The following is a 288,358-nucleotide window of genomic DNA, read 5'->3' as shown; positions in this document are numbered from 1 at the left end:
AAGAATCACGTTAAAACAATTACGTTTTCACAGATCAAGGAAGACTCCTGCAACAAAATTAAAACGCAATGCAAGTCTCCTCATTAAAAAACCCAAAAGGTCCATATTCCACAAAATTCTTACACAGCTCTTCTCAGAACTTTTAGGATCCTAGCATATTTGTCTACATTTCCATTTCCTCCAGCTGAAGGAGATATAATGCTTCCTGAACCCCGAAGATGGTGCCTGGCAAGAAATATAACTTTATCTTGCCTCCAAAAAACTGTTGTCTCCAAAATCCAGACATTCTTCAGGAAGCTTCTCTCTCTTGTCTCACTTCTTTCTCTCCTCCCATCATTCCAAATAAAACCCATACTATTTCTATTTGATAACATTAACTTTAACTCATCAATTTCCTTCAAATCTAAGAACTCTCCTTGCAAATCTGCCTGGCTGGCTTTCTGACCGTGTTTCTACTTTTCCCAACAATTATGACCTTTCACTAACACGAAATCTTGAGTGTCTGACAAAGTATTATCTCCTCAATGTAGAAGCAAATAAACAAATATAAGAAGAGGTTACTGACTTTTTGGAGCCACACTGCAAGACATGGAGAAGTCATTTTTTTCAGGGCCAGGCTTAGTTTGTGCAATCAGCATCACTCCACTGAATTTAACAGAGCCAATATAATTTATCCCAACTAAAAATGTAATTCTCCATTTTTAGCATAACCATTTTCATAAACTTTTCAAACCAGAAATGTTATATCCAACAGAAAGCTGATCATCTCTTCTTCCCCTTAATCAGCATTGCTGGAAACATCCCGTTTCTACATTTCCTTAAATTAATCTGCAGTTCCCAAGAAAATGTCATTGTGTAAAACTGTCTACTTAAAAACTTGTAAAAGGATTCAGAAAGAAATAAAATTAACTTGGTAGGTGCAACTACTTTTTGTTAAAACACTTCAAAATTGGGTTCAATTTAGTAAACCTATTTTTCTTTAATAGCGCTAAAAGGACCAACAACCACTCCTGAACAGATTTTCTAACACCATCTAAAAGGAAACAGTTTCAGCACTGAAAAAAGCATCCTTCTCTGTTAGAAGGATGGGGATAGCTAGCAGAAAAGACTCTGAGGTTGACTTGTAAGAATAAAAAAAGAATTGGAATAAATTTTAAGGAAACTGCTGTAAGGAATAAAGATTTCACAAGGCAGGAAATATGAAAGTGATCTGTTACTCTCAGAAGACTTCATACTCCATTTTTAAAGAAACAAACTGTGATTTTCCAACTGGTCATTGGTGACCTGTTATACATATTATTCCGAGAAAGTCAGATGTTTAGGCCTAGACATTTATTGCTTACATATCTCTCTCTGAAATAATGCAACTGGGAGCCAACTTCATTCAACCCGCACAGTCCAGCCTACACCTTGTCACTTCAGCACAGCTAGCATTGCAGTACACAGCTGTACTATCACCTATCATACCTAGCCTAAGGTCTTCCTCCCTCCAGATGGCTGAACCTGATTTTCAAATAAGTTATTTAATGAAAAAATTTTGGCATAAATATAACTCTGCAGAGAGGAATATCTCACAGTCATTAATAAATGTAACAATAATAAAGACAAGACACCTCAATTTCCTATGCTGTCTTGGGTATAACAGCTTCTACTCCTCATAGGAAAAATGATGAGTCTCTTCCACCTGTATAACTTCCACCCAGCATTCTTCTGGCCTAAACCTCTGGCCCACAGCAAATGATGGTTTATACTTAATGTGATTTTTTTGGTGACATTTCAGCAGTACATCCAGACATAGTCTAATTTCCAGTAACATATTGTGGATTTATGACATTCATTGCGATACTCAGCTGTTAACCTAATTGCCAGGCTTTGTTTGTATTTACAAATAGTCCAATACTCACATCACACACCTTTCTATCTGTGTGCCTTATTTTTTCAATGACTGCAGAAATAAGAGAAACATCATTTACTTGGGAGGTATTCAAATACCATTCAATAAACATAATTAGTAATATAAACCAAAAAGCAGTAAAATGCTCTTAATTAGGACCTCTACTGAACAGCTATTTGTCCTGATTATATGACTTATTTAATTAAGCGAAGAATTTACTCAAAAATAAAACAGCATGGAGAGCTTAAAATGATAAAGTAAAATGAGCTCGTACTGCAAGCATAGGAAGAAATTTTGTCCTTTGTCAGTTGCTTTAATCTTCAACAACCTGATGCTATTCAAGATGCATTAAAAGTTTCAAACTGTTTTGCTTTTATTTAGGAAAACTCAGTTTACGGTTGGCAGAATAAACATGTTAACAAAACTTGCAAAGATGTGATATAGCACATCATTACAGTTACTTTAACGAGGCAGTGATTCATCCTTCAAAGTGGAAAATATTACAGTATATGCTTCACTGGGACTGAAATTATACTTCCAGATTTTTTCCTCCTGTGTTTGGATCTCACAGGAGGGGGGCTAATTAGTTTACATGAAGTTTTACGCTGTTTAATCTCTATGTTTTGCCTGTTCTGCCTAAACCACCTGAGCTAATTTGAGTGCCTACATTGTACTGCATGCTATGTATAGACATGCACATACACTACATCAAATTAAAAATAAAATCATTTATAGAGGAAACCTGTACAATGTCTAAAGCAGCAGGAAAACACAGTTGCACTCAGCACTGCAACGGTGTCAGAGAGTCAAGTTTCTGGGCTTTTAAGTTCTCTATTGCAAACCTCTTGTTATGTATGTTCTCTGTATGTTTATGTATGTATTATATATGTTTTGTGGAGACTTACAGGATTACTAGATTGGGCTTTATAAAAATATGCATTCACTTACCCTAAACTGCTATTTCAGTGATGAGCCCAAACCAACACACACACACACACACACACACAAAAAAAAAAAGACATTCTATGGCCTTACAATTTCAAACCATAACTCTTCCTTTAGCTGAGCAAAGTAGATCTCAATGTCAAGAAACCGACTGATATGCGTATAAGATCAGTAACTCATTTTTGGAAAATGAGATTTTCACCAGGTGTTTTTATGCTTTAAAACTTTACCACAATTTACCTGAGATAAACAATTATTAAAATATTTATCAACACTATTTAGTAAATTTGTTTTAGTAAAGCAAATAAAGCTTTTCGATTTCCCTTGCAAATAGTCACCTCAAATTGACTCTGTTTATTAAGAGCTTCTAGGCACAAGTTTAGTCATAATAATGGTCTTTTCCAGGCATTTTAACATCATAGAAATTAAAATCTGCTTCTCCTTTGTATTAAATATTAGAAAAAAGTATTTAGTATAGGGTCCTTCCCAAAAATGCTGGTTCAGGGAGACATATCAACTTTAAGGAGCCTGAGATAAGCCCCCTAGAAATAGATTACTGACATTAAAAAAAAAATTACCATCTGCACTGCACATCAAAAGGCCAGACTAAGGATCTAATCTGAGTGCTCCAGCCATTTGGAGATCTATTCACAGCACATACTGCACTCTGTTTGCTCATAGCGGTCCTTTAACTATGAGTATAGTAGAAAGCAGTACACTACCCTCAGAGCATATCTGCAGAAAGGAAAGTTGGTATTGAATACTGAATATTAGTTTCAGGGGTTTTACCCAGGGCTGACTTTAGGTCATCCATGTGGACTAAATGCACACTAGCAGTTTGATTACATTGGTAGAACTCCAGAAACACATCCTCTAGTACAGTTAATTGAAAAAGAACGTGTTCCTTGTGCACCTAGACCACTCCAGAACAAGAACCAAGCAGCAGAATCAGGGTTGATTAGGAAGCTTCCTTCAAATAATCTATTCTTAATCCAAACTGAACCCTTCAGGTAGAGATACCCATGTATTCCCAGCAGGGATGAAAAGCATATTTCCATTTGAACAGAAGTAAAATCTGATATGATGGCATAGCAGTAGAACTGGTTACATTGGGCTGCATAAATTTAGTGTCCATTGAGTATCTCGGGTTTTTACTGACAACTTGCTAAAAAGGAGTTTACACCAAGAACTGAAGTATTAAGCTTCAAGTCTTCTTTAACTTCCTTTTCTTAACAGGTACTTAATTTTTCACAGTCACATATGTTCGGGTTACACCAGATGCCCCCCAAAAAGTAAAAACTGTTTATGCATATTGACATTTTGCACTGTCCTATCATTAGTGTCTGTCTTGGTGTTTTAAGTCCTAATTCATTGAAAAAATGCTAAATGTGTCACTTCCCAAAGAAATATTAACTCTCTTCTCTCCCGTTACTTTTAAAAACTCATGACTTCCAAACAACTGTCATGATTTGCGTGTCTGTTTCATGAAGCAAAAACAAGCACTGGCAAAACACAGTAAATCATGCTGTAGGTCTTGTAGACTGATTTGTTAAACTTACAAGTGGCTACTTAAAATTTCTAGCACAAGCTAGATGGAGTGGTTGCTGTGCACTGCAGGGAGAGTAGTCCAGTCTTGAATAATTAGACTTCAGAGTTACAAAACATAACTGAGCTCCTACAGTTGAAAAAATTACTATGTGACAACTCTACTAACACTCTCCATTACTAAGAAAACAACAAGCTTGATCAATTGCTGAAGTTCAAGTGAAACAGCTAAGACTTCTTGCTATATCCTAATAGTGAAAGGAAGACTATGCTTTTTAGTGTCTCCCCTACCTGAAATTCAGTAGCTATTTCAAATTTTGGATACTATGGTTGGAGGGGCTGAATGCTTGCTTGATTTGGTATTTTTCCATAGTTAAATCAAAAAAAAAGCATTTAGATTACACTAAAGGATGATTATTAAAAATGTTACTTATCTCTCTAAGTCATACTGGGTTTAACTGCCCTTAATACAATAACTGTTCAGGGTAATCTAGTACCTCACACTGTTTGCCCAGAGTATTCAGTTTTTGCACATAGAGCATTCTAATGCATACAGCATCAAGCTTTTGAAATAGCTTCTATAAATACACCTGATCTGCATCGTAATGCAACAAAATACAGCATTTTGTAGCATATGGCATGCAAAGCAATGAAGTGAAGGGCAAACCTAGATCTCAGCTGTAGCATGCCACCTAGTTTGTTCCATAACACTTATTTAACCATATGGCTCATCCTAGGTGGCAAGCCACCAGAAAATCACAGGTGTGTATTCTTTCACTTAGACTCAGGACCCATGCGACAAAGCTGAACTCAGCTATTCTAATCACATATTCAATGTCAGTTCTGTTGTATAAATTTACTTAAGGGTTTATTACAAGAAAGAAACAGAAATTGTGCATAATACCTGCATATGACAAAATACTTGATTATATTGAGTACTGTTTAAAAACATTTCCCTTTGGAAAACAAAGTCTAATCTAAAGCTTATTGACAGTTATATAAACTACAGAACAAGGATGAGGATGATGCATTTAAAAGAAAAAAATATAGTGAATGACCAACAGCAAATGGGTTCCCCAACTTCCTCTGAAATAAAGTCATCAGCATGGAATCAAAATCTCATTTATTCTGGCTCATTGTCAGCAAGGCGAACCTGCAAATTTCAGCACACTGGTTCTCCCCAATCTTGGCTCTTCTACTACATAAACCAGTAATGGGATTTCTCCCCCTCCACCTAGCTCTTTCACCTTTTCACTAAGCATTTTTTTGGGGATACTGTGAAATGCCTAGCCCTGAAAACTAGAAGTGCCTCAGTTCACCCTCTCAAGAAACACAGAAAACAGCTGAAGTCAATTTCAGAACGCCCTAAGCAGACCTGCTGTTTCAGTACCTGAAATTACCATTGAAAAATATTCAGAGAACCACCCTTTTATTATGCAAACATATAATATACAGTAACATCTTAATTTTATTCTCATTGGAGTCATTGAAAGTTTTGCTATTTACTGAAACAGGAAATAGATCAAACATGAGAAGCTTAATAATTCAAGCTCACTCACCATTGTGCAAATAGCACTTGCTTAATTGAAGCTACCATTGTAACATACAGAATGGCTCTGCACAAGAAAAAGCATTCTTCACAGTGATAGAAAACCTTTCTACCTTTCTACCTTTCTACTGAAGAAATTCTTGGAGTAATCCATCATGCCTCCATTTTCCACTGCGGTCAAAGAGCCACAGGATGGGGCACCATGCCCATGACACCCTCAGCCCTCATGGCTCAAGTCCCCACATAACTCCCAACCTTGAAGATGCACAAATAAATCGCACTGAAAATGTGGCTCTACTGTCAGCTCTTTGAAACTAATGATTCTATACAGCTACGAGTTCACAGTATCAGGTACAGCAATTCCGTCCATAGATAATTTGTTTTTAACAAATCCAGAACCAAGTTGCATTTTTATAGTCTTTGGTTTTACTAAGATATTTTATGTAATTGCAAGAATAAATTTGTTTAGATACTGATAAATAACAGAGGAGACAATGTACATTTTGCTGCTATCTTCTGTCAAATACCTCATCAACTCTTCCTATGGACACAGACTGCCCGAATGGTAGAAAAATTTTGAACCTTTACAACACATTTTAACCATATGCCTTGATCAATTTATATGCAGAACCTTTCCTTCAGTGAACCTTTTCCCCCGTTAGCCCATATTGCTGAACTGAATCCAATACCACACAAGTGAATATAGGAACTATTCCCGTTTAATTTGAATGGTGATAAAAACGCAAATCAAATAAGAGAATTTTTATAGCAGTCTGAAGATTTTATATGTAGCTGGTAAATCATAAAAAGATGCATATTTACAGGATTTAAAAAAAAAAACAACAAGAATTACAGACAAAACCCCATATCATTTAGTAAACTGATTGCAAATATAAATATAAATCACACATGATGTGAAAAAGAAGAACAGGAACTAAAAAAAAGGAAAACCAAAGGCTGCTGGAAGTCAGAAACAAGGCACAACCTCTCCTCCTCTTCTGCTTAATACAGTATCTTGATACTTGAAGTCAGTACTTTACAGTATCTTAAAAGTTATGGAAATAGAAAATTGTGCCAAGAACAACTATGGAAAATTGTGCTATCCTAACATAAAAATCAGGTTCGTTTTCATGACTATTAAATCTTCATGCAATGCATAAGATAGATATATGTTTTGTATATTCAAAAGAAAATTTAAAAATATTTTCAAAGTAAAGGGGCTAGTTTCTATTTGTTTTGAAATACATGGCTAAATACGGTGTACATTAAAATACTGCAGAGGTATCGTTCATTATATAATTGTTTATTTCAAAGAAGGTAAGCATTTTTTGTGCTTAAAAATATAAAATATTTTGGAGTGCTTTTGTTACTAGTTTAGAAGGTGTGTAAAATATGCTAGTTAGGGACTTAAAATTAATGAATTATTTTCTCTAAGTAGGCCCAATTACATGAACTTTCAAAGAAAAAAATTATTTCATTCCACATATCAATGTTGAAATAGATTAATAACCCCCAAACTCAACATAGAACAGGGATACAACATAAAAGATTAAGCAACACTCCTGATGGCAAAAGGTTTAACCTGCTTCACACAAATATGGGAGATAAATGACTATTTTTATAAAAATGTAACTATTCACAGCTTTCCTTGTCAAATTCAAATGACAATCATGAAAGTAAAATTTTGAGCAAGCATGTGGCTAAAGACCTTAGGCAAATGATATCTCAAATATTATCTTTTACATAAAAATGCAACTTGGCCTGTTTTTATCACACCTACTCCATTGAAAAGCTTACTCTGTCTCAGATTCCTTTTGGGGGATACCAACTCAGGCTGCAAAACTGCATTGATGACTTAGAGAATGACCTATTCAAAGAATGGTGTATTGCTTAATTTTCTTTTACTTTCAGCTTCTTTGTTTGCCCTTTTTAATTTTTTCAGTGCTTTCTGTTATCACCCTGGTAGCACTGCAGCAAGCTGTCCATATTGCCAACCTTTTGACTGGATTCAAAAAACTTCCTATCAGTTTTATACAAAAATCACAAGCAGTGGAGATGGCTAAGATTGCAAAAATCCTCTCATCAAAGTCACTCTCCTTCTAGAGGAGGACCATGTCTTTGACCTACTACACAACTTTCACAATCATGAAGGAGTCTCACATCCACATTGCTTACAGGAGCTAAGCAATAACACCTGTAAATGACAAATGTAAAAGACAAAAACTACATTGAATTCTCTTTGGACTCTAGCATACAGAAAAGAAGGGGGTTTAATTCACCTTGATGGGAGGTTTTCAAATACATATTATGACCTTTGCTAAGCCATCCTAACTTTTGTTGAGTATGTCTGCGTAGACAGTCTCAGAAGTTCCATCACTGCAGAAGGAAAGAAAGCCTTTTAACCTACATGTTATCATTAATGGATGCTAAGCCACAGTTACTGCACAGAATCAGCGACTCACTTTACTGGGTGGGTTTTGATGTTTAAATCCTCAGTAGCGTTTCAGAGAGAGGCATCTTGTGAGAGAAAAAAATCCCCTTAAATACCTTAAAATAATGGTCACATTTAAAAGAAAAAAAAAATCTAAACCCTTTTATTTCTAGAGTTATTACTGGCATAAACTGTACTAGAATTAATGACATATTTGATTATGACAGCATAACTCTCCTGTGGACACTCTTACTCTGGAATATTCTTTAAGAAACTAAGCTCTCACTATAAATATAAAAATATCAGCTGAAATATCAAACCTGATTTCAAAGATTATGTACTAAAGGTCAAACAGTTATAATATTAATTAGTGGACTAAAAGTTAAATCAATACAGCATAGTATAGATCAAAGACAACTTGTGCCCTAATGTTCTCACAGCAGACTGTACAAACCTCTTATGTTTGGGGTTTTTTTCTATACCATTAGATGTACCTTATATTTATCTCATCCCCACAGTATGAGGATCTTTATGACAAGAGTGACCGACCTCATACAACTTTCTGTAAGTAAAAAAAGAAGAAGCCAGAAAAAAAAGGCAAAATTGTTAATTGCAAATGAAAAGCGGGGGGTAGATGAAAAAAAGAAAGAAAAATAATAATTAAAAAAAAGAAAAAAGAATATTTTCTGTATAAGGCAAAGGCAAAACCAAGAAAAAACAACCACAAAATCATCACTGGAAAAGTGTAATTTATTCAGCTAAAGGACTTTGTTGTACATTCCTTGCTGTTTTCTCATGCCAAAGACACCATTGAAGGTGTCCTTTTTCTCTTTCTGTACTACAGCTAGAAAGAATGCTATGTCATTGCTGACAAGCTGCTATTCTCAGAGGTGTTCAACTAAAAGTCCTACATAAACTGATTTTCTGTCTCACTTTAATATGGCATGACCTCAACCACTTTCAGTTTCAGCACCTGAAGTCGCCCAGCCCTACAATTCTTTGCCCCTTGAGTGGTTAAGCTCCTTGGCAACTGGCATCTGTAATTATCTGAAATTGTGTGGAACTTGCACTATTAGACAATGACACCAAACACAAGGAAGTAGGATCTTTGCTTTACAATACAGGAAAAGATTAGTCTGCTTCGTGACAGCATCACCTAGATGAGCCACACTGGCAGATTAACTAGGGCACCAACATCAGAGAGGGGGTAAAGAACTGCAAAATGCTTTTTTAGATTTTTTTAAGCAGCAGTAAAACCAGCAACAGGTCTAATACCTTAAAAATCATTAAAATTAACACAAGTACTCCTAGGAGTGATTCTTGCAACAGAAGAAATTATAGAAAGACTTCCTTTTGTGTTCAAAGGCCTAGAATATTTATCATTGGAAAAACAATTCAATTACAAATGTAACTGCAGCAGTGAACTACCATTATTATAATTAACTATGTAACCAACAGTGGGAAACCATCCTCGTGATGAACATTTCAGTCTCATTTTATAAGACTAGAGGCACTGTTGAGTAGTTTAACTGAGTGGTTTCAGTGGAAAAAAGAAATCCTACAGGTACTGTGAATAGAATTAGGGTCCAAGAGAGCAAGTATTTCAGGAAAGCCTGAAATATTGTCTGTGATCAGATCTCTTCTAACTAGTTCACTTAAGGTACTAAATGCTTGATCCAAACACTGGCAGGTCAGTCAGAAGAGAAAAGCAATCTTTTTTAATGGCCCTTTGGGAAAACAGGGTTTGCAGTGAATTTGGTACTTTCTGGTATATTGTCTCCATTCCAAGAAAAATAGTATTAAATACTTAGAGGATCTACAGAAGATGAAGTCATTGGGAATTACAATCTAGTGCATGGCAGTCTCAGAAAGGAACTCATCAAAGTCCTTTAAATCCCAACTCAGAAGTTCTGAGTCAGCAGTGTGTGCCAGTTTTTACCAAATCACAGCAAAATGCAGATCACAAAAAGAGGCCATTAGGTCACATACAAGGAGTGTGAAAGAGAAAAGCAGCTAGAAGAATCAGTCCTGAAAAGTGGTATAAGTAATACTAAACTCCCCATCAGGATTTTTATTTACATCAACAGAAATTTGCAATGGAGTCTATGAAAACTACAAACTAGGCAAAAGGAAAAGGAGAGTGATTATTCCTGAATGGTGTTTTCTATCAAGGATTTTCAAAATATTTTATCATCCTTTAATCCAAAGTAAAGTACTACAATGACAGTAAGGAAATAGAATCAAATGCTAGAAGGACTTGGGGCAGCATACTTAGATATAGAAATGCCACTTATACACTGAGAAAACTAACACCAGTGAGGCAACACTATACTAAAACCCAGAAATATCTATTGTTTCACTGTTTGACATTTCATTAGCATGCACATGGCAGCACTGCAACATTTCTACTGATCATCTTCCTGGCAAACCGCTAGTCTCTTCAGTGCCAAAATTTTAGGCAGATGATCTTAAGAGATAAAAATATATGACCTTAAAGTGAAATATATTCTGGAGAGAAACTCCAGATGTTCAGTCTGAGATGTTCAGTCATTCCATTTTCTAGACAGACCAAATAAAAAGAGAAGGAAGCTATAGAGATATGTACTTGCTATTACAAAATACCTGCTGGCATCTGAAAATAAACTAGCAGAAAATCAGAATAACTGAGACTTCAGGCAAACAACCCTTTGACAAGAACAATGATGTGATAAATAAAAACAACACATTTCCAGGCTATTGATGTACTTCAAATGTAAGAAAAGGACTGAAAGCAGAGGCTGAACTAATGGGGTGAAGATTAAAAGAATCCCAAGGAAAACCTTCCCAAATATTCAGAAAGATATGGGCAACTATCTGTTTAAACCCAGAGGAAATCAGTGACTGCTGATTTAGATAGATGATTAAAGTAATTTAACAGATGTACATTCTGCTCCTTTTTCACATGTCAAAATCACAAGATAAATTGTGACCCTTGGGTCAAGATTATTTGGAATATATTCCTAGCTTTAGGAGAGAAGTTTAGCAACTGAAGACCCTATTATTGATGTGATACCCAGAAACACAGATTTGACACATTTAATTCAAGTCCAATTACAAACAGTAATACTAAGAGGATAGGACTTGTCTTTTTCATGATGCTCTTCTTATTTTATATCCTGCTCTGATCCTTATAAAACTTTTTTCTAAAGCTTCTTTCTAAAAACAAGGAAGTAAAAATTAAATTTCCCTAAAGCAGAATTATTATTGGTGGACATTTGGTCTGTTGAGTGTAAAAATGGAACTTGAATTAACAGAAAAGACAGTCTGAATTCATATTCTCCCATCTTAGCTCCTCATTTCTTTGTAGATTGCAAAGTATTTATTGTCCTCTGTCTTTCTACACACAGGAACCTACTATCCTTCACATCACCATCACATCTGAATAAACTACAATGATATGAGATGTTGCAAAAATAAATGCTTTTAAACATTTTTAACAGTTTCATCTCTTCAATGGCAAGGGAAACAGAATTTCTGCTTTCTGAGAATTTTATTCAAATACTGAAAGGAGGATAACTGGTACATTTGGACAAGACTAAGAGACCTCTCTAAACAATGTACTTTTCTTGTTTAATCAGTGCTTTCTATTTACAAATAAATTAAATCTATACAAATATTTGAAAGTCAATGTCATAAATTCAGTTCTATTTATACATTACTTAATGGTTTTTTAAATTTCTATTATTTTTCATCAAGTAAACATCACCTGTATTAATCTAATTGAAATTGGTGGGTTAATATGTAAATTTTTCACCCAAGTGCCTCAGATAAATTATTTGATTTCTGACCTTCTGGGACATAGTAAAAACAAAAAGAAAATAATGACTTAGTCAGTCGGACAAGGACAAAAGGAATAATAGTCCCAATCACAAACCACAATGAGAAAAAAAAAAGAGGCAAAGAACTCTGGGGAGAAAGCCTAGTTCTCACCATTTTCAATATGTATATCATTGCAAAACAGCATACTCACACTCATGGATCAAGATGCATTTTAGCTTTGCTTCTGCTCACCATCTAACAGTTACTGTATTTTAAGTTTCTGGTTTGATAAAAGCCTACATGCTATTGACCGAAGAATATTCTGTTTCCCCCAAGAAGAGATGCATGTAATTTAATCAAACTTTCTGTAATAAACACCAGTAACACAAAATAGCAGCAAAATAGCAAAAATAGCAGGAAAACTTAATGCACCATTTAGAGAACTGACCTTCTCACCCTTTTCTGGAGTGAGCATAATCTGGCAACTGAAATAACAAACTTGACAATGTAAATCTTCTACTACTGAGAAGCTGTTGACAGAGGAACAGCTAAGCTCTGTAACTTTTTCCTTGACATTCATTAGTCAAGGTTAGTATCATAAAATTTATTGGATCAATCAAAGACTAATGCTAACCTAGTAAGAGGTCTATGGAAGAAGGCTATGAAAACATCAACAATAATCTGAGTTCTTCTTAGACAATGAGAAATGGAACCAGAACTACTTATCTGGTTACTTGCAGCATCCCCTAGAGATCAATTCCTTCCTATTCATAACTGATGTACAGCCACTAGTACAACCAGGAAAACATGAAAGTTACTGATGTCAACATGGGTAGGTTTATAAAGAACTATTCCCATTCATCATAAAATAGACAGTGACTCTTACCATTAAAATGTAAGTCGTTTTAATGTCACCACCTGGAAACTTAGTATTGAATGGAGTTTATAAATATTCTTTATATATATATAAATTCACACCTGCTCTAAAACATACATGCCAGAAAAGAAACAAGTTTCTCAATTTTTTTGTGCACCTTAGTGAGACACTTCTACAATAGAAAGGACACATAAGAGTTAATTTGACATTCTGCACCTAAGCACCTTCTGGAATATAATGATTCTTGGATGAAAGCAGTGTAATACAGTAATGAACAGAACTAAGATGACAAGATTCTAACATGGGATTTAAGAATGGGGGTAGTCATAAAGGTTTGGGGAAGGCATATGTTTTCTGTCAACTGAAATTTTTTGTCAAAATCAATCTTTTCCCCATTTCCTTATTCCCTCTCATCCCCTACAAAAAGAATGTCTAAAATCCAAAATAGCATTCTGGGTCACAAACACAGAGAAAACATAGAAGTGTTCTCTAATTGTCGCTTACTTTAAACAATACATCAGTTCAAGGACCTGAATCATGCAAAGGAGGAAGTGACTTTGACTTTGCCCCCTTTTACAGAAATGGTCTGATATATTTCTCTCTCCCCTTTCTTCCTGCCTATTCTATTTTCCTAGGTTTCTTCCAATTTTCAACCTTCTCTGTCTTTTTTCCTTACCCATAAAAAAAACCCTGATTGATTGCTTTCCCTCACTCATTAGAAGGGAAACTGATGTCAAAGCAATGAATTTTTCTGTCAAACAGAACTCTTCCTTTCTCACTAGCCCTTAGGAAATCTAGACTCATTTCCAGCTCTGCTGTAGACATCATTATGACCTTGAGTAAATAATTCAGTCTCCCTCTACCCCTTTTGCATTGCATATGGAAAGAGTGAAAGTTCTTCTATCTCTCTCGTATACTTCAGTTCCGAGCTTTTGGGGCCAAGAATTGGCACTTACTATAAAGCTGTGCAATGTTTAATATAAAAAATCTGTAATACATTCAGAGACATACAGACACAAAGGTAATGCAAATAAATGCAGACAATGCTCTGCAGTACAAACTAGTTCTTAGTTACAGTTGCTGAAGAGCTCTATCACAACAGTTACCAAACATACAGCACTCTTAATAGCTGCACACAGGTTTTGAAACACTAAACCAAGTAATCTCAAATTAGCAGTATCATATATTATAGCATCTGATGCAAAAAGTAACCGATAAAAAGGTTATGCAGTTCAAATCCCTCAAAACTACTGAGAGATGCACACCAGCCTAAATACAATATTCCATGTACTCTTAACTGTCTATCACCATCGTCAACACTCCCCTTGTCGCTAGTGTATGATACCCTTGAGGAAATTTAAACAATCTGAAATGAATATCAGGACTTGAGAAAAAGCACTGATTCACAATCAGATTGCAAGTCTTATGTACACTGACTTATAATGGTATGAGTTGTGATGGTGGGATTTATATGAGATGATTATACACAATTTATATCTGATTGATAATGGCGTGCATTCAGAGTCAGGATCTTCACCTTTGTAATTGACTGTTTCATGCTGTGCTGCAAATTGACTGGCAGAGGCATTTCCCTTTCCATTGTCTTCCCTCAGGATTAATATTTAAATCATACATTTTATTTCAGAGTATATATACTTCACTGAACTTGAGCATAATGTGAACTTAATCTTTCAGTAAATAATTTAAAAGGAAAAATTTAATGAAAAAAAATCCCAAAAAACCACACACACAAAAAGACAAAAAAAAAACCAACTCCCCCCAAATCACTGAGGTTTAAAGATAAGTCCATTTCAAAAATCAGTTCATAAAGCCTGGTGGAACACTTGCCAACAGTTTGAGAAAAGCGTCTGTCTTCAAAGAATTGCAAAGCCTTGAAAACTACCAAATGCTATTATAGATGAAGGACTGGCTGATACTAGAAAGCCCTCAAACTGTACCTTAGTAGCAAAAAGCCACTCTTCACTCCAATTTATGCCTCCTCTTGAGGGGAAATATCAAATCCCAGACTAGAATTACACACCACTGTGACACCTAAAACAGAACTCCAGAATAACGCAATCACTTGTGTTCACATTTAGGACTAAATTAGACCCAGAAAACAATCAATTTCTTATATCAAACATTTCACTTCTGTTAATGCTACATGAGGTAAAACACAGCAAAGGAAACAACAGAGGAGTGCTCTTAAAATAGCAATGTATTTTTCTCCCAGAAAAAACTATCATGTCTATAACTTACACATGGATTGAACTTGGCAGCATGAGCATCTGAAACAGGCTCTGGGGTTTGTAATGCCACTCTAATGCATCGCCAGAAGTTAATATTAATAAGAATTTCAGAAAAGCATAGGAAAAACTGCACCCAGCTTCCCTGAAGGATACATCACAGTACATTCAGAATCTTTCATCAGAAAAGTGTAAGGAGTTTTCTTGATACCACAGTAACTGCTTTTTTTTTTTCCTTCTTCATTTTAGTGAATATTTTTAGAAACTAGCAAACCTGGGAATTAATGCAACGTGAAACGACACAACATTGCAACCAGACAAATAAATTTTAGTATGTTACTAGGAAAGCAGTGTTATACCTTTCTCTGGACACTTCTTTCTATTAAGCTAAACATAAAGCAAATCAATATTTGCTTTGTGTTTTGTATGTTCTTTTGAACAAAAGGAGTTACCGTTTTCATTATCAAAAACGTGCATGTAGAAGCATATTGGTTCCCATTATCAAATAATCCAGAGCAAAGACCAAGTCATACAAGGAGAATGGTAAAAAAGACACTTCTGACACCTCTCTGTATTCACAATTCCTGGGGTGGATGATAGGAAATCTGGAACACTGCTGTGAACTCAAGTCTGTCCTAAATTCTATTATGCTGACAAGGCTTGCCCCCCCTTATTCTCCTATGCAAAGAAGAATCCCAGTGTGATGCACTCCTGACATGCCCCCATTCACTCCTGCCTGTGATGTACTTCTGATAGATCATCTATTCTACTGGAAGGATATGCAAAATCACAGGAGCAATAGATAAAGCAAGAAGGCAGATTGGAAGTCACCTACAATATGCCAGGAAAATCCCTGATGTCCCAAAACAGTGAATAAAATAGCGATACAGCAAACAAGATGAGCCCTATGCATTCCCCATCCCCATTGCTGCTGGCTGGTCAACTCCCACTCAAAGACCCAATCACCTTTCCCTTGGAAACAAAGTGGCCAAATCCAATTCCCTACTGCAAACAGGTTCCAGACTCAACTTTCCTTAAACCACACCTGGACATTGGCTGTAGCTAACTGCCATAGATCCAAAGCTGTAATGCTGGTACAGCTATAGTAACTAAGGATATGAGCTCACCAGATGATAGCATGTTATAGGGCATTACCAGCAGTCAGAGAAGACTACTTGCAAGTTGCAAAATAAGTAGTTAGAAAAATTATTTAAAGCTGAAATCACTCATGCTAATCAGATGATCCTAATTTATTATTCATTAAAAAATTGTACCATATGAAGTCATTATTTTTTAATCACCATCATGTATTCTTTTATAACACAAATTCTTTTATACATAATTGAAAAATGGCTTCAAAAATTTTCCAGTTAAACTCTTCTTTAATTCTTGCACTTTTAAAAATAATTTCTGTTTGGAGGACTCCAAACACAAGGCTACAATCCCCTCACAATATACATGCACATTTATTTTTTTTAAATAAAATGCAAATACTTTTAAGACCCAGCCACTTGCAACCTCTGCCTACAAGAAGCAAGTCTAAAGTCATGGTAGGGAGAGGAAGAGCTCTTTTCTCTAACGTTATAATCTAGCTTTCAGTCAGAAAATGTCTGTAAGTTAACTTTCTGTTAAAAGACCATATCTTCCAAGTTTCAAAATATGAAATTAGAAATGAGAGAAAAAACAAACCACTACATTATGAGCTTCAACTGTCATCAGAAAAAACTATATCTTTCTTGTGTACATTTTGTAGACCTTTTCGAGACCACACACAATGGTTGAAAAAAAAGACATTCTGTGCTCTGTGTGTTGCCTGAATCTTGAAAAGGGGTAGATTATCATCACCACAAGATGGTATACATATACATATTTTCTAGAGACATTTTGTTGTTTCACTTAGTGTCAAAGCATTCGTGAAAAGAATTAAAATATTGAAAGAAATACCATCAAAGTGTTATATTTTTAGAGGAATCACTAACTACTACCTGCCATTTTATCAGAAAACTCAAACACAGTGTTGATGATTTAACTGAAATTATTCCTTTTAAAAACATAATTATGGTTTACAATGAATTAGAACTAGATGTAATTAAAATTAACCATTTCCCCAAAAAAGAAAACTTCCATGACAGTCAGTATGATGGAAGATGTACGGCTAAAGATCCAAAGACAATGAACCAGAGGAGGAATAACTTTAAAGATAGGGAGGGGTACATATGCAGTGCTTCATTCTAGTCTATTCTGTTCAACAAGATTTCTCTTGATTAAGTCATGTTTTCAAATAATCTGCAGAAGAATATCTGCAGTGGAAAACAAGCAATGGTTCAAACAGAATTTCCATCTTGAAAATTGACAGAATTCCTGTATTTTTTTACTAATTATAGTTTATTTAGGCTACACAGTTGTATACTCCAAATGAATCATTAAGAGCTGTTAGTATTGCTACCTAAGCAAACGGAATGATTTTAGTAAGGACTGTATGTTCTACTCAATTTTGGCTACCTGTGGACAGCAGACCCAGGAACCTTGGGGAGCACCTCTGGTCTGGGCAAGAGTTCTTGTTGACCTTTGGGAAGTTGACAGAGCATTGACTGTCTCTTCTGTGTGGGAAGGAAATCCAGACACACAAAAAAAGAAAGAGTGGTAGTATGCACTGCTACCCAGTTGATATTACCATGGAACTAGAATTACAGCCTGTACCTGTGTAGTGGGTTGACCCTGGCCAGATACCAGGTACCCACTAAAGCCGCTCTCTCACTCTCCCTCTGCAACTGGACAGAGAAGAGAGAAAAAAAAGCAGCTAAGAATTCATGAGTAGAGATAAGAGCTGGAAGAGGTCAGTGACTGATTACCTTTGTGGGCAAAACAAGACTCAAAGTGGGGATAGTACTTATATTTATTACTAACAGGGTAAGACCCAAAGAGTAAGAAATAAAACAGTCTTAAAAACACCTTCCCCCCACCCCTCCTTCCTTCCATGTTCTCCCTCCCCCCCTCAGCGGTGCAGGGGGATGGGGAATGGGGAATGGGGGTTCTGGTCAGTCGTTGTTTCTGCCACTGCTCAGAGAGAGGAGTCCTTCCCCTGCTCCCGCGGAGTCCCTCCCACAGGAGACAGTCCTTGATGGACCTCTCCAGCGTGAGTCCATCCCTTGGGCAGCAGCTCTTCCCAAACTGCTGTCCCATGGGTCACTCCTCCATGGGGTGCAGTCCTTCAAGGATGAGCTGTACAGATGTAGGTCCCCCACAGGGGCTACAAGTCCTACCCGGGAAAAGCCTGCTCCAGCATGAGCTTCCCTCTCCACGGGCTGCAGGTCTCCATCAGGACCCTGCTCCATCTTGGGCCTCCCATGGGGTCACAGCCTCCTTCAGATATCCACCTGCTCCAGCATGGGCTCCTCCATGGGCTGCAGGGGGGTCTCTGCACCCCGATGGTCCTCCATGGGCTGCAGGGCCTCAGCTCTGGCACCTGGAGCACCTCCTGCCCCTCCTTCTGCACTCACCTTGGTGTCTACTTTGTTATTCCCATGTTCTCACTCCACTCTTCCCTGGCTGGAATTTCTTCTGCGCAACAATCTTCTGTTCTTAAATATGTGATCACAGAGGCGTTACTATCACTCCTGATTGGCTCAGCCTTGGCCAGTGGCAGGAAGTCCATCCTGGAGCCTGCTGGCATTGGTTCCATGGAACAGGGGAAGCTTCTAGCAGCTTCTAACAGAAGCCACCCCTGTAGTACCCCCCCACCCCCTGCTACCAAAACCCAGCCACAGAAACCCACTACAACCTGCCATCAGCTGTAGTATTTTAGTAATAGAAAACTCACTATTTAATTCAGCAATGTGTACATTCTAACGTTTATTCTTAATTCAAAATGCCAATCATTTTCCATATATTTTATTTCTCATACTTACCTGGCTGAGCTAAAATGGGATGAACTACAGTCAGGTGCACGGGGAAGGCTAGGACAAGTCCTGTGAACTGCAGTCCTACTGAGTTTTTGCAATTCTAGCTAACTATTGCTGGCATGCTAAGTACACTGGACCTTTCAGGATTCAGCCCTATAGTAGCTGTCAGAATGAGTTACATCAGTTGAATAGAGATTTTGAAGGAAAATCTAGTAAACCTCTTCCTGAGGGCTGCATAATATTTTGTAATCCCTGTTATTTCACTGCCTGTAAAAAGGTACAGGCACACCAGAACAAGGCTGTTCTCTTCATTTATCTCTTGATGCCCTCATTTGCTATTCAACAGCATATCACTACAGTTATTCATGCTATTATTCTGAATTGCAGGTTTAAATTGTTCACTTTTTATTCTATGTATGAATAACCCAGATTTGACTATGTATGAAGAATTCCAGATTCAATAAGATTTATTTGTTTGTAAGCATGTTCTTCCTTGAAATTTTGCTTCCTGTTTCTACAGGAAATGAAAAATCAGCAGAGTATACAACATGTATTAAGTGCCTCTAAAGGGTGATAGAAATGTATTTTTCATATGCACTAAATTGAGCTTCCATTCTTTGTGCTCAGTAATCAAGAAAAGAGAAGTGAAAAAAATATAAATCTGAGTGCTTTATTGGTACCTCCTACTTTGCCCTTCAGAGAAATGGACAATGATATGAATTAATAATTCCCTGCATGAAGAGTATATAGAAACAAGCAAGGTAATCTTATTTTATCTGAGGACCAAAAGGAAAATAAAATTCCTAAAAATAATTCCTTTTCTCATTTTCCAACCAGCTCTTTCAGCAAATACTTTGGATGAAAGAGACTGTCAGAGAGATCATAAAAAGTACATTGAAAGTTGTGCATCCATCATAGAAAACATCCTGTCAACAGCTTTCTCATCTTTAAATCTAGTGCCTGTTAGCTTAAGTGTCCAAAAATGTAGCTGCTCTAACAGCTAAACAAGAAGAAATGAGCTATGTAGCTATGTAGCTCTATCTACATAGCCAGAACTAAGTATATGCAGAACTCTATAGATTAAACTCCTTGCCCTGAATGTAATCTAGAAACAATGAAGTGACTAGAGCCATGGGAATAGCAAGTACTGTGTTGCTCATGGTCAGTGCAACTCAAAATACAGTCTTAGCAGCCACCCAAAATATATAACAGCAAATACCAGCTGTAACTCCAGGGTAACAACGAACTAACTCAAAAAAACTACATTGCAATTCCTCCTAGGGGAGGCCAAAAAACGTGCTTTCAGCTACAATATCAGGTTCAAAACTACAGGTTTACTAGTACAAATTAAGATCAAGAACTTCAATCTAATGAGAAACCCTGAGGTTAGCACATCCCAGAAAAAAAGGAGACCTGATTGTGTAACTGCTTCTCTTTTCACATGTTAAAAAATACCCTTCTCACCTTGGCCCCAACTTGTTCCAAAGATAAGGCAAAAAGTCAGCTCCTCTTCTCTACCATGCTCTGAGCTCTCAGACACTCTCACTTGTTTCTACACCACTGGACTACTCCAGCTGAAAGGTGGAAGATCAGCACAGCATCCAAAGCACCATACAACCAGAGTGCTTTAACCCACTACAGCTCAGAAAGTAGCTTCTGGCCATTAATCCCATTTCCTCTGCCTCAAGAATGTGGTTGGTCACCCAAGAAGGGAGAGGAATAGTTTTAGTTTAACTATTTCAGTTAGAAGCTTCTAAATAGCAGCCTTCTGTCTCTTGGGCTGACTTGATGTCTGTTCCACTAGGTTCCATTACCAATTTCATTGTTAGGCACCCAATTGTCACCCCTGAGTGTGGGTAACACAGATGCCTCCAGCTTTGACCTATTCCTGGACTCTTATGTGTTCCTAGTTTGTACGCGTGACAGTGTTACACACAATAGTTTTCAAGCCACTTTAGGGACTGGTCTGTATTGGCCTACTTTATGGAAGAGAATTGGAGATGTCACCACAGTATGGGCTCACAGCAAGTATATAAAGCCACCATGGATTACAGAATGAGGAATTCCCAGAAACAGCAGAAACAACATAAACTGAAATGTGCATATCTGCTCCTGGCTTGAAAGTCTGGAAGGATGTGTAGGACAAATCTGAAGTGTATGAGATTTTTTTTTTGTCAAAACTCTCCGACAGCATATCAATAGTGAGGCACACCTCTTCCTGGTCTGTCAAGTTACACAGTCTCTCCTTGGGGTGTGTCATGCACAGCTAAGAAACTACTTTGTAACAAAATGAGATGTCTTGAGTTCAAGTATTTTAAGCATTCAGAAAACCAACCAAACAAGCAAACAAAAAACCCACTTTCCATCTATCACCCAATGGATCCATATCCCAAATAGAATCAGTCACTGGGCAAGGAGTTATTAAACTTGAACCTTGAAACCAGAAGACAATTCTAATGAGATAAACTAGGGTTCCTGAAACAGATATTTTTGGTGCATTTTACTGGTTGGTAGAAATGAAAGGAAGAAAAATAAAAAGTCTACAGAAAAAAATCCAGAATTTTTCTTAAACTGGAAAAAAAAATCAGACCAAAACCAAATACAGTTAAATTACAGTGCACTAAACAAAAGTTGCTAAGTAATATGTAGTGATATGACTAGGTTAACCATGTTCCTGCAAACATTGCTAGCTTTCTCAGGAAGTTTCAAAGGATATTTAGTAAATCAGACAATTTAAAGGCACAAATTTCTTGCTACAGAATGTGTCCCAGTTAAATAATTACCACAATTACTTTTCACAGTCTATAATAATCCAGTAGTAGCAGCACTCGTTTTGGAGAATTGTTTTAAGCACTACGAGAAAAGAAGAAGGAAAAAAACCACCAAACAAATAAAAGAAGAAAAAAAGAAACTTCAGAATAAAATCTATATTGTTGAAATTTATCACCTATATGAAGAGAGGAACAAACCAAGTGAACATTTTCCCTAATACGTTTGTTTGTTAAGGCAGTCAATACTTAGTTTAGAAAATGGCCTCTACGTATTGCAACATACACATCTCAAGATGTCAACAAAATACTGCAAAAATTGAACACTTCAAGGTCCTGGAATGTAATATAAAGCCAGAAACACTAGCACAGGAAATCGTGATTCTGCATACCAGAAAATGGAAAGTAATGCCAGCAGTCACAACACTGACAGAAACCCGTATTCACAAGTTGAAAAGAAAGCCAGAAACAGTTCCACACAGAAAGGAAAACAAAAATCCTGAAGTGAACCATTTTTTTTTTATCCCCAGAAGGATAAAACTAGATGTAATAATGCTGAAGGTTCTTCAACATGTTGGAACAGACATATATCATCCTTGAACCTGTGTTTATTCGGGATGTCTAAGTCATGACCTGATATGATCCATGTTTTCCACTACAAAAAACAAATAACTCTAAGAGTACTTATAAAAATGTCAGTTCCTAAAAGTCATCTAGGTCCTTACAGACTGATTCTTTTCTCATGAAACTCAGGAAATTATTTAAGTTGCTAAGTGCATGTACCAAGCACTATTTCAGATGCTGGAGTATCCGAAGGACCTTCATAGGCTGCTAGATGTGCCATAGAACTTACAGGGCACTCACATTTTCTGGAGTTGCCCCTTGAGGTCACACAGGATAGCATAAATATCACAAACTGCATCTTCAGATAATTAACTGCAAGTGAATTTAAAGTGCCTCCACAAATAGAGACATTGAAGAATATATCACAGTTTTACCATAGTGAAACAGAAATAAAGAGATGAGCTCAAAGAAGCACTAAGTGCTCCACTTGCTAAAAAAAAATCAGCATTTGCAGCCCACAGATGCTTGCTTACTTTTATAGCAGAAGTATGCTACTCAGGTCTATGAAATCAAACTAAAATACATTTTACAGCAAGTAAAAAACAAGTTAAGAAAATATTAAAATTTCAAATTTATGCAAAGGTTTCACCACAAAATAACAACCATGATCAAATGGAAACAAAGGAGAGGAATAAGCATTGGTTTTTCACTTCACTTACACAAGCATAGAGCAAACCTTTCCTTCTTTAGCTAATGTATTTATACTGAGTTGAAATGGTCTAACAATTTTTCTAAGGTTTCCATACTGAATCATGACACTTAAGAAATGTGCACAATATTTAGAAAACCAACAAACCAATCAAACAAACAAAAATGGGGTTGTTCATGAGCATGTACCATAAAGTTTGGAAACTATTCTGTAGGTCCAACAGATGCTCAAACATTACTGCCCTTTTTAGGAATTGTTTAATCCTTGCCTCTTTTCATATACAAAAGAATTTATTCTGAAAAATTTATACAGAATTTTTACAGAAAAAAAATTTATACAGAAAAAAAAGAATTTATACAGAAAAAATAACTAATCTGATTTTTGGATCTGGTTTTGATCCTACTACCATGGGCGGAAGCTTGACCATTTATTTGGCTGAGTGAAAACAGCCTGGCCTTACTGGTCTGGACTCCACACCACGGAATCAGGTTGCTGAATACATCAACAAATCCGATTAGTTAGTAAAAGGACTGCATGACTTTCCAGTCATGAGTTTTCAGAATTTCAGCATGATCCACTCTCATCAAATGAAAGCACCTTAAGATGGGGCAGATGTAAGGCTATGAGTGAAATTAAAACCACACTTACACTGCAATTTATAATGTACAGTGACTCATATTCTTGTCTTCCTGATCCCTAAAATCCATCTATTCTTTAAATATAATAAAATTATGTATTTGCAAGGATTCATTTAAAATGGCTTCAAAAGTTTAAAGCTGTGTATAAATATGACCAATTAACATTTGTTGACTGAGCAATTGTTTAAATTAATATAACTGAATTTTCCTAACACTTTTCTTTTTCCTCTATGCTTTATTGTAACAACAAAGGACAAGAAATTGTCTTCCTGCTCCCAAAAACCTCAAAGTTACTTTCTTCCTTCCTGCATCAGGAAAAATGTAGGATTACTAAGATTTTTTTCACCAAAAATTAATCCAGGCAGGAAAAAGGAAGAAGGGTGACAGACAGAAAGAGATTCTGATGTCAAAACAAAAAACGGCCCAGGACTAAGGGCATTCAAGTGGAAAATGAAAGACAGAATTAAAATTCAGGTCCTCTGCCTGACATGGACAACACATAAAATAACTGTGTTCAATCCTGTATGATTCTCCTAACCACTGTAATTCCAGCGTGGATCAATTCTGATTTTACTGTAAGTAACATTGGTGTAGTTTATTTAAGCATGTGCTTGGTATGCACAAGCCATGCCAATTATTTACTCTGCTTTATAAATATTACACCTGGAATAAATTCCCAGATATCAGCAGGTCTGCTCAAGGTACAGATACGCAGAACATTTTGCTGCTTGCAGGAGCCCAAATTTGTATGAAGAACCCCCTCTGAGACTGTAATAGTACATTGTAATGGAATTTGCTACATTTATATAAGGGGGAAATAAAAAAAATATATAAATCAGCATTTTGGCATGGGAGACATTTTGTCAAAAACAACTCATAGCTAGTATCACAAAGAAACATTTTGAGCAAGCTAACCCTCAACAACCTCAATTTCAAAGATTTATGAGATTATTGAACGAATTACTCTGACTTGTTCAGAGCTGTACAGTTTATTTCATCAGCACACATTTGCAGACATTCTGAGATAGTTTACACATATACAAGGAAACGCAATACATTCAAATAATTTAGATACACGTTACACAGGATGGTAAACCACATTAGCCTTTTAATTTTATGAATATAAATCAGAGTCCTACAACCACCAAATACATTCACGAGGCAGAAAACCAAAGAACACAAGTCCCTTCTCCACGCTGGAAAGCATTTGCAAGACTGTTCTGCGAGCTCTCTTGCCCTGTTGCTGACACGAGCCCGGAAAGCATACAGATGAGAAAACTCTCCACATTACCTAGCAGACTCCTATTTAAATTATCTATCATATCAAGTGCTTAGAAAGAAGCTGGTGTTTGTAATCTTCAAAGTGTATGAAAGAAAATCAGTTCACACCACCTGTAATAAACAGAGGCATCTATTATAGCCCAAGTCATGTTTGTAAACTTCTAGAATAAATTACAGGGGTATGACAGCTTTAACCACGGCAGCCTGAAAAATTGCAGCATCAAATCAATTATGTTTTTTCAATATTAACTGCCTGAAATTGAGATTAAACTGAATAGGTGAGATAGCATAGTAAACATGTGTTCATACATCTATTTTGAATATTTCATACAATTAGCCACTGTCCCTTACTGAGCTTTGAAACTCTTCTAAGAGTTGTATGACTACACATACATGTAGACTCACATACAGATGAGTTGTATGACTACACATACAGATAGACTCATAAATGTCTATCTGACATTTATGAGTCAGGGTCAATATGAACATTTTACTGAATTTTGCCCCATTCTTTTTCATTGGAAGAATCACTGGGGAAAAATAATGCCCATTTAAAAACACAAATGGTAAAGTACTCTTTCTTTTTAATAGTGAAATGCAAGCACATTTACCTTCTGTAGTTAAGTAATGAAGATGCTATTTCCATGTGCAATAGAGCCCAGTAAATCCTAGATGAAGTGACTGGTAACTCAATTACAGCGGCAGCATCCCAAACATACAAACAACCACACACCGATTTAAGATAATGAATACAGACCTGAATATTTTTTCTCTGATATCAAATAAAACAGTAGATTAGAGCTGAAATAAAACCTTTCTTTTGCTTGAGACTGTCACCTTTATTTGAACTGCATGTAACATTTCAACTCTCAAAAAAACCCTTTTAATTTCTTTGATTCAGGTTTGGGAGCAGGTGGTTGGGGACAGGAGTAGCTAGAGCTGAACCACACCTTGTTGCAGAATCACAGTGAATATCTGTCTTGTAAAAATTTTTTTACACTTTCATAAAGTGACTAGCCATAGTTAAATGATGCATCAGTATCTGTACATTAAATCAGATTCAGGACAGGAATGTTAACTCTCTACAATAATTACTTACATGAGAACTCTGGGGGAAAAGGTAAACTCCCTATAAATTGTGTGATTTGAGAAATTTTCTTAAAATAACAACTAAAAAAAAGGAAAGAATAATCAAAGATTTGTGGTGGAATAGTTGTTAAACAAGGGGGCACAGCAGTGTTGCATTAGATAGCAAAAAATGTTCTGTGGTGGTCCTATATAAAGACAGATAAAGAAAAATAAGTAGTATTTCAAAAGACATCTATATCACTCTAAGTGCACACAAATAAATACAATAGCTGTACTTTAAGCACAGTTATTGATTTTAAAAGGTCCAATATGAATTTGTTCAACATGTCGTTATTTAAAACTTGCTTTTGCTCCTTACTGTTGATCTGGTTTACAATATGCATTCACTATGTTTATCTGATGATTTTAGTCACTCCTTATTGCTTATCCATATACATATGGGTATATGTACATTATCCCATATACACATAGAGAGAGTTTGATATAAACAACTACATATTTTACCTATTGGGGTATCTTTTCAGTGTTATTTTCAGTTTGACCTGACATTCCATGCCTTGAGTTGTTGTGATGTTGTTTCCAGAATATGAACAGGAACCTTGAAATAAAAAATTAGTAAGTGCTCTGAGACAATCCTCTTCAGAAAATAAATTGTTTAACCAACATCCTGCTTTTTATCTATGTGACATTCAAAATAAAACACTGTTCACTATGTTAAGTACATATATGTGTACCTTTATATATACGTGTGCGTATACACACATACATATCTATCCATATATGTATACATTTATGTTTACTATGGGTTCTGTCCTCTTTTTAGTTTTCCAAAAATTATTCCTATCAGCACATATAAGAAATTAAAATTATATTTTCCTTGAGAAAATATTTTTAAAAATTCAGTCATATTTTCACAGAAGATGCCTGACAAATTATGCTATTTGAATTTTCAACATAATAACATAATAGTCTTTACCTGCTTATTGCATTTTCAAGCCAATATGTTGCCAGTTATTATATACTTTCCTAGTAATTATCAACTGCTCAAAAAGGATTATTTTCTGTTGAACACAGCTTAATTCTCAAAAATATTTTAATTATGAGAAACTTGAAAAAAGAACCAATGAAATCGGCAGTAACAGCATCACTTAATGCAGTGGTGCTTGGTTTAGGGTGCATAACATACACTGGATAGTAAAGGAAGTCTTATGTATGCAAGGAGTTAAGTGCTTCCCCAACTATGTGCAATCACAGCTATCAAAGTCAGTGTAAATTAAAACTGTCATTAGCATAAATAGAAAAAGTTACTACATTTTCATATATTAATATAAATAAAATCATATATAAACATATTAATATATTGAAGAGATTGACTGATAATACTGGTTTATTGAAGAGCTTGATTGGTATATTTAAGACTTGATTGACATGCTACTCACAAACTACTATTAAATATAACTCATTTTCAGATTTTTAAGAGTAAAATATATATTCATACTATATTCAAAACTGTATGGTAAATTATTTCAGATATATAGAGAAAATTAATGCAATAATCACATAATAAAAATCTGAAAAGTAAAGTAGGCAAGAGAAAACCGTCATATTTGTAGCTGCCCCCATTCTGGATCACGGCTGTGTGAAAATGGTCTGTGAGCCAGACACAAAGATGCACAGCCCTGTCACACAATAAATACTCCAAGTTTCTTCACAAATAACTCTCAGGAGCAGAAGAATGTTTATAGTTTGCTACAGAGCTAGATTTTGAGAGGAAAATGTTTTGAGAGCAACAAAAGCACAAGAGTTCCCACTGCAGGCTACATCCTGGTTTTATTGTACCACTATTACTGCAGAAACCCATCTGATCTTGACCATTTTAATTACAAGGAGTCACAGAACCTATTTCACATCTGCTCACTGAGCCTGAGAAATGTTTTATAGCAAAAAGGAAATGAAAAGGACCAGGAATACAAATGAACTGAAACACAGGCAGCTAATAAATTTCTCCTTTCCTTAAAATCAGTTCTAGTTCTAGTAATTTATTGCAAAATACATTTAGGCTTGGTCCACAGTAATTTTAATTGAAATAAGTATGCCTAAATTTCTCCCATCCTTAATAATTTTTTTTCATTATTCTTTAAGCATTTTGCCAGCAGTGTGCTGAATGCTATTCAATTCAAGAATGAAAGCTATAGCATTATATTCCAAAATGGCTGGGGAAACCTTTGCCATAACTCTCAAGTTGCAACATGCTAGATATTCATAGGTTTTCAAAGCTGCTGGTTGAAGATATAATGAAAGGATCTAAGGTTTATGCATGAATCAGCATCCCCTTGTCACAATGTCATGGTGCAGTGATCCCTGCAGAGCTGTAAGACTTGATTTAAAACAGGAAAGCTCAACACTGGCTCTTGAGCCAGCAGGATTAAACATCCAAGATTGTACATATATTACATCTGTGCTGAAACTACTGTACGAAAAACTTGTTACACTTATGGCAGTTTTATAGTACTCCATAGGAAACATCTCTTTAGGCAACTCCCAATATCCTTTCAGTGCTAAAATATGTGAGTACACAATATAACTACCCCTGTAGTTGTTGAGTAGGAGGATTTAAGTCCAAAGGATTTCATCTTCACCAGTTTCCTCCTTTCTTGTTTTGACAGAATTAAGGATTTTTTAAAAATTTGATGTTGCTGACAGTCAGCACTTCTCCAATTATACTAAGACTCAATCACACTGCGATGAAGGACAAAGTCCAGTGGTTTGGACACCTTCCAGTACTGCCCTATGAATTACCTCCAGTGCTGTACCTTTGCTCCACCTGTTAAAGCCAAAGAGATTCTGTTAGAGTGAACCCCTTTGTTAACATTTGCCTTTATCACCTAGACTGTAACTCCCTGAATTACCAAGAATTGTCAACCAGGGCTAAGCCTAGCCCGTTTCTCTTGAAGGGTGAAACAGTCATGGCAGTCACTGCAGTCATGGCAGTGAACATTGCTCTTAATTGTGCCATTAGTCTGAAAAACACCTGTACCACCTCTCAGTCAAAACCATTAAGCCTCCTAGTGACACTGACATGTGAAGTGTCAAACTGCAATTAGATTCCAACAGCTATTCCTGATGACCTGTAGACACAGCTTTGCAAGAGTTGCAACAGTCCAACAAACTAAACCAACTATTTGTTGTGGTTATTTTTTGAACACATATAATTTATATATGTTTCTTTTCTGGCTTAAGTGAAACCTTGGTCAAAATCGGTAGTTTTGCCCCAAATTGATGTTACATGACATGTCATGACATGATGTCACAGTGCACATATAAAATTCCCACTAAAAATTCGTTATGAAAAGGGGTACAGCCAACTGTCACCCGTATCAGGGTCTGGTATTGACATGTGTCTCCACCCACTCTATGTCCCCTGGGTTGCAACCAGCACGGAGTCTTATGGTTGCAGCACACAAAGCTCGACCCAGGCTTGCCCCTGACTGGCAAGGAGGTGTATGCCCCATCCTGTGGGAGTCCCTTAAGTCGACAGCACTATCTCCCAACCTGCTGTCAGACTGTACACAGCGTCTCCATCCCGTGGGTAAAAGGCATTGATAGATCGTGACATGAGCGCCACATTTTAACGTGAGCGCCACATTTTAATGTGAGATACTATCAAGCGGGAGATAAATCCACTCGACAGGGAGAGAGTATTCATAATTCCCACACCGGGGCTAGGCTACCTACTCGCTGCGTGTCCACTCCTCTGCTACACCCGTTTTCTGGCCACCTTTAAGTGACTGCGTAGTCTTACTGTTTCAAACATTCCTCAAGGGTACATGACCATCATCTCCTCCTTTTTTAAGTTTAGGAACCTAATTTAAAAGTAGTACCAGCAATACTAGTTCATCTAAAAACTGTTGGTCCATCAACAAACTCTGAGCAAGCGCTGATAATAAGTTTGAAGAGTCCTTTATGTAGTTTTACAGTGGGCTTTTGGTTTGTTTGTTTGTTCTTAAAGCAGATAGAGTTGTATGCTGTTTCTCTGAGGCTACTGTGGGTGGGAGGGAGGAAGGCTGAGCCCCAGCGGGGTGGCACAGTGGCGCCCTAGGCACTGCAGGTGCCAGGTTGGGACCAGCAGCTACCCCATCTGGAGTGCAGGGCTGCATCCTGCCTCTCCCACACCATCATCCTGAGCTTCTGCAGCCTGAAACAGGGCTGGTTCAGGGGCTTAAATCAAGAGCCAAAATAATTCGGTGGTCGATTTGGGGCAGAGAAAGGTCATCACTTCTATTATGGTATAAGCCTGCCACTACATTTTTGTGAAGGAAAATCACCTTGCTAGAGTGAAATACCTGGGTAAATACTGAAGCATTTTCCATTTCGTATTATCCTACATTTCTGTGACCTTCCTTTACACCTGCATTGTTTGATAGTGCTGGTTTTGGACACAGATTCTTTGCATACTAAAAGAAAAAAGAACAAAAAAACCCCCAAACAAACCAAACCTCTCCCCCCAAAAAACCCTAACAAAACCAACCTGCAGAATGTTTAGAATTTCAAATGAGAATAAGCATAAAGGGGACAAAAAAAGATGGATCCTTCTTAACCATTTGTGAATGCAGTGCTCTGCAATCAACTCCTAATTCTACTTGTACAGCAAATATTTGTCTTCAGAACTCCTTGTTCTCCAATAAAACCCTCTTGGGAAGGTAAATGAGGAGATACCATACATATTTTTAGCATATGCTTCACAAGTCAATTAAATCCAATGCACAAAATGACTAAACCACCAGTGGTGACCAAGGTGACAAAAACCACAAGTACATATTCTCATCTAAATTTGTTGCTCTTCAAACTGCTTGAAAACTGAAGCCTTGGACAAGTTTCAGACAAAGGGAAATCCAAAACGTGGACAGTATCTCCCTTCTGCTGGAAGTTTCAAAGTCCACCACTGCAGTCTACAGCCTACACATATTATCTGAGTATTGTAAAGAGTTCTCCAAAGACAAGACAAAGGCTAATGCAAGCACACAAATGCTGATTAAGAAAACTTGACAGGCTTGGACAAAAAAATATGCAACCTTGACCTTCTCAAAGACAAGGTGGCAGTGCTTGTCTCTAATACTAGTAGAAAAAAAAAATCTGCGTTTGGCACAATTTTCAGGATTTCATTGTCTTCAAAGAATTAAGGAACACAGAAAAACCCATAACATTTTTGCAGAATTCCATCTAGATTGCTACACTTACTTCACGAACAGGCCCAGTAACATAATCTGCAAATAGGGACCACATGATGTAAACCACCCCTACCTAAGAAATCGAGAACTGTCCAAGCAGTTTGCGAAGATTAACAACGTAGCATTACTGTGGCTGATTACATGGTCTGACCTTTTCTGCCTTCAGCTATGCATGCTATATTCTCCTATCCTCACACATCCTAATGAAAGCTCCTTGCATAGACCTCTTGTACCACCTATTCCAGCGTCTGTGCTGAGCCGCCCCTTTTCAGCACCACCGCACCTACCATAACGTAGCTGAATCGGGGAAGGGAGGGGGAAAAAAATTGTCTCCAATAGAAGAGAATTGCCCCGCTGACAGCCCCCAGATTCAGTGTCCCTTACATCTTTTTTCCCAGGAGGCAAGGGAAAATGCCTCAGGGGAGCGCAGCATGGGCGGCCGACGAGCCGCGGCTGGGCAGGAGCGGCCGGCACGGCACCAAGCGGGCTCCCCACTCCTCGCTGCGCTCGCCGCTGTAGGGACCCCGGGTTCGCTTGAAACGGACACGTGTGGCAGGGAGGGCAGCGGGGGAATGCCGGGCGCCCCTCCTCGCCCTGGGAACGCTGGCCTCAGCTCACCGCTCTCACCACCGGCACGGGCAGCGCCCGCAGCCCCTCGCTGCCCCTCCCCGCACGCCTGGCCAGCCCCGCCGCGGGGTCACACGGCACCCGCCAGGCCGCGGGCGCGGGCAGCCGTCGAGCGACGGGAGGCAGCAGCGAACACCGCTGCGGGACCCGACGCCCCTCCCGAGATCTCCTGTCTTCGCGCTACCACGACCGCGCTGCCCCGCCCCGCCTTCCCCATCGCCTGCCGAGCAACGCATGTGCCCCGCGCCCGCGGCACGCGTGCGGCCTCGCCGGGGGCGGAGCCGGGGCACAGACCCGCCGGCAGAGCCGCGGGGGCGGCGGGCTCCTGGCGAGGCCGAGCGGGCGGACAGCGGGGCCTCCCACGAGCGCACCAGGCGGGGGTGAGCGGGCGGCGAGATGGAGAGATGGAGCCCGCAGCACCGTGCGGCGTAAAATGGCTGATCGCCCCTCAGCCGCCCGCACCGCACCCCCTCGGCTGCTGTCGGGAGGGGGCAGCGGCCCGGCTCGCGCCGGTAACAGGGTGGCTCCGCATCCCGCGGGCAGCCCCGGGGCGGCGGGGGAGCGCTGCGGGCGGCCCCGGGGCCGCGCAGCCTTATGTAACGTGCGGGGAGAGCCGCCGGGAACCATTTTACACCTCCCGGAGGGCTGGGGGGGGGGCACGGAGAGCCCGCGCCCCGTTCCCACGGGGCCGGGCGCTCCCGCACCTGCCCGGCGGCGGTGCAGCTCCCCCCCGGCACCGCACGCCCCCGGCACCGCACCGCCGCGCACACACACACACACACACCGCACACTGCCTGCATCCCGCATACACACCCACACACCCACCCTCGCCGCGCCGCCCGCAGCCGCCCCGCCCCCGCCGCCACGGCAGGCTGGCGGTGCCCGCTACTCACAGGCGTTGGTTACGGCGAAGCTGTTGGCCACCTCCAGGTTGTCGATGTGGGGAGTCAGCCTGAACTCCGAGGTGGAAAACTGAACCATCCCTACCCGAAACGCGCTGTACTCCTGATCGGCGCCCCTCGGGAACAGCCCCCCTGCAGGGAAACACACACGCGTCAGGCGGGCGGGGGCCCCGGCGGAGCGGCGCGGGTGCCCCGTCTGTGCCCGGCGCGGGGCTGGGCTGGGCTGGGCGCCGGTGGGCGCCGCTGCCGGAGCGGCCCCGGCGGCGGGTCCGACCCGCACCTGGGGGCGCGGGGTCCGGGCGGTGAGGCCGGGGGAAGGCGAGGGGACCTCGCTGGCGCCTGGCGGGCACCGCGGTGGGACTGGGTACGCGGCGACATGACAGGAACGCCCGAGTGACACTGGTGGGGATGAGGGATCGGGAGATCCGCTGGCAGGAGGGGTCCCCCCCCGCATGCGGGCACCTACCGATCTGTATGCTGTTAGAATTGACCCCCCAGATCAGTCCCCACAACACAGGAGCCAGGAAGACAGAAATATGCATAATCTTTTGCATTTCCAGGAAAAGTAGAGCATCCACAAAGCCACGGAAACAGCCTTTTCTTCTTCCTCCTGCTTCTCCTCCGCGGAGCGCGCTCGTCAGCAAATTAGATCCCGTGCGCTCCGGGCGAGCGGCCGGAGGGAGCAAGCCAGCCGCGGGAGGGGAAGGAACGAAAAGAGCCCCGGGGCAGACGCAGGAGAAGCCGCTTGTACGAGCTGCCGCCGCCGCCGCTCCGGTGCTGCTGCTGGCTCCGGCGCTAAGCGGGATGGAGGGGATGGAGGTGACGGCAGTGCCCGCTGCGCTCCCGCCGCCCGGCCCGGCCCGGCGCTGCCCTGGCACGCGCTCGCCCGCGCTCCCTCGCACTCAACGGGCGGGCGGCGCACCGGGCGAGGCGGCGGCGGCGGCGGCGCCTGCGCGGTTCCGCGCCCGGCGGGAGCGCGCCCGCCGCGCCCCCTCCGCCGCCGCGCCCCGCCCCTGCGCGCGGCCGCGGCGCGCGGCCGCCAACCTTCAGCACCGCGGACAGCGGCCTCGGATCGTTCGGATTGATTAGTTGGTTATTTCACAGCCCTCTCCAGGAGATACTCTCCTGCCAAATACACCTGAAAAGCATATATATATATATATATATATATTTTTATATATATATATATATATATATCTACTGAACCCAAACCACAGTAGTTAATATGCAGGAAGGGTTAAAGCTATTCAGATATTTCATTTTCATGCATAATGGGGATTTGTGGGGTTTTTTCTTTTCCAAGATGGGTTCCAGCTGTATTAGCTAGACATGCTATTTACTGCAAGCTAAATTTAACATTTCTCAGTTTGGCACGAAGTCTGTCGCTGTGCACCACACACACACACACACACACACACATCTTGTAGAAGAATAGGCAGTGTAGCATTACTGTGACCATGACAATGAATTTGCTACTAAATTATCATCTGCTAGCATATTTTTTAATTAATTTATTTTTTGTTAACAAAGATGGGAAATGTCCAGGCAGGAAAGGATACTGATCTTGCATTGCATTTCCTTTTTTCTTCTTTTTCTTTTTTTTTTTTCCTTAATTATTAAATTATCATGATTCTCCTTTCCAGGAGGAGGGTCTCAAAGCTTCAGATATTCAGATGTCGATATGAGTACGTATCCTGAACACATAGGAAGTAGGCATTTTGAGGCCCTTTACCAATCACTAATTGATGATGAGTTTTGTTTCCTTTGAGTCATTTCACCATGAAATTCTGTACTAGCTTCTGTCTGTACTTGTGTAATCAAATCTCTCTCTCTCTCTCTCTCTCTCCCACAACAATAGATGAGCCTGAAAAAGAGAGAGCTTTAACATCATGAGTATATAGCCCCTATGGCCCTATCTGGGTGGATACTGCCCTTCCTTGCTCTCTCCCCCAGCCTGGTCCCTCCCAAAAGTCAAGTTTGGTGCTCCATGGTAAAACCTACTGCTCAATTCTGTGAAAGGAGCAAAGAGTGTCAGTGTGTCAATCAACAGATTAAGCTATCAGAGAAAACCTTGTATTCAGGAAGTCCTCACTGTGCCCTGGAAAATGAGATATAGAGGAATTTACTTTTAATAAATACTTTAGAGTAATACTGCCAATCTTTAACAGGAGCACAGATAAATCATATTTTTTTTTTCTACCGAGGTCTAAAGAAACCTCTTATGTATAAAAAATGAGGTTAAAATGAAGCAAATATCTGAGATGCAAGATTTTATTTTGTTATAATAAACCAAAAAATCATATTTGCTAATATACATTACAGCTGCATAATAAACTAAAATATAAAAAAGATGACACAAAATATAAAATTTAAATCTGGAAGTATCTAGAAGGATTTTTAAGTAATCATATTTACAGTTACGGAAAACATTTAAATCTCTAAACTGTTGTTTGGGGCATTGTGGTTTTTTATTTTGCTTTTTTTTGATTTGGGTTTTTTGTGTGTGTGTCATAGAGAACAGAGCCATTCCACATGTACATCACTGTGTGACAGATACAGTAAGAATAATTCTTGATGATGCATGTTTTACCTGCTTAGACAGTAAAATGTTATTTTATTGTTTATACTAAAGCACAGGTAAATGTTGCACTAAGTTTGGATCTCACTGTACTAGGTGCTACAGAATAAGCAACCTTACCTGAGTCAAACAGTTTATAGATGAGGGTCCTGAGCCAAATTTCTGTCGTACCAGTGCCCTTGCTACACCTTTCAAGTTAAAGACCTGCAGAAGATAGCATAGCAGGTAGGTGCAATGAAAGCAATCCAAGTAAGAAGTTAATTACCAATTATAGCTGAGTGTTCTGTACAGATTATTCGTGGTGAGTTATTAACTGCTGCCCTGGCAATCCAAACTAATATTGCCCTGGCTGTTGATTTTCTAAAGCATATTTTTCCATTTCAGAATTGTGAGCATGTATATGTATACATAATGTAGAATGATGTATATGCGTGTAGTATTTCAAATTTGTATCATTGTGTCAGAACATGTAGAAAAAAATGTCTAACTATATGGCCATATTCTACTGCTGGTGTGCCAGAGAAAAAGAAATGTGCTCAATTTCATATGAGTAAGTACAAAAGGACAGCATGGGCTAGTCAGTCAGCAAGAAAACAGATTAATCAGAATTTAATAATAGTGAAAAATGCTAACAATAAAAGAAGCCCTTCTTCAACTTTCTATTTTTTTAATAACAATCCTATGCTAATTGAAAAGGTGAAAACAGGCAAAGGAGAAAAAAGAAATTTGTAGATGATAGTAATTTATGACCATGTACTAAGAATAGACATACTCATTAACACTGTGCATGAGAAAATCAGATTATATTACTGGAAATCACATTCAATACTTTTTGCACAAGGGAAAAGAATCTAGCAAGAGGTAAGTAATTTAAAAACAGAAGATTATATTCTTATATGCATTCTTTTAAATCCATGATAGAAGCTCATATAAAAATGCATTAGTTTGGAATCTGAACAAAGCATCAACAGGGGGACTGTTAATAATAAGCATCAATCTCTTGTTGAAAGGAACATAGCAATATAATAATACTGAAAACAATGGTAGATGACAGAAGGCCAGATATCAAATAATAAGATGTCAGAGCCCTGAAAAGCCTAAGTGCTTAATCATGATTCCGTAGAACTCCAGGAGAGGTTTGCTATATTTTGCAAAGAATGCAGGATTCGATCATGGCTATGCTTGATTTAACAGGTTCTAATGGACAATATTCTGAATGTAAGGTAGAGTGAGAAAGCTAAGAATTGGGTGAGGAAGCTAATAAGGTTGATATACATGCTAATCAGAAATAAAATATGAATTTATCAGGAATACATTTCCTCTGCAATTTATCCTGGCACAATCCTGGTTGAGACAGTGACACTGTCTCACTCAACCAGTTCAACTAAATGTTCATATGTTTGAGCAGGTGCATATGAGACATGCAAAGAAATTTGGAAATGACTGAAGAACTGGAAATTTTTTCCTTATGCTCAGAAATATTTAGCGATCACTCCATATACTTGTCAAAAAGATAGTTCAGGAGTAGCTTGATGACATGGAGTACATGCTTCAGAACAGTAAGTTTGATAATATAAAGCATTTGAGGAGATGGATGGAGTAAAAATCTCAGTTGTTAAATGCTGATATTCATCACATTCAGATTAGAACTACAGCTTATCTTTTGTTCTGCTCTTTTCGTAATGTGTCATTGACCATGCAGTCACGTTTTGAGTAGCATAATTAATTCCTCAACTCTGAAAAATGCTCAGTTAGAATCAGACTCTTTTCTAAAAATCTTTGTTGAAAAAAGTTAGATTCTGAGAAGGGCCTTGGCTCAACTGAATGGTTATAGTGAGTCCTTTTGGACTTTTATGCTATCAATATTTGGGGTTTACATTCAGAATTATTTTCATTATCTTTTTCATTATAAAAAAATCATAAAATGTGTAGATTTTGTAAAATGCAAAAATTCTGTACCAATGAATGAATACTCTGATTTCATGGCCAATCAATAAATACTACCTTCAAAAGATTGTTGTCTTTGGATTTTTGAAATCTGCAGAATTTTTGCAAATACTCGTGGGTGTAAGTAAAGAGGAAACACAAATGAAAGTTCCAAGTCTTTCTCAAAGCGTATAGTCCCATATGTTCATTCTGGATCTCAAGAGTCTTTTTAAAAATAAAAAGTACGTTCTGATCTTCCATGCTCATTCTGCTTCCTCTTCTGATAAGCAAACATGTACTGTTCCCATTAATGGTACATACGCCCGGGGAGGACACACTCTAAGGAATAGCTTATGCTGCCTCCCATTATGTGATTCTGATGATGAAAAAAGCAACATCACTACCCTGTGGTACAACTAATGTAAAATAATTAGTAATAGTCGTACATCTTTCACTTCTCTTTGCTGTGCAGCTGTAGCTGTGACAGTGCAGTTTGTTAACCACTGTAAGAAATTTATAGCAATTTGGGATTGACTATATTTATTTAAGCTACTTGCATTCTTGCTTTTTGCAAGAAGTGTTATATCTGTTTTGCCAATAAAGTCACTTAAGTATATGCTGAATTAACTCTGTGTGTGGAAAATCTGCTATAGATTACTTCAATTTTTTTCTACTGAGATTATAGCAAATTACATTATTAAGCCTCTGGAAAAGGATAAAAGAAACACTTTTAGATTAGACTATGCATGCTGAATCCACGAGTCTCATCTGGCAATATCTTCTTTTTTTCTTCCAATGATATAAAAACTTCTATTGCTTTGTCTCAGACCCAAGGGATACATTTCTTATCCCTGTCCTAATTTTTCCCTGCCTACCTGCTACCTCTCATCTTCTTTGCCGTCTCCTTCCTTGCCTGATTTCCATCTGGTTTTCCAATGCATTGTCATCAAAATGTCTTTTTCTCTGTGGTTATTTTGATTTTACCTTCCCAATTCCCCCTGTGGAGCACAGCTAATTCAAATGCGTTGGGTTTTTACTTTCGACTATAATAGTCAGCCTTGATCCTCTCTCTTTTCATCTGCCACCTCTCCCATCTGTTCCACAAGTAATGCCAGCCTTGACTCCAGTGTTGTTTTTTATTCTCATCTTGTTCTTATTCCTTTTTCCATGCCAGCATCTGTGTTTGAAATATCAACCTTAAAACCATTTTTCAGGTCATTTCTTAATCATTGAAATTCTTCTTTAGCCTTGCACCTTTTCTGTCACCTGCGAGAAATGTATTGCTTCATTATTCAGAATGAAAAGCCCTTTGGAGATGATGAAGACATCGGATTTTATATACTGGTGGACTGTTCTCTGCTGAGGTATGGTACTTGTCAAATTGCCAGTACTTGTCAAATCACCTCACTTCCCTGCATTCATAAACAACACGCTAAAATGTTAAAAGGCAAATACAAGCTGACAAGAATGTTAACAGTCTGTTCTCTACTGACATATCTGGGGTATACTTTCAGTGTTACTCACTCTCTCATTTCTATTCACTTGTGACTTGAAACTTTTTTCTGCACAACAGAAGGAATTTCCTGAAAACTAGGTGTTTTTTCCCTCAAGAATCATCACCATGTGATGATCTCATATCTTTGGAATCCCAGGCAATGACACTGAGAAGCAGCTTGGGATCTACAAATGCAGACAGATTGAAACCCAAGGCTAATATGTGCCAGTGATAGTAAAACCCTTGTATATGCTTGCTCACATACTCCTTACAGCTGCACTTAACTTTATGAATATTTGTACGAAGTTGTTACTGCTGTTGTAGTGAGTGTCCAGAGGTAGAATTTTGAACAAGAACACTGGGCAAACACCAGCCCATGGGAAATGGACTGTGTAATGGTCATTCTCAGTGTGGGGAAGGCATGTTCTTGGTTTAATGTTTCATTCATACATAAAAACTATTCATAAAATATATGCCTACTCCATTTACCTTAGAAACTTGGAGAAATCAGCTGATCTTTTTCAAATTTGAACCTGTTGCAAATCTGATGAGCGTCAGCTACTCGATTTCTTTTTGTATCCCAACATCTAAAATTAGTTCATGAACACTGGACTCCTGTTGAGAATGGAAGTTCTGACAGTGGCTTTGCATGCTAATCAACACTATAATTTGTTTTATGACCTCACACAGGATTCAGGGTAGTATTCACATAAGCTTTGCAAAGATGCTTTCCACTACAGCAGAACTAACCACTAAACTCCTTAATCCAAGGAAGACAGCTTCTCATAACATTCCACAGTGCTGGAGTGAATCTCTCTTTCTTAACTTCTTGTCTGAAACAGTTTTTGTACAATCTTGTTCACATCCTTTGCACAAGGCTTTGAGACCAAGAGCTTTTTGAACAAGCAGGGAAGCTGCAACGACAATGCCAGGGCTAATCCTGATTTTGGCCTGGAGACCAAACCCATCAGAGGCCAACACTGGGGAGGGGGAGAGGATAGTGTGCCACCTCCCTCCATCCCTTGGTGCTGGGAGCCTGTTTCCAGGCTGCTCGGTGGAGCACAGGCAATTTGGCTAGCTGTCAGCATGGGGAGATATATGAGAGTAACAGGCTGCTTTTCTGCTCCCTCCACAGTGAAGGAGAACAAAATTCACTGCAGTCACCAGGAGAGTAAATGAAAGCTCCATTTTTCTTCTTCTGTAGGGGTGTTTCCCTTTTGAACCTTACAACAATATCAGAAGGCACACAGGCATCAGGTTCCACTAGTATCAATGCCACTAGTCACAGTCAGCCAATTCACATTGAACTGGCAATGTGAACATGGTTTAATGTGTCCATAGGTAACTGAGAATTAGGGCATAAATTCATTTATAAGCAAATTGTGCAAAGCTTCATTTTATTTTTTTTTAATTTTGTTTTAAAAATAAAAAAAAGCCCCACAAACCTTCTTTTAAAAAAACACGTGTTCATGCTATGGATTTAGTTTAAAAATGGTTATGTTATTACAGTGCATTTTATTTAGATCACTTTTCTAGTTTTATAATTTTGTGAGGGCTTCTGTCAATGGGAAAATAGAGTGAAATTTAAGATACAGTGAGTAAGAGCTTAGACATCGATCAGTCAAATAGTCTCTGCTACAATTTTCAGGGAAAAAAAATTAAAAATATATCAATAATACAAAAAATCTCCAGCAAATGTTAAAATAAAGTATTTTATGGCAAAAATTAGTAAGAGACATATTGTGGCAGAAATTATACTATGGAGCTCAAGTACTTAGCAACATTAAAAGTAAGTTGAAGGAACAGATAGAATTGCATGAGACAAGATAATAATTTCTTCCTTCAGGAAATATCCAAAAGATTGTTTTGTCCAATTACTCACTGCAGGCATTTTACACTATACTTTTAAAAATATCATCAAAATCGGATATAAGATTAAAAGGACTGTTGTAATTTGAAACATCAGCTCCCTTATCCTTATCATTATGATCTTTCCACAACAGAATTTTCATTTGGGTTCACCATGTACCTGTTTGACATCAGTAATTTTTATTTTAGGAAAACAATTTTGTCAAGAAACAGCTTGCTTGAGTTATCATGGAAACGTACAGAGTTCTGCTCAACAGAAGTTTATTTTTAGTTCTGAAAAACCACTTCAGTGGTTCAGTCACAGAACTAGTTCACAGCAAAGTTATTTTTACTTTCACCTCTGCATTGGTATATCTTCCCAGAGATTAGTTGCAATAGTGTTGCATTAATGGCAAGCTTCTACAGAAGGAAAAAAAGCAAACTAGAAATTTAAGATAAAAGTAACCAATTCTTACGAGGCACTTAATTACATCGTTTGTACTAGAAATACATCTTCTCCATAGTAAATGTGCAGGAAATAGCATTCTTCTAACTGTATAATTGCTTTAAATATAGGGTTTAATATGAGAGCTTATAGTAGAAAAGTTCCAGCTAATATTTGTGACATTAAAGACAAAAAAAATGACGCTGCTTATCTTTACTGAAACTTCATTTGTGCTGTATTGGAAAGTTATACAGATTAACTGCTAGCCATTACTGGTGGTCTATGGAGTTTCCATTTAATCTGAGACTGACCTTGTTCCTTGCAAATTGCATTGCCCTTAATAAGACGCACGCGTGGAGGTGATGTGCACAGGTAGCTGGGTTCTGAACAATTTTAAATTTCTGGTTTCCTTCCACTACAGGGCCACATACACAGAACAATGTATAAATGCATCAGGGGCTAAAAAATGAAGAGATGAGCTGTTGCAGTCTCCAGGGCAGTTCAAAAATCGTAGTTAAAAGCACATAACAACAACCTAACCTTGAACTTGGAAACACCACTGTCCTAAGCGTAAACTAGCTACGAAGGATAACATGGAGAGAGAGAGGATTTATGCCACAGCAGGGAATATGTGGGCCAATGACAGGGATACATCATCTCTCCCAAATCCTGGTTGTACCCAACTTGTCAGTACCAGTTACAGCTACTGTGCATATAGTATTAATGCTTTTCTGTTAAATCAAGCAGATCTTCTGTTGTGATCTAATGAATTCACTTTCCATAATTAAAATTATTAAAAAGTCTTTGTTGATGGTATCTGACATAAATAAGAACACTGAAAGGCATTTTCTGCAGGAGAACCCTCACCAATATTTGCCTGCATTCTGCTGGCTCCCTGTGGTTTTAGTAAGACTAACAAAATAGAACCTTAATTTTAGAGGTTGGTCAGCTGTAGCAAATCAATGTCAAAAGCAATGAAATGAGCTTACCGAAAACACACAAGATTTCCTTTTGAAAAACCTAGGGAAACATAAAAAGATCAGAAACTTCTTGCCTCAAACATGTATCCAGAATCATCGAGTTCTTACTGATGTTTTAATACCAGAATAGTAGCAATATATTCTTCAGATTTTCTTCACAACAGGAAGAGTTCAGTTATTTGAGGCAGTTAAGGAAAATCACAGATCACACCAGCACTCCAAGCACTACTGCTGAACAAGATAGCAGATTGCAATATTGCTTCTTTCCTTGCTTCTTGCAGCACTGCACATAAATAGTCTGCAGAATAAATGTTTCGCTTCAGAGTGGAATTTTCTCCATTCATCATCTGATTATTTTATAATTTTATTAATTATAGTTCATCTCAATTCAGTGCCTCATTAGAAGAACAGACAATTTGGTGTTATTGACAAATGGTTGTGTGATACATATGGATAATCAATTACAGTAATATCCCATGAAATGACAGTGAGGCTAAATGGATTGAAAATACCACCCTTCGTGGGCTTCCCCTGCTTTCCTTTTGAATGTCAACCATGAAAGACAACCCAGCAGTAAGCAATCTGTGAGTCAGACAGATGTGTGGCACTCGCTTTTAACTTTCTGTGTATAAAACAATCCCCAGGTGATTCTATCTACACTGCTGTTGGATGACATCCCATAAATGACAGACTGTAGTGCCTAACAGGAACTTCCCACCTCAAAGATTTAGCTAACAAACCCCAGAAACATATCCGTATTATTCTGTATCACTTTTATTAATTTATTTCCTAGTAATTAACAAGATATTAATTACTATACATAATTACTCACATTAGCAACCTAATAAAATATTAGATACAAAATAATCATCCGTTTTCTTTAAAAAAGAGTACATTGTTGTACATTGTATGTAACAACACTTGTTCTGAATTTGCAATTGAAGGAGCTACTCCAGTATGTGATTTATTATCCTGTGGCTCACTCTGTGTCATGGCAGGGGATGATTTATTTTACAGGAAACTGAAAAAATACATGGTATGATATGGATGTACTTTGCAAATACTTGCCAAACTAAACAATAGTAATAATAGAAGGGGAAAATACTGGTAACTTAAAAAATTGTAACATGCTATTTTCATGAAGGTTCATTCCTAAGAATGTCATTATATTAAATATAGATATTTATGCTTATTTAAATTAAATTATAAATGAATAAATATATAATTTTAAAAGCTACAACTTCCTCCTTTGTTACTCTGCAGAATCTTCTGCAGAATTTGGATGCAAGCAAGGAACTGTGAGGTTATTTTAAACATCTTCTTTAGATGTCAGAAAGAAGCAATATTAAAGGAAAGAATGTGTACATGCACATGGGTTTGATTCTCCTCTGACTATAAATCAGAAAAATTATAGTGTAAAGCCAATGTAAACAAGGGGGAATATCAGGCACTTGAAATCAGAGCCAGACTGCTTTCAGAAATGTTAAGACTGGGAGAATCCAAATCCAGATATCACTACTGTCACTGAATCTATGATTAATAATGACTATTTATTACTATTTGTGTGCATTAAAGTAGTGCCTTAAGGCATTGTACAACTTATAGAAACAGAAAATTTTTTGCCCCAGCCACATCCAATCTATACAAAAGATATCTGGAGCAAGAGAAAGCCACCTTGTTGTCTTCTGTCACTTAGTGCAGAGGAACATAAGAAAATAGAGGAAATAATCTGCCAAACTTGCACTGGAGATCTGGGGAAGAGACACTTGCCTCTACTTACTGGGTACTGTGTTTAGCTACAGACCATCACTTACCTATGATGTCTGGACTTGGGCTGCACATGGAGCTGTGCCCTCAGCTGTGCCCCATGTGCAGTCAGACAACGGCAGTTCTTTTACTGCTTGGTCAGAGAAGAAATAAGTCCATCAACTGAATTCTTGCAGCATGAACTGGCAGAAGGACCATATTACAGGAGAGCATGATGGCTGTGTGCAGATATGACATCAGTATGGACAAGACTACCTGGTCTTTTCTATAAAGTTTTTCTTTTCAGATGAGAAATGAAAACTGTTGAAAAATTCAACGTTATCCTGTCTTTTAAGACTGGAATCTCCTTTCAGACAAAATAATTTATTCCAATTGTCAAAGCTCATCAGACTCTCAGCATGAGGCTTGCATAAATGGGTTTATTCCTAGCTGTTTCATTTGCACACTGCATGAAATTTTTTTCCGATTTAATTTCATCAAGACTTTCTTCACAGACACTAGCAAAGCTTCTGCAAGAGCACTGTAATGTAAAACACAGTATCTCTTCCTTATGCTCCTGTGGAAAAAAAATAGAGTAAACCACAATATGCTGTGGTATGCTTAGAAAAATTCCCATTTTAAAATGCTTTTTCTGAAATAGGAAGACTATGGAAGAATATGACAAATAAAGTAATAAAGCCATGTTTATGGGTAACAGATAATAAAGTGCTGCCAGCTTGGATATGCCCTTGCTGTTTAAAACCTCCCATGGTAAAATTAGTAACATGCAATATCCTACAGTAGTGGTGTAAAACACTCCCATGAAATTGTAGTGTCTGGGAATATTACCATGGCATCATTGCTGTTATTTTTCTAAAGAAAGTGCCTCTCTGTTGCAAGAAAACTCATCAAGTGGTGAATGTGAAGAACACATTATTGCAAAGGCACAGGACTTGGGAAACCTAGCTGTGTTCTCCTCTGGACGGTTTGCATTGAATAGAGATGTACAGGGCAGGTCCTACAAGGAGAGGGGCTCTTGTCCTTGTCCAGGCTTCTGTAGGGCAGCCATCATGACTTCAGCAGATCCTCTGAAACCTTCTTGGCTTTAAGACCACAGTAAGGCAAGAGCTTTAAGTTCAGAGAACACATGCAAGGTTGAGGCGATTCTCTCCTGCCATTATGCACATTTGTTTATTCTTCTAAGGAATTTATTTATTTAAGAAGTTTTCACCTCGGGAAATAACCAACTAGAAAATATGAAGAATTATTAAATAAAGACTAAAGTTTAATTCCACAAAGTAGATGATAGCTCACAGTGGATGCTGTATATCATTTGTATTTGCTTGAAAAAAGATTGCTTCTCTAATATACTGGTCCTGAAGCACATCCAGAAGGATAATGAGAGCAGGGCTGCCTCAGAAGCTGACACAATCAGACAGATATTTTAAAAAGCCTACAAAGATTTTACACCCTCCAGTAGGCTGGGGCAAAACAGGATTTGTCAGAAGCAGGAGCAGGTAGCAAGACAGGCTTTGTCAAAAGCAGAAACTGATGCTGGAGTGGTATTGGTCAAAAACATTAGTCTTTACAGTCAGTTCCTGTCAGTATTATGCCTTTGAAATAGCCAGTATTTAAATTAATGTTTTCCAGTGAGCTGGCCTTTGGGAGTCAAAGAAACAAATAAATTAATCTGGAAGAATGAATCTGCTTGAGACATTGATAAATCTGTTATGACAATGTAAGGCTTATTAAACACTGAGAAACATTATTTCCCTAGCCTTTGGGTCAAATGCAAGTTTTAAGGTTAATAGAGGAAATCAACATTTTAAAAAATGTCACATGGACTACTTTTTTTTTTATTATTCTGCTTTTGACAGGAAATTCATGATTCAATGCACTTAACTCAAAAATATAATGCATGTAGTGAGATGTTATCCAAATATCACAATACTCTGAGTTATAGGGACAAAACTGAAATGGCATAATACAGATAATGCCAAAATTTGCGAAACGAGCGTATCCGAGGTCTTCTCATATATTACTGTTCCTCTGTTCTTGAACATCAGCACTGGCCTGCCTTCATGAACACTGTTAGAGTCACACACAGTCTTTGCTCTGACTGTAAGGAGATGAACGGCAGGATGGATGAAGTTTTTTGCCAAGGAAATCACTCAAGCTTGATAAACAGAAAAGCTACACAGTGCTGTTGATTATCATGATGTATGCTACAGTGAAAGAAGGTGGAAGCACAGGGGCTGCCTACACACAGTTTTTCCTCTCAGTAGCAGTCTCAGTTTCAGCAGAGGTTTTTGTTGCAATTTATGGCGCTAGAGAAGGTTTCCTCTGAGTTGAAAGGTTTTTGCAGGGGGCAATGGTACAACTTGACCTGCTATACTCAGGAGGGTTTCTTGGCCCCAAAAACCTTGAGTTTGCTACCTCAAGTGAAAAATGACTCCCACTGTGAATATTCTTAGAAAGAAACAGACCTACACAGATATATATGAAAAACTCCACACTATCCGCTGCCACAGATTCAGGAACTCATCGGGTGGAAAACAGTTATGCAATACCTTATCCTTTGTACTCCATAGTTCCCATACTTCTGTTTCAAAGTATCATATGTGGCCTAAGCAACTGCCTGGTGGGATAGAAATCCTTAGTAACCCACATTATCTTACTGGTTGGTCTCCATCACAGTAAATCATACCTTCATGCAGTAAGAGGAAAGACCATTAATTTTCTTGTACTAAAAGACGTGCTTAATGCATCTGCTGTCTCTGTGTTACAGTTAATGGTGCCAGGCAGACTTTGTAGATGTATCTCAATATTACAAAGATGAGTTGACTAACAAACTTGAAGGCCCTTCAAACACATCCCCTCTTGGCAGGGAGTCAGTGGTTGCTGTTCTCCAGAACCTGACATGTTGAGAAACCCCATGCTGAAAAGTAATCAGGGAGTGCCCCTCAAGATCAGGGTTGACATCCACGGGCATCTGGAAGCCAAAAAAGACCTATACAGTCTTAGTCTTGTTAGTCTCACTAGTTTCTCTAGTCTCATTATTCATTCAAAAGACTGTGATCTAATATCCTCTATTAGATTTAAGGACTTTAAACAGAATGGCTCATAAAAGGGATAGTCTTACGATCTAGATTCAGGAGGCAACCTCGTTCATGCTCAGGTGGGTGAATCCAACTCATTCATTCACGTGTGCATTGGTTCAGGAAAATAAACTGGCATTTTTTTATAATTGCCAGTGAACGCTCTTGTCAGTACACAAAATTAAACATGTCAGAAATCCCATATGTCATCAAGACCCACGGAGAGAATATTTTACAGCGGCATCTTTCACATCACCCGTGGGAAGAATCAATTCTGTCCTAGCACATGGTGCGTCATCCAGCATACACCTACATTTCACAGGCATGGGCTGATAAACACCCACACCAGCTAACTTTAAACCAACCGTTTGAGCGTAACAGCCAAGGCAGCACAAAGCTAAGTGGGGGTTAACACCAAGCATATTTTTTCCTGTCCTAGCTAGCAGGTAGGCTTCCCAGCCAGAGCTCACCGTCACCATGGTGATGTTTCCAGCCCTCCCCAAAACATTTAGTTTAAGGCTAATTTGGATAGGTCTGCATTAGCTGTGGGCATTTCAGTGACTGCAGCACAGACATAATCATAGCAATGAAAGGCTTTAAGAAAGATTTCAAAATAGCCAGGTAATGTTTATTTTAAATGTCTGCCAACACCACTCCCACTGGTGGAAGGAGGACAGTTGCAAGGCAGGGTAGAGGGATAGGCACCTCTCTCAAATAAGTCAGAACACAAAGGAGTGCTGCAAGCAGCCCAGATTGCTTCTGATTGATTTGATACAATGTTGTAGACAAAATCACAGTGATGAGAAATTTATGTCCTTAAAACTGTGCATTTTTTTCCTGTATATTCCACTATTAAGTGTAGAGCTTCATAGGAAAAGACTTAGTTTCTGTATCTTTTGGGCACCAAAGATGAGCTTAATTTTCCTTTTTTTAAAATTTATTCTTTATAGTTATATAAAAATAAGGTAACTCATACACAAAACAATTAAATTGTTAGACACAAATTAAACTGTAGACACAAACAAAACTATTATTTAATCTCTTTTTATCTGAATTTCTTTCCACATTATCTTCTGTAATCCTGGAATTAGTATACCAGAGCATCAGTAAGAGTGTCCTATCATTCCCTTATCTCCTACACACCTCATTTGTACTCACTGCAGCACTACGATATCTCAATAGCCAGAAAAATCACTTGGCACTGCATATATTCAGGTTGCACTCCCTTGGAAATAAATAATTTAATGCTACCTATTCTATAAATATCCTTATTGCAAGTCACTCAGTAACCATAATGATAAGCTGCTTTAATTGAAGAAGAGACCTGTATTATAATGTCTCTTAATAGATTCCCTTAACAGCTATAACAGACTGCTTAAGTAAGGTATTGTCTCTCTACAGAGTAAAATAATTTTAAATAAAGATTACTTGTAAGTGCATTTCCTTTAAATGATTATAGAGCCAGATCAATGACTGTGGTCATGCCCATTGGCACTACCCCAGAAGGCAGTGTTGCTACTTTCTCTTTAATGGGTAATAGGGTGCTAAAGACACTCTCTCTTTACCCTGTTACCAAGTCCAAATTAATTTGAAGACTTTGAAGAATGAAAGCTGCTTGGCAGTGCTTCCAAGCAGTCAATCTTCTGTACACTGCACTTACAAAAATAAACTCCTTTCCTCACTCAAAGGACAGACTGCTCACATACACCATCTCAGCCAGAATTAACTGAAAAAAAGAGGAGGTGTCATTAGCCACTAAAGAGCTGCTCCTAAAACAGGATGTCAAACATGAGGTATGGATTACAGGGAATTAACACATAGCAGCAGATATACTTTTCAAATCACATCCTTACTTATTGTCTACCTTAAATTTGTGGACGCAGTTAAGAAATGAATTAATTAATCTCCATGGAAATTCCTGATGCAGTGTTTGAATGTGTTCTAAAATCCTGAAAAATGTAGAAAGATAACTAAAGGGCTTAAGAGCCAAGAAAATACCAAGGGTTATGTTAAGGGTAGAACAAAAATTTGTAACTCTCCTACCAGCAAACAGCAGAACTTAAAGTAAATGTCAGCTGAAACACAGATGGCCTCTCCCTCAAAAACAGATTTTGCTGTCATGCGGTTTGTTCAGACATCATGACTGGTTAATCTAGTTACTAGTGTGTAGTTCATGAACTTCATCTTTGCTATTACTTGAATGTCTTAATTTCTTCAATTTAAAATTCATACTGCATTGCAAGTTTCTATAGCTGTACATTGATTCAATCAATGTACATTTATTTTTAATTTAATAATAGTTTTTTTCCTGTCACATTATCACAGTCAGGTGAGATCCTATATTGCCTATACAGTTTTGTATTTGCACCACATTCTTGAAATCAGTCAACAGGCAGAATTTTACAACTAGAGGGTGCTGGAGGACCATAATGTAAGATGGCATGCAAAACTTTCAATGACCTTTAGTGGAAAGAAGAAAAATAAAATAAATCAATTATTACTGCTCAGTAGGACAAGCTAATATGTTCCAAGGTAATAGAAATACTGCAATATTATCTAGTGTAAGTAAAAAAGAAAATTAATTCTTTATCGCTGATATTGGTTCATTTTAAATTTAGTTTCAAATTTGCTGTTAAACTTTGCTTCTGGCCTTAGTTTTTGTGCTGTAAGGAACAAAAAACCTTTATCTGAACAATATGCATTCCTTTTTCTTCCCTTTGTGTGAGTTGGAAAGCAATTACAGTGTATTATTGATTAAATGTTTTATGATAAAACACAAAAGCCATCAAGTAAGCAGGAAACCACGAAGGAACAAAGATTAATTTAACAATAAAATCTATAATTGAGATTTTACAGATAGAATGTGGACACTAATTACAGATAGATCATTTAATAAGAGTTCCAACAAGAAAATTATCTTCCAAAATTCATATAATTTCCAACACAGGGTAATTATTTTCTTGCCTTCCAGTACTGTAAGAAAAAATACAAGTATGAGAATAAATAATGTCTATAAATATAGCACTCTGTATGTATAAAAGTTCCCTCTCCCTTCCTTCCTCTCTTATACTTTTCCTTCTCCCTTTCTTCCTCTCCTATACTTTTCCTTATTGCTTCTTAGGAGTCTTTGACAATTCTGCAATTACCTTCAACCAAAAGAATTATTAAAATTTTGAAGCAGACCTTTAAGATATCCCTTCCCTCAGCCCTGGTTCAAGACAGCTCAGTAACAGCTGGGATTTTTCTTCCATTTCCTTGGATCAGAAAGAAATCCAAAGGACAAACTGTGGCCACCTGGTAGAGTGGCTCCCTGAAACCCTCATGAGAAAGTGGCCAGGGAGCTGGTGAAAAACACGTGACCATTCTCTGAGGAGCAGATCTCTTCAACCCAAACATGATAAGTTGCAACCAGCCTGTGGATCACAAAGTGGCAGTGGTTACAAGAGGCCCTGGGAACATGCAGGGCTGCCAGATGTCCAAGCGAAGCCGGTGTGGCATGCCATTGCTCTTCTTATATTCCCACTTTTGACCTTTTGGTTGTGCAGGCTTTGCTGCATGTGGACAACATTCTCATGGTGGAAAACACCCAAGTGATGCAACAGTCCGATTGTGGTGGCCTGCATTGGCTCAGTACATCCTGGGCATGCCAGAAATGTAGCATAAGTGGGATTGTTTCTGTTTCCACACTATGGAAGGTCTCATGTATTTAAATTAGTCCCTTCTGAGCCCAAGAGGCGCCAGTAACTCGTTTCCTCTTACGAATTGCAAAGTTTGTGAGAACTGCCTTATTTTCATATTGCAACTAGTAACACGTACACATGTTGTAACTAGCTGTGGTGCCCCAGCTTTACAAGCAGAGACATATTTCTCTGTACACTCTCATGGGCCGAGGCCAAGTCCCTGTGTTCTGAGAGAACACACGCTACTCAGATGCCTACATACATGCAGCTTCCTTTAGGCTGCATTTCATCGCATGACTTGCCCTTACAACGGATGTACCCTGGCATCCACAGGAGGCTCATGATATATTTAAGAGTCCTAGCCCCTTAGACCTTTGGACATGCTTTCACTCCTACGTGTTAGCTAGCACACAAACGAAAAAGGTATAATTAATGGTGAAAATAGGATTTCATTCTTGACAACTGGTTTGTTTAAAATGAAAGCTGTCAAGGGGATAAACAAAACAAGTCAAGTAAGATGTGTCCAATGCAACAACAACAAAAAAAAGTGACTTACACACTTGCCAGATGCTATAGAAGGACAAAATAATGTAAATGTAATGTAAAAATGTATAACAAACCTCATGCTGAACTGCATCTTGTGATTCCTCCCTAAACTCCTGATACCTTTAGTCTAGAAAGTGGCTTGTTTGTTTTTGAGATATTGTATCTAGTTTGTGCCTAAAGAAACAGCAGTCAATATTTGGCCCAATGTTTTATTGTCAGCATATTCTCACGCACTTAAGTGTGCCTGCTTCATGGACACAATTGTTGGGGTTTTTTTTCCTAAATGAGCTGATTTTACAAAATTAGTAGTTCTCTGATCTTTATTTTTCCACATAGACAAGATCTGCTTATTTAATGCTGCCTTTACTTACAAAGTCTAAATAATATGAATTACATCTTAGCTTTTTCTTCAACAGTGCCATCTAAAATTATACAAGAACAAGATGTTTGGTGGGTGGTTTTTTCCCTCTGGAAGTCAGCAGAAAAGCTGTTAAATACTACATATACTAGAATACTGATTTTAATAATACTCAACGTGCACATCAGTTTCATTGTCAGAAACACTTTAAATTTCTGTATGTTACTAATAAGTGAAGAGCGTTATTCAGCTTTATAACGTAGTATGCATTGTCCTTCATATATATTCCTAAAGCAGGATGTGTGCTGTACATTTATATACAACGTTGGTCAGAGCACAGACATTGCAGTGTCATGCTTTCATTCAAATTTCAGATGCCATATGTTCAGTACAATCGCACGGCATCAAGATGCAACATATTGCTTTGCAAATGCAAATAATTTCACACAGTGGCCTTCATGACTGGGAAGGGATAATGAAATGGGTTATATTTTATACATATGAAAAAAATAAATAAAAGATTTATCATAAATATATGGACCAGTATATGACGTTGAAGAACAAGAAGCAAAAAGGGAACAGTGCTCTTGCATAAAGATCAATTCTCTTTGCTGCTGACGGAATGACAGGCTTGGGAGGAGGAGGCTTCTTGTTGTTCTTGGCTTGAGATTTCCCGAGCCCATTGTTGACTTCAATGGGCTTCCCATAACAGTCATAATTTGATAATTCAAAATCTCTTGGCAAGCTTCCAACGATGCTGAAATCATTGGATCTCAGATCAGATTTCGAAGTGCAAACTTTTTTGCATCTGGTCTCACCAACCTATGAAATAAAGAGTGAGTGGAATCACGATGTACTCACCACATCCCATTAACAAACTTAATGCAGCTGCTAGAGAACACTGCAAACAAACATACAGGAAATTACTTGTTGATAGGGATACATTACATCAGCCTAATTTGCGAATGGTTACGTTATAAAGTACTTAAGGATGATCAGTCAATCATATAAACTAATCCAAACATTCATAATTGTGTGATTTTTCATGCACAAGATGCCTCATGCTGTGCAATCTGCTATAGTTAGACTCCTTCATTTTAGGATGATAGAAGGGGAGGGAATATTTCTGTGGGGAGTATTTTTGGATATTAGTTCTGTGCTGATGAACCTGCAGGACAGATACTATTCAATACTTGCATTTTTCTGAGGTCTGGAAACCATAGTCAGAATTAACCCTAAAATTCAATGTTTGCAATTAAATGGAGTCTTTTCTGGTTCTAAATAGTTGCCAGCTAAAGATCCTATACCTCATCCTAAGGTGACTGCCTTGCATAGCACGAAGGCACTTTCTTTGTGCCTGCGGTACTTGGTGCCTCTTTAAAGACAAGTAACACAGATCTGACACCGTTCTCAGCACTCGCCATCCATATACTGTGTTTTACCAGGAAATCTACATCCAAATACAGAATACCCATGTTTCCTGTAGCTCCATCAGTGCTCTTGGGGGTGAATTACTACTGTGCTATGGGGTAATCATTGTCTGTTACAGACCAGACAACAGTTCTGGCCTAGATAATGAACACTCAGAAAAAAAACTTATTTGATGCCTTTCAAACCCATGCGGCTTTTTTTGTGGGGAAAAAAAAGATTCCTATATTTCCTTCCTTAGATTTTATAAAGCTTTTATCTCAGGTTCAACACATCTCTAGGAGGACCAACCTCACACTGTTCAGGGAGCTTGAAGTGATTTAAAGACTACTTGCAAGACACTGTGTTTTATGACTTGGGTAAACCTCTCCCAAAATTTCATTTCAATTGGACTACTCAGTAAATTAGGGAAAAAAAGGGAAAAGAATACAGACTATGAATTTGTTCACATATATAACCCAACAGTTAGTCAAAAAAATGCTGGATCACAAATTAGGCTATACACATGGGCAACTGACATAAACACAAGTTTAACTAAGGCTTCCTAGAGCCACTGGTCCACTAAAAGTTGGTTCTTCCAAAAGCTGCCTGTCCCTTCTTTCCATTAGTCTGTCTCTCCTCCACAGTGCCTTCAGGTATTTTACGCTCAGCTGTCTCCACCTTTGGTTTTCTGCAGTCTTTGGCTGATAGTTTGGGATATTTACATAATTATATTTTTGTAAAATAATAATAGTGAAATACAGTACCAGACTTATGGATGAATGAAAAACATTCTGAAGACTATAATCAGCTTCTCTATGACAACTGACAAAGTATTCTGCATGGAAAGAACTAAGACAGAGAGGAAGAGACCTAAACTTTGACTAGGGTTTTTACTCTCATTATTGACAATGCTGATGCAAGGTGGAAGAGAAGCATGGCACTGTTCCCTCTACAAACAGTGGACACACCTCCCCAGATTTGCCAGAGTTATATTTTTCAGGAAAACAGTAAATTTTGAAACTGATACACTAAAACTGAGGCTCAAGTTTGTCCTGATCACAGCCAGGACAGGGTTAATTTTTTGCAGTATGTGGGAGGGGGCATAGCTAGGGCACAGATATTATTCTATACCACCTCACATCATTGCTGGGGGTGGGGTAAAGGGAAGAAGAGGTGCCTTCTGGTCGACAAAACATGGCAGAGAGTTTTCATAGGAAGTTTTCCATGTGAATAATTTCTTTTCTTATACCTTTTGTTATTAATGTTGTTGCTGTTTCTTATCTCATTGCTGTATCCAGTAAATTGTTCTTATCTCAACCCATGATCTTTGCCCTTTGTGCCTCCAATTGGAAGGGGGGGGGGGGGGGAGTGGTGCATGGTTTTAGTGGGACTACTAAATTGAAGAACACCATTCCTAAACCTCAGCAAGGTTACACACAAAATTAAGATTCCAGGTCACAAAAAAGAAAAACAAGATAGGTATTCCCTGATGGTAAGGCAAAACTATACATACAAATATTCTGCAACTGTTTCCCAGTCATCAAAGAGCTGACAGTCTGGGACAGTGTTCATTATTGAAGTAGCAGGGGCAAACTCTCTATTAAGGTGGTCACTAACACACAGATAAACATGATTACATGGCCCTGCGTGACATGATGCTGCTAGTCACTGATCCAGGATGTTCCTTCCAATCAGATCATAGCCCGGGATATAGGTAATAAAGATGTAAAGCACACCCTTGTGCAATGAAAAGGGAACTTGCGAGATTGCGGTGCATGTTAACTGAAGAGTCACAGGAATATTACATTTTTTCCATGGTCAAAACTAATAAGATTTAGTAAGGCCACTACAAGAAATAGAAGCCTCCTTTTGGATTTGCAAACTTGTAATGCATTCCTCATACTACCAGCAATAAATTGTAAAATTCAGTGACGCTAATTGTAGCCTAAGTGCTCTCATTTACAACACAGAATATTCCTGTTCCAACTGCAGTATCTAGAGAGTGCTCCCCTAAAGGCTGCTACAAGTCAGTTCTCATTCACTTGCAGGCCTGAGAGAATGAATTCTAGGTCACCTCTGCCTTATAAGCAGAGAAGTGTTCACAGCATGTTCACACAGAACTCTGCTTAGTTCAGTGTCAGCTGGAGTACTGATTTATCAGGGTGACACAATTTTCCTTGTAAGAGCAGCCTGGCCCAAATTTTTCTTTAATAAGTATATATTATTTTTGAAAATAATTTAATTCATTTCCCTGGGTTTACAAATCTGTCATGCTTCCATTTTCTACACTCAGCAACTGCCTAGCCATACTTCCAAATTTCTTCTCATACATCTCTTCAACTCTCCAATATTTCTGTTGTTTTAATTTAAATTTGCTGCAGTTGACCTACAGCTTTCCCTAAACAAAGTCAGTTAATATATATTAAGTATAGATAATATATATTTATCTGCCTTTTATTCATTTTGTCTTAGTCTGTGCTAGAAGCCTAATAATAATCCTAACAATGCCTCTGTTGCTTCTGGTGCTCCTCCTCGCTTTCCACATTTACTGCCCAAACACTCAGCAAAGGCTACAGGAACCATTTCTGTGAAAAACGATACTGCAGGGCTTGATTTTAGAGTACTGCACTGAAGATGTGTAAAGAAAGTAAAGTGTTGTAAATGATATATCCTTTTGACTTCATCTTGACACAGAAAATATTTGATATCATTTGCCTTATCCTGCCCTTGACCTGTGGGCAGACCCACAGGTTTGACGCTTCCACCAGATTTATGGGTTTTCCCCTGCAGGGGATGGGGAGCAGTTGTTTGGGAAGGGAAGGCTGTTGGGATAGTGTAGGGCCATCCCATGCCCCTGAAGGAACTCGGCATCCATTCCTTGTCCCTCTGGCATGGAGGTGAGGAGGCCAAGGAGGACACAGGAACATGACATGATTCTTGGGGCTTGGACCAAAACACAGACTTAATTCCCTGTTTCTTCCAGGATTGGGCCACCTTGTCTAGGTTTGGTGTGATGGACAGGACACCTGTCTTTTGATGAAGACCTCCGAAGTACCTAAACATGTGATGATCCTTTCTCACCTTTTACAAAATTCAGGCTGAGCAGTGCTCACTGCCAAGCTCAGAACCTGCCACTGCTCCAGAGCTGCAGCGTGTGTGCCTCTGCAGTGGGGCTCAGAAAGGCTTTGGTTGCAAAATCAGGGGAATAATGTGAGAAGAAAATGGGGAAAGAGGAGAAAGAATACCTGCTGCCTGTGCATACAGACTGGCAAGCAGAGGGAATTAACTCCCCATCGCTGCCTCTGCTGATTCTGTGCTCCTCCTCACTTTCCACATTTACTGCCCAAACTAGTTACATTAGATTTTCCTTTAAAAACATCCAGAATGGAGAATTTTTTCCATGACCGCGTTCCCCACAAACATATGTACCTTATTTCTAACCTGAATTTATTTGGCTTCAATATTCAGTCATGAGGCATGACTATAGTTAGTCTATTAACTGGTACTTACAGATGCTAACAAATCTAACCTTGATTTTGCATAATTCAGATGATGAATCCAGGCCAAGTCAAATGGTCTTAAGCCAAGTCAAATGTTCTTAAGAGTTTCTTACCTTCACATTATTATCTTTGTAAACCTAATTGATAATACTTTAAAAAATTATATTCAGTTTGATTAAATCAATAAACACACATATCAGCTTTAATTTCACTGACCCATTTTAAATTTGTTAGCTAACATGGGGTCGAATGATGTATAATATTAAAGATAATTAATACTTACAAATAATAATTATTAGTCAGCCCCCTGTATGCTATGCAATCAGTATGACTGATTGATGTCATACTTATAATTATTCATGTTTTGTCACTTAGCCTTTAAAAGTACTGGCACAAAGTTAGCTTCTTGCTGTATTTTGGAACCCTCCCAGTTTTAAAGGATTTATCAAAAAATCAACTTTAATGTTCCACAGTACTCATAGACCAGCTCTTCAAAAAATCCTAGATGCAACTTAAGCTGAAATCTTGATTGTAAAACATCTAACTTTAATAGCTATTGTTTAACATTCTCTTTAGCTACTGTGAATGAGAGCTATTTATTATTGGATTTAATATATCTGGCTTTTCCACAAACATAAAGCAGAATATTTGTTCAACACTTTTCCGCTAATTCTTGATTCTTACAGCATCTCTACCTAGTATAGGACCATTACTCTTCTTACTAGGTTGTGTATTCTTGCTATATATGCAAAGTAACTTCCTATTGCCCTCAGTTATGCCAAGCATATATCTTTTTTCTTACCTACACCTATTATCTACACCTATTTTCTTGATTTCAACTTACATTAATTGCTATCACCTTCCACTTGCCAGTGAGAAGAAAAGAGACATGCTTGAAGCTGAAGTTACTTTTAAAAATTTGGGGAGTTTGTTTTCAACTGTGCTGTTTGATAGGTCTTGGGTTTTTTTTTTTTCCATTAGTATAGCTTCACTTCTGGTCTGCAGCTGTTTTGAACAGTGTTAGATAGTTCACCAGCATAATTCATATTTTTTGATTAAATTCTTCCAGCTAGATGAGATAGTTCTCAAATTTGTGAAATCTGACATTTCACAGCACCAAAAATACCAGGACTTGACTTAATTTGTTTTGTGCAACTAGAATAAAGATCCTTTTCAACTGACTGTTCCTCCTGTGATCAAGTCCTCTTCATCCATCAGGATGAAGTGTAATAAAAAAGCCCTAATTTTCGACTCAAGAATTTTCGAGAGCAGAAATGTATTGTCCTTTATTCCCAGCAAAGCTTCAGACATGCTCCAGCAGCCTCTCAAGCTCAGCACGTGTCCCTCAGGCTGACGTGCTTTCCTACTGTAATGCTGCATTCTCTGCCCTACACAGCACATCTTCCTTGCCACCTTTGCTGTTGCACCCAACCTCTTTTTGGCATGCAGATCTATGACAAATCCTGCTAGTTGTGTAAGAGTCTTCCATACAAGATAAAGGAGGAGTCTTCTAACAAGCTCTGTCATTAATCTTTCTTGCACTTGTCTTGAGCTCTTCTCTTGCTCTTGTCATAATGATAGATGTAGATCATCAATAATATAATGATTGTTTAGTCAGACTGAGTATATTTTCCAGTGCAGCACAGCAAGAATTTGCTACCACGTTCCAAATACTCCTTGCAAAGTACAGCAGAAAAAATATTAATGCATAAAATATCACAGTATCACACCATAGCTGAGGTTGGCAGGGACCTCTGGGGATCATCTAGTCCAACCCCCAGCTCAAAGCAGACTGCTCGGGGTCTTTTTACAGCCATGTTTGGAATTATCTCCAAGGATGAATACATGAGTCACTGGAGCAGAAAGTACCTACTCTGTACCTGAAATGCTGTCAGGAACTATTAAAATAGGCTGCAGCCTGTGGTTTTGTGTACAAGGTAAAATGTAAAATGGGTTTCTGATGGTTCTGCAATAAAAATTTGAGTCTGGAGTGCCACTGAAGGAAAAAAGACAATACAGGAAGATCAGGTCACCACAGGTCAACACCAATGGTCAGGTGTATTATAAATCAGTAGAGACGAACATAACCCATATTAGATTTCAGAGCCTAGATGTGGCTCTGACAAGACAAAGCAAGCAATAGCACCGCTTCTTTTTAAAAATAACTGGGATTAGGGCTATTACCACCACTTGCATAGCACTATTCATCATCTGCCAGAACCATTCTTTTAGCAAATGTTCTCTCCAGTCATTAGCACATTATCTGTGGGGGACAGCTTCTATAAATGGGCTTGATGAAAATGTGACTTTTCAAATCGAAGGGTGTTATAGTTAACAGGGCAATCTCTCCCTGTAATCACGTCAGCAGTGAAAGCAAAAAGAAACTGATTCATCTTCAAAACATTTCCCTTTTTGCTTGTTTTTCTCACTGTATGATGTTGCATTGCTAGGAAACACATGCGAACTCCTACTGAGGCTTCCCAACAAAAAGCCTCAACTGAAAGCAGTTATCACCAGGTTGCATAATTTTCTCCTCTACTTAGAACAGCATCTACTTGCAGCCGCTATGAGCTAAGGGAGCCAAGCTGTACTTTTTCATGGCTTTTTGTCTGTAAATGCATAGCCATTGCTGCTTCTAGAAAAACACATCAGAAGTGCTTATGTTGAATTTTCTCTTTTTTTTTCTACAGATTCAGGGTTATCTTGACAGATAGACCTCTTGGCTTTAATCAGACAGTCATACTGATAAACCTCTGGGTTTAAAATGGCACTGACATTTCAAGGGTTTCTGTTGCAGGGAGCATGACTCATAAAGCATGGACTTGGGGTGTTGGCGAACACTAGCAACATGCAGCTTTTACATAAGCCAGTACCCAGGATTTGGTGGAGAGGAGAAGCAGGTACACATCCATGGAAGCCTTCCTCGATCTTTAGGTGATTGGCAAATTGTGAGCTCTGTTTTCACCCTGACATCTTCACTGTCACTGTTGGTGACCACGAGCACTGACTCTACTGACACAGTGCCGAAAGTGAAAACTTCTAGTGGACCCTTACAGGTTCTGCTACACACGATCTCTTCTCCTAGCCTTCCACCATGAATTACATTAATGTTTCATGTTTAGGATATACTGAAAGTTTTATCCCTTTACCCAATTTCTTGTCATAAATATGGAAAAATAGCTGCCTGTATTTTAAGTATTATCATGTGTTTTTGTTATGGTTGTTTTTTACTAATCAAACATGCCAGGTCTCCAAATCAGATGCCATTTTAACTTTCACAAATGGACCATGCACACGAAAACAAGTTCTTTCATGAAGGCTAGAATCAGGAACGACTGATCACTCCACTTGCTTCCCTGTGCTCCTCCAATCCCCCTCCCACCTAGGGCCTTCCTAACCCAGCAACTCCCCTGTACCTTATATACAGGCCCCTTCCCCAAATCTCCTGCAGAGACATCACCTCTGCAATGCTGCAAAAGCAGCAACAGCCCAACTTGCTGCTCAGGGAATGGTAGCAAACTGCTACAGCATTGGGATAGAGGGCATTTTAAAGAGAAATGAAGTAACTTCTCTTTTAAAATTTGGTTCCCCTTTCATAACTTACAGATATATATCAGTACCATTCAATTAATGTTTCAAAATATGTAAGTGCTTCATTTGAACTGCAGAAACACTTACAAATGGAATTATTTATACTCTCTGTTTTTTCCCACTTGGAGTTTTTTGCTTCTATGTCTTTTCTGTTGGCTTTACTTTTGAGTCCCATCTGGTCTATCCACTGTATCAAGGTGACATTTCCAGATACACCCTCAGTCACTTTTGCCTAAGTACCATCTCCTATGTGGAAAATGAACATCCTCGAATATTTCTACAGGACGCATACTCATTTCAGGGTGCAGTTCTAAGTTGTCCTTTTTCTTTAGTTGTCCTAAAGCTACACACCAGGTCACCCAAGTCTTTCCAGACATTTAACAAAGTATTTTCTTTTTCCTCTCACACAATCCTATATGACCCTGATGAGAAACAGCTCCTGAAGTTCTGGTACAGCACTCTGGCCTCTTTTTGTTTTGTATTCTTTATGCCTTTCAACATACAGTTTTTTTCCATTACCTGTTTCTTTAATGTTTCTATCCCTTGCATATTTGCCATATGACGAATGCATTCGCTACTTGATCAGTGCTAGGTCTGTATGGGAGCAATCCAAATTTCCTGAGGCAGGCCTAGTTTTGGATCAGGAGTCAGAACTACCAAAAGATTTACACCTGCTTTGATTTAGGACTTTAGTATAGGCTTTTGCATGGCTGAGAACTTTCAAAGTACTCCTACACAGTAGCTGGTTCAGAGAGGGAGTTTTCAGCTAGGCAGATTTATAGCTTTCAAATGTATAAAATGTAGCACCACCATCCTACCACATCCTGATGTCAAATGATTCATTGGTCTGGGACCTTTTTCTATCTCAGCCTGGTCATCTTCCCAGAAATTACCAGCCCAGGATACCTTTCCTCTGGCAGGTTGTGTTTCAAAGCAGGCAGATGAATTCCAGCTGGATGACTAGTTATGAGCCACTCAGCCATGTGACCAACTTTTATAGCAATGAATACCATGTCTTGGTAAACAATTTTTTTGTAATTCTCTGTATAAAGATCATCAGAAGGTACTGGAATGTTAAAGGTCTCTCATAACAAACTGGGAAGACCCTGAAAAGTGCAAGTCAAACATGAAAAGCTGACGCTGACATTTCAAGATTGTGGAGGGGAGACACTATGAGATCTTGGAAGGCAGACTGAAGTCTAAATTCTCAGAACCTTCAGCTTGCTGCTAGACACCAGTCATGGGGAATGTTGCTGAACTTCTGTGGACAGTGATTCCCCTTCCTCTAAGTCTTAAAATCCACTGTACACTCAGTGCCTTCTTGAAAAAAAATTAAAAGATGAAAGGACAACAGACATAATAAAAGATATAGTTTTGTTCCCTGTATAGGTATGACAACAGCACCTGAAAGGGTGTACACACCAAGGAGAATCAGTAATTTAGCAATTCACACTACTGAAAAACTATAATTTTTTGTTAAATTTGCCATTGATCAAGCTGAACACTTAGCACTTTTTAAATACTTGGAATAGGAAAAATATATTTTATGCTGCTTTGCTGGATTGCTGCAACTATTTTGTCACAAGAAACAGTTGAATTTGGGACCTGCAAATTGCTGAACACAAAAATATCACATTCAGTTCAGGGAAAGCAAATCTATAGCAGAGCCATCTTTCTACTCAGTTCCCATGTTGCCTGGGCTTGGAGAATTACTTGTAACACAAGTCAAAGCAGTCATGGGGTTGCTCTAAGCTGAGTCTAGCTGCCTGCCAAAACAGTTCCCAGAGATTCTTCTGCCAGATGAGAATTAGGGTAGTTAAGTGCACTGCCCTGCAATACCTGCAGCTCTTCTGGACTAGGGGTAATTAGTTATCAATCCCAGCTTGATACTAGGACAGGGTTTTGGCCACTCTGGCATAAACTATTTCTTCTTTAAAGAAAGATAAAAGTTAAATTGTACCAATAGTATCACTTGGATCTGGCCTCATAGCTTTACTTTATACAAAAAAATTGCTGAGTCATGGAAAAGGACAAGCCAAATTCACACTACACATACTGTAGCATAATGTATTTTCTTCTGCAGAATAAATGTCAAATAAATATCACTGAGGACCGAGGGCAGTTGGCCTGTGATGTCTGATAACTCTTGGAGCACAAACAAGGACTTCTACAATAACAGGAATACAGCAACATGATAGAAAACTTTGGCTTGAGCAAAGATGTACGTCATCTTTGTCCTTATAATGATATCTGACTGATTTATGCATAAACGCTATCTGGCTACAAAAGAAATGCAGGAACTGTTTGACAGACAAAGAGACCTGACTTTTGTTTATAGATGCCAAGACTTCTGGATTCCTGGCTTCATAGATGCTTGACATACAATGCAGTGCAGCTGTGGCTATCCGGGGGAAAGCAATGAGCTGGGCGTTATTTGAGTATGGTCTCAGCAAATACTGTCTAAGAGTTCTGTCCTCTGAATAGTTACAGTTTGACAGCTGCTATTTATTATGAGAAAAATAGCAACTGTAAAGTTGCTTGCTACTTTATTTACCTGAAGCTTAGCAGCAACCATGGTGCTAGGATATTAAAAGACACATTTTTCGTTTAGTACATCTGACCCCAAATCACTAGGGACCAATTGGTCACGTTTCTAGTCATTAGTTACCAGCACATTTTTAATGTCTTGGCCACTTCTAAAATTAAGCACTATTCAAAACTATTACCAGAGTATACTCCTGGAATTGTTTTAATAGAGGATAATGCTGATTTTGTGTACAGATCTTTGCAGCTCCTACCTGTAAAGTGCTGATGTGGACAGGAGTCCCTGTGCCATTCACAGTGTTCTTCTTGGCAGCATTTCCACCCTTCCCTTCCGCTTGCTCTGCCTTGGCAATCTTTGCTTTTTCGGCTTCAATTCTCTTTGGATTGTTTAGCATTACCTGAACCACAGCATACTCCACCAGGGACGCAAAGCCAAAGAGAAGACAAACAATCAGCCAGACATCTAAGGCCTTCACGTAAGACACTTTGGGAAGTTCAGCAGCAAGAGTAGTACATTCAGATGCCAAGCTGAGCACTGAGAAAATACCTACAAAAAGAAAAAACAACATATTGATTAAGAAAACTTCCTCTCATTGATACTGGCTGTGCTCTTCCTCTGAAACAGACAATAGTGAATGATGTTTTGTAACAGTGAATGGGACTTCACAATGTGGTTGGTGCAGCAGGTGTACAAAGTGCACATGCCTTCGGTTCATGAACATATTAAACTGAACACTTATGTAGGATATTGCAGTTAATGGTGAATTATTAAGTATCTTCATTTTATAAACAGAGAAACAAGTAAGTGAGGCTAAACTGGTTGTTGTGGTTTTCGTGCCCCAACACACAGCTGGGAAATGGGCTTTCCAAAGACTTATCTTACAATGTGCAAGTCCGGGATGGTGGAAAAGAAATATATGACTCTTAAACCAAAAGACTCCAAGTCCTTTAAATTAGACTACCATTGTCCCAGAAATCTGAACTGTGCTGCAGCAGGAGCAATTCCCTGAATGACCTGTTCACGGGTGTGATATTCAAACCTTAGGTAAAAGGGAAATTTTGCTGAAGAGCAGAGCTGTGTGAGCACATCACAAAGTCTGTGTTCCCGATTCACTGTGAAGATGAAAACAACGAGGTGACTGAGGGTCTACAATCATTTCCAATTTGAGCTTCCAGGACCTAGAGGAAGCTTTCTAGATAAAAGGGCATTTCATGAAGCCCTTATCATGTACAAAAACGCACATGTGCAAAGGCTGTTGAAAGGTCACACTCATTGTGGATTTCAACAAGCATTTCTCCTAATAAGGCTTCCAAATGCCATCATCCACACAAGGCTCACATCCCAAGAGATAAAATACAAGCCTGATCTCACAGAAAGATTTCTCACAGGGTCCTATGAAAAGAAAACAGTAGTATGAACAGCTACTTTTGGAAAAAGCTAACTTTGGAAATGGCTGTCAAGGGGGAAAACTTAGTTCAATCTCCAAGTTCAGAATGTCCCATTTTGGTTTTATGAATGCTAATGATAAAAAGCTTTACTTATGAGTGGACAGCTTAATGAAATATAATTGACATCCATAGAAAATGTTGGTCAAAAAGAGATATTCAGTTAGTCTCAACTACATTTCTTATACTGGTCACATGTGCTATCCAAAGCATAAAAAATTTGTCATTCATAGGGAGATAATTTTCTTCAGATAGATTTTAAGTAACTGAGGATGTGAAAATATTAATTATATTGAAAATATCTGTATTTGCCTATGAAAATATTCAATTCTAGTTGATCATAAGCAACACATTCTTTTGCTACTGTTCCTATTTGGATTTCAATAAAATTGATATGATACTTTATGTGGCATTAATCTCAAATGGGCAATTCACTAGCTGCTAAAACACTGAAGCGTAAAGAAATGTTTACAGTCATGCAATATTAAACCACAGAATTTTATGATGTTTTCTCACTGCAAAGCTGGATTTTTTTTTGTCCATGGGGATAATACAGAATGGGCAGATGCGTTACCTCAGAACAGAATGATATGGTAAATACAAAACAGACAATCCTCAGTGTCCACTCTGGCTTATTTTCCATCTATTGTATCTGAAGCATTAAGGTACAAACGTGCCTATAAGGATAGAAAGTAAGCATAGAATACTTCTTTAAAAAAAAATTATTTTCACTTGCCAACACCTGCTGGCTGGGGATGGATCACAAAAAGACTTCAAGAACAAGTACAAATAAGGCTGTACTGCCTCTTAACATATACAGGACACATCTGCCTATGTCCAGCATGCTGTTTGAATAACCCTTACCCTGAATAACCAAATTAACCAATGATATGGACTGGCTCAACATCTTGGATAAAGCAATTTTTTCCTACTGACTTTAGAAGTGTTTACTATCTTAATATGTAAGTTTTATTATCATGCCTGGTGCCAAAAAAATTTGTACACCAACTTTTTAGACCTTAAAATACTATATCTTACATTATTGGATTGAATTCTACAGAACTAACTTAGAAGTTCTAGTAGCTGAAAATATTTTTGTGGAGCTTTCATTGTTCATGAATTTTCATCACTCATTTCAACTGAGGCCATGGTGACCAGCAGCTAATTCCTTTTTTCTGGATTCTTACAATGAAAGGTTCATTCTCAGAGTCTAAGAAGCTTCTAGGTTTTCAAGGTAACAATAAAGCGAGACAGAAGCACATAAATATTCTATTAAGCAACCATTTGCTGCCTGATGAGAGTTGGCATGGCCTTGGAGACCCTAGTACCAGAGCTGTAAGTCATGCCTCTGGCAGCAGCTGCACTAGGTGCCTACCTAGCACATTCCAAAGCTTAAGGCTGAAATGTGAGTGAGGAGCATGAAGAAATAAACTGAAAGACTATTTATTAAAAAAAAAAAAAAGGGAAACAAAAAATCTCTCCTTTTCTTCTTAGGGAGCACTAAAGAGAAGGGACCTAGAGCTCCTTCCTCCACACTCGCAAAGTAAAGGGAAAGCTGGCATTTTTAGGAAATACCTCTGCACTTTTTCCCCTAGTGTGGCATCCCTCTTGATGACAAAATTTGATTTTACCAGTACGGTTAGTTAGCTTCCAGTCTAAAGCATGATTGTACAGAGCTACTATTTTAAAAAATGACCTATGGTAACATGTAAATGTCTGAAAATGCCAGTTCAGCATAGCATTTCAGCACATGCCAGAGAAATAAATCTCCCTTTTTTTGAATCTAACCAATTTACTGACCTCAGCACTATCTCCTGACAGTAAATTCCACAGGTTAATTATGTGCAGTAAAAAATAATATTTTCTGGTTTACATTGCTGCTTTAAAAATGCCTGGGTTCATCTTACTAATGTTATTGAAAAAGCTAATATTCTGACTTGCTTTCCGTTAAATTTGATATCTCTAGTACATTCTCTTCTCTCATTAATCTCCATAAACTAAAAGACATCATCTTGCCAATCCATCTTCATATTAGAGTTGTAACATATATCTTTATGCCTTTCCTTTGAAATCCTACAGTTGTTACAATTTTATAAAATAAATGACTAGAACTAAGACGGATCTGAGGACAAGAGTGATGAGTGGTGAGTGGTGCGTGCCTGGCCACAGACCTAGCTGTCCTTTGTATGGGGGGAACACACCATTGATCACTATTCCAAGCTTTTAGTTACCCTGTTGTACCCCCACCTTCACTCTGGACCAATGCTTCATTCTGCCAGGCCACTGTGGGTGGACAGAAGTCTGACATCCCTCAGATCCCTATAGCTCCAGGGAAGATCTTACTCCCTTTGGGGATAACACAGCAGTGAAGGAAGGAAAGGACTTTTTTTCAATGGATGCTGGCATCCTTTCCACCTGTAAAGAACAGCAGAGTCCTGTGTCAGGCTCACTAAAAGGTGAAACACCAGCATCGAACTAGAAAGAAGCATTCAGTGATATCAGCCTTTATGTTGCTCAGCCACAGCTGTCCAGATCCCAGTCCTTTGTGGATTTCTCTACCACCAGATGATTTAGTTGGGTGAAATGAAACAGGTATAAATAGGGCTTGCAATTTAGTTAGTTCTTACACAGATATAGGCTTTTTTTTTTTTTCAAACAAACATAAATCCTCTTCCCAGAACAACAATCAGTCTATAAAAACATAATTCTGCTTACTGGCTTGCCATGTGTTTTGTACTCCTAAATCACCTGGAAACTTCTGAGATGCCTTGCCATGGGGAGCAGTAGCCCACAGCACTTAATTCTAGGGATGACTGCATTAAGATATTAGTAGGTAAATCTGAAGTAGCTTCTCACATGATGATATCTGTATCTAGCCATTGGTAACAATTTTTTTGGGCTAGATATCATTCATTTGACACACAAATCTTAATCTTGCCATATTTCAAGGTCAACTATCTTCAAGGATGTAGCTAGAAGAGTTAGTTTGTTGCTCTCCTGAATGCTGGAGAAACATAAATCTTACCCCAGTGAAAGTATTAATAACCTTCATTACTAAATACTGACTCAGCTAAAGAATGGTCAGATTTAGAGGGTTTTTTGCTTCTCTGGGGATTCAGGAAAAGTCACATAACTAGGCCAATAGTATTGTTAAAAATGAAGTATTTCAGAAATGCTAATACATAAAAGGAGCCAATAAACACTTACAATGAATGAAACAAATAAAAAATAAATAAGCAAGCATATTTAGTCACAAAGACATCTGTGTGACATGAATCAGCGCTAAGACTCTTATAAATCTCCTATGTAATTAATAAGCCTGTCTGGTTTGCTATGTGAAGCATGGCATCACAGAAGTGGCAATACAGCTTGGTTTCAATCGTATTTGAATTTCCTATGTGAAAAATATTTCCAGTTCCTGTTTCATTCTTTTTAATTTAATGCATCTTACACATTTTCCCCATTATTCTTCTCTTAAAATGCTCTCTTAATGTTTCACATTATGGAATACATCCTTGCGACTTTTCAAGCTAAAAGATTGTATGAAACTAAAAGATTGCCATGAAACTAAAAACAGATTGAGACTCCTCTCCAAGTAACTATTAACATTTTTGAAGGTCAAAAGAAAAAAAAGCTTCTTTGTATTCTGAAATAGAGCTCTAGAAAAAAGATAGACTGAATACAATGTGGTTTACTTCATTTACAGCAAAGTAGCCAATTGTGGCTCACAAACCAGAAGGAGAGCTCCAACCATGGTTCTCCACATTTTAGAATAGAGCAGACTATTTGAGTTTGATGGGACCTTCAAAGATCACCCAGGCCAACTGCCTGACCAATTCAGGGGCTGACCAAGAGCTAAAGTGTGTTAAGGGCATTGTCCAAATGACCCTTAAACCCGGTCAGGCTTGACCACCTCTCAAGAAAGCCTGTTCTTTACTGTTTCTCAGTAATCCAGTCTGAACCTCCCCTGGTGCAGATTTGAACCATTCCCACTCATCCTGTCACTGGACACCAGGAAGAACATTCCAACACCTCACTCTCCACTTCCCCTCCTCAGGAAGCTGTAGAGAGCAATGAGGTTGCTCCACAGACTCCTCTCCAAACTAAACAAACACGGAGTCCTTAGACACTCCTCATGGACACGCCTTCCAGTCCTTTCACCACTTTATTGTCCTCCTCTGAATACATTCAAGGACCTTCACACCCTTCTTATTTTTGGGGGGGTTTGCAGCTCTGTTTTTCTGTCATATCACTGGAAGAAGAGTCATGGCAGATTACCTGAGATGAGAGCAATGGAGTTCAGGCCAGGGGGTATGTGGATGCTTTTCCACATAAGAAACTCTGTTCCTGCTCCAGCTCACTCCTAACACAGAGATTTCAGTTCCCCACTACTGCAAGACTCTGCAGATCACAGACACAAATTGGTAAAGTGATGTGGCAGGTCCTGAGTCCAAGGGTCTCCAGAGCTCATCGGCACACATTCAATGCACACGAGGCTGCACAGGAGTCATGTCCTGTGGGGTTGTGGAGATTCCAGTGTGCGTAAGAGGTTTCTGAGGAAGACAGGCAGCTGGAGGGATTCTGCAACTGCACCACTGAGATCTCAAAAACAGATGCACTAAACCTCCTGGGACATGGCAAAGATTTGGAAAGTATGGGCTTGGGCAGGTGGGAGTGCCAGGCAAAAGGGGAGCACGGGGAGGCCAGAGCATGGGGAATGGAATCCAAATAGAAGAGTCAAGATGGAAGAGCCTGGCTCCTCATTTCACTGGGGTCAGCAAGTTTGGCCACCTCAGAACTGGAGTTCCATGTACAATACAATTAGCCAAGATAATAATGGTTTTAGTTACTCTGTGTCCTACTATTTCATAATAAATTAAGGGCCTGCCTACTATGTTGTGCTGACCACATGCAGTTGAAGTACTCTCATGAACTGAGTCTCTAATGAAATAAAGCCAAGCAGGTAACAAGAACACTAGTTATGTTCCAGACATCATTATGTTTCTACTAATCTTCAGAAAAGCTGTTCCAAGAGGTAGCTTTTTAGAGCCTTCCTTATCATCCTGCTTTCCTACCGATTATTCAAATATTCAAATTCCTATAAACTGCATATTGCCACAGTGTTTGCAGCATCACCTGTACATAGATAAGATCAGATTTGTCCAGGGTGAGAGGAGCAGACACAGTGTGCTTGTCACACAAATGCTGGAACTACTATCAAGTGAAGTCTTAAGGTGGAGGTGGATTTTAGAAGACTAGGAATGAGGAGATTTCAGTGAAAATGATGAGCAAATAATGGAAGTGAAGTTGCTTTCAGGGTCCACTGTCATGTAGTCAAAGCAACTCAGAACGGTGTTAAAGCGGATTGTGACATATGTGAAAACACAGGTTACCCAGCGGGACTCTTGCAGCACTTGCGTCAGGATTGATCCAAAATGACAGCCAGGATAGAACAACAATTAGCAGTGTAGGAGCATAAACACCCATCATGTAAAATCCAACTTGTCTTCTTAAAGTGAAGATTACTTCTACACAAGTGTAATAACCTTTAAAGAAATAAATGCATTAATGTTTAACGTGTTTTGCAAGTGAACCTCTGATTCATATCTTCCAGGCCTTTTTCTATTTAAGAGCAATAGTTCAATTATTCAATTGTCTTTATAAATTCAAAGAGTTTAATTTGAAAAAAAAATTTAAAACACAGATCTACATAACTACAAAGTGTGGTCAGGCTGCAGTATTATCTGTGCTCTATAAGGAACCCTCCATCTTCTCAAAGCACATCAGTAGCAGGAAGACAAACTGACTCTCATCTTGATGCTGGCTTCAAGATGCAGTATGCAATCCAGATAAAAACCACAGAGTCTAGCAGTCCTACTAGCTTAAGCTCACCTGAAAATCCTACTTAGCATTAATTTGTGCAAAAGGTGGAATTTGGAAATATTAGTCTAGAAAGTTTAGAATGGAAAGAGGGGATCTGAATGTGATTCTAATCAGATTTCCCCTGTACTGAAAGATGATATAGGTGACTTCTAAAATTGGTACAGACTTTTTAAAACAGGCTCTAGAAAAGCCGTAAATTTTGCAAACAAGGAATACTGCAAAAAATCTTTTAAAATGAGTATCTAAAGCACACAAATATTTCAGAAGATATCTGTTTAAGATAATTCAATAAAAAATAAAGTTGTAGTACAAGAGGTTTTGCTGGAGATAACAAATGTATCAAGAAATCTGATAGCCAGAAAATAAATTCTGTTCTTATTTTCACTCAATTAGCAGAACTGGCATTTTAATATTAATAGAAACACAACAGTGTTGTAAAAAAAACAACCTTCAGAAACTACTCTATCACAAAGAAAGAGCATTCCTATGTTATATTACAACAACTTCAAAATTCAGATTGGACCATATGTATCAATCCAGTTGGTGCAAAGCTAATTTAGAAGCTAGAATCTGTCAAAAAGTTCTCTATTTATCTTCCATATTTTGTCAAGTAAGTGCTGTACAATGACATAAAAGAGCTGTTTAGGCATACAAACACCAAAACAACAAAATAATAAAACATTAAAGAAAAACATCCTTGTGTAGAAGACTAGTGTCTTCTCAGTGCTGTATTTTATCATCCATTCTATCATTTTCAGTGATCTGTTGGCTGAAAAGTTATCCCTCTATAATTTCTGAATAGTTTCCAGATACTTTTATGTTTTATTTTCAAATGAAGGATGACCTTCAAAATCATTGTTTGTGTTATGTAGGAAATGTATTCCATATGCCTTCATTTAAATAGTCTTTCATCAGAGAGAGTACAGTATCTATTGCCCTCACCATTCAGCTCACAAGGACCTTTCTGAATCTGTCACACAGTTGATGAATAACAGGCAATTTGCAAATATATATATTCAATTTATTGCCACAAAATGTCCCCAAATTTGGTGACCCTCTTTCAGCTTAGTTATGATAAAATGTCAGTTGACAAAAATAAGCAGTAAAGACTGAGTTCTTTGCAATAGGCAGGAACCTACTACATAAGCCATAATTTTTAAAAATTTGCTCCTTCATGCAACACTTCTCTTGATTATCTGGCAAAATCTATAGATAAATTAATTTTAACTCTGTATGTGAAGGTATTTTTAAAATACCTTCAGCATAAGAATTTAAAGTAAATAAAAATAGAGTATTTAAAACACCTTTAAAAATACTTCAGAGTATTAAAATATTAAATATTCCTTTCACATTACTGAAGTATTAATTCCAGTTTTGATTATGAGATTAAATGGATATTCTTAACAGAAAGAATTTGCAATAAAAGAGTTGTGAAAACTTTAAAAAATTAATTTTTTAACTGATGGTTCTCTCATGTTCTTTCTTTAATGTTCCAAAGCACATACACATACACACAAAATGCGAGCATTTTGCAGAGTGCCATTTTAACTTGTGGTCACAAGTTGGTAAAACTTGAGAGAACACCACGGATTTTTCTTACATTTTTTTCTTTAAGGTCCCTAAAAATATCTAAAATATCTAATTTTGTTTAGACATTTAATTTCAGATTTAGGGCAAAACTCAAAATGATCACGATAACTTCAACAACAAGATAGCAATCTTGAGTATTTTCTTTTTGCCTCAAATAGAATGCAAGTTTTACAATTATCTAATTTGTATGGATTTCATTCAGGAAATGCAAGATCCATTTCCTTAATTTTTCACTACTTCATAGCCTATTTATTTTCAGTAAATTCATTGTTTAATTAAGAAAAAAACATTTTCTCATTACTAAGTAAGTTTCTACCATATCCTGACTTAGATTTGAATGCAATCACTGCCAGTTGTTGGATGTGCTTTCACAAATGTAGAATTTTCTTGAAGAGAGCTAATTTCTTATTATTTACAAATGTTAAATCACCCGAGATGCTGAATTATGTAGTTAGGCTACGAACTCACTCATTTTGCAGTTTGTAGACAAACTCCACTTCAATTTTTATTATCTCTTCAAGTTAAATTCTTAAATTTGAGATCTGCTAAGGTTACTTGAGATCTCTTCAGAGTTGAAATCAGGCTCAGGAGCAATCACAAGTAACAGACTCTCCACTTCAGCTGAATAGTCAACGAGAAACTTGCAAAGGGTCCTCAGAAGCTGCAGCACCACAGTCCCCCTCACTAAGTTTTAATGGGAGATTTATTTATATGATGCAAGGGTACTGCCTAAAATACACCTGCTGACTTCCATTCTTGTAGAAAGTTTTGTGGTTGCCACAGTATGTCAGTAATTTGGATATAATCATAAGCAGGAATGAATCAAAGTAGAAAAGATAAATCATTAAAAGCCAGAGTACAGAAACCATTGGATAAATCTGTGCTCACATTCAGAAAATAATTGTGGGATTAAATAAATACAGGCAGAGGATTTTAAGCAGCTTTCTATAATGACAGACTTTCCAGAACACTTAGAGAAAGGAAGAACCTGCAGGGTGAAGCACTTGAAATTACACTCTAATACTATCCTTTTATGGAACAAAATTTGAACCAGAAAATCAGAATTTACCCACTTTGCTGCAACTGGCATGATTCTGTGTGAACACTCTTTCAGAAAGGTTAGACATTTACCAGCATAATCAGGTAATAGAACTATAAGAAGAGAATGCTGATAAGGAGATAAGATATGTAAACAAAACCAAAACAAACATTTAATCCCATCTTCAGTTTAGATGTCTCTATATTTGAATTAGTTTGTAGTAATCACATATGAAAGTTACCATTATATAAACTACCTATTAGTTAAAAGTAATCTATTTTATCCCATGAAATGTAAGACGTGGACTGGAATATTAACCATTAATTATAAACAGTAATTGAAGGAAGTTTAAAAGGGTTTTACGAAGGCAATCACTTAGATTACCTACCTGTGCCTTTGTAATACTTGGTACAGTTACCATATTCGATATCCTCCTTTTTAATATCAAACTGAGGCAGAGCAATTTTCTCTAGCTGTACAGGATCTCCAGACTGCCAGATAAACCGTAAGTCATCAGTTGTGTAACCAACTACAAGAACAAAATAATAATAATTGTTTAAAAAACCACCTCAATGAGACTCAACTCTGCAAGAAAATCTAGCATATGCATATTCCTTTCAGTCTTTTTCTTTCTAGTTCCTGTTCAAATAAATAAATACAAAAATTAAATAATTCAAAGCTGAATTTTTACATAGGCCTAAATTAGGATTTGATGGGTGGAACATTACATTATCAGCTGACGAAAAGGTGTTTGTTACAGTTCGTACTGTTCAAACAAAGAAAGCAAAGCTCTACTCTCCATAGCTTTCAAGCCTCCATATTAATTCATACTCTACTTCAACAAAGCATGAAAAATGTACTGAATTTTAACAGGACTCACGAATCCAAGTAACTTCAAAAGAATTTAACAACTCCATTACTGTGATGGATCTTGGTTTTTGTGTAAAACAGCCTCTCTGCTTTTTTTTTCCGACTAAAAGCCCTGACTCATGAAAGCATTTCCATTCAGGAAATACTTGATCAGGAATTTGAGCAGATGTGTAGTCGTACAGAAATCAGTTCAGTGCCTTCACGACCTCCTGAGTATGGACAGACTTCAGCACACCTCTGAGTGTCTAAATCATGATATATACACCACCACTGAGCAAGAGGCAGTGGAAGTTAGACTCACAATATTCAAGCATAAAGCAATATTGATTAAATGTGCATTATCAGAACCATGATTTTACATGCCATTTTTTTGCTACCTTTTGTTTATTAAAGATTAACTTAATTCAAACAGAGATAATGTGTGTTAGGTGGGAACAGAGATGAGGAAACATAAAAAAGATGGAGTTGGAATGCAGCCTTTTGCAGTTCAAAGCCCTTAAAAATGTTTAAACTGCCATTCTTTTCCTGGAGGCATTAGATTATTTTTTTTAACTTTTTAAAAGCAGCTGTAATTAAAAAAGTGAAACCGTTCATAAGGTTTCTATTGTGTGTCTATGATTCCTAACAATTTAATGAAAATCAAAATGTCCCAAAGCTCCATAAAGTAAGATAATATCAAAAAAATGAGTTGTTTTAATGCTTCATTCATAAAATCAGTCTCATCCCCTTCCAACACTTAGCATATCACAAAACTGCCAAGATCCTTTATGATAACAATTACTGGACAGTGAAATTTGTGTCTATAGAGAATGTGTAGAACTGGGGATCATAACTGTGGATATGAGAACAGCTCAGTAAAAACTGATGGCCTTTTTTGATTTTGAAATCTAGCAAGTAGAAACAAAACATTGATTTGAAAATAACCTAAGAAGAATAAAACTGCCAAATGCTAAAAGGGAAAGAACTGGAGGGGCAGACAGGAGGTCGTAGGTACCATTCTTACTTTTGACAACTGAATTAAAAGGTAGAAGAAAGCTTGCTGTCTTTCTAAAGAAGTAAATTCATGCTGAATTTGAATAAATCAACATAGCATGAATTTTAGTTCATTCTTGAATAACTATTCCTTGAAATGCTTGTGAAGCAACCTGGACTGAGAAAGCTTGAGCAAACTTCTATTAATATTACTGTCTAACCCCAAACTAATTTCCATTTACCATAAGAGTTTACTTCAGCTAATGTACATGTAGTGACGAGCAAAACTACTGTGGACATACTACAATTCTAAAGATAAATGCTGGAAATCAAAAACTAAATTGAAAACTCTAATACAATTATATTATTATTATTAATATCATTATCATTATTATTACCATTGTCCCCACAGGGATACCCTGCCCAGTTTTGATTAACCTTGCTCTTTCTTCACTTGTGACTTCTTTTCCCTAACCTCACCTTTCCCACCAGAGCTGGTGGAGTAAAAGTTGAACAAGTTTTTGTGTTCCAGCAGGAACATGCTGGAGCAAGTCACCTTCCTTCTCTCTGCTCCATACTCATCCTTATTCAGGAAAACAGAATTACTATGAAAGTGGGATCACCAGGGATTGAAGTGTTGGAAAAAGGCTATAGTTGAGCAAACACTTGTGCACTTGGGGCACGAGAAAGAAGATGGGTTTCAGAAACATTTTGTCTGCATGATGCCCTTCAGAGATGAGACCTGTAGGCCCCATCATAAGACTAAATCACCCGGAGACCAGGGCAGGATTGGTAAGGAACAGATGCCTGACTACAGCCACAACACATCTTGAAACCACTTTCAAAACATTTCACCCTAAATGATATCACTGCTTTGGCATCAAATACTTTTCCTTTGCTACCACATTAAAGGGGTTTCAAGCAATACCACGCATCATCAATGCAAGGAGATAAATTGGGTCCTAACAACCTCCAAAGCAGCACAGGTTGTGGAAGTTTAAACTACCTGAGGAAGCCATTCTTTTTTCCAAATGATATGTGTTTCCATTTGACTAAGTTTATTGTAAATGTTTTTATAAAACTCCTCAATTGTCATTATGGTTGATAGCAAAAGCTAAAACCAAGAGTGCACTGTGCCATAACTGTAAGAAATATCTTTGATAGGGAAATGTACATTGGTAGGAACCAGTTAGTATCAGTTTCACAGTTCATTAAAAATGCTGACATGAACAATACAGAACTGATAATTTTTGTCTGATTCTCATGCATGCCTAGAAGAGAACTGTTTTTATGTACAGAATAATTTACATACAGCTTTCCAATTGCATCTTGCAGCGCTGTGTATCCATAGGAAACAAGGTCAAGTCCAAAGGGCATGACAGAGTAATAGACAACCTGAAAATACAGAAATGGTATTTAATAACAGTGTGAGCTGCCATGTAAGTAGTAGATGGCCATAGGAAAGAAAAAATCACAGGCATTTGATTTTCATCTTCTAAAATAGCAGAAACAACATTTACAGTTATAATTAGCAGTTTGAAATGGAGATCTCTTGTATAAAATAGGGGAAAAAAATTATAGAGGGCTTTAAACACATAATAGTTCACAAATTAGAAAATTACTAATACAAGATGAAACACATATAGGTCATAAGAATAACCTAACCAAATGTCCATACAGAGCAGAGTCCTGTCTCCAGCAGTGGCCAATGTCAGACTCCTAAAAAAGAATATGATACCATGGCAATCTGGAAATGCTATTTTTCCAGATATTCAGCAACATCCCAAAAATTGCATCTCAAGGACTCCCTAAACCAGAAGTGATGCTTCAGTATTTAAGGGACCTTGACGGATTTTTTTGTCTCCAAGAAGCTATTTTGATTCTGGTTGCTTTCTGGAATCTGTATCCTGGTTTTGGCTGGGACAGAGTTAATTTTCTTCCTAGCAGCTGGCACAGTGCTGTGTTTTGGATTCAGTATGAGAATAATGTGGATAACACATTGATGTTTTGGTTGTTGCTCAGTAGTGCTTACCCTAAATCAAGGACTTTTCAGTTTCCATGCTCTGCCAGTGAGCAGGTGCACAAGAAGATGGGAGGCAGCAGGGAAGGGATGGTCAGCAGGTGTTGAGCAATTGTATTCTGCATCACTTGTTTCTCTTGGGTTTTATGTCTCTCTCTCCCTCTCCTTTTTATTATGATTAATATTAGCATTATGACATCTATTATTTTGTTTTACTTTGCTTCAATTGTTAAACTGTTCTCAACTCAAGACTTTTACGGGCTTTCTTTTCCTGCTTCTCCTCTCCATCCCACCAGGGCCTGGGGCAAGGGGGAAGTGAGCAAGCACCTATGTAGTACTTAATTATCAGCCGGAGTTAAAGGATGACACTATGTAACCTTTAACATGCACAGCATCTTGCAGCAAAGAACATCATAGCTTAGCTGCACACACTCTAATAATCTCCTTATATATATCCTGAGTCTGTCTCATAGGTCTTTTACTGGAAAAGAAGGCAAAAAAATCAATGTCCATCCATTCTCTCTGTGCCTTTTGTGATTTAGAGATCTCTATGTCACCACCTCAATTATCTCGTTCTTTCCAGCGTGAAAAGTTCTGCTTTGCTCAGCTGTTCCGTGCCTTCGACCATCCTTGCCTCCTTTCTTCCCAGTGGGAAGACCAGAATTGCACTTTGTATTCATGATCCAAGTGTAGCAGTCATTTATGAAGTGGCATAATATTCTCTTTCATCCCTAATACTTCCTAGAATTTAAATCACTTTCTCAAACAGTACTGAGCTATAAGCTGACATTTTCGTACAATCAGCTGTTACTACTCATAGATAATTTTCTTAGCTGATAACCACCTCAAAAACAATCAGGTTTTATGTGATGTTACAATAATTTTTTTCCTCAAGCATAATTTTCAGTTATTTACTTTGAATTTCATCTCATGCTTTGTTGCCTGGTCATTTGATTAATTTGTGGTTCTTACGTTGTCTCTTACCTTTACTGTTCTGTATATTTTGGTATCATCAAAAGCACTTGGAAATTCACAGTTTTCCAGATGATTTATGTTGAAAGGCACAAAACCTAGATGAAACTTTTTTTGTGGGACTCCGCTGTTTACTGTCCCTGATGTGAGCACTAGCTGTTTATTCCTGTTTTCAGTTTCCTAATTCTTAACTATTTGCACAAGAGCTTTCTCTCATATGCATTTTGTCATTCAAGTAGTTTGATAACTGGAGATTCTTTAATTTATACATGATAATACCTATGTAAACTAAAAATACAAGACATAGAAATTATATATTTTAAAAATGCCGCCAAAGCACAAGGTCTCAGAAAATTATCCTTATCTGCATATGTATCATCTAAGAACATAGTGTGTTATTAAAATAAACAGTGTAATTTTAGAGGATGACATTAATTTCAAACTTATTGAATTTGGTTTTGTTATTTGCCAGTTTTCAGAGAATAATTTTTCCATCAGAAACACTTCCATTAGTATTCACTCAATATTCATTAATCATTAACCTAGCCTATTGAGCTCATTTTTGAATAGCTGCAACGTTTGAAAAAGGCTTCAGTGTTTCATTTAACATTTGCTGCTTCAAATAAGAAGATTCTTTCATAGTTGAAAGTGATTTTCTACTTCGAAATATTAATTTCTACACACTTCAAAACCTGTTACAGAAGGAACTGAAATCAAAACCAGGACTTTCAGAGCAAGCCAAATGAAATGCTTTGATTGCCCAATGTATTTTCTTTTCTGATCACTGTCAGCAATAGTCTTGAGACTTTTCTCATCCTGATTTGAAATGGGCAAGAAAGAACACAGACTCTCCCATCTTGTTGCTTTCTTTTTCTATCCATTTCTACTACATGAAGAAATAGCTCATGTGGCCCTAACTTCTGAAGTAGTTCCTTCTTAAAGTTGTGGTATATTCAGATAATCATTTTTATCCCTATCAGGGCAATATGTTCCAGTTCACACAAGAAGAAAATTCATTTGCTGTTAGAAAATTGAGCCTGATCTCTACAAACCATTGGTTCTCTAAACTCTCCAGTTCTGTAATTCACTATGACACCCTTTTTAATCAATCAATTTGCTGGTTTCAGTGGATGACTATCTTTGTGGCACTGTGTATACCTTTGATAAACCAACTCAAACCACAAAAAAGTACATGTTAATTGCAATGAAATTGGGATCTTCCAAAAAACCTCGATATTCGTTCAGGCATAGAAATTGATCAGTATTATTTCACAGTACTTTTACAAAACATTTATATTCACAACTTTTGTAATTTTTGCCTTTCCCTATATCTTTAGTATGTAATCATCATTTGCTTTAGTTGATGCAGAAATTCAAGTGGTGTGCAAAATATATTCTTCAGCGGAAGGCTTTTTTTCAGATATTTTATCCACTTCATTATGCATCTAGGAACCTAAGCAATTATCAAAGGGGTTTAAATTGTGATTCCAATAATGTTAGTTTTACTTGGTGTTAGCTCAACATGACATGCAAAAGTACACATACTTTGAATTTCTTGCACCTGCAGTGCTATCAACTGATATGCTTTAAAATATCTTGATCTGATTTCTTTACACATATTTAATTTATTGTAACATTGTTTACAAACTTTCATATAAATTTCAGTATTAGTCATAAGTCATATTATGTTACTAAGTCTAATAAGCACACACATTTCATATAAAGTCATTTTAAAAAATAGTAGAAATATGTAAATAAAATACCTCATGCTGACTAGGACATCTCCATCCCGAAATATAAAAAGAAGGATATTTTCTTGTGTGACATCATGGAAGTTAGCATTTTTTTCATTTGCAAAGAATAAGTCTGGCTTCCAAAGACACTTGAACATAGTTGGGTCCACCGTCAGTGTATCTGAGCCTCTCCAGTCATTGGGCAGTTTGAGTCTGGGGTCATTCCACTTCTGTCTTAGAAAGATGTTGACTCTGTAATCCTGATGGGAAGAATAAATAAATATTAGACTAGCCAAAATTCTAGAAAAAAAACCACAGAGAAAGAATATCATTCTATCAGGAAAACAATTTATGCCCTGATTTTTTCTATCACAAAGACAGTAATCACTATTCAAATGATATTAATAAGTGTTACATTTAATAGACTTCACTACAAATAGGTAGATTATGTCTCACTCATGCTCTGAATATAGCAACTTTCTTTAAGTAAAGGACCGAATTGGTCCCCCTGGAACAATTTTTGCATCCCCTCGATAGTGGCCACCTGTTACTTAGGCATAGAGAAGCATGCAGCAGGGCAGGGAGAGGCCATAGCTTGCCTATACTAAATGGCTGCAGGCAGTAAGCACAGAATATCACTTCTATCAGGATATCCTGTGAGTGCCAATTCCAGTTTATTCTCCATTTGGTTAAGTATCGCACTGATGGCAAAATATCACACTATAAAAGCAGAAAAGAGACCAGGTAGATAGCAGATTTTACACTACACACCCAGAATACAGCCTCAGACCTTCTAACAGTGATCTGGAGCTATTTTGGTAACAGGAAAACTGATGCCCTCTTGCAACATAAGTAGTGAGGTAGCAGCTATGAAAGGAGAAACAGAATCAGTCTCGAAGAGAAAAAAAATCAAGGCTTTACAGAGGAAACCTCCTTCTGGATTCAGCAGGACTCTTGCTGAAGGATGGACAGTAGTAGAGCCATGCTCAATGAGAACCTAATTTTGCTTTCGGGAATTGGAGTAGTATGTGTTTCAAGGCAAAATGATACCCTGCATGCATTCTGTTCTTAGTGAAAGCTGTGTGAATCCAAAGGAAAAATATGACCCAGCATGTCAGTCATGATTCTTCAGTCTTATCCCTAAGTCTTCTTGCTTTTTACACTTACATTTAAGTCAGTGCCTCTTTTTTCAAGTATATGTAAACTAGGCAGATCACATATAGAAAAAGAATAAGGGTATTGTTGAAATAAAGTTAAAAAACCCAACCAAATAAACCAAAATTCTAAATGTAAGATAAATTCTATCTCCAGTCTTCCTACTTCTTTCTACAGTGTGCTTTGTTTTTGCATAACTGTTTATTACGTACAAAGCCTCCTCCAGTAATGAAAATACTGTTACTGCTGTACAATTATAGGGAAATGCTAGAAATCTGTGAGTGAAGGTTCTCAAAGTATTTTTGGTTTGTGAAAGTATTCTGCATACAAACTAATTTTATGAAGTTGTTTATTTTACATGTTAATCCCCTATTATACTTTTTTTGTTACTGTTGATACAACATGAAGTATTCTGTTGCATTTACTGCATTTACATTCCAAAGCAGGTGCCATGTCAAGACTGTCATGCTTCAACAGGAAGGAGTTCACTTGGCTAAGACCTCATGCAGAATAATTTAGCCTGTTGATTTAAGCTGTAAATTAAAATACAGTGCTCATTTTTCCATGTCCAGTCCACCAGTCAAATCAGTCTAAACATTTCTTTATTACACTATACTGTGTAATAATCTTCCTTACTGCATTGTAAGAAAAAGCAGAACATCAAAACCAAGTACTTGTTACTTGTTGGTAGTCTCTTTTGGAAAAAATACACGTAGTCTGACTGTTATTTATACAAAGACCTATATTGTCTTTCCAAAGCAAAGAAGAAACAAAAAATAATAGTTAATATGAAGTGACTGTGTATTGGAAGGTTCTCACAGAGAAGCTTTAGAACCAGAGGGAATTCAGGTCATTATCTCAGAAAGCATCTTTTCAATTATATGTATATAATTGAAAATTTACTTTACTTGCTTCTTGCTGAAGTTCCCATTCCATATGCACTTCTTGTCTCAGTGAAAAAAATTACTCTAAATCATATAATAGAAATACTGCATATCATTCATGCTCACAAGCATTACACTGTTGCACGAAAGTCAACTTCCCCATAAACAAGTGCATTACCCTAATTTTAACAAAATAAGATGCCTTCTCAAAGCCATAGGCAAATGACAAGCAGTGTCCAACACTTGCCTTCAGCTTATCCATTCAGTAGAAGGAGTTGTTTACATCACTGAAAAGCAGACTGCACTGGCAAAATAAGAATTGGAAGTAAGATCAGGCAGATAGTAGTTTATTTCCCTTCTTGCTCTATTACAAAGATAGTAGTTTATTTCCTTTCTTGCTCTATTACAAATGACTTTAAATAGACCAAACAATGGGATGTTGTGACATTTCAAGAACTTGATTCTGTTCCCATTTAACTCAGTTGAAGAAAAATCCCATTAATCTAAAATAGGTAGCTTCAGGCCTAGATTAGAGACTCGTGAGAGGGGTACTTGGAGAGGAAGGCCACCACATACTCGAGGCAATACAGAAAATGTAGAAGGAAGCAAAGAGATGTCACGGTAAAAAACTGTGGCTAACCAGACAACAATGTGCAGAAGGGCTGCTTCTTACAAGAATATGAACTACTACAGCATCTGGCAGCAGTGTAGACTACAATCTGATATACACCCATTTTGAAAGAAGTCTGCAACCAGTTGTCTCAAATTTGCACCATGGACTTTAAGATTCAGTAAGTGCACTATGATTAGATTCAACAGGGGCTTGAAGAAGCAGTCTGTATGAAGCAACTGGTCTTCCTGCAGTATATTGTACAAACATTTTTTGAATATTGCAGTGTGATTGGCATTTTATAATAAAGGAGAGCAAAATAGGAACTAAAAGCCTGAAACTAGGAGCAGAGGGTGGGAGAGATATTCATCAGCATTAGAGCTGGGAGACCTGTCAGGTAGAAAGAAACACAGAAGTATTCTACAGGGCTTTGTTTTCCCATGTAACTCCAACAGAAGGCAAATTGTTTTCAGGAAGGTTGAAAGGGGAGGCATTCTAGGAAATATTTCAAATGTAGCCTACTAAATAGTGGGCATGTGGCCAGAAAACCTCCTCAGGCCAGAAATCACGCATTGCCTATACATCTCTGCAAAATGGAGTGCACAGCAGATCATGAAAGACTTTCTACGTAAACTGCAGTCACACAAAGAAAGGAAGAATAATAGTGCTTTTTCTTGATAAAGTATATTTTTTTGATAAAGCAGCAAATTTAATTTTTAAGATTAAAATAAGGAAATTGAATTCTTGTTTACATACATAAATATTAAAAAGACCTTTCTGCAAGGTTTTAAAGTAAAGGAGAAGGAAGAAGTGGTGTTTTGTCATTTGAGTCAGTGAAGAAAGGTCACACTGCAAGTAAAAACCTTGAATATAGATTCTGTAGACAGTCAGATCACCATCACAGCTAAAATATTATAGTCCTGTCAGTATTTATGCCAGAAACTCTCTATCCCTAGGAATCCTTGACTGGTCATCCAGTTTAAAATAGTTTCTAAATGCGACATAACCACCATATTATCCCACAAATCTGCATTATCAAAAAATGTGCAAAATCAGAAGCAGAGTTAGAATGGGGATCCTAGACAAGTGGTCTAATGATTTAGAAGGAAACAAATTACAGGATTCAACATAAAGGGAGCTTACTGGTAGGTAGCTCTGGCATAAGCTTTTCTTATAAGGTTAGTTAACTAACCTTTTTGTTTAGGTTTTTCCAGGTAACTTGCCTCCTAACTGTGTGGAAACATTGCAATTCTTTCGAGTATTCAACAACAGTACTCTTTCTAGACACAGAACAAACATTTGCCCTTCATATTCTTCACAAGGGCTTGATTAAAGCAATACAGGCTTCTGGGCACAGGATCCACAGTATGGGTACTATCTTGCTTTAAACCAATACAACTTCAAATATGCTGATGCTTTTCTATAAACTCCCTTCTCTCTTAAAACTAAGCAGACTTTACCTTCATAGGAGGTAACCTCTACTCTTTTTTGTTGAGGATGAGTCAACCGCATAATGAATGCAATTATCATGTGACCAGAAGGACAGCAAACAAGACCTTTTCTCACTGGCACTCTACATGTTTGTTGGGCCTTCTATCACCACCTCAGTTCTGGTCATCTGGCACCCATGGTTATTTTTCCCCACATTTCCATCACCCAAAAGAAGGAATCACTGCTTTGGCATGGCTATAGCAGGATGCTTTAAATCCACACAGATTTTGCAAAAACTTATTAATTCAATTATTGGCACTAGAAGTGGCTACAGAGCCAAGAATCATCACAATATACTTAATTGACTGAAATACTTAGAAATTTCACAGATTTTTTTGCATCAGTAATGATATCACTCCAACCACTTTAGTAGCTTCTGTTAATTTTAGAGACAGTCAAGAAATCAACATTCCTCATTATTCTCACCAAACCTGGAGACAGCCACTCTCTTCTCCAACACTGAGGAATTTTTTCAGCAGTTCTGGTACTCCTGCAAATGTCTCCTTTTCTCAAGGCAAGAGGCCCCCCCGGTCCTTCACAGACTTGGTGCCTCAGCTCCAGGAAATACTTTTCCTACAATTCTGAAGGTACAAGTCTTTTCCTAGTCTAAGGGACCCACTTCTACTGTCTGGTGCATTACCCAGACCATCTCAAGACAAGTACCAACCTATCCCCAAAGAGAGCAGTGGTTCCTGACTGTCCACAGGACCCAATTCCCACTGCAGCAGGAAGAGTTTTCCAAGTGATACACGGAAGAATACACTGACCGTTTATTTTGTCAGTGCTTCCTGTGAAATATTAAGGCCATCAAGACGTAATCCAAATTTCACATAAACATGCTTAGCTATCATGGTGATCTCAGCTGGAGATAGAAATCTAAATAAAAGCATAAATTACAATAAGGATGGTGTCTGAAGTTCTGAAATATGGAGGAGAGTATGACTTATCTTACAGAATATCCTAGTAAATTTGTGAGTGATCCTATCAGGGAGTCACAGGCAGGCATACATACACTGCTGGAGAGAGCATATTAATTTTTATTTTTTTTTTGGAGGGGGTAAGGGGAAGCACATCCCTTACATTCATGTTTTGTTACTATTTGAATCTGGGTGAATTGTAAAACAGCCTCTGTAAAAGTCACTTTCATGCAATAAATTTCAGAAACTTGAAAGCGCCATCTGGCCTAATATACTTGACATCTTAGACACTTATCTCACTGCTACTTTCCTGCTCTTCCTCCCTGCCTCTCTTTAAACTTGAGTCCTCCTTTTGTTTTCAGAAATAAATCTCAGGGCATCTTCAGCAAACTGAATTTTTTTGTTTTCATATCACTTCCCTGTAATGCCATTAGTTGACTTACAATCCTTTGCAATCAAATTTAAATCTTTATTCACTGCTTGCTAAAGAAAGAGAAATTTCTGGTCGAGCTATTCAAAAGCTGCTTCAGCTACAATGTATGTACAACTTTGAGCGGCTCTGTAGTCCTACTGAAATGTTATTAAGGTAACATGTAAGCTGGTTCTGAATTTTAAAATGGGCACTTACTTCCAAAAACAACAAAATGTGTTTTAATGTTTAATAGTGGTATTATGGTTTATTGCTTCTCTGCCATTATGAGTCAGAATGTCCTGGTGTACTTTTTTGGATAATACACCAAGCAACCTATATACTAACTCTTAGGAAGATTATTTAATTCATACTACCAATTGGTTTCTTTCATTGAACTTAATAACTTATGGAAATAAGTGTATCTCTTGCATCTCAGAAACTATGGATTTCCTTTCATGTAAATCAGATTCTAAAGCTACAATAATCTGTGGACACATATAAAATGGAATAGATGAATAGCTTTATGGCATAAAGCACCGTCAGTCAATCACTAACCCCATTAACTTAATTCTTAGTGCCTACAACCACAACAATTATTTCTACTTTATAGTTCATAATCCTCGACTTGAAATTTAATAAGAAAATCTCCATGCATGCTATAATAATTTCATTTCAGTCTTACCATAGTTGTCTCTTGAATTGACCCAAAGCTGTTAATGAAGATGTTAACTGCAACATCAACTGGAATTCCTTAAAAAAAAAAATACTAGTGAGCTGCACAATCCAGTAAAAGTATGTTATCCTTCAATTAAAGCTCCTTTATACTGGCATCACAATATAAAATATTTTTTATAGGGTCATACAACTTCATCTTTTCAAGTTAGTATATACAAAGTTTTCAAAACCAAGGGTAATCACAAAACGTCTTTTTAACCTAGTGATAAGAAAACAGAAAAAAAAAAATCCTTAGTCTAGAGAGCTAATCTTAAAGAATTTCACAGACCATATATCTAAATGAATAATTTTTGAATTCCATGATTTTCTGTTATCACAGAATGCATAAGCCAGTATTACTTTTGCACACAGTGTAATGGATAGAGGCAATTCACATTTCTAGCAGCAGACACTTTTAATTGTCAAGGTCATAATGATGATCTATCATCCCAAATTACCTGTTTATGATTTATGATGAGACATTTATTCATATTTCAAGAGGATACCTCTCTGTGCAAGTCAAGTACATAACGGTAAAGTACGAGTACAGGCAGATAAAAATTATTGCATGCAGCTTTCACAGCTGCCTAGTCTTGGTGCGAGAGAGTTGGAAAGCTGCTGCATTTTACAATGGTTACCAATTTGCCAAGAAAAATTTCTAGAAGCCAGCAGCTGTGAAGATATTAAGATAGCCTGGATTTTCTTCTCTTTTCCACAGCCAGGACTCCTGTAGCTGCAGAAGGATGGTGTGACAGCTGCTATATCTGCCCTCTGTCACCCTGGAGGAACTGATTGGCAGTCATTTAATATGGTGTTAACAGAGAGTTATCACCAAGCAAGGAGAACTGGCCTGACAGTTGTGAGAACTAACTGTGGCCTACTAGTTTTATTTATTATCTATGTTGTGAGTATCAGTATGTCCATTAGATCTGATCTCATTTACACTGTTACAAATACTTAATTCAGTGGGTTTCTTCCTTCTTTCAGCAACAAAAGATAAACAAGAATATATGAAGACTGTTTTGACAGAGTAAGCAGATACAGTGCAAAGTAATATATACCTCTTCCAATAGCTTGCTTGTCTGCATAAAATATTTTGGTGTACATTTAATATATAAATTCAAACTCATTCTTGTGGTTCACCAGAAATGTACAAAGATAAAATTTCACTTTTTTCAGTTAAACCAGTTTGTGGGTTTTTTGTTGTTTGTTTTTTTTTTAATCAGACTGCTTGAATATTATGCTTTGGGTTATGCAATAAGCATAAAAATTTTTTTAATGCCTGATGCATGTGACAGAGTACCCATCACATCACTAGTAGCCAAGAGTGTACTCCCTCTTCCAGATTTGAATAGAAAGTGCCATCCAAGAAAATCACTCATGTGTGAGGAACATTTTAACATGGGCAAACCACTTGTCAGAAAATGTTCTTTTTCTTCCACCTCCCTCTGAGTTAACATTACATGTCCTCCTTTTTCCTTCTGCCTGGATTCTTACCAGGCCGCCAGCAGGGTTATCTAAAATATAAAGAAATCTGCAATATGCTTTGCAATTACAAGCTGATTATGCTGAAGAACAGGTAGAGAAGAGGCTGGGTGTTTATTCTTTGTGACAAGGCTCAGTACTGAAAACATATAAATATGGTTCTGTAATAAGAATAAGAAAGAAGCAGTATACTTGCTGAGAACTGAGTTTAAGACGATAATAAAAGAGATAAACAGAACATCTGAAAATAGTCTCTTCAAAGGCACAATAAAGATTTCCAAATTTTTCATACTAGTAATATGCATATTAAAATACCTCTTAGTGCACATATAATTATATGTGAGTTTTAAAATTAAAGAACTGATTTATGCAAACTGCATAGTCTGTATTTAATAAAATTGTATGTAATAAAATGTATTTTTTCAGAAGGGAAATAATTCCTGGAAAGTGTAACTTACAGCTCTATGAGTTATGAGAAGTTTTGCAGAGACTATGTATTCCAACCTTTTCTGCATATGTAATGAAGTCACACTTGCCTACATGGAAGAATCCTACTGATGACCAGAGAGATGTTTTAAAGGCAGAGAATATGTTTAAATGCATTACTAAAGTGCATAAGCTTTAAAACATCTTTAACAGATTTAATAACTATAGTGTTGATCTCAACTTTTTATAATTGTCTTAAAGAATGTCTATAGAGAAATTTGATGTTTTAAAATTCTGTAAAGCACAGATACTACAAATAGTCTAAATAAAATGTAAGCATAAAAAGGCTATTTTTAAAACTTATTCTGTAAAATCTACTCCTACTTTTAAAAAGTCTCTTATAAAAGTAATAATAATAAAGCATCCCATACTATTATGATAATGAAATCCTAACATGGTATCTTTCAGCTCAAAAGAGTAAATATCTTCTGCAGTTTTATACTATCTAGGGAAATTTTCACTCAAAATAAACCAAACCAGAACTTTAGGTTGTGAATATTATCTCTACATAAATTTTCTACGTATGAAAAGAGCAAAAGTTAAATTCCAAAGATTAAAGCAAAGGCCGAAATATCTGACAAACCTTTGAAATTAGGCCTTATCCTGGGATCATAGCTGAGCAATAGCCTATTCAAGATATTGCTGGTTGAATTAGCAGGTACTCTTGCAAGGTCTTCAGCTGATTGTTGCCTGTAAAAAAAAGTTCATTAGTTACTATCAAGACAGAAACGACTGCATGCTTAAACTGAAGTAATTTTAAAGTAATGTCATAAATGCCATTTCACAAGCAAAATAAATTCATTATTTTCAGGTTCCACATTGTATAGACTTCCTTTCCTTGAGATGTTTTAGTATTTTTCAAGAAGCTGTAATAAACACGAATTCTCTCCTATGTACTCTTAACTATAATCTTGGAAGCAAATAAACTGCAATTCACAAATTGTTCCCTTGCCTCCTAACATAAATATCCAGCAGGATTTCTTCATCAGTAGAAAGCAGTCACCTGAACTATTTTTAGTGACTGTCAGATTAGGAACTTCAGTAAATTGACAGCCACTTTGTAGGTGCCAAACCATGCAGAGGCTTTTGGCAGTCTCCTGCTCTCACATGCCAGTGCCAGCTATTCCACCCAGAGCTGGAGGATTGCATAACCTCATTGTCAAGTGCTAATAAAAGCTTTATTAAACATACTAAAACAAGGCCTTGGACTCTCCTCTGCTTTTGCAGGGGGAATTTAAACATCTTCAATTACCTTGCTAATATTGTGCTGGGTGTTAAATTAAAACCATTGCTACAATTAAAAAGAACCTGTGACAGGTAAATGTAGCTACAAGAGTATATGAAATTGAGTGCAATAAAAAGCAATATGGGTTCATCAGTCCCCACCCCAGGTATTTTAAACACCTAGCACTTCACCCTGTTTAATTTCTTTTCTTTTTCTTATTCTCTCTCATACCAATGTCAGCTTGACAGATCTACAAGTTATTCTTTGAAACATCTCAGTTCACTGCTTTTTCTTCTCATCCTTCAGTTTCCTTCATGTCCTCTGGGATTTCTGTCTTATTTAAATATTTATTGAAGAAATATTAATTCTTCAAAAGGCTTTTGGCCAGTTTAAAAAAAAAAAAAAGTTGCATGAATATATTAGAATTCCTGATTTTAAGATGTCCAACTATAGCAGCTCCTGTTCAGCATCTTTCTTATGGACTACCAGGAAATTAATTAATTAATTAATAATGGTCAGCATTGCATGATTGCTCAAACTGCCACACACTATTTGATTGAAAAGTGGAGATGAGACCAGATCCTAGCCCTTGAAAGGCTTTTATGAATAACGTCTCCTTTAAAAACAACTAGTTTTACTCAGACCATACGGGAAACGGGAGGAAATGAATAAGATCTGCTGACTTGGTAGCACTCGCTATGCCTTCCCAATGAGATTGAATCTCCTCATTTAACAGCTAAAACATTTACAAACAAAACTGTGAAGGAGTTCCCTATTATTAAAAACATGTTAATCATTTATGATAACATAACTGTATTTATTATAGTCTCCATGATACCCTTTGAGCATTTTATCCTTCAGGAAAAAAAAGATCTGATTTCTATTTTCTCTGTTGCATTCAGGAAATTTCTGAAACTCAAAGCTGCATATCTATTTACCTATTTTCTTGTATTTGCTTGATGTAATAAATAAGGAACAAATTATGGCAGTAAATAACCACTCAACCCTCCTTGAAATTTTGCGCTACTCATCATTAATTAGCAGGATAAGTATGCATTCTCAGGACTACCCAGAGATAGTCTACCAGGAAGTTTGCATCCATGACAATAGCACAAACTAACATACAGGAAGAAAAAAGAACTGAGGAGCAGCATTAAGTGGCTGCAGTATATAATTCCCCACCCATTTTCGCACTAAACACCTCTGTGACGTGTAACGACCACATAGGTGAACTAATTATTCCAGCAGAACTTATCCAGAGATAAGTGGTCTTCTAATAAAATAAGGAAATTTTTACTTTTAGCAACATGTGTTAACTTCCACTAGTATGTTCTGTGTACAATAAACCTCTGCTAATTTAATGTAACTGAAATTAAAAAGCAATATGTGTTCTAACTCTTCTGAATAATTGATAAATTCACCTTCAAACAATTCTCACAGAGTTGAGTTTATAGGTTTTTATATTTGACTTCAAAGTGGATCATTATGCAAAAGAACTAATTTATTTCCTTATTTGGTCAGGCAGTTGGACTAGATGATCATTGTAAGTAACTTCCAGCTGAAGTACTCTATTCTATTCTATTCTATGCTATTCTATTCCTTCAATTTTGAGATTTGTGTTCAGTTTTCAGTGATGATCTCTACCAATGAAAAGGCTGCTACATAAATATCATAAACCAGCTTTGTATGCATTTTTTGCAGTTACCACTAATTGGATAACAGAAAAACAAAAAGTTAAGATTATTTTCCATTTTGTAGCAGGAACAATTCAGAAAAGAATGCTCATTTAGCTATTAAAAAGACACTGTACACTATTTTATCTGATACAGAAAGGTTCATGGCACTGCTTTCTTGCAAGTCACATGTATTAACATCTAAAACATCTATATCAGATGTCTTCAAAAACTTATAAAAGAAGAATGTCCTTAATACAGACAACAGGATTCCTTTCTAAATTATATATGTTCAATATAATGAAATATCAAAACAAAACAAAGCAACAACTAATGATCAAACTTAAATTCCTTTTTTTTTAAATTTCTGCTAGGAGTTATATAAAGAAGTTCATTAAATAGTGAGAACAGTAATCTGAACCAGATAGGATAACATGGACACATAAATGAAATACAGATGTTCATAAAATGCAATGAGGAAAAGAGGAAAAAAGTCTGAGAAATTAAACGAGTGAGCAACAAACAGCAAAAGAAAGCCAAATAAGCTGACAGGTTTATTTGTCTCTTCAAGTAAGAGGAGTAAAGCAATAGCTTTTTGAGATCTGAATTGCACTGCAGAAGTATTTAAATATGAATATCTGTTCAAGCTGTTTGTTCAAAAGCCATCCATGAATGGGGTAAAGGAGATTTATAGCACTGGAAAGTCAGCAATGGGAAGAAGGGTGGCAGCACAGCTTTCTGGTAAGGAGCACCACAATCACATCTTCCTCAAGTTGTTGGGTTGTGTTTTGGACTTACAGAAGTGTATTAGTGCATTTATCCTTGTTTATCTAAAAACCAAGTGAAATACAATGGCACTGGCTGTTTTGAGCTAGGAGAAGGAGCACAGGGACTCAGTAATTGCTACTTTTAAAGGTCACTTTGAATGAAGTGGTTGAAATAGCTACTGGGAAAAAAAAGCTCTGCTGAGTATCAGTCATATTTGCACTGAGGTCTTTTACAGCATGCTGTCATTGAACTCCCATCACTCATCAGCACACATGCAATGCAACATCATCACAACAACTGGATTTCCTTCTGAGAGCCTTGCTGACCAAAACACCAAAATTTCACCTGCAAATAAACACATCATACGTGTTCCTTGTGATGAGTTAAGAAGTTATAACACTTTCAGAGTGACAGATGAGCAGAAAAACTTAATGGAACAGTAAATGGGATGTGCTAGGTGCTTGGATAAAGCAGCTTGGATAAATATTAAGGTATTTATCTAAAGCTACAACCACCCCTGCCTAATTGGCCATTCTGGAATGAATTAATGATATAAGGCATATCTGAAGACTACATAAGAGAAAAAGGATTTGAGCTGAGATCTGCCTTCCTAGAAGAGCATTACTTCAGCGTGCTGAAGGCTGTCTGGGTCTCATGTAACAAGACTCACACTAGCTGAGAAGTTCCCTACCACTTTTTCTAATTCAACCTACAGTTTTCCCACTTGTAAAATGCTGGTAACTTAGATTTCCACCAGTTGCAGCACGCATTAAAATTTTAATGCATTTACTTTAACTTGTGTTGAACATATGAGAAGCTGATGGAAAGCACTAAGAAATGGAAATGTAGCACTCTTCACAGTAATCGATGAGTCCTAAGCAATATATGGTGAATACCAAAGGATAAGGCAACAGAAGTCTCACAGTTGCTATAAAAGGAATTTAAAGCAAGTAAGTGTAAAGATAGAAATTGCTTTAACAAAAATCTTACCTAAGTAACAATTAAAAAAATCAAAACAACCAACACACAAAACACCCAAACCCAAAGTAGGATTTTTCTTTTTCTGAATCAAAAAAAGGAAAACAAGTTGTATTCTTGTATACTCAAAAGTATTCTCACTTCTGCAAACAGTGTCGTCAAAAGCCAGAAAGAAAACAAAGTATGGTTAGTCTTCTGGCATAACATCTCCATGTGATAGGACTGGCTACTCTCTGGGCTTTGGGAGTTTACTTCTGGTGTCACTGATGAATAAAAGAATTACTTAAAATACTGTATTTCATGGGATATGAAGTAAGGCATCCATCTCCTCTTCCACTGCAGCTTGACACATTTTATCACTGCCTTTGAAGAACATGATCAACATTTTGAATTGATGGCAACAGATAGTTATTTTCATAATTCACTAATCAAAATCCGGAATTTTAGATAAGCAGACATGCGTGACAAAATGAAGCATATACTACACTTAGTTTGAAATTTATATAGTTTCTTACATTTGTGTTAGGCAAATGTGTCAGAGGACATTATATCTGTATAGGTCATCATGACATTTAGTCTCTCAGAGCTCACTGAAGTTACAAGAGTCCTTACTACATGCAGTTCTACAGACTGCAGAAAAGAATATAAACAATATTCTATACAAAGTGGGAAGGAAAACCTTTGCATAGTTCTAGATTACTGTCTGACAGATAAAAATATGTATTCCAACTCACACTGTTATCTCCAGCAAAATTTCCTATATGATACTGAAACAAGAGATTGCAGTGCAGTTTATTTAATCTACATGATGGAAACTGACATTTTAATCATATAACATGGCTGTGTATATCCAAGAAAGGTAAAAATAAATTTGGGGAAACATAACACCTATTATCTCACCGTATATTTCAAGTACAATTTCCTGATACAAACTATCAGTGTTCTGATTTGCAGGCATTTTATTTTCTGAGTGCAATAACTCAAAGCATAACAACAGGTTAATACAAATCAATGACATACTATATAATTCTTCTGATTGAACTCTCTGATCTCTCTGTGTTTAACAGCTACACTTTCAAATCGTGCTGGGTAACACATCTATTACTAGGAAGATTAATTACAATTCCTCCAATGAAAAGTGGTATCACTAATTACATTAAAACTACAGAACTCTGAGTCACCATTTATGTGTCTTCACAAATGCAGTTGACAGCCAAACATCTAAAATTAGATATGTAGCTTCAGTACCTAAATTTGGAGGTAACACACTGTGATGAACAGAGAGGTTCCTTCATGGCAAATTTTGAAACAGAAAACCAGATTAGGCAAATTGTGAACCATGAGTTATAATGGTGAAATAACTCATCTTTCACCCCATGCTGAAGACAGATCAAAGAGCATAGTCTCCTAATGTTGGACATGTAGGTAACCTTCCTGCAGTTCTCTGCATCCCGCCAAAGCCACCACCTGTGACCCTTGTGCATAATGGGCATCCTCTTGTGTCCTGATATAGCACACAGATATGAAACATGATAAGCATCCAAATGTTTAAGCAAAACTACAGAAATTTTAAAAACAATTTGTCCACAGCAGGTCCTTGTCCCAGTCTTTTTTTCCCAAATGTGCTAAGTATGGAGACAATAGATGGATCTTGCTAAAATCTAAACACCTGCACGGTGGTATAAGTGGTGATATAAAAGGAAAGTATAAGTTGAGATACAATTTACATAATTTGTCTTGACAACAGGATTTAGACCTATAGTTTTCTTTGGGCTTAGGTTTAGGTGGTGCAATTTAACCTACAGATCCAAGTTTTTTCTCAGTCTGAAGCTGTATACAAAATACCAAGTCTGTAATTTTCTGAGCAATTGTAATGTCCCACCACTACGCTGTTCAGATTGGAGTAAACACTGCTCACTGAGAGGGAAAATTACTGAATGAGAACCAGTCTACCATACTTAATTACTGATTTACAAGAGAACTTAGGTTTTGCTTATATAGCTTTATCTTTTACTCCCCAGCACATTTATCCACTCTGAAAACAAATCCCCAAACCTCCTGGAATGTGGCCCTATCTGTCTAGGATCACAGCTTTCCATGAGAGTTACATGATAGAGAATAATTAAACCATTGACCAGCTCCTGTTACAATGGGGCAAAAGAATTTTTATAGGAACCAGACCTGAGTTCTACAATGTACTTATGTACATATGAATGACTGTCAGATGTAACCTACTCTACAACCAAATTCAGGCTTTTCTTTCAACATGATTCCACCTCCTCCCATAAACTGTATTAACTCTCCCATTTTACCTACAAATGAAAATATTCACAGACTACCAGCATGACAGGAATGAAGACAGACATGATTCCACTTTCTCATCATTTACATTTTGGGGATGATCACATACCACAGATAGGCCATGTATACCCAAACACTCAATAAAAAAAATTCTAGTCTATGGAAAAGTGGAGAGGATCCAAGGTATAAGATATTCTTTGAACTTCTACTTTACTCTTTATAGGAAGGACATGTCAGAAGCTGAAAGTTAACTGAGACAAATTCCAAGACAGACTTTCATACAACTTTATGTTTAAAACACATCAAAGGCTTTTTTCCCTAGTTCCACTGTATTTGTTGCTGTTTTTTAAAAGAAGCTGTTTATTGAACCCTCACATCTGTGACCTTTCTAAGCTTCTGCCCTGGCAGATGGCACAAGCCTTGTTTTCTGGAGGGCTTAGAGGGCCATTTCACAGTTTCTGAAGTAGCTGATATGCTTTATTGAATACAAGCCAAAATATGACTTGCACTCCTACTTCATGGATAAAAAAAGTCTCTATAGATATTATACAGTATTTAGTTAATCATCTACATGGATATAAATCTCCATGTGGACAAATGCATAAAGGCCAAGAGGGATATTGTTTTAAAAGCACAGTCTTGATATCCAGACAAAAGAATGACATTTAGTGACTGAGGTTATGCTCTCAGCATTGCTGTAGCATTAGGGACGCTGAGGGATCTTCAGAAATGAACCCAGTGCACGTGAACAGCTGAGTAATACTAAAACTATAATTAACAGGGATAGCTGTGACAATGACCACAGTCGTAACTGGTTTTGTTAGCTGCTATTTAACACTCTTACTTCTAGGTGCCTTCTACAACACTGTAATAACCAAACCTCCCTTTCCTTATAATTTCATTTGTCTGGAGATCTTGCAAGTAGTTTTGAGTACAGACCTTCTGGGCTACTAAGGATTGTGTGGATAACAGCAGCAGCTCAAACATTATAAAGTAACTGAAGTATTTATTGTGGTGTAAGAAAAGGAAAAATATTTTTCAGCAGTGCTATTAGAAAAAGTCACAGCTAACTGTCCAACACATTTAAGAGAAACAGGTATTAGAAGGAATTATGAAGAAGTAAAGTAAGTAACAAAGGTAATATAGGTATGGGTAGTCTATGAGGAGGAAAGAGATCAAGTGACTAAATCCATCTGTAGCTATATCAAAATCATCAATATTCAGTATACAAAATTTCAAAATAATCTTTGTAAACAGAAGAATGTAATCCATAAAATTTTTTTTGAAGACGTGGGCCTGATTGTTTGGGTTTTTTTTAAGATTTCCCACAGAAATAAAAGGCAAAAGTTTTGTTACACTAAAGGTTTATACTTCATTGCACCACACATCTGTGAAAGCCAGTTTCTCAGATTTGTGCTGGAGAACTCTACTACAGCATTTTAGGCCAGCTATGTCAATTTCTTTGTTAGTCAACAAAGATTCAGGAATCAGACACAAGTATAATTACTCCATGTTTCATTTGGAAAGCCTAAGGTAAGAAAGAAAATGATCTAAATATAAGATGTGAAATCTTACATCTGTTCTGAGCAAGCATTAAATCAAAGTCAGAACCGACTGATTAAGCATCAGCTTCAAGAAACCCTTTAATTAAAAAGCTGGGAAAAACAGCTTCAGAAATAAATGAAAATAAGATGGCAAATCGAGCCACTATTACACAATGCACTGAGAAGTACAGCATCATGAATAATCACAAGTAAAAGGTTTTGCTCTAAGATATAAAATAGAATTGTCCTAATTTAAGGAAGCAAGTATCTGTTTATGACACAATAATGAACTTTTTATGGGATTTCTAATCAGCTTGTTTTCAGCCTATCCTAATAGTGGTTAATTTCACGCCAGAGGGGCGCATTTGGCGAAAGCTTTGTATTCTCAGAGCCATAAAAGGACAAGTGCAAGTATGCATAGTTCTCCTACAAACACATTCATGCTAAAGTCCCAAACCAGTCTTATAGCCAATAATTTCTTAACATCAAATTAAGGAGCTCAGGTAGTAACGTCAGACTCAGTATAAATCTTTCCTGGAAAGCTATTTGCATAGATTTGAATTTCCTTATCAAGTTCACAAGAGAAAGCTGTTCCTTATACAACTAGTAGTGCTGGTTTTTTGTTCTCTTGAGGAAGTAAAATTTCGCTTTTCAGACGTAAGGAAATAAAAGGCAATAATTTTTACAATTAAGCTTTAAATTCTATTGCACCAGTGGCCAATGGAAATTAAAGGTGGATTAAGATTTTAACTTATAAATGTACGTTTTCATTAGGAATTTGTACCATTCAATTTTATAAATTATGTAAAATCCTATTTCTTTTATTTAAAAGGGATACAATGCATTCTTCTAAAATATTTCTTTTATGCTTTTCTAGGAAATTTTTCATTCACACACTTCCTTGATTACTTTTAGTCAACCCTTATAGTGTTGCTTAATTCCCACTCCACCGCATTGTGTTCTGGTTTGTTTCTGAGTAAAGATTCTATACTTTTTTCACACAGGAAAAAAATTATTAAAAGTAGGCAGCCTTTTATATAACACAGAGTGTCACCAAGTCAAGAAGTTTTGTGAAAGATCATTTAAAAATGCTGATGACTGAAAGTTTGCCAAAAGCAGCCTGAGTTAAAAGAGCATTAGATAATTTCTCAGCAAGACAGAACTGACTTCCATTGCTCATTTACATGAGAGGTCCTCTAGATGCCAGCTACAGAAACAGCAGTCTTGCAACCCTGCTATTACAAGTGGTTGTCTCTCAAGCTGTGAACTTCAGCCAAGTAAGATATAGACAACTTGTTCATTATTCAGGAAATTGAACAGGACTTATTGCTACAGCAATTCTAGCTAGCAACACTGCACACAAGGTACATCAGACAAATACTGGATTCCACTAGTATTTTTGCAGAAAGCTTCAACTGCATGGAAGGCAAAAGCATCACTTTGAAATCATAGCATTTACTCCATGTTTTTTTCAAGCACATTGGTGACAAATGACATCATATTTAATGGGTATCAAGAAATACTGTGCTTAAAAGAAAAACAAACAAAAAAATCTACTTACTTACTATGATAAAAGGACATTGATGTTTTGAATTCTACTAAGACGAAGTCAAGAGCAGGGGGAAATGCTGGCTGCTTAAACAAGACCATGGAAAATCTGAATTCAGCTGCATAACTCACTTTCCAAGGGCTTTTGTGTTGATGTCTGTCCCGGGAACTATGACATTTTTCTCCTTGCTATAAACCCTCACGGTAGCTCAGACCAAAAGCCTAATTCAGAACTCAACTATTCAAAGGTGAAAGAATGGGTAGGAGTCATTTCAGATAAGTCATCACATTTGAGACTTGTATCTTAATGTATTAAAATCCAAAGACAAATGGAAGGTACTGAATACCTTAGTTCCATTCAACATGCAATAATAATACACATAGGACAAACCTTCTCCTATAACTAGCTAACCAGAAACTGAATTTCAGTATCAAGACACTGTGCTGGAATCCACCACAAGGAAAGAAACCATTTACTATGGCTTAGATTTTTCCTTTCATTAAAACAGAAGACCTTCTGCAGAAGAAAGACATTGACAGAATTAAGCTATGATGCTAGTCAAACCCTCTTCCTCTCATTGCCACCACTGACCCCATTCTTTCAGCAGAAAGAATCACCTTCTACTTCAATTGCCACATAATTTCCACTATTAAAAATAGCGCAGGATTGCCACCACACAAAAGCATAAAATAAACCAGGAACATACGATGGACATAGATATTGCTTCTTTTTCCCCTTTCCTTTCTTTGAAGACTTCTCTTTGGAATAGACTTCTTCAACCCATAAGGAGAATGAGATGAAAAATACAACCGCTAGTAAGAACTTCATCTTGAAGATTAAGCTTCAGAGAAACCTTCAGTCTGTGGCAAAAGAAAAGAAACAGGTTTACGTTAGTAGGGCTAGATATGGCAAAAGGGAACACACCTACAAAAAGTAAGCAAAAGTTTTGGTGGGCTGTTTTTTTGTTGTTGTTGTTCTTAGTTGCCTTGGGAGAAAGAGTCTGTTGAGGTGTATCTCTGACATGGAACTGACTCAGCCAATTTTCTGAGAGTCAAGTAGCTTCCCAAAGTTGAGACTGACAGTGAGGAACAGATTTAAATGCAAGTTTGCTCTAAAGTGTTTATGAAAAGAAACGTTATGCCCTTCAAAGGCTGCTTAACCCAAAATACTCAGAAACTTGGAAAGAGGATTCCTCACCAGAAATGTCACATATCAGCTGCATTAAATATAATGTCAACCAGTCATCTATCAAGGCGAAGAACTGCAAGCCCTCTATGACCTTGCACATCATTTCAATAACGATAGCAATTGTTTCAATGCTAGTTATGAGAAAGGATTACAAATATAATTTTAAGTACAGAATTTAAACACAACTATTTTGCATGAAGCATTCTTGCTGCAGAGCTAACACTGAAAGGGCCTTGCAAAGATGACTAAACAGAACCTGCAATACTGTGCTTTATTGCACAGTGCTCAGTTTAATGTTTTAACTTCTCGGGGGCAAAAGCATGTACCCCAAAGGCCAGGAGCTGAATTCGTGTTTGGCCAGAGACAGCCCCGCCTGCATCTGGTCACAGCACCGTGACACTCCCGATATTTTCCATTTGTTTCCCATCCCAGAGATAATTCCCAGGCACTTCCTTGGGCCAACGTAAATCTCGCAGATACCTTACAACCTGCTGCATTTTCCACTTCTATTTACTTAGATGATTTTTTCCCCATTCCTTTTAAGGGGCATTACCTCTCCTTCTCCCTCGCACAACCTCCGGGAGGCACCGGGATGCTCCAGCAACCCGTTCCCCGGGAGCCGCAGCACCCTTCCACCCCTTCCGACCCCTCGGCCCGGCCGGGAAAGGAGCTGCCCCTGCCCCACCTGCCCCTCGTCCGCCTCTCCGTCTGCACGGCCCGGCCCGAGGCCTCCCCCCGCCCTCAGCACCGGGAAGGGATCCCGCTCCGCGCAGCCGAGCGCTGCCGGCGCCAGCACCGGGGGGCAGCGGCAGGAGGCGGCGAGCGGGGCTCACCGCACGGCCCCGCCGCCGCGGCCCGGCCCAGCCGCCGCGGGCGCTGGCCGAGGTGCTGACGGAGGTGCCGCCGGACGGAACGGGGCTGCCGGGCCGGACCCTCGCTCCCCCGCCCGCCCCGCCGGGGACGCGGGCCCCGCCCGCACACGCGGCCCCGCCGCCGCCACGGCCGCGCCGCCCGCGCCCCGCGCTCACCGCCGGACGCTGCGATCCCCCCGCGCTCAGCGCCGGCGGCGGCCGGGCAGCGGGCGGCGGGCCATGCCGGGCCCGGCCGGGGCGACAGCGCGGCTCCTCCGCCGGCGGAGCGAGCCCCTACCTCCGGCGGTGCCTCCGCGCCCAGTGAGCATGTGCGGCCGCGGCGCTCCCCAGTGAGCATGTCCCGGCCGCCCGCCCACACGCGGGCACTGCGCGCCGCCGGGGAGGGCGAGCGCGGCCGAACCGCCCGCACCGCACCGGCACTGCCGGCACTGGGGACGGGGCACCGGCGGGGCGGTGGGAGGTGCGGAAGGGGTGGAGGGGAAGCATCCTCCGGTCTCTGGCGGGAGGAGAATGCGCTCGATGATGTGTTGTCGAGAGATTCTGATAGAGATACTGATAGAGTTGGCAGGAACAAGAGGACATTAGTGGAGAGGGGCTGAGTAGGATGGTAGGAAGATGGAGTGCCATCTTGCACAGATCGGTGGAATGGTGGATCAAAGGGCCGAGGCCAGCTGTATAAGGCTCAAGAAGGCCAAGTGCTGAGTCCTGCCCTTGGGTCACAACAACCCAATGTAGCACTACAGGCTGGGGGAAGAGTGGCTGGAAAACTGCCTGGTGGCAGAGGACCTTGGGGTGCTGGTCAACAGCTGCTGAAAATGAGCCAGCAGTGTGCTCAGGTGGCCAAGAAGGCCAATGGCATCCTGGACTGTATCAGGAATAGTGTTGCCAGCAGGACCAGGGAAGTGATTGTTCCCCTATACTTGACCCTGGTGAGGCTGCACCTCAAATCCTGTGTCCAGTTTTGGGCCCCTGACCACAAGAAGGACATTGAGGTGCTGGAGCATGTCCAGAGAAAATCAGCAAAGCTGGTGAAGGGTCAAAAGGAGCACCTGATCAAGTCCCACAGGCTGTTCATTCCGAGCTAGGCTCTCCCATGAAGGCGGTGGAATAAAGAGTAGGTCACAACCAATCTCCCATAGGCATGTTTGCTGGCAGGGGAATGCATGGACAAAATAAAGAAGGAAAAGGAGATAGGGTGGTTACTTTTCCATTTTCCTTGAGCAAAACAGTTTTATTCAAGTGTTTTCCATTTTTAGTAAGAACCAAAGTTAGATATTTTGGCTGAAGACCCTCCACTTGCCTCAGCAATGGCACCAGCTCCTTGTCCTGACTTGCTCTGAGCCTGATCTGCCTCTGCCAGCTACCCTGTCCTGGCTGCCCCCGCCCCACCATGGCCCCCATCCATTGCCAGACAGACATGATGGCCCCACGGAGCAGATCCTGGAGCTTCCACCCCACCGCTAAGGGCAATGTCTTCCCCTCCCAGTTTGCAGGATGGCTTTCAGCAACTTGAGAAGCCTAACCCCCAGGGCGCTCATCCCTCTGCCTTGCCCTGCCAGGTTTCCACTGCCCCCAGGCACGTGGGGTTTTTTTAATTGCTGCCTGCATTTCCTTATAATTCCTTTAGCTCCCTACAATTCACTGCTGGGGACACAGAGCTGCTTTCGCTTATCTCCACAAACATTTAGTTTCACCTTTCACTTGCTCCCTCCTGCCTTGCTGCTTCTGCTCATTTGCCTTTTATGCAGACCTCTACCCAAACCTGCCTAACATCCCCCCTCATGACTCAGCTCTTTCACTATTATTTCAGTTCTTCTAAAGTTAATGTCCTCCCAACACTGTTATGTTAGAGCACTTGCTACAGACTCAGGAAAACCAGGGCTGGGGCAAATCCAAGGCAGAAGGATGAAGTATTTCCATAGTGAGGGAAGGAGAAGGCTTGCTTTGGGCAGCAGGATCCATCTCGAGGCCAGGTGCAGGCATTGGCAAATGCTTCCTGATGCAGCTATGATAATAAACACCTCAGGACAGATAAATACTTGTGGTAATTCAACAGGACAATTCAGTGAATGCATTTTCTACAGGAAAAAGCCTCTTCTTCCACCTCCCACCCTATAAAAGCTGTCCAAGGTCACAGACAGCTGCTTTCCAACCTGGCAGCACCTTCTTGGCAGGCCAACAGGGACAAAATAATCACTTTCCCCCCTCACTCCACACTTGCCAGGGGAAGCCAGAGCTGTCATGCATGCAGGAGTCTGGAGGGCAGTCCACACACTATTCGAATGTCCTATTGCAACCAACCTGGCAATGCCCAAAGGGGAAGGACCAGAGAAGAAACCTCGTATGAAAGTCTTATACCACCAAGCCAGTGATTATGATTATGAGTAATGGTCCAGCTTCTGATGATTGTTTTTGACCATGGTTTGTACTTCAGACATCCTACTGAAGAGACATAAATAAGATAGAAGTTTTACCAGTAAATGAATGTGTAAGGACAGACCCACGTCTGTCTCAATATTCATTGTATTTCAGAGTGCAGAGGTAAGACTTAGCTGTCTTTTCTTGGATTGCAATTGCTGCTGTGTCCAATGTTAGGAATATCTAACCATGTTAATTTGTCTAATTCAGGAATAATTCCTGTGAATTCCTGATCTTAGACAATATCCTGATTACTAGAAAATATTGGTGTAAACCAAATGCAAAATATAACAAGACCTTTCCTAGTGATCAGCCCAGGGACATTAATTGTTTCTTTATTTTGCAGTAGTAGAACATGGACTTCTGAAGGCTCAGCTCTGCTGTTCAATCACACAAAAGATACTCTGCAGCTGTATAAGATAGAATTTCTTCAGGGTTATTGCTCTTTTTAGTTTACTTTATTAAGATAATGAGATCTGTGTAATAACAGTCCTTATGTGTGCAAATTTCAAACAGCTTGTGGCAAACTTTTGATTTGTTCAAGTGATTGATACCACATTTAAAATAAAACATAAAAATAAAAATGTAAAAATATATAAAACCAAAAAAGACAGAGAACTCAGAGATATTATTCCTGTGTGTTCTATAAAGGCAGTTGGCTGGGAAGACAGATTGAGCTAATGTTTCTGCAGAAGGAAGTAAAATGAAAAAGAAAGCAGACTGGCCTGAGTGGTTACTAGACATCAGAAAAACCATCTGGGAGAAGGTGATTGCAAATTCTTTAGACATGAACATATTTAATTCATAAAGCATCTGCTTTACTAACAGAGGAATTATGACTGAAAATCAAAACCTCTAATGTCAAATGGCTGACAAAATTTTATTAAAGACTTTATGAAGCTTTTTTCAGGAAAGCAAATACATATTTTTAAATTTCTGTTAACAGAAGAACGCGTGCCCAGTCTTTCAGGTTAATTCAGTTAAAAAGCCAGGCAGCCAGAAGACACACATCAAATCAAAATCATATTTCATTAGTTTCAACGCTCACCAAACTTGTTTTTCTTATAAATTGAGTTGATTTAATTCACACAATTAGAAAACACAATTTCAGAAAGGATTTCATCTTCTGAAACCTTCGTAATTATAAATGTTTTTTATTTCAATCACCTGTCACATCTTGATGGCTGTGGTGATCATTCAGAAGGTGTGGAGGTTTACAGAGCACCTAAGAATAATTTCTGAAAGATGCTGAAAGGTTTGTCTTCTTTCCTTCTCTACTATTGTAAAGAGATATACATCCTCAAGTCATTGTAGGAAATAGGGACAAAAATAGGTATTTGGTATAAAAAGTTTCTCTCTTATGGCACAAATGACCAGAAATGTGGAAGGAACCTGATTTCATTTCTTCTGTAAAGACTAGTGATTTTCCTTTCATTTTGAAATACAGAAATTTGAAGTAGCAAACCCAGCAGCGAACAAAATAGCAAACAGATGAACCATCAGATGAAGAAAATTATAGTCTGTCCTCCTTAATGTTCCAGTTCCCTCATCTCCCTCTCCTTTACAGATACTGAATATGACAGACGATCCTTAGAGTCGATTTGTCGAATCTGACTAGAAAATTCTGACTACTATGCCTTGGTAGAGGCTCTAAAATGAAGACTTTTGAGAGTGCTGAACATGCAATGAAGTGCCTTATTTATTAAAATTATATAAGAAATTATTAGAAATGTGTACCCCTTCAAACATGTTATTGCTGATAATTAAATATATATATATATATATATTAGGCTTTATGTATCTGATAGATAAATTTGTCAAAACAGCAATGGCATATATTGATCATAATAGACATAATCGTATTTATAATGCTTGTACTTTGTACTTCACAGGAAAGAGCCACGTCTTATTGCTTTTATGGATTTATAGAAAATTGAGATCCTACAACATACTCAAAATGTATGTTCCTTGCAGGCTTAAGCATTTTATTTCTTGCATTTACTATGTCATTACTATACCTTTGCTGACATATCTCCATGTGCAAACCACTGTCAACCGGTGTGTATGACCTCAAGATTTTTCCCCCATTTGGTGGTGTACACACGACTCACCCCAGCCCCGGTCACACTGTGACCTGAGAAATGCTCATTAGGCCTTGGCCTTGATAAACTGCACCTGGGCTAAGTCCTTCTGATGATTATCAGAAATGTTGTCTGTTCCCAGGAACTAGTGCTATCTAACGAACTCCTGTTTTTTAATGAACAGACTTGAAAACTTATTTTTCTTCCCTGAATAACAACCCAAATGGAATAATATTTTCATTATCAAATTTTCAAAGAAAGTTACTGACCTGAATTGCAGCCAGGATGGAAAATTACTATGACTAAAGCCAACTCTCTTGCAGCTCTATAAACAGCGATCCAAACTGAGACCCCTTGAGCTCTTCCAGACAGCAGCAATCTGTGACCAGCAATGTCCCTCTGAGTGGGACACCTCTCAGAGCCAGAGAACTCTCAAGTTTGCTGTACTTGGATGATCACTGAACAATGACAGCAGATCCTGGGCCGATACCCTGACTCCTCAAGACTCAACCCTTCGCTTGTTGAAAAGATGCAAAGGCATCTGAAGTACTTCACTGAATCCGAGGACAATTTTTCAAGTGTATACCTTGTGCAGGCTCTTTATGTCTGTGTGCATGCAAGCATGAATATGCCATAGCAAATGTACCAGGAATGTTCCTCCCCTAGATTCTTAAGTATTTTAGGTTTGTAGTAAGTTAGGCCTGTAAGTGAGTTACTGTTATGCTATAGTAAATTCTATATGAATCCCTTGCTAAGTTGTTTATCTTAAGATATTAAGTGCAGTTAAGGTTAAGTGCTTTTGGACCTTTAGGTCCAAAACTGTTTGTCAAGTTTAGCACAAGAGTCTACTCTGAACCTTGTGACCCAACAGGAGGGTCTTCCATATTCCTTTTTTTCCTTGCCCTTTCCTATTCTTTTCTTCTCTGACCTACCCCCTTGCCCTATCCCTCAGCCTCCACATAGATGATTTTGGGTTTACTTTGGTTTAGATTGATTTATTTTAGATTTTTGGGTTGCTTTTGTCTGTGTGCTTTAAGTAGAGTGAACCTTGCCTATGAGCTTTGTTGTGCTATTGCATTTATATTAAACCTGTTTTTGCTGATACCATTGCCAGTGATTCCTTAAGCAACCTTAAAACATTCATTTGCAGCACCCTGCTCTCTTATTTCTTAACCAAAAGTACTGTAGCAGTAACCCTGAAGCTGTGAAAAAAACCCAAAACAACAAAAAAGAGTAGATGCCCTGTAATCCTTGAGAGGATTGATCAATATGGAAAACAGAGGTATCCATATTACAATAGACGTATCCATACATTGTGTGGAAAGACAAAAGAGGCAGATGTAAGAGAATAGCAGTTGATTCTACATTTCTCTAATGTCATTGCCAAAGAGATTGAAGTTAACCCCAGCTCACTGGAGCCAGTAAAATTTGCATTGGTGATATTGGTAGGTGAAAAATACTTATAGAGGTTTCAACCTAAAAAAGTCTTCAAAGTTATTAAATTTGTAGTTCCTGTTGTTATGTAAATAAGCCTAGACCTAGTATTCATATTTTTGCTATGTGAAGTTCACCATGTTCCTAAAGACAGGTTAATCAGCTTGAAAAATGTATTATTGTCAAAAAAAGTGTTCTCTAATCTGAAGCATAATCTGCTTCATAATCTGAAGCACCTCTCCTTGTATTGGAGTATTTTACTAGTGACATTGAAGTAGCTTTAAACTTGCTGCACTTTATAACACTCATAGTCAGTGTAGTACCTTAAAAAAAAGCTTTGAACACGGTTATAAACCTAAAATACTATTAAAAGAATCAACTAAAAATCCTTGAAAATTATGAAGCTCATTTTTGTACTGAAAGATAATATTTTGGAAAGTTCAGAAAGATTGTTTTTTGGGGGGAAATTATAATTAAATCAAAATATGCCTATTGGTATACATCCACATTTAACCCCTATGTTTCAATAAAAATATGTAATTAATTCACTGACCACATTTAATGCCAGTGTAGTTTCTTTTGTGGATTATACTGTCATTGAAGAATTGAGATACAAGTCAGTGTTGAAAAGGATTAGCTTGTCATCTCTAAAGTTCTTAAAGGCAGTGTTTGTTCACGCATAAAGGTAGATGTAAATGACTTGTGAAGAGTTAATGCATGATTAGTAATTGTTATCAACATGCTACAGGCATGAATTTATGAATAACTGTCCCATGGCTATATCTATACAAATTGATAAAGAATATATTTTTACTTTGAAAAGAACCAGGAAGACAGTTATTGAGATGTCATTCAACAACACGTTCTATACTTTCTGCAACATAAACACTTTCTAAAGGCACTTATTGCATGCAAAGTGCTATACAGGATTAAGTACCCGTCTTTATTTCCCCTACTTACATAATAAAAAGAAGAGACAAATGCCTTGTTGGGCAAGTCAAGGCAATTCCCTTTAATAAGAGTTTTAAGTATGATTTAAGTATTCCTCCTGGCTGACTGTTTTGGAAAGATAGCTAGATGTTCCAGAGGACGAAAGTGATGACAGCCTGCAATATTCCATTCAAATTTCTTTTTTGCCCACCATAGCATTTGTATTCTGCCTAAATCACACTGCTGATGTGCTTTACTGTAGTAGTTGCTCTTTACTTAAATTTTTCTTGATTTGCACTCAGTCTGAACAGCTGTCAGCTACCTGCTAGACATATGGTGCCAAAGACCTGCAGGGCAAATTTCTTACAACCCACAAGATGCTCAGTTAGAGTCTTTGGAACACTTTTAGCACACTGTCATAGTATTACAATGACTTGTTCCTATTCCAGGCCCCAATTCCATGGACATGAACCCCAAAATTCATGGTGTACCTGCTGCATAAAGAAAACAGATCCTTTCTGCCTTTCAGACAGCTATTTCAGCAGAATCTCAGTCTAAAGGCTTAGTTTGGTTCTTAGTCTAAAAAATTTATATTCTCCATATTTGTGCTGATATATATGTCTGAACTTTAGAATCTGTTTCCCCATCCCAATTTAGCAAACCAGAAAAGGGACACTATCTTAATTAATGAGAGAATGTCTGGGTTTTCACACCAGTGTGAAGGATCCATGCATGTTAAAGGATCTTCCTTAGGAGATCCCAAAAGACACTACTAAAATTACCCTGAATTTAGAGTTCTGCTACTTTTCTTTCAGAAAACCTGAAGAACCAGTCATGCCTGACTGCTTACTGTTTGAGTAAGGAGTGAAATGAGGACTGTAAAATGTAGAAGAACCATTATCTATATAGCAGTGGAAGTCCTGGAGAATGAATGAACTCAGCAAGAAAAACAGGTGCCCAAGGCACCAACGCAGGTATGTGACACACTATTTACAGAGATGTTTCCCAAGAATAACAATGTTGAACAAAATTAGGGGTTGGAGCAGTAACTGTTACATGAACCCATACTTCTCAGAGGCTTGAATACAACTGAGCATGCAAAAAAGGCCATGTCCTCTTAGCTTGAAAAACACACTTCAGAGTAATTGTAATTATATACTTGGGGCCTAGTTATCGCACTACATGGTTTCTCAGAAGTTATAATAGCAATTAATAATTTCCAAAATAGCAACTTCCAAAAATATGCTACCCAGAAATCCCTGTAGAAATTCCATTCATACTATAATGACAGCTTGTTATGGAAACAAGTATTCTACACATTATGCCTGAAATGTACAGGGTAAATTACATACCTTACATGAACATTAAAAATAAATGTGGCACTGAAAGTTCAAGGAAATGGGCTGAAAGCTCTTGTGATGCTAGTTTATTTTTTTTTAATGTCTAACTGTAAACAGAGATGCCAGAGGTTTTAGTATTTGTTGTCACATGGTATTGAAGAACATACTGAACTTTTAATGGATCTTTTTTTCTCTCTTCTAAGACATTACCCTTCCTGTCTTGAACTAGGAGAGACTCATACATGTTCATGGATCTGACATCGGTGTTGCTAGAGAGAACTGTTTTTATGCTGGAAAATATACATTCTCATTTTCATATTACATCTGATTATTGTTACAATTTTTTCCTTTACATCAGTTAACTACGGTATCAGCTCAGGCCAGTCAGAAGAGCCATTGCCTTTAGTGGAATTATTCACATCATTAAGTGTGTTTTGAAATGCTTTTTTTGATTAAGGATCTGTATTTTATGTTAGTGCTTATCTTGAACATAGTAGTTAAAATCATAGATCCTGCAGTGACTCTAAATGCCAGACTCAATGGAAATATTCAATTCTGAACACCTGAAAGACTAGGACTGGGATTTGCCTGTCCAGACAGATATATTGTGTCAAAGTACCATTCGGTTATTCTGTATGCAGTATGAATTCAGTAGTGCTCATATGAAGGTCATGCAGTCATTAAATATTTGATTAAGATTATCAAATGACTTCATAAAAGCAGCCGTGCTACTTCAGACCACTGAACCCCATAGCACAACATTCTCTGTACCAGTGGCCACAGGCAGGTGCCTAGGGAAGAGTATGAGCAGGACCAGCAGATGTTACGCTTTACCCAAATACCTTTCCAAACTCCAATCATTTTCAACTCAGGGGTTTTCTTAATATCATCGTGAAAGTACATAGACCTTAGTATATTAGAACAATGCACATATCAGAGGCACTGCTGCCCTGCCACTCCAAGGTTAGAAAAAGAAGAATATAGGGTAGCTTGGGTGCACAGGGGAACTGTCAGACTGCAGAGAAATAGTCTGAGATTAGCTATTGCAGATGTCCAGTCTAGCATAATGGGTCTGCTCCAAAAACCAAATTCCTATAAGATGGAAAAACTGGGTAAATAGGAGCCAGAAATCTCTGGCTCTTTATGTCATTGTTTTGTTTTTACTCACACACAGTACAGGTGCATAAGTATTTGCATCAGATTTTCTATTTTCTCCATTTTTCTTGTTTTATAACCCAAAAGCCACTGAGACTCACAAGTAGAAGAGACTTTCAATTCTCATCCTGATCCACACCTGCTTCCCCTGTGGTCTTGCCCGCTAGCAGTTTGTGAAGAAAGATCTTAGGTTAGCGTGCCAGTGTCTGGGTCTAAACATACAGGCTTCCAGTGAAGACAGACCAGACAGTGACTATTCTGGTTTCCAGTCCAATGACTAGGGCAATGTGACTGTGAAGCTGCCCTGAGCACCTCTCAGAGAGGAGCCTCCAGAAGCTGTTTTCCATCTCATTAGAGTCCCTTGCTGCTGGTGGTGCAGCTAACTAGCAAAAGGCCACAGAGAGTGCTGAGACTACACTTACAAAAGACCTGGTCAATCTCTTTGTGACTGGCATGTGAACCAGAAGCTGAGACCAAGTTATGGTATCATATACCAGCATAACAAACAGCAAAGATGTCAGCAAAGTAAACATTAGGGACAGCCACCATAGCCATTATATATATCTGGTACAGCAATAATAGCTGAAGTGTATCTCTGATGGGTTTTACAGCATTTAAAAGTCCCATCAACTTTCCCTACTATCCAGGGAAGTCTCTTTTCTGTGTCTTGTCCGGTCTAGCTCCTTACAGTCAGCGAGAATCTGGAGCCTCTGAATTACTGACGTTATTTACTGGCCACTTAATGGCCTAGATGCTGAGGGTGATGTTTTCTGATGGAAAAGTGATAGCATAAATAAAATGCATTGGAGACAACTGCTCCCAAAATCATACAAGAAATTAATACTATCAGTGTTGCAGTTATACTCCTCAGCTATGAAATTCAGGAAAGAGAGATGACAGGAGACATTTTGCTGCCATTCAGCCTCCTCTCGAATGTTTTGCCATGCTACAGTGGCATGCTGCAGCGTGCTGTGAGACAAACACAGCAGCTTGTTTCCAGCCTGTACATCTACAGGTCTCAGGCACACATCTCTAGCTAGACCCCAGTCTGACCTCAGATTGGTTGGACCTTGTCTACTATACAAGCTATCCTTTCTTTACTCTCTGCTTCAGCCACTATGGTCTCACTATATTCCTCACTCCATTCCTATTATGGAGTTTCCCAGTCCAGCCTCTCAACACCAGCTCTAATCTAATCTTAATGACTACTGTCAACCTATCCAATCCCACTCTCTGAGTCTTGCATGAGGGCCTGGACTCTAACACAGAGCATGTGGGAGATATCAAGGCTCTCTTACCCATTGCCAGCTTGGGAGACTCAGTTCCAAACTGCCTGGGTGGGCTCATCAGTGAAGCCTCGATTGGAATTATGGACCTCTAGATAAAACAATTTTTAGACAACTGGCCTAAAGGAGATGAGTAACACCACTTGGGTTAGATGTTTAGGCTTGCAGTCACAAGCTAGAGACCTTCCTAGTTGAATGGTGACTGAAGAGCACTGGGCATCAGGAATGCTGCCTAGGGGAGGGGGAACAAATCGTCGTGTTATGTTAAGCTAAAAGATGATGATAAGGAGGTTGAATTAGCACTAATAAGGTTCAAACTAGACCACATTTTCTTGTTTGCATATGCTGAGGTAGATAACACAGCCCAGTCTTACTAAAGTCAACTTATTTCGCTCCTACTAGCTAGCTGTACTGTCAATGAACAGTTGGTTGACTTGGTGTGTTTTGACAAGCCCATATTGTATGCTTCTTAGCACCTCATCTTTTAGGTGTATACAATTTGGTGAAACAAATATGGTATGCCCTTTCCCATTCTAGAATTTCACATTCCTCTTTTGTTGTCCTTTCATGATAGAATTGAAGCAGCATCAGGTTCACTGTTCGAACGATGTCTCCTTTTCTGTCTCTAAATCTGTGGCTAACTTCCACAAATACTAATAATAAGATTAATACTAAATCTTGGAATTTTCAGATTAGTAACTAGATTAGTCCCTCCAAAAATGAGGTGGCTTCCTTTTTTTGTGGTCTTAAATCCACTTAGGTACTCGGTCTTTTGCTTAAAATGCATTTAAAACCACTTAACAAAGCATAACTCTGCTGCTTATTAAGTATATAAAAATTAACTTAATAGTTTCCTTTAATAAGTACCTTGGCTTGGAGCTTTGCAGAGATTCAGATCACAGTAAAACATCGAAATCTTGACACTGTAATTTACTAAGAATGAAAAAGCCATGTATAACTGATGTTTCTCTATGCAACAGTTAATGAAAAAATTCTCTTTTAGTTCATGGGAACCAGGATTTTGTGCTCTAGTTATGGAATATGTTTGTCAGTGTAGTTTAAAGTATTTTTTATTCTTTTTCTTGTCTTTCAAAACAACTTTGTTGCCAGTCAGATATTTACAACATAAGTTTAGAGAAACGTTTTTCTTATTAAAGTGGTAGAAAATAAACAACTGCAAACTTTGAAGTGTAAAGAAATCTAGCCAAAACCTTTTATTGGCTTATCCAGAAAAAAAGGCCACATAAAAGATCTTAATTTTAAAAATTTGTATTTCCTTAAAACTAGCCACTGATGTTTACTGATGATGCAGTCCAAATAGGAGTTGCATTTGCACTTTAATTGGCAAAACACCCAAACCTGGTCCACGCCTTGGCTTGCTCTGACCACATGGCAATTGAGTGGAAGGAGATCCAGCCATCTAAAGCAGCTCCAACTCCTTCCACCAGGCACCTCCCATCCAGATCTGCTGGGACACAGTACTGCCAGCCACTGATGTGTACTGAGATGACTCCTAGCTCTGAAAGCATTGCTTCCTTCCTCTGTCCCAGGGGAAAGCCACACAAAGCTAACCTGTTTGACTTTGCCTTGGGACAGAGTTGCAATCTTCATATATCCCAGCAGTGATTTTAGCTCAGAAGGGAGGTCAGGTTTTGTCATCTCCTGAATGAATTTGAACCATGCCTTGGATCTGATTTAGATAGTAAAGAAAAAAAGGGAAAAAACCCCAAACCAACAAAAAAGCAACTACGGGGAGGGAGGGGGAAAGAGGGGACAGAGGAACACATAAAAAGAAAAAAAAAGGGAAAAAAAGCAAAAATGGAAGCAAAAGGGAAAGGGGGAAAGGGAAAAAAAAAATCAGTCTTCCCAGATAGGACCCTGGAATATAAATGGAGCCCCTATACATGCCCTTTTCCCCCTTGTCTTGGTAACTGAGGCTATCCAGATCAATGGGGAGAGAGGCTTGGGCCCCCACCAAGCCTGTTTGCGGGGGTTTTTGTCTGAAATGGGCCAGCAGTGAAGTTAATATTTACATTTTATCTACTAAAATCTCCTGAGCAGTTCCATGAGATCACTTTGTTTTCACTGCCTCAGTGAGCATTAAGTCTTCAAAAGCTATTAAAGTCAGTGTGTCAAAAGAACATGGTGTTATTGGAGAAAAAAAAAGTTAAAATCTTACCTTTCCCATAATATATCTGCCCATACATTCTTGCTCTCCTTAAGATTAAGGTTGCATTGATATTAGTATGTGGTGCAAATATGCTGTAATTCTCTATGGTCCTAGGACTGTATATGTACATTGTGTCTTTACCAAAAATTATATTTGTGCAAACATCTGACTGTGTGCACACAATGCATGAAGAGATAATATTGCAAGTGAGGTGTTTCAAGGGCACTCCAATGAGTGCCTTCAGCCTTGGTTCCACCAGGAGAGAAACCATTTCTCAGCATGGCAGTCACACACTCTGACACATCCTGCAAGATTCCAACTGTAAGTGCAAGGCATATTCAACCCCTCTGGTACTGTAAATAACAAAGGAGCAGCTATTCTTCCCCCAGAGCAAAACAGTCATTTTGAGTTAGCTTCACATTAGCCATTTAGTGTCAGTAAAAGAAAATACCAGTTCTTTATCTGTTTCTCCCAAGACTATGGGATAGGAGCAATTTATTAGCATCCAGTCAGGATGGATTTATGAAAGGCAGGTCCTGCTTAATCAGCCTGATCTCCTTCTACGACAAAGTGACCCATTTGGTTTAGTAAAGCCTTTAGCACCATTTCCCACAGCATTCTCCTGGAGAAACTGGCTGCTCATGGCTTGGATGAGTGCACTGTTCTCTGAAGAAAAAACTAGCTGAATGGCTGGACCCAAAGAGTGGTGGTGAACGGAGTTAAATCCAGCTGGCAGCTAGTCACTAGTGATTTTCCCCAGAGCCCAGTCTTGGGACCAGCCCTGTTTAATACCTTTATCAATGACCTAGACATTGATAGACAAAGGGATTGAGTGCTCCCTCAGTCAGTTCACAGATGACACCAAGTTGCTTGGGAGTGTTGATCTGCTGGAGGGCAGGAAGGGTCTGCAGGGGGATCTGGAAATGCTGGATCAATAGGTGGAGAGCAATTGTATTGATCTCTAACAAGGCGAAGTATCAGGTCCTGCCCCTGGGTCACAACAATCACCTGCAGCGCTACAGGCTGGGGGCAGAGTGGCTAGAAAGTTGCCCGTCAGAAAAGAACCTGGAGGTGCTGGTCAACAGCAGCTGAACATGAGCCAGCAGTGTGCCCAGATGGCCAAGTAGGCCAATGGCATCTGGGCTTGTATCAGCAACAGTGTGGCCAGCAGGACTATGGCAGTGATTATGCCCCTGTACTTGGCACTGGTGAGGCCGTACCTCAAATCCTGTGTTTGATTGTGGGTGCCTCACTACAAAAAAAGAAATTGAGGTGCTGGAATGAGTCCAGGGAAGGGCAACGGATCTGGTGAAGGATCTGGAGAGTGAGGAGTGAGGAGTCCAGTGAGGAGTGGCTGAAGGAGCTGGGGTTGTTGAGCCTGGAGAAGAGGAGGCTCAAGGGGGATCTTAATGCTCTCTACAACTGTCTGAAAGGACAGTTAGCAAGGTGAGGATCAGTCTCTTCTTCCAAGTAAGAAACAATAGACAAGAAGAAATGGCCTCAGATTGGGCCAGGAGAGGTTTAGACTGGATGCAAGGAAAAATTCTTTCATGAGAAGAGTTAGGAAGCATTGGAACAGGCTGCCCAGGGAAGTGGTATCCCTGGAGGTATTTAAAAGACATGTGGATGTTTAGTGGTGAACTTGGCAGTGCTGGGTTAATGGTTAGACTCAATGATCTTAGAGGTCTTTTCCAACCTAAATGGTTCTATGATTCTATTAGAAGCCTACCACCACTAATGTTTTTCTCTTTATAGTTATTGCAGCCACAATGTTGAGGATATAATCACAGTCTTTATGAATACTTTTCTTCTTGATAGATAACCAAGAGACATGCTATACTCCTGCAGCAGTGTTTCTCAGTAAGAAAAACCTTATTATGCACAGGCATTATCTTAATTTTGAATTAATTTTCAAAAAGTTTTTTTGGAATTCATATTAAAGTTGTGAAAATATGTTCTTTTGGTCTACAAATAATTACATCTTTTCTGTTTTACACAGAAACTGTCATTACCCTGAGAACAAACTCATTTTTCTTAATGGGCTTAATCCACTGTTAGCAAAATAAATTAAGTACATTTTTCATCAGTCTTAATGGGATATGGACAGGGCCTGTGTTTCTAAGTAAAGACAAATACTGGGCTGATTCTGTATTCAGTTATACTCATGCAAATTGGAAATCAGCCAGTTGACAACTTCTTTTTTCTTTCCTTCTCTTTCATGTTTTGCAACAGAAAAAAGCCCAACTTTATTAGGGTTAAAAAGGTAGAAGCACAAGATTACAAGGATGAAAATGCAATTCCCTTTTCAAGTGATGTTACACTTGATCAGTATGCCTCAGCTCAAGAGGAGATTGGTAAACTACCCCAAGTTCAGCACCTTGAATAATTTGCAGCAGTGTTAGTGTTGATATGACTTAAATGTGTCTGCCCACATACTAAAAGACACTTCTCTGTTGCTGACTATTGGCTGAGTATAACAACACTCAAACTGTATTTCTTCTGTGGCACCTATATACGAGGCAGGCGAATGTGAAGTTATCACATCTGTTCCGTTCATCCCTTACCCTTAGAGACTTTCTTCGTTTATTTGCTTTGGCAAAGTATAGAGATTTTTGGTCAGTCTCTGGCATCTCCATGTATGTAAAGATATTAGAACACAGTCCCTGAATTTGACATACAGGTGGATTATGACAATGGCTTAAACAGCAGATAGTTTTAAAAGCACGAATGACAATCTGCTTAGTTTTCAAATAATGGAACTTTTCTAAACAATTCCTCCCACATAAAAATGGCAGAAAACCTTCTGTGGCTGAGAACGTGGTTACCAATAACTTCACTCCAGCTACCTCAAAAAATGGGAAAAGACAGTTTAGTCCAGGTTAAATTTCCTTTCTACTCTACTCTCTGCCAAAATTGTCTCTCATATTCAGGAAATGTTTAGTCGTCATGTTTTAAATCTGGAAAGCTTAATAATAAGTTTCCCTGCTTTACAAACTTTATGAGATTAAATCACTTGCAGTAGACAGGTAAAGTGTAGTTTCAATACCTGTCCTTCATTCTCTGAGTTCCTCTTTGAAAAAGGGGGTGATTGCAAAAAAAAAAAAAAGGCTCATGGGACAATTATCTACTTGGTTTGATTAAATCTCTCCCATATACTAAGATAGAGAGATCCTTTTTGACTGTGTCTTTCATAATGTGTAGCTTATACAGTGAGAAATGGTTGAGTTTAAAGAAATTACTACCTACAGGAAGGAGAACATGATAGCAATCACAGGTGAAATGCAAACCAGAGTGGCAGATGAACAGACAGAGAAGAGCAGGCCTCCAAGGCAGGCAGGCATTAATTAATCATGTAATCCTTTCATTTGTCAAAGAGCACAAGCAAATACTTCCTTCCATACTTAAGGACATGTCACTACCAATAGATTCTCCCTCTATTGTTCTGCATTTATCTGTTAAAGTATTCTCAGAACACAATGTGTTAAGGTCCCATTTTGAAGCAGGAATAAATGGAATAAAATAAAAATAAGCCCCTAGCTCTTCCCTCACTACTGTGTTCCCTTCTTCTGAGCTAACAGGCAACTCCTGTTGGTTTCCATGGGAGCTGTACTAGTAGCAACCAGAAAGAGTATACACAGAGACCCGTTCTTCACCACCTTTCACAGCCTCACCAAGTCCTTTTAGAAGAGCTGATATGGTTAAAGAAAGCCATGCCTGCTCACAATGCCATTCACCTAATTCTACCCATGACACCTGGCACTGCTTATGGCTGGTGTGCAGTCCCTGATCTCTGCATGGATTCAGTTCAAAACTTCCAAGCTCCAGTGGACCCAATTATGACATTTCAAAGACAAACACACCCACATTTTAATAGTTTGGAAAATGGGACTGTGCAAGAGACTCTGATGGAATGCTTGCTAGTGACTTACAGGGGGTCAGAGCATGTTTGACAAGGCTCCTGGAAATATTTTTTTAGTTGTGTTTCAAAGGATATAATAATTAAATAAATGACAGAAACATCAGTATGAAATATCAGTTATGAGATTATTTTTTAGTCCTTTGGGTACTAATCACTAGTTAGGTAAGCCCTAAGGAATACAGAATACATACCTTTCCCAGGAATAGAATGAGAAAAAGCTTTGACAGAAGCACAGTTTAGAAATACTTTCCAGAATACTGACCTACAGGACTGCAGGCTGAGGAAGACATTCTCAGGCAGTTGTCATGATGGTGATAAGATATGTCATTAACCTCGAAAATGGGAGTTTACCAGTTCAAGTTACCAAATTTTCTGACTTCTGTCTTGAATGGAATTCAAGAGAAACTAGACTCCAATCAGAGATAAGTCTTACTCAGGCAGAAAGCATGATTATTTGGCCTGTCATGCTGGCTAATGGATTTTCTCACATACAAGAGTTGTGTTTTGTCAGTTAGTTTAATTCTTCCCAGTGACAATTTACATTTTTGGAGTGTTAGAGGTTTTTTGAGTCACTAACTGTTTCTCCTTGATTTCTAATCTATTTCTTTTGCTTAAAGTTAAAAACTTATTGCTTGCTGCTAGGACTGAGTTTGGCTGCACATATCTAATAGAAAGTACATATTATATCAACCTATGCCCCACTGCTTTCTTACTTGAGGCATTACACTTACCCTTTCCTCATAATCAGACCAATCAACCCTCCTTACATCTTGTTTTCCACTGAAAAAAAGAAGGTGATGAATGATGCAAGGCCCCACCGGTGACAGAATTTTTCCATATGGAAATAGTGCTTTCTAAGATATGAGGTAACATTTTCAAAGCCACACAGATAATTTGGCCACACATTTTTGATTTTTTCAAAGATCACATTGTGATAGATACCTTATGATATGGTATTTTCATTTAACACGAGTTCATTTTTTTTATTCAAAAGATTAAGAATTCTGAAAAACAGCTTCTATTGATATGATTTTGTCAATATCTTCCATACTGAGATCACAACCACAAATAAAAAAATAATTTTTCAATGCGAAATTCTATCAGGATTAGTTATTTTTAAACAAAAAACCAAAGTCACTTGTCTCACACATGTATTTTAGAGATCATCCTTGGCATAATCTTTGCATTTTAATTACTTGAAATTGGTAGATAAAAGTACAGTCTCAGATTTCTGTTATATTAGAGGCTGATTGACTTTGTAACCTTGATAAATAGTGGTGTTTACTGCGCAGTCCATCCTAGTATTTGTTATTGGTCTTGGACTTCATCATAGTATCATAGAACGTCCTGAGTTGGAAGGCACCCACAACGATCATCAAGTCCAACTCCTAGTCCTGCACAGGACCATCCCCAAGAATCAGACCATGTACCTGAGAGTGTTGTCCAAACGCTTCTTGAACTCTGTCAGGCTTGGTGCTGTGACCACTTCCTTGGGGAGCCTGGTCCAGTGCCCAACCACCCTCTGGGCAAAAAACCTTTCCCTAATATCTGACCTAAACCTCCCCTAACACAACTTCAGGCCATTCCCTTGGGTCCTGTCACTGGTCACCATAGAGAAGAGATCAGTGCCTGCCCCTCCACTTTCCCTTGTGAGGAAGCAGTAGACCACTATGAGGTCTTCCCTCAGTCTCCTCTTCTCCAGGCTGATCAAACCAAGTGCCCTCAGCCACTCCTCATACGGCTTCCCCTCAAGGCTCTTCACCATCTTCATTGCCGTCCTTTGGACACTCTCTAATAGTATAGTATCTTTTTTATATTGCAGTCCCCAAAACTGCCCACAATGTTCAAGGTGAGGCCACACCAGTGCAGAGCAGAGCAGGACAATCCCCTCCGTCAACCAGCTGGTGATGCTTTGCCTAATGCCACCCAGGACATGGTTGGCCCTCCTGGCTGCCAGGGCACTGCTGACTCATATTCAACCTGGCATCACCCAGCACCCCCAAGTCCCTTTCTGTGGTGCTGCTCTCCAGCACCTTGTTCCCAAGAACACCTTTGGTGCCAAGCACAATTTTTAATCTGAACCGAAATTCAGGGGTAGTCCCTGAGGGGCTTTGGGGAAATTTTGCCTGGAGTTGTTTATGAACAAGTCCCAAAGAAACATCATGAAAAGAAAAGGATGTGAGAAAAAGGAAAAGTGTTTGCCAAATTCCCATAATGACTGACTTAAATTGTATATATTCCTGATATCCAAGCACAAGTACTCTGCACTTCCCTGCTTTTTTGAACTCCTGCGTCATTGTGCTTACAAAAGTAATTGTTATTTACTTTCTGGTCCCAAAAGAAGAAAGCACCAAAAATAAATCTCTCAGCCAGGTTTTTCCCTTACACAAGAAACACCAGCTACATGAAGCTTGTAAAAGGTTACCATAAAAGCTAAAAACAAACAAGGATTACTCTAAAATGCAGTTGCTCAATATACCCAGAACTGCCAGCTGCAGTTTCCTCTTTAGGCTATTGACTTCATAACCTTACCCAACCCTTCAGAAATTTCCTGGTCAACAAGACTTTTTGGAAGCTTTGTGGTGAAAAAAATCCAAAACAAAACCAAAAAACCCCCTCAAAAAACCTACCAAAAAGCCATTTTAATTAATTTCCTGAAGACTGAATTACTTATTACTTCATAAGAAGTCAGACTAAACAATTGTAAAAGTTATTTAAAGTAAACTAGTTTATCACTGTAAAGCGATTAAAAGGATATAAGCAGACAAGAAAGCTTGTTAGAAACTCCCTCTTTAGACTACCACCCTGAAGGAATATTCAGAAATCTACTGAATATTTGGTTTTGTGTATTGGAAGAAAAGGTATTGCAATGCCTTTTCTTTATTTTTTATTTTAAATAAAGGCTTCAGAGAAACTCATGGCTATAAAGTGGTGTAAGATTTCAGACTAAAAGGGTTAATTCTTCATGAAAGTTTGGGTCATGGTTATTCCTTCTCTAATTGAACATTATATTTACAGTTGTGAATATTTAAACTTGTAAAAGTGATTCTCAATGGAAAAGCATAAAGTGCATTTTTAGCAAGTGTAATCAAATCAGAGGGGGAAGATATTTTGTGAGAATACATTTGCTCTGCATTTACTGGTGTTAGGATATTCCTGTCTTCAGTGGTGACCTTGGTGGGACTACTTACATGAACAAGTTCAGACACACATCAATTTTAGGACTACTGTGTTATGAATTTGTAACAAACACAGCCCCATCTCACACCTCGTTATAGTTAGTGATTCAGATTTCAAGGAGAGACAGAAATGAACAAAGAAGTGTCCAGAGGATTGTTAAGGATTAGATGAGAAAGTTGGGCTCCCATCTAAATAAGGATGCTGTTATATTTTGGTTTACATAGAAACTTGGACAGCTGGTCTGGCTGCAATCTATTTTATGCATGTTAAGGCACATGATACAAATCATATCCATAATTTAAGACCTAGGTCTTATGAGACTAACTTTGTGAGGTACGGTGTCTATATGGAACAAGACATAGGAGTTTCCTTTAGTTTGAAATATTTAAGTTACTTTTAGAAGTTTTCCCATTCTCTAATGAAAACTGGCAACTCACAGGTTCTGCTTTCCAGATTTCAAAACTCTAAATTCAACCTACTGAAATTTGACTTTTTCAAAAAAAGTTTATCACATAAAATTTGCTATTAGAAATGCTTGTAAGCCAAAATATCGACAAGGGCATTATTTTCTTTCAGCAGAGGTTTACGATCTTTCAGTCATGCAAGAGGCCGCTACCGTGCTGCATAGGCACATGATAGAAAATGCACCATCATACCACACTTAAAGTCTAATGAAGACTGAGTATCTTTTCTTGTCTTTTCCTATTTTAGTAGGCTTTTGGCAGGACAGCCAGTAACTCACTAGTGGGCTTTGTGAAAAGCTGAAAAAGCCAATGATGCAGAACTAACTTTTCCTTCAGAGGCTTATCTGTGAGGACACTGATGTGAAAGAGCATCAGTCCAGGCCTTGGCTCCCTGCTCAAAGACACACATAAGCACATGCAGAAATAGTCACTTTCAACCAAGTGTTCCCAATTGCTGTTGTGTTTGGGTGTTTTTTTTCCCTTTTGTGTTTCAATACTCAAGTTTGCTACCTCCTATTTTGCTTGAGAGAAAAGTTGGGATGTTTCTAAGGAAAGAAAATAGCAATTAGAATAAACATAAGGCAAGACCCTACCAGAAATTTTCAAACAGAATTGAAGGCAAATGTGTGCATTGCTCTTAAAATACATGTTCTGTTTGAACTCACACTGAGTCAGTTACAAACTGTAAGGTATACTTAGAAGACCTTAAAGTAGATCACTTAAGAGAGGCAAGTCCTGTACTCACTTTTTCTAAATTTTCATTTTAACCATTGTTTGACATTATGGTTTCAGAGTACAAGGCAATTTCTTCTTTCACAACAGACATAGCTAATGTCTCTTTCTGATTTCTCATTTCTCTCCTGACAGTTAGGATGGCTGCAGAGCCATCAACCCCAAGAGAGCTGATTGAGTTGCAATAGGTGCTGCTCCTTAAAACACATTTAGAAAAAGTTTTGTTTTTCTTGAAGCTTTAAGGCATTTTTCTTGTTTCTTCTGCTCTGACAACCTATTGCAAACTTCCTGTCTACCTGCCACAGGCATTTGATTATAGCTTTTCCACCCATCCAAAGCATAATGAAATTCCTGCCCTGAAAGCTGAGAGTTGCGAGAAGGAAGAAAACAAGGTATTGTTTTCCTGCTTGGAAATGACTGCAGCCAAGAACAACACAGATTCCTCTAGTGCCATGTCTGTCACCAGCAGTCATGCTCCTTCCTACACCACGCTAACTGGCTTGCATGTTTATTTAGAATAGGGGCATCCTCGACAGAGAAATGAACAGAGTCAGAGGGGCAGCACGGCTGTGGGAGGTCAGGGAGAGCTCTCCACGTGGATTAGACTAGACACGAACATACAGGAGTAAATAGATGTTATAAACCCACAATTTTTCTAAAATAATTTTAGCAACACAGGACAACCTTGGCAGTCCTAAGGCATTTAATCAGTCCACATTTCAATAAACAAATATGTAATTTAATTTTAGATGTCATTTCATTCCGAGGTCAGTCTCAGGTTGCTATCACATGTGCCTCTTCCTTGGGGAGATTTGTTCAAGGATGATCTCCGAACACACAAGAAGCAAAAGAGGACAAAAAGCTCACACAATTCCAAAAAGAACAGTCCTGGTTTGAATAGCAAAAAACTAATGAGGAAAAGAACCGGACTTTCTTTTAAGTGATGGACTGAATGGAAAGCCTTGTTCCATAACTAGGTAAAACATTCCCTGCCAAAGTTTCAATTAGTCAGGAAATTCGTTTTCTGTAGTTTTACAGTTTTCCATTGCAGACTCAAGACCCTTTGAGGATTTGAATTACAAAAACTGACAGAGTACAATAAAACACTAGAAATAGAAAAAATGATCTTCAAATATAGAAAAAAAAATGCCAGTGTGGAAGCTGAGGAGTCATAATCTTTCTCTCATACAGAACAAACTTGTTCCTGCTTAGAAAATTTCAGCTCAGGCCCAGCGTAAGAAATACAGTTTCATACCGATACACGTCCTTCTCCTTTTCTCTTTCAGTTCAAGGGCAGGACAAAGGCTGAACAGGTTTGGTTTCCCTAGACATGGATTCCTACAATGTGTGCTAATATCTGCTGAGTCACAAACATCCTCCTTTTTCCTTTAATTGCCTTTTGGATGCCTATTTTGGGCATCTAGAAAGAGGGCACAGGAGCTGAGATCTGATACCAAACACCTTAGGGTCTGCAGGGAGTTTGTGTTTGTATGTGGACCTCGCTGCAACTGTCCCCAGAAGGATTCATTCTGCATAGGTTAAATTATCTTGTAAGGTAAAGTGGCTTTTTACCAGACAATGTTAGAAAATAAGAAACAGATTAAAAATACAACTAGATTAAGAGAGCATGAAAGGCATCATGGAGATCGCTTATAAATTTAGGTAAACTATCTGAAGATTGTCATATCCCAGTAAAGTTTCTCTTTCCCAGTACAACTAGTTTGCAGGCACAATTCAGGCATATCCCAAAGAGAAGCAAATGCATTTTCTAGTCCTTTGAACATCTTGATCCAAGAAGGAAAAAAAAAGACTGCCAACTCTTTCTGTTAGTGCTTTGGTTTTAAGTTTTGATAGCATTTTACATTTTATATATGACCATATTCTTTCACCAAGGGGTCAGCACGTAATTGTGACCATATTTTACAACTTCCCTAGATATAAAGAGTCATTCAATATTGCTTCATAATCAGTTCTTTTGGCAAAATTAGCAGAGATTCAGAAGGATTTAAGGACTCTATAATCAGGTCCATAGCTGTGGGTGGAAAAAGGAAGTCTTAAGATATTTTTAACCTACCATGCTAACTTCAAGTTGTTGTGAGTGCAATACTCTCTCTGTAGTTATGTTTGACTTGGAGCAAAACAGATTAAAAGTTGTTTCCCTGGATATTGATCAATGAAAATAATACCCTCAAACAGAGGATTATGTAGTATTAATTTCCAGGATATTTTTTTCTAGGCAATTCTAAGGAGGTTGAAAGTTTACATTTAACTTGAAGAAGTGGGTTTACTTCAAGTTTACTTGAATTAGTCAAGGGCCATCAAAAAACAGCTTTTTTTTTCATTATCTCTACAAAATTTATGTCACATTTCTCTACCACAATTACAGTATGTCTTTTCTAAGGTTTTTCAGGGTTAAAAATTATATTCCTAATCTAAGAATGGAAATGAAGCAAGGTACAAAGAATATGTTAAAAAAATAGATTTGAAACCCAAATCACGCCCATCCAGAATTTCGAAGGGTATTAACAGTCACGTAAAATTGGCACCATGTGGTATAAAGATGTATCCCCCTGTGTAATCAGAATTAAAACATACTGTATTGGGTCTAGCTGAGCTGGAGTTCATTCCCCGATAGCAGCCCTCACAGTGCTGTGCTTTGCATTGGTAGCTAAAAGAGTTGATAACACAGCAGTGTTTTGGCTACTGCTGAGCACAGCATCAGCACTGTAACATTCCTTCCTCAATTGACGGCAAGATCCTGGGAGGGGACCCAAGTAGGCCAGCTGACCCAAATTGACCAAAGGGATATTCCAGACCATACGACGTCAGCTCAGATATAAAAGCTAAGGCAAGGAGTGGGAAGGCAGGCATTCCTTGTCTCCAATGGCTGCCTGCTGAGGAACCGTTGGGCGTGCTGAAGCCACTCGGGAGTGGCTGGACATTGCTGCTCATGGGAAGTAGAGAATAAACCGGGTTATCTTTTGCTTTGCTTCTGCTTTAATGAACTGCCTTATCCATACCCAGGAGTTGTTTTCCATCTTACTCTCTCCCTTGTCCAGCTGAAAAGGGGAGTGATAGAGTGGCTGGGTGGGCACCTGGCATCCAGCCAAGGTCAACCCACCAAACACACATTTACTTCTCTGTCTGCATGTTAATCTGGTTAGTATAACAGACCAATTAGAGACAGTAAATTAGATTTTTCTCTGACATCTATTCCATCCAAAGATTTAGTTTAACAGTAACTAACACTTTAAACTGGGAGATATTTCTGCTTTGTGCTCTAATGATGTCTGAACCAAAAATACCACTCAACTTCAGTCCTTGCAGGAACTGATGGGAGGCTGAATTGGGAAATTCCCATATTAGCAAAGAGTTTGACTGTGAAGCCACTGACATAGCACTTCACTGACATATTTTGGAGTCCATTCAGGTGTCCTGTTCTACAGAATCTGGAAAAATGTCAGAGCCATTCCTCTAGAGGGTATTGGCCTAGAGTGGACATTCAACAGTGCATTGTAAAGAATCATTTATCACTATAGAGTGCACTGTAAAGAATCAGTCCAGTCTACAGTAAATCTCAGGTAGTAACTTATTTTGTATACATAGAAAAGAATGCTTCTTCATGCCCTTTTTTTTTTTTTGTAATGGAGCTGGTGGCATCCTTTCTGTCTAAAATGAATTCCTAGTTCTTAGGAGTTTCTTAGGAAACCTCTGATGGAAAAAGTACAGACAGATTTCTGCTACTTTGACACAGCAGCAAGTTTTCTAAAAAATAATGTCAGACTGAGTACGCTTTTGGAAAAGACATTTCCAAAGAAAGACATCATGTTAAGACCAACAACAAAAAAAATTTACACATTTTTAAAAGCCCTTATTACTTGTTTTACTCTCAGTCTTTCTCCTCTTTTTTTATTGTTTTTGTTTTTAATTTTGAATAAGCATGTACCTAATTGTTGCAGATCAGTATGCAATTATTGCTAGTACTTTCTTTCTTGCACCTCTAAAGAATGAGCACCAGACTCCCTTTAAATGCATAAATGTGAGAGGACCCTTTTCCGAGAGGAGCAAAAACCAGAGTCAGTTCACATAAATTACGAATCCATTCTGGCAAGAACTTAGACTATTCACTCCGGACTTCTCTTTCTAGTTCAAGTAATAAACACAGGTCTGGAAATCCAATTATTGTCTCTTGTCTGAAATACTTTAAAGAACTTAGGAAAGGTCTCAGTGAGAGAGAGAGAGACACACACAGAAAACATTTTAAAAGTTTTTTATTTAAAATATATGCTTGTATCCTTACTGTTTAGAGTTCAGAGCTTAGGTGATGTGATTAGCAACATATGTTGTGACTGTTAAGTCAATTACTGATTTTTTTTTTTTTTTCTGGCTACAACACCAGAGAAACGACGTATAGGATTTCTGCATTCTGTTTGCAGCTCTGGTACAGACTTGCATCACAGTTCAAAAGGCAATGGAAATATAGTTATGTTTAATAGGAGGAGAGGAAAAAAAAAAAGGAAAAAAAAGCTTTTAAGAGCAGGGAGAGATAAGTATAATTTCAAAAATTTAGTGTTGGCCATACATACATCTCTTTTGATTTTAGTCTTTATAAAATGAGCAAGAAGGTGTGTGATGACTACAGGTGTAGAAATGCAGGTTTATAAAATGGGTATGGAAGGTCAGTTTCAAACCACAGCAGGGAAAAACATCCAGACCGAGGTACTTGTTCAGTCAAAACAAAAAGGCACGTTTTAAGCACAGAATATTTGCAGGAGCCATTTTATACAGAAACTGGAAAAGACAGGTCATTAGATAAATAAATTCAAAGAAATATGCTATGCACAGAAAATGTAGGATAAACAGATGAAGCAAAATTTACCGCATAAGTAGACCTCTCTGATCAATGTTTGTTAAACATCTGAATGTGCTTGGGTAAAACACCCGTGCTGGGGAAAATAATTTACGATAATGACTCTATAATTTGGACTTAGATTTTGTGATGAGGAGATGCAATATGACACAAATGCAAGTATGCAAGTAAGTTCACGTAGCCATGGCTCTAGTGATAAGACAGTTTAGGTGTGTACGTGACCAGCTGGCCACACACAAATCATCCACTCTTCAATGCTGCCGTGGCTTATGCACTGTCGGTTAAAAAGAACTTATCACTCAGGTATTTTCTTATTAGTTTTCCTTTTAGAGTTACTGAATTTCAAAGCAGAGACTTTCTAAATGACTCACATTTCATTTTCAAAATGAAATGGGAATAGTGTCAGGGCTTTTTCTGCCAAACTGTAGAGGTCATCACACCCTCATCTCAAATCAGTGATCACAACTAGAGCCAGTTTAGAATATTCTGTCATTACACTTTATCAGGAGAGCACCATTTTAATTTAAGAAGAAGGAAATCTCAGAATAAACATGGATTTTTATCACGGTAAACTCCAAGCCCTGCTGGGAAGGAAGACATGCAAGTTCTGTTGAGCTGCAGCAGCGGACCTGTACCCATGTCTTGGAGAAATAAGAAACATTGAAAACATCAAGAGGTGTGTCCAGGAAAGAACAAATGGAGACTGATCTTACATAAGGGTGACTGAATCTGAAGGTTGATGTTATTCAGTTGAACATCTTAAAAAAGAATGAATGTATAGGAAAGTAGCAGCAGGACTGTAGAACTAGAGAGTAAGTCAGCCAGGACTGATAAGAAATAGGTAATCTACCAGTAATCTACTATCTGGCCATGAGGCAATGCCATTTCTAGGCTGAGCTTGGTCAAAAGACACCATGTACATGCCAATGTGAGTGCCTAACTCTCATTAAACTTTAAGCTCCAGGTCTCTGTGTAGCATTTTTATTTATTGACATTTTGGGGGGTGTGGGGTTGTAAAGTTATCTTTTACTAACAAATACTGCAACATAGGTTTCTTTCAAACTGCAATTAATTTGGAGATCTTCTTTTTGCTCATACTGTGAGCAAAACTGGGAAATTCCAATATTTTGTAACTTTAATTTCATTCTAGTAACTTGCAAACAGAAATTCCAAGAAAGTTCCCTATTGGAAACTCCATTTGCAGTGTTTGAGTGAAAATCATGTGTGGCAAACCAGCTGCACTCCCTCAATATTTTTTTCCCTGCCTGAGGCCACCTGGGGGATTGAGCTTTCAGAGTGGTTGCTTACAAGAAAAGATGTCAGTCTCTTTCTCGTAATGTGTCCATCTACCCCTCAGTTCCACACCAAGCAGAGAGTCTGAAACTTAGTGTTGAGCTACTTCTGAACTGCTGAAGGTGAAAACTGAAGATGAACCCAAGCTGGCACCAGTTTGCAATGCAACCTGCCTGCATTGGTGAGACATAGCTTTCCAATTCCCTCTTTGAAGGCAAGATATTAATAGCTGTGGTCAGGTTTTATGGCTCTGCAGCACATAAACTCAGCCTGGCCAGATCTGCTTCAGCTCTCTGGGCCATTAAAACCCAACCCTGTTGTGAAAACATCACGGATACATATTGCTATTGCCAACTTGCCTGCAGGTCAAGCCTTGCAGGCACTCAATTAACTCTACCTGTTTGATTGAAGTTCAGTAAAGCGTATATAGTTTCATCGTGAAGAAGTTATGAAAATTAATTAGTTTGGGTGAGAAAATATCAATCCATCTTAAATGAAAGTTAAGTACCTAAATTATGTTTGTGTCTCTCTTCAAAATACTGGATAAAAAAATGTGGTCTCTCAGAACGATTCTCTCAGCTTCTTTCAGCTCTCCCTGAAACACCTTTTCAGTAGCATAAGCAGCAGGCTGTTAGTCAGGCAGATGAGTTCATTATTGGCTTGGTTTTTCAAGAATGACTGGATCATGTGGTAGTTATGACACTACTTTTCCAGACTTTTGCCTAACCCAATTTTGCTTCTTGTTAAAATGAGAACACCTTAGGACCAACATTTTTGCTTTTCCTGTGTTTGTACTTATATATATGGGTTTTTTAAGCATAATAATCTGGTATGTACTGTTGTGTTTGGTTTTGGTTTTTTCCCAAACAAGGGAATGCCTGTTGCCATTGACATATTTCATAAAATTCTTTTTATTGTCCTCCACATTTCTGTCAAGCTTCAACTCCAGCTGAGCTTTGTCCTCACGAACTTTCTCCCTACAGTAGCAAGCACCTGCAAAAACGTTTTCCCAGGGGATCTTATTTACTAATTCCCTGAGCAGCCTGAATTCTGCTCTTCTCATGTCCAGAACTGAGGTTTTGCTGGCACTGTTCCTCCTGTAAACTCAGTCACTTCATGGTTGCTGTGGCCAAGATGGCCACCAATCTCCACTTCACTTATGAATTCCACTCTGTTGACAAGCAGCAGACTAAGGAGAGCAGTTTTCTGAGTTGGCTCCCTGTTCCATAAAGTTGTCATCCAGCTTTTTTAAGAATCTTCTGGCCCAGGTTGCACCAACTGTGTGATGCTCCAAGTTGATTTCTGGCAAGTTGAAGTCCCCCATAAAGACAAGTACAGTTGACTTGGAAGTGTCCCTTAGGTCCTCACAGAATAATTTGTTGGCATCATCATCGTGGCTGGGAGGTCTATAGCAGGCACCCAGGATGACATGTGCATTATTTGTTTGCCCCTCGATTCTTACCCAGAGACTCTCGTTTCATTGCCAGCTGTGAGCTCCATACATTCTAATCCTCCTATTACACACAGTGCCACCCCTCCACCTCTTCTGCCCTGCCTATCCCTCCTGAAGAGCCTGTAACCATCCAACAGGGCACTCAAGTCACAGGACTCACCCCACCAGGTTTAACTCATGCCAGTGATGTCAAATCTCTGGGACTGAGCCAAAGCTTTGAGCTCCTCTTGTTTGTTCCTCATGCTGCTTGCATTGATATAGAAACATTTCAGGTGTGGTACATTGTGGCCAATACCTTGTGAAGCAGATTGAGGGATCCAGTAAGTGCTGGTTTTCTCAAGTTTTCGCACACCATCCCATCGCTCATCACTGGAGAGCCTGCTTTTGTTCCTTTCCCCCTTCCAAGCTAGTTTAAAGCTCTGTCAACAAGCCCTGCTAGCTCCTGAACTAAAACGCTTTTTCCCCTCTGAGGTGCATCCCATTACATGTCAGTTGACCAGTTGTTGAGTAGATCCTCCCATGGTCAAAAACCCCCAACTTTTTCCAATCAGACCAACCTCAGAGCCACATGTTGACCTCATGGATCTGCCTATTCTTATGAATATTATTCCTTGTTACTGGAAGGATCAAGGAAATCACTACCTGTGCTCCAGATCCCTCTTCCAATCATCCCAGGGCCCTGAAGTCTCTTTTGATTGCCTTTGGACTTCTCTTTGTTATTTCATTGCTGCCAGTTTGAACAACCAATAACAGATAGTAGTCAGAGGGCCTTAACTAGACTACAGTTTTCCAGTAATGCCCCTTAGCCGAGTCCTTTGGTTTGCAAGGCTTAGAAAAATAATACTGAAATGGAAAATAGCATGAAACTTAAACTCAGAGAAAAAGATACTAATAAGAATTTCTGTTATGAGCCTATTAGGATTAGGCCTATTAGGATTTGCAACACAGAAGAGATCAGAATACATCAGCAGCATTGAGGACTAGTGGTTTATAAGGTTTCCGACTAGATTTAATATTTCAAGCAGTGATGAAGAAGTAATAAAGCAAGTGAAAATCTCATCTGGAATACTGTGGGCAATGTTCCAGAAAAACAGTTCTAAAAAACAGCCTTCAGGTAAGGGAGATCTCAATGATGCAGGAAGTCTCTTCTAGGTATGCATTTCTATGCCTCTTGGCAAACTTCACTGTATAATTTCCTTATGTAATATTCACTAAAAGCCTGTCCAGAAAAGCAGGGAAAAATATATCTGGCCTTCTGACTTGAGCTAGCAACAGAGAACACTGATAGTAAAACAGCTCCTTATTTTCCTTATGCATCAGTTTCCCCGTCTGAGAAACAATGAAGTTATTTACACAGTTTTGTAAACATAATAAAGCCAATTAAATACTCATCAGCCTGAATGATGAATTAAGCACTTTGCTCTGCTTCTATCTGATGATTCATGACTCTGCCTGATACTACAACTGAAGAAAACAGAAATATTTAGCTTTAGGGTAGGGACTGATGGCACCTAAACTTACTATTGTCTCCTTTTAAGCGTCCTTGAACTTCTTCAGATGCCCAGTGCACTGTTTCTCTTTAGAACCACGGTGGACTGGGCAGATTGCTGGGCTCCCAGCAGAACAGTTAGGAGGTTAAATGTTTCTTCAGCAAAACTGGAAAGGGCAGAGTACATAGGACAGTTTCCTGGAATTCCCAATCTATACCCACAATATGAGTCCCATCCAATACAAAACAACAGAAATATCCAAAGCCTTTCCTGTTGAATAAATGATACTGTGCAAGGGATGTAAGATTATAGGAGAGAAAAAAGCTCCAAACAACAACCAGGAACATGATTCTACTATCTATTTTTTACAGCACTAAAGAGAGAACATAGCGTTGGGAAATCCTAGTTTGGTGTTCCTAGTTTCCACTAAAAAGAAATACACAAGTAAGGGTTTAGTATTCCCTTGCCCACATTAAGCAATATTAGCTAGACTGCAGGATCCAATGCTTTCTCCCTCTCATCCAGTCAAACTTCGATTTGCTACTGGACACAAACCTCACTTTATTAAGTTGCTTAGAGAACATCTCTTCCTCATAGCCTCTCAGAGGGGAAGGTGTGATTAGGCTACTATCAGCTTGAAAAGATAACTAAACCCAGTTTTTCTGTCTCCTAAGTACTCAGTAAGCCAGCAGTAGAGGGGGTTTCCTATGGGGCTGTAGCAGTAAATCTGATGAGAAACTTGTTTAAACATGTCTTAAAATGGCTTTTGGTGGTCTTTGCAAACACATGCTTCTTCTTCCCAACACCCCCCACAGCAACTGTTATCTCCCATGCAGGAATGTCCTGGGAAGATGTCCTAAGGTGTTCTCATTGGACCTTGTTAACCCCTTCCTGTGACTGGGTGTTCCTGTAAGCCCCTTGAGACTTCTAATTGGTTACTCTGTGAGTCCTCCTAACCCTATAAATGTAACATCCCCAACAATAAACTCTCTCTTGCCTCCTCTCCACTCCGGTGTGTTGTCTCTGTGCCTGCCATGAGACCACGTGGGTGGAAAGAGGGGAGAGCACCTCTCCCCTCCAGGCTCAGGGCCTGAAGAAACCCCTGATGCTGGAGTTCCCTTTCCCTATCCTTCAAGCCATCGGAAATGGTTCCTCAGATGGAAATGGAACTAGAACTGGGCCGCCCCACGCCATGGGGAGAAAGGGATCCAGATGGGGCAGACAGGGCTGGCACATCATTTATGGGTAATTCACATGGTAGGAGAACACCTCCTGATGTATCAGGGAAGGATCTAATATATGGAGACATAGAGCCTGAAAGTTGAATGATGCAGTGCCTGTTTCCTTCAGTCCTCAGCTAGAAAGTATGATAGGATAATCTCCTGAATGAATAGTTAATTCATGAATCATATGTAGGTCTTTTTTTTGTGATTTTCCAGACATCCTTTTGGAAATTTTCCAGTCATTGGAGAGTCTTTTTATCCTCAAATACCACAAAAGAGTAAAGTGATTGAGAAATCCTCTCTGCAAAGGGAGAATTTATTTTTAGAAAAGCCTTCAGATGTCAGGTTTAATAAGTACATGATGTCTGATCTCCATGGTCACGTTGTGATGTAACTTAAACTGACCTGCTAATCAAGGAAAGCATTATTTTTAGAAGATTCATAACAGAATTGAGTATTGCAGAACCTTATTTAAATGTTCTGTCATCTGGTGGTCTTCACAGCTCAGTGTCATGGTTTAACCCCAGGCAACCACCGAGTCCCATGCAGCCTCTCACTCACTGTCTCACCAGTAGGCCTGGGGAGAGAATTGCAAGGTAAAAGCTAGAAAACTTGTGGGTTGAGATAAAGGCAGTTTAATAGGGAAAGCAAAAGCCACAAGCAAAGCAAAACACAGCTTCCCATGGGCAGGCAGGTGTTCAGCCATCTCCAGAAGTGTAAGGCCCCATTACATGTAATGATAACTTGGGCAGACAAATGCCATCACTCCAAATATCCCTCTCTTCCTTCTTCTTCCCCCCATTTTATATACTGAGCATGATGTCATATGGTATGGAATATCCCTTTGGTCAGTTTGGGTCACATGTCCCAGCTGTGCCTCTTCCGAACCTCCCAGCCTCCCCCCAGCTTCCTTACCAGTGTGTCCATAAGGAAGGCAGACAAGGCCTTGACTCTTTGCAAGCCCTGCTCAGCAATAAAAAAAATCTCTATATTATCAATTTGGTGTTCAGCACAAACCCCAAACATAGCCCCATACCAGTCACTGTGAAGAAAATTAACTCTCCACCAGCCAAAACCAGGACACTTGGGGTTAAGTGCCAAGCTTTTCCAGCACGATACATAAGAAGAACTGCTACATAAAATTTGTATTCTCAACAATGCATGTTCTGGGAAATAAACTGCCATAGATAGCTAAGAGGTAAATCCACAGAATCACATAAGATTTCCTTTCTTCCTGCATATAGCATGTCAGCTAGGTGTGTTTATAGCTGGAAATAAGAAGAAAGTCTACTTAGGGCCTAGAATCTCTTTGTTTAACTGCACATAGATTTAAATGATAGATGGAGGGGGAGTTGCCTCTACTTTCTACTCAGTAACTCATTGGTTACTGCTACCGTACTCTACATGAAGATTCAGGTTCACCATGTTTCTCAGCCTTACTGAGTTTTGATCTATGCCTCCTACTACATAGCTTTAAAGAGTAAGCAAGTTTTTTGGTTTTTTTTTTTTTTTTTTTGCAAAAGAGTGCTTTTTTTTTCTCATGAAGGTGCTATTGAGAGGCAGATTCAAATTTGTATTCTGGACTAAAGGGCTTCTAGGTATTGTGAGAAAGGGGACCAGGACACACATTTTTTTAATTGTCCACTTACTATTTGAGTCCAAACCAGCAAGATTCACAGCACCACAGTCAGTCATACAGCCAAAATCACATCTGAAGAATTTCCCTGTGGCAAAGCTACTCTTTTGATAAGGAGACCTTAATAGGAAGCCTCACACTCCTGATTTACAGAGAACCAATGCATTTTAATATAATCCTAATCTGAAGGGATAATGTGATTCCAATTAATTAAGATTTGCCAGCTGGTTGGATATGAGCCCTTATCACTGCATGTTCAGATTATGTTCTGTTTGTAAATGTGCACTGGGACACTGGGACACACTGTCTGCATTTCACAGTTGTAAATAAATAGATTCTAGCTTTTTAGTCATGTTCCTCACCTATCCTTTCAAGGGTCAGATTTTAAATGGCATCATGTAACATTGCTTCTCTGAGTTCTTACACATCTGCTGACTCATGAAGCTGAGAACTTATTCTAAGATACTGTTCTTGCCTTTAGCCCCTAAGGCACCAAACAGCTCTACCTTCCAGTCCTTGTTGATTTTATATTCTAGTCTTTTAATCAAGATGCTATGATGGCAGGATCACCCTTGAGGAGAAAAGACAATGTAGAAAGAATTGTGCCTTGCAGAATATACCACCTAAGGAGTCTTTCTGCTGTGCCTTTTGCAACCGGACATGCCTATCTCATAGTGGCCTTTTTAGCCACCAACGTGCTTGCAACAAACGTGGGTAGAGCCCTTCCCAAATCTTCGTTCGTGAAGCCCAGCCATGATGATGATGATGTATCACGTCGTACGCTCAAATTTCCATGAAGAATTTTACACCAACACTATAAACATTATTACTTTTAAAAACAAAGTGTGTCATCTTGTTTAAAAAAAAAAGACATAAAATTCTGTCTGCCATAAACAATGCTGGATGATTTCAATTAATGGATAGAAATAGAATCACCCTTAGTTCCCTAGTATTTTATCAAACCCAAGCTAACACATCTCTTCTGACTTGGATCATTCAAATTCCTTTTTTTTAAGTAACTGGAGATTTAGAGGTAACTTCAGATTTAATTTGCCACAGTACATGATGTGCTATATCCCACTCACATCAAGGTGGAACTATAACCACTTCCTTTTTCCAGTTTTATAAATCTCCTCTATTAGTCTAGGCTTACCCAAAATTAACACAAACATTGAAATTCCCTTGAGACAATTTTCTTGGGTTGGGTGCAAGTCAGTAAGATTAGATGGTTATTTTTAGTACCTGATGCTACTTACCAGTCTCCTCAGTTACTTTGGGAATAGAAAGTATATAGTCTCCACAGGAGATGCTGTATTAATACAGACTTTTCCATACCTGCATAAGCATTTATTTTTCAGCTAGTGAGAATATCAGGAGAATTTAGTAGGCTGGAATATAAGCATTCTGAAGCATAATTTGATGATGGTAAAGTAAGCTTACAATCAAATGGACAAAATGTATGATTCTAAAATCCTGTTAACAGAGCATCATGTAGGAAAGCATAAACCAGAGCCAAAAAAGTCAGCTACATAAATTACCAGGTACATCCTACAAGCACAACACTCTCAAAGAAAGAAAGGTTTCCATCTTGAATGAAGTGCTGGGATGACCCAATTCTATTTTTCCCAGAATTATGCATAATATCTTAACAAGATGCTTTAAAATCCTGTGTTTTGTTCTAGATAAGGTGTTAGCTGTCCACACAGTGCTGCCACTTACCATGGGGTCTGCAGACTGCCCTACAACAATGCTGTCAAACTGAGGATCCAGAGGAACCTGTTGTGGGCAGGAACATGATTAGTCTGGATTTAAGTTGAGCTGGGCCAGATGAAAAATCTCTAGCTATTTGAGGGAACTGATACCTCCTGAAGGCAGAATGCAGCACTGCAAAGATACACAAGTTGACATCCAAAAAGTAGCACAGACATGCTAACACAACTTTACATGCAAATCAGTTAGCCTTGGTTAATCCCCATAGTGATTTCTCTGTAGTGAAATTTTCCATTCATCTTTCATTTTTTTTGTAGCTGTTTATGCAGTTCTAGTGAATAAATGTCAGATGTCACTTGATGATTCTTATACTTCACTTACTTTGCTTTCTGTCCCTGATATACCAGAGATGAGTGATGAGTGACTACAGGAAAGGGAATGTGTTGCTGGAAGGATTTTTGGTTTGTTGGGTTTTTTTAGTGTTTTTTTCTTTTTTTCCTTCTAGATGTTGCAATCTGCTATACATTAAAATGAACAAGTTAAAGTCTGCAAAGTAAGGCATGAATGTTTATTTTATAGACTGAATACCTGACAGATTCTCAAACTCATTAATTTCCAAAATATTATATATTTTATTATATTGCTTATTTTCCTTGTATAGTCATTACAAGTTAGAATCTGATTTAATGATCTTGAGAACTAAAATGTTATTATTTAGCAGCTGTAAATATTGTTCTATGAGCAGATTTACCTAAAATAACTCATAATATTGCCCTAAGCTATTAATGCACTTGGTCCTGAAAAAAAATTCACTCGGCATTAGATAAAGAACTACAAATCAAAGGTAACAACCTTGGCAAAAGCAATGGAACAGGTTTGCAAAAAGAATTTAGAATTTTCCACTGCCACAACATGTAGCAGTTATTCTTAATACCATAATATTCATATAAGAATTAACTGATACGACAATTCTGACTTCCATCTGATAACTGCAGTAGCAGTTTTGAATTAGTCTGTGCAATGAATAACATTCTTCTTGTCTTTTCAATTAGGATTAATTTCTCTAAGTTACTTGAAGCCATATATTAGTCTCAACTAAAACTGCAGATGTTAAAAGTACATTTACAATAACTTTGTATGTGTAGTACAAGGATATTTGACTGCTCATCATTTGTGGGAAGAAGGAGCACAGTGACTGAATGATCTTCCAGTGTCAGAGTAGTCACAATTTGATTGAATTGCCCTCATGAACAGCTCTCCTGGAAATCACTGGAAGAATAAATATGGTCCATGACTAGAAATTTGGTAAAAGTTTGATAATGCTCTTAAAATAAAAACTCATCTCCACTACAAAACCAGCATTGATTTCTCTTTCCATCAGCAGAATTCTGCTGTGCTACACCAGGATAAAAAAGGATAGTCTGCTGTCTTTCCAAACTAAAATTCCTTCTGCTTTCATAAGATATACAACAGGCATGGGAAAGCTCTTACTATAATCACTTGTTAAAACTTATTGCACATGACACTTTTCTTCTCGAAATTTACAAAACATAGCAAATAAGTTATATGACAAAATATTTTTGTAGGTACCAATAAGTACACAAGTAGTTGATAAGAAGATGGCGAAAAAGAATAGAAATCCATGAGTCCTGAAAACTAAGGAGAGGGATACAGACTGCACGACAAAAAAAGCGTAACTCAGCTTCTGTACCTTTATCCAGCTCTCACAGTGATCATTCCGCTTTAGCTGGCCATGACCAGGTATGGCACTGAAAATAGAGCTTTCATTATTTCCTTCAACAAAAAAGATCAAAATCCATTCATCAGGCTGTAAACAGGACAGCTGAATTGAATGCTGACACCCCACTGTTGAACTATCTTTCTCATTAATTTCCAATTACGTGAAGGACTGAGCACTGTTTCTTAGCTTTGTTTTTAATTTTTTAACTAATATAATGGAATTAACATTACTCAGTTCAGTGGTTCACAGAATTCAGCAAAAATGTGCTGAGCTACAGAGGATCAAGTCAGATTTTCTTTATTTAGGCATGAAGAGGCTTACTCATTCTATGTGTGCGATAGGACTCCTCGTGCAGAAGTTTTTAGGCTCTCATCCAGTAGTGTAGCGGGCAGGATTAGGAATCTAGTCCTACAAATCCATTTAGATTAGGAACCTTTGTGGAAATTAAGAACTATCATCTCAAAACTGGTTTACACTTTCAAAATATGTCCTTTTAATAACATTCATTGATTAAGGGCTTCTTCAAGTACATCCTTATTCACACCATTCATTCTGGGCATTGATGATGTGCTTTCTGAATAGAGGCATAGTCCTGGGAGGTACTGAGTTCCACCCAAAAAGATGCTGACAACTTCAGCATCTTCAGCTCCTTCATCTCTAATTAAATATTAAATTTTGGGCTATTGGCAGTAACCAGCATGCTGAAGGAGCACTAGGATATGACGATATCAATGTTTATGTCTATGAATACACTCTAAATACCTCACTAGACATAGATTATTGTCTAAGGAGAAAAGAGTATTTTTTATAAATTTGAACATTAATGGAGTGGTATTCTTTTCAAAATGGATTTTGACAGGGCACAACATACAACAACATTAGAAATATAATACAAAATAAGTAGTTCAAAGACCTACTGTCAACCTAAATGCATTTTATAGGATGTTCTGTGATCCACATGGCAGTGAAGCTGAAGTTCTTTTTTTTTCACAGTGCTGTGGGAATGAGACACTGTGATTTGATGCCAGTGTTTGATCAATAAAGAAAAATGTTGGCTATACTTCGGAATATTGTGCATTCTTAACTAGATGACATGAACTCTAGTGATTAATAGTGGGATAGCTTTGAAAAATTACTGGAAAAAGCTTTAAACTTATTTTCCTTTGTAGTATATTTCCATTCAGTGAACTGGCAAGGAAATAACAATGAGAATTTATTGGTATGAATAACGCATCATTCGTACATTCTTTTACTCTTGTCCAACTGGCAGTTCAGTTGCTGCAGCATTACCTGGATTTTCAGATACAAAAACTACTGTATGATTTGAAATATTAATACTAAAGTAGGCTTTTGCCTATGTTCTCTGCAGTGTACCTAAGTAAAAATTTAACTGCTTTTCAGTATCTCAAATTATTTTAATATATTTATAATCTGCAGAAATTCCACTTATATTTATGTAAGAAGGGGTAGAAGAAAATCTATATCTGCTTTTAAAATATATTACTGAATGAAGGGTTTAAATGAGATCTGTTAAAAAATTCTAAAAATATTAGAACTGTTGCCATCTACCAAGGTGAACTGATATTTTAAAAGACTTTTCCTGTTTCTGAGTTTGGAAAAATACATGGGATGAAAGCCTCCATGTTCCATTTTGAACCTTATTTCTGACAAAATAACTTAGTTCTGTGAATGAGGCAACTGATGAGAAACTCAGTGTTTATGACTTTTTGTGTCCCCCATGTTAAAGTTTTTTTTCTAAATTCCTCCTGAATCCATGTTTTAGAAAGTGACATCAACTATTTTGTTGAATATGTGCCTGATGCCTTTTTTTTTTTTTTTTACATAAATTATTTAAATTTTACAGATCAGTTCCTTGGAAACTCTTCATCTCTTCTCTGGAAAAGCTCCTGATGGCCTGAATAAAACTTTGGTGTGCTTCTGTAGATTATGCCAAGCCTGGATTCAGATGAATTGTTAGCATACATTCTCTCCAGTAGACTTCACGCAATATGGAACAGGGCAGAGGCAGAGATATTCTGTCAATAAAGAGATGCAGGTACTGTAGATTAGAAAAGAGAGATCTGGGAAAAGTGTCATAACTAATGGGGCAGACAAGATAGCAGGTGTGTTTGCATTGTGACTTTCATTTGGATAAAAAATACACCTTTTGAAACACATATTTTACCACTGATTATCATCTCATAGCTGTCTTGCAGAATTAGAACTTTCTTATGGAAGTATACTGAAAGACCTTCTCCAACATATCCATACTGTGGCTGCTGGGTCTGTAGCACCAACTGGTTCACTGCTCTAGCCCATGTCAAACAAATCACTGCAATGAAACCCTGAGTAAACTTGTGGAATAGTCATTCTGTGAGATGATGACAGGAAAAAAAGGTTTGCTGCAGCAAGCAAATCTGGACTGGAGACTGACAGGAAATAAGACTGGGCAAAGTGCAAAGAGGAAACAAATCTGAGTGCTAGGGAGTACCAAAGGACCAGTTATGAAGGCAAGGAGTTGGATTAGATCACGTGTGGAGAGGTAAAATTAGGAGGCCAAGAGTTTAATTAAATAATGAGTGCAGTAGAAGTAGTAACTAATTAATTGAGAAGGCTGAAAGGGAGTAGGCGAAAGAGAGGAAGACTAGGGAAGAGACAGGAAGACGACAAACGAGAGGAAATGTAAAGTGGTGAGTCAGGGTTAGGGAGGACAGATACTTCACACATAGTGTAAGTTTTGCTCCAGTGCCTCATCATTCCTGGGTGGTTGTGTCTGCTCTTCAGTCCTCCATTACTCCTCTACTCCTGTTAGATTCCTAATGTTAGTCTTACCTATGGGCTTGTTTGCAATATCTTCTTAGATGGATCTCATTACCCAATTAAACTGTAATCTCAGTTTAGCCTTTAAACAATGCTGTTTGGAGACTGGTGCTGTCAACATGATTCCCATTCTCTTCTGCTGAATTTGAACTTTAATGAAGGTTCAAAGCTATGTAATTGTCTTAGCATGACTCCTGCTCTGTGTGGACTGAAGGACCAGAAGACTAAAGCTGAAGTACTACAGCTATATAAAAAAATCTGTTTCAATTAAACATACTCAAGAACCAAAATTCTTAGTATCAATAATAGTTTAAATAACATAAGCATAAAATTCCTATGACAACAAAGTGACCCAACAAATGTTACTTTTCTACCTCAAACTCAATAGATGTAAATATTCCACTCAAATAACTAATTGTAATGGATCTTAGTATCTCTATTTGTTAGATAGTCTGCATTCAGACTGTTAAGTGCTAGATACACTGCAAATATTGGTAGCAAAATTATGCTGCTGTGCCATAAATACTCTCAGCTGTGTTTCATTTCTCTGAAGAGCAGTTTCAAAGCAATAGAATATTCATATATAAATAGCTTAGAAACATTTCAGTATGAAAAAAAATCTTGTAATGCTCTAAGTGGGTTTTATCAGTGTTTGAAATAATCTGTTTATATCTATGTGTGTTTCTAATAATAGTTTACTCTTAATTTTACTGTATCTGGATACAGTGATGCAACTTTATAACTACACGGTACATACTATTTTTTCAAAGAGCAGTGGTTAGTAATGCTTGGAAATAATAATCAAAATTTGTATTCTGATTGCAAATCCATATCTTGCAATGCTCAGTGAAAGGGAGACAGGCAGGGAGACCAAATTCAGTAGTTATCCAGATTTCAATAGTTCTTTAGGGCTGACACAGAGACATGCCATCTTCAGTTACGATCGTGACAGAATTTCATGCATGCTGATAGGACCAAAGACATTAGTGATCAATAAGTGATGTCACCTGATTAAAAAGCAGAAAACTTACCTGACTTCTGACATAAATAAGCAAAATCATTGCAAACATAGTCAAAAGTAAGTAAACATTCATGTGTACCTGAGTAAGCCTGTCATCTCAGCACAGTTCTTATGCACTTACTCAAGTATGTGCAGAAGAGCATTTGAATACTGAGATACCTCTAAACTGAGGTGTAACATGATAGGAACATTCTACTCTGAAAGCATACAGAAGAAAATTAATGCTTTGAGGGAGGGACCCTCATACCCAGAACACTCCTACATGGTATGGCCAGTCTTCGCGAGCGAAGATTTGGGAAAGGTCATTCCCCTTCGAGCCTGCGCAGTGGATTTTTTAGGTGAGACACAGTGTGCGCTGAACTGAGCCCACCCTTTAATCCTAAGGTTCATCTGCCAGGGCCGAGCAAGCTTGGACAGTGGCAGTGAGGTCCTCAGGACGTAGGTTTGTTTAGAGTGACCTTCTCTTAGATGGATGGCCTTACAGGGCTGACGAGTTCCATCTGCCCAGGGGAGTTTCCCTGATCGGGAATCGAACCTGGGCTGCGGCGGTGAGAGCACCACATCCTAACCACTATACCGCCAGGGGTCCCCACACTCCTACGTACCCTGTGGGGAAATGCTGATTTTAAGACTGGCTACTGCTGCCCCTTCAGACCTTGGTGTAGTCCATGTATATGTTCAGCAAACATGTTACAAGGCATAAGTGACAGCCGTGTTCTGCGTTTTACATGCTGACTTTGAAAGCCCATCAAGACCCAAATGAGCTACCAAATGCCAGAAGTGGGTAGTGTTCTTTCAAATAGTTTGGGAGACCTCTAGTGGGCCTCCTTCCTTGTCTCCTGTTGTAGCTCTCGCAGCCTATGTAAAGAAAGTTGCATTGTCATGTAGCTCGGACAATATATGTGTATGCAGTTGATTAAATAATTGGAATTATTAAATATGACTGCTCCGAAACAATGCTTATAAGTAGAAATCACACAAAAGTACAATAAGGACTTCGAAAAATGATTAAGCTATGCAACATTGAGCAGAACAACATTGATATGCTTAGAAGTCTATGTTCAAATGCTTATCTTTAAGTGTATTTTTAAGACCAAAGTCTCATTTTAGGATTTGCAAAATAGAAATGGCACCTTTTATTTAGAGGTATAATTCAAGTGACCAAAGAATATTTGGAAATCCTTCCTCTCTGGTTGTGTCTGAGCAATCCACACTGTATAGGCATCAGCATAATTGAAGCCTGTCTGGTCTTCACACTTTTTCTTCATTATATTTCTGAATGCAGCATGGAAATGGGACAACAAATCTTCAACTTGTTTACAAATTCAGAAGGAATGGATAATAAGACTGAAACACTGAAATTTAGCACTACCTCATTTACAGGAGTACTTTCTAACACAGGAATGATTTTCTGGTCAATTCTATACAGTCTTTTTACCTCACATGAGTAAGATTATAAGAGTCATGTACAAATGCCTGTTTTTCTATTGCTCGGTGATCATGAGAGCACAATATTGTATTGTTGCTTTTCTGAAAGACTATTGGTGTTTCTAATACAATTTCTGTTTTCATATTTATCACTCATCCATAAAAGATTTTGCTCAAACAAAATATTTAATACTAATTTAATAATTAAAAATAATTCCATAATGTAAGCATAAGCATTTAAACCTCAACAATTCTATACAAGCAACTAATTAATGCGTAACTACACTGAAATCAGGAGCATCTTGCACAAAAGCAGACATTTGCCTGTGTGTCTGGATGAGCAGATATTCATTAGTTCTAAATTAGATTTTAAGTTTTGCAAAATACTATTTTGCCTTCCATATGCTCTAACAGGGATTGTACAGGTACATTTGGAATATATGGGAATATAAAAGTATATATGTATTAATTCCTTTTAATTCATATTAAGAAGTGAAAGAAGCTGTGGAGAGAAAACGGAATCAATCTGCTTTTCTTAATAGTGGGTCCTAATCTTGCAAAGGTATGTAAATGCCTAGCTCTAACTCTTGGGAGACATAAAGCTGATAGAAGTAACTGTATTTGCAGAGCTACCCATCTTCAGAAGCATTTCCCTTTGGTTGTACACCACGGCTGAAAATGGGTTTACATTTCAGCCTTTTCCTATTTTCCCCCCAAACACTGTGTTTCTCACTCTATTGCTTCTCAGGAGAGAAATGCTTATCTCATTGCATACCTTATGGAGGGGGAAAAAAGTCTTGCTGAAGACAGCATACAGGACAAGGAAAGAATACACTTCCTCGCAGAACTTGCTTGGGATATTTAGAGCCCCCTGAAGTCAGTCAAGATGTCTTGGCATCAGCAGAAATCATAAAGGGCAGTCTGTGAACACCTATGTACCTTGCTTGTAACTGGGGAATCTTTGTTGTTGTAAAGTGGTGAAGGAACAAGGGGTGGAGCACACGTAACCATCCACCTCTGTTGGCACTGTGATCATCTTATTTTGACTTTGGGGTGGGAAATTCTATTTGCTGATCTAAGGGAAGGTTTTGAAGATTGTGTGATGAATGTATATTTTAATGGTAACTCTTTCAGGTAATAATAATCACAGAGAAAGCCTTTCCATTTCAAGGATATTTATAGCTCAGGAGTACCATGTCTATACACTATCACAGTAAGTCTCTGATGTCCTAACAGGCCAAATTTCCTTTGCTTTCTCTGTTGGCTAAGTCTCAATATCAATAAATTCCTGTGGCATAATCCAGATAATTAAAATTTTATTCAAGTACAAGAAATACTGCTTCAAAAAAAAAGTTCTAAATAAGGATGATAGAAACCAGAGTCATAAAACAACCTTCGGGGAAAAAAAGTCTTTGAAAGACTACAGAGTTTACACTCTTAGCTGCATTGGCATCATGGTCCCCAGTGAAATTCAATGTAGGCAACACAATGTGCACTGGAAGGAGTGGTCTGAACTTCATATACATTAGTTTGTTACAATTATCTAACCATTTAGAATATATTTTTTAATGCCAATACTTCTGAGTACATGAGTAGATCATATAAATGACATGCACATGAAATACTATGTACAATGAAACATTCTATCTTCATTCACTGTACAATGTTAGATTAGGCCTTCACTTGGAATGTCATATTCTGTTTGTCCCACCCCAAATAAAACACAACAAAACTAGATGGGACTCTGAGAAGCTTAGAGTTATAGAGATGTTCATGTGACAACCATAGTAAAAATGCCTAGCTGGGAAAGGATGTGGTATGGCTGTAATACAGAAAATGAATAGGGTAGAGAAAGTAAATAATTTATATTTATCTGTTTTCATAACTCAAACACATACATATACCTGATGAAACTGGAGAGCAATAACATCAAAAATAAACATAGATAGCTTGTGATAAATGTTTAGCATGAATTTCAGAGAAGATTGGACACTTATAAGGATAGAGATTACTGCACATGATATTTTGGGTGGGATTAGCAACAAAAGCATTTTTGAAAAGAAGTAGAACCTTAAGAATGGAAATATACCCTGATCTTTAATTACAGGAGGTTTAGAATCAACGCTTCCCCCCCCAGGCAGTGTTATTCCATATTCATCCACTGTGTGGGTTCTTGCATCTTCCCTTGAAAAGTCTGAGCCCAGACCATGGAGTCATAGAATTATTTAGGTTGAAAAAGATCTCTAAGATCACTGACTACAACCACAAACCCAGCACTGCCATGTTCACCACTAAACCATGTCCCCACGTGCCACATCTACATGTCTTTTAAATACCTTCAGGAATGGTGACCACCACTTCCCTGGACAGCCTGTTCCAATCCTTCTTGTGAAGAATTTTTCCTTAATATCAAATCTAAACCTTCCCTGGCCCAACTTGAGGCTGTTTCTTCTTGCCCTCTCGCTTGTTACTTGGGAGAATAGACTGACCCCAACCTTGCTACAATCTCCTTTTGGGTAATTGTAGAGAGTGATAAGTTGCCCCCTGAACCTCCTCCAGGCTAAACAACCCCAACTCCCTCAGCCTCTCCTCATAAGACTTGTGGTCAGCTTCTTCACCAGCCCCACTGCCCTTTTCTGGGCATGGTCCAGCACCTCCAGATGAAACACCGGCCTTATTCAGCCTAGATTTATGATTTTTCAATGGATTCTTTACCTTTGATGTACACAGTGTAAGACATTATGTCCATGTTTTTCAGAGTGAACTTGCCATCAGTTGTCCAAAATACAAAGAATACCACAAAATCCTCAGGCAATGAAGGTTAAGCTACAGTGTAATACTTTGTTTATTTGATTTTAAAAACCCACTGCTTGTAATCATCTGGGTAGGAGACCTGTGAACCAGTACATGTTATTTTTATTTCCATTTAAAAATAACAACAGTGAAACTGAAGAAATAGTAATGCTAACAATAATAAAAGTAACTACATAGTCTGCTTTGTGCAGTAGATTTCTTTCTTCATGCTCTGTAAGTGAAGGGTTGCTATTTACGATATGCTTCAAGCCTGCTTTTCAGAAGACAGCCCAACTTGGCTGGACAGCTTTCAGTTGCTACTGGAAATATGTCACTTATTAGGAACAGAGGGGTTGTTTATCACTGTCTCAAGGGTTGCTTTGGCTGAGGCGAAGAAATAGCTCAGTTATATAATGGAAAGAGCTAGGTCAAAGGATAAGAAATTTATGTAGTGTGTGCTCGAGACTCTGGCAGAGCAGACTCAGTTTCTCTCTTGTGTATCTTGCACAGACAGTAAGTGATACCATCCTTATATAGCTCTTCCCATCCATCCCCAAAACCACCTCAGAGATATGGGGGCTGAAGTCACAATTAAGAAACTCTCCCAAAACTTCTCAGTCAAGAAAAAAAGATTTGTCCTTCCTACTGCTTCTTCCAGCCTCCTGGTATGTAGTTAGTGTTCAGTCCTGGTACCCAGACTCATCGCACAGCCACAGTTCAAACCCTTTGGCAAACTAGAAATGCCATCTCTAATGGAGATCTATATGGGTGCTGAACATCATCATTCCTTTTAGTCCTCACCAGTGTCAATGGGGGAATACTCCTTCCCACAAACTCAGCTCTGATTTTTGATGAAACAGCAGAAGGCAATCCAATCCTGTCTGCTTTACGGATACCACCTCACGGAGTACTGCATGGTATTTCAGCAAGCAAGGGACAGTTAAAAAGAGTTGAACCTGCATTTCCATCTGCTTATGTCAACGTTAGAAGTCCAGCTCAGGATAACCAAAACAGCAAGTTCTATACAAGGGGGAAAAAAACAAAAAGAAAAGAACAGAAAAAACTAAGCATCCAGAGTCTTTTTTAAAACGTCCTCTCCGTGTTTTATTTGCAGTATCAAGGGCATCCTTCAGATGAAATGTTTAACCAAGCATCAAATTTTCAAGCAGGAGCCCAATTGCCATAATAACAACCCAGTAAACAAACTCACCTCACTCTAAATTACCAAACCCAGAAGCTGGCTCTGGACCGCAATGACCTCGGTTCCTCATCGGGAGAAGGAGGGAGGGCGGATGAAGCCCCCTTCCTGAGGCAGAGGGGGTTGGCGGGAGGCCCCCTCCGCTTCCCTCCCCGCCGGGGGCAGAGGCCGCCCCAGCACCTGTTGCGCCGCCGCTCGGCCACGAGCGAGGGGGCAGCGGCGAGAGCCCCCCCGCTCGCCTCCTTCTTCCCACCGACAACTTCCCGGGGCGTAAACGGCCGCGCCAGGTGCCGCCCTCGCCGTGATGGGACGGCGGGCGTGGGAGGGAGGGGGGGAGTGGAGAGGCACGGCGCAGGCTGGCAGCGCGGCCGCCGAGCAGCGGGCGGGGAGGGTGGCTGTGTGCGAGCGCGGTCCGCCCGCCCCCGCCGGTGCCGCTGACAGGTGCGCGCTCCTCCGCGGCTGTACCACCAGCCCCGGCCCCTCCGGCCCCCGCCCGCCACGGCACCGGGTTGTTTAGTCCTTGGGAAGCTGGTCTGGGTCCAGACTTTGCTTTGATCCCTTTTTTTTTTCCCCCCTCCTTTTTTTTTTTTTTTTTTTCTTTTTAAGAGAGAGAGAGAGAAAAAAAGGCAAAGGAAAATAAAACCTGGAGACACAGAAGAGCGCTCTAGGAAAAAGTTTTGGATGGGATTATGTGGAAAGTACCCTGCAATTCTCCGCTGCCAGAGCAGGCTCAGTGCTGCCTTCTCCCCAGCGGCGCAGCCCGCGCCGGGCGCTGCTGAGAGACGCCCGGGCCTCGGTGCCTCGCCGCCAGTGCCTGCTGTGCCGGAGCCCCTCGCCCCGCCGGCCCAATGCTCCTCCTCGGGCTGTTCCTGCTGACATCTGCCCTGGCCGGCCGGAGGCAGGGGGCCGTCGCCGAGTCCGACCTCAGCAGCAAGTTCGCCTTCTCCGGCGCCAAGGAGCAGAACGGTAAGGAGCCGCAGCCGCCGCCGCCGCGCAGCCCGGGGCAGGGCGGGGGCGGGCGCCCGGCCGGCGCGGCGCGGAGCTCTGCTCTCCCCCTCCTCTCCCTCTTCTCTCCCGCCGCCCGCGGGGCAGCCCCTCGCCGCGGAGGGACGCGGCCCCGCGGGGTGGCGGCGGGCAGAGCGGGGCGGCAGCCAGGGCTCTGCCCGCCGGCTCGGGCAGCGCTGTGGGTAAAAGGGCAGCGGCTCGGCGGGCGGGGGGAGCCTGGCGCCGGCTCGGAGGCTCCCTCCTCTGAGGTATTTGAGGTGCAAAACGTGTCCCGTTCCCCTCCAACCTCCCCGCCCCTCTAAAAAACTACCCAAACAAACCCAACAACGACCCGCGCACCTTTGTACCCTGAATGCTCTCGGGGAGGGGAGAGGGGGTTGTGTCTGTGCGTGAATGAGTGGTATTTTGTACGGGCTGGAAACGAGCTAATCCTGCGTAGGAAATGAGAATTACTTTCAACTTTCAAGTGTACCTGAAATGTTTAGAAAACTCTCAAATGCAAGTTCCCCTGGGCTGGGACTGCGCTGAACTGGAGAAAGACTCCTTTCATACAGCAAGGGCAGCTTCGGGGTGTGTAATTTGCTTAGCCTCTGAACTCCATATGATTTACATTATTCAGATTTTTAAGTGCCTTTCCTCTTGATCTGCTATTATGAAGTCATTTTAGAGAATATTTTACAAACTGTAACGTTATATACTGCATGAAACCACACTTAGTGTAGAATATCTAAAATTAAGGCTGTTAGCATACATGCATGGAAACCCTGGTGTTTAATGTACGGGGCCGGGGGGGGGGCGAGGGGGAGAGATGGTGTTTGAAAAATTTAGTACTTTGCATGTCATCTAGACCAAGCTTTCTCCATGGGCACAAACCAACACAAAAGGCCAATCTGGGAGCTCTCAAAACATTCTGAACTGTAATGAAATAAAACAGAAACGCAGATTTGAGGCTAATTCAATTCTTTCAACTTTGAACTTGGGACTCTCCAGATAAAAGTATTCTACATTGTATCTTGTAATAGAAAGCAAAGTTTCAGAGACCTCTTCAAGTGCTTTGTGAATGGGTAGACTATGCAGTGCACTAACAAATTTAGAAGGGGGAGATTAATACTGCAGTGGCCTGTTAATGTGATGATAAATGGCACCTGCAGACTGCCGGAGCTGCTGATCAAAGAGCAGCATGGGGATCAATCTCTAATCAGAGCAACTGTGAAGGGCCAGAGGAAAGTGATCAAAAGACTCAGAGACCCAGCTATTCTGACAGGAAACCAATCAGACTTTGTGCATAGTACAGGAAATTATCTGCTCTGTGTGAGAAATCACTCACTTTCTACCCCTTCCCATCTTACCTGGTGTTTAGAGGCTTTAGGGCACCAGTTTGTGACAAAATGGGCTTCGCAATTTTATAGTAATGTCTTGTGCTATTATGCTGCCTTCTCTTAAATTTGCATGGTGTGCATGTGGAGCATATCAACACACAAAGTATTGTCATTGCTTTGCTTTGACTTTGTCAGGAGTGCAAGGAAACCTGCTATGCTGTCAGTCTGCTCTAAAAGGTTTGTTACAGGATAACGCAGCTGGGCCCTGAAGGGCCTGCAGGGTCCAACAATGGGAGCACAAACGTGTAAAAGGTAGATCATACAGCATAGAAGCAAAACTTATGTAAATATGTAAATGTAATATGTAAATAGGTGTAAGTATATGTGACAGTACAAACTAGATTTTGTTCACGTATATCAGAAACACAGCTGGCTTAGGTCAGGCTTCAACTGGTTTGCAATGCAATTTGGCATGCTCTAAGATAGTCACTACATCTTAGAACAAATGCAAAGCTGGGAGAATTTTTTTTTTTTTAAAAAGTGCCCTGAAACTGTATTATGTGGTAATTTATACTTAGAAGTATTGCTTTGCTTTATAGTTGTGCTAATTCTTAAAGTAATTATTGCAATTGAACAAGTTCAGGTATAGCTAAGTACCAACCCCTGACTTTTTTTAACTGATTTTAATTATTTGGGGGATCGGTAACACTGGTCAAACCAGTTCTTACTTGATTTAATTAGAGTGATTTTTACACTCTACTGCAATCTAAAGATTGTATAGCTTTTAGCTAGAGGCAGGTTAAAACTCCCTGGAGTATGAGAATGAGATATTGCTGTTCACATGCCAAATAATCTCTGGTCAGGAGAGAGGGAGATTTTTTTTACTTACGCAGTCTACAAATAAAAATTCTGTCCTCAACTTGTAAAACTGCTAAATGGCCAAGAAATTTTGGAGTAGAATGGATTACAGCGTTACTCAGCTGCACACATGGGTGCTATAGTTATTGCTTCAAGGTGATACTGAAGATGTCTGTGACCAGTTATTAATTCAGTGCCACTACTTGTATTACAAAGGGTAAGTGTGTGCTTAAGAATTAATTTTTTCATAACTGGTATTTACTTATCTATTAGCTAAATTATTATTAACTTCAAAATTACAATTTAACTCAATTTATTTGCTAACGGTAGACATAAGGACCTCTCTTGTTTCTGCTGTATAGTGAATGTTGTATTAGGTGGCAATTTCCTAGTGTAAATATTTCTTTGTAAATTAAATATTTTTAGAACACAGTGTTTTGCTGTTACCTCCTGGAAATTCAGTGTGTTGGTGGTTGTGGGGCAAGCCTAGCTCCGTTTAAAACCACTTAAAACTACCTCCATGTTTTGATTTGCCTCTCCTCTGTTATAGTGATATTTTCTTTAGGAACAGGTTTTATTTGTAACTCTACTTGACAGTAAGGGATTTTATGTGATTTCTTTGAAAAATTCCTATTTATCTTTAATGTTTTTATTTTATTCAACTGAGTAAATATTCTTCTGGAGGATCAAAGAAGTTTATGCAATTTTTCTGGAAAGCAAAGTAGCAGTAAATGATGCATGTAGTGATGGCTCCCATATATCTGGATGGATTTTATTTCTATAGTTCTTGTCACATCGAAGAGCAAATTATTCTTTGAAAGGTTTTTCATACTTAGGTGGGTTTATCATTTCTCTTATGGTTATCTGATGTATTTATTAACAGTTTTCCGTATTGAAGTAAAAAGTCAAGAAAAATTGATTGCTCAGTTTCTTTTGAAGAACAAAACTGAATCTCTTGTGTATTGAATTTGATTACCTGGATGGTTTAATTATTTCTTCTTTCTATTATATTTCTTGCTTCATTTTCATCTGCTTTTAATGGCTGTTTTTGATGTAGTTTCTTTAGTTTCAGCAGCATCTGAGGGGGCTGTTAGTAGATTGAGTAATGTGAATGATTTAACCCTGGTGGTCTGAGTGCACGTACTTATATAATGTTATTAGTTTAATATAGATTTGAGACAACATGAGATGGCAGGAGAATCTAAATTCTATTCTCTTGGCTGTTTAAAAGAAGATGCAATAAATGTTTAAAGGAACTTTGCTAAGCTATCAGCTGTTATGTTTTCTATGAGAAATATGAGAATGTCTCTATAGAAAAAACTACCGTTTGGTGCCATAAGCAATGACGTGTATAGTTTATGTGGCATGTATGTTTAAAGTGTAGTAATGACTGACTTCAGAAGGCCAAGAACCTGAGATCAATTAGCAACTCACCAGGGCCAGTGAGAAATAGTAACTTTCCTCCAGTTAGTTTCAAGTATGAATGAACAGCAGTAAATAGAGTTGCTGAAGTAAATCTTAGAAAACTAAAGCACTTACTTGATTTCTGTCAATCCTGAAGCACTTGCATTAATCCTGCAGGTAATGTACTGGTCAGGATCTGTCTTTTCACAGATCTTAATTTCTTTTAAGGTGTTGGGTGTTTTTTTTTTGTTTTTGTCTTCTTTTGTTTTGTTTTTTCTTCCCCCACATAAATGTAAACTGTTAATAATCAATTTTGGTAGCTGACTGCTTCATAATCATGCACATGATTTATGTAGCTCAAAAAACCCCCCAAACAGGTGCCCTTGAGACAGAGTTTGAGACTTGCATATCTCAGGCTATCCTTGGGAAAAGCTGGTGAATGCAGCTGGAACTAAGTGAGTAACTGAAGTGCCAGAGGGAGCTTCTCTCATCCCGTTGACCTGTACATGGCCTGACATGCTTCCTAAGAACCACCTAAAGGATTCTCTGATTTGTGTGTCTCTAAAGGGAGCTTCCAGCTTATTCAGGCAGGGGACAGCATCACAACAGAATTTCTGACTAAGTTACTTTAACTTGGGCCAAACACCTGAAAAAGGTAGGGATGTCCAGGCGATGCAGCACATTGAATCCTTGCAGATGGGAATATCAGTGCTTTTGCTTGAATGCAGTCATTTGACTGAAAAATTATCTCTTGTAAATGAACATAGTTTATGGTGGTGGGGTGCCACTTCTGCTGACTCTTGTTGAATTGAAGAGTGCCAGCACAGCCTGTTGACTACTGCTGGGTAGCAGAAATTTTCTGCATTTTGAGAAGATAAGGAAGTATAAAATATAAGCATGTCATCTAAAAGAAAACTTGATAGTGATGCAATTTTTCTCAAGTTTAGTCTATTTCTATTTAGTCCAAGACTGGTTTTGAAATGTTTTAAAGCCCTTTTCCTGGAGAGCGATGAATTACAGCACATCATCTTTTGACTTAAGCAAAAGATTGTGACAAATTAGAGAAGTTGTTCAACACTACAATAAATTGCAGAGGAAGAAAGCTTTTAAAACTGTTTTTTTTTCCTTTTTAATTGACTTCTGACACATCGTCTGCCATTCAACAAGGTGCTGCTTGGGACTACTTAGTCCTGCAGCTTCTCTGAGTTTCTTCTGTTAGGTAAATGTAGGATTTTAAAAGCACAGACCATTTGCTACTTGTCCCAAATATGTAGTCATTCCAACCTTCTTGTACGTTTGTTAAATATCTTGAATGGAATTTAATCTGAAATCTTGTTTTTGCATTAACTAGTTCCTACTAGGTTTGCCAGTCAGACTTTAAAGTTTCATATCATGTTGTTTGGGGTTATTTAGTTTGTCTGTCAGTCAGATAGAGTTTTATAATGAAGAAGAAACATGGGACATACCTTGAGACAATGACAGCTATATAGCCAAAGAGCTTATGTTGAACTTTGTCTTCACATAAAGTCTTTTTAATCTTATAACTTTATGCAACTCCTTTGAGTCTTAATTGTTACATAGTCAACATGTAATAGCAAGGTACTGTTTTGCATCATACAGCAGTGGTTGTGCATTATAGCAGAGTGGTCTTGGGGTTTTTTTGTTTCTGTTGGGTAGTTGCTGCTTTTGGTTTTTGCTATGTTTGGCAGTTTCTGATTACTAGAAAGAGGATGTGCTGAGCAAGCCCACTTCCCTTAGCTGGAAATGAACCTCTTTGATTGCTTTATAGATTGTTCTTGGCTTTATCAGAAAGCCATGCCTCTGCTTTTTAGTCACAAAGTGCATACCATGGAGAATACACTTCCTGGTGTGTGTTTTAGGAATTGGCCTGTATGTATGTAGTCTTTTAGCAGAGAACAGTGGGACTTCGAAAAAGTTACGGAACAGAAAAGAGATACACAGCACAGTTATTTTAGTAGCACTTAGGTATCTGTATGAGTGCTTTGTTTCAGAGTTTCTGAGAAATTAATTGTATATTAAAACTTACATAGACCTGTCATTCCCTTTTGGGGAAAAACTTTTGCAGCTTGTGTTTGAATGGAAATGCTTTTATTCAAGTAGGTAAGTGAAAATTCATAATGTGTTATTGTGAAGCTAAAATATGAACTGGTGTTTTCAAGAGGTTTTCTTAGATTGTAAGATGTTATTTTAAGGTGGCAATGACTGAAAAATTTGTTCATTGCTCCATCTATAGATATCCTAGCCTTAGGGTTCATCTGTCTTCTGATCTTCTCGTCCTGACATCCTTCTACTGAGATTTTAAAAACATATCTCCAGTGTTACAGTTGGCTATTTGCGTTTAATTTCATGATCCTACAGCATATAAGCAGTCTTATATGGGAAGATACCTCATCTTTACAAAGCATGTGTACAACAGCAACTCTATACATTTTCATAACCTAATCAGTTTCCACAGACGTTGATTGGCTGGGTGACACAAAGCAGGACTCTAGATGCTCAGGGAGAATTCTTGTATACAGAGAGTATAAGAACTACTAAAAAAAATAAAATCAATGTAAACAAAAGGAGAGAGCCCAGCCAATTCCCTGGTCTCCTGCAGGCCTTCTGTATTAGGGTCAGCAAAGGCTGTCTCTTTTTTTCTGAGTTTCCTAGTGTATTCCAAATATTCCACCTTTTTGAGTATGCCCACAGTTTTGGACTTCAACATTCACCTTGCATATGCATGACTGTACATTTGCCTGGGGCCCGTAGGCTGCTTGGCTTCTTGTTGCTGTGGATGCCTCTGAAGTCCTGTCAGTGTGTGCCACCCCCAACCCATGTCAATGGACTTTTATTTATGCTGATCATCAGGTGAGCTGGCTGCAACTGAAGTTAAAAGAACTCATCAGGTATTTAGTTAGCTCTTTGAGCCACTGGATTATTTCACTGTGTGGCTGTTCATACTCACACTAGGCTAATTTGAGACTAGGCAGGTTAATCCTGCAATGAAGGTCTTCACAGTGATAGTCACTGCTTTTTGCTTTTTTTAAATTTTATTTTCTTAGTCCATTTTTATATGCAGGTGTTTGGAGCTGGGGAAAGTGAATATGAATTTACCTCCATGCAATCCAGCAGAACACAGGCAGAAACAGAAATGAAATAAGAAAATGTTCAAAGGTTATTTCCCATGCAGTGGCATCCTTTTATAGTAGTGAGAATGAGAGAGTTGTAAGGGAATAATCAATAACACATTTTTTTCAGTGGCAATGTGCCTTTTTGTGACTTGATACTCATAAATTATTCATTAATCTTGCACTTTATGGCAAATTCATTCAAGGTATCATTATAAACACAGATGTTTTAAGGAGATTCTTCTAGGGTGAAAGGCACCTCTGTTCCTCTACTCCCTGAAAGCCCAAAACACTGAAACTTCTCCTTGAGTTAGTTAAAACTGATTACTAACTGCATTAAAATAATATGTAGGCATGGCTCACTTTGGTCACTGTCACACTGATTTCTTGACGTGAAATGGAGGGTACCACTGGTCCTGATTAAAGCAAGGTAAAGGCAGGGAGGCTGAGGTTCTCTGGTCATGCACCTTGCCAGCATTGGCATTGTGGCTGGAATTAAAAGTCTTTGTTTTTAATTTTTTAGTGGTTGGCTTTCTAGATTAATAGAGCTATTGGTTGGGTACCTATCCTATTACGTTCCCTATGATACTACAGTTCTGTTAAAGGAAAGTAAGGGAGGTCTTCCTAGCTTTCAGCAAATGTCTGGCATAGCCAGTGGTAATTTTCAGTGCTGGATTTAAATTCCCTTATCGCCCTTATGTGGCTTTTCTTGCAATGTTAAATCTGTCTGTCTCAGAAAAAGTAAAGAATGTCTTGGGAAAAGGAAACAATGCTCCTTGTGTTTCCTGTACGTTTAATTCCTTTTTGCATTGCTGCTGCTGTAATATTCTTATTATGAATTGGCAATAAATCATGTAAGAAGGTGGGGGGGCAGGAGGTTGGATGCTGCAGTTAATTAGGGAATTGGCCCTGTAATCTGATAAATGGGCTTCAAACTAGGTTCAGGCAGTAAAGGGTAAATGAGTGGTGCCCTTTTTGTAGTTTTGATATTCTACATCTTAAAACCATTACTCAGTTTGGCGCACATATAGCAAAGTTGTAAGGTTCTGTGAACAAAAATCTGGTGTGCAAAATACCAGGGAGTGTCATGTTTAAAGAGTAGCTTATCCTGGAAAAATGGTTTTGGAGATGTTCTTGGTACACCTTCCCTGTCAATCCATAGCTCCAGTTTCTCTATGCCTCTTTTTAAGCATTATTTGTTTAAAAGCATATGAAGTGGGAAAATGGCTTTCCTGGAAAAGATACTGATTTGTGAACTAGTGCATAATATTGCTTGTTTCAGTCATTATATTTAGTTGTAGTCTTTTCAAAACACTCAGTTGTCCAGTCTTTTATGAAACTATTATTTGGGGGCTTCACTGAATGACCTATTGCGTGATAGCAGATAGAATATCCATGTTCGATTATTATTTTTTTTACTTTTTCTCCCTCAATGTACTTCTCTGTGTAACCATCTGACTGCCTTCACTCTTGTTCCAAACCATTGGAGCTGTGAGAGGGGCTCCATGTTCCTCCTTAAATTGACAGGAAACCGGCACTCATTTTATGCAATAGTTAAACATTAAAAAAGACATATGGCCCAGGAAATTCTTTGCTGTATGTGAAGGTATGGCATTTCCAAACTCAAAGTGTTGTTCTGGCTATTTTACCGGTAGTGGAGAGTTATATGAGGCCAATTCCATCTGCAGAGAGTCTGTTTCACTTGCTTGTGGTTCTGGGGCTCATTCAAATGCTCTAAAACAAAATAAAAGGAATGGATGTAATAACTTCTTTATGGAAAAGTCATAAAAAGCTACAAGGCCATGTAAACAAATTGGATCATTTACAAGATGTTAAAGTGATGGATATTCAGTCCAAATTCAAAGGTGTGGATTAGGTTTTACAGTCATCTTGACTGAATTTTGCCCTCAACAAGATTTTCTTTTTCTGCCATGAATGCCTTTGACACTACAGATGGCAAATTCTTAGAAACTATGTTTTCAAACATTTCAGTGCATTCAGAATAAAGCCAAGAAACAGGAGAACAATTCAGTAGTATGATTTGATATTTCCCTAAGTGAATCAGAGGCCTCTCTTGATCCACATGGTTACATTGTGAAGCTGTAGTGGAACTTTGTAGCATTCCCAGGAAAAATAAACTAAAAGTGTTTCCCTTCTGGATTCAAACATGCCTGAACTAATTAGCAACAAAAGCAACGTTTTGGCTCTCCGCTCTGTTAGTACAAATAGGTTTGCGCAGAACAGCAGCGACTGTGCTCCAAGTTAAACTGTGCTAGTCACAGAAACTTATGTCGGATCTAACTGAACACTGAACATTCTGATGTGTCAACTCACAAGGCCCTTGTGACTCACTTAATCAGAAAGTAGTGAAAAAGTGGAGTGGAAAATAAGATAACGAAGCCTTCCGCATGTTGAGATACATTCTGCAGGTAATTTATTTGCTTTGATGTAAATGTAACCTTGTGCATGGATAATTTTCTCACGTTTGGGGAAGGAACATGGGTGTTAACTGCTATGAAGTGCTTTCCTTCTCATGAGATGTGGCTGCTCAGCTCTGCTATTACCAATGCGATTTCAGCTACTTTTCATAACCCTTCATGCACTAAAATCTGAGATCATTTCAGAGCGAAAATAACCTTAGCACAAGTTCACAATTAGTTGTATTAACTAATTAACAGGAAGAACTGCTTATTTGTACATACAATGCTAAATAATGAGCTGTTGATGTATCTTTTATACTTGATAATATGCTTGTGAAAATAATAATTATTACCTGGAAAGTCTATATATGTGATTATATAGGATTTGAAGAAGTCCTTCAGAAAGTGATTCAAATGAATGTTGCATTATACAGTGTCAAGTGTAAAGGGTTTGCATCTATATTATTGGAAATTTGTGTTTTAAACATATAGTTTTGGGAAGTGGTCTATCTTAATATCTCAAGGCTTCTACGTCTTACTACTTAGTCTGTTGTTACACAGTGATGTTCATACCTACCAACATTTCTGTTGCTTGTGAAATTATAGTGGACCTGAAAGTAGGGTAAAACCTTTTAAATGAGAGCTAACAACTAATGGCTCCAAAATAAACATTATTTCTATAAAAGGAGATGAAACTGTTGTATATGACCTTGCCTACTGTTTTAAAATATGGCTAAGGATTCTTGATGGCCTTTCCTTCTCTTCTTTGTGTCATTCAAAAATCCCAGGCCCCAGGCGCACTGAATATCTACAGGCAGACTAGAGTTTGAAACTTGAAATGCTCTAAAAATTTCCTCTAAGCACTCACTGTATTTCTCATAGTACTTGCTGTTATCAGAAGTCACAAAGTACTTATCTGTAGTGCTAATGCAGCCTTGTAGGTATTCCTTCTGAAATGGAGATTGAATTCGTGACAGTTGACTCTTTCAGCAATGTTTACCTATCTTCCTAAGATCCTTTATATAGGTTGGCATAAAGTGTTGAGAACAGCCATTTTTTTTTTTTGGTTTCTTCACGCGGAACCTTGATTTTATACCTGTTACACCTGCAAGAAGTAGCATGTGTTTGGGAAAGTGGATGTCCTAGGCTAAGTCTAAACAGGACTCACATAGAGTTTTTGAGCTTGTTAATTTTCATCTCAAGAGAAATCATTGAGACCATCTTTGGTTTTACCTAACACCTCAAGAATGCCACATCATGGTAAAGAGAGCTCTGTTGCTGAAATATCTACCTTATTTGCAAAATTATCATATTGCTTGTGGGGTAAAAGATGGTTTTGTATAACTGTCAAGTAGAAAGATAAACATGTTTCTAAAGCGTGTGCTTGCCTTATCAGCAAAAATCTTACAAAACTGATTGGCCTCATTAGTCAAGATTCATTTGGAGGTACTGTGTAGTGATAATACTTGATGAATAGTTGTGAAATGTTTCCATATTGTTACTGCTTTTAACATAGTTACATTACCAAAATTTGGGCACAGTTAGTCCTTTACATTAGGGAAAGAATACGATGATATGCCTGTAGTATATTTAACAGTGACCAATGGTTTTACAGGATCTTTAGCTTCTCTTTGAGATTGTTTGAGGTTCTGTGATGTTACCATTAAAAATACTGTTTCCAGGTGGGATCAATGCCCTTGCATAAAGCTGATTTCTCTTTCTCGTTATGGGAAAAAAAACAACCAAACAAAAAAACCCCCTAAATCTTGTTAATGGCTCTGATTCATCTGAAACAGTTTAAACTATTTTGTCATAGAAGTGAGGCTTAGTTTTCTTAGGGACAATTTTAACAGCCCAACATTTATTTCTAGCAATAGGTGCTCAGTAGATGGTCATTAATTATTCGAATTATGTGCTCTGGTGTGTGGTTTATTCTGACATTTTTATGTATGTGGATGCTTAATGTCTGTTTGTTCTTGTTCTGTTTCTTGAGGTTTGTTCATAGGTGAGATTGACTTGTTCTGATTTTTTCACTTTTAGGAAGTATTTGGTAAACTTTGTATTCAGTGTTTGTGTTTCAGATGAGAGTGTAGTTTGTTAGAAAGTGAAAATCTCTTGTTTTAAATTGGCTTGGGCCAACAATGGTGAATATTGGAGTAAAAATAATTTTGACTGAATTAAAAGTGGATTATCAGTATGTTAAATGGGTCGTAAAGCATTCAATAAATAGTGTATATTTTAAATAGCAATCTTGTATGTATATATGAAAATCAACTACTGCTAGGTAACTTGACAGTATTTATATTTCACTTTCATTTTCTTAAGTTTGGGAAGAATGGAATCTTCCCTGCTCTTCTGCATGTCAGCTGTTCTTAAATTCATTTAATTTCAGGCAATAGGGACTGTTGTACATGTGGATCATTGTCCACATCCAAGCTGCACGCTGGGCTATGTGCTCCACAGAGGTATAATGTCTCAAGTGTGTGGCTGCAGCTGGTTTTGGGATATACATGTGCACCCAGATGTTGCTACTGAATAGATTAGCTATTGACTTCTAAATCCTGATACCCCAGCTGTTCTTCAGGATCTTCAAAACCAAGTCTGAAATATATAGGGGTTTAAAGTATAATTGTGCTCACAAGTAGCTGTTTTTCCAGTTACATTCCCTCCTTTCCATCATCATTTTGCTCAATATTTGTTATTTGAAGCTTAAAGTGTACTCTAAAAGACATTTTTTAAAATACTTAATATTTTTGATAACAAATTGCATATAGTTAGCTTCTGTCCCTGATTTAGTTAAATCCTTAATGTAAAAGCAGTTCTAAACTTACTACTTTCTGTAATGCATGCTATTCTACCTACTAGCAATTTATTGTGTTTACTATTTTTAAGTATGAATACTTCCTTATAAATAGTGTGTTACTAGCTGACTAGCTCTAATCCCCCAACTTCCCCACTGACAGTACTTTGGATTGGTGTAAAAGATGCAAGAATATATTGAGGAGTTGTTCACTGAGATACACAAAATGTCTTGACCTTGTATGACGAATTCCACTGAAGTTGAGAATCAATTTGATCTAGTTACAGGGAAAAAAATTACATGATGCACATTTACAAGATCAAGCTATTGTCCTTAATTCAAAGCCTGGGAAAAGGAAACATCTAGATGACTTCTTTTTCAGATTTTTGATTATGTCTGTTAAATGTGAAATTAAGTTGAGCAATTGTCTTCATGTTTGCTATGGTGGGTGTGCCTGTCTAGCTGTAAAAATCATTTACTGCATCTGAATTGCCTCTTATCTGAAAAAAAACAAAGCTAATAATGGTTGAAGTGCAATGAAGTTTATTTATGTAAAATAATATTTGAAAGATAAAACTGATCATGCTTTCATATTTTTAGCTTTATTTTCTTTTATAGTTCTCTTTTAGTCAGTAAGCTAAGGAATCCAAGCTGTATGTTGAAACAGCAGGATTTCTACCCCATTTACAATAAAATATTGATGGAACGATATGAAAATCTGTGCTGTTAATAAGACTTTAAAAATATTTTGATAAGAACTTTAACAAAAAAACATAATCCTCCCTCTATGCTAAGGGATAAATGCTCTTTTTTATAGTTTGCAGGATGATTGAACAATGCTGAATATATTAAAACATAAGGAAGTGGGATATGTTGAGAGGTAAAGACAGATATGTGAAAAGTAAGTCTATGTTGAAAACCATCAATAGGAAAAAACAAGAAGCTGTGACAGTGCTTAGTAGAAACTGGTTTTCTGTGTATCTTCTTCCTTTTTGTAGTAGAAGGATGAATAAAAGGACTCCAGCACAGTAATATCTTTGATGATTACCAAATGAGATTAATTATTTCTTTCATACTGTTGTGCATAAGGAACTTGTTTTATATTATTAAATGGATATCACCTGATTTTTTTTTTTTTTTCATGTAAAGTTATTTAAAAGGGGAGTTTGGAAGATTTTTCACTGTAACAGTCAGGACATGAAGCTGGAAACAGCAAAGACAGCAATCAAATTTTCATAAACACTGCAATATAATGGCTTGGTTTGTCCTCAGTCCTCAGCATTACTGAGACCTCTCTTGGAAGTGCTGTTCCTCAAAATATAGGGTGTGTATGCTGGTGGTGGTTTGAAAAGGTAGATCTTTATTGTAATTCAGCTAAACTGGTGGGCAAGCTTCTACTGCTTCATTTACTGTGTCCTGAGGCTTGCTTGTTTCAAAGCAATATTGGTAAGCCATTGGCTTTGTATTTATGTTTTTAGCCCATAGTGATCAAAGTGAGTGGGGGTTTACTTTTTTAGAGAAAAACATGAATATTGTGGCATTTTTGTTCTGACTTCACATTAATTAGAGCTCATACATGGGAAGTGAAAAGAAACCAGTAAGTATGGTTTGAAGAGACAGCTTTGTACCAATAATTGTCATTACTTTAAACAAGAGGAAACGATAATACTTTTAAAAATCAAGACTGAAGTACTTAAAAACTGAAACTTAATGGCAATATGAAAATCATGTCTCTCTGAAAGTTCTTGATATAATTTCTTTTCTGGCACATGCTTGTGCTGCCCCTAGGAACTTGATCCTTAAAGCAAGAGGAGAGAATGTAACAAACTGCGCAGTGGCACCTTGGTGCCAAGATAGATTCAGTACAACCTTTTTTCTTTTTTTTTTTTTTTGTTATTCCTGGCACTTTTGGAAAGAATGATTTCATAATGCCTGAAATGTTTCTGAGGAGAAACAAGATTGCAACCAAGGCTTGCTTCCTCCTTCCCTCTTCCCATAACTTTTCATTATTCGTATGGGTGGAGGAGCTCTGCTTAGAGCTTGTGTTATACATCATACTAGGAAGCAGTATTTTTAATTTTCAGTTAAGAGTGCCCATGTTTATAAGCCATGGAGTGGCAATCTTTGTGGAAATAAATAGTTGCTATTTGTCAGGTGCACAGAATCTCATGGAAACTAATTACTTATTGAATTTTACAGTGGTTGTTTTGTTGAAATAAGCATTGAGTGTCCTTTGCATTGGTATCCTGACAGGCACTGTAAACAAGAGTTTCTGCATACACAGGCAGCCAGTTGGTCTAACTCCCTGTATTTTATCTTAAGAGTGGCTTTTTTTGAAAGTAACAAAAATATCTAATGAAGTTTTAAATTATCATCTCTCAAAAAAAGGGCCAATTGAGTTCAATTTACTTTGTGATTGAAGGCTTTCTCCTGGTCGTGATGAACCAAATGACTATAAAAGTCAGTGGGTGGTTTGGTTAAAGAGGGAGTAGTGGAAAACAAGTGCATTCCTGTGGTAAGATGATGGGGGAAGGAAAATGAAGTAACTGAAATGCAGGGGGAACCATTTTGTGGCTGTTGGAAAAACAGTGGCTTTAGCCTTAATGAATTCCGTGGTTTTGATACTTTTTTGTTTTTTCCCCGAGAGGACGTTGGGATTTTTTTTTTTTTTCAATAAACAGAGCCCTAAGGGAAAAGCGTGTGATCCAGACACTGGTTAAAGGGTTGATTTTTGGGTACAAAGGTCAGCAGCTTGCACCTGCCAAAAAGATTTTGATCAGAAATAGTTCAGAAATGGTTAGATATGCATTTATATATCGACAGGGAAAACAGGAGGAAGAAAAGCTTTGGTAATTTCTGCCTGTAAACAGCCTTGGAGCCTCTGGAATCACCTTGTGCAGAAATAAGTTATTATGGTCAACATCAAACTTTGGATGTTCAGCTAGCATCTGCTTTCTGTCACAGTTAGAGAAGGGCTAAAGGGAATGATCTTGCATCTATCTGGAGTCATCCGGGGTGCAGCTACTGAAGGCTGAACAAAACAAAAATCAGATCAGTCCTTCTGTTTAAGATCACTTGATAACAAAGAACACTCCATAAACTTAATGGAATTATTTGCTCAAAGGACCAAGCTGTTTATGTTACTACTACCTTTGGTAGCAAACAATAGAGAAACACCATAAGAGAGATGGTCTTAAAAACAAACAAAACCCCCAAAATAAACAAATAAAATAAACAAAAAATCAAATGCCATCTTTGATATATCATTTTTTTCCGGATCTTTTCCATGAAAGATATTGATTTTTTTACCTAGGCAATGTAAATAAGTACTTTCTCTGCAGTATAGGAAGAGTTGCTACTAAGGTGCTGTTCTTCTGCAGTTCCATATGTTCTGTGTTTCAATAGACATGAGAGTAGTAAGGCAAAAGTAATAATATCATAGAGATTTTAAGAATGTCTTTGAGCAAAGAAGATCAAACTCAAAGAATCTACTTTCATTCTCTGACAATTATATTTGTGTTTTGTTTTTAAGGCGGGTACCCTTGTGTTTTAAAATTTTTGGGCTCTGGAATTTCTTTCTGTTCCAGAACTGAAGTCTTCTGTACATAACTCAGCTTCTCTGAATTTTATTCCTTTATAAATAGAGAATCTAGTACATTGGTTCTGGGTCCTACTTCTTCAGATGTCTATTTACAATTACCAGTTCAAATAAGCAATATTACATTCACAGAGATTGTGTCCAGAAAATAACTCTCTGAATAGCTTCAGATAACTTATTGTCATTCTTACAGTGGAAAAAAAATTTTTTTTTTTAATTTCTCAGCCTACATATGATTCTGTTTTCTTTTCATAGCTTTCTCAGAAACACATTAATTACTTGGAGTTGTTGGGTCTGTAAGAATGTAATAGTCATTCTGTTGCCCAGTTTTATACAGCTTTGAATCTGTTTTAGTATCGTTTGAGGTCTTGACATGAAAGATGTGACTAAATGTCCATTTATTGTGCTTCATTTTTAACTTGTGGATACTGTAGGAAGAGAAGCTATAGTAGTTGCAGCACTAGGGCTTGAGAACAGAGTTAAAATCCTTAAAAAAGGGAAGTGAAGGGAACAGAGTTATAGGCAGAAAAATTACAAAGCTCACTTAGACATGAATCCTGTTTACCAAGAAAAAATAGTTAAGAATTATCAATTTACCATCTAAATATGGAAATTTTTAAAGAAGTAAAGCTTAGTGTTAGTTAGCTTATATAAACATTTGGCTGAGGAGAATTCAAGAAAAATATTGTTGATTGTACTCAAAAAGAAGTGCTTTGTATTTGAGATGAAACAATTTTATTAAAGGTAGGCAAGGTAATTAAAGATATGGAATAATATGTGCATTTTGAATATCATCAAATGGTAATGAGGCCAAAAGGAAGAGATAAGGTTAAGTATTATGCTGTGATCTCAAGACTGAAGATTAAAAGAAAGTGCTAGTAATGAAACCTGTGTGCCAAGGCAACTGCCTAAGAAATATCTAGAAGGTAATAGCAGCCAGTCCAGGCCAAATTCAGGGTCTAGTTGGCTTAAGGTGTTGTGTCTGACAATACCCATTAAGGAATGCAACCATGATTCCCTGGTCTATTCTCCTGCCTTCTAGGATTTTAGAAGTTAGAATTTTTTTTTAAGGTGCAAGCAGAGTTTTGGCATTTGGTAGTCCAATGAATTTTTGAAATCTTGTAAACTTCTTGTAAACTTCTGCTATCTACAGTTTCTAGTGAGTAAGTTTAACCATGTAATAGATAAATATCTTCTTTTGGTTGCTTCATGCACACTGATCATTTTATTCAGTATCATCTAGTTCTTTAGTTTTGCCTGTGATTTTCAGGTTTGACCTGCTATTGTGGAGACTTACTAGGGAGCTGCTCCAGGCTTTGGATTGCTTTGGATTGAACTGTACATTATTCTCCTGTATAGTGTTTGTGTGTATGTCTGTAGTAAATATGCACATGTGTGTGTCTGGGTATAGGAGATATGAGCAAAAATGCACATAAATAATGTATCTTCTGGTTTTTCAAGTATCAAAAAGTACTGACAAGCAGTATTCAAGATATGAATACACCATGGATTTACACAGTAATAGTGTTTTCTCTGATTCTCTGTGTTTTTGCGACAGATTCTTAATATTCAGTCTTTCCTCTTAGCAGTGTAATCCTTTTCCCAGTAGGACAGGCAGCAGCCCTGCTCATGGGAAAGATGCTGAGAAATTGCTTTGTGTTGTACTCAGATCTGGAAGTGATAGGTACTTCAGTGAGTTGAAGCCATAAATTTCACAGGATCAAATGATTTCAATGTTCCACTTCAAGTATATAATTGTTAATATGGGTAAAAGATGTTGTAATTCAGGTGCTAACTGTAAAAATGGAAAGTAAACTTTCTCAAGTGTTCTTTCCTTAGCATTAAGTTGTAGTGTCAAGTGGTGTTCTGTTTGTTTTGGCCTTGGTTTTCTTCCCATAGACTTTTTTTCTGTTTTGTAAACCTTCATGACCGGAATCTAGTCCTCCATTATGCCTCTGCCTAAGGGGAGCAGAGACTTTTTTTTTTTTTTTTGTCCTTTCTGATTATTTTCGGGGATTTTTTCTGATTATTTGTAGGGGAACCTGCCCCTAGGGGTTCTTCAGTGTGGCCAACAATATTAAGATATTGCAAAGTTTCTGGTCTCCCATCCGTTTCCTTGCTCTCTTTCAGACTTAAATTTTATTTGTAAGGAAGTTTACCATTGAGTTTCACAGGTAAACCCCATCTTTCTCTAACTTGTGTGTGATAGTGATTGATTTCCACTCCCCCCCTCCTCTTAAAAAAGAATATTGTCTAGGGTTTCTTAAATGAAGAAAAACATTTCATAGTACCAGGTGCTTCACCTAACTATCCTTCTAGTTTCTCATGTCAGCATTTGGATGGCATTCTGCATTTAGGAATGTGTTTTTTGATTGCAATAAAAATAAAAAGAATATTTGTTCTTAGAAAAGTAAATTAAAGGGAGAACTTGTGTACCTCTGATTTCTTCTGTACTCTGAAGTTCTGGTTCTTATGCATGCAATAAATAACACCTTAGTTGATAGTCCTCACTAACATCATCAGGTAAAGATGACAAGAACTAGTTAGTAGTAGCTACTTGTTTTCTGATAGTATTTTTAAATTCCGCAGTTCTAGAATTCATGTTGATGACATGGCTCTATTATGTTTAATTGTAGAATTGAAAGTCAGCTTTAAATTTGCCCTGGCAAGTTATTTGTAAATTATTTGGCTTGAGATTATTTAGAAGAATAATTTTCAAGATTGCCTTCTATGTTTAAAGCTAGCATAGCAATTGAACTATTATTTGTCTTGTTTAGTTTTTTTTCTTTAATGGTTCTGAGAGAAGGAATGAATTCTAGAATCATGAACAGCCTAATGCATGCTCTCCTGAAGTTGTTTCTTTGTCTTCAGTGGTATTGGATGATCCTGTTAAGTAAAGCCTGTAGGGATCCAAGCCTGGTTCTTTGTGGGCAGTGCTAACAGCAGGGACTGGTGTCCCTGAGGATGTTGGCAGTGGCTTGCTGCTCGCCAGTGGTGGTTGTCTGAGGGGAAGCCCTTTCTGAGGGGAAAAAATGCTTGCTGTGAGGTTATTGGTTGCTGCTGGGATCCAGCACTGATCTCCTGGGCCTTTCTCCCTAGTCTCCTGTCTCTGCCTTAAGAGGGTCTAAAGGTGTTGGGGAGGAATGAAGAGAAGTTAATGTTTGGTGCAGAAACTGAAAAAAAGTTTATAAAATGCAGTTCATGTGTGGAGAATATTGTCTGGTTTTATTCACTAAAATAATTAGACATTTTAGAGGCTGAAGTGGTACTGTGCTAGGTTAAATGTAATAGAAATCTCAGATCAAGTTGCCAGTACTTCCTTTTCTGGCTGGCTTTCAACTGTGCCTGTGAGCGCAAAGGAATGGCATGTATTTATACGTTTGTAAATAAGATCCCACACATTTTCCACTTGAGAACATGCACTCAGACCTTTTATGGTCAGGAAGGGGTGTTTCCCTCTGTCTGCGAGCTACTCAGAGAACTACACGTTTCCAAGTATGCAGTTCAGAAACTTAGAGCTAATACTTTGTAAACTTGAGTTTAAATAAAGAAGTCTGGGGAATTAAAGGCAAAAAAAAAAGTAATTTTTCTCTTTTTCCAGTAGAAAAATACTTTATCACGAAGAAACAGGTTTTGAAATTGATGTTTTTGCTAAGATAATTTGCCTCATTCAAGTTTACTTCCAAAAATATTTCTTAGATCAAGCTCTTATGACTGTGTCTTCTTTTCAAAATATCTATTTTTTAAGTGAGATTCAGTTGATAATGACTTATTAAGATATCTAAAACTCTTTCTGGATACTCAGTGTCTGTTGATCATAATAGGTCAACATACTCTAGCAATAATATTCTTAGAATAATTGATTTTGTGGGGTTTTTTTGTTTTGTTTTGTTTTTTTGTAAGACAAAACCTCACAAACCAAAAAAACTCACCTGAGTGATGTGAAATATTTCAAAAATAGTAGCTTCTCTCAGGTCTATTTCACTTATCAAAGAAAATTGATTCAATTTGACTTCATCTCCAGCCCTGTAAGATGGATGCAGAACACTTAAATGCCACTGTCAAAAAATGCTGTTGCATTAAGTAATATAAAAGGCACAAATAAAACAATTTACTTAAGTAGCAATTTCGCTGCAGAGAGCATAGTAAATCTGTTCTCTTTCTTTTATGTGAAATGGTGAACTGTTTTAGGGAAACTGTAGTGTTCCATACAAAATATGTATCCAGGTGGGGTTTAGTTTTCCATCAGTTGTTTTGAAAACTGCAAATAGTCTGAAGTTGACAGTTGGAAATACTTGAAATATGCTACAAGAGCTATAGTTTTTTTAGCTAATAAACAATGCTTTTAGTGCTTAAGCCATGATGCAGACGGTACTCCGCTCTGGCTTTTATACTAAAAGATTTTAAATAGCTTTTCTTTGAAACAGTTACTTGCTGTTGCAGACTAAGCAGAAGAAAAAAGTTTAATACTTGCTGAAAAAGAAGAATTCCTTCAGGAAGAAGAATAACCACTTGCTGCTTACTAAAAGGGATAGGTTTCAAAATTTCCACTTGGTTTCCCGAAGATGCATTGCCCCATGTGCATCTTGGTGCAGTGAGATGTGAGACTTGTCATTGAAGTCTTTTTCATTTCTGGACTGTTTAATTAGGTGAAAATAAAAATGACAGCAAGATGAACATTGCAAAAACAGTATGTGTCATATATGTCATATATGATGAGAATATATTTTGAATTATAGTGCTTTTATGCAGTCTATATAATCAATTACAATTCAAGATAAGATTGAATTTTGTTTTTCTACCAGAAAAGATGAATCATGTGCAATAACCAGTTCCCTTTCACTTAGATTGCCTTTCATCATACCATTCTGCAAAGGCAGAATTGGTGCAATTTAGATCTCAGAAGTCTAAATTTGCAGTCAATGGAGTCATCCATAAGGGATTTGGCTTAAAAATTTATGGGGGTGATGTGTCTAAGTTGTCCAAGGCAGTTCATACAAGTAGGAATTCAGACAAGAATTAAGATTACTTTGCAGATGCTTTCATAGTATAGGGGAATTTCTTTCCAACGTCATGTTCTTGTATTAACCAGTGTTATGTAATCTTTGAAAATATGTAGCTGTGTCACAGATGAGCCAAGAAAGTAATTCTTGTTCCAAAGAAGTAAAAATCAATGGCATAATAGACTTTCTAGGGCATTTTCTCAACTTAACTCTTCACTACTTTGTGTAGGCCTAGAAATCCCAGTGCCACTTGTTAATTATGGGTATAATCCTGAACTTTGGTCAGCCAGAGGCAAGCAAAGCTATTACTTAAGTGGAAATAAGTGAACAGGATTAAAAAAGAGAAAATTGGGCCTCAAGGGGATCAAGTGTATTCTTAGAACTCAATTGTTGTCACTTAATGTGTTTAATTATCTCTTGATTCACAGGGCATGCCATGTGCAATTATCTGGAGTTACAAATAACTAATCTGCAAATTTTTGAGTTAAAGCTACCTTTTGATGTTACACTAATCTATGTCTTCTGTGAAGTCTTACTCTAGAAATCAGGACAACATTTTGTTATTTTTCTTTTTTCTTTAGTTTTTGTTTCTCCTGCATCCTTATTAGTTTAATTACCCTTTTTACTGTTTTACCATTTCTAACATTTTATGGTTGTTATTGATAGCATGATATATGAATTATTTTCTCTTTTGTTTGATTTCGAATTGTTGGTTAATGATGTCATTGCTGAAGACAGAAGGATGAACTAGGTGACTTTTCTAAGGTCTTACTGGCCTCTCTTTCCTGTGATTGCACATTCAACTTGTTCCTCAGTCAGCCATACACAGTATCATGGAGCTGACTCATGTTTTAGGTGCGAATCACATCCATGACTTAGACAGGAGCTGAATCTCTCATGTTTGACGTAAAGTGAGGACTTTGATCCTGATCAGGAAACTCTTCAGAGAGACTGTGCTGAAAGCTCAACTACTCAGGTGCTTTGCTAGATCAGGGTCAAAGTGTTGAGTATTCTGTAGGTTCAGATCTATCTGCCTCAGTGACTATTAATGGTTAAAATGTAAGGGCAGGATTAAACAGCTGTCTTGAGATAACAACCTGTAACTGCCTTTGCATTATTACTGCAAAGTCAAATGCATCACAAATTGGGGCTGTAAAATAGTAGTTTGAACCTGTGTAAAGTGTCAGATTTCTTATTAAACTGGAGGGCCCTGTTGTTTTTGTACCTTATCTGTGCTTTTTTATGGTCTTTCTGCATGTAACATCAGCTGTTGCTCTGAGCTATACAAAAGTGTGTTTGGTTACTTAAAGGCAACCTCTTGCTCTGAATGGTAATGAAGCAGGTGGCATCCTCTATTACCACTTAAGCTAAAAACATGACACATAGGGAGTAAAGGAGCAAAATTCTGCAGTTGTGGAATCATCAGTGAAAAGCTCCGAAGACAAAATGTTTCTGTAATTCAAAACCCTGTTAAAAATTCCAGTAGCTCTTTCCAACTAAGTTGATACGAATGCTATATTTGTAAGCCTGGGATATCTGTGGGAGCTGTGGTTGTGATGGCACCAAAGGGTTAAAGTTCAGTCTTTATTTTCAGATCTCTTCACTTCTAAAGCAGCAGGTCATTAGTTTTTGTGTTCCATGGTTGTTGGGTTTTTATCTGAAATTAGCAGAGGAATAATTACTAGCTGTCAGAGCCCTGAGATTTTTTGCACCATCAAAAAAGCTTAATGCAATTTTTGTGATGACCATGCCTGCAATGTTATTGTTCTTTCCAATAGCAACGTGATCTACTTTTTAGCACAGCTTCAGAATAGTCTTAACAGCCTTTTTATTGTCATTGTTGTTAGTTATCAGAAGTCTTGCATTTGAGTGAGGGGAAGGTAATCCAAAACCTTGCTTAATAACAGGAGATATTTGCCATTTCACCTCCAATACAAAGGAATTCATGTTTGCTGAAAAGCTGGGTCCTTTTAAAGGTCAGAACTGTGGAGCTGTTGCATCCTTTTCTTTCACAATTCCTTTCAGTTTTGTCTGTTTAGAGTCAACCTCTTTTGCATTCCCACCAGATAGTGATTGGTTTTGGTTTTTGTGGTGTTGGGTGGGCTTTTTTGGTATGTGTGGCATTTTTAATGGGATACAGAAAAATTGTATGAAAATAGGATGTTAAAGCTTTTGGACAGGAAAATTTAAGTACTGTTTTTAGACTGATGAGGTGGGGAATGTGACACTGAGTTTAGGTATTAGTAAGTTAGACTCAACTAAAGTAGATTTTATTACCAATTTTATATTTGTAATAGTATCCTTAGTAACTGCTGAAGCTCAGGGCTAAGGTTATTAATTTATTAAAATTGTAATGAAACAGAAGAATATTTTGGAGTTGACATAATTCAAAGTTGAAGTAATTGATGGAGGCATTTTCTTTGTCTTTTTTTACTAAAGTGAATGCAGTGCACAGAATGGGGAGGTTCTGTTGTATTTTAAGGCATTTGACCTTGGCTGGAAAGTTTACTTCAATCTCTATGTTTCTCAGGGTTTTTATCCTGCAGTTCTGGCCTAGGTACTTACTGTCATTTGAATATCACCTTCACCATCACAAAATGACTGTCCTTCATTCACCTGCTGAGATAGAAGAGCTGGAAAGAGCTAAGATCTCTTGATACTCTTCCTATTAGTAGTTGCTGACTACCTAAGAAGCTTGCCTCTTGTGTACATTCAGAAATATTCTGTTCCTGGCAAGCTGAAGTGATGCTTTTTCATCATGTGAGCTGTCTCCAAATGCAGATGGCGTTTCTCTGCTGAAATTCCCAGAGGCTTCTAGTTGAGTATCAGACTGTATTTTATTCATGTTTACATAAATATGATCCCCAAAAAACACAGTGGCAGTGCCTCTTGCTTGCAGTAAAGAAATCTGATGTTTTTTTCTCAAGCTTTTAGTTCATGATGGGACTGACATGGGATTTTTCCTTTTTCTGAGGGATTTCAAACCTTGTGTCTGACATTATCAGAGAAAAGCTATAGTGTGGCATTTAAGGATCCCTTCAGAAGTATGTAATTTCATAAATTTGAACACATCTCTGAGTGGAACTGAAACAAGGCTTAAATAGTCCTGATGTTTAAACACCTTAGGACCCTCTGGAGGAGATTCTGGCTTACGGATTTGAGTACATCAGCTTTAAGTGGAGCACTGAGGTCTTTGAAAGAAGAGGGGCTTCTTTCAAAACGAACCCCCCCCCCCAAAAGCACGTCTTCCTCCACCATGGTGTTTTATTTTCTTGAATCTGCTTTAAGTCTTTTCATGGTATGCATACTGATTTGAACTGGGAGGAGTGTGTGGTTTGTTGTCGTTTAAATAAATTTTGTCTTTCCAGAAGCCTAATATAGGTTTCCAGATTTGCTTGGAAACCACGTGCCAAATATTTAGGTAAGGCAAAGTTCATGAGATTTTTTTTTTTTTTTTTTTTGTAGCTTTCCTTTCATGTTTTGAGTTTATCTTGTAAAATCACAAACACAAATGTGGATAAACAGTGTTATACCTTATCAATATTCGTAGCAACTGAAGGAGAGATCTACAAAAAGGATGTCCTGGAAACTGTGACTTGGTGGCTTTTGTGGTGCCCTGTTTTTATTCTGACAACAAAGCATTTTTGGCCTTACCTAAGTGTGAGGAAAGCCAATCAAAGCAGTTCTGAATTGTGGCTTTGAGATTCTGATTTTGAAGTTAATATGAAGTTAGAAATGCACCCAGTTCAACTGAACTCAGGATTGGGGTTGACTGTCATAGTGTTATCCCAACTTAAAGCTGAAATTAGTTGCTATAAATTTTGAAGGCTCAGTGTATATATAAATAAGAGAATTACAATTTCTCATGAAGTTGATGGGTAACTCCAATTTCTAGATGTTGATTTCAAATTGTCCAGTTTCCCTTGATGTAAATGTCACTGACTTGTGAGATATTTTACATAGATTTTTTTTTTTCTCCTGTTTTTCCACATACAAGTCTGTACCAATATTGTTGTCTTGTTTTGGTCTGTTTTGTAAGTAGAAAAGTGTACTGTTAGTATGATGGTCCTAATAAGAACTGGAATGTGAATAAACATGTAGATTTACTGTGACCACAAAATTCTAATTGCATGACAAGTATATGAAAAAAATGGATTTTCATGTAAGCAACTTGTTGAAGGCCATTATTGCTGAGTTCTCACGAAAACCATCTATTACATAAACCCGTTGTGTCATACCATAAAAGGAGAGTTCGCTTGCTTTAAATGGAGGAAATATTAAACCAGAGATAGAGATGTAAAATTGAAAAGCTTTTTAGTTTATCATCAAAGACGTACTGTCAGCAATAAAATGGTGCATTGACATGAGAGAAAGGTGAATGTTGTCCCCTGCATGTGAAGCAGTGGAGCACTGTTCTATTCAATTTTTGTTCTCCTCTATCATAAAACAGGAATGAGACCCTGTTGAACATGCATATTTAGGCAGAAGCAGCCCCTGATCTCTTGAAGACAGCTTTACACAAGCATTGGGATTGTTCACAACAATTGGGAGTCAATACCAATGAAATGTCTGGCTAAGAGCTTATAGGATCAGTCTTAATATGTAATTGATAAACTGTGATTATGTCCTATGTCTGTGAATCTAGAAGATACCTTGTATGCTGTGCTCTGTAGCATCATGTTTACCCTGCAAGTTTAGGCGGTATGTGAAAAAATAGTTCAGAACACTTACAGATCTTAAAAGCTGTGATGTTGTGTACGAGATGAGTTTCTTTTTCTCTGCATGAAGGTGAATACAACTGAACTGTTATGTTTAGTGCTTCCTGTTAACGTTATTAGTACCTTTTCCAAGTTAGTAGGCTTTACAGGGTGACAAGAGTCTTGAAATTCTATCCTTTGCTTTGGTGGGAAACCATTGAATAATTAGAGCTGATTGCAAATTGCACGATGTTTTTGCATGTATGAAATTAATCTTAGGCCTGTCATCTTCCCTCCTGTGTCTGTCCGATCACCCCTTCATGTTTCCTATTTTTCTTTCCCTGTATTTTTTTAATGCTATTTTTATTACTTAAAGCTCACACAGGTGGTCCTGTCAGGCTATAAAACTAGTTGCTTGACCAATATAAAGAGACTGCCTGAATAATGCTGGTTTTTACATTTTGGGCTGATCTGGCTTAGAAACCCTTAGATAGGATGCATACAAGAGAGCAATAAATTAAATTTAACTTGTAAAACATTCTGGGATACACATGGGATTCAAGATCAGTCAACAGCAAAAATTTTCCCATGAGTGGTATGTTTCTAAGGTATCTGGCAAATTGGTTCATCAATCTTTCCTGTTTACCCTTTAATAACAGTGATAGTTTACTTTACATATTATTTCTTTAGGTAAAGCCTGTTGAATAATCCCCAGGATCATGTAACCAGTGGCTGATGGAGTTTTATTTCCAGCTCTACCTTTCCTGACTTAAAAGGAAAAACTGAAACCTGTGGAGATATAAATTTGTCCCATACATTTGCTTTAAACTGTTGCTTTAATTAATAATATGCATGTATATTGTGGCCCATAAGTATATGTTAAAATCTAGTTTTGTTTTTCTACTTTCTACTGTCAGTAAAGCTTGTATTTTTTTAAAATGAACATGTTCTGAAAACTGTTCTTCATAAATGCTGAAAATAATGCGAAATTAATAAACTGTGCTGATGGACTTGTCTTGCACTGTAGAATAGGCACTGTTGCAGTTGCCTGACTGTGGTAGAGCTCTAGAGACAGAGATTAGTTTTGAAGCTGACACCCAACAGAAAATAAAGTAAGAGGCATTCTGTCCTGGAAAAAAAAAAAATCCATTTTTAGTTTGTTCATATGAATTATATTTAGGTTTTGGACAAAAAAGCAATAATACAAAGCCTCTTCCCACCCCACCCTCCACCTTGAGAGGAGGGTGTGTGCGTATATATGTATATGTCTGTATATGTATATATTAAAAAAAAAAAAGAATATACATGTATGTATATAAGATATTTTTATAGGAAATGCCGTAATAGCAAAACTTGGGGTTTAGCTAATGGTTTTGAAGGAAAACGTTTGAACTTGACTAGAACCAAGCAAAGTTTTTAGGAATAACAAATATGGTGAAGTGACAGGCTATGCATAATGTCCTACAAATTTTGGGACACATAAAGTTATGCATATGGTTGAATCTTTAGTCCTACAAGTATGTAAACACACAATACTAGCAATGCTTTTGAAATTGAACATTGTAAACCATTCCATTCCAGGTTGGTTACAAAATACTGATCTCTATCCCTGTAAAAGCAGGAATTTACTGAAAGAACATGAAGAAATCTTTAACACTAGAAATCTGAGCAGTGTCCGTGTAATACTGTGCATGCTATTTAAATAATCCATGAATTAGTCACACATTTATCAGCTTAACATTACTCTATTCAAAACTTCACACTGGACAGCAAACATTGAAGCCCATAAAAGCTTTTTTCAAAAGGTAATATATGAGAAGGCTTACTGCCTTTTTTTTTTTTAAGGGGAAAAAAAAGGAAAGAAACCCCACCGAAAAACCAAACCCACAAAATCCAGCAGAATAGTATAAGGTTTGTTAAGCATATTTTGAACTGGTTTTAAATTTTTATATGTCTGCATTAATCTCAGCTTTCAGTAAAGTGCTTAGGATTTAGATCCAATACTGATTTGATGTGGAAAACACAGCGATAACTCTTTCCCAGGAAATAAGAGGGTAGAGATTTTTTCCTTGTCTGCTACTATGCTTGTGTGCGATTGCTGCAGTTGCAAAGTTGTTTCACCATTTACCTAACAAATCTGGTAGCTCTGTGGCTGTGTCTGCCCTGACACAAGTAGTCTTATGAGTTGTGTCAAGCAAAAAAGAGTGTCAGGTCTGTGCCAGGTATTCATAAAGCCCATTCTCTCATCAATGGCTGCAAAGATCAGTTCTTTCACTGTGTAGTGGCCACGTGTTCCATGTGAGTTCTGCATAAGGATCTCCTCTTCGCATCAAAATCATCCTAATTACTTCAGAATACCTGCTTGATTGTCAGATAATCATCACGATGGACTTGTTAATTTTCAGGCTTAATGGTCATCATCATGGCTGGGCTTGGCAAACGAAGATTTGGGAGGTGTTTCAGGCTTAATGAGATGTCTTAAAAAGTATGGGTCCCCTAATTAGTGTCTGTGACATAAAATCTACAAAGTAGGACAGGTACAATAATGGTTATTTATCTTTTTTGTGCTGGTACTATTGTACCCTGCTCTAGTTCCTAAGCAGCCCTTTCCTAAAGGGTTTAAGTGACAATGGCCAGAAGCATTGTAAAGGAGACCTGGCTTAACATTGCTGTCTCAGTAACTTGCCGGGAATAAATAACATCCTTGTCACCTTTACAGAAAAAAACATGAAATGAGTATCCTGCTTTTAAGTCTTTTTTTTTCTCCATTTAAGAGTTAAATGTGGTGATTCAACACAGTTTCAGGCTTGTTACAAGGAAAAAGTTGCAGTGTGTTGTGATTTGTTTGTTTGCTTGTTTGGTTGGTTTTCTTAATTTTACTTTTTCTTGGAAGTAACATGATAATTTCAGTGTCACCCACTGTAACCATGCCTGTACTGTATCTCCTGCTAATGACAAAATACTCTGAATTATGTATATTTGACTATTGTATTAATGACAAACTTCTAAGTGTTGAAATATATATCTTTCTTGATTTTAGGCTGTATTTCACCTAGTAGTTCACACGTTCATGTGATATTGGAGTTAATTCTCTTATTGGAAGATAAGGTAACACGACATTATGTTGGCCTGAAAAACTGTCTTTTACTTCACTGAACTGTGTATCTTTTCTTCCTTTCCTTAAACCTTTGAAAGACCAGTTTTTTCATAGTTTAGTTTTTGTTGTTTGTTTGGTTTTGTTTCGTGGGTTTTGTTTGTTTTGGTTTTGTTTTGTTTTAGTTTCTAAAGCTATAAATAACCTCAGACAAGTAGTTAAAAACAAATAAATAAATAAAAAAGAAAAGACAGGTAAAGCCATCAGCCGTGTACAAGGGTTGTGGACATAGAAAATCCACTTTGGTGTCCGCCGCTGAAGTAATTGGGAATCTTCTCCTTGACCCCAGTGAAGGAATGGAACTTTGACTGAGTGGTCCCTGCTAGTATATACCTCAGAGAACAGAGACAAAGAATATGTTTCTTGAAAATATTTTTTCCTTAAAAACCCTGAGGGATCTTTTTTATTGAACAAAGCTGGAAGGATAGAAGTTGGCATTTAATCTCTGCATGTATTGGATAGCCTTAGATAGATAGCGGTGCTCAGCAACCTTGTTAGTGTGTTGGAGGTGACTTTTTTGACCTGAATATTGTAATCAGCTGTTTCCACAGCAGAGACCCACCACATACATCTTAGTAACAGGCCTCCTGTGGAGAAGCAGTGGTTGAGTGCTCTTAAGTAATGAATTTAATCTCTGCATAAATCTGAAGTTCTGTAGATAAACATTTCAGCCAAAGAGTATGCTCAGCTTCAACTCTGTGCTCTCCTCCTGCAAACAGAGGATTCTCTCACTCTGCTTCATGAGGCATGTTTGTGGTGTTCCTCATTAGTGTGGTCACAGGTCCAGTGTTAAGCTGCAAAATAATGTGTTTTGTTTCTTCATAACGCTGTATTTTCATTCATCCTTGTTCCAGCTCCTCATTTCTCTTTTCTTACTGGATAAACTGGGATGGCTAGGATAAAATTACAACTGATCCAAATAATTTGGTGTCGTTCAGCCTAAACCTGTGCTTACTGTAAGCCAAAACATTTAATCTGGTAAAAGTAGATATGCCGCTCTACTGTGAAGCAACCCATTGTCAGGACCAATTTTGAGAAGGTAAAATAGTCTTTGCTATGCTAAAAAGGCTTGCGTTGCCTAATTATTCAATGTCTTCGTATCACAAATACCATTAATCCTGCTTTTTTTTCTTTTGTGTAGACCATTTTGCAGAAATTAAATACTACCCAAGAACTATGAGTAGTTTGAAATGTAACTCAGTTATTATATTATTATTATTATTGTGTTATTTGATATTTTTAAATGATGTTAATTGCTCTGTATTGTGGTACATACGTAGGAATTTCCTGAATAACATGGATTTTTAAAATGGAATAGTTTATAATTTCCTCAGAATGCCAAATACAAACCAGTTATTTTCAGCCAGAAGCAAATGTGTTTTTGTGACACTGGAACAAGTCTGTTGAAGTTTCTCTAATGGGGGCCACCTGCTATTCTGATGTATCTGCATTTTTGCTAGATACACCCGATATGTGGGGGAAATGTGCTTGTGTAGTATTGTGTGACATTGTAAACTTGAGCTTCCTTTCTTTCGTAGCTGCTGTTTGAAGCACAATTGTTTCTTGGCAACTTTTGAATGAATCTGTATTTTTTTTTATGTCTCCAGGAACATGGGATAATGGGAAACACACTTGAAGTAGCAGTGATATTTCAGGTTAGCTGCTCTTATCCAGTGCTCACATTATTTTAACAAAAATTAATTTTCTCTTTTGGAAACTCTACAAATATATTTTCACTGAGTAGGTAGGATTTGTGTGATTTAGCTTTTTTCTACCATGTTGATAATTACTTTTTTTTCTGTGGGTTAGCTCTACAGTTCAGAGACCACAAAAGTAACAACTGTAGGACAAGGAGAGTGAACACTGCAGTAAAGTAAGGATGTGGAGACTTGAGCAAATATCTGAGGTATTCAAGGTTGTATCTTCCCGTTACAAGTCCTAATCTTGGATTATGGCAAAATGTTACCTCAGAGTTGCATTCACATGTGGTTTTACTCTTGAAAGGCTCCAGAGTTCAACTAATGTAAACCAAACATCTGTACTAGAGCAAAACTTTTCTCTGTAGCATGTATACAAAAGAAGGATTTGGAAGATATATATATTTATGTCTAAAATCTTCCTTAAAAAAGTTTTCTTTTTCATAGGAAATATGTATAAGAAGAAATTCTGTGTATGCTTCTTATGTTTAAGAAGCAATTACAGAATCATTTAGGTTGGAAAAGACCTCTAAGATGGAGTCCAACCATTGACTGATCACCACCTTGTCAACTAGACCGTGGCACAAAGTGTTGCATCCAGTTGTTTCTTGAGCACCTTCAGGAATGGTGATTCTACCACATCCCTGGGTAGTCTGTTCCAATGCTTAATAACCTTCTCCATTAAGAAATTCTTCCTGATGACCAACCTGAATCTCCCCTGGTGCAGCTTGAGGCTATGTCCTCTTGTCCTGTCACTACTTGCCTGGGAGATACTCACCTGGCTACAACCTCCTTTCAGGTAGTTGTAGAGAGCAATAATGTCCCCCCTTGAGCCTCCATTTCTCCAGGTCAAACAACTCCCTGCTCCCTCATCATAAGACCTGCTCATCATAAGTCTTGTGCTCCAGACCCTTCACCAGCTTTGTTGCCCTCCTCTGGACACGCTTCAGCACCTCAATGTCTTTCTTGTAGTGAGAGGCCCAGAACTGGTACACAGTACTTGAGGTGTGGCCTCACCAGTGCAGAGTACAGGGGGATGATGCCTTCCCTAGCCCTTCTGGCCACACTGTTTCTGTTACAGTCCAGGATGCCATTGGCCTTCTTGGCCACCTGGACACACTGCTGGCTCATGTTCAGCCGCTGTTGACCAGCACCACCAGGTCCTTTTCCACTGGGCATCTTTCCAGCCACTCTTCTCCCAGCCTGTGGCACTGCCTGGGGTTGTTGTGACCCAAGGGGCAGGACCTGGCACTTGGCCTTGTTGAACCTCACACAATTAGCCTTGTCCCATTGATCCAGCCTGTCCAGAACTCCCTGCAGAGCCTTACTGTCCTCCAGCAGATCAACACTCCTGACCAACCTAGTGTCATCTGCAAACTGACTGAGGGTGCACTCTATGCCCTCATCCAGCTCATCGATAAAGATACTAAACAGGACTGAAATTATGATGCCTTCTTCCAGTTTTCTGGTGGAACACTATCAGTCAGAACAGAATTTTAAATACACAGTTTTAAAACTGTGAGCACTGATGTATTGCTCAGTCTTAATTCCATACAGTCCCATGTGCATGTTCACTTTATTTTGTGGTGGGTCTCTATTGGAAGGATAAGTCAAACAGCCCCATAAATCTGTATCCCTTAAAAGTTTAATTTAATTTTATATATGTTGACTAGAAGAGGAAGAATACAAGTGGGGCAAAAGGGAACAAATATTTTTTTCCTTTGTTGTGATTGCTTGAGTTTTAAGTGTCCATGTGTATTCTCAGAGCCTTTACTTTAAATTAAAGCTTACTTGAGGCAGGGATTGTCCATGATGCCTTTTAGAATGGATCCTTAATTCTCATTGTAGTATAGAGCAGTAGAAAACATTTTTAGTCGAACAGCTCCTCACTCTCTGTGGCTGGATGTTCTGTGTCTCAATATTGAATTCTCTACAGTTTTAGTGGTTAAAAAGTAGATTATTTATATAGAAGCAAGGAATTTGATGCCTCAGATATTGCAATTTAGAAAAAACAGTCTGTTTGATAAATTTTTAAAGACACTAGTGTTTTTTGTTTATTTTGGGTTTTTTTTTGTCTCTGAAATTCCTATTAGAAGATCAGAGGGAGATGGAAAGTGTCAAGGAGGTGAGTAGGAGCATGGGGAAGTAGAACAGAAATTTGCTGTTGAGCTGACTTGACTTTATGCAATATTGAATTAGGAGGCTAACTTCAGTTCGCTTAGATCTGAGAAGGGTAAGTCTGAAGCGAAAATTTACAGTAGAATCTAAAGTGAAGAATTTCTCTGAATTATTGTTTGTAGGCAGATAAAGAAAAATGAATACTAAAAAGCCAAGAACCAAGAAATATGGATAGAAGATAGCAATATTACTTTGATATCACTGGAACATGGAAATTCAATTCAAGGAAGAACTAGTGAAAATAGTGTTGTCAGAGAAGACTGTGAGGCTATGTGGTAGCAAAGACTCTTTCAACTTCCAGAGGTGCTGGGCAGTTGTAACTTCCTATACTTTAGAGAAGGGACTCCAATGAGTTTGTTTTTGGAGCTAGGTACTGTTATGACTTGGATAATGCTCAAAGGAAAGTTGCAGAGTTATTTATAGTGAATTATGAGCTTAATATGTGTATTTTAGCTAAGCAGTACCTAAGGCAAATGTAATAAACCTTAAAACAATTGAAATTGCTTCAGTTCTAAAGAAAAAGGAAATTTATTTAGGTGGATGTGAAAATAAATGGTAGCTGGACAGACAGGAAAAAAGAAAAAAATTATATGGTAGTTTTCTGAGTGAAGTGGAAAAACTATTTACTGGAGGAATTTTCAACTGCACATGCTTTTCATCTCCTGCTCTTTCTCCTTGCTCCCATTTTGCCTGAAAATAAATGAGGACAACTATTGTTCTACCTTCTGAACTTGCAGAGGGACGAGTTCAATTGTCTTTATCTCAAAATGTAGTGATGTATTGATACTTGACACTTCACTTTTTAAGTCAGCAGAATAATGCATAGCTATTTAAAAAGGCCTAGAGAACTTAAGAGATCTTAAAGGAATGTAGTTCATGCTATCAGTGTACAGCAGCTTGGAAAGGGACAGGTTGTCCAGTTAGTCTGCTGAATCCACCTGGGAAGAACTGAGATTGGTGAGCGATGAGTTGGAGATGCATGTTCCACTTCATTCAGAAAATTGCCATATAATTTTCTGTATTTTTCAAATTGCAGAGCTGTAGCTCTGTGAAAGTTTTAAGCAATCCCTACTTGTGTGTTTGTTCCCACAACACTGTTTTCTCCTCCTATGTGTGCTGTTCAGAATTGGTCCTGAAGCAGCTTGTGGTCCGACAGACTATTCCTGGTTTAGTTTTCTAACATAGCTTCAGTTTAACCATCTTGATCAGCATTGCAAGGTTTGTCTGTTGAAAGTTCCTGTGGAGCTGCAGTAGGAGAATGAGAATTAAGGGAGTTGCAAACAAAAAGAAAAAGCTTACACAAACATATCTTTAAATGGGGAAAATGATCCATTTTCTCGGGGTTGCCTCTTACTCTTTGGAGGTTGAAGAAGTCCTACACTATTAAAAATTCTTTGAAAATAATTTTAAAGAATATTAGCAGATAGGGAAAGATGCGAATGTCACTTTTTTAACAGTGGTTTAAAATGAAGACTGTAATGTGGCTTAACAGAGATTTTATTCCCCTTGTAAAGTAGTAGGATATACATCAGCTTTCCCTTTTTATCAACTGTTGCTTTCAGTGAAGATGCTGATAATCCTTTAAGGATCTCATAATAGGAGATCAGTATGTCATCTGAGAGATTACTGGTTTGTGTGATTCCCTTGAGATTCCCATCAACAATTGAAATTACATAGCTTTCTACACTGGTATAAATTTTTAAAATACAGAGTTGTGAGACACTCTCCATGAAAGCAAAACCACACACAACTACTCTGAGTCCTTTGAACAGCAATATTGCAGAATCTATTCTAGATAGATGTTTGAAGTATTATCTTCCTAGAGTGAAGAATCTATCACACTTATTAAACACAGTTCAGAATGGTATTTGCACATACATAGGCAGTACTGGGAGCTAGGCATCTGTTTAACCATCCCTTTTAGAGTCTGGCAAAAGATGTAGAATATAAGATGGCCAAATATTAAAAAAAACCAAACCAAACAAACACAAACAAAACCACTAGCAACAAGTCACAATATCTGAAGAATCAACAGCTTTCCTTGTGGTACAGGCCATGTCTGTTGAGGCCTTGGTTCCAAGGGCACTATGGAAGAATTACAAATTTTTGTTGTACTTTAAGCTTATGCCACTCTTAATGTTAAACCACAGTTAATTAGAAAAACACAAAATACTGTGCTGATGCTTTTGGTATTCACCCTTGTTTCATGATAAATCATTGAGTATTCATAAAAATAATGTAAGATTGACCCATTATAGTACTTGCTGCAATTTCAGTAGTCATCAGCTGATAATGCTGGGACATATGCATGATGTCACCAACCTGGAAATTGTGGTTTTTTTAGGAAACTGATGTATGTCCAACCTTTCTCCTTGTGCTCTGAACAAAGCGTAAGGTGCATTTGAACAACTTATTGAATGTAATTGTACTAAAATTCACGTCACAAGAAATCTTCCTTTGAGAAACTAGCTACTGGCTAGTATTTTCTAACCTGTAAGATGATTTTAGTAGTGTTTGAAATCTCAATATATGCTTATTTGTGAAAGTTCATCAGTAGCTGAAGTGACTTGTACAAACACATTTTGGAAAGTGATAGGATAAATTTCTGCACATTTAAAATCTGATTAAGAAGGGCTTAGCCAATTTTCCTATAGCAAAAATTAACTTACAATAATGCATATGTCTATAATTTTATGTAGAAAATTATATACAGCTATTAAAAGCACAGTCCTTAAAAACTAGTGAATTAAGTAATACAGTTAGCACAAAAAGCTAAGATAGATGGGTGTGCATTAGAATTTAGACTGCATTATCTGAAGTATGATATGATTCTCTTACTATCTGCTAAGTCAGCTGAAGCTTTCGGTAACGGGATTTGTGTCAGTATCGGAGTGAAGATTCCCTTTGTAGGAAACTTCACTGCAAAACCTATGCCTATAATAGCAAAATTGATATTTAGATTCACCCCCCCTCGTTTTCTTTTTTCAAAAACAGTTGAGTTCCCAGTCATTTGGATGTGGTTGTTTTATTTTTTTCAGCACCCAAATATGCACAGGAAATAATTGTATTTTCCTCTTTTGAGCATGCTACCTTTAATTGCCTGTCCAAGAACATTAAAATAAGAGTTTCTTGGATGCTATCATGTAATATTATTAAGTAGTAAAATACATATGTTGGAAAAATTTAGTTGTGTGCTTTTCAGTCTTAGCAGCTGGTGTAGAAAAGACATTTAATTTTGCCTTTAAAGCTGTGTTTAGCTTATTGCTTATGGTGCATATGCAAGCACATACATGGATTAAAATCTATCTATAAATTAATGGGTTTCTATTTTTGAAATGTGGAGTTTTCTAAACAGGCTGGTTAATAATTACTGCTAGGATGGTTTGTGACTAGAACTATTTTGACATAGCAGTCAGCAAAATCAACAAAAGTATTCAAAAGATTTTCAATCCAAAAATTTTTTTAATACTTTTACTGGATGTTCAGATTTGGGTAATACTAATTAATAATTGTAAAGATGTTGTTGCAAGGGAACATGTTGTGAAATAGGTATTGAAAATCATGACACAAAATTCATGTGTGTAAACCATACTGTTTAGTTTTCACAACATAATTTTTATGTGTTTTATACCAGCTTTAAGTAGGTTTATTCACTCCAGTTTTTCCTGGTTTTACATTGGATCTGGTTACTCTCTTGTTCTGAATCTCTTTGAGACTTAAGAAGCTTCTCAGGCTTATTTGAAGATAGTCTTTTCAACAGCCTTTTGGAAAATACATCCACAATCTCAAAAAGGAAGGGATTAGACATCATTGAGGGTTCAGTGGACCATTCAAATTTAATTTGAACAATTTCAGGTTATCCTACTTTTTATCAGTAAAATGCTTAGATATGCTAAGACTGACTTGTAAGAAATATATGACTTCTAATAGCAAAGCAAGACTTACTGAAGTCAACACTGAAATGACATCTGCATTGCTAAAACTTCAAAGGAAAACATTTGTGCTCCTCTCAAGTTTTAATAACTAGGAATCAATCTGTCTTTCCAATATTTTTCTCACAACTGCTCACCATGTTTAATTATGATGCAGCTGAGTTTAAGAAATTTACCTTGCTTCTTGCATTTCCCAATTAGAAATGTGCAATGGTTATGTGTACTTTGGGCAAAACCTGGGTTGTTGTGAATGGCTCCTTCTATTTAATATGCGTATATACATATAATGTTTAGAATTTGAAAAAATATTTTGAAAAATAAATGTAACACTTAAAAGTACAAAATTTCTACTCTCAATGTGTTTGTGATTCTAAGGAAAATTTTTGTACTCTTGATTTTTTTTTTTTTTTTTAATAGAAATTAGTAGAGGAACGAGCTGATACTTTTGTGGGAAAACAGAAACACTGTCTTCTGGACACTTAAGTCTCCTGGTAATGCTGTAATTCTCATCGATAAGTCTGCAGAACTGTATTTTTCTTTCTATGCATGAGGCAGGCAGTCATTCTTAAACTGTGCCTCAAGTTATTTGGAATGGAGAGAGGGAAGGATTAGTGTTTTCAGTTTCCCAAAAGACTAGTTGGTTTTATAAAGTATTTCCTATAAATTTTTGGGCTTCATGATTTTTGTATGGGTTTTAGAACTAATTCCTGAATATATTTATAGATGTTAAGCTAAGCATAGGAGGCAGCAGACTTCAGATACTGCTTAAGATATGTGCTTTGGGTAATACTGTTCAAACTGATGTCGGTTCCAGTAAGATCAAAAGATCCTTGGCCTCAGGGAATTTGAGTCATGTTGCCAGGTTAAAGGGATGGGAAACACACCTTTCCCTTGCAAAAATGCATCTTTTGAGGAGCATTTCTTCAAATGTAGATGAAATAAAATTGATAAACAATGTGACTGATAAGAAAAATGAGTCTGGACTATAAGCAGATCAAGAACTCAATGTGGAAACAAGCAGTTTAAAAGGCAGTGATTTAAGGACTTTATGTGATGGTATATAGTTCAACACTGATAATCCAACTCTAAACATTCTAGTGAGACTGTTCTTTGATTTGTCTGTAACAACCATGTTTCAACTACTATGCCTGACCCAAGCAGTCACTCTTTTTCAAGCATACTTGTTTTTATTTCAGAGGTAAATGTTTTGCATATATGTTCTTTATTTCCTATTTTGGAAAGTTCTGTGATATAAATTCATTTTTTTTTTCTACATAATACTTCTTATCTGATATGTGGTAAGTGATACAGTGACAGCGAGACCACCATTCTTAAATTAAAAGTTGTATATCAAAAATTGTGCTGATGAGTTATATTAGGGACATAAGCACGTGATTTAACATACACCCATGAAGAATTCTTTCTGAGAAATTTGAAAACTGCCTTTCAGGTATGTTGCAAACCATGTAAAATAAGATGCAGTGATTGCCACTAACTACTTTTTTTTGTGACAAAACTATTTTTTTCAGGTTCTGCTAATTTTTTGCTGTAGCTGAGGATAAAGGGAGTGGATATGGGAACACAGTACTTGACACTCAATGTTTTCTGAATTACGTGTATGTATGTTGTGGATAGAACAAAGCCAAACTCCTTGAGACTTCCTTCTGCAGAGATTCTCTCAGGAATTCACAGATATTTGGAGACGATGAGGAAAATACGTGCTCTAGTGACTTGGCTTTCTATTGCTTGTCTTTAGAAGAGCTAATGAGAAAGGTTCTTCTGCTGAGTGGTGCCTTGCAGACAGAGCTTTCTGAAGTTGAGTTACTGCCTTAGCTGGTGGGTGTGAGAGTTGTGGGCTCTGGATGGAGGTGGTGAAAATGACTGGAATGTCCTTAAGGCCTGAATTATGATCCCGAACTCCGGCCTTCCCTGTTAAATTTAGACAACAGCTTAGTTTTGTCCTCTAATTAGAAGTAGCTGAGATGGGTGAGTTTACTGTTCGAAGAGTGTGTGGTAATGTAGTCATTGCTACATTGGAAAGGACTTCAGTAGTTTAGGCTAAGAATGGATTTTTGTGGTCAGAGGGCACAGGCTTGATACATTTGAAACAGACATGCCAATCCTTACTGGCTGTAAGGAAGATGTTTATGTTAAATGGCATTGCATGAGTTTATACCAAATCTGAAATTGGTGCTTCTTATAACTGTTTAAATTAGAAAGTAAAATAACACATTAACATCCAAAATAACATTTTGCTTTCTTCAGACTCTGGTTTCTTTGACTTCTTGGGGACATGTAGATAATGTTCTTTGAGGTGAAATCTCCTTTTAAGGAGAAAATTAAAAGTGAGAAAGCACTACTCCCCATGCATGTTGGCACAGTTAAATCTCTTTAGTGTAGTTGGATGGCAGAAGTGTTTTGGGGGTCTTTTTTTTTAGAGTCATGTGAATCTATGGTGTGCTTCCGTAGGGTTACAAGGGCTCTATTTCCGCCTTGTGCACTGTTATCCACGAGACTCAGGACCAGGATTTTCTGCATGGGCTAGTTTGCCCTTCTGAGAAGTTAATACAGGGTTCTGTATGCTCAACTACCAGAGCAGATCTATTCTGTCCTGTATAAAAGGAGCCTGTGTATTCCTAAGAATACTTTGAACCCAGGCTCAAATATTAAGTTTGCACAGGAGACCACCACCCCTATTAGTCAAACACTTGCTGAAAGAGAAGAGTTAAGATTGTTTGTTATTCCCCTTCCCCCATTTGGAGAAGGACTGAAATATCCTTATCTTCAAAGCTTGGAATAGATTTGAGGCAAACTGTCTGAAGGGCTATATTTCCATCTGCGCTCTTCTTCAATACCTGCATTCTTCACATCGCTATCAATCGCTTGATGCTGCAGTAGTAGAACTCCAGAGGTTACAAGCCTATAGGATTTATTTTTAATAGGTTTTGAATCAAATAATTTATTTTAAACAACTGTTGGTTGAAAATGCTATAAATATTGATCCAGGGACATCTGCCTGAAATTAATAGGCAGTAAATAAAGTGGTTCTTCAAGCAGATATTTCTTAGCCTACAGTGTCTCTAGTTCTTTTTTAGGTCCTTTTCATATATGGCAGCTAAATGTCAGTGAAGGAAGCCAGTCATGTGTACTGCATTTTATTTGTGAATTGTGTCTCAATTTCTTGTCAACACTGGATGTATTTTTATGGTTAAGTAATGTGGTTTTTTCATCGTAGGCAGCAGGAAAGATGTAGTTGGTTACCTACATCAAGTTGAAAAAGAACAGGCACAGTGTCTGCCCTACCTGGGTAAAAATAGGACCAATCAATTATTTCTTTGCTATTCCTGATCTCCTTTCTCATCAGAGAAAAAAAATTTAGTTCTTTGACCTTCCAAGAATGATATCTTATATAAAATTTAGCAATGGTTGGATGCCTGCTTTGGCATGTGAGGCAGTCTTATATGCAGGGTACCTTACTTTTTCCTGAAAGGGAAAAAGGGCTGGAAGAAATGGTGCTCCTGACTCTCATATTTTGCCATGGTTGCCTACTGTTAGGAGTATTCATCCAAGCATGAGGGATGAGCCCTCCTCAGCTGTTCAAACATCCAATGATATTGCAAGATATTCCTTTCAAAATATACTTTTGGAGTCTGATTATATAGTTTGGGTAGGCTGAGCTGTAGCCTGTGTCAGAGTATCAATGCAAATTCTTCATTTGTTACTGATAGCAACATAGTATTTTGTTGTGTTTTAAATATTTAAATTACTTTACTGCATTTATTGTTCACTCCCCACTTGGAGTACTGCATCCAACTCTGGGGTCCTCAGCACAGGAAGGACATGGACGTGTTGGAGAGAGTCCAGAGAGCCACCAAGATAGCCAGAGGGCTGGAGCACCTCTCCTATAAAGACAGACTGAGGGAGTTGGGGCTGTTCAGCCTGGAGAAGAGAATGCTCTGAGGTGATCTTATTGCAGCCTTTCAGTGCCTGAAGGGAGCCTACAAGAACGCTGGAGAGGGCATGTAGTGACAGGACAAGGGGGTATGCCTTCAGACTGAAAAAGAGTTACGTTTAGATTAGATAGTAGGAAGAAATTCTTTACTGTGAGAGTGGTGAGGCACTGGAACAGGTTGCCCTGAGAAGCTGTGGATGCTCCATCCCTGAAAGTATTCAAGGCTAGGTTGGATGGAGCTCTGAGCCACCTGGTCTAGTGAACGGTGTCATTGACCGTGGCAGAGGCATTGGAAATAGGTGATCTTGGAGGTCCCTTCCAGCCAAACCATTCTATGATGCTATGATTGTTTAAAATAAAAAAATTGTGCACAGATTGGGAAAATAAATATTTTGATAATTAAACACTAGATTGATTTGTGTGCCTTGGAGGAATTGCAACATGACTAGATAGTTTTGTCTGTGAAGTAGTTTAGAAGACATTGTTTACTAATCCAATATTTATCTTTTTTCTGAATCTTCCCATGTGATTGCACCAAATTATACTGACTAAGGAAAAGATAGTCTAATCACAACTTGATCTGCAGCAATTATCAATGTAAAAATCAACACCATTCTTATCCGTTACATTAGTCTGTCTTATAAGATAATTATTTTAAATGATGAAAATATGGAATATTGGAAGAAATTAAAAGAAAAGTCTGTGAATACGCGTGGAACTTTCTTTTCTGTAAAACATGAGCCTAGGCATGTTGAGGCCTGTATACAGCAGTGTTCTCTGTCTGAGAAGTGGCCAAAGGTAAACAAATTGGTAAATATTAAAGAGAATAAGCATATATTGTCCATGAATTCTTTCCCAGGTTGCAGTTCATGAGCTGGAGACAGTTTCTGTGCATAGTGGACTTCCATTGTGGTAACATGTCCAGCCTTTGCTTCAATCTGTGTATATTTTCAGCATCCACAGTACTCTGTTCTGAAGATGGTTGTAAAGAATTACTTTCTTTTGTTTTGAGCCTACTACCTGCTTGCTGCACTTGCAGTTCCTTGGTGACTGGACCTCTTCCCACCCACCTTTCTCTGTGAACCCTGTGCTATGACAGAGGCGTGTCCATTTTCCACACCTGTCCTACTCAAAAGAAATGGAAATACTTGAAGGACACAAACCTTACCATCCTCTTAGTTGCCAATAAGATGTTCCTGTGTCTGGCCCTGCTCTGCAGAATTTTGGTCACTTCCAGCTTAACCTTACAAGTGACTGACCTACTGTGGCCCTTAAGAGGAAAAAAACCCCAAACAAACAAACATTCCTAGCATTTGTTTTGTCGTGCTTTTTTTGTGATTTTTTTTTTTTTTTCATCTCCGGTCTTATTTATCAATCTGGTTGCACATGAAGTTATAAGTGAATGGGGTTTTTTTTGTGGCTCATGGGGAAGGAATGTGAGGTTGCTGAAAGCATATGTTGATTTCAGAAATCTGATTTGTCAAACAACAAATGGAGATGCTGTGAAGAGTGAGCATAGGAGTAAATGTCCCTGAAAGCTTCATGCTTACCTTGGGTGAAAATGGCTGAATCGCTGTAGAGGTAATTTTCCAGAGGGAAATTGCTGTGTTTGCACTACACATGTATTAGAAAGTGGAGATTGTGAACTTTTTTGTGGACTGTTGTATGGCTGTGTTGGCTGGTCCATTTCTTCAGTCATTCATAGCAGAAAATTTGGTGGAAGTGCTTTTTTCTTCTGGTGCTGGTCCCAGGAGTAGTGATCACAGCACAGATTTTGGGGAAGCATGCTCAAAGTTAGAATTATTAACCTCCTTTGACCATCCCACCAAAGGACAGCTTGAAGAACTGTACACTTTGCAGTGCTGCAAAATTGGCATTTCTGTCACTTTTCTCAGCCCTTTCACTACTACAGTATAAATGCACTGAATGTCTGTGGGGTGACAGATGCCTTCCTGCTGTAATCCTTTAAAGTTACCTCACTTTTTTTTATGACCGTTTTGATTTCAAGGAAGTAGACATTTAACAAAAGCTTATTGAACAGAATTAACTCTTCATGTGTTTAATGAAGCGTAGTTTACTGTAGCTGCCTCCTTAGGCCAGTTTGTTTTGTCTACCCTTTGGATTGCTACCCTGTAAAGAAATCTAACGCTTTACAGTTGCCCGTTATTCATTTCATTTAACTTTGGCTATAAATTACCTTTGGCTCTATTACAAAGCTTTCGGAAGATAATCAGAAGAAAACAAGAGTTGGGAAGAAATAATACCAATTTGTTTTTATTCTATAAATCTGCTTTACTGCCAGCTAGCTTGCCATGGCATAGGAAAAGAGATGAATCCAAAGAGTGATACAGTTTTCTGGTTGGGATTGCACAGGATTTAAATTGGTGTGGCCAATCTAGAGAACTTCCCCAGCCACCGTCACCACCAAGTTCTCAGTACTTTTATAGCAATTTTAATCTTTCTTCAACCCGGTTCTATGTATTTTCGGTGCCTTTGATAAGTCTCATGATTACTAATTTATTGATTGTTTTCCTACCATTCCTGAGGGAGTTATAAAGTTTGTGACACTCTACAATTACTTTACAATTTATCATGTTGTAACAATTGCTGGCAGTAAATGTTTGTAGGTGTTAAATTAGATACTGTATCAGTGATTGGAGGAAATAAGATAAATGGAATGGGACAGATAAGGTAAGTTCAAGAAACTGAGCGAACAATTGAGTGTTGTGGATGCTTCACTTGGAATCTACTTAATTTGCTCAGACACTTTGGTCATATGAAATAAGATGTTAGTATCTGCCTGTAATGTCACTTTCCAATTTCCCAACAAAAAACTGAGCATAGAAAGAGAACAGCTCATGCAAACTAAAATTCCCCCTGCCTTATTTCAACTCAAGAAATAGCATGCCTAATGAGGCAATAGACAGAAATAGAGCTATTTTTTCTCCTCTTATATGCTTTTGGATGCAGACAAATGATCTCTTTTTGTATTTTGGCCCAATTAAATGCAAAAACTATGTATTGAGTAAGCTGAAAAATGTGATAGTTTAAATATAAACCAAATCATAATTAGATCACATTACATTTTTTAAAAAATCACATATTTGTTCTTTTGAGTGGAGTTGGAGTGGTGGCAGGTAATACTAAGTGAGGTGTATGTCTCTTCTGAAGTCTTACTGTATCCCCATTTATACAACCAGTATTTAGGAAAGGTTTTAGTATTGTGTAGGTAGAAGTCTTTTTGGTGGAACCAATAAAGTTGTCCCTTTGTTTCATTAAAACATTTCTATAGGACATACATTTATGAATTCTGTATGATGTGGAACTTGTCCTAGCTGTGTAAATGTCTCATGAATGTGCCTTTGTCAGTTTTAAGCAGCATGCTCTGGGACATTGTTGATACAAGGAACACTCATTTCTTGCAACTTGCAGTAAGTCTTTAATTTTCAGAGAAAGAGTTGTATTCTTAAAGGGTGTCTTTTTGGCACACTTTCAGAGTAACTTTATAGTTCTGATGAGTGTGTTGGTTGGTAGAATTGGTCTCAATTTTGAATCAAAGAATGTTGTTTACTTAAAAATTCTATTAGGTTTAATCGTGAGGCTTCTATTCCCTTTAACATTTAATGTGCATAGCAAAACCTGTGTGTGAAATTCCAGAAATGTATTCTATAGTTTATAAAAGAGAAATTCCATGGGAACACATTTTCTTACTCTTCTTTTACTTCTCTGTATGTAAATTCTTTTCTACTTAGTTCAGTTTCCGAAGCAGATTTCAAAGCTGTTGCTTTTCAGTAAGAATTGTTTTATCAGTTTCTTTACTATTAAGGAGAACTTTACAGATTATCTTGCAGGATGTTCATGCATGATGAAATAACATCATCTTAAACGGGAATGACTGTCTGGTACTTAGCTTTTGGGATTCAATTCTTGAATTTCCTGTGGGTTGTAGAATTGCTTATTAGAAAATGTCTTGTTCTTTTTGCAGTGAAGTTATCTTGATGTTTTAGAATAGCAAATATCAGAACTTATCAGGCAGTTCTGTTTTTTCGTTGTATTATGTTATGTGAAGCAATTATAGCATTTGAAGTTGAAACAGTTTTAAAATTCACAGGATTAATGTCAAACTTAATCTAGCTCCATAGAAGCTATATTAACCTTAAGCCTCTGCATACACACAAAAGTAACACTTCTGAATTGCCCTCAGTGTTCCAAGTAGTTATAATAAAGGACTACACGAGAAAGATCTGGTCTTACTTAAGGATCACTTAACCACCAAATGTTGCAGATCTTTGTCCCTGTGCCTGGAGCACCGAGTTTGCTAGGAGCCAGCCTGCATCTGCATGGAGGTAAGATGTGCTGCAGAATGTAGATCAAGAACCGACTTCACGTGCAACGGTGCTTGAGGTTTTTTGTTTGGAATATTTGGAGTTTAAAGAAATCACTGTGTAATGAGTTTAGCAAGTCCATCCGTAGTCTTTGGACTTGCAATTTGACTGCTTTCCAGCTTCACTGAAGCATAACGAAGCTGTTCCGTGCCAGTTATGTTGGAGTCATACCAGTATCTTAGTCAGGGAACTCTGCAGGTCACCTCGTCCAGCCTCATCCCCGCAACAAAGCAAAGTTAGCTGAGGTTGCTCAGGGTCTTACCATTTTCAGCATAGTAATCTTAGTTTTGTTTCTGGTCACACCTGATGTTTGGTCTGATAGTTTGAGGGTCTCTGTAGTGATATCACTGCTTTGGTCCTGAGTGTGCCTTGATGCTTGATGCAGCTTTATCAGTTGCAATTGTGAACTTTTTTCTCAGCTTCCCATGTGCTTTGGTTTCTTTCTTGAGATGACTATTCTAATTAACTTTTTTGAGGTTTCATTTTTTTGATACTTTAAAAAAAAAGTCACTAATGCACCAGCAACAGTAGTCCCAGCACTGTTTCTTGAGAGGCTGCATGGTTTTCTCTGAATTGAAAAAAACAAACAACAAACTCCAAACATAACAAAATACCCCCCAAAAAAAAAAACAAACACCACAAAAAAAAAAAAACCAAAAAAAAAAAAAAACCCAAAAAAAAAAAAAAAAAAAAACAAAAAAACCACAAAAAAAACCCAAAACAAAGCAAAAAAAAAACCTACCAAAACAACATCCTCAAAATACATTTTCTGTACCTTTCTAGTTGTTAATCTTTGGGGAAACCGCTTCTGACCTAAGGCACTCTTACAAATGTCATCTAAAAATAATAAAAAATAAAGGCATCTACATAAATTCTATCAAAACAAATTTCCATTTAAACCATGTTATTCCTTTATGTGCCTACTTTTTGTGAAGATATAAATTTACTTTCATGATTTCGTTGACCTTTGTGGTACTAACTACAGATTTAAACATTAAGCACATGAATAAGTGTTTTCAAAATTGAGGTTGTAAATAATAAGCTGTTGCACAGGGAGAAATGTGTCTCATTGATGTGGTTTTTTTGTTTGTTTGTTTTGAGGGATTTTGTAAATTTACAGTTCACATAAATACCTTAAGGTTGCCATTAACATACCAAGGCATTGCAACACTGTTTTCTTATTTCAGAATGATCAAAATTAAGGGCACAGAATAATCATCAAAGAACAAAAACTTGCACTGCTTTTTGCTTATGCTGACTTCAGAGAATAAGACCTGTAAACGAGGATCCCTTACCGAACACTTCTCCAGCTACCACATGCCTCAATATTATTTCAGTAACTCTCAAAGGCATTGTTGGATATTTCATATAAATAAGTGAAATACTTTCATGAATGTTTGATATTTTCAGTAAAACTGCTCTCTGTCAGTGTTTTGGTCTCCTCTTCATTGTTATCTTGTACTGGAGCAGTTACATTACTGATTTACCTCTGAAGAGTCTGGTGTTGGGCTGCCGATGGAAGTTCAATCTGTGTCGTGTACCACTGGCCCCTCTGGGAAATGGCAGTTGTGTTCACATGCAGCCTCCTGGAGACCATATGTTAGAAGATATTTTCATGTTGTTCAGCTAGCTTGCTAATTCTGATCTTTACTGTTGATCTGTGCTGTTTTATAAATGCCCACCAGAAATCTGAGCAAAGTAGTGTTAGGAATGTTGAAATAAGATCAGAGGATTTTGTAGCAATAAGAGTCGAATTGCTAGAAGGTTAAACTAAAATTTTCACTCAAGTCGAAGGGGGAAGAGAAAGAGGAATAGGAGTTGAACTATTTCACAACCACAATATTGTCATTAATCTTTCTTTTCATATAAAAGGTTCATTAAAAAAATTTGCTAATTAACGACTTGCAAACCAGATGCACTTGCATTCTTATTCTGTATATTTCCATATTGATTCTCAAAGATAATATCCAGCATGGCATCAGTCCTTGGGATGGAGAAGTATTGGCCAGCAGCATTATTAGCTGGTAGTCTTAGCTTTTTTTAAGCGATTGACCACACTTCCCAAGAAAACAACTTAAAATCAAGTGCTGCACCTCTTATACGTGGCGTTCGTTTTGCCAGCCCAGTTTCAGTTCCGGCAGAGTGAATTATACTGTTATTTCATTTGATATTGAGAGAAGAAAAACTTTGACAGTGGCTCCTCCTACATAGGATGTTAACATTCATTCCGTTATGTACTGATGTGTTGAAAACTGAGACCTGTTCTGCTTTGAATGCAAATTTCTATGCTACTTAAATTCAGGCCTTAGAGTCTGACATCTAGGTCCTCTCCAGACTAATTCTGATAATCTTTGGAGAATCCTTGTAGAGGATTGGGTGTTTTTCCCTTAAAATTTTGCTTACAAGAGAGTAAAAAAAAAAAGGAGGTATAGTAACATGCTCTTATATAAAACTAGAATCTATGTTAGCATTAATCTGAATGATTCAAGAACTTGAATTTTCCAGATTTGGAACTGGCAAGACAAGGCTGGGATGCATATAATCTGCAACATCTGATTTTCAGTAGTGTATTTGGTTAGAGTTTTAATATAGATACAGTATTAATTTTAATACTAATAATGCTATCTAACTATATATTAATTTTATTTGAAGACTGGAAGCATATTAGTCAAAACCCAATCTGCCTTCTGTCATCTCTAAGCATGTGACCTCTTTGTTGTGGAAATATTACTGTGGTCAGAAGTAGGATTTCATATGGAAAAATAATAATTTTTTAATGCTGTTGAGCAAGCCAGTAGGACCAGGACTATATGAACTTCTGAATAATGCCATCTGGAGCTTCTGAAGTCTGCCTCAGAAGTATTTGGCAGTTGACTTCATCAGGTCATTATGTCATTCTCAGATCAGTAGAGTGGAAGAAAATTGGGATTCTTCCAAAATTCTGTCTTTCAATTTGGAAATGGTATTTCTATCTGTTGCATTTTTTTCCAGAACTAGTAAAATAGGATAAAACTTTGACAGATGTGCCTGCCACTCTGGTAGAAACTTGGCAAATATTTAAAGATTTATTTTTTTAAATTTTTTTTCCCCTTGAGTGTGATGACATACACAATAAATTATGGTCTTTCCAAGTGGAACACCATCTGAACATACTGTCAAAAAAATTTTAATGTAAATCTGTTATTGGCTTTGGTAATTTAGAAACAAGATTACAAGAAGAGGTAGTGGCTGTTCCCTTCACTTTCCCTTAACAATCTTGCCTGGGCTTCAGGAAACTGATCAGTTTCTAGCCCCAAGAGATTTTCCCAAACATCTCCAATTTCCCGTGAGGAAAGTGGCCCTTTGGTACTGCTAGGGGTGTGTAATGCTGACCTTTAGTTCAAGCAGAAGCCCAGGTTTGGCTGTGCAGTGCTTGGCTTGCTGCGTCCCTTAGCAGGCTTTAAGCGGTGTCCTCCCCAGGGGGAAGAGCCACCCTTCAAAACAGTCTGCTTTTCTCTCCAGTCTGGTGCTTAGCATGGATGTAATGGGAACTGTGGGCATTGCAATGCTCGAGCATACATGAGTCAAGTGGGCAATGCAAAATTGCTCGTTGCAGGTTTGCATTATGGTGTTTGCTCTTATTTTACCCCATTTCCGATGTGCCTGCAGTCCCTGTGGGCAGAGAGCTGGTCTGCCCAGCTCACCAGAGAGCTGGGGCACACTCAGGAATTGCAGAATGAGTTGGCTAAGGCTGGATCCAGAGTAGAACAATACTACAGGGCTTGGAGCTAAAGCTTGTTTATAATCCATGGTCCAAGAAACAAGTATTTTTCTTTTTTTCTCCCCCCCCCCTCCCCCCATATATTTAGGGTGCTTTTGAACTTGTGCTTTCTGTGACTTGAAAGCTCAAAAGAGATGAATTGCTCCAGTATGCTTACTCTTGGAAGCTTCAGCTGCTGTGGAGCGAATGCCAGCCTGCCTGCTGATGGGCACATCTGTTATATTTTATCTGTTTTGTAATCCAAATCTTTCTGAGACCATTTCTGTCCATATACAGTCAATCCAGTTGCGCCATTAGCGTTTGAGTACAGATGGCAAGTGTGCTCATAATAATGTTCCTGACTGTCACTTGGATTCTGTGAGACAAAGGTTGACTCTTGCCGTTTATGAGCCTTGCAAACACAGAACTATCTTGTTAGACTTATACTGGGCTTTGGGCAGATATGGTTTGAAAAAATAGTTTTACTCTGAAGACTTTTTTACTTTGAAGATGCTGCTAATTCAAACTGTCTGATATTCCCAAGGAGCACATCCCACTAGATTTAATCACTGAAGAATGTGTTTTTCTGAGAGTATTCCACAGGGAGATGGCAGAAGTTGACTCTGTGCATCATTGAGATCTTGGTGAGAGTTGTAAGTTGCAAGAGTGATAGAAATTGGAGACTTCACAAACAGTAGTGAGAATAAATTCTGGGGTAATATTAAACTGGAGAAGGTCTGGTATTTTATACAGACTTTTTAAAAAAAGCTTATTTACATAATATAGATATAAAAAATTGTGAATATTTACCGATAATCTGACAGAGAAAAGGAGGTAACAGCAGGATGTTAGAATCCTATCAGGTTGCTCCTGTTAAAGCGTAGGAACAGCACCAATGCAAGTACGGGACCTAAGTATCCCTTAATTAATCTTGAAATTTTGGGAGTTTTTCTGCTGGAGCTACTTAAAAAAAAAAAAAAAAAAAAAAAAAATCCCCAAAGCGCAAGCAATCTCTTTATTTGATAGTAATGGAGCCAAAAGAAAATTGACACTTGCTGTGTGAAGTATCTACTGAGAGTAATTTGTTGCTAGCAGCAGACATTAGTTAACACTGTAAGCCCCACTATGATTCTGACTAAATAGCACTTAAGTTTGGTTTAAATACTGTATAGCAATTATACTGATGTATATTACAAGCTTCAGCATGAAAGTGACTGATTATATATCTTTTACAGGGGAGATAAAAAGTGAAAGCAAAATAGTTAATTATGACATAGACTTTTCTTGGCTTGCACAGCTGTATTAAGAAAATGAAGACAGCTGCAAGAATAAGCTTTAAAAATAGTTTGTTTAGGTTGTCTGTTTCCTAACTACACACATGTCCTTCTGCTAGGAGGCACCTGGTATGAAAATGTTTCATCTTTGTATCTCTCCAAAAAGCGCTCACAGCACTGTCTTGGTGGCTGCAGAAGCATCCAGATAATATTTCTTAATTTAAATTAATACTTAACACCTCTACACTTGCATGTGTGTAGTAATCCTCCATTCTAATACTGTAAGATAACTATTCTAATATTTCTAAGTCTCACAAATAGTTTGGTTTCATTGTGGTTTTAGACTTGTCAGTAACAGGGGTAGTTACCTACAAGGAGGAAAACAGGTAAAATTGTAGGAAAAATATCTAAAAACACCTTTCTTAAACAAAGACACAGTGAATAAACTTTGGAGTGTTATTGTTTTATGAACCATAATTTGAAGCTGTTTGCCTTTGATGGCAAAGGCTTTTTGATCTATATTCTACTGTTGACTAGATTTTTATCTTTCTAGAGAGATGAAAGTAGCTTAAATGAATCTGCTAAAACAATGGAAAGGTCCTTGAGGGCGGTCTTATTTTGGAAAATAGGGTTAATCTGCAGAGAGTAAGAGAGTACAACTCTCCTTTTATTTGCATAAGTTTGGTTAAATTAAAAAAGTCTTTAACCTCTGCTCTTAAATGAGAATATCTGTGATTTCCTTGCTTTTTTTCCATGAAGAAAACTTAGTTTGCATGTGTAAGTGGAAAATAGAGAAGATAATGAGTAGTATGCCTAAATTTTAAAGCTGTAGTCCTACAATAAAGAAATGTTTTGACTTGTAAAAATTGTTAATTACTGAATAAAATATCTGTATTTTTTTGTTATTGATTTATTGGGAAAGGAAAGGAAGAATAAAAAGTGTTTGAAAACATTTTCTAAATTATTTTATTCCTCAAAAAAAGAAAGCAAAGATTGTTTTTTCACATCTGACTTTTTTTTTCTTCTCATTCACTTCAACATCTTTCAAAACTGAAAGAAAAGGGAAATCATAAAAATATTAAATAAGAAGAAAGGGTAAAGCTTCATCTTTGTTATGTTGGAAATTTAAACTCTGCTTTTGGAAATGGAATTGGAAAGAATGAGTAATGGGATATGAAAGAGTATAATTTAGGAAGAAAAAGACTTTTATTTAAAATGCACGTACTGAAAAGTTTCACCACTTCTTAGCACTACTGTCAGTGACTGATTGCAGTTGACACTGAATTATGTCACATAAAAATGGCATTTTGTTCTAAAAAATTAAGAATCAAAAATCTTAATATAATATGGAATTAAATTACAGGTTATTTTTCCCAGTTAAAAATGGTAAATAATCATGAATTTATTAAAGTTGATTACATTTTCACACTTTACAGTTGGTTGTTTTTTTTTTTCTGAATATAGTAATCAATGAACCATTACTCTAGGACTAAACAGGTGCCCATTTTGGTAATCTTTCTTATATTTCACTGTATAAGCGTAATCCAGTCTATAGCCTACCACGTTAAGTGGTCAGTTAATACTTGTTAAGCAGTATTCTGGAAGGGCACTGCCCTGTTTAGCTCCATGGAATAGTTTTCCATGGAAAAGCAGAAAATCTTTGCAATCTGTTGTTGCAAACCCAAACAAACCCAATAAAATTATGATATGACAAAGGAAAAAAAAGAAATAACTTGAAACAAATTACATCTGTGTTTTTGGCACAGTCCTACTGCATGGCAACATGTGGAAGTGAGGAAGGTGGTTGTAGATGATTGTTGCCCTGGCTGTATCACTATCAGGTTTACACTGTTACACTGCATTGTCAGCCTTATTCTTCTTAAGAATTTCTGGAAGAATTTCTTTTTTCTTAGATCTCCAGTAATGAGGTGACAGTGACCTATTGAAGTTTTCTTAAATTCTCTGTCTGATCTTGGTCACTTGTACAGTAGTAGGAGACTGTAGTACTCTATTTGTAGGAAAGCTTTCAGTGTTTTGCTCCTGTAATCTTAGACCTATTCAGAACTTCTCTGCAGCCTCACATGGAGCAACTGGTTTACTGTTCCTTGCATTCATGCTCATACCTTTATTATTCAACTGTGTCATGCTATGCTCAGCTCCATATTTATGCTAAAATTCTGCAAGACCACCCTGCATCAGAAAATGGGAACCAGTGCTACAGAGCTGGGCAGGAGCTGTTGTGTAACAGAGAGTCCCTACATGACCCCTCACCTAGAATTTCACCTAAGGGCTAAGTGTGAACCAGGCAGAGAGGTGATCCTTCTTGAGTGAGAATTTAGACAGAACTGTGTCCTTTTCCCACACCACAGTACATACCCACAGGTATCCTCACAAACATGATTATTTAGAATTGTTTATAGAGTGGGGAGGTTTTGGGGGGTGTGTGTGTATGGATAAATGAAAGTAATATCTTTTAATTTGGTCAAAGTATTCTACTGGGTTCTGTATCATAAATGAGAGAAAATGTTTCCTGGTTGCTTCGTCTCCTTTTCTTGTTAAAGAAAACAATCTTGGGAAAAGTCTGTGTATCATGACTAATGATTAAAATTTGATAGCATACCTCTAAGGTAGATAAGAAGTGGTAGTTAAAAGTAATCCCATTCAAAATGAAATTGCTTAATCAAAAGTGGACATTGCCCAACTTTGTGTCACCTGCAAACTGATTGAGGGAGCACTCAGTGACCCCTTGTCTGTGTCACTGATAGAGGTATTAAACAGGGCTGTCCCCAAGACTGAGCCCTGGGAAACACCACTAGTGACTGTCTGCCAGCTGGATGTAACTCCATTCACCACCATTCTCTGGGCCTGGCCATCCAGACAGTTTTTTACCCAGAGAACAGTGCACTTGTCCAAGCCATGAGCAGCCAGTTTCTCCAGGAGAATGCTGTGGGAATTGGTGTCAAAGGCTCTACTAATTTCTAGGTAGACAGCCTTTCTCTCATTCACTAAGTGGGTCACCAAGTGTCATAAAGGAGATCTGTTTTTTCAGGCAGGACCTGCCATTCATAAACCCATTCTGGCTGGGCCTGATCCCCTAATTGTCCTGCATGTGTTTGCATGATGGCACTCAGGATGACCTTCTCCATGACCTTCCCTGGCACTGAGGTCAGGCTGACCGGCCTGTAGTTCCCCGGATCCTCCTAGGGTCCCTTTTTGTAGATGGGCATCACATTGGCTGGCCTCCTGTCAGTTGGTACCACCCTGGTTAGCCAGGGCTGCTGGTAAATGATGGAAAGTGGCTCAGTGAGCTCTTCCTCTAGCTCCTTCAATATCCTTAGGTGGATCCCATCTGGTCCCATTGACTTGTGCATGTCTAAGTGGCATAGTTACTGACCATTCCCTCCTGGATTATGAGGGCATCATTCTGCTGTCTTCCAGCTCAGGGCCTGGGTACCCAGCAAACAACTGCTTTTGCTGCTGAAGTCTGAGGCAAATAAGGCATTAATTACTTTGGACTTTTCCTCATCCTTTGTCACTGTGTTTCCCCATGCATCTAGTAAAGAATGGAAATTCTCCTTAGCCCTTCTTTTGTTGCTGATATATTTGTAAATATGCAAACACTGATATTTGATAACTTCATATTCAATTTCACAAATCTGTATTTACATGAGACTAAAATAAAACTCATCAATGTCTTTTTCTTTCCTTTTTTTTTCCTATAAACTGTTCTTAATGTGGTGGTATTCTATGCACTTAATAGTGGAGTTTCATTGGGTTTTATTTTGTATGATTTTTCTGCTGTGATCAGTTAATATTTCCTTACTTCCTCCCTTAATTTACCAAAAAAAATATGTTATGAACAGAGATAATATGATTCTGTGTTAAAGCAACAGAATGGGAGAAAAATTAGAACTTTCATTTTCCTTAATGAACTTGGACTGTGGATTTAGATAAGACTTTGCCAAACCTCGGAAGAGAACAGATAACCCAGCTTTTGTATAGTGCTGTTATGTATGTGTGGATCAAAATGAAAAAGTAAAATGCAATGAATAGTGAATTTATATGGGGAAAAAAAGCCACAAAGCTGATACACAAAATATTTTAGTTTGTCATTGAATGAATAGCTTGATAAGCCTACTGGTATTCAACTTTAAGTCAAGAGCTGAGTTTGACTGAGGGTTCTTTTTGACTTTTGTTACTGAGGCATAGCAGCTGACTTAATTTTTTTTTCAGTGAACTGATCTCATAGACATTGAGAGTATAAGCATTTTCTGTGTATGAGTAAAAGTACTGGAGGCTTAAATAGAAGCACATATTTGCAGCTGTTTTACATAACATCTGGATTTCATCCATGTTACCAGCTGCAATGTACATGCAATAAAAGAGGGAAAGAGAAGAAGAGAAGGATTCCAGTAGAATGTGTCATCAAGTGACTATGGCTAATTTAAACTTTCAGGTATTAGTAGTGACTCTGAATTTAAAGGAAAAAAAGCAAACTTGCTCTCACCCCCCCAATAATAGTAGTAATAAATTACAACAATGTAATGAATTTCTGATGTTCTCATGTTAAGGTAATAGTAAAATCTAGACTTTAGTGGTGAAATGTTTATTGCACTTAAAAAATAAAAAAAGCTGTTTAATGGGTTTTCTTTAGCTTTGGAGGTCATTAAATGTTTTAGGTTATCTTTTTGCTTTGACTTAAGATAAATTCCATTGTACTAAAGGTGTAAGATTTTGTTATGTTAATAATCTAAGACTAATCTTCCAGCCCAGACTAGCTGGTAATATGAGCCTCGTGAAAAGATAACTACATGCTCTGTTGAAAAAGGGGATGGTTCTCATCATCTTTTGGGATTCATCTCCATGAGTAGATAGACACAGCAAGTATTTTTCCTAAGTTGCTTTTTTTCATTTATAGTTGTTATTTTAACTCCTTTTCACATTGGTACACAATTATTTTGGTTTGTAACCGGACTTTGAATAAATATTATTGAAATAAAATTTATGATACAAATAAGGAAGTGGCTTTTGCTCTCTTCTTACAGTAACTGTAAAAGTTAAAGCTTTAGGAGGTGAATTAAATAAGTCCTTGGACTATTTAATTGGGAATTGCTGATAAATATTGACGTTCTCAGTATTCTTGTGGCATTAATTTCCAGTAGCACTAACACAAAACCAAAGTTGTCCTGTGGAGGGAATTATTAGAATTGGAAGCCAGAACAGCTATAACTAAATGCCTTTGGTGAGTCCCAGAATGTTGTCTTTATGAACGATTTTGGGCTAAGCTGTGCGTAAATAACCAGTTTTGCCAAATTCTGATCCCTAGTAATCCCATCCTGCACTAGGCATTAGCACTTGAGGTGTATGTGCCTGGGAACAGTGTGTGTCTCTTGGAGGAAGAGGGTGGTTTTGTTATCAGCTTGAATTCTAACAGCAATCACAAGGCAAGCAAGTGATTTTTCAAATGGATAAAGCGGGTTTACTGTCGTCTGCAGGATGTACCACAAAATAGAATGAAAACCCAGTTTTCCAACTGTTGGGGGTTGGAGGGAGTTGTATATGAAAAATTGCCAAAATAAAGAAATAAACTGTGATTCTAGCCCCTTTATTAATCTATACTATTTTTACTTTACAAAGGTTACTTTGTTTCAATTGGGCTTTTGCCTAACATTTTCCTAGACCAGTCTCTAGAAGTAGTAAGGATAATAAGCAACACTGGACAAAGTGCAAATGCAGACCCTTGTGGAAACTTCCAGTCTTAAAGGAAATCCTATCAGTACAGCAAATGTCTGAAATGCCCTAATACACATTCATTCTTCTGTCTCTTCTCTCACAGTTAAGTACCATTGTTTTAGTACATTGGATGTGGAAAACTTTACCCAGAATAGATGATGCACTCTGATCTTGGAAGAATGAATACCTGTATCAAGGGGGGGCTCTCTTTACTCCAATCAGCAAACTCAAAGAAATTTCTTTTTACCAATGTATAAAAAGGAGGATATTGACCAGAATGTCAGTGGAACCCTGATGGTGTACATAGATGGTATTGCTAAGAGATGGGAACTACTTTAAAGCCAGAAGTCCCATAGAGTGCAGATGGTGCCAGGCTTGACTCTAAGGGCACAGGAAAGCAGCATGAGAAGTACTGTCCTGGGGTTGGCCTCCCCTCCCTCACCCCCAGAGAAAGGCCACACTGTGGGGATTCTCAGACCTTCAGTAAGCCGTGGTGTAATAGTGGATCAAATAGGAAATACAACTTGTGGGAGGAGAGGGGGATACTTTCTTTGCTTTTGATGTATGGAATCACTTGAGCTGCTGGCAGTGAGATTTTTCCCCATTCTTTTTGTCACTCTTAAAGTCTGTTTAACATCCCTCAAAGTCCCTGCTGAACTGGAGCATGTTTTTTATGGTTTCATACCAAGACTGGTTAGTTCTGATCTGAGGACATCCTTGGGTTGCAATTTGAAAAGTCCTAGGGAATGTGTCATTCTGAATCTGGCACATTTTTAATTTCTACCCTTAATTGTTTTTTCTGCTTGTAACAATTCTAATGATATGGACTCATTTTAACACAGCTGTTAGCATTGTTGATTTCATGTATGTCTCTGATATTTGTTGTATTTCACATCTATCTCTTCTGAAGTGGGCACAAAGACTTTCATCTGTATTAGTTTTAGACCTGCAGCTGGTCTTCAAAGATAGCAGAAACAGTTTCTGCTCTCTTCTACCAATTTGGTACAACAAGAATCTTCCAGAAGCAAATCTGCATTCCTGTGAGCTGAGAGTGTGGAATCACTTTAACCTTCATAAATTTGGCCAATTTCAGAACAAGATGATGACTTATTTTATTGTTCTTATTTTTAAAAACTTTCTCACTTTCACTTGTCCTGTGAACTCCCTGGATCTTGATGTTACTTCCACAAGTGCACTTAGCTGTAATTAGACATACCATAAAAGCTGAAAAGATTAGAATGAGATCCTATTCCAAGAATTTCTTTTTTTTTTTTAAATCACAGAGTGAAATCTGAAAAGATTTCACTGATCACAGAACTACTTCTGCTGAACTGTGAAGGAACAAATATTCTTAAGTCATGGAAGAACTTATTTTTTTACCAGTTCTTCAATAAATGCCTGTATATGAATGCACATGGTTTGTCTTTGCAGCAATACAGCTTATAATGCCTCCTATTCTTTATCCAAGAATATTTAAGTAGTTTAGGTGAAAGTTCTGTACATAGGGATTTTTTTCCACTTTGTCGAGTTAAATAATATTTACAAGCATCAACTCTTTGTATATCATAATGCGTGTCCTTCTAATAGTCTAAAAAAAATTAGTCTAATTACTTTTAATAGATAGTGAACTTTAGTTATCTCTAAAATAATGTTCTCTCTAAAATATGTAAAATAATGAATATGAAACCAGAATAAAGTATGAACATATGAAGGAAATTATGTCTGTTAGCAAGTCTGTATTTACAACCTGTAGAAGAGAAGACATGTTTAAAAGTGAAATATGGGGGTTTTATCACTCATGGTCCAGCCTTTCTTCTTTGAACAGTAACACCTCAACTTAAAGGTTATTTTGAAAACTTTCCTCATTGGAGAAGACCTATTACACTTGTGGTAACATTTGGTTCTATGTAAATAGGTAGTACCATGAAATGCCAATCCTCCTCCTCTTTCTGTTCTTCACCCTCTCAAGGCTTGCTGAAGACCTACACCTAACTGAAACAGAACGAACTAAAGAAATCTCTGGATTTAAAAAAATTCTCTGAACCTTGCTTGATTTTTTTTTGTGCACCCTAATAAAAATTGCATATAATGCCCATGTTTTAAAATAATCTTCTGCAGGAATAATGTTCTCAGAAGCTAACTTCATAATTCTGAGACTACAAATCCAAATTGTGTAAATTTAAATTGAGATAAATTGATTGCTTCCCTCAAATCCAGTCAGTGAGGAAGGAGTCCTCAAACAATAAAATTTACCAAGGTGATCATGTAACTTATCTGCTTTTACAGAAGGCCAAGAGACTATTCACTGTATTTAGTTCCTGAAAAATTTTGTACATGTTAATATGCTTTATAAAAACAACGAACAAGCAACAATAGAAACAACAAGACCACCCCACTCCCCACAAATCCTGAACATGTTCTTGGTTATTTTCACTCAGCAATCTTGACTGTCTTATTCAGCTTCAGAGTGGAGGTAGTCAACATTTGGCATCTAGTGCTTCATATTTCTTTACAGCACCAGTGCTTTGATGTGCAGATAATACTTTACCTGTGGCATATTATAATCTTAACTTCAAGCTTCCAGTTTCAAACAGAACAGCTGCCATGGCACTTTGGACCTTTCTATTTATTTTTTTTCTTTTTAAATAGTGCAAGATTCTCATAGAATAGACTTCAGCTAAGGTGTCTAGAAATAAAAAGATAAGATTAACACAGCTAGAAATTTCGGTAAGCACTGAATTAACAAATTTCAGATTTGTTTTAGACATTCTACATGTACAGAATTTTTTCATGCAGTTCTATGGTGGATTAAGTAAACAAAATTATGGACCATCAAAGTTTGTAGACACTGATATTGCTAAAATTCTGCAAAGGAGAACTGATTAGATATGAAAAATATTTGCTTTCTTCTTCAGCCATCATGTGCAAGATACGTATGTTTAGTGATTGTAGACTGTTTATCACCAACTGACTCAAACGCCCCATTAATAATGGTGCTGGATTAGATTATGCATGTATTAATTGTTTTGTTCATTCAAATTTGCACGAGGTCATGAGGGCTTGATATTCCTATCTTGTTTTTTTGCAATTGAATTACTGGCTTCACCTACTAGTGCTGAAACTAGTTAATAAATGCCTTCTTTTGGGGACACATTGGAATTTTTAGGCATAAAATTATAAATGGAGTGTGCATCAAAATGTCATTTTTTATAAAAGCTGTTCTCTTCCCTATTGTAACTTGCTGCTATGCCCTGGAAAAATGCAGTGCCTTAATATAAGTCAGTGTTTAATTTAATTGAAATTGCTATAGTTTTCTTCAATTTTAAAATATATAATTATGCAATTTCTTTTTTTGTCTTGAGACTCATGTGATGTGAAGTTTGAATTCAAGTTGTTCAAACTGCAGTTAAGAAGTGTGGTTCCGTGCCTGTGAAATTTATAGTTCTACCTTCCACCTCAATGAGTTCAAACAAGAATACAGACTCAAACATAACTGGCATCCAAAACCCCTTCAAAAAAGCAAGTGAAGAGACTAGAAAGTGTTTTTCATTGAGTATCCTGACCTAGCTTACTGTTGACCTAGGATAAATTATCAGGGAAGTAGCTCGTATTTATTAGTGGACAGATGAACTTCCAATACCCGTATTGGGGAAGAGAGCACTACTCAGGTGCATCACTATTTGTTCTGCCATTGACTCTTAAACCAAAGCCATGTTGTCTAAACTGAAGCCAGTCTTCAAGCTTCCCTGCTAAGGGTTTGATTTCCATTTATACTGCTTTCATGTTCTCCATAACTGCAGAGACATTGTGCAAAATGCATTTTGACCACTGTTTTCCCTCAACCCTCCCATATGCCTACTTGTGTTTTTCAAAGAATTTGAAGAATACCGAAGACTGGTATAGATGGTTTGGCAAGGGTTAAAGTTTTAAAAAAGGTAAAGTGACAGTTCTGGCTGCATACTGATCCTGAATAACACTGAGGATAAGACCGTTGTGGAAAGCAGCATGCCTCTCATGCTGGATTTCAAACTGAACAGTAGCTTTTGATGCAATGCTGATTGAGCACATAACGTTAAAAGAATATATCTGTGTACAGCATTGCCAAAGACTCTTGAGAAGACCACAGACAGTTTTAAAAGTTTTGAAGTTTTAAAACTTATACAGTTTTAAAAACTTATATAGTTTTAAAAAGTTGACAACTGGGAAACTTCTCTGAAACTAGAGATACTGGAGTGACTGGAGTTTCAAATGTCACTTTTCATTTTACAACTGTGAAGCTTTCTTCAGCCTATATAAGGCTTTTTGATCTTGCATTAAACATAACTCTGTAAGAAGATTTTATATTAAAGATAGGAAAAATATTAGATGATCTAGTGATAGAAACTTGAGCTTCATGTGTGAAAGAAAGAATAAATCATATGTGAATAACTAAAATTCTAAGTTAGCATGTGAAATAAGGTGAACAATAGCAACTGTGGGGAATGAAGCCCAAATCAGTATACCAATAGGTTTCTGAAATCAACACCACATCTTTTCAGTGGCATAAATTGTGACTATGTTGGTGTTTGGGCCCTGCTGTTAGTCCTTCTCAGAGACACCTGCTATACTAGATTAGCAAAAAGGTCTTTCGGAAGTGATTTTACATAAAATAGCATGTACAATACACTAGCTGGTGGTATACAGGTCTCTTATGGATGCTTTATTGTGCATTTATGATCTTAGGAAAAATGTAAAGGGCAGAGTAAAATGAGGATAAATTGTTTGCAAATGTGAGGTTATTGCTCATCTGACTTTCCTGAAGAGTAAAGGCTGAATGATCCATTAGGCTTGTACCACTTGCAATTACCTGAAAATGGCAAGTATTTTACTTATTTAGAGAAAATGGCAAGAGTTCTCTTGCTGAAGCTAGAAAATTTATCCAATCCTAAGAAAATTCTCATCAGTTAGTCTAAATATCAAATGCTTGTCATTGTGGACTCTCTTTAAAAAATAACCTTGGTCTTCATGTGTACATGAGTTCAATAGCATAGAGGACCAGAGATGCATGTTAATAGAGTTGTAAAAAGTTTTATTCCTACATATGGTGCTATCATATTGTACAAAACTCTCTCATTTTCTCCTTGCAGAAAGACAGACTGTCTGCTGTAGCTGGACTCGTGCTTCCTTTCTGAATTACTTCTAGACATGCAAATCCTGTTATGGAAGGGTACTTTTCTAGTGTTGCATGATTTAACCTTCCATGCAAAGATACTAGAAATGAGTGTTTCAGGTTTGATTTTGTACTGAGCTCTGTCTGCCTGAAGGTCTTCCAGTTCAATAACAGTTGCATCGCATTCACGTCTGCAAATCTGTATTGATATTGCATGACCACTTTCTGCAAAATCATCTTCTAGCAATCAAATATTAATGAGATGAAGACATTCTATTATCACAAAAGCTTTGTTTTACCAGGCTAACAGAAGCTAAAATATTTTTTCCTTTAATGTACGATAAAGATGTAATGTTTTTTTGTAAGTATTGTGTAGTCCACTTCAGAAAATACATGAAGAGATGCTAAATAATTTCTTTATAGTACTTTATTTGTTTCTCTTGCCTTTTTTAACATAAGGATATGCTGGAGATACATATTCTGTATATGTAATGCAAGCCTGAGGCAGCTTTAAGCTGGCTTTTGGAGTTTCCAGTAGTAATGTCACTTCTGTACTAAGAGTTTGGCACAAACTTTGTAGTTTGCTTAGGAGCCTCTGCATTTTTGACAATGAACTGAATGCCACATGGGCTTCATTTTTATAGATACTCTTGCTCAGTAGTTAAAACTAGCCCTACATGTGCTACACTCACACCTCCAATTGTAGTGCACAAATCCTTAAATCTTTGGTTTTCTTTTATGTCGCCTCTTACATTACTTCATTGCTGTAATTTTCTGACTAAAAATGTTAGAAGTAATGCTTTTCAAAATGGTCTTGAGTAACACTTTCTTTTCAGAACTTAGAATATGACTGATGATCTTCGTAAGTATTTGAATTGTTGTATTTATAACATACTCTACTGTGTGAGGAATTAAAAAAATAAAATCCATGCAAGTAGCAAAACAATGGAAAAATCAAACTAAAACATTTCAGGGTTTGTATTTCTAAAGATTAGGGTAGCAGTTTTATCATTTGTTTTGTTTTTTTTTCCCCCCAGCTCTTGAAACATGATCAGGCTGGGGTTATTTTTTCATTCTGAATAATACCTAATATGAGAGAGAGCTGTTTAACACATACCGTATCCATAGAGTCTATTTATTCAGACTAAATTCCACAAGGACCATGGATAATCTTTTTCCCAAATGTTTACTAGTATCTGCTCTTAACGGGTGCTGCACAATATAAACTGAAGGAATCATAAAGAAAAGGGGCAAAATAAAATTAAGCCTTGCTTTTCAGCAACATCTGACTTAAGACCAGGAAGTGAAAATTTCAAATGGGTCAGATTTTAAAGAATTTTTTCTGTAAAGGACATGAATCACATGCGTTTAAAAGCATATGAAGAGCAATAGCTAGTATTAGAAAATGACATACAAGTAGGTTTGAAGATATGGCATTGAAATGAATGCTTTTAACTGAGATGAAAGGAGATCCGGGTTAATTTCATTGTTTTCCTAAAGTTATCTACTTGCACTTGTAACCACTCTGTGCCATGCACAGCCTGGAAAATCAGGGTAATACTGCTCTGTTTCCTTGTCCCTTTCTACCTTGGCTGGTATGTACAGCTTTTCAAGACAGACTGACTGATACTGTGTGGGCATGTGTGTGGTCTTTAGTACTAACAAAGCTAATTTTGGATGTAGCTTCTAAATGCTGTCGTAATAAAATTGAAAACAAATTGGAAGTGCTGGGATTCAGCATTCGTATGTGATGGTTTTTACATTCGCTTGAGTTTCTGTTGTTGCCATAGATATTATTTTTAGTTGTACTTTCTGTTGATGTTTGTTTGCATCTAAGAATTAAGTTATATTTTTTCAAAGTTTTTCTAAATCAGTTCCCAGGGGAAAAAACAAACAACTATTTTAAGTAGCAAAATTGGAAAGATTACATATTTGAAAATACTAATATTTCTTCACCCAAACTTCCCAAACACGTAAGATTTTAAAAATACATTTTTTTTCTTTAATAATAAATAACTTTTTTGTCTCTTACTAAGTATAAATATTTCCAGCGGAGAAAACCTTTTCCTGATTTCCCAACTTACTGTTTGTGTTTGTTTCCTGGTTTCTCTCTTAAATCTTACTGCACATCTTTTCTACTGACATTTTTCATGTATAGCAAGTTGTACTTTTCCAAGGAGACTTGCAATTCCTTTTATCCCACACCATTTTAATCATGTGCTTTTTAAAACCTGGGTAAGTAGCTTTCAGAAGCATTTCTCTTCCTGAGCTTTCTTATCATTCAGGACTACTCATTTTATCTGTTTATTAGCAAAGAACACTGAACCTGATGTTCTGGCCTTCCACAAGATGCACCTGGAAAATGAATATATCACTGTATACTGTTAGGCTTTGTTTCAGCTTTAACAATTTTCAATATCTATTGACATCATTTTGTATGCAGGAACTCATGAGTGGTCATTATGTAAAACACTTCCCCCTTCCACAGGGGAAGAGAAAATAGGAAACAGAAAACATTACATATTATGTAGAGGATTGATGTCCTGGAATATAGCTGAAAAGAAAAATGTCAAGAGAGGTCTTTTTGTAGAAAGATGAGAGAGTCGTGATGACCTCATGCTGTTGATGAGTGAAGGTCAAGTTTTTAGGCTGATAATAACTGTTGTCTGGCCTGGATACTATTGATCATGGAGCTGTTTACTATCTGCCAGTCCTTGCAGTGGTAGGGGGAGTGATCCACTCAGAATAGTGGATTTTTCCTTTGTTTTTTTTTCATTTTCCCCTCCTATCTCTTCTCTCCATTCTTCCTCCATTTTGTTATGGCTTTGTTTTTGTCACCACACTTTCAGATACTAGTTTGGCATTCAGAGACCATACTTAAAGTGTAAATGAATAAAACATTTAAATTAAGAAAAATGGGGGCTTAACAACTGTTCTTTTGCTGTGTGCACAGGTATTTTAGGTTCTATCTTACTCATCCGGACTGGTGCACTTAGAATGATTCTTCTACTGTATCTACTACAGTAGTGACATAGACGAGGGGCAAATGCCTAGCTGTTTACCACCTAAGGAGTCTTTCTGCTGTGCCTTTTGCAACCTGACGTGCCTGTCTCGTATTGGCCTTTTTAGCCACCAGCGCACTTGTAACAAACGTGGGTAGAGACCTTCCCAAATCTTCGTTCACGAAGCCTGGCCATGATGATCTAAGCCATATATGACTAATCAAAAATAGAAACTAAGGATCATTCTTCTCTTGAAGTATATTCCTTTATACAATAGTATTTAAATTAAAATTCGTGCATCACTAGCAGCAGGATGTGTTTTCTTCTTGCATACAAGCTATAGATGTAGAATCAGATTAGCTTCTCACTGTTTTATTCCGCGTGCATGTAGCAAGGAGACTTTTATATCCCATCTACAATCTTGTAAACATGTATGATCTTAGTTATTAATACCTTTACATTTCTGTATGGCAGTGGACCCACAAAAAGATCTTACTGGAATTAAATATAATATAGTGCTTGTGAAACTTCCACAACACTTTCTGCTGGAAATTTTATATCCTTGCCTCTCTTTATCTGCGCACCTCCAGAACAACGCATGATTATGGATTAATTTGTTAAATATCTGAATAATATTGGTTGGGGGAAGAGGCCAGAATTTTGTTTCCGTAAGTGATGCCTTTTTTGTCTGAGATGACTCGGGTCACGCAAACTAGGTGACAGAGATAGGGAGCAATCCTTGACTAGATTCTGTATGTTATGTGATAATTACTTACTGTATAATAATTTTATTAGGAAAAAAGCCTGAGACAAGAACAAATGAGAAAAGAAATATCAAAAGGACAAGCTTGACATTTGTTTTATCCATAAGAGAAAAGAAGGATGTTGCTTCTAAGAAGTTTAACTACTAATTGTCATATTCCAGAGCTCTTTGTTAACTTTTTAATAACTGGAATGTGTATTTGTTTTATGAATATGGAATGTACCAATAATCCTATCTATTTCAGGATAAAGAAAGCAGATCAGTACATAATAAAATAATTCTAGCAGGTTTATGTATTTAGTATAGATGGAACTCCTTTCATATTCAAGTCAGTGGGAGCTTTAATATTGATTCCAGTGTAGTCAAGACTTTACCTGTGGAGATTGGAATAAATGCTTATTGGAATACTCTAGAATAATTAGGTCCTTGAGCATGTGATAACACCAAAAAGTTACCTCATCTAATATTTAGCAAAAGTAATTCTTTATCTTGGCTAAAATGTAGTATTCATCTAGTTTTAAAAGCTATTGAGAAGTTCAGAATGAAGACTGCCTTCCAAAAGAGTTTGGTCTGAAAACAGATCTCAATAGAGGTTACTTTTAATGCAAGAAGATTTACTGTGCATGAAAAAAATAAACACCCAAACCCTGTTTAATTGCCATCCTCTTCTTTGAGCAAAAGCCAGAGTACTAGGCAAAGCGCTGGCAGAATACTTGAAGGTTATAAAATATAAACTTGTAAAGTAAAAGTATAAACTTATTTTTGTTTCTTGATGCAATTTGGAATCAAAAAAGATTTGTTAGTTTATGATTAGTTATGGTTATCTTCTGCAAGACGTTAAGTCACACAACTGTTTGGAAAGTTTATTAAATCTATTATTTCAGTTCCATGCTCTTTTTTTTTTTCCCTTCCTTTCTCCCAGCCTTCTTTTTCTTCCTTTTGTCCTTCCCAGTTGGGCCAGCTGCCAAAACTGAGAGTTCCTGAAGATCGATTAGAAAACTTTTGCTTTTCTGCTCACTTCATCTGTGTTCAGTCCTTCACATAATGTGAAAGGCAGAAAGACCTTTAGCCAGCAGTCAAATAGTGTATGATATTCAGTGCCTAAGGTAACAGTACAAGTTTGAATTCAAAATAGTAACTGAAGAAAAAAGGAATAGGTTAAATTGTGGGTTTTAAAACAAATTCAGTCCTCTATACATTCATCTTGAGGTGTGTAAACTAGAATTTTTTCACATGCCTTTTAAAGTGTGTGAGTTAAGTATGTGTCAGAGGGAAGAGTAATGTAAACAAGATGTGATATTTCTCCTACACGTTTCTACTTTGTTACTTTACACCCACATAATACCTTAAAAATTGTATTTGTTTACATTTGCTACTTTAGGTAACAAGTAACGGTGCAGATTAGCAGATTTCTAGTTAGAAATCGAATTTGTCATGCTGTGATGGTAGACAGATTATGTGTATATTATGTGTGTACTATGGGTATGTGCTTGTCTCTCTCTAATTTCTTTCTAATACCTGAAGAATCATGCAAGATTTCAAATAGGTAGCTATATCATAGAAACTGAAACTGAAACTATAGATAGAAACTATATCATAGAAACTGAAAATGGCTAGATCTGTCTCAAGAAATTTGTCCCAGAAAAGCTATAAACCATACTGCTTCAGAAAGCTATCTTAGGAGATACAGCAGGACAATATTAATTTTTCTTTGATGATGAAAGAATAGCCTGTGTGATTCAAAAACATTTCTTGTGGTACTTGAGGCACAATGGTTGGTAAGAACAGACTGCTTGCTAGGTAAGTTGAAAATTGATGGGATGGCCAGGCTTGAAGGCTTAGCACCTGGTTGGTGGCAGGCAGTGAGTGGATGATGAGGAGTCATGGCTTCTTTTGTCTGGGGAAGAGAAGGCTGTGAGACAGTCATAGCAGGCCACCAATTGCTTGAAGAGCAGTTTCAAGGGTGGCCAAGTTAAACTCTTCCTGGTAGAGATACAGAGTGTAAAAGCAGAACAAATCCTAAACAAATCCCAAAAAAACAAACCAACCAACAAAAAAAAAAAACCCAAACCAAAACAAACAAAAAAACCCCCACAACAGAAAAAAAATCATATTTAGAAATTACAGCTTGGGGGGATTAGATTGGACATTAGGAAAAAACATCTTACCTAGAGAGGTAGTGCAGCACTGGAACAAGTTATCCCAAGGCACTGTGGAGTTTCCATCCTTGAGGGGCGTTGAGTATTTTCTAGAAAATGCCAACCCTCAAATGGGCGGGCTGCTCTGGTGTGAGTGAGAACTGTAACGGAAGCAGGAGCTGGGACTGGGGGTCTCCAGAGGTCCCTAGAAAGTAGCATTTATGTGATTTTGAGTGCCTTTGTCCTGATAGCCATTTTATGTACAAACAATATTGAACAGAGCTATTTGTCTTCAATTTTCTGCCAATAACAGATGACTTTCCAGCTTTTCTTTTGTGCCTGGCAAAAGAGTTAAATTTCAATTGACTGTTGCATTCAGATAATTGCTAAGAAGTGCCTGGAGGCAATTGAACCAGAGACAAGATAGAAAGAGGTACCCCTGTATGCCTTGAGTTACTACTTTTGAAAATAGACTTACCACTTTTAGAAAGCCTGGTGAAAAAGGAAGAAATGGCATGTTATGTTACATTTCAAAGAATTTCTTGCACGAAGTTGCAGTTTCTGTACATATGGGGATGTTGTAAAAATTATATGGGAATGCTTTTCAATTACTTCAATTAAAAAACCCTGGTTCCTCTGAAGTTCTGTGGTAATGAGTAACTACTTACTGTCAAAGCAGAGGACTCAAACTACAGCATTGCTGTATATCTGAAAAAAAAATCTCTAATGTTAATTGGTAGATGTTTGGAGTTCAGACTTATGTTTGAATTTGGCTTTATTTTTTTTTTAAGCAGTGATAGACACGTGAGCTAATGCTGTTTCTGAAGGCCTAAAAGTTGTTTTTCATAATTTAGGGCTATAGTATGAAATGAACCAAATAATATACTAACAGTGTGAAATTAGCAGTACTCTCATCCTGTTGTGACATTACTGTAGTTTTAGCAAAAGGATTGAAAAAATTAATTTTACTGATACTATGTGACCTTTTAGGTAAATTAGCGCCGAGGCTGTTACTCCACTCGTGGTGCTCCTCTTTTCTTCTGCAGCTCCTCTTCTGTTCTGGAACTGTATGCATTTGTCTGAGTTTTACCCATGACCCTTGCTAAAATGTAGAGATTACAATGTACTAAGAAGTAGTTATTTGCTATATTTAAAAAGTGTCAGCACTGATCTTAGTGAAATGTGTTGTGCCCATGGGGGAAGAGACCTACTTTGAAGTAGGCAGGAATGAGCTTGTCTAGTCGGTGGGTTTAATTTCAGTTTACAGTGGCATTTGCTGATCTGTTTGGTGATACTGTGGTTTTTCATCTGCCTTACCACATTGGTGGAAGGGTTAGGCACTGCCGTGCTTTCAGAATGCCTGGAATCTTGTTATTTTCAGGGTCAGACTTTTCGCATTGATAGATGTATAAATCTGGTGATAGCATCTTTTACCACATCAAAGATACTGCGGCGACTCATTCTTCAACTTCAGGCTATGCTAAGCATGTGCTGTCCTTTCCTAGTAACCGTGTCATATCCCTGGGTCAACTCAAGGATTTTTCCCTTCTGGTTTGAATTGTTTCCAGGACTTTCTCCTGAGTGATCTCAGTTGCTCATCATCTGATTAAGCTTTTTACTGAAGATGCAAATACATTGTTTTGGTCCTTGTCTTGTCCCCATTTCCCTTGCGTGGTATGGTTGCCTCCTGGCTGAGGTGGTGCCTTGCTTACCTCAGTCCTTGCTCTGAAAGTGATGTTCCAGAGTTATTCAATGGTGTTTGTACAGTAATCTTTTTTTAATTTTTTTTTTTGGCAGTTGTGGGGCAGGGTGAGTGTGCGGAGGACAGTTGTTAATAGAAAGGCAGACAGTTCACAGCAGCTATGTATATAGCTTTGGAGTTATACAGCTGACCACTGTAAATCTGAGTGAGCTTGTTACTCTCTTTTAAGTGTAATTTGGACTGATTTATACCTAAAATAAAGCCAAGAATTGCAAAGTCATTCCACAAAGAACAGATACTATAGTCTCATCTTAGCTGTGTTCAGGTACTTGTGCTTTTCACACAGTCTACTAAAAAGAAATTTTCAAAGCATCCATGAACTCTGTAGAACGAGGAAAGCTTTTTAAAGTACACTGGAACAATTTATGTAGAACGGATAAAAAGGAATATTGAAGCTTAGAGAAATAACAAGCTTCATTCTCCAGCGACAGCAATTACTTGCCTTTGTAGTCATACAAAATAATTCTTTTGTAAGAGAAGAAATTCCACTGTGTGAGAGCAAATATTTGAAATGGAGCAAGTGGTGTGTGTGTGGGAATTTGATATGTTCATGTAACTGTTGTGTGCTAAAGTAAGTAGCTATTTTTCCATTACAAATGGAGAAGCTTGAAGGAACTGGAGGTGCCAATAATTTTTTTAACTAAATTTCCACATCTTTTCATTCTCTTGCCCCTTTTTATTGACTTCTCATTTGATATGCCTGGACTATTTACAGTCCCGACTTGCAGCGCTGTTGTTATCAGTGTCCTGATGATGCAAAAGAAAACACTTTTTAATATGTTGTGAAATATATCCTGGTTTGTAATCATGTTTGTGCTTTTAAAGACAAAACAGACCACTGATTACAGTGTCATCAGATACCATGCTTTGACACCATCTCTGAAATGGTGATCCTTTGAATACTTTGGAAATAGCACTCTGGTGTACTAATCTCTGGGAAAGTAATTTTTATTATTGTTGGCTCCTGTGTTTCACATGCAGCTCTCAGCTGACAGATTATACATTATAGAAAAATGCTAGTGACTCAGCTAACAAAAACCCAGTGAAGTATCTAAATTAGGAATTCTGGGTTTGTGTCTTTTTTTCTTGTTATTGTGCACTGTCCTCTCTTACTGCAGTCAGTCCTCTGCAAGGGTATGTGGACACTGGCAAGACCACACTCCATCAGTTTTATATAAGCATCCATTCTACTTAAAATTTACTAGTTTCATACCACAACTGGAAGGCACAAATCCAAAGGAATAGAAGGGAAAAGTCTGTCAGACTTTAAATTATATTTAAGTATAGATTACTTTAAAATAGCAATGCAGTTTCTGCGGCCTTCTTTTCTTGCACGACACTCATTTAGCTGTCAACCTTTACATATAGCTATAATAAGGTACAATTTCAGTGTGTATTTTCATAGTAGACTGAAGTATGTATGTCTTTTATAGCTTCAAATGAATATTACCATAATGCTGGTTATAAAAAAAAAATCAGAAAAATTATAAAGTATCTAACTGAAAAAGACAATGAATAGCTGAAAACAAAGTAATATTAACTCTGCCGTACAAACCTACAATCTTATTTTGTTACAAAAGTTATAAATAGATAACTCTGAGAATTCCAATAATTTACTGACTGAAATATCAACTTCATTGTGTACAGGTTTTTTGAAAAAGCCAAAGATAATAAGGTCACATGCTGTAGCATAAAGAAGTGGTTTTCATTCGACATGCTTATGGAAATAAATTTTGTAGTTTAGAGATTTCATCGTTGTATGTCACAAGGTTAAACTGTATCCAGATTAGATCAGTACCTTTTCTTTTTGCAGCTAAATCTCCAATATGAGCTGATTGCAGCAGCTCAATATGAATTCTTGTGAATATTGGACACTTGAGAATGAGGTTTCTTGGGTTAATGTGAAGAGAGTTGTTGTGGCTCTGAAAGGCATGGCTGCTGCTCACCAGATGAGTCCTTTCCTTGTCCTTCATTATGAATTAATAACCTGGATAGGTCTTTTCAGTAGTTTCAGTGTTACTGTGGCTTTAAAAATCAAACATAGTTGCCTTATTTCTTTTTAATTAATTTCTTGACATACTGTAAAATGTTAATTTAATTTTGCATATATTTAGTCTAACAATGCTGTGAACAATTTTGAGGAATGCCCTTGATGGTGGCTCATCTGAAAATGCCCGATTTTTTACATTGGTGATTTTCCCAAGTTTCCCAAGCATGTCCCACTTTTTTTCCTGTATGAGGACAACTTTGCTCTGATACAGCCCTCGGTCATCAGAATTTTTATCAGTTGACCCAGTAAATGTAGGACAGTCTCCATTAACAAGAGACAAATTTGTATTGTATCTTTTGTGATAGATATGAGCAGACCTCTCCTTGTACCCTTGTGTGATCTCTGTGCAATCCCGAGTAATAAAGAACTGAAACCATCAGCAGGCTGCGTGATGCAGCCCTTGGGCTGGTGGACGTGAGGAGTCCACTTATGCAGTCACATTTATTTCCACTTGAACTTCTGTTCTGCTTTCTGAACAGCAGTTGAGACTTGGGTTTGAATAACTTTTTGCCATGAAAGTAATACTTATGATCTTCAGGTGGTTTGTACTATATGGACTTTCCAAACACAGATTCTCGCAAGATGAGGAAAAGCAAACAAAACAAAAGTGTCTTTATCTGTGCATTCTATACGAACACTTTGGGAAAAGGAGAAAGAATGAGCATTAATGCGTCTGTTTTGTGTCTTTACTATAGGTGTGCAGGATCCTCACCATGAGAAGATAATTACTGTGACTACTAATGGAAGTATTCACAGCCCCAAGTTTCCACACACATACCCACGCAATACTGTACTAGTGTGGAGATTAGTAGCACTAGATGAAAATGTATGGATACAGCTTACTTTTGATGAAAGATTTGGGCTTGAGGACCCAGAAGATGACATTTGCAAGTAAGTTACTTTCCCTTTAAACTTAGGAAAATATGAAAAGAGGTTGCTGGGGAATGAAAAAAAAGCTTGAGTTTAACAGAACTGTGACATGTCTATATATTTATAAAATGCATCTTTTAAAGTATTAGTTTATGATTTTTTTTTTGCAGTTCTTGAGAAGGTTTTCATGCTTGAAAGCTCCAGGATGCCTCCATTTTTACTTCTGCATTCAGCATCTGGTACACAGATATGATACAAAAATGTGACATATTTAATCTCTCTCTCAAGTAAAAGTTTTGATATCTGGGAAAAAATTCTTGATGGAATGTTAGAATGATTAATGTCTAATATTTACAGAGAAGATTTGGATAAGCAAGTTACCTGAAGCGGAATTCAGGTTATGACAAAAAGTAATACATCCCTGTTCATGACCCCCCCACACACTACTCCACAATATTTTAATGGCCTTAAATGGTCACGTTCTCTGTTTGCTATGAAAAACAGCACTTACAGTATTGCGCTAGTTGACATTCTTCAATGGTATTGTTTTTTCCCCGACATCAGTAAGTATCTGCCAGCTCAATCACTGCCCCAGGTGTCTGTAGTACCTGTGGAACCTCTGTTTCCTTCCATGATTCTCAGATGAATCTCATTTGTACTACTCGTAGTTTGGAAAAGAAAGAACTGTGACATAACGGGCGTCAAGATAGATGTCGTTCTGAACCAAGCCATCTGGTTGATAACGTTTTGGATATTTGTGAGGCAGTAGGGGCTGACTATATACTTCCTGTGGGTGAGCGAAAGGGGAGAGGTCTTAAAATCTTATATCTTGTATCTGTTGGTCATCGCAGCAACACATTGTAAAAAAATTTGTTGTGTCAATAATGGTACACTGTCTGAACTCTTCAGTAAATTAAGCAACAGATAAAATATGTCATCTGAATTGCATATTCTCCTTTGATGTGTTCCCGGAGAGATACTTCACATAAGATTTTTCTTTAAAAGTAATTTGGTTTTGTTTGTTTTGTTTTTCTGTTTTGAGTTTTATTTTTGTGTACCTCATATACACGTGTGATTTGATTCTTGCTTTCAGTTTTTCTGATTAACTGATATTCCATTGTTTTTATATCTAGTATCAACTTTTGATAATAAATTTGAATTTTTAGAGGTTACTTTTCTATTTATTCTTAATTTGGGACCAGAAGTTTGTAACAGATGGATAATTATCTTTCTTTAGTAATTCTGAAGGGAGCAATTATCATGGGATGTCAAATAGAATTAAAATACTAAGTACTATAAACATAACTCAGATGAGTGCACTCCCTTTGCACAATAATTCTTTTCTTTAAGTGAAAACTTAGCTTGCTTTTTCTTTTCTTTGCATATGGCAGAGTGAAGTGGCAAGTGAAAGAAAATCCAGGTAGGGTGACTCATTCGTCCACTTGCAAAAAGAAAAGTAAGATAAGTCAAAATATTTTATAATATTATAACTAGAATAGTCTTGTAATTGGAGTACTTTTAAGTAATCAATGTGCTGAATACAAAAGTACTGACAAATTAAGAAACAGTAATAAGTCACTCATAATCTTCACTTGATTGTAATCTTATCATGCTAGTATTGGTGCAGGGCTGCTAGGAAGTTGTATGAATACAGTTCCTGGTATGTGCGCTTCTGAGGAAATTGGATTGGAAGACACAACCCCCTGAAAAAGACAGTTGTATTGTTGATTTCAATGAAAAGAAAAAGAAAGGTAGCTAGGTTTCCTCTGAACTTTAAATTTGGTAACAAGCTCAGTAAAGGAAGAGAAAGTGTACCTTGTTTGATGTGAAGGGAGTATAAAAAGTGACAAATTGAGGAAAAAAACTAAAACACAGATTAAATAGGTAAAATAATTCTACTCAGGTCAAGTAAGTTACCAGTTATCGGAGTATTATCTCTTTATGGCTTATGTCTTGCATCTCTTACCTCTTAGAGTTCCTAATAAAATTATTTAATCCTATTTCCAGTATTTTCTGTAGAAAAATTAAGGGTTTTTTATTGACTGGATCCTGTACTATTTATTGCTTCACTGTGTTTCTGCCATCTTGAAACACACAATTTGGTTTTGTTGCTGTGGAGTACTCAACAAAAGCAAGCTCGTATGACAAAACACGGAATGAAAATATCAGATGAAATTAAATCTATTATAACTCTATACCTTTAGTTCTGAACTATGACCGAAAGTAGGTAAAAACTGCAGCCTGGTAGCATTTCATTAGAATTTCTATGAAACAGTGTACAGTGTGTATCAGGATCTCTTTCTCTCTCTTCTGTAGTGTATGAGACAATATCATGAGTTACCTGCAGTGGTAACTGAAACAGTTTTCAGTTCCTCTACCTGTTTGTTAAGCTTCTTACTCTGGGTAATGCCAGAGCTTTCTCCATCATCACTGTTGGCTGTAGTGCCCTGCAGTGTAGCTCACAGGAGCAATGAGAGAATAGGCTGAAGTATATAAGCTTAAGATAATTAACAGTTTTTAAATCTCATAGTAGTTCAAATATTGCTCATACATTGGAGAAAGATAAAACATGAAGATATTCAGCTACATAAGGGTTTTTTGTTTAACATAGTTCTTTAACAGACATAGAATGGTAGTGGTGAATAAAATATGTCATAGATGTATCCTGAAACTATGGCAAGCTTTTCCCTGTATCTGGCTGACCTCCACACTTGGATTTCTCCAAAGCAGTTGTGGTAGTGTTCTTGGTGTTGAGCCAATCAGGTTCGCTCCTGTGAAATAACCATATTACAACAGACCGGAAAAAGAGACCTGATACGTAGCTGGAGGGAGAGGCAGTCATGACTTGAGACACCATGTGTTAGAGAGAGGGGCCAATGAGCCCCACTGGGGGCCAAGGTCCCCAGCTGCTACCTGGGCTGTGGGGGCACGGTGCAGTGTTAAAACTGGAGCGGGTGCTGTGGCCAAAGGCTGGGGGGGGAGTTTCTTCACTGTGAGTGGATGGCAGAAAGACGCCGGAGCAGCGGTGGAGGCAGCACGGAATGGCCAGAGCTAAGACTGGCTTCTGGCCAGAGGACTATACAGAGAAATTCCACAGAGCAAGAGAAGATAACCGGCAAGCAGCAACGTGGCACATAGCCAGGCTGAGAGACGCAGAGATGTCCGACGAAGAGAGAGAGAGCCAGCAACAGAGCAAAGAAAACTCAGCAGAGACTGTTTTGGGGTAAGACTGAATTACTCCCCAAAACCCTTTAGACCCGCCTTTGGAAGGAGGGGTGGGCTTCCATTTGAAGGAAGTTCCAAAATGCAGCAGCAGCTACAGAGAGGGAGAGAAGCTGAGAACTCGGAGATGTCCTGTGAGCTGGACCAGGACAGTCAGACCAAGGAATGCGGGGGAAGTGGCCTCCCCTCTGCCATGTTTGCAGCAGAGATGAAGCAAAGGAGCTCTGTTGGAACGCTTGGGGCAAAAACTGAACTGAGTGCCCCTAAACGTTCTGACTCAGGGGAACTTGACCCCCAAGGAAGGCACTTCCATGGGATGCCTCGCACCCTGTGATATGGCCATGGTACGGCGACTTTTGTCCCTGCTTTGCGGCCCACGGGAGAGACCTTTGGTTGGAGTCAAAGAGCTGAGAGGAGTGAGAAATAAAAAACCCTGCGTTGTAATGAAGATAGAGAGAGAGGTTTTCCAGCTACGACAAAATGAAACTGCTGCTTGGAAGAGAAGAGATTGTGCTGCCCTGAAAGCAATCTTCTTCTTTCCTTATAGATTTTTTATTGGAGGGAAAGGAGGGATTTGATCTATGTAAATATGTTGCTTTACCATAGGAGAAATAGTTAAGATTGTTGTATATACATGTATTATAGTATTTATTGTGTAAGTAATAAATTTTGATATAATTTCCCCATGCTGAGTTGTGCCTGTCTGAAAACTTCCCTTACATTGAGGCAAATTGTGGGGGGCTTGGAAATTGGATTTTTGGGGAGTTCAAACCACGACATCAGTTCTGACATTTCAAGCTAATCATTGAAGTCTTTTCATCTAGAACAAATATCACATTTTACAGATATATTGAGGGTCTAGTCTCCACTTCAAATATTTTCCTGAATGTGAATCAGAAGTGACCCCGCATGGCTTTTTTTTCGCTCTGTTATTGCTTACAATTCAACTTACAATACTTACTAATGATGAACATTTGCATTACAACAAATTGTATGTCTAAGACCAGCCATACTGACCCAGACTCACCTGAAACAACATTAATGTGCATGTTGTGCTAATTCTCATCAGTCTTAAGCATGATTGCTGTATTCTGTATGTTTTAGAAACAAAGTTTAAATTACAGGTTTTTTAGAATAAAATTCTGATATTTTGCCTGTATTTCACCAGGTGATTTTTATCCTGGTTTTAAAGTTATGATGTGCTTGAAATTTATGCAGATCATCTCTACATTCCTTAAAAGACAGCTAATGATTTTTTTAAAAACTGTTCTACTTCATCTGCACTTGATCCTTTCTCTGGACAAAATGTTAAAAATCTCACTGTGTCCTTTCCAAAGTGAACACAAACTCCAGTTTTCATTAAAACCAGATTCATGCATATATCTAGAAGAGATTTAGGTTATTTGGTTGATAATATGCATATATAAATCCTCTGCAATATTGCAGTAATTTCAGTCTCATACACTTCATTTGATTTCAGTTGTGACTTGCAAAAGGAAAGGTTATGAGCAAAAACATCACCCAGCAAACCAAACAAACCAAAAGGACAGATGCCACTCCTGTGTGTTTTGTGCAGTACTGTTCACATGATAGAAATTGCACTGAATTTCTAGCAAACAGAGGCATTGTGGATTTAGATTGTGTATGCTTACCCATTCTGACTAAATAGCAATGCAATTTTTCTTCTGCTGTTATGATAGCTGATATGAAAGGTCATTATTTTCATTATGCTAGTCCCTCAATGCTGTTTTAATCATAAAACCATTAGACTTCTGTGCCAGACAGCTCCTGTCATCAGGGATGTTCCATGACTCCTCTTGACCAGGAGCTGATTTTTGCTCAACTGTTTCTTGCTGTCCAAATTTGTTGCTTTCTGTAGCTGAGAACATGAAGTGATAACAGCTTTCTGATGAACTCCTCTGTGACAGGAAGACACAGATAGTGTCTTTAGTTTTCTTCCAGGAAGAACATGGATGCCACAGCTGCCCTTAAAAGGAAGTCTGATGTTGTGAGTAGGTTGTACATTGGAGCATTACAATGCAAGACTACAATAGGAAAGGAAAAGAAAAAAACCTTGCTTACATAGTAGCATGTTTCAAACTTGCTCTCTCCTTGTGCACAGAGTGGCTCTGGTTGTTCATGTTAGTAGTGGCTGCAGCTGTTCTTTCTAATCATCAGATGATTACAGTCTGTTTGACTTTTATTGCATATTATAAAACACAGAAATGTGTCACAAATCCAAAGCACAATTACTGTAGATAAGATGATAAGGATAAAATACACGAGTAAAAGAGTATGGAACTAACTAATAGTTGGATAATAAATACCATTTTACCATCATCTTCATATTAGGATAGCTACACTAATTTCCAAATCTCTTTAGTCCTCTAATAATTTAAACTATTAACAGCTGAAGTCTGTATTGTGCGTCGTTTTTTTGTTTGGGTTTTTGGGGGGAGGGGAGCTTTTAGCAGCAGCAGATGTGAATCTGTTCATTTAGCTGTATAAGTGAAGCATTAGTCTATAATGTTTTGAAAGAATTTCAAAAGCTTGTCTACTTAATATGTGTAATATGTAGAACTTTTGCCTTCAGAAAATTAGTTAAGATGAAGGCAACTGTCAGTGCTAATTTAGGTTAAAATCTATGCGCTTTTTTTATCTTTTCAAGTCAAATGCAACACTTAACTTTTAATACTGGGAATGTTCTTCCTCTGGGGGTTCTTAGTATGATGCTTTACTATTCAGAGCCACATGTATGAAATGCACTGCCTCCCTTTTTCCTAGTGTTTCTGTAAGCTACTTGCTTTCACTTCAGATGTCTTGGGACTGAGCTGTTGCCTTCCATTCACAGAACATCAAAGTTCTGTAGTAGAAACTGTAATCCAGATTGCTTTAGCAGTCATATGCATTCCTAATGAATTTATTGTTAGGAAATTGTGCATAAGAGTCAAAAAATTAAAAAGATTTGGCCAAGTCTGACAAGGCTGAAACAAGTGTATTAAAGAGGAAACATAAAGACACTATCTTTAGTTTGACTGTGAGGAAAGAAAATGTTTTCTTAGCAGTCCTTTTTTTTTTGTTTACATAAATTATGCAGTGATAAGTTATGGTAAACACAATAAAAAGACTAAAATTTCTGTGACGTAATTTTCTAAAGAAACCTTTCTGTATCGTATAAGACACAATGATTAACTTGCACCCCGTGGAACTGCCTTTCTTGTAATTACTACAAATCTGTATGTTTAGTATGTGGAGTAAAATATGGATGCATGACTGTGACTCTCCAATGCTTCAGTAAAAAGGAGGATAGACATTTTGGGTTTTTTTGGCTGCTTGTTAATTACGGAAGCACATTGCAACATCAACAGAGCACATGCATGAAAAGATAGTGTCAGCATAATTTTCTTCTAGACAGAAGAAATTCCACCCCACACCCTGATCCCCAGTGAAGAAAAAGTCTTTTTTTTTGTTTTGCCTTGAGTGCATTATAGAGTCAATGTTGATATATATGTGAAGAACATACTAATATCAAACATAGATTCGCGAAACAAATTTAACTCTCCACATAAAGTAAGTATTAATTCTGGGGTTTTTGAGGGCAACAAGTTCCTTATCAAGGTCTAGTTCTCAACAAAATTGTTTTCTGGACACAACTGATGGGCTGTCTTTAGTGTCGGACAGTGTTAAATGCTTCTCATGTACTGTGATTACAGAGGGTGAAGTTATCTCTTGAATAAGTACAAAGTTCAAGTTGGCTCTGAATAACTGGAGAAAGACCTTTAAATGAACTCTGTATTTAAAGTAGAATTGGTGCAGACAATGTTCATGTTGCTAAGTAGCTGGGCTGCTGGGATTTTAACTGCTTCCCCACACACTTCTGAAGATGAAGGGATTGCTGCTGCCACCTTTATTTGAGAATTCAGAAAACAGTAAGTTTCCAAAAATTCTAAAGCTTCAAATTGGGAAAAAAATCCCCAAAACATTCAGAACTAAAACCCACAGAATCTTCACAGCAGAGATTAGTGTTGTAGTAGGACTAATCCTTAAAGCTCTTTTCTTACAGCTGTTGCCTTAGAATTTCAGTTGTTCAATTTTAGACACCTGGGGTTTTTTTATGAGATGCTACACATATGGGCCCACTAGGCTCTGTTTAGGTGACTCTACATATCAGTGATACTAAAATGTCTCATAATTGGCTATAACTCCTTCAGCTAAAATGAAATCATATCCAAAGTTAAAATTTATTATAGCTCTGTTCTGTGAGTCAGATCCATTTGAAGAGGAATGATTCATTAATATATGGGATTATAAAAGGCCTATGAATGCTCATTCCTTAATACACAATATTTACTTTTTTCCCAACACATAAATTACTTGCTAATCATTTTTATTCAAAGTCTGAAAGGGGGACATATCACTTAAATAGTTGGAACGAGTTCTAGCATTCAAGTGCCTTAGTTTAATTCAAATACTGATAGGAAAGAATTAATATGATATAGCTGATTTAATCAGAAGTCCTTTGTATCAGTGGCACGAAGGTGACATTTTAGGAGTGGTATGTAGAAAATACCATAAAACTTGTGTTAAGGCAGCTGTTTATTTCTTCTGATGTTTGTGGAGTGCTTTTTGTTTGTTTGTTTTGATTTTTGATTGCTCAATCCATTTGCAAGATAAGTGAAAAGTGGTACCAGTACAAGAAAGGTCCAAATATTGAATGGATTTAAATAGAGTATGAGAGTGGGGATGGGAATCAAAGTTTTTAAGAAGTTAGATTGATTTAGGACCAGAGTCCTTCGATTATCTAAAAAATGTTCTTTTTTATATAAAGAAAAAAGTTTAATACTACAAAGGTTATTTTTTTCATGTGAGCTGAAATATAACAGTATTATTTCAATTTAATGAATTGCAAAAGAATCCAATAGACTTATGCTTCCTGCTTTCTTAATGTTTTGGAGAAAAAAATGAGTGGGGTCTTTTGCATCAAAAGAAATACCTCGATCTGTTTCTTTTCTATTCTGACTTCACTGAACAAAGTTGTGGGGCTTTTTTGTTTGGTTTGTTTTTATTTTTTCTCTTAAAGAAAGCTCTTTCTTTTGGATATAACATGATTCCTGAAAAAAATTACTCTTTGATTGCCAAGTAATTCAAACACTAACTCATCTTTTAGCTGGTCCCATCCTTTTGGTTTAGCTGCTGTCCACTGTTCACACTGTGGCACAGGTGTGTACTTTATCCAGTATACACATTCTTTTGGGTTCTCTATTGCTTATTAAAAGTTGCTTAATACCATTCTCATGATAAGAGTTTTGTAAATGTGGCAAAGCAGATATCACAGGCAATAAAAGAAGATAAAAACAAATCAGAAAACTGAAGAGTAGTAAGGTTATAACTGCAACACACATTTCTTAAGCTTCAGAAAGAGTAAACTGTGCTGCAGAAAGGGCTTATAGCTGCAAAATTGTATTCTCTAAGCAAATCAGAATGCAACATAAAGGGAGAGTGAGGGAGATGCTTCTCTGAGTGGAATAGGAGGACAGCATAGCACAGATGGATGTGATCAGGAGGACATACTGCACAAACTTAGAGATTGAATTCTTGTCCACCCACTTTTCCCTCCTTTATAGTAAATAGAGCATTCATTTTTATTATACGCTGTTGCTAGAGGACAGTATAATAGATACTATTTTGCAAGCAATTTGAAACCTATTTTCACAGCCCAGATGAGTGTTTGGAGAGTGATTGCTGATGAGTGGGCAGTTGACATAATCCCTTACGCCTTTTTCACACCAGAGACTACAGTCATTGACTCAAAAAACATTTTAGACTCCTTAAAATTACTTCCTGGTCCTTTCAGTCTCAAGCAAACTGTTTGAATAAAGTAAACTGTGTCCCCAGTATCAAAATATTTTTGTAAATGGTTCTAATCCTAATTTATTGCTTCTAAAATTGTTTCATGTTACTGTAGTTGGCTGTGTTTCTAGTGGTGAAGACTGAAGTTATTTTCTTTGAATGTGAGTGTGGAGCTGCTGGGTATTGCTTCTGTCTAGGGTGCTATGGGAACAGTTATTGATGGAGTTCCTCTGGTCCCACGCCACCACTTATTAAAATATAAAAGTAAATGTCTACTTTGAGGGGGCAGAAAAACGTACTGTGAGCCATCACCACCTGAGCTCAGGGACATAGACAGATTCAAAAGCCACCTGTAGTTTCTGGTGTGGCTCACTTAAGTCCTGATGTCAAAAGAAATGCAAGCTGCAGAGGCGGGCCCAGCAACATAATCTAAAGTTACCTCATGTAGTGTCTAAGTATGCCAGTTTAAACATAGCACACACTCCCTTCCTGATGTTTTCTGATTACTGAAACTCTAAGTACAGTTAAGATTACAGAATTACCGTCAGGTATATAAGCAGGATTAAACAAGAATAGCAGGCATTCCAACTATCCTGTTCCTAGACGGATAAAGTGTTTCTTCACCTGTTATGCATATTTTCTTTTTTATTTTTCTCCACTCGTCTTCTTCCTTTGCTCTCTCCCTCTCACTAGATGCCACTTGAAGTGTATCATCAACATTTTAACAAAGTATGTTACTCAGATGCAATTGTGGTTAGACTGCATTACCAGCAAAGTTTGCAGTCAGGCAAACCAGTAACAGTCCTGTCTTGCACTCCATGCTACTCCATTAGGATAAAGTAGAAGTGAAATGTAATGCAATTTACATTAATCTGTTCTCAGATGATCATCAGGGTATTTGAGAAGATGCAAGTACGTGAGAAACTACTAAAAGAAAGACTCATTATTATAAAAAGTTTAAATGGTCATGTCGGAGTTTCCTAGGGGGTTTTATGAGGTAAAATAAATAGATCATCTCCTTTTCTTACAGTAGCATGTGAAAAGAGAGACTGATAAGCTAACACCAATTATTTAGTATCTCTTCAGACTAGTCTTTGATTCATATGCTGTGTCTAGATTAAAAATAGGTTTGCATAATTTCATGACCATCAATTTATAACTAGTTAAACTGAAGTGAGAAGAAACTTCTTACACTCCTTAGGTGAAAACCGATCTCCTGCTAGGATTAGGAACGCATTTTTTTTCTGCCTCATGCAGTGTTATAAAACTGCTCAGTTACATTATAGGAATTTTTCACTTTCTGTTTGAGTAACAATTATTAGCCTTTCCTGAAGCAGAATATTGGACTTCATGACAACTGGTCTGTCCTGGCTTGATAAATCCTGTGTGCTAGTGTAGTTGCCAAGAGACCACATGTTATTGTATTGCTGAACTGAAAAAATAAAGGTGTTTTTGTTTAAATAAACATAGATAGAGTCCCAGCCTCCACTGAAGTAGGATGGAGGAAGGGAAGGGGAAGAGGGGAAACTTGACCAGATGTGTAATGGGTGATCTAACCTTAGAAAGTGCTTCAGGGGAAGGGCTGCTGCCTGCAATGCCCTGGGTGAATCTTCTCATTGTTGAAAATGCTCCTTATGCCCCTTATGATCCATCCCCCCCCCAAGAAAAAAGAAATATGCTTTTGAATATTATTAGAAAATTGCTTAGCCAGTAGTTTTCACATCATTGACTGGAGACATTGCTACATTCCAGGATTTATATCCTGGAATATCTTGGATCATGCATAAAGAAAAAATTACAATTAAATATATAAATAAATATTTCAAATGCTACTTGAAAAACAATGGTAAAAAATGTGATTATGGATTCACAGGAGCTGGAACAGATACACTGACCACTGTGAACAGTGTGAGGAGAGGAAAATATTTTACACTGGGTTAGAAAGAACACTTTATAGCCTTGGCTGTTAATGTGAACTCTAAGGTCCATTAGTGTTTTTGATTTTCTACAAAATGTTTATCTGTACAGTAGGAACATGTGGTTTATTATGATTGCTGTAATTCTCAAGATAAAATATACCAGACTTTACAGAGGAGTGCTGGCAAAATGTTGGTAAAGCATTTAGTTCTCCAAAATTTGGAGTGAGTAGTCCTGTACAGTGTAGGATACTTACTGAACTGATTCAACTGTCTGAGAACAGCTGCATCTTTATGAAGACAAAAGTGCTTTGGAAAGTATAGTGTCTAGTGCAGCAGGACCCTGAACTCTGGTGATCATTTCCACATGGTGTTGTATTGTAAGTACATAATAATAATAACAAATTATACAAGTAATACTTTGCAGGACAGATGACAACGACAAAGAATAGGAGTGCTACTGTGCAGATTAGTAAGAATGCTTTTATATTTCCCTATACCATTTCTGTTACGTGTTATTATTTAAATTCATAACTTGTGCAGAATAATAAAGAAATCTGTGGTCCACACATGCAGTCAGTAGCACAAAGCAGAGAAGTTGCAGCTGAAACAGTACAAGAAAGTGTTTCATGTAGATGTTACCCATTTTTCGGTCCTTGAAAAATAGCCTTTCCAAGTAACCTCTAATTTTGAGGAAAATCTTTTTTATTCACTGTATTTTACGTGGCTACAAGAGAATCTGTAAAAAGGATACTAATAAGGTAAGTGTAGCATAGTAATTGTGAGTGATGGAAACTCCTGGAGCCTTCATCTCCACAGAAATTCATCCTTTGTATTTTAAGATGAAGGCCAAGGTAATGAATGGTCTGCGGTATCATTTGTAGGCTGATTCATATGTGTTAGTACATTTTTCCAAGCTTTTAAATTTTCCCAAATTCATCTTTGACATATAATAATAGTAATGATGTTATGAAATTTCATGCACTTCTTTGATTTGTGTATCTCTTCTATTTATAACATGTCATTTTTGGACCAAACTTAATCCTTATTTTAAAAGAGCTAAACATATTTCTTATTCTCACTGGCATTGGGGAATACTGTTGTTCTGTGATACAAAGAACATAGGTTCTTTGTGGCTTCTAAGAAATTTGACAATTGATCTTTTAAAAGGAAGAATTTGGGAAACCATCTTCTTTCCTATTTACCTCCACTTCTGATTTACAGGATTATAGGGTCTCTTTCTATAAGATTCTTGTTCAAGTGCTTGAAATGATGTATCAGTACAAGTTACACCAGTATAAACTGATTCATAACAGAGGATATCTAGGACTGCATTATATGATTCTGTGTTCCTGAAAATACTTGTTTAAGTGCTTAATACATATCAGGAGTTTAATATATGCTTAAGTAATTGCAGCCTTGCTGTCTGAATATAAAATTGTTTTGTTTTAAAACCTGAGTTACATTTACCAATGTATCTAATTTACAAATTCTCATTCTTGTGTAAAAGTTAATGTTTCTTCCTCCCCACAAGGCAGATGTTACTTTCAGAACTATGGGATATGCATATGCTTAAGGTGGAGGTACTTAAGTGTTTACCAGTGCACCTAGACACCAGGCATGATGATTTCTTTCCTAGAGGTGTTTGTGTGCCAATTTCGTAGTCATCAGGGAAAGCCTATGTTTTGAGCAATATGCAATTTATCAATGGGCGCTGAAATAAACTTCTGACACAAATGAGAGTTTTGGAGAGAAGTGTGAAGAGACAAATTTCTTTGAGTTTCTTATTTTTACATGCAGTACTTTGACTCTAGTTCACCAAGGCACAAAAGCTGCTTTGCAAAATGTGTATGTCTCATCTTCACATGATACCTCCACTTTTTAACAGATCCACAGAAAATGGAAATACATTTTTTGGTAGACTGGAGAGTGGTAATGCAGTAGATACTTTCTCCAAATCAAACAATGAGCGCACCCTTTTCATGAAAAGTGTTCAAATGTTTGAAGAGTAGAGTTTGTGGGTTTGAACTCGGTCTTGTTTTGCACTTTTGAAAATGTATATCTATGATCAAAGTGCCTTAACAGTGAATCAAGGGGAAGAGAATTGAAATCTGAGGATTAAACTTTTTTTTTCCTCATGTATCCTAAATAACAAGGTAGAAATACAGAGAGAGTTGTGTGGTTGTGTTAGAAGCCTCAGGCTGTTAACAATCACTAAGAGGAAAGATTAAGTAGAGAGAACCATGGCAACCATCTAACATTTGTGAATGAATCTGTGTTTCCATAAAGGAGTTCCTAATGTACAGTACTGTATATTCTAAAATAGATGTATTCAAAGTAGGTTGGCACAGAAACTACAATCCATATTTGGTGAATGGCAGTTAGAAATATTCTCTGTTTATACCTTGAGTATCTTTATTTCATGGAAAATGTAGACATGGCAGGATACTTGGGGCTTTTATGCTCATTTGCTCTATTGGCTGGAAGTGATGTCTACTGCTGGAAGTGATGTTCGTGCATAATTAAAGATCATTTTCTGAGTACAAAAAGCTGACCTCATCAGTTATTTATTTGGATTATGTCTGGATTTACTGTTTCTTTCCAGTGACTGTTACGGCACAGTGTGTGTAATATCAGCAAACATAAGAAATTACTGTGGAAATTTATTTCATATCATGTCAAATCACTGCTGTGCTGCTCCATCATCTTTTCTGTTTTACGTTAAAACATCAATCATTTCGGAAAAGGTAGAATGTAACTCTTTTCTCAATCTTTGGATGATCTTAATGATATCCAAAGGAGTTTCATGTTATAGAGGAAGGCACTGCCAAATCTTTCTAAAGAGGGTGAGTCCTATGGGTAAATTGCCCATTTTGGGCACTGTAGTCAAATGACTGTTCAAAAATTCATATTAGAAAGACAAAATCCAGAGGGAACAGTTTAAATATTTAAAATTTTATATTGGCTAGTTTTTGAAAAAATGTTTTCTTCCAGTATCCTGACTTTACTGTCACTCAGAGTAGCCGCAGTTAAATAATTCTGATAATGTTGAGCAGAATCATTTTTGTTGAACTTTTGTGCTGTAATGGAGTATTTGCTGGTGATGTGATGCCCCTGGGCCACCATTTTGGTCAAGGTGCCATCTGTAGCATCTGAGGTTTTTTTCTCTGCTGCCTAGCTGGCAAGTGAACTTGTTAATAGGTAACTGTTATAGGTGTGCACTGCTAGTGGTCTGCAATTTCAAGAACCTTGTATCTATTGAACTGAAAAGAGAACTGGGCTGAATGGGCCAATCTTTCCCCCGCCCAGGTTCATGTATATATTCCTGTCTGCCAACAAATACAAAACATTATTATGTAAATTAATGCATTTGAAAGGCAATGGAATAAATGGAACAACTATTCTGAAGCTTGCAAAGTTGGGCAATAGGTGGCTATACTGCCTGACCTGGTGAAAATATTAATGTGAAGGACCATTCTCTTCTCTTAAGGTGAAGACTATGTAAGGTGTTGCCAGTGCCCTTACAGTTTTGTTACAAACTTCTTATTTCTTAATTTAAAAAAAAAAGACACAAGTTCTTATCAAAAGGAGAAGGAAAAATAAATTTCACCTTTCTTAAGCTGCTTTAATGGATTTCCTAGATTTTTGTCTGGCACATATCTATATACAGATAGAAAGATCCAATGTCACCGAGATGACAAAGTGTTTGATCCCCTGGATTTTTGCTTCTTACATTTATTAATATATTTGTAGAATTCTAGAGGCAGAGGAAAGCCACAAAAAGGTCAGAAAACTGCAAGCCAAGGTAAGCGGCCTGTCAGGAGATGCTTAGCAAATGACAGTGCAAACTACAGAAAAAATATATAGAAAGGAGAGGAAAACATACACCCTTGGAAAATACATTTCCTGGTTGGAAAGACATTGAAACTTTGAGTTGTGTACATTGCTTCCTTGCTCCTTTCCCGTAAATTGTCTTTGTTCAGATTATTAATTCAATCCATGTTCCCAGACACCCTAGGCCTTAGGGGAGGGGAATACATGTTCTGCTCCAGGTGTAATGGAAGGCATTGTGGACATCATGCCATCAAGGCAAAAGCATCTTTCATCCCAGGAGACTGGACTTCCTTGTTGGCATAAATTTTACTAATATTTGAAAAATATCACAGATACAGTACCAGTGCATTTCTTATTGTCAGAGAGAGTCGTGTTTTCTCCTTTGCATACTGCGTAGAAAAGAAAGCCTCTGTGTTTAGTTCATCATGCATTGTAACAGTTTTTACTCCATTGCAGTTGGAAAATAGTTTCTCACTTCTTGGTTATTTATCCTAGTTTTCTTGCAATTCGAGCACAGGCTTCTTCTGATGGGGAAATAATTTTCCATAGCTTTGCTATTGTCCCCACTGCTCCTTAGCCCTGTGACACAAAACTGCAAAATTATGCAGCACAATCAGGTAAATGCTAAAGCATCTGAACCACTTTGTTTTGCTACTTTTACAGCAAGTTTAGACTTCAGTCCATGTGCGATGTGAGGAATTTTAGTTGCACAGAAGATTCTTTTGGTAGGCTCCTGTAGTACATTCAGGTGACAGTACAGGTAACTGACAGGAATAGAGTTACTGGCTAAAAATGTCATTACCCAAACTGAATCTTAAGCTGAATTTTGTTTGGTCTTTCAGAATACTTATTTCTCTCTATTTTACCACTTGACTAAAGGGTCTAGGATTTAAACTGTGGAATTTGAGTTTCTCTTTTACTTCAGGTGTACCAGGAGACAAAAGACTGCAATAAAAAGTACTACAAGTTAGGTAGAAGAACTATGCCTGACCCCCCTGACATCTTAAAGCTCATTCAATAAATATTAGGTTAATTCACTCTTTAAAAAGCAGAAAAGTAGATAATTATTTCTTATTCTTAACTAAAAAAATTTAGAAAAGGTTATCAGCTACATAAGCTGATCTTAAAAAGAAAACAAGCTCAGTGCTCAAAATCAATTTGTTAAATGTGTTGAGCCCTGAGGTCTTGGTACGATTAATATACACATTGCCTTTTGTAGTAAGTTGTATACCTGATCATAAAGTAAAAACACTGGTTGATCTGTTAAAGGAATTAGTGCCTGTTTGGGGGGAAAAAAGATAATGATAAAGTAATTAGTATCATGAGTTCAACAAAGATTTAAAACTGTGGTACATGGCAATAATGGATTTTAAACACAGTTAATGAGCATATTCATTGCATTCATTTTTAATTAAGTGGAAAAAATATTGGTCCTTTAAATGGAGATAATAAATGTGCAAGTCAGTCTTGCACAAACATGCAACACAAGAATTTATTGCTTGCTGTCTAACTAGGGAACTGGGAATCATTATAAAGATTAGATTTACTAAAAAAAATACAGAAAAAACTTTAGTAGAAAATGTTTATGAGGTAATAATTTTCACATTAAATATTGTTTGGCATATTTGGTAGAGTGCGTGTGTGCGTGTTTTTTAAAATGTGAGCATTTGTCATCATCAGAGGTAGGACTGTTTGTACCCTTGAAAAGAACTCTGGTATTTATGAATTTAGATTTATGTGAGATGTATTTAGTATATGACTGCACATGCAAGAGAACATAAAAATACCAGAAACCTTGAAACAAACACACACTCGAAGGTGTGTTATGCTTGTACTTAGGATACAAATTGTGGTTTAAAAGTAACAGGTTGGCTCAAGAAGCTGTAGCTGTGAACATCGAAGTGTTTGCCCTGCTTTAACCAGCACACACACACCTTCCCAAACCACTGGGCTGTGCTGCCACTGGGGCTCTGGGGGTTTCAAGCTGAAGTAGGGAAAATCCAGCTGAAATGCTTAGTGTTTATTCTGTCAGTAGACAGCTGGGGAACTGACATGAAACAGGTTAAAACACTGAAACCAGACGAACCTTCTAGAGCAGTGGCTTTCATTGTTTTTATGACTTGGGAATCCCCTAAAAATTTCCAGTGAAAATGAGGACCTCTATGCCATACTGAAGGTTATTGATGATTGACTGGCATTTCTTGGTTACCTTTCATGGGTCTAGTTGAAGTTGTTCACAGATCCCCAGGGATACCCAGACCACATGTTAAGAACAATGAAACTAAATCAAACTTACTGTTTCATTCTCTCAGAGTTCCCAATCCATATCTGTCTTGTCAATATTACCAAAATACCAAGTTCCTTCTGACACACAGTTAGGTCTAGGTCTTTGCTCAACAAATGCCTCACTGGGTTATGGATAAATTTCTTCCAAGTTTCCCTAAGCCACCTTAACCCTTAGGAACTTATTCACCATTGGTATTATAGGAGAGAAAGTTTTCTGTACCAAAAAGCCCCTGAACTGTCACTGATGGCAGCAGTATGCTGCTAGTGATATTGCAGTATGAATTACTGTGCCACACTTAGGTGATTTTGGTCTTTTTTTTTCTCTGACTTTATTCTGCTCTATCCCACATGTGGTAATTGTTCCTTTCTGTAAAAGGAACAAACAAAACCATACACAGGGGGCTTTTCAAAATGCTAACTCTGCTTTTATTTTTTTAACCTCACTGCATGATTTTATTATGTGTATGTAAGTCAGTAGCAACTTTGGAGCTAAGTTTAAAATATCCAGCTTTGGCAACATACTTTTAGCATTTAAAAAAAGATTTGCAAACTGCTAAGTCAGTTTATTGTTAAAACATGAAGCTTATAGAATTTTTGTCAGTAAATAAACACTCTATTTTCTTTTCTGTTCAGGTATGACTTTGTAGAAGTTGAAGAGCCTAGTGATGGCACTGTTTTAGGGCGCTGGTGTGGTTCCAGTACTGTGCCAAGCAGACAAATCTCCAAAGGAAACCAGATCAGAATAAGATTTGTGTCTGATGAATACTTTCCTTCTGAACCTGGATTCTGCATCCATTATACACTTCTTATGCCAGTAAGTAACATGTTACTTACTCTTTGAAGTGGTTAAGATTAATTACTGTTTATTTCATAATAATAATAATAATAATAATAATAACAATAATGTGCAATCTGTCTTCCTGAATTGTACATTTTATTTTTGTTTTTTTTTAACTGAGTGTTCTTGTGGTTCTTCTTGGATGGCTTTGGACTTGGAAGTTGTGGGCTCAGTTGTTTGTCTGGAAACTTCAATAAAATGTTTGCATTCCTAATACTGTACTGTGGAAAAAAATAATTCTAGCTTTGAGAAACAGAAAAATCAGAATACAAATCAGCACTGTGATGTTGAAAGAGCATTGGGAAGTTACAAAAAAAGACTGAAGAAATTAATGTTTTTATTAGTCAGCTGCTATTAGACATACACAGCCAAATGATTACACTTAGTTCCCAAACAGAAGGGTTCTTACGCCTCTGGGTAGTTTTATTATAGTGACAAAGCAGACAATGCATAATACTAATTTTTCATTGTGTTTTCCATGGAAACTGTACTCTAGACTTCTCTTGAAAGTTGCTTAAAGCAACAGGTAGTAAACACTATTCATTGTCTAAAATGTGGCTAATTTCACTGTCAACAGATTTCTGTTACTTTTTTCACCAAATGAAAGATCTGTGATAGTAAAAAAAAAGATTATAGATTTTTAAGGATGAGGTAATTTTTTGAAACACTAGAATGGAGGAAAACAGGGGTTGACTTGTTTTAGAGTAGGTATTCCATATTTAAAGACAATAAGGAGTACTTATTGTTAAATTCCTCATAATTCACTTTGAATCTCCTAAGTAGTTTTGTGGTCTGTGGTATTTGGTTGGTGGAAAATATCTGCAAGCTCAATAAAAAAATTGATCAAGAGAATTCATGTTGTAACCCCACTGACATGTGCTTCACTCAGTATGAATTTTGCTTGCTTTATTTTTTTGCCATTTTTGCTTCTTCTCCCTATTAGCAAAATTTCAGTTATTGTGAAGAAGCAAAGAACCCATACCATGAATCCCATGAATCTTCTCAACAGTACATAATCTTCTACTTAATATATTTAGCATACTTATGATGATGTCAGTGTAGTGTAGTTGAGTGTTTGTATAAAAATATATATATATTTATTTATGTTGTTTTCTATTGTTTTCCTATAAACATTTTTAAATATTTTTGCCTAACTAAGAACTCTCCTAAAGTGATCAAAGGTTTGATCAGCATATTTGCGTCTTTTGTGAGTTAGACCCTTTTGTTAGTAAAATATTATGACCTGATAATGGGTGAATTTTAAAATTAAATAAAATGTCAGTCTCCAAACTAACTTGAAATAAGGCCAGGTTTAAACTTTCATACACCCGAGGGCAGAATGAAATAAGTATGTTTACTTTTAGAAAATAGTAGAAGAAAATCACCAAATACATATGTTTGTGGGGCTGGTGCCAAATTTCATTGTCACAGCTCTAGTATTACATCCTACCTGCTACATACCTATCTCACTTATATATGATTCAATTTCTGTGGAATTGATTAAAAGGTACCTGAAAATACCGGAGTATATGTATAATTATTTTTATGCCATGATGAACAAATGGACTGAGTTTATTCCTTAATATTTGATGGGGAAAACTGGTTATAAAGTTTAAATTATCATCACTGACACAACGATGGTTTAATGTTTGAAATATTTAAATCACTTATTCAACAGACAAAAACAGAGGTGACATCATAGGATGCATTTTTTGTTCCTCGTTTCATTCCACTAAGAAAGCACATATAGCATAAGAAGAATACATGCAAACTGTTTTAGCAACCAAACATGCTCTCTCTAACATACAGAACAGGCCAGAGCAGCCCACTTCCTGTCATAAAAATTCAGAATGAGCCCCAAAATGTGCAGTGTAGCAACTGCTTATGGGTTAATTTCTAAATCTCTCTTTAAAAGGGCTGTGATTTTTTTCAACAAAAAAGTATGCCTTAGTAAGTCAAGTAGAATGCAATTATACATTTCAGACAGCAGATTGTAAATTTAATCTATACAGTTGAGTTCCAGAATTAAACCTGCTTTTTGTACCTAAAGCAATTGAAAAGTGATGCAAAAAAAAAAAAAAAAGTGGTAGTTTTTTTTTTTTAATAACTGTAATGCTATCTTATCCAGCTTTTCAGAAGAAAATAAGATTTACAGCCCCACTCCCACATGCCCACAAAAAAGATGTCAGCTATAAGAATGAGTGTAAATTTTAAATAATTCTTGCAATATCATAACTGATTCACTTAGAGATTCACTTCAATGAATTGGTTCTAAACAGTTAATGTTTTTCCTCTTTTTTTTGACAAGTGTTGGGGAGGGGGAGATGACTGGTAGACTAGCAATGAGAGATTGTTTGGGGAGAAATGAAGCAAAACTGAAATAAAACAGTGCAAGCTTGTTTCTGTATTTGGAGACCACCCACAGAGAGGGGCACTGGACACATTTTCAGGTCTTTTAAAGAGCAAGAGAAATGGCTTTGTTTAAATCTGCTGTAATTTATCGTATACATTTTTTCTTTTTTTACTTTGTATATTATATTTCAAGCCAACTTTTCACATAAGTAGGAGGAGAATGGCTACTGATCTGATTACTTTACTTCTAAGAGTTAGTCACTCTAAGGGACTCACTGCCGTTCCGATGTCACTAGATGTAACATCATTTGCTAGAAAGGTTTACTGTGGGATTACAAGACACTGCATAAAAGCAATGCACATATTGTATACAAGCAGAATACTCCCTGAGAAAAACATTAAGTTTTTCTTTAGATTCTAAGTAATTAAACTAATAATTTTAATTTCTTCCATTTTAATTTTTATACCCTGGCTACATCTAGAACTTTCTATGATTCTGGTCTAAGTCCATTTTTTTTCCTCTGTTCTATAGCTGCAAGTTAATTTTGTCTGCAATACCATGAAGTGGAAGCAAGTGTTGGAAAATCTTATTCCTATTAAGAAAATGTAGTTTGTGTTATTTCGAAATTATTATGTTTCATTCAGCACAGCTGTTATTCTCAGTCACTCTTTTCATGCTCTGGCCTGTCACTTAGTCTGCACTTACTGGTGAGCTGCTTTATTCTGGCAGGGCTGTCTAGCAATGGTTCTCAATTTTGACCAGCTATGCATTTATTAAAAGTCATGATTTTGGCAGCACTATGCCACCTAAAGCTTCCTAGAACTTTATTGCAAAAACAATCCATATTTTATTTCTTCTCCCCTTCTTCTCACTTGCCACAGTTATAGCTCTAATCCATATAGTAGCCACATGCAATTGAGGGAAATCTTATAAACTCTTATAATATATATTTGGGCTTCAGTCTTCCTAGTGACTTGTTTAAACTATGTCAGTTACGAGTTTGGCAGAGAAAACTTGATGTAATAAAGTCCATTGTTAGTTGGGGAGCGGGTGAATGGGATACTTGATGCCTGAGGTGCCATTAAGGAATGCATGACTGATTGCCAAAGTAGTTATTAATTATTCAGGGCACTCAGAACAAAGCAGCTCCAGTTAAAGTTGAAGCTGGGGGTGACTGTATTCCCCTTCTTTTTTGGCATATGGCAGCATGTCATTTGTCATCAAAGATCATGCCAAAGATCTTTGCAAAGAACAGACTTAACCCTCTTCTATGCAAGCAAAGATGAAAATCCAAGAAGCTGCTTAAAGACTGACCTGGTTTAAAAGCGACTGAGCAGGTGGTTTGGGATTTTGTTGCAGTACCTGAATGGCGACCTGGGGGTCAGTCCAAGAGAGTGTTTTGGTTTGGTTTGAGTTTTTTCCTTTTGATGCAGAGATGTTGTTAGTACTGCTCGCTTTTAACAGTAATGAAGATTAAATAGATATTCTGTCTAGGGCTATATAATATTTGTTGTTTATTTCATCCAAATTGGCTAAGCTTTGCTCTTTTAGAATTTAGCAGGTTAATGTTGTTTGCGGAACCTTTTTAATTGAGCTTGTTGATTGAAACAGGCAAATAAATTTAAATACTAATAGAAACAGTGACACTAATAGAACAGGGAGAGGAAAGCTAATACATTGCCTTCCTTTCCTTTCACAAGTCCACAGATTTCACAGCTATCGAGTGTGTTTCTCGCATGTAGGTGCCAAAGCCCAAGAGATGCTTAACTTTGGCTGCAATAACTGAAAATCCATCCTGAAAGGACATTATTATCTCCTAAACAAAGTTTTTTCTACACTCTCTTAAGAAGTAATCAAGAGGGTTTGGAAATAAAAGGATTTGAGAGTTGTCTAAGCCAAGGTGGTATGAAGAATCCGGAGAGTGTATGAGTGTTATGTAGAGCTTTGCAATGCTACATGAAGTGAAAACTCTTCATATGATGGGAAGGACTCTAAAACAAAACCTTTGTGTTCAGAGTTTCCACTGATTAGGTACAGTGAAACCTAAGCATAGATAATGGAACAGGCTACTAAAGATGCTCCAGCATGCAAATTCAATCATTCATTTTCTTCTGTGTGGCAAAAATTCATTTTAAATCAAAGATGTTTTTGAACTAATTTTTACCTTGGAGATTTCATTTTGCTTTAAAGTTGTGCTTAAGGTATTGGATGAGGTAATTTCTTAGATGAGACATCAAATATTACCCAAAATTCATTAAAAAAAATTACAAAAAGTACAACCCCGAGGATGGCTATTATCTGTGAGACTAAAATGAGCGGGGGCAGTGGGGGGGAGGAGAGGAGCAGGGAAACCTTTGAAGTGAAAGAACCTCTGAAGTAGACTTCCTAATCAAATCATAACATCTTGTTTTCCTATGACCATGTCTCATTCTGTCACATGGATATCATAAAAAGTTTAAAAATCTGTGTGTGTGAAGCAGAGTTGTAGAAAGGCAGGGTTAGACACGAATCTAGCAAAATCGTGGGCCTGCACAAAAGTCTATGAAAGTGTGTCCTTAACCTCCACAACCTGAGATGTCAGTGTGGATTTTCTGAGATTCTGAAAAGAAGAGAGACATTTTGAATCATATTGGTTGTCATTTAGTTCTTAAAAGGAATGAATATACTTATCTGATAGCAAGTTTTGTACTCTGAAGGACGTGGTTCCTTTCCCTTTGGCCAAAATAGAAATGCAGTTTCTCATGAAGTATATGTAGTATGTGCAATTTCTTTTGTATTTTTCTGTGATATTAGCCTTACAGTGGCTCAGGATGAAAATAGTCAGAAATTGTTTCATTGACGGTTTGTGGCACAAAGTAATTTTGTTTCCTCGGATGACAATTTTTTTTACAAATTTATTATATATTTCACTAAGATTTGAATTCTGTGATTTTGGAAGTTTATTGTATATCCCACCTACTATCACTGTGGCAAGAGATATTAAAAAACCCAGCTGATTTTCTTATTTCTGAATAAGTAACATTAATTTCAAAATTAAATCAAATTATGTTAGCTCAAATGTCATACTTCAGTGGGGTTTTTTTTTCTGTTCAACAACTTCAGTACAACTTTTCTCCTGAAAAAATTCAGGAGTGTTCAGTAAATGAGAAACTGATTCTGTTTATGGAACATTCATATAAGTCTTAAAACTGGGGTTTTTTTTGGTTTGTTGGGGGATTTTTGTTTGGTTTTTTGTTTGTTTTTTTGGGGGGTTGTTTGGTTTTTTTTAAGAAAGTATTGAGGAGCAATCAAAACAAATTATGTAGACAAGAGCTTGTGAAAATTGATCTCCTTTTAGTCATCAATATCATTATTTACAACTAGATCACTCTGGCAACCTGTTTCAAGCAGAAGTTATTGCCATAAACAAGGGATGGGGTACTGCAACTGTCGAGAAAAAGCAGGCAACCTTTATTGCTTCTTGTCCCAAGTTATGTCTTTGATCGCATGTTAACCCTTCCCTCCCACATGAAACCAGACAGTAGGATGATTCAGTGCAAACAATGTCGAACCACTTTAAATGCCCTAAAAATTGGAAAGGTTAGAAAACACATTGGAAATGTATTTTAAATAAATGAGACAATCTCTTTCCTTCAGTCTCTATGTTACCTAAAGGCTTTCATTAGACTTCCATTTAGTAATAAATGTTTATGTTGTCAGGGACTCTTTTTTAGTATTTGGAAACCTTATTAGTGTGTCTTATAGCATCTTAGCATAGAAGTTTAGGTATACATATTTAACTTGAAAATGAGTATTACTTTTACATAGTCTATAATTTACTTTATAGTACTGTTCTAGTGTAAATTTTAATGTAGTGTGCCCTGCTGTTTTCAAAAAGTCTTCAAGAGAAGTTACGATGGAAGAGTGATTTTTGTTTTGTCATGAACAATTTCATAAATCTCTCAGAATGTCATGACTCTGGGAGTGATCTGGCTGGTGTGTGGGCTCTTAACGTTTTTTCTGTTTCGGAACAATCTGAAAGAACTATATTTTGCCAATTGTTGAAAAAACAGAAACAAAATTGTGTACAAATCCAGGAAAGATAGTAATGTGGGAAATCCAATCTGCATTAATGATGCAAGGAAGAGAATACATGAAGGTGGACTGGGGTGAATGACCAGCCCTGTGGATTACCACAATGGTACTTTTGTCAGTCAACTTGACTTAATAGACATTGAAGTTTACACCTTCTAATAAGCAGAGAGTACATCACTAATGAAAATAACTTTAAACCATTACATTTTAATATTGTAGTCATGAGTATATTCTGGGAGTCCTTGTTATGAGAGTGTATCCTTACAGTAAATCACAGTTAAATGTCAAAACTCAAGATTAAAAAATGAGTATGTGTTTTATTGCATTTTGTCTTCAGAGTTTGAAGTACATTTCAGATTGTAAGTTTTTTACTTGATGAAATGGCAAGCATGCTAACTCAAAAACTTTTTTCAAGTAGTATTTTTTTCATTAATTTCACTCAAGAAGGAGTGGATCTAATCAAAGCAACTACACAGAAGAATTAATGACGGAATTATACTTTCACTCTCTAGCAACAATAAATATTAGCCTAAAATATGTTATTCTCTACTTGTGCCAACTTTCCTTTAACTGATATTCAAAGAGATTCTCTCTTCCTTCTTACCTCTAAAATGGTTCTGGACGAATGAATACGAATCAGATCAAGCTGATTAGTCTTTATCAGTCAGTAGTACGGCATTAAAGCATTTAATATGTGTTATGTGTGCTGGCATGTGAATTTGAAAGTATATTATTCAATAAAGTTAGCGGTAATGGCAAGTTTCTAAGCCTTTCCAGTTGTCTTCCCAGTTTCCCATATGTCAGGCTACCTTGTTTGCTGTGAGGCACCTCAAAAAAAAAAGCTTCAAATGAGTGTATGACTTGAGAAGGATCTGTATGTATATAAAAACATGTCACTCTTTAACTGTAAATTCACTGATGCCGTGTAATTGGAGCTGTTGGATGCTACTTCAACAGAAATATTCCACAGTGATGTCCAAATGTTCCTTTAGTCTTTCAAGATTATTCATGGTTCAAATTTATTTGTTCAAACTTATTGATCATATATGTTCTAAAGAATGCAATATCTCAATTATTTATGTGTAATTTTTTATTCAATCCTTTACTAAATATTTTATAAACTACTTTTCACTTAATATGTTTGGTTAAAAAAACCCAAACCACCTCCCCCAACAAAAAGCCAACCGAAACATCCAAACAAAAGAAGTAGCAAAAAGCCCCCACACAAAAATCCCACAAACAAACAAAAACCCCAAAGAACGCTCAACACCATCTTCCTCTTCTCCCAAGTTTTTTTAGCAACCTTTATCTTTTATGTGTTAAGTATTACAGAATCGTCTAGTTGACTATCCCTTTTCCAATTTTCAGGATCAACATTTTTGAGAAAGCAGGCTGATGGCTTCTCTGCAAATTCCAAAGCAAAGTGATTCTGTCCCATTCTCAAAGTAATCCCCTGTGTACTGGCACAGCTCTAGATTTTTTTGTGCTTTCAAATACTGAGACGTTGTGTCTGACATGCTTGCTAGTGGAAAAAAAGGTAAGCAAATGTACATTTAATACTAGGTTTCAGGTAGCACCATAGTTTTCAGTTATGTTGTTTAGGTGCATTTATGCTGTGTCCCTATTCATTATTAGTATCTTGATCATGCCACAATCCTATCCATTGCCTCCCCCCAGAAAAACAGGCAGTAAGTCTGGCATGTACTGTGCTAATTTTTCTTTCTATAATTTTGGTAGGAAAAGGGAAAAACAGGAATGAATTGAAAAGTTGGAACAGAAGAGTGCAATTTCTTAAATATTTTTTAATTATTTTACATATGGTAGAGCTCTGATGAGGGCAGCTCCAATATTTGAGATCAAATCAGCTGTGGAGCAGCTTCTGTAGATGACTTATTGCACAATCTGACTCTACCGGTTGGTAGAAGCGACTCTTTAAATTCAGGAAAAAAATTCTTGACAGAGTAATAACACTGTATAGTAGCTTCAGGGTAAGAGTTTGCTTGTGGGAAGATTAATGTGGGATACTGGTAGTGGTGTTAAGAGAAATCCTTTTGTTTCTAAAAAGGGATAGATAATAAGCACTATGGGAATACCAAAATTTGCACCTGTCTTGTCTTTGCACTACCTGGCGTCTGGTGTTACAGATGGGGATTATGAGCTGTCATTTGTTAGCTTCTCATAAGCACTCAAAACTTTTTTAATGATGAGGATGAAAGGTTTGACTGAATAACCCAGGATTGTTGTTGAAAAGCTTTTGGTTTTGTTTCAGTGGGAAAGTCTAAATAATCACAAAGCTGTCACATCTGCTCTTAGGCTAGGGCAGTAGAGAAGGAATTCAGGAAGACTGCTTCCATGTTTGCTCCTGATAGCTGGCTAATGTTGTTGAAGAACTGTAGTTGTATAAAAAAAAAAAAAAGAAATTAAAAACAAACCTTGCATGTGAAAATGGAGGACAGTTTGTTTGGCAAAAGACATTTCCAGAGGCAGAATGCTCAGGCTGCTTGACTGTTCATTTCACTCTGCTTTTGAGCTAAGCAATAAATCACAGGAAGAAGAATTGTAAGGATCATTTTTGAGGAGAAATAAAATGCTGGACTTCATATTGAAAGGAGTGATTTAGTGCATGAAAGACCAGGTTCAAAGGCACTTGAGAGGTGGAGGTGTGAAACCAGATGGCACAGCCTTTCCAAAAAATTTTGCATATAATCCTACAGGCATTTTGAAGTTGGTGGACCCTAATAGCACTTCCCTTTCAGCTGCCAAAATGTTCCTTGGGGGAGCTCTGATAACTCTACCCTGACATCACTTACAGCAGCTCTTGAGTCTCATCTGAATGAGTTGGTTAGGAGGGTAGGGGATTTTCAGTGTAGTGGTGTAGATAATGAAACCAATCTGGTGATTTATTGTTCAGTATGTAACTTTGGTGTCTTTTGGTAGCACTTAGTTACCTTTAGAGTTTTTCAGTAGACATCTCTTATTCTAAATGTTTTTCTAACAGTGTGACAAATGTCCTTTAAATAGCATGACAAATGTCCTTTAACTAGCATGACCATCTTTAAGAAGACAGGTGATGTGCTATGGTAATTTTGTTAGAAATCAGTATTCTCGTGGCTTTGTGAATGGTTGGCATAGTAAATGCAATTTCTGAATTTGAATTTTCAAATGTTTTATTTTCTCTATTTTTCTTACTGCGCCTGCATGTGAATGTTAGAGGCCACTATTTTTGAAACTTGAAAATCCCTAAAATTTAATTTATTTTTTTTTAAATTTTTGCTAACTCTGTGCAACCAACCCTGAACTTCCCTGCTGACTGACATAACCAAAATGATTAGATAGCCAAGGAGAGTAAGATAACTGAGTTGAGCCAAATTATCCAACCCACTCAGTTATTATCTGTATTTCTTGAGGGGAAAGGATTAAATACCAAATTATTTAACTTTCTAACTGGCAGGGCAGTTAGCCACATATCTGTAGGCTTTTAATATGTAAGCTGTTAATAGGGTTGCCCTTGCTTATCTTCTGAAAATCATTCTGATCTGCTGAACTCTTCTGATTTGTGTAGGCATATTTGTCTTCGAGCTTTTCAATGTGAGATGTTCCGGGTAATGAAAAGTTAATAATAAAATACTTCCTGTTCTTAAGTCATCCTTTTTGGCTTGGAATTCTTGTCTTTTAGCTAAACTAAATTCCATCATCGATCTCTTCTTGTTTGCACTCTGTCAATATATATAACTTTAAATACTGTATTTACTTTATTTAATTGCCTTCCTACTTAAGAAAATCATAGGCACCTTTCATGTAGCAAAAAACCCCTTGTAATTGGGTGCCTAAAATAGCAGTGTATCTTTTGATGCAACGTAAATGTGGAATTAAGGTTCATAAGAGTGTTTTGAAACTGTTTGCTGGTATAAAACACTTTAGAGTATAGCCCAGCTTTTCACCAAAAATCAAAAATAGATGATCAAGTCAACAGTACAACAGCAAGTGAAAAATTGTCAGGGGGTTTTTCGTTCCAAATCGTCATTAAGAATAAAAAAAATGAGTTAATTTTACAGCTAGGTATTTACACGGATGAAGACAATATAAATTTCGGAAGCAATTTACTACTTTGATAACAAAATATTTCTAAAAATGTTAGAACTTAATCAGCAAGCCTGCACATCTTTGATGTGATAGAGGTGATCAAATTGAATGCCCAGTATTTTTCAAATGTGACAGACAGATGAACCTGACCTCGTGCAAAGCCCCACTTCACAAAGGTGAAGCACAAGTGCAGGTCTTTGAGCAACTGTCAACCCCACAGCAACAATCTGCTCTGCCATAGGAAGCCAACCTGCACTGGTTACATATAGCAGAGCAATGCTGTATTCCTACTTAAACTCTAAGAATGCCTTTGAGGTGATGTCATGGTAGAAGAAGAGCAAAGTAAAATCCACTGTTATTTTTGCAAGCTACTAGCACTTATCTCTAGGTAGTTAAGGATTTATTTATACATTTTCTCAGAATTGAGACTAAACAGAAGAGAAATTATCACCTAATAGTTATATGAAACAGCGATAGTAAATAGTGACAAGGTTTTACAGATTTTCATTTAGATAATAGGTACACTACAGGGACCTTTGTGATTATTTTCTGGGACTCTGATTTCTATCCATTTTTTAAAGTAGGCACTCTTTATATTTTGTCATTTATTGCCTCCTTTTCTATGAACTATGATTCTTACTAGTGACTAATAATTTAAGAACTATATTGATTTTAAAAACTACGTTCTTTAAATTGGAAAGGAGACTTGTCATGCTGTTAAACAGGGAAAAAAATCATAAAATTTCCTTTATAAAGTTTGATCTTGCATTACCTGAAACTGTTTACAAATTATAGGGGAATGTGGGAAATCAATATATTAAAAGCTGCCAAAGTGTGAACAGGACCAACTTTTCTGTGCAGGCTGGTTAAAAAAAAAAGGAAAAAAAAAAAGAAAAAATAATTTTATGAAGCTTTTGCCCACCTAAGAAATGTCATTAAACAAGCCATACAAAGCCACAACTTACAAAGCTAGTGCTATACAAACATGCCATGGATAATTTATAGATGGAGCTGACCTGAATTTTATGGTTAATATTTGGAAAAGTAGCAACATATTAAGGTTTTGTCATCATAAAAATCTGAAACCAGAGAAAAGTGAGTTTAAAAACACCATTACTTTCTTAATTTTTCCCTAAATCTAATTTCCTATTAAATTATGAAAGTACAATTACTTTTGAGAGACTTCCCACTGTCCTCTCATTCATTAAATACTTAAAAAAGTTAATCTCCTAATCAAGCAATTAGAGAATCCCCGAAGAGAACCAGGAAGCAACACATCTTGCACAGGGCACAGAATGTGAACTTTTCAGTTTAGATCTTTTATATCCTGCTCTGACTCTGCCATGTGCAGTGTTCTGTCCCCAGTAAGAGTCTGCCATAGGCCATGGCTTCCTTGCAGTAAGGGCGCTCTTAGCTTCCACTGTTGTTTTTTTTTCTGCAGGAAAAGGAGATGGCAGCTCTTTTCTGTTTTCTGCCAAGTACTAAGGTTCAGAGAAGAAAGACAAAATAATAGTCAAGTTACCTAAGGGGTGGTAACTGGCAATTTCTATAATGTCAAATTGTCATGGTTGCATCATTCTGTTTATAAATGCTGTTATTTTGGGCTTTGTCAGGTGGATAATTGTATTTTAAAATTATTCTAACAATACACCAACTTGAATTTATTGTCACATGTAATTTTAATGTCCATCATTTCTACTAATATAGTGATAACCACACAATTGAAATTTCAGTAATAGTGATATACTTTCCAATTTATAGCCTCTGAAATCTTTGGATGTTTTGATTCTAGTTCTTTTGTCATGTAGACAGCGTGACTGGTGACAGATTTTTTAAACAAGCAGTTACCATTGCCTTCAACAGGAAATATTAGGTATTGGGAGTCTAAAAAACAGTGACAACATCATCAAAATAATAATCATATTATTCAAACTGAAATAGGTTTGGGTTTTTTTGTAATATATTTATAAATTAATCGGCAAATAATTGTTTCTCTATATGTATTTATTATACTGAGATTACTGAGATACTAGTGAGATCTTATTTCCCAGTAGCTACCTATTCTTCTAATCTCCTAAGTGAGTGAGTTATACACCGTGGACCATATTCAATAGTTTAGTGAATGTTGCCTGGAAGAATTAAACTTTCATGCTCATCAGGTCAAAACCAGCATTGATGCTGTCATTCTGAGATCACAATCAGTGTTTATCTCAAAAATTGGTTTAATTTCCTGAGAAAAAAATTTAAGAGTGGGAGAAGAAAAAGAGGTGTCAGTGTTTTAGTCACTCATTAAAATATCCTCATTTCTCAGAATTTTCTTTTACAACACATAATAGTTGCTAAGGTAACCCATATTTAGTACTAATATACTGTTTGAGGAGAGAATATAACCTTAATTGTTAAATAGCAAAATGTCCTTTTCTGACTTTTTAACTGAAATATAACCTTATAAAGGGAATTTTTACTCATCTAAATTCAGTCAGTCTGCATTAAGTTTATAGTGATGTACTTGAAATGACAATTTGTCTTCCCTCCCATTCCTCAAATGGTTAGTGCTCACACATCCTAATTTCTTCATTCAAATCCTCATGTTTGTACAGCGGGACTGCACAGATAAACAGAAAGTAGCAAACCAGCTTCAAATGAAATAGCAAATAATGGAAGAAGGCTAAGAACATGATAACACTATCTTCATGGCAATTAGGTATCTCAAATGTATGAATGTTTACAAAACCAAAAAATATTTTCTCCAAATACTAGACTGAATCTTCCTTCAGCAAAGCACGGCAGTCATCACAGTCACTTTACCCAAATTGCTTAACATTGCTTTGTAAATGTGGTTCATGCAGAACATCTCAATTACATTTCATTTTTGGTACTGAGAACCCTCAGAGTGGGTTTCTATTCTCATTTAAACGAGCAGATCATCTCATGGGACTTCACTGAGTACAGCAGATGGAAGAAATCCCACCAGAATTAGTCACGCAGATCTCTGCAAAGAGTGTTCGTGACCAGTGTTGCCTTGCAAAGTTGGTTGATTCCTCCCTTCCCACCACCCACCCTCCCACCTCCCTTCTTTTTTGCCCTCTTCTGTAGCAGTTTGCAGTGTCGGTCTCTCATGCCCAGGAAAAAACATATCAAGATATATAGTCAGTGAGCAATGCTTGTAAATAATGCCATTTTAATATCATCTTAATTTAGCTTCTTATTTGGCTTATTTCAGAAGCAGTGCTTTATCAGGCATTCAAATTAGCATCTTCAATCATATTGCTGTGAAGTACACTTTGTGTCTTGATCAAAGGATAAAGTTGTGGTTAGCCACTATCTTTCAGTGTAGCAGGCTAGGGCAGCAAATCTTTTGTTTTCATTCTGTTGAACCCCATGTTACACAATGTCTACAGTTCACAGAAAATTGTGTTTCTTATGGGCTGGAGAATTCAGGTAGAACCAATGCCTTACACTTGACTTCTGTTTAAACTGATAATAAACCCCACATCTAACCACTTCCTGGATTGCAGTGAATAGCAGCCTGTGAAACCACAATTAATTAAAATTCAAAAACCACAGTTTTTGATGTCTTGTGTTCTGTAATTAGTTCCATATATGCTACACTAAATCATCAGAAACGCCCAGTATTGCTGAATCAGAGAATGGGAAAATAAGAGACTGAGGGATATTTTAAATACATATACAAGCAGGAAAGTATTTTTCAGAGTGTAAATATTAATTTTTCAAATGGGTCCTAAAAAGCCTTTTATAAAAAAAGGGTACATGTGGGGAATAGAATGAGGAGTTCCTCTGTAGAAGGCTTTACAACTTTTTAAAATCATGCTTTTGAAAAACACAATTAAAAAAAAATTAAAAAAGTGACAGTAAGATATAGCAGTAGTTTGTAAAAGGGTTAAGATCAGTGCAGGATTATTGTGTGGCACTTCCTTTCTTGTAGAGGTGAGTATTTTGACTTTTTACCTTTACAGCATGGTGAATGTGCAAGAACAGAGAAGTAATGTGAAAGGAGATGAAGGTCTGTGCCATGTGAGGGAGATCCCTTCAAGTCAGTGTGACTGCTAGCAGTTCTGGTGGCCTTAAAATTCAACCTATTCTATTTTAATAGATTTGTTCATGCTCTAAGCAGCACAAAATTTCATGGGAGACTCTTAGAAATAGAACAAAGCACTCTGCTTTCAAAACATTTCTGAAGGATCAGTTTTAAATGGCTTTGAAAAAGTTGAGCGTGGCAGAAATGCATCTACTTTTATAGCTGATACTAAAACCATCTTCTCAAATGCATTGTATTACATACAATTTTGAGATTTCAAAGAAATTGTAAATGATACTGTCAAAGGAACTTCTGCTGCTCCCAAGGACCCAACTTTTATTAAAGACCCATGACTTCCTAATTTTCTCCAAGAGAAAGTAGCTAAATTAAAGTCCAAAATTGGAGTAGTTTCATTCATTTTCCTATTCTTATTCGAGTTAAGGACTTGTGGGTTGACATGCAGCAAAAAAAACAAAACATGTTTTTATACCAAATATTCTATATTTAGTTATACTGGCATGCAGTTATTGATTTTTATTACACCATTAGTATAATAAGTCCAAAAGATTAAAATGGACAAATAATCACTGAAGAAAAAAGTGTTTGGTTATGTATCCAGAAGACCTTGTGGCATAGTTATTTAGTAGCACAGATTTTAAAATTATTTAGAATTAATTTGTTTCTAGAATTCAGCATTTCCCTCAACTTAATTTACAAAAGCATCAGGGTTACCAGGTAGATGCTTTGTAATGCAATCACAGAAATGTAAGGTTAGAAGGGAACTCAGTGGGATCTTTGCTGAACCATTGTCCTGCACTAAGCAGGGAGTAGATAGACTAAGTTTTACTCCTAAATGCAAGGGATTTTAAAATGTTTTCTCTTAATTTTCTCTTATTAAGCATACTTTACCAATTAAATTTGCCTTTCACTTTTGTGTAATCACATATACTATACTTGTGTGCATAATATATATCAAAGTATAATGAGGTAACGTGAGAATTAAGAGTTATAGATAGTGGAAAATAGGTAGAAGAGATAGAGCTGAACGCTAAGTGTATGTCAGAACAACATTGTGGTTAACAGTATAGGACTATAAAAGTTAGCTCAAAGATTTTAAATCTGGCATGTTCTAAAGGTGTGAGAATCTTTATGTGGGCAATGTAGTCATAGTCCCAACCATGTTTTTTGGGTTTTGGTGTGTATGTTACACATAGAACAAATTTCCATATCACAAGCACATAATACAAAACATTTTTCTTCACAAATCTTAAAATATGATGCACTTCTTATGTGTTTTATCACATTAAGAATGGATACCTGAGGACAGAGACAGGGTTCCTTCCCTGTAAAGCAATGCTTTTTTCAAGGACTTTTTGCCTTCAAGGCAGGACAAGCTCTGATTTGCAATGTCTGCTGTACAGGAATGTTGGGTGTGTTCCTTTTATTGTGATATGAATGAACAGAAAGCTGTTGTGGAATGCAATTTAACATGTATACTGAAAGATCAAATTAAAGTTGCATGCAACGTAGAAGTAATTTTCATTGTCCTTGACAACTACACTTTCCAACTGTAATAAACAGCCATTCCTAGTGTTTAATGTTTGATGAACTTCCTATGAATGTACTGGAGTAAGTAAACATTTTCTTAAGAACAGCTACCTATTTCCAGTGGGGAAGTTCCTAGAGGGAACTTAAAGAAGCAACTTGTTGCTTAATTTGATTGGGCTTTTATAGGTATTTCAAGTAAAATGAATAGTTTAAAGAAATGTCTGCAGAAATGATGTCCTTCAGCTAGGGCTGGCCACATCTCCTGTTGTAGAATAATGTACACAAACTTTTTTTATTCAGAACAGCTGCACTTGTGTTGACTGTTTATTCCTTGTCAACTACTGCCTGACAAGTAAGAACTAGAGCTTTGTGTACAGAAAATTTAAAAAAAAAAAAAAGGCTTCTGTAAATCATAAATGTAATAGTGTTTCCTGATTCAATTTTAGGTGTGTCTATAACTGTAGTGGTTAATAATCACTGTAACTCCATTTGCAATAAGATCTGAGCAAACTGAAAAAAATTGGACTATGTCTACATGCCCATTGCAGTCTGATTCTTGGAATTTGTGCTCTTAATAGGAAAACCTAGAAAATTACATTTAAGTTTATATTCTCAAAAAGAAGGTAAAGAGTTTATTTATACGAGCATTTGAAAAAACACTTCTTACTCAGCTATTAACTCGTGTATGCATTGTCATGAAATATCCTACTGCACACACACAGTTCAAGCACAAAACAAAAAACAAGCTACCACAAGAGCTTATGTTTGAAACATAAAGAGGTAGTTGAGGATATATTCAGAAAGCCAAGAAGCAATGAAATATTGAAGTAGTTTTATAAGGGTCTCTGTAGAGTTAACTCCTCAGTGAGAGCAGTATGATGAGAAAACATCACACTTATTAGAAAATACAGCAAGTAATCAATATAGAGTTCTGCCCTGGAAATGGTACAAGCCTGCCTTTAAATAATGAGATAGATAAGGCAGAGAATAAACTTAAAATGTCCTTAAATATGATGGTGAGCAGTTAGTAAGGAAGAATTGAAAGGAAGGCACTAAGAGAGGGAGGACAGAGCTACTACTTAGGAAAATACTTCGTGTTTCAAAAACTTAACCTTCAGGAATTAGCAGCCATCCCATGTGATGTGAATAGTTAACCACCTGTCATGCACAGAGGTTCTTCAAGGCAGAAGGTGCTGCCGACATCCTCTACAAATGATTCAACCAAACTTGTAGCAAACACTTACAGAAGATGCACGTTCCCTCATGTGTTCCATGTGTTGCAATGATTCATTGCAGCTGCTAATTTTTTTAGGACAGTTCTGTGAATACAAAAATCAAAATACATGGAGGTTATTATTTCTTGGACATTGAGAGTTTTGCCTGTTTTAGCACCATACTGCAAACACAAGACACATTTCAGCACTTTCTCTGAAGAAAGATTTTATACGATTGTGGTGAGAAAAATTGTATTTCAGAAAATTATTTTGGGACTTCATTTTGCCTATACACAGTCTATTTTAAGTCATTTTCAGCAGATACTTTATCTATATAAACACACAAACTGGGCAGTTCATACTCTTTAAAATATGTATATAGAGGTTAGTATTGCCCGTGGTCTGAATTGGACTAAATATTTTTATTAAGCATTCACATTGTACAAGACATAACATTATCCACTGAGTTTTAGGTTTTTAAAGTTGCAGTTATAATCATTCTATGTGCACATCCATGAGGTACATAAACAACTAGGGTAGGATATGAAAGATAGACTTACCTTTTCTTATGGCATATATATATATATGTAGTTACATGGAGTGGGGAGAACTCACTGTAAATTTTGTTTGAAGTCTCATTTAGAAGACAGAAATGTATAAACAAGGAGAGAGTGCTCACTAAAAATTAAGGTTTTGAAAGTAGTTATGGTTTAAATATTACTCTGCCACAAGTATACTTACTAGGAACCCAAACTCAGGAATAATAAACCTAAAATTAGTTTGTATATCTACAGTACTTTGAAAACAATTAAAAAGACAAATTATTTGAGGAAGGAACTGTAGATTAAAACTGACATACTGATCCCACTTTGAAACTTCTTGTCTTGAAGACAGTCTATGCCATAGGTTGTTCTATACTATTAGGTCTGATTCGTCACAGGCTAAGTGTGTGCTTTTAAATGCTTTCTGTTCAACTCAGCGAAGTTCAACTTCATCAGGCCATAATTCCAAAATAATGAGGCTGAGCCTTTGTCTGCTGAGTCAAAATATGTCCAAGTCATGAGAGATCTTGCATTACTTTGAGTCTTCTGTCTAGAATCTTATCATTCACTACTACGTCCAAAAATTCCTAATGCAAGGAAGTATAGTTAAAAACCCATGACAAAGGTAGAAAGGCATCATTGACTTCCATTGCAACTAGCTGCCTGAATCTGCAAGCCTTTTGTATTCTAGAGATTGCAGGGATTTGTATACTTCATGGTTTGAGACCTCTGCAGTTACCAGAGATGCTGGTGACATAGCTTTCAAGCAGAATTGTTTATACAATTCTTCTGTCCTTAATTAACTTAAAGGATAAATCAGTGAATGAAGGTTCTTACCTAAAAGAATACAAGAATCACTAGATCATTCTGTAGAATAACAAATACTTCCAGTAAAGGAGAGACAGGAGAGAGAAATTTGGTAATTTTGTAGTGCTTATGAAATACTCGTGAAGTAGCATGTGCTACTTTGGTGAGACTTACCAGATGCACTGAAAAAATCATTAGTTTCATGCAACTCCATGCAAGACAAATAGTTGTCTGTGTGTATATATTTTCTAGGAATAGAAACCTCTACAACTATTGTGGTGAAATGTATTGGCAATAAAGTCTCCCATATAAGACAGTACTGGGAGCATTAGTTTTCTTCTTTTTGCCTTTAAAATGAGTTAGTGTGTATTATTACTGATCACGGAATATGCTGAGTTGGAAGGGACCCACAAGGATCATCAAGTCCAACTCCTAGCCCTGCACAGGACCATTCCCATGCGATGTGGAATACAGAGATACATGTGATCACAGGAAAAACAAAATGTATTTTTATGCATATGTAAACACAACTATATATGTACATACACAGAATTATATTTATGATGAGAACTAACTAATCACTAATGTTTTTTGAAAATGGCTTCCAGAGATTATTGCTAGTGATGGCATCCTCTGAGAGTTAATGAACTTGGTCTATATATGTGTCATCTGTGTCTTCACAAGAGTGTCTCTTGCGAAGAGACATGCTGTGTATTTCTAAAGGTGTCAGTGTGCACAGGCTTCAGGCAAAAAGGTGCAATTTGTGAGACGAATACTGATGATTAGTGACATCCTGTGCTGTTTCCATCCTGCTAATTTCCTTGAGAACATCTCCCAGTTGTTTCCAGCACAAATAGAATTCCAGGCCTTCTCTGTGGACTGCACAGAAACTCTGTGACAGGCAAAGATAGAAAGGCAAAAATACGTTCATTTTCCCTTGTGATCTTTGTGATCTTTTTCCTGTTGGTGGTTATTGAGAGTAAAAATTATGCATGGTTTGGAAAGCAATCCTCAAAGTGCAGCAACAAAAATATGGATCTAGAGTTCGGAAAGCCATTTCTGGCTTTAAGGTGTAAATTGGTTCAAGCCCATGCATGGATACTTAGCAAACAAGGTCCTCTGTGAGATAAAAGGAAAACCCTGCATGCATATGAAGAGAAACTGGACAAGCTTTTGATAAGAGGTTGTAGCATACTATAGGAACAGAAAATTTAGGGAGCCTGTGAAAAGCAGAGAGCTGGAGGCTCAGGAAAGAGGGGGGCTATCATCCAGCAGTCTGGTTCTCGTGTGCAGTATCTGATTAAATTGAGGAGGGTTGGTCCCCCTACCCGGACGTTATTTGACTGGCAGAAGTTACAGCCCTGAAGTGAGGATAGTTGAACGACATGTATGTTTAATTCAGTGCCACTGGAACTTATTTTACCAGACCTACCTACTTAGCAGCCCCATAGTGCTGTGTCTTTCATGCAACCATCCTTGCTGCTGTGACAGTAACTTCAACTAAAGTAGTAAAAAGTGCTGCTGTGGATGGGAACTGTGATGGCCTTCCTGGCTTCCATCTCTTCCATGTGCAATTAAACATCCTTGGTTATTCCCTGGTTTTGGCAGACTAAATTGGTTGTCTGCCTCTGCATATTCTCTTTTTATTTCATTCCTTTGCTAAAGGCACAAAAAGAGGATCCTGGAACTTTATTTCTCTACTTAGGTGTTTGCACACAGGCCCAACTACAGATCATCTCCTCTTCCTTCTACCTTGCAACTTGAACAGGACTAACATTTTGCATAGCAGTGGTGCACGTTAATGTTGCAGAGAGATACCTTTAGAAGTGAGATACTCGCAAATGCTGTTTTTGTATTACATACAGGCAAGCAAGTAAAAGTTTGTGCTTTTTCAGGTAGGCCAGGATTTCTAGAGGCTTTTCGAACCTATTACTGCATGTACTTGCTGCGGGAGAAAAGAAAGAGCTATTGTTATGCAGAGAAACTTGTGTGTCCTCAGGGCAAACTCCAAAAGAGTTTGCTTTCTCTCATAGCTTCAATGATGCCAGTAGGAGTGCTACCTGTGATTACAAAGGAAGAAAACAGCCTTTCTTTATTGTGAGTGTTACAAGAATGTGCATGTACTATAAGTTTCAAGAGCGTATCTTTAAATCTAAGCAGGACTTGGAGTATTCTTGTATAATAATTTAAAAAAGAAAGGTGGAAGGATATTTCATTAGAAGAAATATCTTCTTTCAAAGTACTGACCCTAGTTGGGTTTCAGAGAAGAGGAGGTTCCTCTGAGATTTTCTTTGTTGGAGAGTTTTTTCTAGTCTGGTTAAACGATACTGATTTTTAATAGTTTCTCTAAACTCTACCAATTGATTAATGGGTTGTCACTCAGAAACTGCTTGACAATGTTTTCTTCAAGACAAGTAATGCAAAAAAAAGTGGAAATTTCTTTTGTGAGGAAGTAATTATTTTAGACATATTATTCACTACTTGTAAGTGTCCTGTCATGCCAAGTATTTGACTCACTTGTTTTTGTTTTTCCAATCTTAACTCAGTTATTGCGTTGTTAAACGTGACATTCCTTATTCCTGGCAGCAGCAACTTAACAATATTATTTCTTGCCTCTCCTTTAACCTGAAGAGGGTAGTGTTAGTATGTTGACATACTGTCCTAAGAAACAGGAGCAAAATAAAGGCTTTTCTTACGTCGTGATAGTGCTTAAGAGCTGATCTTGAGTAGATTGTAGGTGAGTGCTGTTTTGTTCTGAATTGTTTATCCTTGGAGCAGGTTCAGTTCAAGGAAAGAACAGATGGATAGTGGTACACAGGAAAGGTTATAACATCCAGTCCCACAAACAAATTTATACCTGGTATCTATCTAACATAGTTCTGGATTCTTCAGGTAAACTAATAATGAGCATCTAATAAAAGTTGGTTGTATTCTTCTCTTACAGAACTTGTGAGATCAAGGAATTGTCTTTATGCTCATTTTACAGATTTGATAAGGCTGTGTCACAAATCTGTATGCTGTGAAATGCCTGATGCCAGAGTAAATCTAAAAATGTTTGTGTTAGCAGCTGTTGTGCTTTTGGTTGTGATGGCTTAGCTGCTGGAGCTCTATGCAGAGAATAATATTGCTGTCCTTTTTCAGAGAGATTATCTCTTGTTTATGATGCAGTCACATACACAGTCATTCCGACCTGGCAAAGAGATGCAACTTCCAGATGCTTTACAATATGAAGCTTTGGTCTAAATCCTATGTTCAGGATAACACTGGATATACATGACAGGACAAGAAATTAATCACAAGACATCAAGTTAAGCTACATACTAAATCATACTTTAGGTTTGAACTTCACCTAGACAATTTTAAATTATTTGTTGAAGTTTTTGTTCAGATCTGCTGCTTCAGTGAGGGTCACATTCTTATTCGATTTATAATAGTGTCCTAGCCTTTTCCCTTTGAGAGAGAGGTTAGACAGATTTGTTTAATAGTAACTTTGATTCCTTTAATTCCTTTAATAAGGCCAACTAACGTTGTGAGCACCATAAAATGCATTTTAATCCCTGAATTTTTTTCTGTGGTACTGTTGTTATGTGTGATGTTCAGGACTGGATAGTCTTGTAATGTTAGTTTTTATATTATTTCCATCCATTTTTCCATGCCCACATCTTAAACTGTTGTCTAAATGTTGTCTATTGGCCTGTCTTCTACGTTTGTAAACAACTTAGGGGATTTCTATAAGGTATTTGTTTTGACAGAGTGACCTGCATGTACAGAAATACAGTATAAACAGACCTAACAAAAATTCTGTTTGATCCAACACTAATTGTCATTCTTGGCTGTTCTACAGGCCAGCAGAAGCCCTACGTTTTCTGCTCTGGTTTTCATTCTGAATCATTTTAACTAACAGTAAAAATGCAACTGTTTGGCTCCATCTTGGTTTTAAACATATTTATTCTTATTAAAGTAAATTGAAATTGTTTCTGGGGCAGAGAAACAGAAACCACGGAATGTTTTTTTACTAGAGGAATCACATTAAAATACAGAACTTGTTGATGTATTTGTCAGATCTGTCTTGACAGAAATTGTTCATGCTCAGGGAAACAAAAACAAAAAAGGTGATCTCAAGCCTAAATTGGTAATAATTGAGAATGTACTTCTATGACAGAAAAAGTGTTTACTGTCAATTAGTATTTATTGTAGAAGAGCTTGAAGAACATCACTTCCCAAAAAATGGTCTCTGTCAGGAAAGTTATTTTGCATAACTACTATATTTGGAAAGCAGAAGTGTCTGCTGTCTTGGGTTATGTCTCCCCTGTCAGATAAATAAATATCTGTTATATCAAAGGCTGATTATTTGCTAGCTGACCTGTTAGGGGAAACATACAGTTCTGTGAAGGTGATGCCAGATATACAATAGATGTACAGTTGACAAATGGCTACTTCATTATAAGATCATCTTCATTGTCTCCATCAGCATTGTGTAGCAAAACAGTTAGAGAGGGTCAGTGGCCCTCCTGTGAGGCTTTCACACCATCATTCTGCAGTGAAATCACATCTCTGGCACCTTCTGAGTACTGATGTTGGCAGCACTGCACTGGGAGTGGCTTGGAAACATCAGTTTGTGTCAGGCATGCAGGTGGAGGTGGGGGTCTGAGTAGGACTGTCAAGATAGATGTAGATTAAATTAAAATAAGAGTGATGAACTTGCTGTAAAGTGAATGGAAGCTCCATTTAAGGAGCATTTCAACATTTTGAAGTTGCAGCTATGATGCTACATTTCAGAGTTACACCAAAGTGACGCATTTACTTGTTCTAAAAGGTATGTACCATTAATGAAGTTGAATTTTAATTTCTTGCATTAGGTCATTTCTCCTGTTTTCTATTCTGAGAGTAAAACTTTACTATATGTGTAAATATTGCCTACAGAAGACAAACAAACTGAGAAAGCTGAGTGTAATTATAAATCGTATAAAATTATAAATTGTAATTTTATAAATTGTATAAAATTCCAAGGAGTACTGTTTATGCTGCACTGGATGTTCTGTCCAAAAAATTTAAATTATAAAATAATTACTACCTATTAGCAAGTAAAAACAATGTAAAGTATAATTGGAATTACCATTTATATAAAACAATTTATTGAGATTTCATAAAGGTTGTTATGTCATAATATAATTTACAGCATTTATAGCTTTATGATATCAGCTATCTTTCTAATCTTTGGTACATTGTAACTGTAATTTAGGTTTACTAACTTTAAAGATTATTGGGAAAAACACTCTTAATCTTGAAATTCTAATGACTTTATTCCAAAACATTCATCTTCCAAGTTGTAATATTACTGCTTCAGTTACTTTTTCTTCACGTTTTTGTTTGCTGTGAGAATGATAAGGAAGTGATGGCAACTTTAATTGTGTTACCACTGTGCAATGATTCACCATATCTTAGTATCATTCTAGCTCAGGCAAATGTCAGTCGAATCCAGAGTACCATAAATTGATGGGTTACTTGCTATATATGTATTGCTTGGTGTATATGTTTTAAGGTGTGAATATAGAAATAGATTCTAGACCAATGCATTTTTATCTGGGATCCAACAGGTTTTAATCTCAGTAGCAGTGAGACACTGAAGTAATTTCTTCAGCTGGAAACAAAATAGAAGATTGTTTTTGGGGTTTTTTTTTTCTGTCAGGTGCTAGTTCTACCATGTGATTCCACCACTGATTTTGTTTTTCACCTTAGCAAAACCCTACACCTTCAAACCAGGAAATGGGACTGTTGCAAATACATCATCATGCAGAAAAACAGGAAGAAAAATTTTGGAATGTTTATTTTTTTGACCATCTGAATTACGGTGTCACATCACTGTTTTGAAGCTTGCTAAGCAGCATATTTTGCTAAGAGCAGCTATTTAAATTATAGACCAGAATCTGTTGCTTTATTATCATAACCTAATAGATGGATCAGCATGTTACTATTTTTAATGTGGGTAATGGATGGAAGAGGAAGAGAAATATTTTAATGTTTTGAAACCTCCAGAATGAGAAACAACTTCTTCACTAACTCTATTGAAAATGATTAGCAAGATGAAAATATGGTAAAGTTAATAGTAGCAGCCCACTAGACCTACATTTTGTATTATTTTTGCAGGACTCACAGTTAAAAAGCAGCACAAATCATTCTAGTGATTGCATTTCTTGAAGTTAGAGAGAGAAAAAGCTTGAAGCAAAAAATAGGAAGGCCATGATGGTTACTTCCATTTGCTGCTCTTTCAGACACACTTTTAGCTGAAACCAAAAATGCATATATATTAGTATTGAGAGGACAAAAAAAGAAAATATTATTATTGATATGTCATGTATCACAGCCATATGTATTTTAGAAAACTGCTGTTTAGTGTGTAATGTTGCAAGGATTATTTTCTAAAATCTTTTTTTTTTCCAGTATAACTCTTTAATTTCTCATAAATTTCCCTGATCATTTTGAAAAGGTAAATGACTACCATTGATCTGACACTATAGATGGAAAAAATTATAGTATATATACACCTTACATTACAGTACTGAGAGTGCCATTTTGACACTGAGTGGTATGAGGATTTTTAAATATATATATATATATATATATATATATAAACACACATATTCTTGTCCTTCCCATCCCCTAAATCAGCAGTATGTTCAAATTTTTCTTCATCTTTCTTACATGATCCAGGTGAATTGCTCTAGTGCAGTACTGTGGACATAATGTCTGTAGTGAAGTCTGTATATAAAAGCCTAAAGGAATTTACAGTGCTGCAAAACCAGCTTCCTACTTAGTCTTCCCTTTCTGCCTGTTTTTATTCTTTTGAAAGTACAAATCAATGTATAATTTTGAAATGGATTGTAAAGTGAGCAAAAAGAAAAGCCTCACTTTGCTTGAATTTTCTATGACTAAGTACTCCTGATTCAGTGAGTTTGTCAGTGAGATTTGTGCTGTGGGAAAGTACATAGACTTTTTCAGTACTCAATTTCAGCATTTAAGTACTTTTGAGTTAATTTGGAACATTATTTTAGTTATGCTAGATGTTGTTATTACTCTGTTCATTATTGTTTAACCAGACACGTAATTCTTAGCACTGTACAAAACACAACTGGAGCACTTTTTTTATCTATGGATGAGGACAAGAATATTTGCTGTCTTTGTACTATGGTATGTTCATGTTTTACGTTGAAGGACAAGAAGACAAAGATTGTAGCTAAGTTTCCGAGGAAAGGCAGAATGTGAAATGTGTCAGATTTCTAGAGGGTTACAGTAATTGTCTGTAGTGGGGCCACATTTTCAAATCACTCTTTGTTCTATTTCTTAAGTCCCGTCTGTCACTCAATGAACATTTTCAAAGGACGGGTGTAGTGGCATGCTAGCTGCAATGCTACAAATATAAGAAGTAGAAAAACTGTGTAGAAGAAGTTTGTTTACAATTATTGCTAAAGAATAATAAGGTACTTTCTGACTCTTGTCATTTGTCTTATTAGATAAACTGTACTTTGGAACAAGCTAGCCATTTATAAACTTTCCCAGCTATGTGACTCCATAAAATATAGCACTTTGTCAAAGCAGATCCATTAACCCTCTGACTGGTGCTCTTTTGGCTTTGATTGCAGCACCACACAGAAGCACCTAGCCCATCCTTGCTCCCCCCATCAGCTTTACCATTAGATGTGTTAAACAATGCCGTTGCTGGATTTAGTACTGTGGAAGACCTTATCCGCTATCTTGAACCAGATCGGTGGCAACTGGATTTGGAGGATTTGTACAGGCCAACGTGGCAACTTCTTGGAAAGGCGTACATTCATGGGAGGAAATCAAGAGGTAAATTACTCTTTTGTCTGGCCTTGCAGCTTTCTACATGTATCATTTCTTTATAAAAAACCAGTAATTAAAAGCATTCTTCACCTTAAGTTTTAGTTCCAAGAAAGGAATATGTTAGAAACACAGCAGTTATCATTGTTGTTAGCTGTTCTCACCATTGTATTATTTGAAAAATGACAATGACTAAACTCAAAACTTAAAGGAATTTAGCAGGATAAAACAGCAAATGGGGATTAAAAAAAAAGGAAGTAAACAAGGTAGTTTCCTATAGGGAACCTGGGAGATCTTTATTTCCACAAAGTAGCAGGGCATCTTGATGGGGTAACATAATCGAACTTTGTGGGTTTATTTTATTATGGAGGGCAAAACTTTATTTTTTGTTTGACATTGGTAATTTCTTACTGTATTGTGTGAACGAGTGGTTTATTTCCTTAGAATTTTTCCAGTTTCTACACGAAATAAATTGAGAGCAATTACCTAAATGTCTCTCTTTGATGATATCTTATGAAATCCCTGTGTCCATGTCTGGTTTGTCATGCAGTTGTCAACTTCATCAGTTGTAGAGTAGGTTATGTTTTCAAAACTTGTAGAGCTATTGTTCAGCAAGACATTTTCTTCCATCTGCCTTTGACACTCATGAATTTTCTTCCATATATCACTGAGATGCTACCCACTGTTTCATGTTTATGGATTCTGTGTGGATGGATAGCATGCAGGCAATACCACTTTCCTTGCCCACCATACGGCATGAAAACATATGAGCAAAACTGAATAGACTTCTCTGTTGACAGATGTAGACTAGATTATCATCTGATCAGCAAGAAAAGAGAGGAAGTAAAACCTTTCATAACTCAAATTTAAGATTTTGACAGCTAATTCTTGGATCAGAGCCTAGAGATCAACCTTTGTACTCTACCTGCGTTGCTACAGCTGTGCACGCAGCAGTTAAATCAAGAACCAGAGAGGAGGAAATATCTTTAAAAGCTCTCAGCAATGGACCATACCTCTCAGAAAGTCATTTAACACTTCCTTAATTAAAGAGATTTGGTATTTGCCAAATGTATGTCATAAGCATACAATAAGTGGGAGAAAAACAAAATGTAGTTTGTGAAAACTTACATAAACTAAAATGCAGGTGTTGGATAACATCTGTATAGACAAAAGCAACTCCTTGCAAGACATATCTCAGAAAGAAACTATCAGAGTAAATCTTTTAAAGACTTCTAATTAGATGCTAAAATAGATTTTTCCACTGAATAAACATAGCATGGTATTGCCACATTTATCTTAAAGAGACCACCCTCAGACTGCATTATGGAGTCTGTAATGTAATAGCCTGAGGTGAAAAATTTGTCCAGTTGAGATGACATAGTATTAACTGTTAGGTCTATTCAAGAGAGAGAAAAAGCAAACCTTTTTTTTTTTTCCCCCTCCCCCATGTTAGTCCCTCAAGTAGCACGTTTGCTGTATTTCAAAAGCTTTTTAAGAAATGTTTGGGAGAAGTGCGTGCCCTAAAATTTTTGGGTTTTCTCAAACTCTTTGATTCTATGATTAGATCAGTTTCATTTTTGCAATGTTTCAATGTAAAAGCTAAATTACTGTCCTGCTTTCATGAACATGTAATTAAAAGTGTATGTTACTTTAGTAGAGAAGTGTCCTCTACTCCTACTTAATAACTTGTATGAAAAAGGCTATATTTAGACAACCTAAATTCCACAGAACTGCCTCTGATGTTTTCTCTGGATAAAATGCATCCAGAAACTTCTAGCCAGGAACGAAGACACACCAATTCAGAGGCTTTGATGTCTAAACATAGTCCTAAATTCTTTTATAATATTAAGCATACTTAAAAATAAAATATATTTTGCTGTGCAAAAAAATTATCCCATTGCTTCCCACTGAAATCTGTAATCATTAGATCATATTCTGAAGCCTGCTCAAAAAGGAAAAATAGTCACAGTCAAACCATAGGCCTTAGCAAATGCTTTTTTCATACAGTTATGTGATTTTTTTTTTTTTTTACTTCTTGTTTGGGATTTTGTAACAACTACTGTTGTAGAAGCCAGTAAAAAACTTAACACTCCCAGGACCATCTCCGAAGTGCTTAGGAATGAAAACCATCCTGCTGCTATCTGTGCTCACACACAAGTGCCCCAAACAGAATTTAGTTTGTTTCCTTGACTTTGAGAACAGCATCCAGCTGGAAAAATGTTTTGGGAAAGAAGTTTCCCAAGGGACTCAATACATGTCCCTGAAGATGCCAGACCATTGCATTGCCAATTGCAGAACACAGTTAATTTCAGGCTGATGTGAACATGGATTAGTTCAGTTGTATGTGCCAGTGAAGGCACAATTTCGACGTACACTTTACTGTAGACCTACCTATATCTACAATTTTTTCCTCCCTTTTTTTCCTTCTCACTTTATTTTTATTTTAGTGTTTCTCATTTATATGCTACTGCAGAGCCTTCTATTCCTCCTGAGCTAGTGCTAGACAAAGGAACTCTGACTGTTGTGTCAGACATGATACATGAGTGGAAGCCAAGTTGAAGGAGTGTTTAAATGTTCACATTATAACAGGTACTGTAACTCAGTGCACTTGGGAAATCCACATAACCTTGTATTGTGGTTAAGTAAACACTTTTAAGGGAATATATACATTCTCTCATCTAGCTTCATGCCCACAGTGTGTTAAAATAAATTTTGAACAGACAGCTACTCTTTGAAAAAATAACAGCTTCATTCACACACTTCAAAGAAGTGATTATATAAGCACTAGATAAATTTGCCACAGACCTTTTAATGAAATTGAATTACATAAGGTAGGGCAAGGGTTCATTGTGAAGTATCATAGCAATATACCTTAATACATTTTAAAGCATGAAAATCAAATATGACATTTGTTCATCTCTTCTGAAGCCTGTTGTAACAGTGTGGCACACTGAAATATATCTGCTAAGAGCTGACTTTGTGCTTTCCACAGAACCCTTTTAAAATTCATGTCTGCATGTCTGAGAGGTTCAGTTCAAATTCATTTCAATTTTGTGACAGAATGTGTAACACACTGCTTATTTTAGTGCATTGCCCTTTTCTCTATGTTATAACTACAGCTAGCACTGGGAAATTGGTGCATTCCACTGGGGGCTGCCAGAAGGCAGGCATCTCTTTCCCACTGGTTGGTGGGCTTGCTGGAAGAGCTGTCAGTGCTCAGCTTCCACTTTCAATGTCTCATGGTGAAGGGCTGAGCAGCACGTAGGCTTAGCTTCTTCCAATTCACAGTTCCAAGCATATCAGTCTCTGCAGAAACAATCTACCAGTAGAAAGTATTAGCAGAACTAGCATTTCTCACATTGTGCTTTAGGCATTTTATCCTCATTCAGACAGTTCAGTTATTATATGTTTAAAAATGTAACATAAGAAAGAAGTACTCCATTCCTGTGTATAGTCCTTGATTAATGGAGGTAGACATGTCCACCCTCTAAATGACTCAGCCTAGAGCTATTAGCTGATCAGAAGAGCTTAAATAATTTCTGATTTCTCACAGTGAATCTCTCCCCCGGAAGTTTTGTCTCTCTTTTCCTTTGCTCCCTTCTCCAAGGAATGCTCTTGCAGTGTGGGAGGCAGGCTGGTGTCCTATCAGTAACTGTATTGAAGTTAATACACACTCCCCACTCTTAAAAATCAGTTTGTTTATTTAGGAGCTTGTGTTAACCTGATAGTGATGGAATGAAGTGCCCCAGCTTGGCATTCACTGTAAGTGCAAGGAGAGAAAAGGCTTTAGCATGTTTAACTGACCTTTCGAAATTAATCCTTACTTATGGATGCCACTATATGGATGCAGAACTGTTTGAAGAAGCGTGGACTAAAATTCCTTCCCAAAGATCTACTCCTGGGATAGTACCAATGAGCATTTCTACTAGCAGCTTCTAAATTCTCTTTGTTTCTTATGTGTTTAAATAAGATTAAGAAGTGTTATCTTGCCTTGATAGGCTGAAGTTCTCCTTGATGATCTCTAGAGACTCTTTATATAGTAAGTAGAGAGAAAAAAAAGGTATTTCTCTAGAAGGTGATTAAGATCAAAAACTTGTTTTAGCTTTATTGCCTATCTTTTTATTTACGAATGGATAACAACAAATAGAAAGTATTTTTAAAAGTAATATCAATGCACTGCGATATTTTTTCCCTGATTTCTTTTTGATTTAGCTCAAAACCAGTTGATTAAAGATCTTTTCCACTTTGTTTGAGGCTTCTGTTTCAGCCATCTGAGTAGCCACGTCATCATCGGGTTTTCTTTTTCTATTTTTCTTTTTTTTTACCAGAGAAAGTATCCCTGTGAATTAGACATTACTTCTGTTCTTTAATGATAGGTTTGGAGAAAAACAGTTCAGATAAAATATCCCAGATCATGGTTATTATACTCTGACTTTTCTAAAATAAATCAATTTACATTGCTTTTCACTTTTTTTTTCCAGTGTTTCTCTTTTTTTTTTTTCTTTCAATTTTAACTGCTTCTTTCAAGGCCTGTTATTTCTTGACTGTGCAGCTAAGGTGAACCTTAAGGAGCTTGTCCTGTTTCAGAGCTTTTCATGAGCTTGCTGTTCAACCACTGGCATAGTAAAACTTTACTGTGATACAGTGGAACCAGTTTATAGGGAAAGTGGTGTCAAAAATTAATATCTTTAACTTGCACTTCAACTTAGGTGCTTACAAGGAGGAACTTTTTTTTAAGATACATCAAGAGAAAATAAAACCTTCAGAAACAACAGAAATTCACATATATGCTGCTATGAAGGAGGAGGGGAAAATGGAGCCTACTAATAGTTACATAGGTACACAGTCTTGTGCACTTATTTATTCTGTGCAGAATTCACTGATGATGACAGTTCTTGAAGTTCTTAGTCCAAAAATTCTGCTTAGATATAAATGGTTTGATTCTTTCTTATACTTACATTCACCCTTGCAAAGAAGCAATAATTGAAAATTTAGCAAGTTTGAATGCTTTATGGAAACGAATTCAAACATCTTTGAAATTTTGCAGGATTCTGAATTGCTGTGTATTTGTCCAATCCAAAATGATTATAGAATAGCAACACTAGAGCTCAGAGTATTAGTATGAACAAAAAGAATTCCATTAAGGTTGATTTTATAAAACATATACTGGAACATAGTAGCCAAAGCTTGCTTTGTTTAATTTGAGCCAACTTTGCCAGAGTTATAAAATAATTGGTGACTATCACTATGCAGCGATCATTCCATTTAGGTTTCATGGTATTCATATAACTGCAGTATTATACTTTTGTGCTGAACCTGTACCACCTGCACAAAAGTGAACCTTCCTCAGGGGTTCTTCACTGCTGAAGTTGGTTTACTACCAACGAACTTGGATTGTGAATCAGAAAAGCATCAGTTTCTTTGTCTTTTTGCAGTGGTTGATCTCAACCTCCTAAAGGAGGAGGTGCGGCTGTATAGTTGTACTCCTCGCAACTTCTCAGTGTCACTGAGGGAGGAGCTGAAGCGAACTGACACCATCTTCTGGCCATTGTGTCTCCTGGTTAAACGTTGTGGCGGAAACTGTGCCTGTTGTCAACAGAACTGCAATGAGTGCCAATGTGTGCCAACAAAGGTCACCAAAAAATACCATGAGGTACACGCCTTTTTTACACTTGCATGTTTGGAAATACTGAAAGCCAATTAAGGAGTTTGTGTTTACTAAAGGAATGCACCAATATTAATTCTACAATATCTTATGTATTACCCCTGTAAATACATTTTTTAGCATTTTAATTAGGTATTAAATTGAAAAAAGTAGTATCTGCTTGTTAAAATACTATTCTGTGCAACTATTAATTAGTTTGTGAGGTATTTGTTTACTAGTGCAGTTCAAACACATCACAACCATACCTTTTGTTCTGCTTTCTCTAGTGATAGATGCCAGCTTTATGGAGAAATGGATATTTGTCCATTTCCATTGCTATAAATCTATAACTACAATTACTTATTATAGAATTATCTAATTGGGTAATTCTACTATTAGCTCTTAAATAAAATTAGGTAGAAATCTGAAACTGCAAGACTCTTCTTTGGTATAGCACCATGATTTAATCATGTTCAACAAGATTTAATCAATTTTGTAAAGGGCTTGAGGTAAAAGAAAAAATAGTAATAAGGAGGTGGAATTAATGAAGAATTTTTGTTTAATATGCTTCCTGTCATCCAGCGTGTTTCGAGTGCAATCTAGCTCATAGTCTAGGTGTGTGATGAAACACCTACTCTTTTCTTGATGCTTGACTTCTTCCCCTTCAGGTTCTTCAGCTGAAACCAAGGATTGGTGTCCGGGGATTGCATAAATCATTGACAGATGTACCCTTGGAACACCACGAGGAGTGTGACTGTGTTTGCAAAGGGAATACTGAAGGATAAACATGATTTAATTGTGCTGTTTTCTTTCAAAGCACATTCAATCAATGGCTGATTCTATTATGGGGCTTGTGCATTATCTCCTTCTGTAATCTCAGTTGTTTGCTTTGGGGATCTTCCATCTTCAAGATTTACAGTGATCTCTAAAAACAGGAGAAGCCAAACTGGGATTATATGTTGTGTGACAGCTCTGTTTGGAGGCCCAGTGAAAGGATGGGAGAAAGGCATCAATGAGGGATTTAAAATATATGTATTGTTGTTATCCCCACAATTTTCTTGACAATACATGGATTTATAATTTAGGAGTAGAAATAGAGTTAGAAGGCTGACATCATGGAGACTTGATTCTGCTGGCCATCTCATTTCTACAGCTCCAGTGCACCTCGCCTCTGGTTGAAAACACCCGACATCTTTCTTTCTGTGTTCAGCTATGCCTACGTACTCTAAATCAAAGCGTTCTCTGTTGTATAAACTTGGGCTAAAACAGACCGTCTTGCTCCGAGTTATACTTAATTTCTCTAATGCTGGTAGGAAGGACTGGATTTTTTCCATACACTCTAGTAAAGCTCCTGCCTTTTAGAAGGAAGACTGGACAATAACATGATCTAAGGAAGAAAACATTGAAAAGAACATCGCCTTTATTCTTAGTACTATGGCTGATGATTTTTGGTTGGTTTGTTTGTTATTTTTTTATTGTGTACATTTTTATATTCTCCTTTTGACAGTATAACTATTTGCTTTTCTAAACTTGTTAAATATATCTATTTTTACCAAAGGTATTTAATATTCTTTTTTTTTTATTACAACCTAGATCAACTATTTTTTAGCTTTGTGAGACTTTAAAGCCAGATGTGTATGGCTGAAGGAACAGAGATGTGGTTATAATGGGAAAGAAACGTGATCTCATTTCAGTTTGTTTCTACATAGTGAAAAAATACAGGTTTTTACCTGGATGCACCATAATAATAGAGATGTGTGGATGAAGCTCTAAGCTTGCTCACTCCATGAGACTAAAAATATGAGGGACAGACATTACTATAAGCGGTTTCAGAAGCTGACTTTAAAATTCCCTCTCTCTGTACTGGCCTTTGTTCAGGTAGAAAAGAAATGAGCATAGATAGATGCATTCTGGCTTGTTTAACTCTTTAATTTCTTAAAGTAGAAAAAAAGAAACCAGTAAGAAAAGAAACCAGTGGCTTGTAGCCTTCATGATGCATCATGGTCATGGAAGGCAGCCTTGTTAATGTTGAAGTGTATGGTTTTCCATTGACAGTTATGGCTGTTTGAGTACTGTTCACTCACAGGAACGTAACACTCTGCAGTACAGTTTGATGAACTATGGTATTGTTCTTCTGTATGTATATTCTTTAACCAATACACTTATCCCACCCTATGCAAATTGAAAAGGCAACAGTAAAGTATTTTGCTTGTAAAATGCTTTAACATTATACCTAGTTTATTTTTTTGACTATTGGATTTTCAGATTGTAATGAATCACAAAATAAAGTAATAATGCTAATTTTGGGAGAATAAATGTTTCAGTGTGGCTTCATATTTGTATCTGTTCAATGTACAACTTAATGGGAAAAGTTAAGATGTTGATTTTCTCCTTATTGTTTTGAAAGTCAGCTCTGAAAACAGAAGTCTTTTGTTACCAAGACTTCCACTTCTTTTAATAATTATGCATTAGTGTAAATCCACAAGAAGAAAAAGAGGAGGAATGAATGTGATGCTATTTGTATAAACATTCAAAATATTCAAAATTGTGGGCATGTGAAGCCATCAAATTGAAATAACATCTTCTGCTATTGTTTCCATCGTGAAAATGGATTCTGATGTAAATTTGGTTTTATGCAAGTTGGTATGACTTTTTGATACCAGTTCTGGAAAATTCTCTCCTGATTCTGTCCCCACACTCAAACTCTTACTCAATAAGAAAAGTATCTGGTGTAAATGTGACATATAATTATCCAGTCTGAGTATTAACCCTGTATCAGAATGCAGAATTATGGTCACACAAGAAACCTGCTATACTTGAATTTTGAGTATTTGAGTGTTTTGCAGGAATGTTGGGGATTTTATTTTTTTTTTTTGCATTAATATTATCCCTTTTTTGTGATTTAAAGAGCTCTTGAACAGCAAGTTGAGATAGAAACAGAAATCATAGCCTCTGGTATCATAATTCAGCAGAAGAGTCAAAAAATGTAATTCCATTACAAAAATTTCTGCTGTAAAAAATGCAGGAGGTCTCATCCTTTCTGTAGACTTGATAGAAGAAAAGACAGGGGTAGCTGTTTGATGGGGAGTTTCAGGAGCCATATGGGGTATGGAGGGTAATGATCTCCAAATGTCACAAGTATTTCTTGTATTGCCCCCCTTTGGCTCACTTTCTTCCTTGCCAATTTCTTTCACCGATTTACTTCCCAATTGCTTGCTATGGACCTATGTGTGAGCTCGTTATCCTTTTACTCTTTATATCCCCCTTCACAGTGCTGTCTTCCTCATCTGAATCCAAAATCACATCCCTTCTGCTTGCCATTCTCTTACCACGCATCGTTAAGCTCCATGCCTAATCTTTATGTCAGGTCTTTCAGAGGAGAGTTAACTTTTTGTGGCTTTGAGATGAGCCGAGGCTTGTTATACCTGCAGTTACAGCATTTTGGAAATGCTCCTCCAAGAGTTTTGTTTCATTGTTATTTATGTTCTGTTTTTTCTAAGCAAAAGATGTGGTAAAAAACTAACTGAAGGTATTAACTGTGAATTGCTAACAAGCAACTAATAGTGCCTTTCACAGTTACAGGTCATGGTAGCTGAATGCCAAGGGTGGGAAAAGACTGTCAACAGTGGGTAGTAAGCCTGTGATTTTCTAATATGGAACAGAAGTTGCAAGTGTTGATCTTACATCTTTGTGGAATTTTTTAAAAATTTGTTGCTGTCTATTTTAAGCCATGAGTTTCTGAATTGCATTAGTGTTAGCATCAGTGTTTGGGAATAAAGGGAGAATTCGCTATTTCCAATGGGTCTAAACAGTGGAAATAACTGAGTAGAATAAAGTAGCTCCTGTAAACAGACAAAATCCTAATAGCATAGACTGCATTTTGTAGGTTTTATCCTATGCCCAATAAATGTCTTCAGTTGAAAGTAATTATTACCCCCAGAGGAGTAGATGGGGGAAGCTGACAACTGATTTTGAACCTTGTTTTAATGGATTGTGTAGATATTCACATTTCTGGAACTGTCTTTTCAGCTGTGGCCAACATGAGAATCATGTGGAGAAGCACCAAAACTTTACTCACCAAGGGCATTAACTGCAGATCTCTTGGCTCTTAAACTCATTTAAGTTTCCTTGCTCTTTGTCTGCCTAGTTGCACAGGCTCACAGCTCCTTTTCAGTAGAAGAGGAGAAAAAAAAGTGTGGAGGGAACAGACAGACAGAAGCATAAAGCTTTGTCACTTAGTAGCTAGTGCATCAGCTAATGCAAGCTGTTACCTGATTTCCTTTCTAACAAAGGACTGCGTTGAAACTTAAAAATTTGCAATTCAGTGTGAATACCCCATATATGGGCCTGTTTGCTGAAAAAAACATCTCTTTCTCAAAGAAGAGTCTCCAGGAATTCTGTAGTCTGGAAGGGCTTTCCGTATAGCTGATTTGGCAAGCTTTTTGTCTAATGAAGTAAAGACAGAAGTGCCAGTTTGAGTCAAGCTCACACTGCCTCCTTCAGATTTTGCTACACTGAAGACAGATCCGAACCAACTTGGGTCTGGTATCAGTCCTGTTCAGAGTGATTGATAAGGCACATCTTGGTAAACTTACTTTTCTTTCACTGTACAGAATCCCAGTACATTAATAAGGTTGGCAAGAAAGCTTGTTCATTTGTCTTACTTTGTCCTGCTTCACTTATATCTGTGGGGTGGACCTTGGGATCTCAGACAGCATCTACATGAAACTCGTTTAAGAGAGAAGGCCAGTGAAGGCCACGATGTTTAGAGTTCTCTTTTGAAAAACAGCATCACAGAGTGATCAAAACAATTAGCAACTTTGAGAATCAAAAGATAGTAAAATTAAATTCACTACTTTGTTCAAAAGACTTCATTTAGAGGCTGACAACTATTTAAGCTTTGATTTCACTCTTTTCAAGATTTTCCACGATTTTGGAAGATGGGCTGCTTTTCACCCTCACCAGTAGTTTTTTATTACTGCATCCTTTTGTGACAAATTGAGTGATTTCTCTCAAAAACACTAAACATGTGACTCTCTGTTTCCTCAGGTGTTGAAAGGCTGTACCCTCTGGTTCTTTCAGCCTTCAGGATGACATCTCTTTTATTGTGACTAATACACTTTTCAGTTAAGTAGTACCTGTGTACCATGTAGCATCTTTATGCTTGCACAGCTTAGCAGACTTTTGGTATACTTGCAGAGAGGAGGTGCCAGGCGGGAATTGGCTTTTTGGGGGCCTCCACATAATTATAAAGTCATAGCAGACTAGCTGAAGAGTATATGGAATTCAAATTAACAAAGTTCCAGCACTGTTCTCCAGAAAGGATATGCCCCACATGAAAAGCCTCAAAACAAGTCTGTTCACCTGTGACCTGCTTAGTTAGTTTTCATGTCTCATGCTGAAGTGTTGTAAGACCAAGCATATCTGATTTACAAGAAAGCTTTTTCATCCAGAGGCTTAAGTAACTAGAGCTCTGATTCATTCAGTAAACCATAACATCAATCTTATTTTTTGTTACATTGTGTAGTTAAATCTCGGAGCTTAAGCACAAATTTCTGATATAGTCAGAAACAGTCGCCTCTTGGTTGGGGAGGTACAGTGAGAGGGCATCTTTTCTTGACAATTTTATGGCATCTGGCTCTTTGAGGAGCAATCTGTATGCGTTGCTCAGAGATATGATCTGCATGTGGTCCTTGATGACAGAATCATGGAATATTATGAGTTAGAAGGGACCCCCAAGGATCAAGTCCAACTCTTAAGTGAATGGCCCATACGGGGATCAAACCCACAGCCTTGGTGTTATTAGCACCATGCTCTAACCAACTGCGCTAATCTGGACAAGCTGGCTTTCAGTTACAAACCTAGTTCTCAAGTATGAAGAATTAGGAGTCTGTGAATAAAAAGACAAGTGAAAGGCCTGTGTTGCTTTAGACCAGGTGCTCATCTAGTTCAGAGTTCTTTTCTCTATTCACGGCGATGGTCAATGAAAGCATAAAAGTATGCTATGCTTTCCAAATTCCATAAATCAGCAGTTTGGGACTCCTGTAGCCAGAGTTTGAATTACAGCCCATAACATCCTCATCAGCAGCTGTAAAACACAGCCCATTTTAATAAATGAATATGTTTTCTGTATGATGTAATTAAAGAGTCCTGAATTTCAGCACAGGCTCGGCCTTAAATGTCTTAAACTTATTTTCCTTTGCCACACATGAGCTGAATGTGTTCAAAAGGAATAGATCATCTGTTTCACTACCAAAAAGGCAGGGGTATCATGAAGTACAGCTGATCTATACAGGAAAAGCAATGCACTTCTTGCATGCATTATGAAGTGTTTAATAAAAGCATAGTGTCATACAGACTAATTGCTTGCAGGAAGGATAGAAAAAAAGTTAATAATTGTTCTTTTACAAAGCACTGTTAGTATATGTTTCCTGTACATTTCATTAGAGCCAAGGCATTGGGCATTGCTCAGATTGAACACTCTTTTCTCATACATTTGTCATGTTCCCTTTTTTTTCATCAGTTTCAAATAATTAAAATATTGGCAGTTTTTTGAAGCTGAAGTTTTGACTATTGGTGATAACAATTCAAGAAGTATTAAAAGCAAACTTTAAAGCATAGCCGTATCTAAATAGAGATGATGTGTTAACATCTCAAATAAAAGAAACAAAATTACGGGCTAAGCCACAATGGAATCTGTGGCTGTGAGGAATTGTTTTCAGTCACCTTAGCAATTTTACAATTGTAAAAATAAGGATTTATTCCATGCAATTCATGAAACTAAAATAGACAGCAACAGTATAGAAGCTAATGAAGTGTGGGCAGGATGAACTGGCAGTGAGGTGTATTGAAAACTGTAAGAATGGGCAGACCAGAACAAACTCTATTTGGAGACCAGTATGTGTGGCCCAGGGTCAATAGTGGGTCCAATCCTGTTCAATATCTTCATCAATGATCTGGATGTTGGGGCAGAGTGAGAGCACCCTCAACAAATGTGTAGATGACACTAAACTGGGAGGAGTTGACTGATACACCAGGGGATTGCTCTGCCAGCCAGAGGGACTTTGTCAGGCTGGAGAAAGGCCCTATAGGAACCTCATGAAGTTCAACAAGGTGAAGTGCAAAGTCCTGCACCTGGAGAGGGACAACCTTTAGCACCACTACATGCTAGGTGCCACCCAGCTGAAAAGCAGCTTTGAAGAAAAGGACCTGAGGATTCTGGTGGACACCAAGTTGAATGTGAGCCAGCAATCTGTACTTGTGGCAAAGAAGGCTAATGGTGTCCTAGGCTGCATATAAATTCCAGCAACTTTAAATCTACATCTTAACACTGAGATATTCAAATTATCATAGAAAAGAATTAAAAAGCACAGAATCAAATGTTTCCTTATGCTAAAAAGAATATACATAGGCAGCAAATTACCTCATAAGGTTTACGATCTGATAAATGACAAATTCATAGTCACAGAATCATAGAATCAACCAGATTGGAAAAGACATCTGGAGATCATCAAGTCCAACCCTTGATCCAACACCACCATGGTTACTAGACCATAGCACTAAGTGCCACATCCAGTCTCATCTTAAAAACCTCCAGGGACAGTGAATCCACCACTTCCCTGGGCAGCCCATTCCAATGTCTGATCACTCTCTCTGTTAAAATTCTTTTCCTAATATCTAACCTAAACCTCCCCTGGCAGAGCTTAAGACCAAAATTCTTCAGTTTGGTTCATATCTGTTTTGTTAATCATTACTTTCATGTTAAAAACTGAAGATAAGGATGGGAAATAATAATATGTTATGCAATAGGAAAAGGTCTATATCTAGGCCAATATCCTGTGTGAAATCACACCTTTATTTTTCAAGTAAGATCAAGTTTCTTGTATAAGTGATAGCCTTTGAACTCTTACCAAATGGCTTATTTAACAATCCTTCTGTGTTTTAGTTTTGCTTTATGTAGTGCTTAAGAACACAGACATTTTCCTCTCATGCTTGCTACAAGTACTTTGCCTCAACAAAAGGTACCTCATAAGAGCAAATAGAGATTGTGAGTTGCTAGTCATTTAGGAAATGACATCAGGTCAATTTTATGGTGCATTGTTCAGGGGCAGTAATGCCAGGAATGGTGCCACAGGGCATGATGATAACCATCAGCTCACAGATAGACCATTATGTAAATAACCACAGGGTTGGGTACCAGTACCCCTGGGAGTCAATGGTGGAAAAAATGCACTTTTTCAAAGTTGACTTGTCTTTGCTTCTCTTTGAGAAAATATATAAAGGCAAATGACATCATCCTAGCCTTTTCCTGGAGAAAAAAAATAAATGAAGAGCTAGCTAAACTATACCAGTACTTATAAATTCTTTTTGCCCAATGGGAGCGTGAAAAAACAGAGTATTAATTTAAGCAATGCTGCAGTTCCCCTTACCCATGCTCCAGGTTGCATTTAAATCAGTAAAGGCAGCATTTTCTCCCGTGTGAAAGCAGTAAACGAGATCCTCTATATAAATAATTTACTCTATAAAGTACCTGAATCATTGCTATACTAACCACATTCAACCATGTCAAACCACTTTAAGTGTTGGGTTAAAATTGTTGCCTTAAATATGACAGCTTAGTTTTCAACTATTTTAAGCAATCTCAATAGATTTTAGAATTTTGGCTGCACTTGCAGTATCTTTGAAGGTCACTCTGAGTGCTGGCTGCAGTGAAAAATTTCTTTGTGACCTGTGGGACAGTTTTAAACAGTGAGGTCATGAAGCAGTTGTATTTAAATGCAAGAGAAGAGGTCAGACACAGATTTATTTTTAAGTTTCAGGAAAATGGTTAGAGAAATCATTCTCAATTGGCAGAACGGGGTCTCCGACTCCTGAACTAGGATTGTTTTGTCTCTTAAAACTTAAATTTCATTCCCTCTCATAGGAAAATGTGAGAAGATTAAAATAAGAATCCTATAATCTAATATTTAGCTTTATTCTCTTCCATATATTCTTTTTGTACACATCATTCTTCATTACAAGCAGTGAATCCAGACTACCTGAGCCTATGCATGTTTTCCCTACCTTCAAGCTGTGCTAATGGGCCCCAAAAATTAGAAATCCTCAGTCTTTTTTGGATCTTCCAAATCAGTGTCAGTGTAGTTAAGCAACATAACTAGAAAGTGCAGAGGTGCAGTTTGTGTCAAAAAAAAGAAGCTCAAGATGTATACAGATGAAAAATGGAAGAACCAGAGGAATTCTTTACAGACACAAATCTAAAGTAATCCCTTAGCCCCTCTTGAGAGCCAGTAGGGTCTGACTTTACTACTGCCTTTGAAAATTTCCCCTTTGAGCAAAAGAAAAATGAGGGCAGAAACATATCTTTGAAAAGGAACCCAGGCAAGGGAAGACTGAAGAAACTAAGCACACAGCAAACTGTGGTGTTTACAAAGGAAGCTGGCTATGTTTGGGAACTGGTGGTGTTTACTGTTTGAGAAGCTCCTAAGGGCTAGGGTGTGCATCTCAATCCAGGCAAATGAGTTGTGTTTTACACTGCTCTGAGTCTGCCTGGGAGTGTAGGAGGCTAAAAGCAAGCATGACAGAGACCTCCCTGTTAATGGACGCTTTGACTTCGGCAGGATGAAGGGGTCTAACCTGCACCTATGTAAAAGTCTTCACAAAGGCCACAGAGGCAGGGGCACTCCTGACTGGCTTTGCAAGGGTATGACGTCAGGGACAGAGAAGATTTAGGCAGGATATGGTCTACTGTGAGAGATGTGACATGCCTTCACACCTGGGTACCAAATATTCTGTCTTGGGTGATGTTTTTTTAGATGTGTTGTGAGGTATGGCTTCTCTCCGGCATTTCTGTAGAGGAAAACTCAGTTCCAACAGTTCTGTCTGGCCATCATTAATTTGTCAAGTCATAAAAGAAGATGAAGGTTTTACCAGAATATTTTCCCATCCTTTTCTTCTTTTCACTGAATGTTTTACTCTCATTGCCATTCTGGCATCAGAAAGACTATGTTGTTGGTCTGAGCTGCAGTTATCAGTGGTATGTGCCTCAGCTGTGGTTGTGCCTCGAGCTAGTGCTTTTCATCTTGCATCAGCATTAGCTACAGGTGCATCCAGGGTCCATTATAATTCAGTTGATTGCTACTAATTTGTCCTTCAGTAATTTGATCAGTTGTCAAAACCTGATTGTTTTCAAAGGCAGTGTAAAGAGAGTGCAGGAGGAAGAGCAGGGGATGCAGAGGGTGCCTGTCAACCACTGCCCGCTGTTGGCAATTGAAAGCTTGGATGCAGAGGGAGTGAACTCTTGAGATGGTGAAATGAAGTGGGGGGTTGGTGGGGCTAAGCTATGGTGGGGGAGAGTTTCAAGAGCTGTTAGGAAGACAACTACTTTTGGAGTTGAATAGCAAAGTTTGTAGCTAGGAGACATGAGTGAGCGAGTTTGGACTGCGTGTGGAAGACTACAGGTGGAAATGCCACCCTATCCATGAAGCGAAAGGTTGGTTACTTTATCTTAAAGAAATGCAGTAGTGGGAGTTACTACCACCTGAATACTTTAATATAGTTCATTTTGTCATGTAATGCAGACTTCCAACTCTGGGATTATATAGTGGAATTATAGACTAAATTTATATTTTCATATAAATATTCATATTTGACCAACCAAATTAACAAATGAACTTTAATTATAGCAATGTTGTTTTATCCACAGGTCTTATCACTGATACTGTTATGGAGGGGGAGGTAAAGAGGGTACAGGATATCTGTTGGCATAAAGCTTCCACAGCCTCTGAGCAGAAACCTTTTTGCCGATTTACTTTGGAGAAGGTAGGCTATAATTCTTGAAGGCCTGGCCAACATATGGTTTCTTTAGCTTGAAAAGTTATATACTGGCTACCTGAACTGCAGCAAGGAAAGAAATGAACAGCTTTTGTAGCAGATTCAAGCTGTCTGTGGAATGTGCATTTAATAGCATGAAAGGAGACATGCGCTGTGTTTAAGTTCAATGAGCCAAATACTCAACTGTTCCTATTTCAGGTTGTATTTTGTCTATTGTCTGCAAAGCATAAAGGAAAACATTGCAAGGTGGAACAGGGATTTGGAGAGGCTTTCTGGTGTTTGCTGAAAAGCCATTTGAGACTGTAATGGCAAGAACATGGTTGCACATGGCTGAGGAAGACTTCAAGAGACAGAGCATTTGCTTAAAACATACAATATGCATAAAAACTCAGGATCAGGCCTGTGACATAAGTTTACTGTGACTTGAGCAACTGGCTAATATTTAGCTTTAAACAACAACAACAAAAATTCAAATATATTGGCTGTTTTCTAATTCTCATGGCATGTCTAGTTCAGCTCCAGCCTCTTACTATTTAATTCAGCAAAATCCTAAACCTCTACAGCTGGAATGAGCTGCTACAATTCCAATTCCTGTTTATATGACATGAGTACTTTGAGACTCAAGTCTGGCAAGTGGGAAATTAATTTTTAAAACAAACTAGCTTGGATACATCTCTCAGCAATTTTCTCCCACTGTGCAATCAAGAATATCTTTACTTTGAAAGTTTAGTCTTCTGTTTGCTGTGCTAAGTTCCATGGTGTTCCCTCAGCCTATTGTGCTGGTTTCATTTTTGCTGTAGGTGTAGTATTTTCTGTTATCAGAGGCATTATGTTTAATTTTCTACTGTTTTAAACTTTTCTTTTTACTGGACTTCCAGCAAATTTGTTTACCAGAGATACATACTGTGAAGTGTATTTTCCTGAGCTTCCCATGGGTAAAATAAATTGCTTCATGTGGGAAGAATGGAAAAATAACATGATGTATTCATTCTGCAGGAGATCTTTAAAATTATTCTTTTCATTTACAGTGGAATATTCAGCTTTTTACTGAAAATTAGAAAACATTTTGACATATGCTTCTTTTTTTTTTTTCTCCCCTAACACATTTGTCCTCTCAGAAGAGACTGAAAGAGAGCTTAAGACCATTTCCAAGTATGTTGACTGTCAATTTAGTGACTGTAAATTTAGTTATATCAGCCATATGAATATGGATTCATTCACACAATAGCAAACACAAACAGATCCTGTTTACTGCTGGGCAGGCACAAAGGTACTTTAGGGAGCCTCTGAGGGAAGGGCTGTGTGTTGTGCGGTGCTGCCTGACCCATGGGCTCTTCACCTCTGGCGACGACACCTCCGAAGCAAAAGAGAAATTTTAGTCCCTGCCCCTTCAGTCAGGGAGAGCTGGGCTGGAGACCTCTCTTCTCCATTTTTAATGCTTTTCCTGTCCCTTTTTATTGATATATTCCCTAATGTGCAAATACTGAAATCATCTTGTTTTCTTCTATTTTTAAGAAGTGGATGGGATCCTATCAAACAGTCTGTCAGCTGCTCTGCTTTCCACGTGGTCTTCTGTGGATCTGCCTGCACAGTGTTTAGAGCAGGAGTGCTCTAAATAGGAGCGCACTTTTGAAGCAGGAATGCACATAAATACTGAAACATACAGATTGTGTGCAGCAGATCACACTGTACGCACGTATAGTTCCTTCACAAATGTATGTGCACAAAAGTTGGCAAAATAACAGTGTGAATATTTCTCACAAAGAGATCCTCTTATAGTTTTTTGGGGGTTTTTTGGGGTTTGTTGGTTTGTTTGTTTGGGGGTTTTTTTTGAGCATGAAAAAGGAAGAATTGTCCTAATTAATACTGATTTTTGCTTAATGTACTCTCTGCTAAGGCTAGAGTTAGATTATTATGAGCTCCAAGTGATTTTAAAATCAAATTTTCTTTGATGACAGAGGCACATTCTAAACTCAAACATGTGCATATTTTCTATCTAGTGATATTCCAGAAACACCTGTAATGAATTGGCAGATTATAGAGTAATAAATTTTTCTTTCGGTTTACATGGGAAAGGTTCTCCTCTTTTTTTGCAGACCAGAAAAATAGACATTTCATGCATTACAGTAAAACAGAGAAATTGAGACTGTGATTCTGAACTACAGATTCTGTGCTTTTATAAGCAAGGACTGTGCTCCCAGGTTTAATATAGTAACATCATCTCCTTATCCTCTACCTTCAAGTTGGTAACCTATCAGACTGGAAATCAGCATTATACTCTTGGCTCTGCCACTGATACCTCATGTAATGCTGAGCAAGTTACTCTTCCTTTCTTCATTTAGTTGGTTGGTTGTAGGTGATGGTACCTTCTTTTTACAAGAAACTTTGAATTCTGAATATGGAACACAAAATGTAATTTTAAATACAACCTTGTTTGTTATAAGATGGTTTGGAATAATAGCACATAGATGAACCCATGGCTATACAGAATGAAAAAGAAATGGAACTACAGAAGTTTTTGGCACGTAATTGCATTGCCATGTAAGGGGAGGATGGTGATTCACCCAGGTAATTATTTCATGAAGTGCTGAGATGCTGCATGCAGCATTCATAACATTGAAATTTCTGCTTTCTTTCAGTAACCCAGAAATGTGGTATTGTTTTGGTAGGGGCTTTTTATCATGTCTTCATTAGTGCAACTTTTTTCCCAAATCAGCAGGACTGGTGTTGCACCATTTAAAGGTTACAATGGATTCCACAATTTGTGTTTTTGTCTGTGTCTGCCCTGCCTCAGAGACAATATAGGCCAGAAAAGATTGGGGTTAAAGCATGAATTACCTGAAAAGACAGAACTTCAGGAATGATTGTTTTTTTTCAGTGATTGTGTCTTCCTTAGGGCTGCTTCTTGCCACCTATAGCTTGGAGATTAATATAGAAATCATTTTACTGTCTATGGATTATTTGAATATGTGAGGGTTAATGGGATTGAAATAAGCTGGTTTTCATGAGGTCAAATGTCTTTCCTCCACTTTACCATGTATTGGATATATTAGAAATCCATGTTCAATATGTCAGTGACAATCATTTTAATTTCTGGATGAATTTGCTAATGGTATTTACTTCTGGTTTTTAAGGAGCATTTCTGAAATAACCAGGGGATTTTTGCACTTCTTAGTCTTTGTTATAGATATGAGAAATGCTTCTCTCTAACCCGAAAATCTTACAGTATTCAAATGAATTTCTGAAGAATTTTTTATTCTTTCTCTTTCCTTGTATTGGAAGAAATCACAATTTATATTCCTTTTGTCATCTACAAATGCAAGAACTTAACAATAAGAATATAAAATTTGAGGCTGATTATCTAAATTGATGTAATTCAATAAAGGCCTAAAACTATGCAGTTTAAATATAACATGACATTAGTAATGTGGCTCCAGATTGGCACTGAATTATTGAAAATCTCTGGGGTCTAATGTTAAGGTTTCAAAGTTAAAATGGATACTTCTTTATATGTATACGTGCATTTCCTTATTTGTGCATTCATGGGCTAAACTCCATTCAATTGTAAAAACAGCCCTGATTGCACGTGTCTATTTCAGCTTTTACCTTTTATATGAAATTAGCTTTATCTTCTTACCATACATACTTCTTACCATACATATAATAAAATATATATTTTATTAATTTGCTATGCTATCAGTCCTATTGTGTTGGTAGTTTCGTGGAAACAAAAAACCTCATAAATATCAGCAAAAGAATGAGTGGCAAAGAGTGCAAATTACAAGGAAAGAAGTCTTCAGCGCTGTACATTTTACACTCAGCGACAACAGAAAAGCTGCTGCCTACCCCCAGTCTAATTACTTTAATTACCATGGGCTTTATAGCTCTTACAACACCTGGTTTCTTCTATCCTTTGAAAATTAGTATTTCTGACTAAATCCATAAATCCAGCATGTATTAACTCAAAAGTTTTGAACATTGCTTTGTTCCTGTGCAACACCAGATTTGCTGTTGTTGCAATGAATAGAATGCTCATAAGGGAGAACACAGAAAGGATGGTACATTCAATCTCATTCCATTTGTGCTATTTAATCTGCTTTTGCAGATGTATGAGGGCTGTTTTCTCCTTCATCTTCCACAAAAATTGTAGAGTCTTATTTTTCAAAATGGGACCAAAAAATAGTTTCATAACAGACATGGGTTTGGTGGGTAAAAAACCAACAAAACCTCCCAACTTAATCTTCTTCACAGAAAGAATCTGAGTGGTGGTGCATTAAATTATAAAAGGAAACAAACCAAACCAAAAGCCCAAACCAGTGTTAAATGTTTTAAAATTCAGACCCACTTTTGCAAAAATAAACAGTTTAGTGATAAAGTAATAAGATTATTTTCCTTATTTCATCTTTGTTAATCAAGACCTTTGTTCATTTAAAATCAGTAATATCATTGCAACAATGTTATGCTGTGAGACAATAAGATTTTGACTTAAACAGTGGGGCATGCAGTATTTATAGAGACAAGTTACAAACTCTTAAACCCAGGTTTTATAATGGAAGTGTTGACACAGGCTTAATTCTGCTGGCATAATAAATTCCATTATAATGTTCATTATAGGAATTTCCAGTCCTTTTATAGACTATAGAGTCTCTGGAAAGCAAATGAAGTAAAGAATAACTAGACTATCACACAAACTCCTCACAGCTATTACCTCTTATGAGTGGCATATGTTTTGGAGTGTTACTTTTTTTTTCCCCGAAATATTCTCCTTTTCTTCAGAGGGTGGGACTTCAGTGTAACTTGATTTGTTTGAAGTTGTCCTTGTTTGGAAAAGAAGACCAATTTGATATAATCTTATTGTTAGTTTTTTGGAAAAAAAGATATAAAAGCTTCCTCTAAATAGCACCTTTTGATCTATCTCACAAATGAGTGAGACCCGAACCATGTTTCTAATATTTCATTATTTTCTAAATCTAGTAAGTGTGATCTGTTAGCCCTCTTTCTTGTACAAATTATAGTGTACCACTTTGTTGAAGGGTTTATATGCATTTTCACCCAAGAAGAATTTCACTATGTGTAAAAGCACCCCCCACATATTAGCCCCATGGAGAGTTTTAACCCCTTGTGTTTTGCATCAGTCACATGCTAGAAGTAACTGATTCTTATCTTGTCTGGAGAAAATCATAGAAGACATTAGTTAGCATATATTTTACTTGGCATTACAGGAAAGACACTGAACTGAATATTTTGATTCATATTTTTCTGTAGATTCTTTTCAGTTGCCCTACTGAAGCAGACTAGAGGAGAGGCTGCATCATATTGTATTGTATATGCACTTTTATAGCAATAGAAAGCCTAAATCCTCACAGAAAATTTGAAAAAAACTTTCAGGCATCTCTCAAATACTATCAGAAAGATCAAGGTGGACAGGTTTTATTGTTCTTGTATGAGTATATAGTTTTATATGAAAATTCTGCTAAGAAACTGTGAACTTAAGATCAATACTTCACAAAAACTCTAGCTCTAACTCTCTTTCTGTAAGTCTTGGGTGTCCTTGAAGTAATTCAACCATCTACCTGGAATCAGGTATATCAGGTGGACAAGGCAAAATATTAGATTGAGAAACTGTTTGGATGCTCTTTAATGGACCTAAAAATATGTTATGGCTGTGGTGACAACCCTATCAGAAGACAAGGGGAGGCTACTGATGCTAAATGCAGCATTGGATGACAGTGCAACAAGTTGTTGTCCTAAGGAAGACCATCATAAGTTTCTCTCTCCAGTGGGAATTCTGCTTTCTTATGGCTGTTATCATGTGGGTTGATTAATTTTGTACAAAGAAGGGAGATAGGGGAAGTGTCCTTTCTTGCTGCTTTTAATTCTCAGGATTCCCTTTTTAGCAGTTATTCCAAGAAATGACTCAGGGAGTACTGAGCTATAAGTAACATTGTTTTACTTAGCATAGAAGAAGAGGGAAGAAGGTGTAGATGTGTAAATGATTGGTCTAATACTGAAGCAGTTCAAGCCTCAAGTTCAATTGCAAACTATGAGAGCTGGCTGTATTTAATTAGGGACAGACAGCCAATAATTTATGAGTTGTACATGCAGGCCATCTTCAGCTAACTGAATAGCTCTTGCATTTGTTTGACTTGGCAAATACAATATTCCTTTCCCCCTTCTGTGATACACATCCCTTTCCCATCTACATTAACTGAACAATGAAAATACACCACAAGTAATACGCATGATATGATTGCAGTGTCAAGAAATAATAACCATCAGAATATCCAGCAAGTATATTTCCATGGGCATATGTGCACCTTCCTTTTTTTGACTGCTAATAATATAGTTCTTAAATTTCAGGGAACAGTAGTAAAATACGCAGGTTCTTGGTTTAACATGTGCTAAAGTTTGAAGGTCACACAGTATTTCCAATCTTTGTATTCAATTTATTAATAATTGCAGGGATATTATAACGGTACCTGTGAGATTCTGGATTATTATATTATCTCAGAACAACTCAAGTGTGTGTGTGTGGGGGGGACACAAGTTGAATTTCACAGCAGTGAAGTCATGCCTTGTCCAAACACCTCAACCCTTGAGACTCACTGGGTGACTGTAGAGCAGCTGTCAGTCAAAAGCAGCCCAGGAGCACGGCCTATACTATACCCTGGAGCCCCTAAGCCAGCCTTAGATTGGCTGGCACAGTGGGAACACCACCTCTCACCCTGCCTTGGAGCCCCAGAATGGCCAGTGGGCCAGAAGTCTTGCCAGGGAGGAGTGGCCACAAGGGGCCACAGCACATAAAACCAGCAACATGTGGCTCCATCTTTGCTTGAGACCTGCCACCTGGCCTCTTAGGAGCTGGACTTGCACAGGACTCTCTGGTGGTAGCTACTTAATAATGTCTTTCTGTTGTCCTTCTCTCTTCTTACTCCTTCTTTTTCTCTTTCTTTACTCCTTTCTTAATTTTTTGAGTAACTTGGGACCAAATGGGTTGTATTTTTTTAAGTTGTATGGGTTAGCATGTGCTAAGTCAGTGCTTTGTGGAATGCTTTGTTTTGCTTGTATGTTACCCTTTAAACGTTTGTCAAGACCTCTTATTTTCTCCCCTATTTTCTAAAGTTTATCAGTAAAAGCACCTCCTGAGAAAACGTATGCAGCTTCTTCTCTTTGTGCTGCCTCAAGCTGTTGAAGAACCAAGGTTCTCTTCTAAAGATTCAGTGGGCGAATTTTTGGAGCCTTGTATATTTTTAAAAAAGTAAAACTCCCAGATGAGTTTTTCATTCCAGTCCTGGGCTCTTAGAGTACCCTTCAAGCTACTGAAGATGAGGCCTCTTCAGAGACGGAGTCACTGATGTATCTTTCTTTTGTCCAAGTGCTGTACTGTCAGAATTCTAAAGACTGATTGCTCATCAGTCTGTATTTTAGGAAGTTTATAGGTAATCAGACTAAAAAGCTAGAATCTAGAAAGGCAAACTATTTCAAGTGAAGAAACGTCTCAGTGTGAAGTTTGGGAAAGAAATAATAGTTATTATGAAATGTATTTCCTTTGACTAGGTGCTATAACCTTCATATACCCTGTGGAGCATATTTCAGTGAACCACTTAAAGGGAAAAATAACACAGGAAGCTGGCTGAATAATGCATGTGCCAGATTCTCTTTCTATTTATGTTTGTCTTGTTTTGAAGAGAAAACAATGAGTTTAAGGAGACAATGGAGATTGATACCTCAAGGTAATTTAGAGAAAGCTTAAATGACAGTAAAATATATAGTTTTATGCATGTATATTAGGTATTAATAATTGATATGATCAGTGAACATTTACAAATTTTAAGAGACATTCAGTAAGTTAATAGCTGAAAAGATTATTTAGATAAACGTGGATGTGAATGTGGTTTGTAGAAGTTTTTATCACTCACACAAAATTTTATGTCCCAAACAGTGAAATTCCTATGGTAAGAAATCAGAATAGACCAGTACTGAAAATCATGCATGTAATTTATGTTGCAACTGTGATAATGAAATAAAGCTTTTAGTATTTATATTTGATTTATTTACACTTATTTACTTCTGTATGTAATACATTTTTCTCAATTTAAAATGGAAAAGTTACTCAGAAATAAGATATGGGACAAGCCTTAAGAGAAATGGAGGAAATGGTGGGGTTTTGGGTTTTTTTTTGTTGTGTTGGTTTTTCTTTTTAGATGAGTTCAATTATGTTATGAAGAGATTGGAATTATGAAAACTGTATTTGCAAAGAAGAATTTTATACAAACTTATGACTGATTATTTCCTTTATTCTCACCCTTTTTTTTAATGACACCTTAAGGAAAAAATACATTTAGAGAAGAGAAAAACCTTATTGTAAAAGCTTCTAGCATCAGGAGTGAAAAATTGCTTTAATGGTTCTGAGTCACGATAAGATTCTGCCGCACCTGCATGATACATCAGTGCCATAACAATGCTGTTTTCCTATCGAAGTCGTTATACCAGAGACAACTGTTCCTTCTTACTGCAGTGTTTCAATATGCAACTCAGGCATTGACAATCCCACCTACACCAAAGTCTTTGTAGAATATCTGATTCATTCATAACCACGAACAGCACGCATTAGATGTGAATGTTTCCCCCACAGTTCTATTTACAGATTTACATGGGTTTGAGGAAATAGAATGGAAAGCACAGGGTCTGCACTGAAGCTTCTTGAAATTCTGTTCTAGAGAACATCAATGTATGATATAAGTAATTAATTCCACATAATAATTACTATGTTTCTGCTTGTGTGCCATTTCATCTCCAACAATAGCATCAAATTAAGTACTTGATTGTTGAAGTAACAATTATTTATATCCCTTTAAGATGAGATATATCACTGGGTAAGTCATAACATCCTTCTGTTTTTACAGCTATTTTTTACTTTGAAATTTATTAGAATTATTTGTGTCAGAGTGGTGATGGTATTGTTATTTTGTAAGTCACTGAAATTAACTTTATCTGCAACTGTTTGTTGAATTTTTTGTTGTAGCTAATTCCTCTAACACCTGAGCATCCTGTACACAAAATTAATAGGAAAGTCTTACATGGACCTTAAAATAATTAAAATAATTCAAATATTTTAACAGGTTCCACTACTTTTTACATTTTGCTTTTCATAGGGTAGGTTTTCATAAGACAGGGAGGCAGGGTTCTCACGTGGTGGTAATAAATGTAGTACTTTAATTGTGAACATCACTGATGTTGGCAAGTCTTGTTCAAAGAAGGCTGTGAAATGTTTTCAAAAGAGATCAAGTCTAGATCTGCCTACTGTCCTCTGACAGAGGCTGTGCTTTGACCCTGCACACAAGAGTGTTGACAATGGTGCCACCAACAATGAATTCATCTTAATTTGTTGTATAGTCTCCCTAAGGATCTCAGTTCTAGTGCTTTACTAATATATTTATCTATTCTCTTCAAAAGTTCTGTATCTGCTTATCTTGAGGTGGAGGATATTTGAAGTTGCCACTGACATCAAACTTTACAGGTCTGTTTTAAGTTCCTTGTGAGGGTTGTGGATGGTTTTGGTGAACTTCTTTATATTGCAGAATTCTTGTGCTCTGTTAGCTTCCATTATTAATGGAAGAATATATTTTCAAAGTTCTCTACTCTATGTCCTTCTCTTTTGATGTTTCAGTCTGCATGCTGAGTGATGGATGCTACAGAAGTATCTGTCTTTTGTACCAAGTGTTTGCTTTTCCTGTTTTTGTTAGTTACTGGCAAATTGTGAAGGAATGAAAACACCCCCTCTCAAATGAGATCATTGCTTTTCATGCAAAACATCATAGCAACTTCCCCTGCCACTTTGCTTCCATGTTTTTGCTACCTGTATTCCCTTTCCTGCCCCCAGTTCTCACTGTAGTATTGTAAGACCTGCTCTGTGTGCCAGGACTGCTACCCACCTGTGGGTAGCAGCTGGGTGGTATGGCATTTGATCACCAGTCCTTTCCTCAGTGAATTTCTCCTCATGCTCAGTTTTGATCTGAGTTTCCTAAAGAACTCCACTGTCAACAGCTCATTGTCATTGGCACATATCATGTACGTGCCAAGAGCTTTCTTCTACAAAGAGTTACAGATGGGCTCAGCTCGAGTA

At 37.4% G+C, this 288,358-nt stretch overlaps 3 protein-coding genes and 2 long non-coding RNA genes across 11 annotated transcripts in view; 2 read left to right on the top strand and 3 right to left on the bottom strand.

Annotated features, from left to right (window-relative positions):
• The window catches only part of GRIA2 (glutamate ionotropic receptor AMPA type subunit 2), a 96,068-nt gene extending 62,165 nt beyond the window's left edge, over positions 1–33,903 (bottom strand). The window contains exons 1-2 of one of the 4 annotated variants that reach the window (XR_010430097.1): positions 33,460–33,902; positions 32,985–33,125 (exon numbers count right to left, since the gene is read on the bottom strand). Coding sequence is in view for 3 of the 4 variants with exons in the window: in XM_064652322.1 (XP_064508392.1) it covers positions 32,985–33,125; positions 33,460–33,547 (229 nt within the window). In the remaining variant the exon portion in view is untranslated. Of the gene's footprint in view, positions 1–32,984; positions 33,126–33,459 lie in introns of all 4 variants that reach the window. The other 3 variants (XM_064652322.1, XM_064652321.1, XM_064652320.1) reach the window with 3 other exon arrangements.
• Positions 33,904–49,927: 16,024 nt separating this feature from the next.
• On the bottom strand, positions 49,928–99,886 carry GLRB (glycine receptor beta). 4 transcript variants are annotated; one of them, XM_064652325.1, is made up of 10 exons: positions 99,793–99,886; positions 98,162–98,315; positions 88,001–88,107; positions 85,415–85,482; positions 79,294–79,523; positions 75,851–75,933; positions 73,085–73,225; positions 69,578–69,730; positions 62,993–63,285; positions 49,928–52,515 (listed from the first exon to the last, which is right to left on the bottom strand). In XM_064652325.1, the coding sequence occupies exons 2-10, from the start codon at positions 98,281–98,283 to the stop codon at positions 52,219–52,221; spliced, it is 1,494 nt and encodes a 497-aa protein (XP_064508395.1). In that variant the 5' UTR covers positions 98,284–98,315; positions 99,793–99,886; the 3' UTR covers positions 49,928–52,218. The 4 variants fall into 4 exon arrangements, with proteins under 4 accessions (XP_064508395.1, XP_064508394.1, XP_064508396.1 ...); XM_064652324.1 differs by lacking the exon at positions 99,793–99,886 and adding an exon at positions 99,672–99,786; XM_064652326.1 differs by lacking the exon at positions 99,793–99,886 and adding an exon at positions 99,329–99,343.
• Positions 99,887–100,568: 682 nt separating this feature from the next.
• On the top strand, positions 100,569–105,116 carry LOC135413125 (uncharacterized). Its single transcript, XR_010430098.1, has 3 exons — positions 100,569–102,699; positions 103,826–103,892; positions 104,338–105,116. It is a non-coding gene; the product is annotated as an uncharacterized LOC135413125 (long non-coding RNA).
• Positions 105,117–144,130: 39,014 nt separating this feature from the next.
• LOC135413119 (uncharacterized) lies at positions 144,131–146,130 on the bottom strand. Its single transcript, XR_010430096.1, has 2 exons — positions 146,003–146,130; positions 144,131–145,122 (listed from the first exon to the last, which is right to left on the bottom strand). It is a non-coding gene; the product is annotated as an uncharacterized LOC135413119 (long non-coding RNA).
• A 5-nt stretch (positions 146,131–146,135) lies between these two features.
• PDGFC (platelet derived growth factor C) lies at positions 146,136–269,718 on the top strand. The gene is made up of 6 exons (XM_064652319.1): positions 146,136–146,266; positions 217,139–217,334; positions 235,055–235,235; positions 261,560–261,767; positions 267,194–267,411; positions 268,071–269,718. Exons 1-6 carry the CDS (start codon positions 146,149–146,151, stop codon positions 268,185–268,187), a joined length of 1,038 nt encoding a protein of 345 aa, XP_064508389.1. The 5' UTR covers positions 146,136–146,148; the 3' UTR covers positions 268,188–269,718.
• The last annotated feature ends 18,640 nt before the right edge of the window (positions 269,719–288,358 follow it).

The sequence above is a fragment of the Pseudopipra pipra genome, chromosome 4, assembly GCF_036250125.1.
Source record: "Pseudopipra pipra isolate bDixPip1 chromosome 4, bDixPip1.hap1, whole genome shotgun sequence".
NCBI classification, from domain to species: domain Eukaryota; kingdom Metazoa; phylum Chordata; class Aves; order Passeriformes; family Pipridae; genus Pseudopipra; species Pseudopipra pipra.
This window is presented reverse-complemented; position numbering and strand designations above follow the sequence as displayed.

What these genes read in the sequence shown, in the direction of transcription:
- PDGFC (XM_064652319.1), top strand. Translation starts at nt 146,149, where the DNA reads ATGCTCCTCCTCGGGCTGTTCCTGCTGACATCTGCCCTGGCCGGCCGG. An exon ending in CGGCGCCAAGGAGCAGAACG is followed by an intron (nt 146,267 to 217,138) that starts GTAAGGAGCCGC and finishes TCTTTACTATAG; the next exon opens with GTGTGCAGGATCCTCACCAT. An exon ending in CCAGAAGATGACATTTGCAA is followed by an intron (nt 217,335 to 235,054) that starts GTAAGTTACTTT and finishes TTTTCTGTTCAG; the next exon opens with GTATGACTTTGTAGAAGTTG.
- GLRB (XM_064652325.1), bottom strand. Translation starts at nt 98,283, where the DNA reads ATGAAGTTCTTACTAGCGGTTGTATTTTTCATCTCATTCTCCTTATGG. An exon ending in GATAAGGCCTAATTTCAAAG is followed by an intron (nt 85,483 to 88,000) that starts GTTTGTCAGATA and finishes TTTTTTTTTAAG; the next exon opens with GAATTCCAGTTGATGTTGCA. An exon ending in TCCACATCAGCACTTTACAG is followed by an intron (nt 52,516 to 62,992) that starts GTAGGAGCTGCA and finishes TTTATTTCATAG; the next exon opens with GTTGGTGAGACCAGATGCAA.